This window comes from Aphelocoma coerulescens, chromosome 1A, assembly GCF_041296385.1.
Source record: "Aphelocoma coerulescens isolate FSJ_1873_10779 chromosome 1A, UR_Acoe_1.0, whole genome shotgun sequence".
Lineage (NCBI taxonomy): Eukaryota > Metazoa > Chordata > Aves > Passeriformes > Corvidae > Aphelocoma > Aphelocoma coerulescens.
Window position 1 is genome coordinate 33939574 of NC_091014.1, and position 280297 is coordinate 34219870.

The 280297-nt window shown below is 41.6% G+C and overlaps 2 protein-coding genes across 3 annotated transcripts; both read right to left on the minus strand.

The window, feature by feature from the left end:
* Positions 1-36792: 36792 nt before the first annotated feature.
* PPM1H (protein phosphatase, Mg2+/Mn2+ dependent 1H) lies at positions 36793-170639 on the minus strand. 2 transcript variants are annotated; one of them, XM_068998283.1, is made up of 12 exons: positions 164955-165062; positions 164364-164451; positions 140755-140812; positions 109719-109887; positions 100748-101092; positions 93715-93827; positions 78655-78739; positions 71461-71579; positions 58282-58345; positions 56540-56647; positions 47850-48001; positions 36793-41731 (listed from the first exon to the last, which is right to left on the minus strand). In XM_068998283.1, exons 1-12 carry the CDS (start codon positions 164970-164972, stop codon positions 41584-41586), a joined length of 1467 nt encoding a protein of 488 aa, XP_068854384.1. In that variant the 5' UTR covers positions 164973-165062; the 3' UTR covers positions 36793-41583. The 2 variants fall into 2 exon arrangements, with proteins under 2 accessions (XP_068854384.1, XP_068854379.1); XM_068998278.1 differs by lacking the exons at positions 140755-140812; positions 164364-164451; positions 164955-165062 and adding an exon at positions 170079-170639.
* An 88203-nt stretch (positions 170640-258842) lies between these two features.
* Positions 258843-264542, minus strand: AVPR1A (arginine vasopressin receptor 1A). The gene is made up of 2 exons (XM_068998293.1): positions 263510-264542; positions 258843-261784 (listed from the first exon to the last, which is right to left on the minus strand). The coding sequence occupies exons 1-2, from the start codon at positions 264519-264521 to the stop codon at positions 261501-261503; spliced, it is 1296 nt and encodes a 431-aa protein (XP_068854394.1). The 5' UTR covers positions 264522-264542; the 3' UTR covers positions 258843-261500.
* Between the last annotated feature and the right edge of the window lie 15755 nt (positions 264543-280297).

Below are 280297 nucleotides of genomic sequence, written 5' to 3' on the forward strand. Positions count from 1 at the left end.
ATGCATAAGAAATGGTATTACATCTGTTTGCTTTGCACTTTCCTTGCTAAAGGGACACTGATTGGTATATGTGAATAGGTGTAAAAGTTGTAGAAGCTTCAAGCTGAAGGTGTGATGAACTGGTCAGGGTTACCCTGCATGAATAATGTTCTCCAGGCAGTTCTTTGGTCAGCTTGCTCCCACAAGTTTCCAGTTTATGGTCCTTTTTAAAAGCTTTCTGCTTCAAAGTACAGTAAATGTTAAAGAGGCTTCAAGACCTTGCACATTTCTGTGACCAAAGTTACATGGAACCTAATTGTCAAACCTGAATAGTTTTAAGAGAATACACACATTAAGGAAACAAATGCTTCTTGTTAATAGGATTTATGTCAAAATACCTTCTCTGGAGGAGCATTTCCAGTATACTGCAGAACTGGGTCTTGCATGCAAGTAACAACATTATCCATTCTCTGAAAGTGAAAGCCTGACAACTGCTCTCCTCATTAGTGGAAGATAAGTCAAGGTCATTAAAAAAACAAACTGTAGGGCAGGAAAGAAGGGAATTAATTTGTTTTAGAATATATAGGTGTGCAGACCAAGCTATGGGTGAATTTGTTTCTAATTAGTTTCTAATGGATTTTTCAGTGATAATACAGATGCATTTGTCCATTGAGGCAAATCTTCATCTTTATCTGTAATTCAAAAAGGGATGCATGAGTCTTTCCTGACTCTAGAGCTTAGACTACTTTACACCTATGAATATTAATCTTCAAAAGGTTTTGAAATAAACTACCAATGAGCTAACTTACCATCCTTTTCTCTTAATTACAAAACTAATAATATCTGTGCTATTTGAGGCATGTTTGGCCATGCAGTCTGAGGTTGACCACATTAAAACTGCTTTTTTGTATTTTGTATAAATAGCTTGAAAACTAAAAGCTACTTAGCTTAGAAAATGTTTTCATTGCCTCATTTTGTCTGTGAACAAGAATTATTCCCTTTACTGTGCCTTCTTGTCCAACACTCAAATATTTCCTCCAACTTGAAATATCAGTTTCTTTTTTCTATTTGTACTTTTTGCTAAGCATTCTTAGGGCATCTTTGATGCAGCAGCATTTTTGAATATTTAAATTTCACGTTTTTACATGTTCCTAGCAAGGTAAATCTTGTTCAGAAGAAATTGAATTAATTCAGCATTACCTGTTGAGTAGACCCATGTCCAAGTTCTTTTCAAATCTGTAGGGTTGCTTAGTCATGAGAATTTAAAAATGTGGACATTTTCAGGATGGGGTCTGCAGTGTCGCTGAAGTCAGCTATAAAAGTGGTACAGCTGACTGAATAGAAATGCATCTGCTGGAAGTTAGAAGATAAGCATCAATTGCTTATTAAATGTAACCACAATCTTCACCTTTCTCCTTCTTGTCCACAACTTTAAAATGGACATGGATGGGAATCCAAGGAGAAAATTATTAGATTATTAGCATGTCCATATCAAGACTTCGGATTACTTGGGAAAACTTGTATGTCTCAGTGCCATGACCATTGCCTTAATGTACATGAGGATTTAAGATTGCATAGAACTGATTATGAAAAAAGAACAGATGTCTCAAGCTGGGAACTTCTTATAGAAAGTCTTATTCCTAGGACTAGCCTACAGTAGTTATTTGCTTATCATCAGAGATGGTTATCTAACTGGACATCTGTTTTGCTCCCTTGTATATGAGCCTGCTTCTCCTCCTGCTTTATTGGTGAACTGTGAACTGTGGGTTACTGGACATTAAAAATACACGTGAAACACATGCTCACCGTTAGTTATTTACAAGAGTAAGTAAGAGTATGTCTGTGAAACTTGAGTAGGTTATCACAGTATTCTGCAGATGGGGTTCTTTTTTTACGCAGGTTGAGTTGTTTCTTCTTCCCAAAGAGCAAATCTTCTCATAGCTGGCCCTGAATTCTTCAGGCAAGATATTTTTAGTCAGGCTAATGCCTTTCTTTTCCTCAGCACGTGGCAAACACAAGTACTAGTCATCAGTGTATTTTACAGAAATTCATTTAGAAGCTCAGGATAGGAGTGTTCTTGAGGGGAGGGAGGAGGAAAGCACATTTTCTACTCATCTGTTTCTGTACAGCTCAGTTCTGTGTCTCTTCACCAGTCGTTCACTTCACATTTGTAGCTAGCTACTCATTTTGTGTATGGGCAGGCAACCTTCAGCTTGAGTCCTCCTGAATAAGGTGAGGCTCTGTAAGCATGAGAAGAAACTGCTGTGCACAGCTGCCTTGTGAGCAGTGCACATTCTGACTGTGCTACTGCCACAGGCCCAGTAAGACTGTTTAGAGTGGGGTGTGTCAGAAAGTTCCAAATAAGGCAGCTCTAGCGTGTAGGTTTTGTTTGAATTGAAATCCAAAATCGTGCAAAGACATTGTCTACATCTGTAGGTGAAAACCATTTAGCCATCAGCAAAATACTGATACTATATTTTTATTCCCCAAGAAAAGCCTATTTTCTCCCTGGATTTTTCACCCCTACCTTCTCACAGTACCTTCTATATGTGCTTCTCTGTGTGTGCTTCAGTTGTAACTTTTGGATGCAGGGACTCTTTGTCTAGACAGCATTTTGTGTATTAGGGCAAGTACAAGTCCAGTAAAAATAATCATCAGTGTAGAACACAGATTTCATTTGGAGAGTAGATGCTCTTTAGAGTTCATAGCTGAATTTTAGTGTTCAGATTAATGTCATACTCAAAGTATCTGACTGCTGTCTAATTTAGGACAGACAACATTACACCCACTAGGAACCAATTGCTGGGATCAAGAATGACTACAGCAGCAACAAGTGAGCAAAGTATTGGATGGGTGATTTAAGACAACTTGTATAAGAAAGAAAGTGAAATTAAATATTCACAATTCTTGGGGGAGAGGGAGAACCTCAAAATAAAAATGACTGGACTTAAAGAAGGCAGACCACAGAAAACTGATAACATCTCACAGAATACAAGTCTGAAGTAAGAGAGGAACTGAGGAGATAGGACAGTTTCTTGGAGATGTGAAGGTCACGACTGAAAGTATGTGCCAGACAAGTTGTAATAAGAGACCAACTCAGTTAAAGGAATTTCATCGACTTTAAACACAGTGAGGGGAGGCCTATGAAAGATGGAAATTCAGATACCACCAAAGATGAGTGTTAACAGATAGGGATGAAAGTAGATACACCTGTCAGCTGACAGAGAATAAATGCCTAAATAGTAAAAGATTTGTATTAACAAAAGTGCTGACTACCTAAAGGAGTGTGGCTGTTTACACTGTTTTCAGAGCTGCAGTTTGTGTGTTGAATTTTTTGGTTTGTTATGGTGGCGGCTAATCCAAAACATCAGAAATCTACTGCCAGTGTATTGCTTGTGTAACTGATATGAGTGACAAAGATTGAAGAAGCTTGCCTAGAAGAAAGGGAAACGGGAGAGAAAATGGTTACATGTTGGCAAATTTACTGGGCCTGAAGAATTTCTTCCTGATATTTAAAGAATTACTTTGAGTAACTTCAGTATTTTTAAGATCATCTTTGTGATGTCCTTGTGTCCTATCAGTTAGAGAGTAACATGCTAAAAACTGATCCTTTTCTTTCTAAGCTCCTTATTTAAGAATTTATGTCTTAATTATGAAACAACTTTGATAAAAAGGGTAACATTTACCTGTGTGTTTACTGTGCTAACTACAGGATTTCACTAGCAAGAGATGAGACTATTCATTGCTTGAATTTACTTCGTTAGCTGTGTTTAAAGGAATTCTCAGATAAGCTTACTTTTATCATCAGTTTGATAAGCTTTTTTCTCTCTCCATGTCAACACATTTATTCTCACTTCCTGCCTTAAGAACTTCATAATCACATTTATCAGCAGTGTAGTCCTCTTTTCACCTAAAGTTGTGTTTGTTATGGAAAGAATGAGTTAAGTACAGCTACCATATTTTTCTTCAATCAAAAATATTGTGATGTTGAAACATACTCAAAGTCATCAGCCCCTTGGTCTGTTTTGTTTTCAGAAGAGATTAGCAATAACTAAATAAGAAAGAAAAGCCCTTGGAAGTCAGGTATCTGGCATCTTCACAGTTTTGTTACTGAAGACCCTGATCTTCAAACTGGAGTCATACCTGCTGCTCTCTGTGCACAGAATATCTGCCTTAGACTTGACACGAGTCTCCAGTGGTATCTCCAAAGCTGAAGCTGCTTCAAGATTGCAGAGGCTCATGCGGGTGTGACGCTTGGAAACTTGAAGCCTGATATCACTCGGTCTGATGTTTTTAATGTTAACAATTTCTTACTTAGAACAATTAAAGTTGCCAAGGAATTGCTTATGTTTCTGGCTTCCTTGCCAGAAGACTCACACTTCTGTCCCCCATCCCATCACAGACCAATGCCTGGTACTGAGGGGAGGGGTTGAGAGGCTCCACAGAAAAGTGGCAGCCAAAACTGGATTACCACCAATTCAGAGAGAACACAGAGAGCAGTCTGGTTTTGATCGGCCTCTGTCATGAGAAAACATGGAAGGGGACAGGAATATTAAGTGCATAGTACTGCTGGGATGTACATGTACAAAGAGCTGGTTTCTGGAGTACATCTTGACTATTACTTGCAGATCTACTTACGGAACATCTGTTCATGCCTCTGGGCTTGGCAAAGCGTTATATGGTACTACCTTACCACTGAAATGAGCTCCAGAGTTTACACAAAGTACTGCCCTAGAACAAATGAGGAAAGGTAAACATTTATCTTAGAACAGAGTTATTTAAATTAAATATTTTCTCTCAAAATACAAAATTATTAATGTCTGTTACAGCTGTATGCACTATACTGTCTTAAAACTTTAAGCAGTTTTGTTGCCAGAGTCCCAAAGAGAATGCACTGAACTGATGAATGGAATAGCACAAGCCTCTCCCTCTTTATTGAGTAAGAGTGGGAAGCAAGTTTTTGAAGTGCTATAGTCTGATAGTAGTAGCTTTTTCTTGCAGTTTAATATCACTTTAACCAATTCAATTCAAACAACTTTAAGGTCAAACTTGGAAATGGGTTAGGAATTGAAAAGGTTCTGCATTTTTTTTCCCCTCTTCCATACACAGGATAGATCTGTGAAGGTAAAATCTGCTCTTTCTAAAAGCTGAAGGCAGTGGCAACCATAAACAATCAGTTCTGTACTCTTTGTTAACAAAATGTATTTTGTGGATGTATCCAGTACATTTAAAAGAGATCAATCTAAGAATTATTTTGAATGCCATTTTTCATATTATTGTACTTTTCATCCAAACATAGCTCTTGTCAAACTAATGAAATATTAAATAACCAAAAAATGTATTTAGATGTTTTCAGATAAAATGTAACTATTTAGCATCTAACAAGCAATATAATCCTAGGTATGTAAAATTTATTCCCTAGTTTTAAAAGGTCACCAGATTTAGTGGGACTATATTTAATTGCAAACAAATATTTAAATAATTGCTAATGAAATAATAATCTTTTAGAGGAGATGAATACGGATACAAAATCGAGCTTAAAATGCAGTTTCTTGTTTATTTAAGTCATTGTTAAATAGAAGTCACTTTTGACAGAAATCATTCCTCCTATAATTAAACTTAGGAGAGGCTGTATGGAGTGTCTGCTTTGAGATGCACAAGTTGGGTTTTCTCCTCTGAGATTTAGGTAACTAAAATGTTGAGGTCTACCACAGGATCAACTAGCCTGGCTTTCATTTGCAGTCAGGGAAGACAAAATAGGCAGGCCTGGCAGGAGAGCCATTCCATCCTAAAAGGTCATGTAAGTTGCTATGTGGAAGTGACAGTTCTTGCTACCAGAGCACAGGACAACTTCCTTAGCCTTAGGCATCTTGTGTTTCATGGTGTTTTTCTAGTGTACTTCAGACATCTCAAAATGGAGAAGATGAGAGAGCCACAGAAAATGCAGTTGACTTTGCTATTGCAGTGTGTTGAGTTCACCTAAGAGCATCTTCTTTGTGGCTTTTGTTTGCTTGCTTTTTGGGCTTTTAATGGGCCTGCTTTGTAAGGGCCTGCTCTAAGGCTTGCCTGGTTTTTTCCTGGGTGGAGATCATGTTCAAATGTTTATCTGTTGTACCCTGTATCTGCAAGGGACAATATGCTGTGACTTCCTTGTAGTCATGGCATTGGTCTAAATAATTACACGAAGAGTTAAGAGATCTACAGTTACTGTTAATGTACAAAGCTGAGCTCTTTTAAAACTGAGCTTTAAATTCTCCCTGCTAGTGATCCATCTTGGTTTTCCATTAGTTTCCCAGTTTGGATGAGAACATGATGTTACTGTCTTCATAAACTCAGTAAACTGAACTAAACATTTCTAGTACTGCTACACTTTTGTACACTCAGAATTTTTCTAATTGTTTTATATATTACATTTAACTGCTGCTTTTTTCAGAAGTGTTTCAGGTCAGCAAGGTTACAGTTACTTCTTAAACCTACAACTTCGGTGCCTGAAGGCTTAGTTTTGGCATTTGAATTTCTCATCTCTTAGGAAAATGAGAAAATATTTGCTAGTAAACAGAGAAAAATACTTGCTAGTAAACATGAGTTCTTTGAAAGTCCGTGCACATTTACACTCTTGGTAAACAAAACTTGAATTACTGAAAGTAACTAAGAGCTCCCATCCTCAAAATCTTTCAGAGCTTTGCATTACAGCATGAATCAGCAAGGTGGGTGGCTCCAACGAACATTAGGGACTAAAAGTTTGCAGATTGGTGCCTGTATCCATCTGCAGCCTTGCCTATTTCCTAACCTTTTAGTTAATTTTTCATTGCTTTCCAGGATCTGCTGTAATAGATCTTGGACTTTTTAGATAAATGCAAATCAAACAAGATGTGTAGGTCTTCTGATTTGACATATAAGAAACTGTGATGTATGTATCTGCCAGTAGTTTGCACTGATACCTGATTACAATTTTAAAAACAATTTCTGCTTAGACGTGATAAATGACAAATATTTCAATTATTTAACTTACCAAACTCCAAAAAGAAACAGTATTCTACAGTTGTTTATCTCCCCTTCTTATAATAAATTTATCCAAATGATGTGGTTTGAATTTACATTTTACTTTCACCCAGAAGTGCTGATTTTCTTCAAATACAAGTTGCTAACTCCTTGCCTAAGAAACTTTCTAAATGTTCTCATGATGTTAAGTCTGTTAATTAACAAATATAAAAGAGATCTTAATTCAGGAAAACAAGTCATTGAGATGTGAAATACTGATAGTCTTGTGTAAAAGTTGCTTTACATTATAGTTGAGGTGGCCTTAGAACAGAAGGGAGCACATTAAGAAAAAAAAAGGTAAAAATTAACCCAGAAGTAAATAAAAACTTTAATATTCTAAGTTTGGAGGATTTTTTTCCACTGCTAATATATTTTGTAATATAATTAAATCTGACTATTTAATAGGAAAAAAAGTATGAAAATATCTGGCTTTTGCTTTTTCTTTTTAATAAACACTTAAACTTCCCAATTTTAAATTGTGTTTCTTTTTCAAAACTGGGTTTTTATGTGTACACCAATTTATCTGAGTAGGAACACAGCATACACTTCTTGGTGCATCTGTATTTGTAATACTTTGCCTCTCCTTAGTTGACCTCAAAAGCTACAACAATTAAGTCTCACTGTCCCTATGAGAAATGTCCCTATGAGGAAAACAGGAATTGAGAGAAAGTGGTCTGGAGGAGATCAGACGGTCCCTTCCAGAACCAGCAGTAAAGGGCTCTTGAGTTGCTTGATGCTTCCATTTTCTCAGCTATATAATGTTCTTTAATGTGCCAGGCACTATCAAAAAGACACGAACTTCAGGATCACCTCATCATACACTGGCATGTTTTCTCCAACAGAATGTCACTGGTTTAAATGTCTTTTAAACAAGTGATCAGTGATCTGATTGTGCCCAATGCTTCATGTAGGTAGCAACTTCAGAAAGGGGGAACTACGTAATTGTAAAGCATTTTATCTTTGTCTCTAAGGTGGCAGTGCTTTGGCTCCTTTCCGGTGCGACTTTCTCAACTGCAAATTTGTTGCAAGTTGTCATAAAAGGCATTGCATTTCCTTCTTAACCCATGTTGTAGATACTTTTGCATTAGAAACTTCAAGACTATTGTCTGTATTTCCATTTCCATATTCTGCACCACTGATGCTAATACAGTCTTTCTAAGCACAGTAACACATTTTAATTTTTTTTTTAACTCTTCTAGTCTAATCTCTCTGGTGTGCCGGTAGCTGTTTTTTCAATAGATTTGTTCATAGATGTGTTGGTGGTGAAGGGCAGAACAATAAGAATGTTAGTATTTATAACTTTCGTGAATCTGTAATGAGGTTCACAGTCTGTTTCTTTGAGGTCAGTTTCTGTGGAATAATCGTCATGGAGTCTATTCACATTTAGAAAGAAAAGAGCTTCCAAATTAAAAGTCCAGAGCCAAGGCAGGTACTGTATGTACCCTGAAAGCCCGTGCCCGCTGTGCCCCTCGCGCTGAGGAGGTGAAAGTTCCCGCCCCCAGGCGAGCGGCCCGTGCGGCTGACAGCCCGCTGGCACGCCTCCTGCCCCGCGGGCCGCTCCCGGGGCTAGCCCGAGTCCGCTGCCTCCCGCTCGCCCCGCCAGCGCCTCCCGTGGGCCCCGCTCCGGCCGCGGCGTTTCGCGCGGTCGCCAGGGAGTGGCGGATGGGGAGCGGGAGCTGCGGCCCTGCCCGGCCCGGCGCCCCCGGGCGAGCGCAGCGCCCCCGTCTGTGAGGAGCGGCCCCGCGCCGCCCGCGCCATCTTGGGCACTCGCCGGGGGCAGCGCTCCCCCTCCCTCCGCAAGATGGCGGCGGCCGGGTGAGTGACATGCCCGGTCACGTGGCGCGGATCGCCCCGCGCTCCCCCCGCGCCGCGCGGTCTCTATGGCTCAGCCGGACACACGGGCGGCGGCGGCGAGGGACGGGCGGATGGACGGACGGACGGACGGACGGAGCCGCAGCGGGAGTGGGGCCGCGGCGTCCGCACGGCGCCTCCTTTGTCTGCGGCCTCGGCAAGGCGAGCGCTTTCCCCTCCCCGGCCCTCCGGCGCCCTCGCCAGAGGGCTCGGCTTCCTCCTTCCCGCCGGCAGAGGCGACGGGGGCTCCCCGCTGGGGCGGCCGGGGCGGGGGTCCTTCCGTGGCCCCTTCGCCCCGGCCGGCGACAGGGCGCGTCCTCGGGCGAGCGGGGCTGGGTCCGGAGCTTCCCGGCCCATCGCCGCCTCTCCGGGGAGCGGGCGGGCCGGCCCGGCGGGGGTGGCGGGAGGTCAGGGCGGGCTGGCGGCCGCCTCTCCGCCCCGCACCCCGTTCCTCGGCGGGCTGCCCGGGGCCGGCGGGCGGCCGCGCTGCCGGGAGGGGCGGCGGGCAGGTTCCGTGCCGCCGCCGTTCCCGCGCTGGGGGGGGCGAGGAGGGTGGCCGGAGGGTCGTGTGTGTGTGTGTGGTGGGGGGGTGTCCTGCTGCTGTGTTTCTCTCCCCCCTCTCTCCCCCCCCCCGGTTCCTCTCCTTTCTTCCTTCCCTCCCTGCTTCCCCTCCCCGCCCCATCTGTTACAGGCTTGCGGAACTGTGGCTGTTTGAAATTAAACGTGATCTTTACTGTACCAGCTGGGGTCTGTAATGTATCTGATAAATGAAGCTCTTCCCGTCGGTTTCAGGTCATGCAAGGAAAAGGGCAAAACTGGGGAGGGAGCTGGGCGGGGTTTCCCTTTGCTTTTCACAGTCAGGCGAGAGGAGTCTGGTTGATGTCTGCAGCAGATAAAGGAGACGAGGATCATCAAAAGACCCCAGAGCCCTTTTATCTTTCTTCTGTTTTTCCCTTTAATTTTATTTGTCGCTGCTGTGTTGTCTGCCTGCTTGTTTCCCCCTTCAGAAGGGGTCGGGAGCACCAGGGCCCTGGCTGAGGTAGTAGTTTGTGCTGTTGGTCGGGTTGTGACATTGCCCGCTGTGGAGATAACTGCGCAAGCTACTGCCTTGCTAGTGCTGGTGATGATCAGCTGCAGATGAAGACAATGACAATGGGAATCCCCTTTGTTTTCTCGGGATTGCATGCTGCTGAGGTGGCAACAGTTTCTTCTCCTCCTAGTTCTGCAGGAGGAATCTAGCCTTGGCCACCGAGACGAGTAGTGGGGTTCGACCCCATCAGTAGGATGCTCCTTCTTTTGCAGAGCTGGATGAACAATCACTAGTTTCATGCTGTTTGGAGGGTACCTGAATTTGGGCTGAAGAGCAAGTGCCTGCATTTCTTCTTATGCTTAGACCTTATTATTCATCTGGTGTCCTTGAAAGAGGTGGATTTTCTATTTTGTGAAGATGGAGATCAGTGACAGACTTGTATTTTCTGTGTTGTGAATATGCAAAACTTGTATGTGTGATATTAAGTGCTTTTGTCTGAATGGTAAAAATTCTTGAGTATTTCTCTAACAAAAGCAAAATGTAATTAACACTTTATATTGATAAGAGAGTCTTTTTACAGTATAGTTGACTAATTGTACTGCTTGGTGCTCACAATTTGCGATGAACTTCTGAGATATCTTTCCTGTATATTTTGACTTACTGTGAAAAGCAAAGTCATGATTTTGCTATTGTGAATTAATTAAAATTGCTGGTATATTTATAGTGATGGCTAAGGGTATCTTTTTGATACAAATTTTAGTGTGTTGATCGTTTATTGCAATGGTTTAAACTTGGAATATATTAAAACCTGTACAATAAATGTGCATAACTGTCTCATGTTTTTAAAAACAAGAGTTAATTTTTCAGTCAGAATTTTATAAGACCTAACTATGAGCCTGTTAAGTTTATAGTGAAAATTAAAGCTGTAGCTAAACATTTGAAATTAAGTCAGTGCCTTAGTAGTGCTTCTAGCTTACAGTTCTAATTTAATATTGGGAAGAAACTTCCAGATATTTAACCCTACCTCTCTTTTTGAATTGTTTGAACTCATTATGTGTTTAGAAGACATGCAAAGGTTGCTCTTGTACCTCCTCTAATTGTAAAGTGTCTTCCAGAATATAGAGAAAAAGTTTAATCTGATGATACTTCATTTTTACCCTGTGCACAGCATTATTGTGGTAAATCAACCTTTGTCATGAACTAAACTTTTCAAAAGCTAGGTATTCTCATGCTCACTAATAAACTAACACATTAATTTTTGTTACTAGTAGGTTTTCTCTGAAGTAAAATAGCAGTCATAGCTGTTGACTGTTTCCAAATTTAAAACATCTTTGGGTTTTTTTCCTAACTTAATTGAAGGGTCAAAAAGGATGCTATAGCTGCCTGCTTTTCATGTCCTAACAAACAGCACATATCAAGCAGAGCTTGTTTGATCTGGAAGTTAATAGATGTTTTCACCATCTACCTTTAGGCATCTTATTTTAACTGGCTAATTCACCAGTCCCTTTCTCTTCAGAAAGGAGATGGCAGAGATATATATCCCTGATACAAACCATGCTGGCAAGTGCCTTAGCATTATTTGATCTGAATTAGCCTTTCAAGGAGCTGGTCTGTGTATGTTGTGAAGGTGCTTCAGCTAAGCTAAGTGCCTTGTAGGTGGGTTGTGTGACATTGTCCTCCCTGTTGCTTTGCCTTATGCTTAGGCAACTTGTGTAGGACTGATCTTGGCTCCTGTTGTAGCTTTTTGGGTTTGAGGGAAAGAATTAATGAGAGAAAATATGCTTGACCATGCTGCCATTAACCACTTAGTTGTTTTATCTCCTGTGTAAAGTATCTCCCTTAAACTTCACTTGCCATCTGAACAGTAGTGCTTTGTACTGTGGATGACTTAAGGAGAATGTTAAGAACCTGTACTAAAATGAGACAGTGGTACTGAAATAATGCATGAGATGCTGTATAATTCATGAAGTGATTTGTCCTCGTGTCCACATGGGTCTTGGTTGTGTATTACTCAGTAGGTTTTAGGTAAGTACATGTGAATTGTTTCTTTGAGGAGTTGCATACAAGATGCTTAGCTTTGCTCTAGGGCTGTCCATACATTTCTTGGTTCAGAACACTACTCAATCTAGCATTCAAAATACAGAAGTTAATCCAGTCAAATTCCATCCTTAGTTTTGTCCTAGTCTCAGCCCTTACTGTTTAGCTGTCCACCTTCCCTAATGTACTTGTATGATATACGAAGGCTGCAACATCAGGCTTTGAGGCAAAAAGATTAATTCTTCAGTGGACTAGAGAGCCTTACCTTAGAGATGTTGTAAAAGTCAAGGCTCTGAAAATACTGTGAAAACCTGAAATGGCAAGAGTAGCTCATATCTTGTAAATTTAGTCATTCTTTATTGTTATTTGATGAATTAGTTTGGAAAGAAAAATTGTATCATGCCAATTAAAAAGCAGTACTGCAGGCACATTATTGTCTATGGCATCGTCACTTTCTGAAATTTTTTTCGGCTATATTCTTCAGGGGTTTCACTCACTCAAACTTTTTGTGTGAATTTTTTATAGAAACATTAAAATAGGCACATGGCTGAGTTGATGGAATTTCTCTGCAAAGTTATTTAGTTTATAGTGTCCCTATTGTGTATTGTTGGCTGTGCTGGGTGAGAAAGTACTGCAAGAAATGTTTGTCTGTAGCTTTTCTAAGCACTTCTTTTGACTCATGGAATAATAAAAATGCATTGAGATTCACGGCATAGTCGATTAAGCTTCAGATGCTCTTATTCCCTGGTTTGATGTCTTTTTGCGCTATTGTCTTACCTATTTTGTGAAGAGCAGTCACCAGCTGCTCACCCCTCCAGCTACTGTCTGTCAATGCTGCTTCTAAAGATACTGGCATGCATCAACCTAAAATCTTAGATCCAAGATAGTTGCTTCCCTGCAGGGTGCAGTTGCCCTCTCTGTCACCAAGGAGAGTGCTGTGTTCCCATGCTAGCAAAACTGATATTTGAGAACTTGGCTTCACTGGGGGCTGGCTTGGGCCTTTTACTTTATTACTTCCTGGACCATGCACATAATAATGACTGAGACCTGCTTTACACTGGGAAGCAGCTTGAGACAGTAAGAGGAAATGCCAGTTTCTAGACAATTACATCTCTAAATACATAAGCACTTACCTAAAATGCCCCAGTGCATTAAATAAATTATGTGTGGCTTTTCATTTGATACTTTCTCCATAAGAACGAGTACTAAATTAACATAAGGAAATGATTAGTAATTACAAATTAAAGTGGACCACATTCTTTATGTTTAAATAGTTTATGTGCATCTTCCACTATTCTGTGCTTAAGTGTTAGAGAAATTAGTTCTAGAACATTGCTTCTGGAGGAAGTTTTATATCTTACATAAACACACACACACATATATATATATATATGTATATATATACACACACACACAATATATGCCTCTAGAGAGTTTCTGTAGCAGAAATTGAAGTAGCACTCAAAACAAAAGTGTAAATGTTTGGGAAACTGGTCTTACATGCACGGATTACAGTTGTCTAGAATGTTTTGAATTTAGTCTTGTAATATATTTTTGGGTCATGATTTTTACAAATGTATATACATTTAGTTTTAAGAAAGTAGTCAGTCTTTTCATCTGAGCAAGTTGAGCTTTTTAGCTAAGAGTCTTTAGCTTCTTAGCTACAATAACGTATAGGCTTTGTGAACTTCTGTCCAAAATGAGCACGTCCTGCCACTGAAGGTGTTAGACATGAGGAGAAATACAACAGAAAAAGTTACCTGCATTGGGATTCTACTGGAATCCCTGAAGTGAAAGGCTTGCATTTAATGAAAAAGGCCAGGAGTGTTTCCGTGGACATGGAAAGTGCTACATCACAGTGAAAGCTGCCATGTTTACTCTGGGATCCAAGTCTGAAGACTGGAAGTGAACTTCTGTTTCTTTTCCCTGTCCAAGACTTTACCAGCAGAAAGGGCTCTGCTACCAGGTCTTACTGTCTCTCTTTCCAAGTTTTGTTATTTCTGCTGTTACTCTGTTTCCTTTGTACCTAAAGTTCTCGCCTTACTAGTTTGTGTAGCCTGCTTGCCTCTGCAACACAAGCAAAACTGCCTGTATTTTGGGTGACAGCAGTTGAAGTTCGCCTGCCTGTTTTAGGCTTCTGGTGAAGGTTTGCAGTGGCTGCAGCAAAGAACTGTGTTGGTGCATGGGATTAACTACATCCAGAACTTAGTGATCCCAGTGCGTCAGTACACACATGAAAAAGAAATCCAGTCTTGCACATTCTTTCCTAAGTGCTGGAAGTCTCTTATTCTAGGCCAGCTAAGAAAATAGCATCCATGACACCTAGTTATCAGATCCCTTCCTGGTCCCTGATCACTTTATTCTTATTTTCTACCCTCTCCACGGTAACTTCAACTCTTTTCAGCCACTGGAAAGAAGGTTCATGTTTTAAAAGAAAATTATGTACTTCTGACTGCCCTGAAAATTGGTTTAAACATCTAGTTGTTAAATTAGTGTGATATATCCAAATTCCTCCTTTCACTTGAGAACTCAGAGTATGCCTCATCCCATTCTGAAGGGTGCTTTGCCATCCATTTCACCCTTTGCAAGAAGTGAGCATTTTGTCTTCAAATTAACCAGCCTTGTCCCACAAAAATGAGATGAGGAAATGGGTATGAAAATGCTGGCATTGAATGAGACAAGGTCCTGTTTATCCTATCTTCTCTGTGGAGGTTTGTGTGTATTGGAAGAGAAGAGGGGATAATTTTGCTGTTGGTTAACTTTTGAAGTACCACCTTAGGAGGAATACTCCAGGTGATAGCCCAGTGACCTCGTATTACCTGTGGTGTATGTTCCTAGAAGGAACATTACTTTGGTGCCAAGGCTTTTGACCAGAAAGGCAAGAGCATCTGTTGTGTGCCACCTGCAAGGAAAAATAGTAGGTGTGAAGGCAAGTTAAAAAAAAGAAAAAAAAGGCAACAGATTTTCAGCTGCTTTGAAATCTGCTTTTTAAAAAATCTGGTTTCTAGTTTATCTGGTAAAAATCAGTGTGTTTTGTGTGCGTGGTTTTTGCTGAGGTGTTGTGTTTCAGGCTGAAGCTTAGTTTTCAGTCTAAAAAGGGTCTTGTTCACTGCCAGAGGTTCTGCACCATGCTCTTAAAGGGGAGGTTGGTCCAATTGAGCTTCCAGAATGAAGCTTCTGCAAGATTAAAATAAACCTAAAAATGCTGGTTTAGTTACTAGAAGCTTTGCTCATGATAGTGAATTACATTTCAGTATTTGAAATATGAAGTGGTGCCTTTTTTCCTTAAGTAGGTGTAAGTGATAGCTGTATCAGTCTTGTCCAGAAAAATGATACCTGACATGCATTGTGGTTTTGTACAGTACCATGGGATTCATCAGGCAGCAAACAGTTTGTGCAGCTACTACAGACATGTTCATCTTTCATGCAGGGAGAAGTGTGGTGGTGCCTAACAAATAGCACAGAGGAGCCAAAAGTGGTCCCAAAACCTGGAACATTTCTGTGAGCCACTCTGGTGTTTCCACTCCTGGTATTGGAGCACAGGGCCTTCAGAACCTTCTGGAAAATGTATTCCTGTGTCAATGATCTATGTAATAGGTACTAATTCATGTAAGAAAGCCGTCACCTGGATCAGTTTTTCCATTCCCCCAGTGTTGAGGGGGTAGATTCTGCTATTGTGTGTTTCCTTGGATGATTTTTAGATGAGTTGTAGATGAACCCTGAGTTATGCCAGGAAGAAGATGAGGCTGTGGAGGTAGCTGTGTGTTCTTTTTGTTCTCTCTGTTCCTAATTAGAATACATTTTAGAAGCTGAGGGAGATGTAGGGCCGAAGTACAGTCCTCTGTGAAATGGTTTGTCTGTGCAATAGATGCACAGGCTAAATTGTGCGGTCTGACTCTTGCTCATGAAGCCCTGGGGTTCTTCCTGTCATGGTTTAACCCCAGCTGGCAACTATACACCAGCAACTGCTCACTCACTCTCCCCAGTGGGGTGGGGAGACGGTCAGGAGAGTCAAAGTGTGAAAACTGTGGGTTGAGAGAAAAGACAGTTTCATAGGTAAAGCAAAAGCTCCACGTATAAACAAAGCAAAACAAGGAATTTATTCACCACTTCCTGCATGCAGGGAGGTGTTCAGCCATCCCCAGAGAAGCAGGGCTCCAACATGCCTAATGTTTGCTTGAGAAGGCAAACACCATTGCTCCACCCTCGTTCTTCCCCCAGCTTTGTCTACTGAGCATATATATTTCATATGGAACAGAATATCCCTTAGGTCACTTGGGGTCATTTGTGCAGGCTGTACCTCCTCCTAAATTCTTGTGTATCCTCAGCTTCCTTGCTGTTTTGTAGGCCTGTTTTCAGGGTTGTAGGTGAAGAGCTGTCACTTTCCCAACTACATCAGTACATGTCAAGAGGACAACTACCCTCTATGGAGACTCCAGAGGAGGGCTAGAAAGATGGCGAAGGGTCTAGAAGAGAAGCTGTAGGAGAAGTGGCCTGGAGGAGACTGAGGTGAGACCTCATCACAGTCTACAACTTCCTTGTGAGGGGAAGGGTGGGCACTGATCTCTGTGGTGACCAGTGAGAGGACCCAGGGAAATGGCCTGAAGTGGTGTCATCATAGGAGGTTTAGGTTGGATATTAGAAAAAGGTTCTTCACCCAGAGGGTGGTTGGGCACTGGAACAGCTCCCCAGGGAAGTGATCACAGCACCAAGCCCGACAGAATTCAAGAAGCACTCAGACAATGCTCTCAGACACATGGTGTGATTCTTGGGGTGTCCTGTGCAGGCTCCAGAGTTGGGCTCAATGATCCTAATAGGTTCCTTCCAACTAAGGATATTCTATGATTCCATGAGCCTTGCTGCACCCAGTTCTGGTCAGCTGGTGGAGTGGACAATTACTTTACGACGGCTAAATCTGATGTCTGAATCTGTTACAGGGAGGGTTGTATCATGATGATGCAAAAACTGTGTGATGCTTTTTCTGCAGTTCTCAGGCTAAGTAGAAAATAAATCACTTCCTTACCTCCACTTACCTACCTGCTTACCTCATTAGGAGCCAGTATCCACGTAGACAGTGGGCTGTACTGAATATGTGGAATCTGTGCTTTCTGAGGTCTTCTCTCCCAAGGTGATAATTGTAAGTGCTATCAGGATGCACACATGCATTGTCACAGTCCGTATCTGTCTTGCGCTGCTCTGTGTCATGTAACCCTATCTGATTTACACAGTGATTTCAGTCGTGCTGAAATTTGGCAGCCTAGAGATACAGTGTGGGGGTGAAATAGTAATCATTTGAGCTAGGCTCATTGCTGGTGCCATCAGTATCATGGTGGTCTTTCATGCTGCAAAACCTGCATATGGACCCAAGAAATGCTTCTGTCGGCAAGGATGCAGTAGGTTACTTTTGTATAACCTCATGTAGGTTTGGCTAGAATGGCTAGAGGAAGGGAGGTCTGAACTGGTGTCAAGTGAGAGCTAGCACTGCTATACACATTAAATGTTTATAGGTGTGCCAGTCTACCAGCTAAGATGCCATTATTTTCCAGGTCCCTTGGGATTCTTCCCTCCCTTGTGACTGACTTTTCCACTGCTCCCCAGCCTCATGAATGTGTCTTTCTTCTTTCCAGCACCTGAAAGATTGCTTTCTTGTCATGTTAGTGCCTGATGTCATACATGATCTGTCATGCATCCTGTACCCAGCTGCTGCCTTTGCAACATTAGTACGTAGTTATAAGCTAGAGTAGAAAAGAAAATAGGGAAGGATGGCAGAGGAAGCAAGTGCTTACCCTTACCAATCCCTTTTAATAGTTGAAAAGTAAAAATGGTCTAATAATGCAAGGAAGTGCAAGGCTTAAAGAAAGTAGATGAATAGTAGTGATGCCAATCAAAGCACAAAATTATCAGTACCAAGTCTAGTGGGAGCAGAGGTCCTTAAATATTTATGTAATAAGTTCTCCCTTCCCTTTCCCAATCTTGTACTACCTGTGGCCCTGCTGTTGTAGCAGTGTGATGGTGGAGTGCTTAGGATATCTCATGACTCCTGACAACCTCCAGCAGCCAGCACATGAGCTGCAGCTAGATGAAGCTGAATCTGAAGGCGGTGCATGAACAGTTCAGGTGCCATTAGGACCTTCGGTGTCAGGAAGCCCTAATGCAGGTGGCTCAGCTGGTCATGATGATCATGTGTAATGCTGCCCAGATGGCTTTGGTCAGCTCATGCCAAGGATGGACTTGGCATTTGCCCAGAAAATCCTTTATGGTAATTCTGAGGTCTTTGTGGTACCCTCCACAGCCTCCTATTGACTGGAGTGGCAGGAGGGGTTTCAGACAGCTGTGGAGCAGCAACTCCAGCAGCAACTGTCAACAACCGGCAGAGACTGAACCACTGGAACCGAGCTGTGCATGGGACTGCTTCCCAAGGCCCATCTACTCTGGCAGTCTTATTCTGGCAGAGCTTACTCAATGCTAAAATTTGCAGTTCTGTATATGGATGCCAGTATTGTTCATTCCAGTTATCAATGCTCAGGAAGGCAAAATACCATCCATAATGACAGCTGCAGATGACAGAGTGATTGATGGGACACTACACGTGGAGCATTTACTGTTACAAAGCAATCCAGATTGTTTTCCTTAATCACAGTCCAACGTATTTACCACTGTCAACCGTGAAGTACCATATATACTAGCAAAAAAAGTAGGCTACATCTGCAGGATGTGTTGTATGGAGACCTAAAAGTAGTTTAAGGTAACAGATGGCAACTCTCAGTCTGTTATATAAAATTATTTGTAAACGTCAGGAAAAAGATAAAAATAGAATTAATTCAGTCAAAAATTCCTGCAGGTTTAAAGAACATATTGAGATTATATCTGATGGATAATAGGAGTGTTTGACAGGAAAATTATTGCAGTGGACCCAGTGTTTTGAAATAAGCCTAAATGGTAGAAGAGGAGGGCTTCCCCTCTCTTCATCTCCTTTGGAATTTGTTGATTAAGTAAAAAGATTTGCAGATTTTACCTTCAAAGTCAACACCAGTGTGGGTTACCACACTTCACGGTTCAGTCATGATGCTTTGAAATCCCGAAGTTCTCAGACTAAGCCAAGGTTGCAAGGGTTGAGGTGATTTTGCCATCTTTACTGACTGAGCTAGTCCCACCCATTATTCAAAATACCAGACTTCACTCCTTTTGCCCCTTTGGGCTTTTGTTTCTCTTTCTTTCTTTGCTAGTCTTCTGATTTTTTCCTTTATCCTAATCAAATTCCATTTAATTAGCCAAAAACTTGCCTTCTGCAACCTTCTGACCAGGTGCAAAGCAGTGTCTTTGATGTTGCAATATTTTGGTAGAGCTTGACATGACTGAAAGATGACATCTTTTCATTAATAGTGGCTGGTATGGGAGTACCTAGTAAGACCAAATGGCACTTTCTTACTTGTTTAGTATTCAGGTTTTTTTCCTCCCTCTCTCTCTTGTTATGTTTATACATCCCTTTTGGCTTCACACTGTGAATCTCTAAGCTGTTTCAAATTGGTTTCCCACCCTAAAAATACCATTAACACTATTACCAACATTTTGGTTTGTCAAGACTGTGAAAACAGGAGTGTTATTTCTGTTCTATATTTTGTATATCTAATATAGTGAGAAAGGGATACAACTGAAGATTTAGGTTACCTTTCAAATGCTTTAACTGGGTAGGACTAGTACTGCCTCCCCCACATTCTTTATAAAGTGCTTGCATAGTTCTTGTATGGTAGTCTGCAATGGAAGTAAGCAGCATGAAATTGCTGGGTGCATAACTTTAACATTTCATACAGTGCAAGGCAGCATCGTGTTAATTCCTTTGCACGGATTTTGGCAGTATACAAGGACCAAGGTAGTCACCACAGGGGCTATATCTCATTAAGCAAAGATTTAGAAAAGGGGCTGGCATAGTCCTCTTGAAGTGGGCTTATGTAACACAGAAAGAAAGCTGTTAAGCTAAACAAAGTAGTCTTCCCGGTATGCAACACTTGATTATTGTATATTGATAAACTGATCATCTTAATTCAGAAAGAAAATGGGTCTACTGGAGAGAATTCAAAAAATGAAGTGTTTGGGGGAAAAAACTGTCAAGATATATGCCATATATGTAGTCAGCAGATCAAAGAACAGGATGGAAGGTAATATAGCACTTACATATATCAAAGATTGTGGGCAGCTTTTAATAATATATAGAGTCACAGAAAATGCAGCTGTATCTTATGCCATTAATTTCTACAGTCAGAGTTGTAGGAGTGATTAAACCTTTGAACAATTGACTGGGAAGAGTGGTAGAATTGAAGCATGCTATAGCTCTTAACAACTGTCATTAAACAATGACCCATGTTTGATGTTTGACATTTGAAAAAGTTACAAGAGTGTTGTATAGAGCAAGTGACAACAGCGGTACCACTAGGCCAGAACACTATCTGGGACTGTCTTCAGCATTGGATTCCATGACTACTTAATGGATGAGCTTCTGCAATGATTTCAAAGCCTGGTCTTCAAACATTCAGCTCCTTCTACTTGGCAGTCTGGGCCCTGGACTTCTCTTTTTCAGGAGGTGGTAATCCTACCATCCTTACCGTACTTAAAGTCCTCAGCTCCATTGAGTCCAAAAGAGACAATGACTATGGTAATGGTTCTTCTCTTCTTCCTGTAGTATAAAAATCTGTAGAATGCCTATGGCTATTAATTGAATATTCAAGTCAGTGATTTCCTTTCTCTTTTCCTCCTGGGGGGGATGGGAAGTCATTAACAATGCACTCTTGCAGTATTATACACCACTTTTTCCTCTATGAAATACAGTTATTCCATGCCTGTCACTAGTGTTTCCTTGGCTTCACATCCTGCTGCCTTCAGCATTCCTAGAAATCATGCTTAAACTTATGTTCCTGATAGTTCACAAGGCACCTCTAGCTTAGAGACATTCTTTCAGCCTTTAGAATGAGTTGCTTCTTTCTGTAATGACTTTGAGTCATCTTTGGTGTTGTCCTTCTGGACATAGCTCTCTCATGGTCATCTAAATGCATCTGACAGGTATGTTGGTTATGGAATGTGCTCAGAGCTGTCCAACCACCAAACCCACTTCTGGATCCTGTCTTCCTTCCCTGCATCTGGACATCTTTTTGCCCTCCCACTGGGAATGGCACCCAGCCCACAGCTTTGTCAACAGAAGCCCAGGGTCCTCACGTCTCTTTTCCTCGTAGCTGTAACAGTGTCTGCCCATCCTAAGCTGTACAAAGAGAGATGTTCTGTTCCTTGCTTGAGCAGGTACTGAAGTAATTTTCCTCTTCTGTTGCAAAAAGCCAGGCTTTGACAGTAGGGTGGTAGTGAGAGAAGCCCACTCCCTGCCATGCTTGGTCAGCTGCTGCAAACTTAGCCAAAAGGATGCATAGCTACTGCTGTAGTGACCTGGGAAGAGTCAGGAGCAGTGGCTGATGCTGAAAGGCACTCTTCTTGTGCTTTTCTTCACAGCTCTGCAGCTCTTTTTGCCTGGTTTTATATGCTGGAATGTGAACAGACTCAGGAGCTGTTATGCTGTCACCTTAAAGGAAAAGGCTACTCAGAAAAACTCCACAAGTCAATCTGGACTGCTGATTGGACTGTAGGTGGAACTTGTTGATTTTGTTAGTTTGGTTGGTTTTGTTGTTGTTTGGGGGTTTTTGGTTGTTTGTTGTTTGGAGGGGGGTGTTTAGCAATCAGTGGCAAATACCTAGTAAAAGCTTGTTGGTGTTACAATTTAAAAATGCTGCTTAGAAATGGAGATTTCTATGCTATGGGATAAAGCTTGTCAGTGGGACTATGTTGGCAAGTAGGTTACAATCATTTTAGTGTCTTGGCATGGCTGTAACAGAATACTTCCTTTGCTTTCACTGAAGCTTTGCTTCCTTTGCTGTCATCATTGGCTCTGATTGTGAATAGCACATTGCTTCTCTTGGGGTGCTTATTCAAGTACAGCTACAAACCCCCCCCCCCCTCAAACAAACTCGAGTTCTCTGATTCAGGAAGGTTAGTCTTCTCAAACACTTCCCTTTTCTTTGTTCTCACCTTAATTCCAGCAGGTTTTGTTTTCCATATTATTAAATATGGATCTTCACTCAGCAGTGGATTTTCCATGTATGTCTTTTTTGGCTATAGAAGGCAACTGAGGAATTGATGGATCCACTGCCAGTATGGTCAGTATTCCTTTGAAGTAATACAGGTCATATGCCCTATTTATGGAAGCATCTGAGCAGCTGTTGCAGCAAGAAACTATCATTTATCCTGGGCCATTAGATCAATCTCCACAATGGTCTGCTTTTCAATTAAAAAAAAATCAGAAAAGCTGTGATAAAGGCTAATTTCCTTAGATTCCTCCTTCTTTTATACAGGAATGATACATTTAATTTTAAGTGTCTGTGTTTGTGCCAACAGATTTTTCTCTTAAGTTAGTGCTGAGAAATTGCTCTTCCTCTCCGAGGACACTCCTATGTGTTCTGCTACAGAATAACCAGCTAAACCTAACCTCAGCCTTTTCCAACATTTGAAAGGAGCCATTTACAGAATATTTCAGGAAACATAGACTGAGATTTTTTCAGCTGCCCAGAGTGAACTTGGGGAAGCAGTGAGAGACCAGGGACTCAAACACAGTGGTACACAGATGGGTCTGGTGGTTTGGAAGTAGTCTGAAGCTATGCCAAAAATGACTAACCTTTTCTGTGAAACCTGGATGTACTCATATGAAGAGTCTGCAGCCACCTGGGGTGGTATTGTCACCTAAACCAGACTGGCACATTCACTGCATTGTTAGGCAGTATTCTGAAACCTGATATCAAACCTGACCCAGAACATAGTTTCCTGTTTGTAGTTCAGGTGTGTTGCTGTGTAATACAACTTGTTCAGCTGCCTTTGTATTTCTAGTGAGAGCCTGCAAAGCTCAGCTTGTCTTAAAAGCTACAGGAAAAAGGTGAAGGAGCAAACAATCTTCTCTATCTCACTGTCATGTTGAGGTTATCAGAAATGCCTGTTCTTGGTATCTACAAAAGAAAAGAAGGAACTGTTTGAAAAGCAACACATGTATTTTTATTTTCTCCCACTCTCACCTCCTTTTTTTTTATCCACTCTAACCTGAATCTGGCAAAATGCAGGATGGGTGAATTATTTTATTTATGTTGATATTTGCAAATGATGGAAAGAAATTGGAGTTTTTACACTCTTTGACTTGATAGTGCCTGCTGCATCATGTAAGAACATGCTATTTTATAACAAGAAATATGTAAATAAGCAGATCCTTAAGAACTGCACAAATTTAAGATGAAAGTATGATCATTTTCTCCAGCAATAATTCCACTTCTTTATTGAGTTTCCATTTTGGCCGTTTTTGCATTTAAAAAGTAACTTCCATTCTCCCTCAAGTGATTTAGCAGTTTGAAAAAAGGACAGATCTTTACATACATGTGGAAAATAATTTTCTTCAAATGAATGCATCTATTCAGGCACTTTTTCACACCTTCGCCTGACAGACTTTTTTTTTCCTTTTATTTTTAATTATTTTGACCATTCCCATGTGACCATTTTCATTAGCTTTTCCCAAAAATACACTGTACTAGAGAGAATCCTAGGCCTGTGACTGAAATCAAACTAGTTTCAAACATAAACTAATGACCTCATTTGTCCTGCATAAAATATATGGGGTTTATTTTTCTTGGAATAGTATAATCTTACCATGTAATGAACATAAAATATATCTCCTGATTCGATGTTCTTATAATTTAACCCCTTCCTCCTTTTCTGAATTTGGTTACTTCTTCCTATCAGAAGAAGACTTCTCATCCTCACGATGTTTTGTTTATTTAGGGTGACTTCTTTTGTTAAGATGACCCCCATGCAGTGCTACAGGCTGGGGAAGACTGGCTGAAGCTGCTCAGTGGAAAAGGACCTGGGAGTGCTGGTCAACAGGCAGCTGAACATGAGCCAGCATGTGCCCAGGTGGCGAAAAAGGCCAATGGCATCCTGGCCTGTATCAGCAATAGTATGGCCAGCTGGACCAGGGCAGTGACTGTCCCTCTGTACTTGGCACTGGTGAGGTCACACCTCAAGTGCTGGGTCCAGTTCTGGCCCGTCACTACAAGAAGGACATTGAGGGGCTGGAGCGAGTCCAGAGAAGGGGAAGGGAAAGGGTCTGGAGCACAAGTCTGATGAGGAGCAGCTGACAGAACTGGGGGGTTTAGCCTGGAGAAAAGGAGGCTCAGGGGTGAGCTTATCACTCCACAACTGCCAGACAGGAGCCAGGTGGGGGTCGGCCTCTTCTCCCAGGCAACAAGTGACAGGAAGAGAGGACATAGCCTCAAGCTGCGCCAGGGGAGGTTCAGGTTGGACATTGGGAAGAATTTCTTCGTGGAAAGGTCATTAAGCATTGGAACAGACTGCCCAGGGAAGTGATTGAGTCACCATACCTGGAAGTGTTCTAGAAATGACTAGACGTGGCACTTAGTGCTACGGTTTAGTTGACAGGGTGGTGATCTGTCAAAGGTTGGGCTTGATGATGTTATAGGTCTCATCCAATCTAGATAATTCTGTGATTGTTTATCAACATGGTATTGAGTTTGTAGTGACTAGACTTTTTTATATTTCAAATAATGCTGGTAAAAATCTCATCTTCCCTACACCAATCCCCAATTGTTAATGACTACATAGAGAAGTGTGTTGTAGGAATGTATTCTGGTAGAACACATTTCTAAATCTTCTTCCAGTTTATACTAATAGCAGTATTTTCTTCTCTCTCTCTCAAGTTTTTCCCCTTCAAAGAAAGGGGAAAGAAAGAAAGTTTAGTTAGTTGCACTTAAGTTTTGATGACCAAGTTGATTATTACTTAATTATTGTCCTACTGGTGCTTGAAACTCTGGCAGTAAGCTTAGTATTTCATAAGAAATGCTGAACTGTAAACACTTATACATGCATTTTGAAGTTGTTTATGTACTTGCCCTTTCTCAAAACTCTCTGACCTTACCTAATCTGATTATGTAGAAAAGATACTGGGTAATTGCAGTTAAATATTGCTATTTTCTTTACTTCTCTGTGGTGGGTAAACCTTGGCTGGATGCCAGATGCTCACCAAGTCACTTTATCACTGCCCCTTCTCACCTGGACTGGGGAGAAAATAAGATGAAAAACAGCTTGTAGGTTGACAGTCTAATAAAGCAAAAGCAAAAGGTTGCATGTACATAAGCAAAGAGGAAAAAAAGTATTTTTATTCTCTATTTCTCATCAGCAAGCAATGTCTGGCCCTTCCCAGGAACCGGGGCTTCAGCACACATAGAAGTTGCCCTGAAAGGTAAACATTGTGAATAATGAATGCCCCCCCTTCCTGCTCGTTTTCTCAGTTTTTATAACTGAACTAACATAGGGTATGAAATATCTCTTTAGTCAGTTTGGGTCAGCTAGCTTAGTTGTGTCTGTTCCCAAGACATGATGTAACTGGTGCTCCTTTCTGAAGAAAAATGGGTAGGCTGTCATGATAATGGATCTGGAAGCGTGTTTTCTAAGACAAAAATTAAAGATTTGGATCTGAAACTTACAATTATCCAGTGAACAGAAGTGTACAGATTTCCTAGAAACTTCCAGTGGAGTTTTCCCATTTCCTGAAGAAGGAAGGGTAAAAGTGTGATCATCAAGATGACTCAAGAGTTGGTGCTAAGATCAATGGATTATTGAGAACAGTACAGAAAAAGAATCTTCCATAACAGATATGCTAAGTATAGATAATTTCTGAGATTCAGTTTAGACCCATGCGGTGGGCAATAAAGTTGAGATAGAGCTACGTTTGTGTACAAACCATGACTACATGAACACATGGAAGGGCATAGGATATGAAGGCTCATCACAGAGTATGGCATGGAGAAAGAGACAGAGAGTGCTGTTATAGCAACAGTCATCCTAGGCAGACTGCTGGGGTAGAAAAACCCCCATGCGAGAAGGCTTATGTGAGACAGTTGTAAAACCATTGAGGAATAAAATATGGGTTTCCAAGAGCCCCTTCCTATTGTATGGTCTTAGATGTTTATCAAGATGGTCTCTAACTGTTTCTCTTGATTCTGTCTTACGACAACTTCTTTTTGTCAACTGCCATTTTGTAGTGTCGAGTCACTATTACACACTTAACATTGCAGCTGGGTAGTTTTTAGCATCTCAGCCTTCCTCATGTCTCTTGAAACAGAAAGGTAAAGTAAATCCATAGTCACATGCTTCTTTGTTGTTCTTTCTTACTCAAAAGCTTGTTCTGCTTTATAACGTAATTTCACTTGCTTTTTTAACCAATTACTTTGCTATGGCTGAACACTTCTAACCTGACTTTTTAAGAAAAAAAAGGTTTATGTGATTGTGCTAATATCTGCTAATCTTTCCTTGAATTCATTGGCATATTTCATCCAGATTTAACCAACAGGAAGAAAAATTAGAAATGTTAAGTTTCTGAAAAAATTATGCCTTTATCTAAAGAGCTCTGTAAAGAAGAGAGCCTGCTAGTGGAAGGGCTGTAAGAGCTTAATCTCATCGGTTACATTAAAATCCACAGGAGAAATCGTCTTATAGGCACAACTCCAGAGGAAATGGCAGTGTAAGAAAAACACAGGAAACTCTAGAACTTTGCCAAACTAATGGCATACACACATGAATCCTCATCCCCAGCTAAGTATCTACAGAAAGTGTGCTAAAAACTAGCATAGGGTTTCTCAGCAGTGGTGCATGATCAACATATATACAAATAGCCTATTTTAAAAATGAAAATTCTGCTGTTAGGAGAAAAGAGAATGTGTTGCGAACAAGACTGTTTCATGGAAGTTCTATTATGAGGTGCAATTTTTAAGAACACAGGGTAATTACTTTGACGTTATGACTTCGCAAATTTTATTCTTCTGAGCAATTTCTTGAAAGCTCGCTTGTCTACCTGTGCCCATCAGCGCAGATGACAGAAGGTGACCCAACACCAGCCACAAGAAATTACTATGAATGCAATGATGGTAGCAATAGTAACAGTACAGATGAAATACGTTTCCACTAAAGGCTGAAATTCAAGTTAAATAACTCTGACTGTATTTACCACTGATGAAAATGAGCAATTAGTTCCTTTCCATAGGAAGGAGGCTGAAAGCAGGCAATACAGTATTCAGCATTTTTCTGTTACACAAATACATTCCACTTCCTTCTTCTCATCTACGAGACTGTTTTTATGCATAACTCATATATTCTGTACCACTTTTGCACCTGTCAGTAATAGCTGTAATCCAGCATATAATTCTTTGCATATGAGGTGGAGTCAGCACCTTTAACCTAAAGATAAGCAAGGTTGATCATACGTCTTTGACCTCACAAACCCTCACTTTTCCAATCCCCAGCCAGTTGTGTACTGCAGCATCGTGCATTTGCACGCAAGCAACTGATGATTTATACTCTCTCTAGCAAACTTCTGCTAACCCCTCCTCTCACAGATCTATGGATGGCAATAAAGTTGTCAGTGTGGGAGCAAAATGGAACTTCACAAAGGACTTTCCTTATGGTCTTGCAGCTTTAAAACTACTTGGAGGCTTTCTCTTACCTCTGCATTTATAAGCAATATGCTGTACACCTGACTGATAATAAACAGTTTTTTTTGAAGACCAAATCAGGATGGAAGTTACTGGGCCCGATCCTTTCTCCAGATCTCAAGTAATGTTAAAACTTCTGCAAAGGTAAACACACCCCCCACCCCACCGGTATCCTAATTCAGTTCCATGAGCTTCTTTCCAGCAGTTTTCTTAGCACTGAAGCGAATGTGAGCGCAACATTCATTTCAGCTGCCAGAGTTAGCTGTAGACCTTTGTACACAGAGCAGTGCACCCACAACCTGCTGCCCAGGCAGTTTTGTTTTGAGTTTCTGTGGCTCCTCTGCTGCCGGTGCTCTGCCCCCATGGTGGTGGCTGGTCTCCCACGGTGGCATTTGCCTGTGTCTCTGCCTGTGCCCTGCGGTGCTGAGTGGGCTCACACTGGGACTCGTGTGCCCACAGTGGAGGGTGTCACCAAGCACACACGCTGCTGCCTCACTGCAAACGCTTCCTCGTGCCTGTGCTCCTCCACATGTCACTGCATGCAGTGCTTTTAGCTTGTGATTTTAATTCTCAGGTGTAGGTCATGCATTTCTGTGGGCAGGATACTTAGCAGTAAGACGTGTGGTGTTTTGACTGGAGGATTGAGGTGCTCCTGAAGCCTGTTCTGTTTGTGCTGTGCACTCCTTAGGCAGAACCAGGCTTTTCCTGGTCATGCTACATAATCCAAGCCCAGCAAACCCCCAAGCAGTGTCCTTTCCTAAACTGTGGGTACTTTTTAAGACACTTGCAACACCAGTTTTTGTTGTGTTTTTTATGCAACTATATGAGTGGCTTTAATCGCAGCCTTGGACAGTCAGTGATTTCCTTCTAGTGTTTTCCAAGAGAAGTCTGCTTCTGGTCTTTGTTGTTGGGACCATAAGCAGGAGTGGGAGTGGGTTGATCCAGAGCTGAGGAGGTCAAGTATCATCAAAGGAAGGGAATATCTCTTTCCATGTCTTAATGGTAAACACATTGGCACTTGAGCATATTTGTCTGCAGATCGCTCTTGCAGTAATTAAAGACACCTTTTCATGAAAATAGTTCTTAGGAGTTCAAAGAAATGAAGGAGGATGATGTGTAAAAGAGCACCTTGTAGGGCTCATCAGTTATTAACCTTTTTTTTCAAAGGTTCAGTCCTCTCACATTGTCTGTTTCTTGTTAAGCAGGAATATTTTTGTAAATGCAGTAACCAAGATTTTTTTTATTAACCAAATAAAACAAACAAACAAACAAACAAACAAACGAAAAACAAAAAAAAACAACCCACCCCAACCAAGTGAATCTGTATATTCTAAATTTTAGTCCTGTACTGCTTGTGCTTCAGCAGTAAACAAGTCTCATCATAGTTTAGATTCTGAGATGCCAATTAAGCCTTCCTTAAGAATATTAAACAAGAGAAGTCTGAGATGAACAGTATTCCAGGATGTCGTGTGAATGTCTTTTAGGTTGTTGTTTTTGAGATGAAAAATAACTGTGCTTTTAAACTAACCTGTAAGATTCATTTACATCTATGTGTGCCATCATGTCAAGGGTTAGGATAAGTCTGTGGCAATGAAGGAATAGGGAAAAAAAATGCAAACCATTTGCTAAGAAGCAGTGATTTCTTCCAAAGTGTTTGTGATGTCTGTGCTGTTGAGGATGCTTATTTGTAATTTTCCAGAAGCAGATTTGAACCCATCCAGAATGGGATTTAAGAGGGAAGAAATACCTAGCATTATTTTGGGATGAACAAAGATGCAGGTCAGTATTCTGAAGGTTTATTTTATTTTTTAGGAGATCTTTGTCACAGGTAAAAATAGTGTGTGGAAACATTTTAGTGTGCTACTTACTGATTAATAAGTAGAAGAAGATGCTCAGGCTGGCATAAAACTTTCTGTATTCTTCAGGACGCTAACATGGGCTTCAGCTTTATTTGTATGGGGTTTGAGGGTTGGTTTTATAGGTACCATTGGTCCCTCAAACCTTTCAGTGAGATTTATAGCTGTTTGTGCATTTATTCTTCAATCTCATGACAATGTATATGAGATTTTTGTGGAAGCTTTACATACATCATAATTTATTCTATTGTCCAAGTCTTTTCACTTCTGAAAATTACTGTTATTTCATATTTCGAAGGGCTGAAATATTGTTTTCTGGTTTTCCCCCTGTTGTATGGAGATTAAGTGGACTATCTTAGTTTCAGGTCAGATATCATGTCACCAGGACAGCAAAATGACTGCAAGCATTCATCCCCCATGGATGAAATCCCAACCTGCAGCATTTCTGTCTCCCACCTTGAAAAGACAATTACTGAGATCTTTGTAGATGGGCTTTAAAGCTGGGCATGATCCAGTGGTGAATGAAATGCAGAGCCATACAAATCAGTGCCATTTAACCCCACCACACATCAGTCCAGGTGGTCAGAGAAATTGGTAAGTACTGTTTCCAGCCCATTTTCCTGGTTAGCACTCCTAATCACCCACGTCCTGGCTGATTTTTGTGCAGGTGCACACACTTGTGCAAATACACTTTATTCTGTATTCAAATTTTCTAGTTCAGGTAAACTTTTAAAGCACTTGAATTTCATTTCACACTCCTCTTAAAAACAGTTGTCCTTTCTGGAGAGAGAGAGTAAGTCACCTTTCCCTTTGCCTTTCGTCCTTTCTGCTCTTATTTTTGTGAAGAAATTCTATCACTCAGTTGTGACATTTCAGTAGCAGATGCTACACCCATTTTAACCAAAAGCATGTTCTTCTGAAATGAAACCTAGATATATTTACTTGTCAACAAATAAGCTCTATAACTTCCATAAAGACGACTGAATGATAAAAATAGTAAAATACGTGAAGTGTTTAGGTGTTTCTGAAATCTACCCTTAAAAAGAGCAAGAGCCAGCAATCCCTTGTGCCAACCTCTTTTATCTCTTGCAAAGCTACTTCTCATTTACTGTAATGCTTAACAATTCCATTTCACAGTGTGCTTTAGATTCCCAACAACAGAAAAAAAATTACTTAAGAAAAAACAACTTGAAAATCCAAGACCAGGTGTCTGTTTCTGTATAGTTCTAAATGAAGCCTTACCATTTCTTAACTAATGAGAATATTTTCCATGTGGAATAAATTCTTAGTTCTTAGCAGCATTAGTAATGCTTAAAAAAAAAAAAGTATTTAAAATGGTTCAGTTGCCAACTGCCTTTGACTGTCTCAATAAGACATTGAAACAGACCTTCTGCTCTAAATTAATAAGGCCAATCACAGCCACACAAAGCCCAGGATGACCGATCGTTCTTCTGGTGTCCTCACTATCTTTGCTGAGGTCAGATAAATCACTTTCGAGCTGTTAAATCAATGATCATAAATTAGGGCTCTGTTTTTACAGCACCTTGTGGGAAATTCTCATGGTTAAATTAACCTAACAGCTGCAGCAATGAGCACCTCCCACAAGATCATGTCAAAAGTTCTCCCCCCATACACCACCTTTTTTTAAAAAGGGGAAAAAGGACTGAATTATTTGTTTTAACCTAGCACACAAAATGGAATCCCTCCATCTATCCCTGCTAATTCGTGTTTCAATTGTACCCAGCTGTTTAAATTGCACTGTGCAGAGATTGCCTTGATCCCCAGGTGCTGGTACTCCATCTGTGCTGCTCTGAGAGACTATTTACAGCCGAGGTTAGGCCAGTGATTGCTGGGATGGAAAACTCATTTCTCAGCCTGGCTTTTATTTACACTCTTATTAAAGATCCTTTCACTCATGTTGGAATGGCAGCTAGTGGCTGCAGTAAGCGCTTGGCATTGAGCCAAGCAGCGAAATTACCATGTTGATGAAAGATAGCCTGCTTCCATTTTAACCTTTCACTGTTCCCCCCTTTCCATCTATATTTGCATGAAGAAGGATGATTATTGAAAGAGATAGGGGGACAAAGGGAGGAGAGAATCGTTGCAACTAAGCTTTTCAAGGGATAAACCAATGGTTTGTGACCAATTTTGAAAAATCTTTACTGCCTTATTAATTTCCTACTCCTTTTCCTGAATTGCTATTAGAGTTTATTTTCACATGACGCAACAGAGCTGCTCATGCTCTGCTCACATCCTTCCCCCACTGCTACCCTTGTGAACATGACCCTGGGTATGTCTGCAATGTTGAGGTTTCTACTTCATCCCCAATGCAGGTCACACAGAGCCACAGCAACACCCTCAAAGCATTTTTCTCCTACAAATATGCCTCTTGGAAATGAATCACCTCCATTGGAGCAAGCAGCTCATTCCACACAGCATGTTATGTTACTGGGGAGGGCAAGGGGAGAGTGTGACCAGTGTCTGGGGGAGGCTGGCATGCAATCATCACACTATGGCCCTAGATGCATTTAAAAAATAGTAACTATTTCTCTAGAAACCTCAGCACATTTGTTTTTAAGAGCAATACTGGATGGGTGAATAGCAACAAAATCCACCTCAGCTCTTGCAAGACAACAGCCAACATTGTTAAATGCCAACTATAGCCCAGTACAACAAGGAGGAGACCCCCAAAACCTCAAATCTCTCTACCAGGCTCTATTTGTGAGGCAGCCCATGACCTGAAGTGCAGCAGCTGTGCTGGTTCTTGACTGTAGGCAAAACCATGCTTTTCTCTCTTTGCCTGTTTCCAGAGCAGAAAGAGAGATGAGTCATTTTATTTTCCATTTTCCTGAGTGGAGGAGCAGTGACTCTACTGAGAGGTTTACAAGGGTTGGTGTTCATGCTCTTGAGCCTTGTTTTGGGTGTTGTGCAAATAAAAGCATTCATCCCCTAGTTCAACAAGAAAGGAAAACAAAAAAAGAAAGGAGCCTATATCCTGAGGGATTTATCCCTTAGATGTTCATCTCTTTAGCCATTGCTTAACCTTGCAGGTCCTCACAAGGTGTAGGTTCAACTCATCACCAGGAGGCTGCTGGTTGTCAGGGGCAGGTGGCTTCCCTGGCCCAGGTTGTCTGACAGCCATAGTTTGGTGCATCCCCAGTAGTTGTGGAGAGATGCAGCTTTTCAGTACAAAGGTAGCTGTTGAATCCTCCAAAGAATGAACAAAATCGAGTTGTTCCCAGTTCAGTGTTTAGAACTCGATTTTGTCTCCATTGAGTATGAGGTGCCTGGAGAAACAGGTGTCTTCTTTGTTGCTGTTTGAAGTTAGTTATTAATTTTTCCTATACATACATATATGTGTGTGTGTGTGTAACTATATATATATATATAATTATATATTTTCAGTTTTTATATTCTACAAAAGCTTATTTATTAGAACTCAGTTTGTGCCATATAGCTAACCTCAAGACTCCAGGTTTGTTGGGTGTTTATTCCCATTTTCTAATTGACTGAGTACCCAAGACCCTGGCTACTGGCTTTCCTAATGAAGCCAGCACTAGGGAAACCTTGCAGGAGCAGTAGCCGAAAAGAATGACTGGGAAATTTTATATAACAGTAAATATTTTTCTTTTTTTCCCCTCTTTCCTTTTTTTTTTTTTGGCACTAAACAGACATTCCCTAAAACACCCCTCTTAAAAAAATGTAACCACAGTAAGATTTACCGTCTCAGCATTGTGTTTTATATTTTTCCCATTCACAGAATACTTATATGTCTGGACATGAAACTGAGTTTGAAACTTGTGTTTTGATTCTTGTCTGGTTCATTTAAACTGCTTCTATGCTGGTGTTCAAGCAGACAAGGAGTAAGAATGATGTTCCAGCTCTTTTAACATACTCTAAATTCCCAGATGTAAAATTCAATTGCATGAGTGCTGGTGAAAAACAAGCACTAAGAGGGGGCGCAAAGACCAGCAAAGTAAATTTATTTTTTTAATTGGGAGCACAGTGAACACAATCCTCAGAAAACGCAGCATAAGAACTTTGTATTAGGAGCTTGTTCGTGGAGTACCTTGATCTCAGCTAGATGAGATGCAGTTGACATTTGGCAGACAAAGCTCTAGGGAAAGCTGGCGGATGGCAAGAAGTAAGACATTTGGTGCAATTAGCTGTGGTACCAATTCAGGAATGAAAGTAAACAGGCACAACATGGGGACAAGAGGATTTTTCAGAATTAAGACCTTAACTGCTCATGTCTGCAGGAATTCCCTGCTCTTTGTGCATTCTTTGGCAATTCCCTCTTTAAATAACTGGTTTGTCTGCTTCTAGATCCTGGATAACTGCAGCTGGGTTTGGCTTCTCCCTGTCTCCTCTTGCCCATCCCAGTATGTGCTGTGATACTGCACCATACCCTGAAACAGCTGCCTCAGCTCACATCTGCCACAAAGGGCTGCAGGATTAAAAATTAAACTAATACACATTTAAGAGATCTGGATGGGCAGGGTCAGTTTAAATTCTGAACAGACTGAAATGACTGCAGGGCTGTCAGCTGCTTTACATCCTTGAGTTTTATTGAATATTATACTGGGCAGAGAAATGGTCTCCATTTAGGAACAATTTGTGCTGTTTCATGAGGTGACTGCCTAGTCATTTGTCTTCCACAGTAGCTCTCATGGGAAAACAGAATCTTTCCTTGTAATTTTACTCGTGGATATCTTGCAGAATTTCCATATCCTTAAGTTTTACCTTTCTAAAGCAAAAATAGCAAAATTTCAGGTTCTTTGCTTAGTCCCCCAAAAGTTGTAGCAATTACAGAAATGCAAAATGACTACCATATGAGAAACTAAATGCTGTATCTGAGCTTGTGTGACAACCTTTGGATCTTCCAGACAGCTCTTAATTTGCCAGGAAGGAGTAGTTTTCCTGGAGAATTACTGAGCCAAAGAATTGGGGTAACAATGGCTCAGAAAGTTGAGCCTTCTAAAACCAACTTAAAAACCATGAAGTTTCTCCTTTCAAATAGGAGAATTAAAATATTACAGGCATGTAAATTTCAATTTTGAAGTAATGAGCAATGTTAGGATAGTGAAGAAACCATTTCCCCTTCTATGAGTCTTCCTTTTAGCTACCAGCATTCCTGCGCTGCTGGTGATGCTCTTGCTGTCGGCACCTGCAGGAAGCAAGTGGTGGGAGGAGGTGGATTGCCAAGGACACAGTGGCACATCTCAAACAGCAGTTAACTACTCCAATATGTTTTAAATCAGAGGGGCATAGTAAGGGGAGGAAAGGAAGGAAAAATACCACCCCATAGCATAAATAAGCCAGGAAGATGCTCTGTTGGAGTACAGTCTGTTGGGAAAGTTCTTGACTTAGCACAGACAAGCAGAACACCCAACCAACAGACTTGTAAATCCAGGGACGACTGAGAAGCTGATGGAAAACACGAAACCATTACAGCTGGTTGTAGTGCCATCTTGACACTGAGGGATTGATTTCTGTTGCTTAAGGGAATAAATGCTTGTGGTCAAGATGAGGGACACTATGACTCTTTAGAGGCCGAGAAATTACGGACTAAAACACATAAGAAAAACAACGTAATTCTAGTATTAGGTGGTCACAAATTCATGAGGGTTCAGAGATCTTATATGTCTATGCATCTAAATAATCAGTCTTAAGTTAGCTACAGTAAAGATCTAATTATTCCTTCTGCTGCAGCTACCTCCCTCTCCCCTTAATATTTTGTGGCAGAGTGCTGTGGACTATTGCTACAGCTTCAAATTTATGATTAATTGTTCTTAAATTATTAAGTCTCCAAATAGGGTGTCTTTATCTACCTGTAGACGCATTCTGTCTACCTTCATCAAATTCCTTTTCAACAATCTCGTCCTCAAAGCACCATTTCCCCTGAAATAATTTTAACATCCCCAAAAATCCTTTGTTTTGCAAAGTGGAGGATTTAAAAAAAAAACCTTCATCCTTCCTCCTAACTAGAACAGGATGTGCAAAAACTTTGATTTATATAAGCCTTCCTGGAAAGCATGAGAGAAACTCTGGAATCAGTAAAAACCACTGTGTAAAAGCATAAAGAAGTCAACTTTCTGTGAAAGTACATTGCTCTACCAGGATACATTAAGAAGACAAAATTTCAGGCCTCGGTTTTACAGAAACTGTACAAAATACAATAAATAACTGGGATTGTTCTCTTATGTCACTTTAGTTAACTGAGTACATTCAGTAGGATACATGCATGGATTATTTGGCAAAGCACTGATTTATTTCCTACATGAATTAGAGAAACTCGTCCAAATTTTAAGAGTTGTATGGATCACCTAAAAAAATTTAAAATGACAAGCCTTACTTGATCTACAAGCTTACAGAATTTAGGGCTCAGGAAATGCAAAAGCAAGAGGATGATGTGGAACAAGGTCCTTTAGGTTCAGTTGGTGTGCAAGAGTTCCCTGTCACTGCCTGCTACCAACACTTATTATTCAGCTGATACCAGCAAGCCAGGCAAAGCGGTACTGAAGTTTTATTTGCACAGCAATTTTAAACTTGACACTGAGGTTGGACTGCAGTAATAAACTGTAGGACTTAAGGGGAGAGTAGTGAAGCAAGAGTGAAAGTAACACACTACATCTCTGCACCCTCCATTGTGCTCAGTGGATACAACGGGCATGTGCAGCACTTTAAAAACTGGAGTAGCACTAGAACAGATGTTTTCACTGCTCTTTTACCAAGCATGAGGTGAAATAGGAAGCAGGAGAACCACCTGTGCTACAATGCAATATTTCAAAATATAATGAGTAGATACGTGCCCAGTTCTCATTCTCTTGCTGGTAACCCAGGTGGGCATTGTCTGTGGCTGTGCTGGTACAGGGCAGGGCTGGTGTTTGTTCCTGCATCTTCAGTACCTGCAAAAGCACTGTGGGTTACTAAATAACCATGAGAGCTTGCTTCAGTGGAATCTATGAATTCACCCTTAAACATAAACTCAGAGCAGAATTTAAGACAGTGATTCCTAAGGAAGTGAGGATGAGGGAAAACTTACTCCAACTGTGTTGTCATTTCCAGAATTACACCCAATGCCTCAGAGAGCTGGTACTGGATCACTTTGCATAGCTCTTCACTGAGTCAGAACACGGCAACTGGCAGTCTGAGCAATGAATCATGATCTGATGGCAGCACAAAGCTCTCACAGCTGTCCTATAGCTGAACTCTTCCACATCAACCCATACACTAATACACCTCACAGGAATTTACTTCACTAACTCAAGAGTGAGACCTTTTGTCAGTGAATCATCAGTTCCCTTGTAAAGCAGAGTGTGCTACTTGTCCACATTGCACAATTAGTAATACACGTAAAGAGACTTATAGAATGTTCACGACAAAGGCAAAATAATGATTATACATCTAGATGGATATATATAATATATAATTTAAAATTTTATTTTAAAATTTTGCACATACACTTCTTCAGTATCCTCCTCTTTTGTTCATTGCACTGAAAAGTTTCAAAAAGCACAAAATATATCCCTTTACTAAACATTTTTTGTTCTTAGATTACAAAAAGATTAACATTTCACAGTCACAAAGCAGAAGTACATTGGTCCAAAATAATTTTCCTCCAGCAGGTCCTCCTTTCTTCAGGACATACAAACCCCAGACAGTTGTACAGATCTCAAATTAAGATATTAAGATGAAGTGCCCATTGAAGGAAAGAAAAATGTGGCAGGTATTAAAAAAATCAAAATAAGATGCCTATGAAAGAGCACCAACAGCAATGGATTAAAAAGAAAAAAAAAGAAAACAGAATGAGCATGGAGGTGGAGAAGGGCATCCTCCTTCAAGTACATCACAGGTGAAATACAGCAGCACAGTTACAGCATCATTTGGTCACTCTCCCTATGACAGCCACATCACTGAGTCTTCATCTAAGACACATGGAGGAAAACTATTTACATACCTAAAATGTCCGGGAGGAACAACGATTCCACACAGTTTGCCATTCATGTTTGATAGAAAAATGCTGAAAGTATTAGTACATAAAATGTAAAATAAGAGGAAAACACCCAGGCTGGAAGAAAGACAGCAGATTTGCTCGAAGCATGTAGTGTTCTTTAAAAGCCTAGCAGAAGTTCAGAGCCAAAATCTGCCCAAACATCAAGAGCAGTTCTTCAGAAACATCCTGGAGGGACAGAGTTCACAGTACCTCACAAACCTCTCATCGTATTTCAACATGGAAGTAATTGTAAATTGAAATCTACTATTAACAGCAGATTCTGCCCACTTCTCCTTTAGCCTGTTAGCCCTGTTGTTTTTTAGAATTTATTAAAAAAATTCTCTCTCCAATGTGAGGCCACTGAACAGCAGCCCTCTCAGACAATACACTTTTGTGTTCATGAAGGAAGCATTTTTGTCTTAATGCACCAAAAGATGGTTGTGTGCCTTACATAATCAGTTGTAAATTAAATTTCTAAACACCTTCTTCATCAAATCAAATAAAGAAAATTTTAGGTTAGAAAATTGTAGGTAGTGCAAGAGAAAAATATCTGAAATGGCTGTTCTACTTTCTGCAACAGTATTTCTAGGAGAATGGTAAAAGCTTCTTGGTTTTGAGTTGCTAAAAATGGGACTGGACTAGGCAAGAGAAGACAGTGTTACACTGCAGGTAACTCTTACTGCTTCCTTTCCTTGCCATTATCCAAGGAAGGACAAGAATTTGCCCAACTTTCTAAGCAGTGCCTATGCACAGGCAAGGCAGAGCATTGTGTGCAATAGCAGTATGAATGCAGATGTAACTCAGGACTGAGGTTCTCTGCTGCTGAGGCTGAAACAATTTTGGATACTAAGGGAACTTGACTGGCAAAACCCAGAGCACTGCTGGCATCAGGCAGTAACTAAGATGACATGCCAGGGATCTAAAATTTGGATTTGGTGCCTAACTTGCTCTGGTTTGAGGACACAAGCTGTCTGCTTCTAACTCGGGAGCTTCACTGAGCCCTAGAGCAGCTGCAAGTCTGAACATGGCAATACCCATCCTGTACCCATCCAAAAAATGGCATTGTGCACCAGGGATCCTCCCTGCCATCAGTGTTTTCTAATGCTGTGTAATGCAAAGTAATTCAGCCTTTAAAGAGAATTTGAAGTCCTTTTAATGATTCTTGCTTCTCACACAATACCTGCCCAAAAAATGACTCCTGCCTGCTATTTCTGTGAGCTTTAGGTGTGTATCTGTATGTATACCATGCCTTGAAGCAGAGCACGACCCCAGCTCAGGGATGCAAGAAGCTCCTACTGAAAGCAGGTAAAAGTGAAAGCTCAAGTACTAATGCATGGATCAGAGATGTGCCAGACACTCCAGGGAGGAAAGCACCCAAATATGTAATAGATACTTTGCAAAAAAGCAAAACAGAAAGCGTCACAGCATAGTTTCAGTCACATACATCTGAGTAGAAAACCTTTTATTAAAGTTCTCAGAATTCATTAATTGATGCTAATTGATGTTAATTGTTGATACTGTATTTCTGCCCTTTCTGGGAGAGGGGCTGACACTGAACGTAACTCGTCCTGGGCCCAGTCACTGCAGAGAAGCTCTGACTGACGGCAATACCTCAGATGAACAACAAACACTGTGCAGGCTGATTCACCAGCCCACCAGATCATGCTCTGAGAAGCCAACTGCCAGTTTGCTCCCACCAAGTCATGCATTCTGCTAACCCACCCCTTCAGGGGTATGTTTAAAAACACCCCTGAATGAGAAGGTGCCTTTTCCATTGCCTTGAAGTTTCACTTTCAAATTTTGGCAAATGCTACACTGGAAATCTATTTTCACCACATTGCACTCAATGGTTTTATAGCAACTGCTATGTGTGTTGACACCGTGTTACCAAATGAAGACCAACAGTGCATGAGCACTGAAATACTTGACTTGGGCTTTTAGTTGGTACCAGGAAGCACCAGCATCTTTCCTGTTCAGATGATTTCACCAGATCTGCCAGCACTAATTTCTTTGTGAAAGAGGATCTGAATTGCTAGAGGACTACACAACTGCATTTGCAAAGAGACAACAGGAGTTACACAGAGCATGAAAAGCATGTTTACCAGTTTATTAGGCCAAAAAAAAAAGTGCAAGAGAAGATCTCTTGCTTAAACTTTAAAACATATGAAGGGCCATGTGAAAAATATTCTAGACTCCAAGCCCCTCTTTCCACCCAGATGCACACAGAAAAAGAGTTAAAGAGAAAAAAAAGTATGGAAAGAAAGCATGAAAACACATAATCAGATATGCCATTGATTTATACTGAAGCTCTAGAATATAAAACATCCATTTTCTGTGCAGCTTTATCACATGAGGCACTGGGGAACCTATGGAACACTTTTCAGGTTAAAATCATGCAGCTTGCTGCAATGTTTGAGCTGTTCCACTCTCCACATTGTCTGCTTTCATCCTGAAACTCTTCTGAGTCTAGAGATTTGTAGAAGAGTAGTTTAAATCCACCAAACTGTACTTCCAGATGCAGTCAAATACAGCATCTGGGCAGCTGCACCGCACTCGGGCTGTGTCGTGTTTACACAGCACATCATAAATTACAGAACTGGCAAGCTCTCTGGGCCACACCTGCTCAGGAGAAAGTCTGCAAAGGGTACAGCATCTCTTTCTCTTTTGGGAAGGACACAGCGTTTGTGAGCTCTCTAGTCAGTGCCCTACAATGATGTCAGCTCCTGGTCTTTTTTCTTATCAAAGAAGTACAAACCAGATGAACAGCTCCACACCAATGTGCTCTGGGCGCAAATGACGTGGAAGTTGGCTCCCCAGCCAATACCTGCCTGTATGCTAGAACTTCCTGATTTTGTTTTCTCTTAAATTCCTGCCAATGAAGTAAGAGAGCTGCCTGCCTGGACTAGGCAGCCAGGTTACACTGCAGACTTGCTCACTTGTTTCTCTCTGGACTACTGCTTTCACGTCAAGAGTGTTTACACAAATTTTCTTTATTTAAATTGATTTCTCACTGCAAAGAAAGGAGCTGCTGAATCAAGCCAAGGGCTTGTATCTTTCACAGTCATCTTGTGATCTTTGACTACAGTTCTCAATGCCAAGAGGACACAAAGTTTTAAGCTGTCCCCTTCTGATCACTGAAGTCGAGCAGGCGAAGGTATACTGAATAATAAGTGAGGCAGGAAGAAGTGAAACACCTTTGAAATCGATCATGATCTGGGCATCCAAATTGCTCATGAGAACAATGCCACTACTTCAAGTAGGAGTCCAACTGAAAGCACGCTCAGGAGCCCAAACAAATTTACTAAATCTCAACTGATGCAAAAATTTTATGGTCAGGGATCCTTTCAACAGGATAAAGCAGGCAGAACCATTCAATGAATATAAATCTCTGATCCCAAAGAAACCACGGCCTCCAGGTAAACATCACATAAAGCTGAGTTTGCATGCTCTGTATAATCATGGTATACACACAACAAGAAATCTTGACAAGTAACTCCTCACACCAGAATAAATTCTGCCATACAGGACTGTGACCTATTTCTCCTGGACAATTTTGCAGGTGACTGTTTTAGCTGCAGTAAACAGGTATAGTCACACTGAAACCAATTCAGTTTTCCTACTAAAATACAGGAGGTATAGTCTACTGAAGAAGAGACAGGAGAGGAAAATGGGGGCTCAGAGGATTACACGAGTTTGAAGTTGTCCATAGGTAAGCCATGAATACAACTTTTTGAAAGAAGAAAACTCTTGAGTCTCATATATGTATATATATATTCTTAAATGAGATGTGACCCAAGCCCCTTTCTGAATATTTGGGGATGGATTTCAGGAGCCTCCTTGGCTTCTGATACCCCCTTCTACTTTCACAACTGAAATGGCTCTTTCAAGCTACATGGTAAACTGAGAAAAAAATTAATTCCCCACCCCACCTAGAGGGATGACAGAATCCATAATATGCTAGCAGCATTTAAATCCCATTCCTGTTAAGCACCAAAACCATTTCTGTAGGGAAATTGGAATCTTAAGGGTTATCTTTAATCATATACAGTATATGTGCAGAGCCCTACCTTTTGGGCAGAAAAATACCCCTCCAGAATTAGTTTTGACTAGATTACATCAATTGGAAGTGTCCTGGTCAGACCACCAAAAGCATACTGTCTCTTACAGGCCCTTCCCAAAAAGATCCCCATCCTATAACCACTCTTGATGCTCCTCTCATGACTGTTTGTTCCCGTGTATCAAAGGGATGACGTAGACAGAGATGTCGTCTCCAGAGCCCAGCCTGTCGTTGGATATCCGCCAGCCCCGGTCCTTCAGCACTCCCCTGGCTCGCATCACCAGGTCCTGAGCCGCCAGCGTGTACCTGTGGAAAAGGCACAATACAGCCAGAGAGGGTTGTCTCTGTGAGGAAAGTGGTTTTTCACAGCCTGCTGCCTGCCAGATTTAATGCTGTGACCTACCAAGACATGCTTCCCAGTGTTTCAGAAGCAGGCAGGAGAAACACAAGCCATGGCATATGCACAAAGCAACTCCTTCCAGCTCAGTGACAGTTCCTGAATAAGAATGTAAAAGTATTTGAAAGGCACCACTTGATCAAAAATCACTGGCCATTCTGAGTGCCTGACTTCACCAGTCTTCAGAAAAATATTAAACACACTTGCCTTAACAAATTGACTTTATAGTAGTAGTCTGAAAACTTGAGGACCCCAAATAACACTACTTGTTGGAAACCACACACTTGTTCACTGACACATCTGAAGGTAAACATGGCTCAACTGTTTCAGAAGTGAACTGGAACAAAGTAATTTAAAAGCAAGTAATAGAGCATGAAAAATAAAATCCAAATTTCCCTTTAAGCCAAAGTAGACTAACTTATCTGTTTCTCTTGACCATAGAAATGATTTTTAAAGCTCTTTTATTCTGAAACTGGAAAGGAACAGTTAACATGGTCAGAGTCCCACAGTTCTTTCACTTTTATGAGTTCAGTGAAAACTGCATGAATGTGAGTGGTCAAGTACTTAATTTAGTGAAATACCAAGTTTCATGTTACTTCAAAACTCCCAGCCTGTGCTGGGCTGAGTGGCATTGGATTTATGGGAGTTATTTTTCTGTCCTGAAAAAATACCACGTGCTGCTTGGGGGCAGAAGGGTATCAGAGTCCAAAAGGTGCATAGACAGTGCTCTATCATGTTCTCCCCTACTGCTTTACCTGCTGCTATTACACCAACACATCTGTGTACTCACTTAGAAGTTTCCTCTGAAAGAAATCTCATTATGGGTGAAGAGCTACTGCCATGTTTTACTTCATCAGCCCAACACATAGGCAAGATATTTTGTATTTGATTGGTTGGAGGCAAGCTTTTCTATGATTTGATAATTAACTGAATAGTTAAAGCTCTGACAAGAAAAAAAACACCAGTCTGCATGTGTTCTATTAAAAGCGCAAGTATCAACCTCCAGGATGATGCAAAGGCTCTATGAAGCCACACACACAGGCCTCCAGAATTAAAGCACACCTCTGTAGTTTCCCAAACCAGAAAGGACAAGAAGGGTTTGCATTTCAATATCCCCTTTTCTAGGGAGGATCCTCAACCAGAAATTATCTGCCCAGATCTCATCTGTAGAAAGGGAAAGAACAGTATCTCTGTTGATCAGAAGCACTGTGTGCATGTATAAGTTTGTCAATGATCCAGGAGTGTTCTAACCTCAGAACTTTTCACCACCAAATTCATTATTAAGTTTTAATTTCTATCACTGAGACTTTATTCAGTCTCTGGGGATAAAAGAAAAAAAAAACCCAATTATGTTTTGTGTCTAGAATCTTGATGCCTTGAACTCAGAGGACTCCTTTGAACCAAGAGCAGATGTATTTGCTCTACTGGATAGATTTCTTCAATGCAAATGAACCAACACTTAACTAGTCAAAAAGTTTGATGCCAAATTCAAGTAATGTTGTACAGCTGCAATGCACCCACTGTTCCTAATGGTACTGAGTGATAAAATCTCCAGGCCTCACTAGTTTTGACAATTTATTTCCTTTTAGCAGTAAGTGAAGGGCCCAAAGACATGAAATCTAACACACATGCTTGCATACACACGTGCACTGTCCACATGTTCTGAGATCAGTCTGTGCCACAACCTCGAGCTAGAACATCAGGATGTAACAAGAACCACTGCCCTTACTGTCCTAATGCAACATGAAATCATGTTTTCTAGGGGGGAAAAAACCAAACATACACCCTTGCACTCCTCAGTTTCCAAATCAGATGCAGGGCTAAGGAACAAAAGGACTCCACGTGGCAAGCAAGAAACTGAAATATTTATTCACAGCATGTCTGATGCTGAGTGAATTTTGGCAAGAACATATTTCCCAAGGATTTCTCAGCTATTGTCAGAATTTAAGAAACACCCATCATTCTGCAAGAAAACTTTGCCTTCCTGCTTTTTCTAATTAACAAGGACTCCCCACATCTAAGGAGTACAAAGGAATGAGTATTGCTTTTGATTGTATTTGGCTTTTGCTGCTGAATGTTTGGAGAGGGGAAGATAAAAAAAAAGGAATTTTAATAAACAAGAAATCCTCTTGTAGACAAATGGTGAAATACTCAAGAAAACCAGCACAACGAAGCAAAGGAAAAGGAACAGGTGAAGGTAGCAGTGAAGTAACATATTCCTCTCCTGTGTAGAACTGAATTGAAGCAATGCTGTTCAACTTGGCACTGGCAGAGCCAGGGTGAGTCTCTTGTACCTGGAGATGAATAGCAGCAGCAGTCCATTACCGAATGTTTTATTCTCCAGTGCTGTGGAATTGGGATTCAGCTGTCGAAACAGCATTAGAGAACTGCTGAAGTAGTTTTAAAGTATCCACTTCCTCCTAATGAATAGCCTTGCTGGAATACAGCTTTTGTGTTTTAAGAATAAACATATGGAGGTTTTTTTCTTATGCCAAAGCTTTCTGTATTGATCAGTGAAAGTACTGCAGGAAGTGGTGACAGTGGGGGAATCATGCTGCTGTCTGAGCAGCTTCTTATCTCCTCACACTCAGCAGATGTGGAGGAGCTCCTCAGCATCCTCATAAATCTCTAGTGAGTGTGAGAGGGAAAGTGAGGGGACAAGAAATGACAAAGGGAAGGATGAGAAATAAAAGATTCCCAAGGTCGGGGGTAAACGTGCATAAATGCAGCTGAAGGAAGTTGGCAAAGAGTCACAGTTCTCCATCTTCATACCTCTTCAGAGAGCTGATGTATGGACAGCAGCAGTGGTGCTGCCACCCGTTCTTCGCTCAGAGCCCCTGTAATGCTTGTCTGCCACAATACCCATAAGAAATGAGCTGGCTAAGAAATCCAGCTCCATCCCAGCCTCTTCACTCCATCACAGCCCTCACACAGGAACTGTTCTCTAAACAAGTCTGTGCCCAAATCTCCTGAGGCTGTGTCTGCATGGCTGGATGAAGAGAGACCTGGGGACTTTGCTCTCCTTGCTTGGAGACATCCAGGCACATGCTATGTTTGACAGAACTCAGAGATGTTTTTTATGTGGGCAACTAATACTCACAGTAAATATCAGCAGGAGAGAGTCCCAAGAGCATTGCTGAGGGCTCTGAGCTCTTACCCATCAGGCTATAAAGTGACTTCTAATTCAAATGGGAGGGATATTGTTCCCACAAGGAACGAATTATGTAACAGATAAGTACTCTGCAGCTCTAAAACCCTCTCTAGTTTTTCCTTCCCTTCCCTTCCCTTCCCTTCCCTTCCCTTTCCTTTCCTTTCCTTTCCTTTCCTTTCCTTTCCTTTCCTTTCCTTTCCTTTCCTTTCCTTTCCTTTCCTTTCCTTTTCCTTTTCCTTTTCCTTTTCCTTTTCCTTTTCCTTTTCCTTTTCCTTTTCCACTGCTGTCAGGGAATAAGTAGGTTACTGGGTCAGGTGGATACAGGGGCTGCTCCACAGGTTGGTTCTCCTGAGGATCACAGCACTACCAAACCCAGAGTGCAAGGCTCTTACATTCTAACACGTTTTCTACGTCCCTAGAGATATTACATTTTCAGCTGATCACCTCACCACAGATTATGTCACTACACCTATCACAGAACCTGACATTTTCTGGGATAACATTTCCTTTAAACATAACACTTGTAATACGGCAAAGGAGATTTTTCTGTCCCTGACTAGTGAGAGGAATGAATGCAGCTCCACAGCTTGAGCTCGAATGCTACTGTAAATTCATTAGTTATACCTCATTTAGACCACTGTGAAATAATTACGTAAAACCTCTCACACAGTACTTTAAAACCTTTAAATATTCTTTACAACCAAGCAGCAAGAGCAATTTCACAAAGGTAATTTTCATAAATATCATTGTAAACTATATGAGGGACTGCTCTAATTACCCTTTGCATGCCAGCATGAGAAAGGTCTTGCCACAACTATTTGTAAGCCTCTAAATGATATGGCACAAAGTTGCTTAAAAGAACAAATTTATTTTCAGTTCAGATGTCCATTCATAGACCAGTAGGTCAAACACCAATAAATGTGTTTGTTCAAACACCAATAAATGTGTCTGTTTATAAAAACAGCAGGCTCAGTTCTGGAATGTGTGGTACTCATGTTGGCACAGTGACTAATTCCCCACAATTACCACAAAATCTAGAACAAAACGAAGAAAATATAATTTTCTTTGTGTCTCTCATTGCTCTGAGTGTTTTAAATGAATGAAAAATGACTCACCTAACAAGTCAAAAAGCTCAAAGAATCCTGCTTCCTACTGCAGCAATCATGGTGGCCATCACCATGAGCTTAGTAAAGACCAAAAGAAACAAGATAGACATAACACACCCTGACTGTATTCATAACAGATGGGACTGGTGAGGATGGTAGGCAGGGCCAACCTTTCCCAAATACTAGATGAGAATGGAGACAGGCCAGGACAGAGGTATTGCGTGTTACCAGGTGTCTTTGCAGGAGGAGGCTCAGTGGTGCAGGAACGAGAACAAAAGCACCATAGCATTTTTGAATGGTGTCAGGTAATAACTGAAAGTAGGTTGGATGGCTCATCTCCTCCTACCTTAAATTAATGGCACATCTGCATAGCAGACTGCCAGATGCCCTTGAAGTGCCCTTAACTGATCCTATCTCATCTCCTCCTGGAGAAAGGGCAGACACAGCTGCATGTCTTGCTGAAGTAGAGATGGCCCAGGGCTGTCATTCATACCATATCTTATCTTTGGCATAAGGAGATGGGCAAAGTCAAAATATTGCAGTTGCAGCTTTGTGATAATCGTCAGTCCTCCATTCTCCTGACAATTGCAGCAAAACCTTTTTTTTTGCATTCTGTATTTGTAAGTGTCAGCGCAAGAAAATACTGCTGTTATTTTGAAGCTGTTCTCACTTTAAACCCAAGTCACTGTCAAGGTGTCCATACCCAGTGACCTTGTTTGTTGATGAAGAATAGGGCTGACTCTGTGAAGATGACCACTTAGAACTACGAGAAACAGCAAGCATTTTGAGATGGGTCTTAGCTATTTCTGAAACTCCACTTTCCACAGACCAACTGGGGATGTGTAAAATCTCTTTTCCCCACTCTCAGCCCAGGGTGAGGGCAGAACACAGTGGTAGACAGGCCTAAATTCAGTAGCAACACACACTTCCCTTCCTGAGCAGTCCCTAAGAACAAATCAAGCTCTTTCCACTTTCACAGTCCTGATTACAAACGAGAGACCTCTGATCTCTGGCATAAAGTTTTAATTCACAGTGACACTGAACTCAGTAGCAGACAAACCTATGGACTCACTCAAGGCAGATAGCCTCTAGATGGTTGTTTGGGAACTTGTTTGTTTGTATCATGGTTTAAGGACAGAAACTGATGATCTAAGAGGTGATAAAGATAGAAAAAATGAGGAGGATGAGGTAGATTAAAATAGTGAAATAAAGCATAATCTAATTAAAGGAAACACAAGTTGGACTTTCCACCTATTTTGTCACTACACCCATCCTGTAGCTGGTAGCACTGAGCATCCTCTAAGGAAGGTGGGTTTAAAGGTCACACTATGACTAGGAATGAGTGGGAACCACAGTGTGCAGTATTTATATACATACACAGTGGGAGAGAGAGGGAGATGCTGAGGATGTCCTACAGAGAAACAATCTTTAGTGTTAAGGGACTGTCTGGAGGAGAGACTTGTTGCCATGGTCTTCCAAGACCCCATCCTCCTACAGTTTTCACAGGACCTCATACAGCAAACAGAATCCCATGCCAAGATGCTGTGATCCCACACCTATTCCTTTGAAGGTGGACATTCCTGAGTTATAATAGAGCCCCTGCTCCAATTGCTCACGTTTGCTGTAGAGGCTCCACCCAACCTATAGAAATGTCTTCTTTTAAGTATTGCATGCTTCCCAAATGTTATTTATATCATACTTTCTACAAAAATATGTTACCAGAAAGTAATCTTCTATAGAGAAGCTGGAAAATCAGGGATGAGCACGAACCTGTGGGGATCATCAGGGTCACAGTTTGGTAGAAAATTAGTGACAGCTTCTGCCACTTCTTCATTTAACAGCACATCCCAGAGTCCATCAGTAGCAAGGATCAGAACATCATCTGGCCCATGCTCATACTGCAGGAGATCATAGACTCGCACCTAAAAGAAAAAAACCCAAGAGACATTCATGAAGGAGGCAATTGTCAGACCTGTTCATGAAACTGCTGAGTTTGGCTGTGAGTTTATCAGGTTTCAGCCAGGGCACTGAAATACCTCCCATGGCATTGCTGGAGTCTGTCTCCAATTCAGCCCTCCACACAGCAATCCTTCCTGCTGCAGCTCAGCATGGCTCAGGTGCTAACTGCAGCCGGGATGGATGCAAGCATTCTGAAGCCAGGCTCTAAAGCCCTGTGCTGCCTGATGCCAGAAGCACTTGAAGCCTCCCCCACCCGGCAGCCTGGCTTCAGTGCATGAGGCTCCTCCCTAGCATTGGCAGGACTAGCTGTATGGAAGCTGAATTATTTATTTGATGAATTTTTGATATTTTATAAAATATTCACAAATAATTGTTTTCACTATTTGTCCAGATCCATTTAAGTCTGCCAGATTGCATGTTAGGAAATGCCTGTGTGACAGCCAGCATTGCATTCACTTTTCTAAACCTGAGGCAGCTGCTGAACTCACGAGTTTTGCCTGAGCGAGTGGTTCCATGAAATGCAGAAAAACTGCTCAGTCTCATGTATCTGTTAGGATTTCAGTAGCTACAGACCGATTCAAGATCTGCACAAAAGTGAAGCTTTTTTTCACTATTAAAATACCCACTGGATTCAACTCATCTGTCTGCAGCCCCAGTCAGGCTGACCACTGCTGGCACCTCTTAACATCCTGCCTTTAAAACAACTTCCACTGCCCTCTTCCCAGAGAAGCTGGGAGTGGCAGAGGCAGTCATGGTGGGGGTTGCTGTGAGGCAACCATCAGCTGAGCCAGAATACAAGCAAAGGCCATAGAAAGTGTTTTAACAAGCCTTTAGTTTGGTGTAACTCCCCATCCAGTACACTCCAGTTGAGAAATGCCTGCAATTCCCAGGTTGTGACGGGGAGCCATTAGGAAGGACCCACAGAGAAACTTCCATTACCACAGCAACAACCACAATTTGAAAGAACTGTAACAGCCACGGTAAGGGAGACAGGAGGAAAGCATCACCTATACTGAAATTCAGAAACGGTGCACCTCATCAGGCACCCTGCTCCAGTCTTGGACTCCACTAACAGCGCAGTTAGTCAGGACAAGCACTTGGCATAACAAGAAAATATGAGCTGTTTTATTCTCCCTCATGGTGCACTCTTCCCTTAGGAGCCATGGAGCAGGCAATGCACATAAAATGCCTGGACCTTTTAATGTAATTATGCTTTTATGGGACTTCAACCAGTACCAGAGGAAAAAAAAAGATTTAAAAAAAATCACCTAGACCTGATGCTAATCCTTACCAGCTCGCCTTTCACTCAAAAGCACAAGAAGGTCATTTGTAAAATGTAACCTTCACTTCATTATCTAAGGTAGCAGCTGAATAAGGACTTTGGAGAGGATTAAATTCAAAGCAAGATACTCTCTTCATTAGAGTGTATCTGCTTATTTAGACTTGAGTGGGAATATAGAAAAGACCCCTATATGCAGCACACCTCTCATCTCAAGCTTATTGCACAGAAATCAGTAGCTGTCATAGTCCCTGTCTTCCAGAATTTAGTTCAGCCTTAACAGCCCACTGTTTTCTGAGCTGCAACTCAGAAATCACTGGGGTGTGGAGGGTAAGTTAGCCAACACAACCATCAATATGCAGCACATGTTCTGGTCAGATCTCTTGGGGACCAGCAAATACTTGAGAAAGCATCAGAGTTAATGCTCAAGGATGCATTCAGCACCAAGCCCCTGGTAGGGCTAACCAAGCTTCAAACATCTGTGCTGGGAAAAGCACATCCCAACCCAGGCGAAGGACATACTATACCACAGAAGCCTTTTCTGCAGCTTAGGTGGGGTAGAAGGCGGGAAAGCAAAACCATGCATCACTGATTGGAATCCTCCTGAAATGAACCATTTTGTCTGGTGCTCTGAGGAGCAGCAATGGGACGGATGAGAAACTTTTCAAAGCTACCTGCAGCCAGTCTGTGGGTCAAAATGCAAGAGCAACACCAAGAAGAGATCACTTTACCAAGAATATGTTTTGTTTTAGGGGAACAGAAAAAAAATGCAGTTACTGGGGTTTTTTGTGTAATCTAGGAAGAAGGGTACTTCCTAAAAGGTCAAGCTTCGTGAATTGGGCACCTCCAGCAGAAAGGCATATGTTGAGAAGAAACTAGATGTCAGAAGAGATGCAGAGAACAGTGAGGTGTTAGACCAGTCCCTAGACTAAGGAAAAGAGAGTGCCAAGGTTACAGGAGACAAGCCTGGGGCAATTTGAGGTAAGACTGTTGCATACAAAGACTAGTTGGACATGCAACAAAACGTTCACTGAAATGCAGTTTTGTCTGCCTTGCAGTTACCTTAAGTCCTTTCTTTGTGTCTTGCCTTGTATTTCTTAAATACAGCTGTAGGTACCCCTGATACGTTGCTGACAAAAATGAGTTAGAGCTGTCCAGTCTATTGCAGGGTGAAGTTATGTTCACACACCACCTTGTCCAGGTGCAGAAAGTAACCAGCTCCTAACCCTTCATTTTTCTGCCAGCAGCTTTCTTGTAGTTCTTACTTAGGTCAATGAGGGTCTCTTGCAGTAGCGCCCTGTGCCTTCAGCTGGACATGGAGCAGTGTGACAGCAGAGCTCCTGGAGGCACACAGGCTGGGCAGCACCTCCAAAGCACGTGGAACAGCAGCTCAGCCCAGCAGGGCTCACGGAACACCCACCCCACACACATCTCACACCGTGCAGCACCCACGGCACACTCCACACTGTACAGAAAAGGTGAGAGAGTATGATATGCCACAGTTTTGAAATATGAGGAGACAAGCAGGGAATTACCTAAGTGCCTGCAACAGCAATGAACCCTACAGCCCTGTAAATCTTATGTGACCAAAAGCAGCTCAATGATTGCAATGAAAATGACTATTTTGTTTTATTTTTTAAAATTCCAGAGTAAACCCTCTCAATGACTGCCTCTTTCCTGTAGCTATATTTCAGGAAAGTAAACAGTGAGGTTTAAGGAACATTCTGTCTGTAACACAAGTTTGTGCAAAGCTGCTCTGTAAAGCAGCATTGCAGAACCTTGCTCCTTCCTGCAGGTGACAGTGGGCCAGACAAAGACCAGCAGTGCAGAGGTTTCCTCAACTAGTGCAGCACCCTCAACAAATTTCCTAACAATGCCATCTTGGATCTTCCGTCTTTCCCTTGTGAATCACTGCTTCTGCAGCCAGACATAAATCCTGGGAGTGCCCCACAGAACTTGTGTCCTCGGCCTCCCATGCTGTCCTGAGAGCCTTCTCAGCAACTCCCTCCAGCCTACCAGCCCCTTCTGTGCTGCCCTGGTAGTTTCTCACTCTTTAAATTAATCTCTGTGGAGTATCACAGCTGCCCTGAAAGGAGCCCAGTTTGGTCATCGTGCTTCTCCCATCTGCTGATGTCTTATTGTTGTAAAGCAGCTGACCTGTTAACTAGCTGAACTTGACATTAGCAACCAAAAAAATCTAAAAACTGCAAGGAACCTCAGCAGCACAGCCAGCCATGAAGCCACTACAATAAGCACTGGGTTACCCTTACATCCTATAGATAGGATAATACTAGTTAACTTGACTAGTACTTACAGATCTGCTGACAGGTAACAGGGCATACACACCACTAGAGCCCACAGTCACACATCTTTCTGAACATGCATTATGCAGTTTGTCAATTAATGTCTTTCAGCCAGGTATTTGTTTCTCATATTACATACTACCTACATGCAGTCAAGAGCATTGAGAAAACCACTCTGGGCAAGCAATGAACAAACAGGTGAGCTGGTTTTTATTTACATTTCAAACAGATCTACCCACTGGACAAACCCTGCCTTTGGCTGCTGCAAAGGACGGCAGCCCTGCGAAGGCACTGTGCCCTGTTCACCAGGGTTGTTTTTAAGAGGCAGCAAACGAAAGTCCCTGTGGCTGGAAAACCGCTCACAACAGTGACATGTGAGCCTGCAGCCACCTGAGGTGCTCCTCAGCAGCAGGCCTCAGGGGAATTCCAGCTAAACAACAGCCTGCATTCACTTGCCTGCACTATTGATCAACCCAGCTACTTCAATAAATAAAGCCCTTTTTAAATTGTATCATCCTTTTTATGTGCAGTGTTACCCAGTGTAGCTTTGCTGGCAAATGATGAGATCTTTCAATACCACCCTCCAAGTAATTTATATGTAAATAATAAAAAGTGGGTCCCAACACTGTTCCCTGCAGCATTCACCAATTAATCTCCTTTTAGCTTTTTACTGCCACCCTTTGTTTCCTGCCCGTTAGCCAATTTCCAGTAGACTGTGCCAACTTTCCACTTAGTCTGTAGCTTCATATCTTTTATATTAATAACCTGTGATGCAGAACGGTTTCTCAAATGTTTTCTGAGAAATCAAAGTGCTCATGCAAGAGCATCAGCTGCATTTATTATTATTTTTTAATTCTCTTGTAGACATAATCTCAAGGACCTGAAGCCACTACGGTGTGATGTTAGCTTCCTAAAGCCACCTTGACTCCCTTTGATCGCACTGTACTTCTCTATGTATTTGCCTTACTCGTTCCTTTCAATGGCATAATTCCTGGGGATTTCTCCAGAAGGCAGGTGTGAATCTAAAGTGGTCTCTTTGGACATATTTGTGGAGATGTCAGAAAGATTTTAGTAACACAATGGAACAAGAAAAATTCTCCTTCATTATCCTTCTTTATCATTTGCTGTGGTGGCTGGCTTTTAGTTCATTGCTGGCAAAGGCCAAATGCTGCCATCAGATCCACATCTCTCCCCACCAAATAGCTGAGCTGCCATTCAAAAAATTTCAGGATGAAATTCTGCTTTTCATCTGCAACAAGGTGGCTCTTGCTAAGCTTTGAAAAGCAGAATTTCCTGCTGAAAGCTTTCAAATTGACTGTTCCATTATGAAAAATAAATATTTAATTCCATGCCAGAGAGCCTCAGCCATGGCTTGCCTGCTTTGTGCTACTTCAGTTCATTATGAGAGGTTCAAATCTCTAGAGCTCACCAACCTGCAGAAGTCCTCCAAATCTGGTCTCATAACAGCTGAGCCACTGAATACTGATTACATTCGTCAGTCTTGGCTGCATGACTTCTCCTCCCATAGCCTGGCACTCTATCAAAGTATCATTTCACACCACCCTCAAATTACTATTATATGCCTATTTCTGGATGTAGTCTAAGGGATGTTTACCTTTCCTTGAGCTAAATTTTGGTGGATATGACATAGAAGAGCTTTGTCACGCTGGAAGCAAATTGTTCTGAAAACTCACCACACTGCCCCTTACTTGAGAAAGGACACAGTAATTATGGCACAGAAACAGAAGCCAGAGGACTTGGATCCTCCCTCTGTCACAACCCACTCTGCACTTTAATTTCCTGTGCCTCCCCTTTTCCAGGTCTGGAAACCACACATTGTGCTTCTCTACCTCTATATAAACAATTCAAAATCCAATGCTGCACAGGGACCAAATATGACTGTTGCTTGATGCCACTGCCTTTGCTTCCAAGTGCCAAGCCTCCCAGATGGCAGAATAAAGATGTTTCTTAATGCTGGTTTCTGTGCAAGGTGCGCTGCCCATGTTTGGACAGAACAAGTCAGGGAAAAACATGAGTTAAAGCACTGGGCTCTCTCTAGGAAGAGAAGGAAGAGATGATTAAGAGGAGGAGGTGCAATGGAATGCAAGCTAGAGCATATGCCACTTCCTAATAATACTCGGGGTTTTTTGCCAGTATCTCTAAATTCAGGTGGCTGGTGCTCTGTCTTTCCTCCTCCTGCCCTCATACATTTCTGCCGAATTTAGCTGTGAAGAGGATGTGGAAACAAAGCCAGTTTTGCTTCCCTTTTGCAAAGCAGTTAAGAGAACCCAAAACGTGGCTAGCATATGAACTGGATGTCATATTCCAGAATTTGAACACGTACAGACACATTCCCCACACATCAGAAAAGCCCATGAGAAGCTTTGGTTTATAGACACACACAAATACTGCAGCAGCAATTGGCAGAGATGATACTGCTGGGATGCTGTGCTGCAGCCATTACGTATCCCAGAAACACTGGGTCTCAGCATGCCAGAAAGAAAAATAAATAAGTAGAATTGCATCATTTTTCTGGCATTAAACAAATCCATCACAGTGATGAGGGCAGAGCTCCTGCCTGCTGGGCTGAGGGGAAAAGGAGCAGGTCTCAAGTGAGGGACACCACACATTCAAAGGGGGAGAGGGGGAAATACACAATTGAGAGCAAGGAAACATGAAGAAGGGGCTGCCTGGAGAGCTCCCTCTTTTCTTCAGGGCTGGAATCTCTTAGCATTTCTTTAATTTTTGTTTTTCTAATTGGAATTTTAATATATAATTTCCATATCATAATTATATGTAAATTTTATATCTCTGTTTATAGGCACAGAGGCAAGAAGAGACCACACTGCCACTCTGTGGAGTAAGCCAGATTGCCTTTAGTCGTGGGGTGGATTGTGGTGGTGCATCCTTCCTCCCTGCCCCTCCTCGGGCCACTATGATCTCAGAAATGCTGTCAGGCCTTGGCCTTGATGAACAGCACCTGGGCTGAGCTCCTCTTGAGCTTATCAGAAACACTGTCTGCTCCCAGGAACTTGTGCTGTCTAACGAGCTCCTATTTTTTCGAACGGCCTTGGAAATTTATTCTTACCTGAATAACAACCCAAATGGAACAACATTATAACAAGTTATCAAACTTTCAGAGAAAGTTACCAACCCAAATTGCAGCCAGAATGGTAAATTACTGTGACTAAAGCCAACTTTCTTGCAACCCTATAAACAGTGGTTCCAAGTGAGACCCTTTGAGCTCCCCTGGACCACAGCAGCGTGTGTACATACTCTTTCAGGCCTGAGTATGTATGAGTGTGAATATGCAATAGCAAAGGTGCTAGGAATGTTGCTCTCTTAGATTCTTAAATATGTTAGATTCGTAAGTAAGTTAAGCCTATAAGTCAGTTACTGCTGTGCTTACAGTAAATTCTATAGAATCTTTTGTTTAAACAATTTCGTTAAATTGTTTAAATTCAGCTATTAGTTAAGTGTTGTTAAAACCTTTAGTCAAGCAGTCAAGTCTGGGGATAAGTTTAACAAGGGAGTCTACTCTGAACCTTGTGACTCAACAGAAGGGTCTCCCTTACTCCTTTTTATCCTTACCCTTTCCCTTATCCTTAACCTTTTTTGTCCCCAGCCCCCACATAGATAATTTTTGGTTGACTTTAGTTTCAGATTGATTGATTTTGGATTTCAGTCCAATTTTTTCTCTGTGTGCTTCAACCATCTAGTAAGTAGTAGAGTGAACCCTGCCAACAAACTGTTGTGCTTTCACTTTAATATTAAACCTGCTTTTGCTGATACCTTTGCTGATGATTCTTTGAGAAACCTGAAACACTCATTCATGACAAATTTGTCTTAGAGATGTTCCATGCAAGGTTAATTTAATAATTTGGTTCCTTCCTAGCAGTATGATGTTATTTGTGTGTTTTCTCTCATACTGCCATGGCAAGTGATAAATTCAAGGTCAAATACTGGGTATGGTTAAAACTTTGGCAATCCAGTTGACAATGGACAGTTTTCAGCATTTGGGCCATGGAAGCAAAGCTGCCTCTTTTTGTGCTGTCATCATTTGCTTAATATTTTATGGAAAATATGTGACATCTGTTCCTTGACATAGTAACAGAAATGCAGTTACAGTGGGAGAAAAAAAAGCAAGGCTTGCATGTTCCTTGTTAACAAATACATTCAAATCTCTTTGGAAGGCTTGATATCCTTCACTGCAAGGTCTCCAGTGGTAAAAAATTGGGTGGAATTGCTTGGGATGAGGCAATTCAAAATGAAGGAGGCATTTAAAACTACCCTTAAGCCAAATGCCCCATAATCTCCTCATTACACCATCATTTGGGAATGCACACTCTCATTATTTGGTGTTGGCACAAAACTATCAAAAGAATTAAGAACTGAAGGTTAAGGGGCAGACAGATGGAAGCATAAAGTACCCTTCCTATGGCTCTTGGCATTTTCCTGCTTAAGAGCTGATCTGGTATCCTCTGTATAATGCAAGACATTACACTGCTGTGGAAGACATCCCTTCTGCAGTACAAAGATTTACGTCTTCTGTGAAGGCAGCATGATCTAGGCCTTGACAGGAGTTGGAGCATGTGAAGGTGGGAGGAGAGATGGGCGTCTGTCACACTGAATGGCAAGGCTACAGGATAACCATAGAACAGGGAGTGAGAAGGAATCAGTGCTCTGCAGGGATGTGGAGCAATCAGAGCAAGGGCACACTAAACTTAGGGAATTTAGAATCTACTATGAACTTAGTTCCTACTATGTGGATGTTACTATTGTGCTGCACCTTTGGAAACAGCAGCATGTTACCTAGACTGGACCACAATCAGAATGGATGATTTGAGAAGAACAAATAAACACACTAAGTAATTTATTTCCCTCCCACAAATCAGACAGTTGAACTTTGGCTGTTTTACCTCAGGAGATGAGGACAGGAAAGGTTTGATGTATATATTGGAGTCGTGCACTTTCAGGTCATGATCTCCCAGTCCTCGGGTCACTCCAATTGTTGCCATAACCCGAGCCTGCAAAAAAAGAAAAGCAATGGGATAAAATCTTGTTACATGGACTGTGTCAATAGGGAATGAGATAACATTCTTAATCTGTAACTGCTACAGTTAGGGATTTCTCTCCCAGTAACTCTAGACTTAACATAGCTAATCAACATCAAAGCTTTTCACACTCGTGCCATCTCCATTTTTCTCCTTATTCTAAGCTTTGTTTTCATCCACATCCTACTCAGTCACCATCTCTAAGGTACTGGGACTATGGAAACCTAACTCAGTCACCTCACTGTCCACACCAGTCTATGAGAGCATTCCTTCAGCATTATTAAACTGTTAGTATAGGTTTTATAAAGAGGATAAGGAGCTTAATTACTCACATAAGGAATCTGTGGCACCTTCCTATTGGCATATTGTTGTGTATTCCCTTCACCAGGGAAAAGTGCCAAAGGCCACCCTAAATTGCTGAACACACAGGTGACAGCAGCACTGACCACAGTGCTCTCTTCTAGGCAGAGTCACTCTACAGCAGGTCTGCAGTTCCCTCATGTCTACCCCTTCCTTCCCCCAGCACCTTCCTCTGTGGCATGAGTGGGGTCCCAAGAGGTTCTGGGCTCTCCTTCATTAAAGCTTCTCTAAGACTGACCAGGCCTTCAGCCTCCCAGGGACGCCTGCTCTCTGTGCCGGGCAGATCACTTTCCCCAAACTCGAGCTTAGCCACAGCAGCTTCTGATCAAGGGAGCTCAGCATCAAAAACAGTGAGCAACTGACTCAGAATCATTTTGCCTCAGTAACTCCTGGCTTCATAGGGCCATAAGAAAGTTAATGAAAAAGATGTGCATGAAACATTTTGCAAATAATTACAAACCTAACCAAATTCACAGATAAGCTGCAGGTCTGAACCTTCAAAACATGGACTAATTTTGAAGAGTGTCTATTTTTGCATTGAGGTAAGAACCTAATGCAGCAAGAAAGCACTATTTAGAAACACAGCAAGCATACCAATATCAGCAAACTGACACCACTGCATCCTTATATTGATCCTACTGCTGCATCCAGCCAAGCTTGCTGGGACCAACACTAATGATCTCACTGTTCTTAATCACAGAGCTGAAAACAAAGTATACCAAACAGAACAGTGTTTCTCCCTTTCAACTATCAGCCTTCACACATCAGCAAAATTCAACAGGGAGTTCACATACACTAGCTGAAGAAGATAACGTTAAGGGGTGTTATACCTGACAAATCCTGCCCTGATCCCCCCCTTTCCTAAATTAGAGTTTTGCATCTCAGAGCACTATTAAATATCTTCCTGCTTTGTTCTAGTTATATTTTACAATGAAACAGGAACATTTAAAATAAATTACTTCAGACAGTCGCATTGTAGCCTATTTACAATGAAAGAAAAACAAAAGCGAACTAAACAACAAATGACTATGTTTGCTGTAAAATGTTTTCTAGTATGTTGAGCTCCCCCCACCACCCCCCAGACATGAGAGTGATTTATGACAGAACCAAGATATTCTTTCAAGCTGTCAAAACGATAAAATAAAGAGATACTGAGTGGAAAACACTGAACTGCCACGGGCTAAACTGAGTGGTAAACAGCACAGAATTCCTTCTTCCTTTGGTCTGAGGAAAGCAAACATGCCCACCTTCTTGCCTTCTCCATATATAAGGGGAAACTTCAAGTCATCTTCCTCAATGGTTTTGTATGCCCTGTGGGGGGAGGACAAACAACATTTATGAAGCTTGCACTCAATTAGTGACCCAGTGCCCTGAAACAAGCAGCTGTGATTTCAAAAAAGGGGAAAAAAATAAGATTATTTTTCCTAGGGACTCTGTCTTTGAACCAAAATGGAAATTTCTTCTTCTGCAGGAAGGTTTTCTGTAAGTAATTATCCATTTCACCAAAAGGAAAAGTGAAGATGAGAAAATATCTAACATGACAGGCTGCTCCACTGATTGCAGAGAAAGAGGTGAGCTGGAATAACATCCTAATCAAGTTAAGATATTGTTGGATATGGTACCAGCTATACCATAATACAGTGTCATAAAAAAACCCAAATCCAACCAAATAAAAAAGACTCAAACAAAACAACCCCAAACCCATCAAGAAACTAACCAATGCCTAGATTCACACTGTTAATGTGAAACATGAGCAACAACAGGACGTGTACAGATGGTGTAAAACAGCTTTCTGATCCTGTTCTCACCCTCCAGGACCGCAGAAACCAAGACAAGCTTCATGTGCTGAAGTATTAGGATATTTAGTGCTCACTTGACGTTGGCTGCAACATTCAAGGTTGTCAGAGGTTTCACATTTCACAGCAGCTTTCCCATGGACAAGAGACAAGCGAAGGAAATGCTCATGCTCTGATTCTGTTTACCGCATGCCTGCGTACTCTACCTTTTACACATCCAGCTCTTGACACTGATGAGGCAAGAAGGTTAGCAATTTTGCCAGTGAGAAATAAAAAAAAAAAAAACAACAGAAGATGACAGTCATTCTCATAAGCTGTAGAGTCCTGTGGTTTGTATAATACATGCTTGAGCTCAGGTGCTGGGATACCTTTTTGGCTAAGGTACGTTGCCCCAGAGGGGCATGCTTCCTGTCATACAAAATCATCCTTCCTCAGCCTTTCCTGGCATGTTGTGCTTCCCTCCTGGCCAATCCATGCCCTAAGCCCTCGGGGTGATACCAAAAGCACCCCAAGTGCACAAACGGGAGGGGGAGGGCAGGTGCTGGGCAGGTCCCCTGCCAGCCACTGCCAACCCCTGCTGTGTAGCTCTCCAGCTCTCTGGGACGGCTGCCTGAGCTCCAGGGAGTCACACAGGATGAAGTTTAAGCAATGTTAAGGCTGTGACCTAAACCAGCAGGATATTAAAAATTAAGGGTGAAATCCTATATTGTAATCAAACTGCCCCCTGCTTCACCAAAATATGGCACAGGCCTGGGATCAATAAATGGTGCTGTGTATGTTGCATCACCCAGGCAAGCCTTGGACTTATTGAGAGTTGCATAGACATTTAAGCCCTGCCTTTACATTTCCCAGTAATCACAGGAAGGGATCATATTAGGGTTTTGGAGGTAAGGGAAGAACCAACAAAAAAGAGAAAAGCAACCAAAATGCATAGAAGAAACACTAGTGGAGGACTCCTCTCCCATACTACAAAACATTACTATGTATGACATCCCAAAATGAAACTAGGTGAGGTTTGCAAATTACAGAGGGTCCTTCATGTAGTCAAGAATATCTTAGAATATATAACCATAATATTTGGCCATCTCTCTAAGAGACAATACAGCGAAGGCATTCAAATGGCATTCTGTACTGGGGAGGGCAAATAAATTAGCTCTTAACCCAGACAAAAAGACACAAATTACTACAAGTCGCCAGCATGATAATACTGCCCTGATGTTTAAATCCTGAAATAGCATTTAGTTGGGAAGGAGGAGTCAGTCATGCACTTTGCTCTTGTTCCTTCCTTTGTTTCCAACAAATACCTCTGCCTCACTCACTAACTTGGATATCCTGGTTTGAATGTAGAGCAAAAATTGTACCGTTTCTGACTACTCATGAACAGCTTCCAAATGGACCTACAGTACTGGAAGCCCTGGGAAAACATCCCTGAGGAGTCCGAGCTATGCCTTGCATAGAGCCAGTTGTGCTCTGACACCAAGAAAACGGGTATCAGCTGAGTCCATTGTGGGCATCAGTCAAATGACTAATCAAGCCACAAGCCTAAGAAGACAACCATCAGCTGTTCACACTGTTGTACATATTTGTTAAAATAGCAAACAAAACTAAGATGATGTGACTTAACTACTTGCAGCCCCATTTTTAAAGGAAAAAACAAGCCCATTCTTTACACACAGACTATATTATCTGCAAGGGAACTGCAAATATTTAAGACCAAAGCCCTCCCTTTACACTACACTGTAAGTTGACAAAAACAGGGACCAAGCTTTTTTCCCTCTCTCCTCTTCCTCCTTATATTCTCCTGCACAACACCTCACACTGACTGTGCTTTAGGAAGAAGGGAAAAAAGTATAATTTAGGCCAGTGTCCTTCCAAAGAATGGTCCCCACTGCTGAGTCCAGCTTCTTTTATGGAACCATTACAAAAACCACTGTCCCTCAGGCCTCCAACTGTGACACCACGGTTAAGAACATTGGGGGAGGCCATGTTCCAAGGGCTACAGCTAACTTGTTCCATCAGCAGATTATGGAGAGCAGCTGACTAGCCTATGACCTCCTGAAGCCATGCAACTAAGTGAGGGAGCCCCAGAGAGCTACAGTGATTTATTTTGTGGTTTCTCAAAGCCTGTCACCTCTTGGGCTTAGAACTTGGGTGTCATACTCATCTCAAATGTGCTTTTACTGTTGTTGTTGCTATTGCCTGAAAAATTATCAGCACTTAAAAGACAATGCTCAGAACTGCAACCACAGCAGCGGAGGTAGCACAGACACACTGAAAAGCAACCTGAGACACTTTAGAAAAGTACCTATGTCCTGCGTTACTAGAGAAACAGAATTAATAATATACTAGTGTGTGGTTTGCTGCAAGAGAAGCATGAAGCACAGCTTTTCAGCTAACAACTCAGCAACTGCACTGGGCAGACGGAAAGAAGATATGAAGTTCATTTTAATTTATGCCCTGTGAAACCTCCTGTATTTTGTATGTGGGTTTATTTCACACAGACTACAACCTTCTGGACTATTTATCTTGATTTTATGTAATAAAGTTGCATTTATACTTCTGTCTACCGTATATAAAGATATAATATGGCAGTAGGTATATCAAACACAGACCTACAGAGAACTTGAGAGGGTGGTTTGGCTCTCTTAGTGCCAGCATGGTCTTATTCAGCCCTCTGTGTAATTCAGCCCAGCTCACTGTTTTAACAACACAGCGTTGCAACCTTCCCCTCTTCCTGTCTTCCTTGTCCACATCCCAGGAGGTTTTGGTGGCCGCTAGGGCATGACAAGAAAGGTTATAAAGACAAGGCAATGCTATTGCTTCCAGATCTGAATGAGCCTAAAGCTTGTTAAGTGCTTTTGCCACGTAAGCCTCTGTTTTTCCAAATGGAAAAACAGGGGGAGCAGTGGGGAGTAGAAAAGGCAAGCTCATGCCCAGCTAGATCTAGCTGCATTTTTTTCAGTTAACTTCGTTTCTTCTTTTCATTTCAAAAGAATTATGAAATGCTACTGCTGTCCAAAAATACTGAACTAGGCCTTGACATATGTACCACCCACAAAGTTACATTTGGACTCAGGATCAACATTTTGGAAAACCGGGCCAAATCGCACCAGGAGCCAAAAGAGATGTCAGAACAAAAGAACTAGCACTGACATGATGTTACTCATATGCTAACTGGAATCTGCTCTAAATTCACGGTGAAAAAATAACCAAGAGCTACTAAATGCACAACACAATCTACAGAAGAAGTTTCTTACAGTGTTGAGGTCATTAGCAGTGCTTTAGCACTCTTTAAATGAAAGATTATCAAAGTTACCTACATATTGCTGGGTCAGAACTTGAAAAACCAGTCAGCTCCCATATGCAAATTTAAGAGCCAAAATCCTAGATAATGTCTTACATGTGTTATGAGTTCTTCTGCCATATAAGTTGTTCTTAAAATTGGCCTTCTGAAAGCACATACAAATTCACATAAGAGCAAAAGTTCATGACTAAAACCAAAATCTACATTCCAGTTCATTTCATGGCAAACTGTGTAAGGTTATTGGTCATGAAAAGCATTGTGTTGGCATCCCCAGGCACAACAGATGGTGTTGAAAACACAATCTACCCTGACCTGGAAGGTTCAGTTCTGTGCATGACAGGGGAATCCAGACTCTGTGCTCTGCTTTTCCATGGCACTTGGCTTTAGAAAGTTTGTCTGTGTTTCACATCTCTGCTTGTGACACCTAATAGTAAACTGAGAATTAAACCTAAGGAAGAGCAAAGAAAATCATCATCAAAGGGCTTTAGCTTGAAGCATAGAATAAACCTACTTCTGGCAAGCAACCAAGAGAAAGTACTACTGCTTCACAGAAGTCCTAGTTCATACTGAGTACAAGGCTAAAGGCATCTCGGAGACAGGTCTGTAGATTTCGTGTATTTCTAGCACTGCTTTACTACCACTCTAAAAAACCCCAAACCTAGGGCTATCCCCATACACCCTCCACCTGCCCCTACTCTCGTCCCCACCCAAAATAACCCAACTCACAACAAAACTACCCCAGATATCCAAACAACCTCCTTCTCAAGCTCAACTTTCTTTGGTCATACCAACAGAAAATCACATATTAATATTTGAGCAACACAAAACTTGATGGAAACTCTTTCTTTTTTTTCCCTCCCACACAAGTAATCAGTGGAATGGAGCTCACCCTTTGGGTAACAGCTTAAATCACCAGTCCAAAAGCAACTGTTCATCTGTACCGTCTGTTGAACTACAGGTATCTAACCACTGTAAAGTGCATGCTTACTATCAAGAAGAAAAGATGTGCAGTGCAGGTTAGGCACAGAGCCACTGAAAATTATACAATTTATGTCTCAACTAAGCCATAATCTTAAAAATGTCCTTACACTTGTGCTTCTGCAGAGTCAGGACCTTTAAATCCAGACCGCACTGTCTGATACTAAGTACCCTCTAGATAGGTTAGCTCTGAAGTTCAGTCTCAGTATCTTTCCCCTATTGCTCATCTGACACATAGTTTAATGAAACAAAATTACAATAAACAAAGATAATTAAAGCACACAAACTATAGCAGTGTTTATTAAGAGAAAAGATGATGGCAAAGCCAAATCAATTAAAGACTGATGCACAAGCACATGTGCACAAAATTGTTTTTAGGGGAAGATCTACCCTAACCAAGATAATCTCACAGGCCTTCTTTCAAGTAAAGAGGAAAACATACAAGTTTTAAAACACTCATTATTACCAGAAAATTCAGAAACACCTTTTTATGAACCTGAAAGTATATAATGCTTCATTTTGTAAATCCCAGTTCTGTCTACCAATCTACAAATCAAAAATATACAAAGTATCTCAGCTTGACTTGTACACACGTATGATCTCTGGTTTGGTCAAATCAGACTAGTTTGTGAGCCTTGGACCTCCAGGGAGCCTTCACTGCTGTGTACAGTCCTAAGATGGAGTCGGGACTTCAGAGAGCACCAGCACCATATATTCCTGTGGAAGTAATTCCTAAGCAAAATGAACTATCCATCTTGGCCAGCTTAGTTTAAAGACTAAAGCACCAGAATCTCTTCAGGCATTTCCTGGAATGTGGCTGACTTTTTAGTCTATTCACCTCTAATGGAGCATTAAAAGAAAGTGGTAGAAGAAAAGTTAGGGACAGGATTGTCAAGCATCTCAAGTATTTAGAGAAGTCCTTGACCAAAAAAGGATAAATCAGGGAAAAAAAATTATGAAGATATTTAAAAGCAATCTCCCTTACTGCTTTTGTGCTCAGGAGGCTGGGAGGGACAGAGCAAGAGTATTGCAAGTGTTCTCATTCACAGCTTGTGAGCTGTTGAGCTTCCACTAGTGAGTGACAGAACCTGTGTGCAGATATTGCAGCTGCACATCAAGCAGGTTCACCTTCTACAACAGACTCAGCAGGCCGAGTCTTTTTTTTTCCCCCAGTGAAGTTGCTGCCTTAAACACTTCTTAAAATTTCATTTCTTTTACTCTTAAAAGACAAACAGGAAGGTTTGTCAGCAATTTACTCTGGAGATAGAGGGGTAAGGGAAGTGGGCTGTTAACACTCTATGGGTTGAGTGCACTGGAGTGCACTCTTAGGGACAGAAACACCATTTGTAAATTTGTATTTTGCTGTATTTCTTGTTAAAAGGATGTTTTGAGGCAGATGGGAGAAAGGCTGCGTGTTAAACTCACAGTACCCGCTCCACACTCGCTAGCTGGTATCCTCTGGAAGCAAAGGAAATTGATATTAAGACAGATTGACAAAGCAAATTCTTCTGGGAAAGATCTCTGAAGTGCAGGATGGAAGAGGCAGTGAGACAGCAAGCAGAGACCTCACCAATCCACAGCAGTGCTCAAACTCCTCCAAGGAGCAAGGGGCCTTCTCTCGGCCAGAAGCAGAGCCATAAATCAATCTTGGGTAACAAGGAAAAGAAAGAGAACTTCTATGGACCCAGCTGAGGTTATGTCAAATTTGTGCAGATGGGGAAGCCAGAGAAAGCATGAGTGTGGAAAGAGACTTCACCTTATCAGAAAGAAGGGCTGTTTTTGCTTGGGTATTCAGATTGAAGATTATCTCGTTCCAGTTTAGTTTCCTTCTGATGAAACAGAGTGGGACCCTTTTGTTTGCCCTTGCGTATGTGGCACCTGATTCCACACCAAGGCAAAGCCCAAGTGGAGAGGCACAGCCATGTAGGGACAGCTCTTAGATGCACTGTTTCCAGAAGAAGATGCTCTTGCAGGACATGACTCAGACGAACTTCACGCTTATCACTCCCATTTAGCCCCAGAGAGGCTGTTTACAAAGAGCTTTACTCTAGACTTAAGTTTTCTCTTTTGTTGCAGCAGTATTATTTTCCTGTTTCTGCTTTCTCCTGCCCCAAAGACACTGGCTCAGCTCCTGTGGCATGTGCACACTTGGGGGAAAGAGCCATTCATCACTGTCAGGAGACGTGCTGTACACAGCCGGTCAGCTCTCACCTCCCGCTGCTCCTGCAGCGAGGGCTGCAAATCTTGAAAAGATGCATAACATGCACATTGCAAACAGCCATTCATCATTGCAGAGCTGTGCCCCCCGACACCCAGGCACAGCCCAGCAAGCTGCTCTAGCTGTGTGCACCTCCCGCTCCCTGCCACCTTGCAGCGAGACACAAGAGCACAGACACAGAAAGCAAGGCAAGTGACTGCGGATGATGGTTTCTGCTGCAAAAATTATATCCTCTCTCTCCTCCAGAAAGGCCCAGTGCTGCAAAGGTGCCCCATAATCATTAAATTATGAAAATGTAAGTTGCTGGAAGGAAATTAATATCAGGCATGACTGGGGAAAAGGTTGCTTTCTCATGAAGTAATTATGAAATTAAAATTTGATCTCTCCCTGGCGATTGTACAAAGGATACGGCTGAGGTCTGAAACACAACAATACAGCCAGGATTTCAGCAGAAGAAGCACACAATGTTTCACTAGACAAAAAAGCTCAATTAAAAAAAACGGGGGAAGGATCATTTTTTGTAAATTACATGATTTTGGCTAAAAGGCACAATCAAGCAGGTTAGAGCACAGGGTTTGCAGACTTCCAATTACTTTTTACAAGTTGGAATCAAGCTGTTAGGAAATGCAGCTTATCTGAATAAGACTAATAATGCTAAGCTAATTAGACCCTCAGGCATTAGCCAGCAGATAAATTCAGGCCAAAAAGAGGGACACTGTCACTTTAAATACTGCCTTGGGATCGGTGGAAAAGCTAATGAGGAGTGTCAGTTGGGGCTGTTTTATTAGGTGGTTCTCTAGAGACTATAGCCTGAGGTTTCTGTAGCAGGGCTTCGGCGCTTGATTCAATAAATCAATTTATATTAAAGGAGGGTGCAGCACAGGCGCCAACTCCATAAAGCATTTCTGTGGCATTTCTCAATCTGCTCAGGCACTCCTTGGGCAGGCTACCTGAATGTGCTGTCAAAGGACATTGAGCCCAGCAATAAAGAATAAGATAGCGGCTGCATTGGCAATATTTGTTCAAATCAGCTCACACATTACCAAGCAAAACATGTACATTGGCTCTCACTGGGGTATTCTGGATCCCCAATAAGTGATTAATGAGAGCCTGGTTTTTGTGAGCTGGAGTCTGAACCGCAGACGGCAAGGCGGGCTGCACAATGAAAGCAAAAGGCATCCATCCCAAACAAAATAAAACGGCTTGAAAAGTGAAGTTGCTTTTTTAATCAGATGCTTAGAGGCTGAAAGACATTCCCTGTTGGAAAGAAAAGGGCGAGCGCAGAGCAGGCTGGCAGCTTTCCAGGCAGTGGACAATATTGACTCTAGAATAAAATGGGTTTTGCTTAGCGCTTGCCTCAGGGCACCAGCCTCCCAGCTTTGGAATAAATCATGAGGGCGGGCGATTCCCCAGCACGGGCTGACCCTCGGGAGCTGACCCCGTGTGCCACAGCACCCCCTCACCAGACATATGGACACAGAGCTGGCAAGGGCTCCACTGCTGCTGCAAAGATGGCACACTCAGAGTCAGTGCCCAATTCCCCTGCTCACTGCCTCCCTCCTTGGGCTGCAGCCCATGGTGTATGGTGGGCACTACCCTGCCTCAGACCATTTCTGATGGAGTGCAGTTCAGCTCTGCTGTTCAGCTCTGCCTCTCCTGGAGGGCAAAGGAAGCAACCAATAAATAGGTCAAAAAATGTACTTGTTATCTAGGTCTCTTTTGCCATGCTAAAATCAAGTCAAAAAGCTGAAGTTGTGAGCTGGAAACAAGCCTTCAAAGAACTCCACTTCAATGCAAGCAGTAGAAAAGCCACTGCTTTTGTTCCAAGGAGGAGCAGAAAATTAATTTTGAAACCACCAAAGTTGATGGCAATTGGTAGTGCCTTCTGGAGGCCTTTGGTTAAGCACAGCGCTGTACTGCTACTCCAGCCCCATGGAAGGCTGAGGGGGGAACTCTGGAAGGAGCCACAGTGAAGGACACAGACAGTCAGAAATGCAAGTTTGGGAAGGTTCTAGGATATAGTCAAAGTAAAGTCCTTCAAAATTGTTCACAGTGGACGTACAAGTGAGGGAAATCTGACCAACTGTGTCTTAACTTTAAATAAAAGGCAGAGACAGAGAACACTAATTCTGTGCAGTCCTTTAAAGGAGCAGCTATCACCAGGCCTGCTGTTTACCCCCACTATATTGTCATTTCAGGCTACTTGTCCCTCTTTTTAGCACTGACCGCTCTCTGCTTACATGGCCCCTAAGTCTTTCCTGATGCTTCTGTTGCCAGGACTTGCCAAAGTCACCAGGACACCTCTCTCCAATACAAGTTTAACCTCTACAAGCCATGGGCTTGAAAACCCCAGCCCAGAGACCCAGCTGTGAAAGACTGTCAGTAACACAAATATCTGCCAGCAAATTATGGCTGGAGACAGCTCAAAAGCTTGTTCAGCAGGACACACTGCTCTTAAGATGCCTCGCCAGCTACAGTACATGTTTTGCAATAGTTGTTCAACCACAACACACATGGGGCAAGGGTGCAGGAAGGGCAGCTCATGGTCAGCTCTCACCAGTGTGGGATTTATTTTAGGTATATTTAATACAGCATTATTTCTCATTGCAATTGCCACTGCAAAGAAAGGAGAAAGGGTAGGAGAGCTGGAGCGAGAAGGGAAAGGCTGGTCTCAAAGCAGTTACAGGCAGCTTGGACTAGTGATGCGGTACACATTGCTGGATCAGTGGTTGTCCTAATGCTGTGGGGAAACTTGGCAGCTGTGCTACCACTGTGGGCTGTGGAGACAAAGCCAGTGTGGAAACTTCACATAAAAAAAAAAAAAAAGAAAAGAAAGAAAAAGCAGAAAGAAAAAATAAAGGCCCAAATGCATTATAACAGACCCAAAGACAATAATCTTTTGTAATCCAAACAAGCTGGGCAAGCCAAGCCATTGTTGAGAATCTGAAAAGCTCCGGAGCAAAGGAGGAGGATAAAAATGAAGAAAAAAAAGTCATACAGCTTCTAATAGAAAATACAAAAAGTATGCTGAATTGTAAAATAAAACAGTTTGTGCTCCTGAAGAAACATCAAAGCAGAGAGTGTTTTACATTCTCTCACTAAAGGATTCAGTAATTACGTATAAGAGTGGCTATTTCTTCCTACTATCACCTGCACCTCTCTACATGTATGGGCAAATGTCAACACACAGTGAGGTTAGTGACCAAAAAACAACTCAGACAATTGATCATCTGCATTGTATGTGATAAAAGTTCAGCAGCATTTTAGTGTATCAAGCTCTGGCTGGCCAAAGCGCCATCTGACATTTTCGAGAAAAGGAATATATATGCTAATTTATTCTCCATGATAGATAGTGTCCTTAGAAACAAATGCAAAACAGACATGTCCTCGGCCACTGTGTCCTGATGCATCAGTTGAATCCAGGAATTAGAAAGGGAAGAAAATAGAAGCAAAATCCTTGAAGTGGAAAACAACCACTAAGAAACCTCTGCAGCCTCAAACCGTCACCTCTGAGGGCCCACCAAACTGGAAATCAAATGTCTTGTCCACAATCTCAACCATTAAAATTGACCCAGACTCTTAGATAAACAGAAACTGATTGCTTCTCCTCTGCCTAGGAGATCACTGCACACAATTCAATAGATAACAAACACCTTGGGCGAAACCTTGCGAAAAGAAATGGATCCTTATTTAGAAGGGCTCTGTTTTACACAAATGTATGGCAACAGAGTAATTTCCTCATCATTTTACTGTCCCGAGGCAACCAAACAAAGAGGTAAGTGATGCACTAGTTGTGCAATATGGAGCAGATAAAAGACTCCAATTCTTTTATTAGGACAAAAATGTAGGCCCCATTTTTCACTTCCACCCAGAAGTCAAAAGGAACAGCAGGGAGAGGCAGCCTCATCACAGTCTCCACATGCTTCTGCTTGGCACAGATCATCTTTTTCTGGGACAATACCGTGATGAATTCAGACTTGAATTTTCAAGTCACAGTTCAAGCATTTATTCCAGAACAACTGCTTACATCTAAGCCTATTTGTACTGAACTGGTGACAATTTTTGCATTGACCATATTAGAATCTCTAACCGGATCAACATGCGTTCTAGACTTGAGGAAATTCAGAAAAATCAACTGGAAAATAACTGTCTTCTCCTCCCTGCTATATGCTAGAGCTAAGAGAGTTCACAAACCAGTACTGAAAAGCAACACATTGAATTAAATCTGCCAGTTTGAATTATCAAAGCTCTTCTACCTTACTCATTATTCTACATTTAGAATTTCTGTTCCTTTTTCTAATGCCAAACAGTATTAGCTATGTAATATCCGTTTTGGATAAGGTAAAGGGCTATGCACACATTCACAAGTGAGGTAGAAACTAATATACAGAATTATCTCTTCACTTAACTTTTAAACTTTCCAATGATGTACAAATATCAACATTCTGCTGGTGATTTGGACTGGAAAAATTACTGTAGTAAGCAAAACTTCCACTGAGTTTTTCTGACGTTTCATTTGGAACTTCTAGTGTGCATAAATAGTTATGTTTTCCTCTTCATGCTTTACTTTGTATTTATCAATACCAAATCTGATCACTGTGATGCCCATTTGCATTAATCACCTAACTCTTTTGCAGTGCTTGTTTAACAAGAAAAGAGCTGTGGCGTCAAGTGCCAATGCTACAACTTCAACCATTCCAACCTCATTTCCTTTCCAGACCACTAACCAACCAGGGAAACACAAAACAGCTCCCATGAACCTGAAGAAACCCTCTTTGCCTTCCAACAATGATGACAGAAATCTGTTCTTGCCCTCCTCTCAGGAAGTTCCTATGATACTTCTGTAGCTCTTCCCCACATGTTTGTCCTCCCAGTTGGCATGTCACATCTTGAAAAAGAGCTTTTGGAAGTCTACATGAAACCATTCTTTACTGGTGCCTCCAGAGACATCTGGGAGTTTAACAAAAAAAATCTTTCTTTTGCAGAAACTGGGAGAGTGTCTCATGATCTTCCAAATGTTTTGCTGTCTAAGTCCTCAGATGATCCAATGTTCTCATTCTGTTCCTATTCTTTTGCTCATGCCTGTAGCCTTTTTAAAATGTGAAGTCATCATTCTCAGGGTGAAACTGCATATTCTACTAGCAGCTGTTCAAGATGACAGACAGTGATGGTTATTCTCAGATTTACATGTTCTGCACAAACACTTCAGATTATACTAAACTTAGATCATTATTCTGCCATTAAAACATCGTTATATTTATGGTCCATAAAGCATGGAACAAATCAAAAGTTATGTAGAGCTGTAGTTGTATGTGAGCATCCAGGCTTCCCAACCTAAAACAGGCTTTATTTTTTAACCCTTCTGTTCATTCTCTTCCTGAAAGGACATTTATTACGAATGCTAAAACATAACTGTCAAGGAAATGAAGACCATTTGCATATATTGGGCTTTTGCCTTCATAGGTCACGCATAAAACTCACAACAGCAAAGATTAGGGCTTCTCCAAGGAGCCTCTTGAACCAACAAAAAACAATGAAGACATTTAGCCAGAAACAAAAAAATCCACATCATTCATTCTGTCTTTGCTTCTTTAAGTCCATGCTGTTCATTCAAGTCTTTTAATTTTAGGCTGGTTCAGATAGGCCCATGTCTAAAACAATTCCTCAAGGGATATCCAAATCAAGAGCCAGCTGCACTGGAGTAGGGAGGCAGCTCCTCCCTTCTGCAAGCTTTCCTCAGCATGCGAAGGCATGATGGCCCAATGTCTCGGTTTAAGAGACAAATGTCTGACCCACTGATCCAGAATTTATAAAAAGCTACCTCCAAGATACGAAAATTGTTTACCTTTCAGAAAGATCCCCTGGCACATCTTCCCCTTTATACGCTTGCTCTGCTCTGAGTGCTCACATGTTAAAATGAAACAAGGTCCTGGCTCTGGAGGGAGGTTAACTAATTTAAAAGGTTATCTTCTAGAAGAAAGATACATCTGAAAGAAGGAAATGCCTTTTCTCGTAGTACACAGGGGTACACCTCCATGTTTGATGCAGCTTAAACTAATCAAAGACAGGTACAAAGCAGGCATTGGCTGGGGAGAAGGCTGACCCCACGCTGAGAAGGACACATTCTTACCAGCCAGTCATGTTGAAGTCACGGTACAGCATCCTCTTCCCAACTTCCTTGCGCTGCACCCTCCGTGGAAACTCTAAATGTGTGAATTCATTTCCCAGCAAGTGGGGCTGCATGTAAGCCTGCGGGCAGAAATCAAACCACAGATACCACATAAAACAAGACATCATCTATTTTTAATGAGACAGTATTACCATCCCTTCCTGGTCCCTTCCCACACAAATTCCACCCCCTCCTTTAGCCTTCTTTTTAAATAAGGAAGATGATGTGCTTCATTTCAACAAACAATGCACATACACATTTTTGACCCTGCCTGATATCCAGCACCAGCCTTTTAGGGAGCAGCCCTCAAAATTCTTCATTTCTTTTCCCTGCTCCTCAAGATTTGGGATCTCTAAACCCCACTTCATCCATTGACCCTGAAGGAGTCTGCAGAGCTTTGTAAAACAGAACACATGCCCTTTTGTAAGTCAGCAAGAGGGAAAGGAATGATCAAATACAAAACCATGGAGAGACTTGGAGGGATGAGTGTGCAGTGAAGCTCAAGCTTTTTGATTCCTAGTTCAGCTATGCCAACAACACAGAAAACCTAACATTGCTACCACACTTTGTCACCACCTCAAGAAAAATGCACCCCATCACACGACACTGCAAATAAACACAAGCTACAGAGCCATTTATTTTCTTGTTTTTGAAAAACTACTTCCTTCATGCAAAACAGACTTTTAGAAAAGCAGCAGCAGTTTTGTGTCACTACTGTAACTAAGGTCTTTGATGGTTTTACTGTTCAAATGCTGCTCATGTCCTTTCTGGTGCACTGCTCTGCAGATGCTGGGAGGCCTCTTTGCCAGAGCTGTCCCTCTAGCTCATGTTCTCCAAAGCTGACCATAGTCGAGAGCATCACAAGGCTCTTCATCCACTGTACAAATTTTTGGGCTGAATTTATACATGATCACTTGACATGATAGGTTAATCCTAAACATACTCTATTTCTTCTTTTTGAAATAAATCTCACTCCTTTTTCTTTAGTACTCAAATAAACAAGACTTTCTCTCTCTGTCTGCAAAGCTGCGTTGTGAATGAGCTCTTATGAAAGACACAGTCAAATTGGCTAGGGAACTGAAAAAAGTTGCATTTCTTAACCTTTTGCAGGTAACTCTTTTTCCTTATCCAGCCAGTTGAGGCAATAAAGTCTGCCTTATCTTCAGCAGCAGCTGCCATCAAGGGAGACAAAATGAGCTGGGGTTTAGTTTGTGTGTATGTCATAAATCTAGTGCTCATCAATGGTAAGCAGGAAGCACTGGAAGCCCTTATTGATCTACCTGGCATCTGTCATGCAGATAGTTCACAATAAAATATTTCCTGCATTTAAGAGTTGAGCCTGCTCCCACTCAATTTAATAGGAGCTCTATCAGGCTCAGCACATCACAATGCTAACTTTCTATCGGCTTGTCCCCGTTCCCATCACCAGACATCCTTCCAAAAAACACCTCAAACTTGGTTGAAACAGGACTGAGGAAGGTTGCTGTGTGTAGCCAACAAGATTGGATTCTGCTTTCAAGAGGTGGTTTTCAAGCATCCAAGCGTGATCTTGACATCGTGATCCCTTCCTGGAATAGGAACTCCATCAAATTCTCTCTGTGTACAGTTAAGGGAATTATTTTTTTTCCTGCAGTCTACGGTCAGCCAAGGTCCCCTTCTCCACCCAAATACTGTTCTCAAGCACCCTCTAACTGGATCCCTCTCTTCATTACAGAAACGGTTGAGAAGCAGTAGTGACTTCTGAGAGGTTCAGCAGTATTAGTCCACATGAAATTTTTCATACTTACAGAACTTCTTCATTCAAAGGTACACGTAAGCTTTTTATTTTATTTATTTTCATTGCAGTTGCAAAAAGGATGGAAAATTCCTAATGATTTGATGTATCGCAACATATGAATGCCACTTGTTTGTATGACAACAAAGAGCTGGATTTTTTTGGTAGTTTTAAAATTTTTTATAGTCTATGACATTGTAAACAATTAAGTCAGTCTGCTTTGAAAGTGCAGTTCAGTTCACTTTTAAAAATGCACAGCCTACCTTGATTAAAACATTACAAACCAGTACTAGCTAAAGACTGTCGCCTGCCTACAAAACAAGGTCATACTTAAAGAAAAAAACCATCACACCTGATACCAAAATGAAGTTACCTAACCTTCAGATTGTGAGATTATTCACCAGTCTGAATGAGAGGTCCAGAAGAAAAACATTAGAGGCTTTTAGCATTTTTAACTTAAAAACAAGAATTTCCTTTATTGTAAAGGTAGTGATGAGGAGAGACTGCACTGCATAAAGATTTACTCAGATGGAAAGTCTGAGGTCACAACTGAAATAAGATTAATAAAGCTGGCACCGTTACCAGCAGACTGCTAATGTTCAAATAAGACTTCTCTTCCACAGCCAAGCCTCAATGCTTGATTTATAATCCAGGGATCTTAACTTGATTCTAATATTTTTGGCATCAGTGAAACAGAGGGAAAAGAGCAATTTGGAAGCTTCTGGTGTTCTGTGATCTGAATTCTTATGTGAAGAAATGGGGATTTTTGTCGTGCTTTGCTTTGCTTTTTAATTTTCCATATTTTTTACCATTTTTTAAAAAGTAATTTTTGATGCTTCGAGGGTAATTCTACACAGAGAAGAATGTTCCACTATAAAACTCAGCTGCAACATCCAGTTGGGTTTGTTGAGAACTGTTCTTCATTTACAAGGTGGGGCTCTTCTCCCCAGCTCAAAAAAACCATGCTGGGCAGTAGAACCAGAAAGTAAATAAAAAGCCCTTTGAAAATCTACAGATCTTTCAAATAGATATACAAGCAGACACCATAAAATGATGAATCCCCTCAAGTCATCAAACAAGAAACAAAAACGGTAAGTGAACCGACCACCAAAATTTCACCTGTAATGGTGCAACATATTTTCCATTTTTTAATTTGTTTAGTACTGATTCGCAAGAACCTCCGATCAGAAACACCACTCAGAGAACCTGAAATTTAACAAATAGTGCGACTATCAAACACTTTCTATATCCTTACAAGGTATGTTCAGACAACATTGTTATTCTGTGTTATGGAACTGGAACATTTTTTGTGTTTTCTCCTTCAGAAGCTATTTGAGCTTTTTGGCATAAACCTGGCATAGTCTGCATCGCGTGTTTTTGGTACTCTGCCATTCTATGGTGTATTTTGTGGCTGAATGCATTGCATTCAAAATTAGTTATTTAAAATGGACTTCACTCAAGGAAATATTAGTCATGGTTCTTTAAAAAGGCCATTTATTTCCTGCTATGTTTCCTGACGATTAGAAAAGCAAACATGAAATTAAGATAAACCTAGACTTACACATTAGCACGCTAGTTAACTAGGTGGCAGGAAACACTGCATGTATCTCATCTGTACCTCAGTAAGGCCTGCCAATGCCTTTTCCAGCTCCTTCAGTAGGCACTGCACTGGAATGTTGCTGGCACTAGTGGTTTCACTCTTGTGTTATTTTCAGAACTGCTGCTTTCCCCTACACGAGCTACATCTTACAACTTTAAACTTTTATCATATCGTGCCCTTTTCTCCAAAAGGATATTCTACTACATGGGACTACTGCTCTCAACAGCATACGCAGCCCAATGCGCCCGGAAATTTTGCAGATGACTCAGCCATTCTCATAGGACACATTTAAACCAAAGAGAGATTAAAACTAAAGGATGTGGTGGTAAAAGGAAGGAGAAGAATAGAAGCCCAATCCGTCCCTTGATTGGTCTCTCACCTTGTGAAAGGCCCGGACCCTTTCCACAGAACCACACAACTCTTTTACCACAGCATCATGCACTCTGTCAGATGGTTGAAGCAATCCTACTCTGGGTGATACAGGGAGCCAAAAACAGTAAGAGAATTACATCTTGACTGACTTGTAATTGAAGTGCTGACTGGACATTTAGGAGATCTAGGTGCATTTCCTCTTCAGGCTCAGGTTCTGCAGGCATCCTTCAGCAGGTGAGTTAGTATCACTTTTATCCTCACCTGAGCAACAAAGTAAGAATAGATCCCCTTTGAGCCCATGACTATCTGGGCTCATGAACCTTTGTCTGAATGGTTGCAAACACAAAGAGAATCTGTGGTCACTGTCACTGGTGGCCACCCAGTCTCTACTAGCAATGACACCTGCACTGGCAGCAGTGGTGCACCATTTCTGGTGAATTTTTGAGGGGCTGTTTGGCTGCACTCATGAAGATGCTACAAAACCACACTGACCTCACGTGACATCTCAGAAGTGCAACTTCAGTAACTAGTAGAAATACGCCCATCTGCAGTATGTTCAATTCACCATTCATTTCAAACACATTTTCCAAGGGAATAAGTAACAAAATCTATCCTATTTACTGTTGCAATTTAGACTATCATGACTGAATTAATAGTCTCCTCAGAAGATGAAAGGAAAATTGCTTCTGGCTGTCATTGCCTGCACAACTGCTGAATGTACCAGAGCAGTTCCCAGGCAATACTGGATTTTTTTTCCCTTCAAGATACACTGATATGGTAAGCCAGGACTTTTCCCAAGTGCTGTGTGGAGCTCTCCTGCTACAGTGCTAAAAGCAAAAGAGAGACAGAAATTCAAAGAAAAAGGAGGCTTTTGAATGCCCACCAGTGGAAGGGAAGCACCATGGTGCACTGAACCTCTACAGAAGCCGAAGGACCAAGGGAATACTGCTGCAAAGCCTTCACACTTTACATCTTAAGAAGTGCTCTCTGACTGAAGGATTGATTGCCTTCTGCAATACTCTCATAAGCTGCCTGACACAGAAGTGTGTCTCTGCCATACAGCCTGCCTGAAGTCTGCAGCTGTATGCTGCCCGCCCTCCTATGGAGCGATGACCACGCTCAGAGCTGCTTCAAAGTCAGAACAACTGGATAGTCAACTTGTTTTATTCAGGTTTCCATGCCAGAGGCCTACTGCCAAGGCCATTCTTGGATGCATGTCAATAAACCTGCAAGGACAGGAAAAACATTGGCTTCCCTCCCCTCTCAATTACTCTATCAGTACTAGCTGAAGCACAGTTTTGTCTAAGACTAGGTTGGAGAACTTCATATAAAGATACTCACATGACCTGAACAACTCATTATCCCATGGATTTCTTTCCACACAGAAATTAAGGCTCAGAAAAGAGGGCCTAAAAGAACATCCTGTGTGACTGAAGCAATCAACAGGCACTAAAGACAGAGGAAAGCTCCTTCATCCTGACTGCACCAACAGTGCCTGCTGCACAGGGAACAGCCTGCAGGCTGTAAATCCATACCCTCCCTTTACTTGTGCAGTAACTTCCTCATAGCGAGCAGTATCTTTGCATTTACCAAGTAAAATATTAATGCTAAAGTGATTATTTTCTTCCTATTGTGCAGGAACAGCAGCACACCATGTTTGAAACAAAGAAACTCAGCTTTAACTGCAAATAAGAAGATACACTCGAAGTAAATAACTTTCAGACAGGAACAGCACATGAGAGATGTTGATGGTAGAATAATAGACTGATAGCAGAACCTGGGGACAGACAAGTGAGTAAGAGGAATTATTTGGGATCTAATCAGCAAGACAGATGCAAACTTTGGAGTGTAATGCTTATGCCAACCTTGCAAGAAATTTAGGGTAATCTTTTTTTTAAACACTAAAAATCTTACTTAGGGAGTGTTATGTTTGAAATTATCTGTAATTTTGTTTCATGCTCTTGCTGTCTTGCATGTATTCTCTTTGAACGTGATACCCATAGACCTGGCATATTTATTACATACAGAATTAAAATAGACAAACAAAGGTAAAGGAATTTTCCACAGGAAACAGCAGAAATGTTTTTCAGATCAGCTACTGGTTTCAAATATAAGCCAGAAAGCACATCAAAAGAGAAAAAAAAAACCCTTGTAGGCAATGTTTTATCTCATATTTCCTACAGAAGTAGCAGACTCCCTAGATGCTAAAGACACCTTTTATTTTAGAGGCAAACAAATTATTTTAAATGTAACTGAACTGTAAATATTTATTAGGCATCTTTTCCATTTGGTTCTTTGAATATGAATAGTCCCAAAGCAGTATTTCCTCTGAAATTTTCAGCTTCAAGCCAATGAACCTGACTGAAAAAAAATCAAACGTGACAATTGAGGAAACACAATTTTTTCTTTAAAACCTTACACCACCACCTTCCAAACATCGGCATTTTGTTTAGTTTCAAACCACAGTGTTTGGTCCAGGTTGAAAATAGAAGATACCTTAGACCTGGGAACACCACTGACCTTGGCCTGTCCACCTGGAGTCAGGCAAGGCTGAGAGTGAGCCTGCCTTGGCTGAAGCTTAAATTTCTAAAAGGAAAAAGCAGGAGACCAGAAGAAGCACAAAGGAAATCTCTCAGCCATGTTAGGAATGGCATTTTGACAAACAACTAATTGACTTCAACCAACTGACCTGTCCATCAATGAAAACCTTAAAAAGTAACAGGATGATTTGTATGAAAAATAACACCATCCATTTTGACTTATATTACTCAGGCAGCTTATCAGCCAACACAGCTTGGTCTATAAAGCATCCCACATGTTCCCAGCTAGTCACCCTGTCCCAGCTTTATGGGTGCTGCTACACTAAATAAAACTAGTCTTTGATCACCCATCCTATCCTGCAGCTACTAGTGTTCACTGAGATCCCCTCTAAGCTGGCTATCTTTCCCCTGATGGAGATACAACCAGCACACCGTTAGAGTAAATTAATCAAACTCTGCAGTACCACTCACATACAAAGAGCAGTCTGTGGTACTTTATACTGTCACACAGCAAGCACTGGGATGGATTGAAATACATCTGTGGCTCATTAGCTCTGTGTCTGAGCTCTCAAAATCCAACACCAATGAGCTGCTGAAGGGTATGCAGCTGAACAAGGTACACAAGCACAGCCATGCTAGTCGATGGCCTTTGCCAAAGAGGTAATAGTCCTTTTATTGAGATTTGCACCACCAGGGTTTTCTCCATGTTTGCTGATGGCTTAAAGACATACATGATCAGTCACTGGTGTTCAGTGGACACATCATCCTTCACTGAGTCACAGTAACTCAGCATCATTTCTCTGAGCCTTAGATATTACCAGGCAATGCTTGTCATCATCAGCACCTTATTTGCTCCTCAGGTCTCTTACCAGATACTGAAGTCGCTGGCGTTCAGTCTCTGGAGTGAATTCTGAAGACATTGGAATGACTTCACCATTTCGGATTATTATAGCCCTGTAAAAGTAATAAAACATCATCAGCATAGAAAAAGAAGGTAAAAAACCCCAGAAAACCATGGGGTACAGTCGCAGTCTCATTCTCTTCAGAATCACGACAAATAAAGACATTTCTTTTCCACTGAGGTTGTCAGCAGAACAGGATAATTCCTGCCCTGTGTCCTTCAGGCTGGGTAACAAAGTATACTTGTAAAAACCAAGTTCATTTTACAGCTCACAAAAACATCCAAGCAATAAAGGCAAGAGTTATTTCAATTGATGTCTACAGGGAATCCTTATTAAGTGAAATGCAGACACCCAGAGGAGATGCTGCAGAATCAGTCATTGTAGAACAACTCTTTGCAGGTTTTAATACCAGTTGTGGCTGACACTGTCTAAACTACTGGCTTCAAATGACTCATGCAAGCACTTTCCAATTATTTACTGGTCATGTCATGTCAGAACATCTCTACTCCAACAGCAAATGGAAATAGCAAAACAAATCCTATTTAACACAAATTTAACTAGTTACCTGCTGAAAGATGGCAGGTAATGGAATGACTGTAGATTAGCCAGGAGATTTCACACACACTTCTGCAAATGGCAGAGAGAAAATTTTCTCAAACACCTGCCTGTTGCGTCTTAACAATCTGCTATGCTGCACACAAAATACAGTCCAATCTTTCCCTGGTGTAATTCCACTGGCTGGAACACAAGTCACAGGAAGGGAGAATTCACCCAATATTTCTGCATTCTATATTCATGTATTCACTCACAGAACTACTTTCCTTTATCTTCCCATTATTTAGGCAGTTCTGTAAGCAGAGCAACCCCTGGCACTTTTGAAGAGCTTGGTAAACTATGTATCATCCCAAAGACTTCAAAGTCTGTTGTGGAACTGCCTCTCAGTAGATTAATTCAGTGTTTGGATAGCAGCAGTGTACCAGCTCTCCTCTTGAATTTAGACAGAATTTGGTGTAGCTAAAAATGTATTTGCCACTTGGATTTCAGTTTCTCTACGTTTTAAATGGTTCCATTTCTGTGATCTTTTCACCCCACTGACGTCCTATTTATGAGTTAGCTTACTTCCCTTGAAAATTTGATTGATTTGCTATCATTACTTCTATGCCAGGTGTTCTGATGGCACTGCAAAGCAACCAACAAATATGGTAGGCACACAAAGACTGAAAACTTAACCTTCTAAATTCAAAACACAGGCATCTTGAGAAAACCAGCTCAGGTACAAACCTGAAATTAGTGGCACTGGATAGATTTCCAAGTCTTGTGGTTAGGTCAGTGGACTAAAACTGTCTCCAGATTGTCATCTACTATTGCTAGTATGCAAAAGGCAGCAGCATTATCTATGACTAAATGAACTGTTCACATTTCTGAGATTCACGTTGCAAAAAGCAGATAGGTTCAGGATGGTACTACAATGGGAGATGTGGGAAGAAGCTCAGGCAATGAGGGGAAAACTGCTTTGCTTTGAAAGGTAATAAAATTTATGCTCTTGGACTTCCAGCACTTCCTTGCAATTAATCCCGTGTAGAAATTAGAGGTGGCAAGAGTGCAGCCTATCTACTGAAGGTTCCCACTGGCCCTTAATTAAAACCAGTATTATGTACTTGAGACAGACATGGTAGCTGCAACTCTTTAATTTCCTAAAACAAATTTGTGCGTAATTTTGGACAGATTTTTTTCTACTTTAGGGAATCCGACTACATTACAGGCTTACAAAAATGCCTATCCAATTAAAAATAATAAAAGTTTGCTGAAAATCTTTTGCATTTCTGAGTCAGTCATTTAAATACAAATAAAGAACTCTACCACCTCTCTTCTGCAACAACACATTTGCTTTTATTTTTGCAGTTCCTGAGGTATTCAGCTTTGAACCAGATTTATTTATGCAGACAGTGAACATTTTATATAACTTCTTTATATGTTATTTGATTCACTTGAGTAGGCCTCCACTTAAGGGGTCTGTGGGTTTACTACAGAGTATATGCTCTGGCAACAGTCTAGACCAGACTGATCAAAGGAGCTATCAGACACTAACCAAATTTTACACACTAGTTTAAGTGAGTCATAAGGGATTTTCTGATCCTTTGCTTGTCTGAAAGAGCTAATATAAAACCACACATTGATATAACCGTTAGCACATCAGGCTAATTTTCTAATTATTCTTTGCTTCCCCTTTAATCACCACTTCACAGGAAATCCATATTTTAAAGACCATTGAGACCAGTCTGGGGTTCACCTTTTTTTTTTTTTGTGCACATTGACATACTTTCTATATATGTTGATACCTGTCATTCTCACTTCTGTGGGTAGAATTTGGCCCTGAGGGATTCACATCAAATAAAAAGCAATTCAGAGGCGAGTGGGTCAACCTTTCACAGCTCAACTTATTTTCACCAGAATTGGCAGCCACATGGGATGAAAAGCACAACCCAGCACACACACATACACAAAAAAAAATCTTCAGAGGGGGAGGAATTAAAGTAATACTGTTGATACCTGGTAAAATAGAGTTTTATGTTTTTCATTAATGTTTTCACCAGTTGGACTTTATTCAACTTGCAAGTTACAGCTGCTCATAAAGTCAAATGATTTGATCTGAGGAATGAGACAGCTCTAGATATGAGTAATGAGAGGGACACAGACATACACGTACAAGGCACTGGTCCAAATTCAACTGTGGTGAGCTTATAAGCCCATACTGGGACCTTTCTGCACTAACTGCTTAGCTGTTTCATGACAGCAAAGGGTATTTCTGATGGCCCAAGTGACAAAAATGGGCACATTTGTTGGCTGTCTCACTGAGGAGGCTGGGTGCAAAAGCCTGGCCTGGGAGCCACCCTGCTCGATGGGATTTTCCCCTGTGATTGAAAAGGTGCCGAATAAGGCCCTAACTGGGTTTGGAGGCTGAAGCGCCCTTTCCGTGACCTTGCAGTGACAGAGCTGCCAACCAGCGACTGAAGGCTTTTTCCACCGAGCAACCTCCAGAGCCCTGAATTCAATAGCCCAGAGTCAATAACTGCTCACGAGGAGGGAGCCTGGCTGATGCAGCAGCTGCAAACAGCTCCAGCAACTGCTTTTAGAGACCCACTCTATAAGGTCCTGCAGGACAATGAATTTTGACTTTGCACTTCCTAATGGACTAAGCAGCAACATGGCAACTAAGCAGCAGTTACATGAGCATTACTGCTTCTGCCGTGCATGAAACACACGTATGCAAGGAAGTAGTGTTCTGAAAGCATTTAAACTCCCCATGTATTGAGGATATATGAGTGTATATTTTAAGCCAGAATACAGCTGTCCTATTAAACTGTCAGAAATAACTACATAGGAAACAAGAATTCCTTGAATAGATGCAGAACCCAGAGAGCATCTGATTCTGCCATGTTTAATAGTGACATTTTAATTTCCACCACACTGGTGAAACACATTATAGAAGAGCCACAGGGTGAGCCTGCCAAAGGCAGATGGATGATTCATGTTTGCAGAGAACAAGTATGTCAACACTAACCAAATATTCTCTGATGACAAGGTTGCTTCAGACCCACACCAATCATTAATTTATATCACCAATGAAGTAGTAATTAAAAAGAAAAGCTTTTTTTGGCAGGATTGGAAATTGGGAGTCACAGATCTGCAGCCTCCTCAGTGCACTGCCCTCCATGCTCTGATGCCCTCTCCACACACCATTGTCTACAGCGAGAAACTGCTCTGAAGACATGAAGCCACAGATGCCAGTAAGTCACTTATTCTGATCTCTTCTAAAAACAAACTAGATTTCCCTGAGTCCTTTCCTCTCTTTTGAACCCTAACTCTCTACCCACAGGAACTACAGGATTGTACTTGCCATTGCATTTCACATGCTCTGCATGACAATGCAAGTATGTTCACTAATCCAGAGCTGGGATACTCACAATAAACTGGAATATATTGAGGAAAAAATTTCCCAAAACACAGCTGAAGTAGCCTAAAATGGAAGAAACAAGAATCTGATTTTGTATCTCTTTTGGCCTCTCGAGCTCTTCTGATCCAGCAAAGCCACGCCCTGAATAACTAAATTGGGAGCAAGAGATGAAGAGATGTGCCAGTGGCTCAATGCACAAGTCAGGACTGGCAGTCATGGCAAATCCTACAGCCGGCTATGTCTGCTCAGTCACATGCAAATGAAAAGAAACACCAGGAGCTTAAAAGGCTGCATGTGCATCTCCAGAAAACAGTGCATTTATCTTTTGGATTCACATGAGCGTGTAGTCCAGAACGATCAGCTAAATTCACACATAATATTAAGTATACAGTTATTTTCTATATTCAGATTCAATACTTAGAAATCATATTTGGTGCAACAAAAGGACAAAAATCTGCCACTGCGCTGTACTGCTGCTGTGATGCTCAGGATGTAGCAACAACACAGGTTCAAGGAAAATACTGATATATCAACTGCTTTTGCATTTTTAATATGGCTAACAACTACCACCTCTCCTCGAATCAAGCAGGGTTTGGTTTTTTTTTTGTTTGTTTGTTTTATCTTTTGTGGAAAACACAATCAGCTGAAAATTGCACAGCATCCTTTCTATGTTTCTTATGAGAAACAAATACAGGAAACTCATACATTTTAGAGGAACCTCTTGTTGGTTACCCTCATTTAATCATACAGAGAAAGCAACACTTTAGTGAACAAGGTCAAAAGTGTAATTCCACTGCTGTCACAGGTCTATTGGGATTCTGGTGTTCAAAACAAAGAGACATCTCCAACTCTTAGGAGTATTCAGGGGACAGCCTGATTCCATTACACACTTTTTCAGCCAAAAATGATTTGAAATGCAACATTAAACTGCACATTTCTACAACACAGGATAAAAATCTGGTAAAGGTGACAGAGAAAGACCATTCAGAAAACCCTTTTTGACAGTGTATATCAATTCCAAGCCAGAGGGAGGATGTATCCATTTTGTCAAAAGGTGTTAAGCATGTGGATTCAGTACAGATGAAGCAGAAGTGTCTGGCCTGTCTGCAAAGGTATTAGAAATGTGTCAATGAAAAAGAAAGAGGGATTAAACTGACAGAAAGAATAAGGCAGGGTTTTATTACATTCAAAGGGGAACTAAGCAGTAGATTTTAATTAGGTGTGTCACAAGATAGTTGTGGAAAAAAGAAAGTAAATCCTAGAACTATGGAATCAGTCTATATGGGTACTTGTTTACATTGGTAACTAAATGCATATATTTTAACAATCCAGGGAAGATCAATGTTAATGTTTGATAAGCTTCAAACCAGCTGTGGTTTTTTTTTTTTATTTCTTTACCTTTTCTTAATTGCTAAGAAGTGAAAGACAATGACTGTAAAATTATTAAAATGAGAAACGTTTTTCTCTTCTGTAAATGAAGTACTGGAACTTACAGCCATTATGATTACTGATAACTTTTAATACATGCAGCATTGGCAACTTGGTTATACTTCCTTAAAACTGAATTACTCCCACTTAGTCCCACACAGACCCATTTCTCAATGTTTCTTTAAAAAACAGGTGAACAAACACCTCACTGTGCTGGCAGTAACTGTGGAACTGATCTCATATTCCATCCCATGTATTCACTAACAACATGATTCTATAGTGCAAAGCCTTTAAATGATTTCCTTAATTTTATGAATTAAGGCAGGCTGGAGATAGTGAAACAAACCATTATGTAACATTTACCTGGTATTAAAACAGGTTCCAATGATGACATATCCATCACCATAAAACTCAGGTGGAAGCAGCAACCCTCAGCAACACCAATGGAAAAAACACTCTGGCTGCCTCCCACCCATAATATCTAAGATAATGCCCCAACTCTTGGCATCACTATCAAGAAGAAAACAAGCAACAAACCAGGGAAGGAGTAGAGCCAGTGAAAATTGTCTCTGTCCTCACTTTCCATTTACTGTCACTCAACAGTCCTGCCACTCTGATTTCTTTGTATTCTTCAGCACAAACATGAGCCTGTTCACAGAAACCTTGTGACAGGATAGAAACACTGGATCATTTTTCTTTCAGCCGAACAAAGCCAAAGTTAAGCGGGAGCAGACTCTCCCTGCTTGTGGCTCTTCCTGGGACAGTGTAGTTTCATGTTACATTGTGGGTTATAGCAGGCTGCTCAGACACTTTCATTCATTGCTTGGGGGAACGTCAGCTCCCTCAAGCCAATAAAAGGTGTGAGAACTTGCCTTGGTGAAGTATTGCAAAAGTAATTTCCTACAGGAGCGTGCTCTGGCATTTCCTGCCGGAACAATGAAGATCACTCCCAAACTTCTGCTAAGGCTTTTTGCAGACTGCCAGCCACCCTGGCTGTTCCAAGGGTTAGTATCTCAGCAGCACAACTGCCAAGTGCAGCCTTTGCTCCACTAGGACACTGACTGGGCATTCCCAAGTATTTCATCCAAGGTCCTTTCTTCACGTCTTTGCCGCAGCATGGAGCCAAGCATGCTATACCTCTCCTGTGGCAAGACAAGAACTTCCTCCTGCCTTTGAAAAGAAGCAGAGAAAGAAATTATGAAATCTAGACCCTGCAAACCTCCCTGAAAGTTGTCTTTCAGAGGCACCTGCAAGCACACGAGCTGTTCCTGTTCCTGCACACACGTATAGAGCTTTATGTTGTTTCCAATTACGTGACTCATTTGTATTTCTATTTCTAGTGCCTATTTAGTGATTCCTTTGGAGAAGGCTTCTGGGCACAATGAGGCTGCTGAAATACTCCAAAGCCGCTGTTCTGGTGGTCTGATTTAATTGTATTATTTTTAATAAAGGATCACAAATAGACAAAAGGAAGCTGTTTATCTTAGCAGAATAACATAGATTTCCATGGAAGGGCTTACTTCTCATTTACAGCAGCACCTGAACCAATCAGGATCTTTCTTATTGCCATCAAAAAATAACAGAAATCAGAATTTTTAGAACTGATCTGGTATTCCATCTCATGTATTCACTAACAACTTAGTAAGCAGCAGTTAAAGGGATTTTCTACTACTGGCATTTTCTACTCTGCCCTATATATTGCATCTAACCATGAGAAGCACCTGGTTGTCACCAAAAATGGAACTAAATGACTTCAGTTGTTTCTGCATCACTACCGTACAGTTTTAAGTTAAATGTAATGCTGAGCTTGCAGGCTGTCCACAGAGGAGATAGCTTGGAGAAGACATGTTACCCCATCATTTTTGACCCCTGGAGCAGTATGCTTCTAGTTGTCAGTGCCTCTTTAGTAGGCTGCAGCTCCATTCCCATGGGACTCTACTGTGAATTCCCTGCTCTAGTTTAGGTCCTCAAGTGTATTGCCTGGCCGATGAAATCTAAGTATGGAGTTATTATTAGCACTTGGCTTTATCAATGGTGTTTCATTTAAGGGCTAATTATATATATTTTTTATGCCCACTCCATCACTAATGCGATGGCACTACCTATCTGAATGCAATGTTCTTGTTTGCTTAATTGGGAAAGTAACTTTTGCTATTGAATCAATAGTGACTTTATAAGTTCACCTTTACACTCCTAGTATCGTCTACTCCAGCTCCAGTAGTACTAACCCAAATGTGAATGAATTGAACTAAAATGCTCTGTAATTAATTGTGTGTACTCTCCTGGTAGTTTACATCTCAACACATCAATCTTTCAGAAAGGGCTTCAGCTGGCAGCTAGAAAACTATTACAAGCCAGTTTATAGTGACACTACTAGCACACAAAAACTGCCCACCATTGGCTCCAATAGCCTTAGGCTGGAGATTCACTGCCCTCTTAGGATTCATTTTGCCCCAATGATTTCAGTGTATTCTTCATCTGAACACAGCTAAGTACAAGGCTGCAATGATGACAGACCACCATGTTTCTGTATCATGGCTGAACACCAGGCCACCAATTACTCAAGCCGTGCCAGGGAAATGAACAAAGAAGTGCAGTCACATCTCTGTGGCCAGCTCTGAGCCTCAGGACTGGTATCAGTGGAATCAGTCTTTTTCCCCGCTGTCCACGATATCACATTCATCTCCAAGACAAGTTACTATGGCAACTAAACCTAGGCTTAGTGGACGAAGGCATTGCTGTGCAAGCCAGTGTTTATTTTGCCAGTGATATGGCTGGGATATGGCTGTCCATGTAAGATGGAAGAAGTAAGGATTTTTTACCTCTCTGCTCTTCACTGTCTTACCATTGACAAAGAAAGAATGAATTCTAGCACCTAAAGTCACATCTACTTTGACCTCAGCTTTTCTGCTTAACTCAGCACCAGCTGCAGGATACTGGAACAAGCTGGATCGAGACGTAAAAGCAGACTGCAAGTCACGCTCTCTGCTTCCTCTTCATCCATGAATTTTTACCCAAGTCCTGCTTCATTCACCCACACAGAAGTGACCAGGGCCATTACTTAAAGTCTCAGGAGCAGGGCTCAAGCAGCATTGCACAGCTGCTTCTGAGACTGAACAGCCTGGGCTGCCTTGAGTTTGCTGAATTCAGGTGACTTGAAAAGCTTTTCAACATAGTAAGGACCACAGCAGACTTTGAAACATTCACCAAGCAAGCCTGGGGTGCTCCCCCTGGCCCCTCTCCCAAAGTACAGATCGGAGCTAGAGAACCAAGGTGCCCAAGCTGCTTTGCATGCCTTGGCCCTGGCCCTGCAACACTGCAGTGAAGAACTTGCACGTCTCTGTGCTCAGCTACAAAGGCACAGATTAAAAAGATAGTTTGTTTGGAGTTTGTTGGCTTTTTTTTTTTTGCCTTTCTTTTTATTTTTAAAGGCTGAAACTCCACTAGAATTAAAGTTAATAGAATTCTTTATTCCTGGAAACCAATACCAATGAACTGTGGCTTTACAGTTTACTGGTATTACTCGAATAGCCAAAATTTTTCTCCTTCCTCATTATCTGTAGCGTAAGATAATGTCTGTGTGGTAAGGACCAACGATTTAACTGAATGTATTCCTCACTGAAAATGTTGCCACAGGTATTGCTAAGGCATACGCTCTTCCAGGAAAAACAAGAGTTTGATAAAGAAGTAGGACATTTGTTTTGTTTTCAAAGCCTACAAACATTTACTACCAAATGAATAATTTCTACCAAGTCAGTGCTGGATATGACATGCCAGTAACCTAGAACTTGTCATCCACTGGATAACTAGAAAATGCTCTTCCTTAGCACTGCCCTTTGAGTTAAATGACTTCTTTCTGATCCAACACCTTTTCTTCACACCTCGTCTTAAGTGTTTCTTGAAGTGCCTTCAAAAGCTTTACCCAGCAAGAAATCCTGCAGTATCTGATGTTGCTGTCATTCCAATGAATCTTGTGCTCTCGCTTCTCCCTGGAAGGAGGCCAGGCAGGAAAAGGGGAGAAGGGCTTTCTGCAGGCCTGCAAATCGTGCTTCTAAGGAAAAGAGACAGGGGGAACAGAAAGAGAGGACATGGCCATGTCTCCTGAACGTGGCTAATCTTTTCCAACATTTTGGGCTAGTCAGGATCAGACTTATCCACCTATCAAACTGCAGTCAGTGAAGGAGAATGTACATGGCAGAGACTTGCTTTGCTTTGAAATCAGTCTTTCCTCACTACACAGACCTGTGAGCAAACCAGACTTAGGTTATCTGTTGCCCTGACATGATCTAACATTTTTTATTTTCAAGTGATTCTGTCACAGAATTAATAATAACCTAAAAAGGGGATGTACCATAGATCAGCCAACATACAATCTGTAAGTGTTGCTCTTACCTCTGGGGAGGCATCTTTTGAGAATCTGGAGGAATGAGAACTTCAGGGGACGAAGAGAAATCCCTACCAATTGCATGGCCCTCGTGTGTTGCTCAGTTTTGAAACTTTCTTTGCCCCATCTTTAGGAGAAGACATGAAAAAGAATGCTTTCCCAAATACTGCAGACTGGAGAAGCTTAGTAACTGAGTTAGTCTTTCCCCTAGTGACCTCTAAGTCTCTAGTATGAAGCACAGTTATTGCTGTTTACATAGACACAGATGTAAGACGACAGAGAGGGCTTAGGCAGACCACTCGCAGAAAACAGGGGAAATACACACCATTTAGATTAGAAGATGAGTAGTTATGAAAAACAGAAAATTAAAGCTTCCTAGAAAAACAGTAAACCAAAGACTAAATTAAACTAGTTCTACAATAGCAATATATAAGAACACTTTTTAGTTTCCATCCTTACACAGTGTTAGCGCCTCTGGCAAAAACAACCCTGCTGGACCGCCTCAAGGAAGAGGTCAGATACCATGAACCACAAAAATGGCTCAGAATCATCAATACTGACTTCTCAGAAATTCTATTTAAGCTACACTGCCAGTCAGCAGACACATAGCTGTTTCCATGCCCCTCTCATTTACTTCATAAAAACAAATTAAGCCCCCAAATCTGACTTCCTATAACAAGAACTAACCATGAGGGAAGCAGCTGACAAGCACCATGACAAAGAAGAGGAACTATAAATGTAGTAAGCTTCAACACAAGCAGCAAATCCAGAAAAACTGAAATGGTAAACAAATTCAATTTTCAATTCACTATTTTATTACACGGGGAGAAGACTGTGTTATAAACACACTCTCCCACACCTGGTCTCTTGAAGTACCAATGAAGTTACTTTACCTGCACCCATGCAAAACCATCACAAAAATATTCATTCAACAAGCTCCTACCATTTAATAAGCCCAAATGCCTTAGCATTAATTTTACACTTGCAAAAAGGAGGAGAAAATCTATTCTGGACATGAGGATGTATGTTCAAGGAGAGTGTGAATATGCCCTGAAAACATAAGTACTAGGGAGCAAAAGCAAGGAGGCAAAAAGATGATAAAAAAGAGCTGATGAAGCAAAGCAAAAAATTCAGTGACCCTGCAAGTCCGTGAAGCCTTCGAAACATCAGGCTCTTTGCTTTGATGCCATGTTCTGCCAATAAATCAAAAAAAGCCCAAGAACCCATTTGCAGATTTAGTGAGGGTTTCAGGGTGTATGGAAAAGTCAAATCAACTTGTGATATTCTGCTTCTTGTATAATGATAAAGGCACAGCTACCCTACATGGCTCCAAGCACAGCACAAAATGGAAGCGCCTGCAGGCTCCGAGCAGCTCCTTAACCAGACAACACAAAAGCCAGAACAGTGCCCGTGCCAAAGGTGGTTAATATGATCATATTGCATTACAGTCATTGTAGTGATATTAGACAAATGTTATGTTGCATGAGGCTATACAATAATTGGGCAGTAATCAGTAAAAACATTAAGTCCCTGTTTTACAACTGCTTCATCAGTAGCTATAAAACAACATCCTAATAAAGAGCATAAAACTAAAAAGAACTAAGATTAACAAGGCTTGTTATGGCAGTTTAGAAGTAAAAGTCACTTTAGCAATATAGAATTGAATGACACTATTTAAAACAATGACCAGAGAAGATTTACTATTCCATATTAAAAAAAGAAAAGAAAAAAATAGCAGCTATTCCAATGGCCTAGTTTTCATAGCAAATATGTCCTGCTGGTAAGCAAAAAACAGCGCCTCAATGCTCACCAAAAAAGCACTATATATTGGATAGCTGACTATAGCACTATCAGTTCCTAATCAGATAACCTTGCATGGACAATGCTAATCACTGAAAAGAAGAAAGAGAGACAAAGAAACATTAGAAAAAGCTTTGGCTGATATTCAGATATTAATTTTGACTGTACAAGTATTTATATATATATTTATGGCAGAGTCCAAGAATGATCAGATAAGCCATTAGAGAATGAAAGCAGTTCCTTCCAAGTTGTTTTTATCAGGCTCTGAATACATCACCTCATTTTTAGTAGGGTTCTGGTATCATGTGCAGTTAACATATAATTATTACAGAACTGTGATTGCATCGTTAGCAGAAGTTTAATTATATCATTGACATTAGTGATGCCATAACATCAAGCTCAATAATAGTTCATAACAAAACCTACAATTAGCACAGTTTTTCCTCCCTTTTACACCAACCAAAAGTGTTCAGCTTGGAGAAGCCTAATAGTCCATACAGAAGTGAGCTAGGGCTGAACCTGAAAGGATTGCTGGCTGGTAATTTAGTAATATGGTAATTAAAGTCTTTTCATGATGTAATTACACATCAACTACAAAAGGACAGCTGCTATACAACACTGCCAGGGTACGTGGCATGAAATGATTAGATTTGAGAAGCTTTGGTGGATAAACTGAATACCACAGACATAAGTCTGAGGTATAGCTGGCACCACACAGTACATTATTATTCAAGTCTCACACTTAATGTTTCCTTAGTCTCATTGTGATAGGAACAGTTTGTTGCACATACCTTGGTTCTCCAACAGCAGAAGCTGTTCAAAATCCACCTTTAAAAGACTCTGCTGTACTGAAGTTCTCTGAAATTATAAAACCTAACCTTCACCTGGGGAGAGGCAGTATAACTGAGGTTTACATGAACCCAAAATGTTTATTTCCCACACGAAATCTTCTCTCACTGACTCCTATCTGTGGGAAATTAAACTTGATTTATTTGCAGGCTTTTTCCAGTGGGGTAGCAGAGACGGAAGAAGAAGAATGAGGAGAGGGGAAAGGCACAAATGAGGAGGGGAACTAAGAACTAAGGGTTTTGGCATCTAGTTCCAACAGCAACAAGAAGTCATCCCCTATTTAAGTGAAAGAACAAACCGACCCTTCTTCTCAAAAGCAGATAAACACTTATTGAAGTAGTTTCTTTATTGATTTCTCACTGCCCTCCCTTTTATCTGTACAAACCACAAAGTTGACCACATGAGGGATGAGACAGCAAAAAGGAACATATTTTTCCAACTAACACAAGTAAAATTTCTTGACTACATAACTGGGCTCTTCAAAATACAGGAATGCACTGTGCACCCTGGCAGTGGGCAGACAACCTCAGTGGCTTGTTTAGTCCTAAAACATCCTTTTTGTCATGACAGCAACTCGGATGTTTTGCAATAACCGTTTTTTTCCCTGTAAGTGGGAAAGGGGATTTGGTGGGAGAAAGACCCAGACCAACTGATCTACACTTTAAAGCTTTAAAATTTCTTTTGAGCTAGGAAAGTCTAGGAATGGACTTATCTGAAAATGAAAGATTTTGGGATAATTCTCCTCAGCATAAGAGAGATCTTCAGTGAAGTCCATTTGGAAAGTGCAAAACCAAACTGTTTTGAATCTGAAGGGACTTTATTACAAGATATTAGGAATGAGAATTTGAATTCTGGTTCAAATAACACCCAATCTTGCTGACGGTTTCCTTTCTGATTCCTGCTCTCCCTCTTTTTCTGAAGAGATGTTTTGGGTGGACTTAATGAACATGCAAAACTCCTTGAAGACTTAGTATGTTTAATTACAGTTACACCAATACTCTGGCACCCACTGCAGATCCCTGCCAACAGGACTGTCTTGCCCTTGGGTATCAGAGGTTGCAACTGAGCTGAGGCTGCTCTCAGGGAGCACAGGAGGAATCCTGAGGGAACTGGAAGCAGCCAGTTCCAGTCATTTAGGAACAAAGATCTTAGAAGTACTAGGCTACTCAGAAGTAAGTCCCGCATGGCCAGTTTTACACAGTGCACTTTTAAGAAGCAATAAAGCAAATTAGCCAACTCAGACTCAACTGTACTTCAAGCACAATAGCACAAGAAAACATGATTATTTCTAATTTAATGGCAGAAGAGATAGAAGGTCATTCAGCTAGTGGTTCTGTTGACAAGACAGGTGATCACTTCAAACATCGTTGCAGCTACCATGTGAGGGCTCACTTGACACTTGATGCAAAAAGGAGTTTCAAATATGTCACTTGTCAATAGAAACTGGGTGCACAACTTGCAACCTATACAGCAAATTTAGCATCTTAAAAACAATCACCAAGGTGAAAAGCAGAGGAATTTTATGCACAAAGGATTTATGTGACTTCTTACACAGTTTAAACCAGCAAGAGGCAATAAAAATCTTAGGTTTAAACTACAAAACCCTTCACTTTTGAGTGTTGTCTCTGTAAGTACGTGGGTGTACACACTACAAACACGAACTGTGTGTGCACAAACATTAAACACAAACACATAACCACAGCAGTCTTCACCTAAAGACAATATGGTTCAGTACCTTTGCAGACATTAATTACTTGGCTGTTAATGAACAGAATACAACAGCAGTTCGTATCACATAGGAACTATTCTCCCTGTCCTGTTTATACAGTGCACTGCCAAAAGAAACATGTGAAGTCTGAAGTCTTGCAGGAAGACCCTCATTATCTCTCTCCAATGGTGGTAAGGGCAGAGTTAGAGACGGGGAAAGAATGCAAGTAAGAGATTTCCAGTATGCTCCTATCATCAGCAGCATCAGAAGACAAAGAAAAAGCGTATCATACACCCAACTTCAAAATAAAACAAAGCAACAACTCCTGAGCAACAGCATTCAGTTATGAGAAATGTACAAGTACATGAGCTAGAAGAGGAAAAGCAAAAAACCTATACTGTGATAGTCTGTCTCCCTCTCCTCTGCCCCTGATGCAAGAGTAGCAGCTATTTGCTTACTGATCACTACCTTCAATTACATGAAAATCTGAAAGCCAAATGGCCTATCAAGACTAAGCCTGGCAACAAGAGACACAGGACTTCCTACAGAACAAATACAGCCTTACCAGCTGCTCTGGATGCAGTCACCTTGTCAGTGTTCAACACACAATTCTACTACACGCCCAACATCTCTTCTGTTTCAATGGCTTTTTAGCACCTTTCCACTTCTCTGCAACCATCAAGTCATTCAGAAACTGCTACAGGACCGGAAGTTTCCCTGACTGCAACCACTGCTCAAGATACTGGAACTCCATCCTTGGCACTTGCATGCATTTCTGTGAGAAGTGCTAAGTGTCCAGCCAAGAAACAGAATCTTGTGATAGTGGCTGCTTTTAAGGAACTCGGTAACACCAGGCCTGGGGAGTTTGGGGTGAAGGATTAGATGGAGAGACAACACACTTACCTGCTATCACCAGCATTTGCCACGTAAAGCTTCCCCAATAAATACACAACCACTAGGGCTGTGCAGCCACCGGAAATGTTATACACGGTCCTCTCTCGCTCTATTTGCAAATCCTGTGGGAAAAGAGAACAAGATCTATAAAGACAGCATTGCAATTAATGTTTGAGAAAATGAAAGAATAAAAATACAATAAGAATAAAAATACAATAGTCTTTATTAAATTGTATGTCCCACTGGCTGTCTTTTCTTGCAGCTATGGTCACACAAGCTGGGAGAAGCACAGAAAGTTGAGGAGTACCTATTACTTTTTGTAAAGATGTTTGGGAAAATCAGGTCAGGAGACTAAAACATCAGGTACAGGGAATAAACAGCAACTCTCAGCGATGCAAGAGAATTTGCGACGGCAAAAGCACAATGAAGGCAAAGATAAATTAAGCTTAACAACAGGTACCTGGTGGTATAATTGGAGAGTGCTTTACACAGACAGCAAATAATTAATGAGACCAGCTACAACATGAATAAATACCTGGTCCCCTAGAGGAATGCTAGGATTGTGGGGCATACGCCTTTAGGAACAACAGCAAGATACACTCGTGCCACAAGGCTACCCTTCAGAAACACGGGGAATGAGTGGATGCTAAACTGATTCTGAGTGCAAGAAATATTGAATATTAAGAAGTCCTCCACAGAAGTGGAGGACACAAATTATACTTATCACCAACAATCAATAAAGTCCTGGAAAGAAAAAATTATATAAATAAACACACACACATATACATACACATACAGTGCCTCAAAAAAGCTTGGAGAACATAGAGTAAATAAGCTACTTTCATCCATACATTTGAAACAAATGTTGAAGTGTATGCCAATGAATTAATTCTGCTGTCTGTAGTTTAGTTTCAGGTAATAACATGCTACAGATTACCCTTCTTTCCTGTGTCCAGAACCAAATCCAATTTCCAACTGGTCTGTCCTTGTAACACTGGATTCAAACAGGGAGCATCATTTAACGTCACCATTGCAAGTACTGGCAGATCTTTTCCAGCTAAACCTTGGCTACTTTTATGTGTTTTTTATTATGAATATATGTTTGCCTCTGTGTGTGTGCATATGCACAGACCTATACTTCAGCCATTTTCATATTTGCACTGAGCAACAAACAGCTCAAATTGTTCATGCCTTGGGGTATGGAATTTAGAGCTTTATTTCAGAGCTAAATTTATCTGAAGAAAAGCACTTCAACAAATGCAAACCATGACAGCTGCAATTTGATAGAAAATCTGAAGAGCTGGGAGGAGGTTCCCATCCCACGCTTTGTCTCCTGCAAATTTCAGGGGAGGAAGGTGACCTGGGGCAGCAGTAGGGATACTCAGCAGCGCTCGGGTGCTTTCCTGAGCAGGTGGGCTGAAGTGTTGGTCACAGATAATGTGACTCCTCGCTGGCCGATGCACGCACATCCCATTTGTGCCACAAACACAGTGCCGAGGTGCTGTCCCAGAGGGCCATCCTCAGCTGTGTGTGGAAACTGCACGTGGCTGCCACAGGGACACGGGTTCTACTGCACTCACCGACTTTTTGGTGGGGAAGCGGGGGTGGTGGTGGTGAGGACCAAGAGGAAAACACTCCCAAGCTATAAATCATATCTTGCAGAACCTTTGGTCACAGACATGGGCCTGTTATAAAGGCCTTTTTATCTAATCCTGCCATGGAGCTGTATTCTCCTCCCCACGGTTTCTATATATTTTTAAATTAAGCTGAAGAGTTCAAAGGAACCAGTCATTTCTAACCATCAAAATAATTTAAACTTACAAATACTACAGTGGATTTTCCAAGCACTGGCAGGAATTTTAAGAACCCTTCAGTTCCACAGTTCATAATATCCTCCAAGACCTTCAAACAATGTGCAATTCCTCATCTGTTTCAGCTCTGTCATACATACACTTTGCAAGTGCTGGAATGCCTAAACCAAAATTTATTTCTTGCAATAAGCAGAATTCAGAAGCATCTATTATAGGAGGGAAGATGGATAATCCTTAGGGGCTCTTTTTCAGAATTTCTTTGACTTAAACTAGATCTGTGTACTGGGTTTCCTCGAATCATTGCTGTCGTTGGGCTCTCCCACCTAGAACTTCAATTTACTACCATGACTTGTCAGAGTACATTCAGTGCCGTGTATAATTTGATATTACATACTTTGCTTGACATTTTCTTTTTCAGCAGCAAGGAGAGAGGGCAAGGCTTTCTGACAACTCAACAAGATTTGAGGGGGAGAAATAAAGCAAAATAAAATGAAGCTCACCAATGCTACCAATTCGTTCTGTTGTACAGACACTGGCTTTTAATGAAATACTTTACAACAGAAGTGCTGGGAAAGTAGTACAAACATGGGCAGAAGCCCCAGAATGCCTCTAAAGCCTTTATGGGTGTAAAGGGGCTCATTCTAGACAGAGTATATACTAAGCTTTCCTCATTTTCCATTATTTCAGAGCAAGCTCTTTTTTTTTTTTTTTTTTTTTTTGCCGAAGAAGCAGCTAATTTAGTTGAAGCTCAACCCTCCGCGCCGGGACATGTGATGGCAGATATTCCCAAGGGTTGCCCCAGGCCTGGTCCCCCGTTCCCTGGTGCTGGATGCGGGAGGGCGGAGCACAGCCTGCAGAGGACACCGCGACGGACCGAGCAGGTGAGGGCGAGCAGGGCGGCTTTCTGCGCCGAGCCCGGCAGCGGCGGGGCGGCAGGACAGCCGCGGGACGGGCCGAGGCTCGGGCCGGGCTCCCGGAGCACACGCCCGGCGTCCCCACAAGAGGTGACCGTCTCTGGCAGCCCCGGCACGGGCGGCTCCTGCCACCTGGCGGACACTGCGCGCAGCGGCCGCCGCTCCCCGCCCCTGGGCACGGCTGGAGATCATCTATACTCGAGCCCCCTGCCAAAGCAGCGTCACCTACAGGAACCAGGTGGGTTTGGAATGTCTCCAGAGACGGAGACTCCATGACCTCCATGGGCAGTCTGTTCCAGGGCTCTGCCACCCTCCGTGTGAAGTAGTTCTTCCTCGGGTTGAGGGGAAGCTTACTGTGGTTTAGTTTATGGCCACTGCTCCTCATCCTGTTGCTGGGCAGCACTGAAAAGAGTCTGGCACCATTGTATTGACACCCGCCTTTGAGATACTTATGTGCATTAATGGGATCCCCTCTCAGTCTTCTCCAGACTAAACAGGCCCGGCTCCCTCAGCCTCTCCTCAAAAGAGAGATGCTCCAGCCCCTCAATCATCTTTGTTGCCCTCCGCTGGACCCTCTCCAGTAACTCCTCTTTCTTCTACTGAGGAGCCCAGAACTGGACACAGCACCTCAGATGTGGCCTCACTAGGGCCGAGTAGAGGGGGAGGATCACCTCCCTCAACCTGCTGGCCACACTCTTCCCACACTCTTTTCATCTATATTTATCCTCAGAGCAGGGGCTTTTCCTCCAGGATCTCAATCTTGCTATGACAGAAAGCAGCATTAACAGTATTAGGTATCTGCTTAAAAAAAAAAGTTTCAGAAGGCATACACACAAAATTAACTCCCTGGCATGCTTTATATCAAATGCTTGTAATTCTGTTTAAACTCTCACTTCTACTGGTTATATGAGTGGAAACTTTTAAAAAAGAGAATTGTTACAACACATGCCGCTCTCTCAAGACTGTTCAATTGATTAAAATGGCACCAATCTAGCAAAAGCATCTGTCTAGATTTTGTCTCAGTCAAAAAATCTCAATAAAGAAGAAAATCATCATACAACGAATGCAAATTTATACCTTCCAATAAATCACACAGACCAGCTCTGTGCCATTTTTTCCCATCTAAAATAAAATGGGGTTCAGTGTAGAACAGGTGCTCTCTCCCCTTAAACTTTCTTGCAAATACATACATCACACATGTATACAAGGTTAAATACAGGGAAACTACTATAATTTGATGTTCCTGTCCAGTATGGAACTGCACTTGGAAGCATTCCTCCTGGCTCCTTTGAACTGAATCTATAAATGCACATTTTAAAACTCAGCAGATGAAAATGAGAGGATTTGACTTATGACACCTTCAGAACTTGAGCTTAGTTATTTCTTTTTAACTGGAACAATTGTGATACTGGCAATTACTGACATTTACTGTTTTTTTAGACTAGGCACTAAATTATCTGAAAGCACAGCACGAACTTGCTAATCCCAGTTTCAACACAGAAAACACCATATAGATGTACTTCAAAATGGGGACAGTTTGATTGTTAAATATCTAAGTTAGGCAATGACTTGATCTGTGTCAGCTTTCCACGGGGCTTTCCTGCATGTACTTGTTAGACAAGAACTGTCCAAAGAAAACCACACCAAAAAAAGGAAAAATAATTTTTAAAAGCCTCTTGAAAGCCAAGAATTGCATTTTATTTGAGACTTGAGGCAAAACCAGGGAGATCTTAACTAGAATTCAAAAGAAAGTTGGGGAAAAAAATAAGGGTATACTACATGCTCCCAGGAAAAGGGGACGAAGCCATCATTAGATAAACCTGTTAGGTTGGACTCTTTAAAAAAAGGTGTCTTCATCTACTCATTATTTTCAATTGGTTCATAAGACTTCTTTGCAGCAATGAGTATTTCAGGAAAAAACACCAAGAAGTCTGCCAATGTGTCCAGGAAAACTTGAGCTTTCACCACGTGCCAGGTAAACCGATACACTCTGCTGGCACAAAACCCTTATACACGCTGCACATCTCGACTGCACTGACCTGACTCAACAACCTCCAGTTCCAGTACAAACAAGGGCTAATTAAACAATGTGCTGTGGAAGAGGCCCAAAGTCTTCATGCAAAGACTACAAGGAGTATAAGCTAGCAGGAAGTTAAACAGAGGCAGGAGGAAGATGAAATATTGCAAGCACAGATGAGACACAGAAGTGTTGATTTTATGAATCGCTCCCTTACACAGATGAAAGAAAACACTCTTTCGCCTAAACCAATTATAAGGGCAAAATTCACCCCAGAGCTTAAAGTACATACAATTCAATTCTCTATTGCTTTCCTTAATTGGACCATTTTTATAAGATTTCTTGTAAAATTTAAATGCTGAAATTATATTGCATTGTGGTGGTCATTTGTTTATCAAAGACAGATGATGAACTTCAGCCCTCTAATATAAAGCAAGTGGGAATGAAGATATTGGGTCTGTAGCAAATGAACAAAGACACATGGAGGAAGATGTTCTGTTTAGTTCAGTTTAGAAACAGAGAGACCAGATTAGTATGAGCTATACAAGGAATACCTAAACACCATAACTGGAGTGAGTTATCCAGGGTTTCTGCATGTGTCATACTCTAGCCATAAAAGCCCTCACAACCAGTCAGATCTCTGACTATAAGCTGAGATGGCCTTCTGTGTGAATACCTACCAGAGATGTGAAGTCAAAACAAAGCAGGGCAATAAAAGCCCTAATCACTCAGACATATGCAGGAAGGCAGCAACAGGTACCACACACGCTGCTCTCACAGGAAAGGTAGAGTACTTGATACAGACCTTCTATGCTGTTACCTTCACTGCCCAGTCTCATGAAACTCCACTTCTCATCTCTCCTGCACCTGGAGACAGTTTCAACAGGAGAGAATCATGTCACACTCTCAGAGCCTGGCGCTCTTCTGGCCTCAAAATTACACCAACTGAAGCATGAAATTGGTGTTCCTCTTAAGCATGCTTTGAACCCACTAGGGTGCAGTGGATGGACATGGTCATCTCCTCCCTAATTTCTCAACAAAGAAGCGAACAATCTAGTCCTCTCTTTCTGAAAAGGTTTGCTAAACTGATGGATTTTCCTACATCCTCCTCTTTCTTTTCATCTAGCAGAAATTGAGCCTACTACCCATAGTGAATAAATCTGCCCACACACCCCCGAATGAAGTATGCCTAAGCCATGGCCGTGAATGCTGCTCCTGGACCTACCCACTTGCAAGTCCAAACCCAGCTGGTGGATCTGTTTGCCTGCACATCCTTGGGAAGAAAGAACAATCCAGCAAAAGATAATTGTTATTCAGAACTCAAAGTGAAGTACTACTTGTAACAACAATTGCAGTCTCTAATTAAATGCATGTACTGAACGAAATTCACATACATCAGGAAAAACAATGATCAGATACTTCTTTTCAGACAACAAATAAAACCACTGGGAAACACTGAATAGTTCACAGTCCTTCTTTTCAAATAAGAGGCTTTTCTGAAAACTACAGCAACAAAATTTTAAAAAGGAAAACAAGAACAGTATCAGACCTCCCAAGACCTGATCCACATGTACTCGCTGGCAGGCCAAACCTTTGCTCTGCCTGAAAAGAATGACTTTTAATAACGTGGAGAAGTGAAGGGGGAGGATGTGGAGGAGCTACATCAATTACAGAAGAGAAAAAAATCAGCTTCCATAGGGAAATAGATAGATATTCTGTTTCCATAGGGTCATGATTTCCTGACAGTTGTTCATGCTGTACACAAGTCAAGTGGGTGGTAGGAATGTACTTCATGCCCCACCCACCCACAAAACCTGCCTCAGTGAAGAGCTGCAGACACTCTACAGTGACTACTCCAACACCAATGTGAACTACGGGTCATTGGACCAGGGAGCCTTTGCTGCTGCTCTGGTAGGGCAGCGAGGCTCTGTAAAGTGCATGCCCATATATTCAGCCTGATAATAACTGCCCATGCTGAAATCTGCACTGTAAGGCAATACTGATCTTTATCTTATTAAAGAAGGGGGAGAAGAAAATTAAAAATAAGAGTGTCATACATCTAAATGCCAAGTAATTAATAAACATTGCTACAATGCTGCCTGGGAGTTAAGATGCAGCTCCTGCCTCACAGGGTACCTGGAAAGCTGTGGAGGCTCTTAAACAGTTCTGTTCACACTCAGATGGTGTTAAAGCAATGAAAGGAAAAAAAGAAAAAAAGAAAAAATCTAAATCTTCATCTTCTCCAGGTCATGTGACTCAATGTAAACAACAAGGACTTCAGAGCCCTGAGACATACATACCATTTCTTTGAATGCACTTTCTATGGCCCCAATAACCAGGCACTCATGTGGGATCTTCTTCTCAGTGAAGAAACGTGTTGGAGGGGTGCTGGGCGAGCCTGGGGCTCCCACACCACCGCGCAGAGAGGCCGCCCGTGTCAGTGTCCTGCTGTTGGTGGATGGGTTGTCAGGCTCCTCTCCCAGGCAGGTGGGCGGGAGGACGGCTGTGTTCCTCAGGATGTCCACGATCTCCTGCAGCTGCCCCAGGATATGGTGCTGCAGCAGTTTGGAAGCGACCACAGCTGCCCCTGACCCAGCGTGTCCATCAAATAGGGACCAGTAGTACAGGTTGATCCCATCTGTGTCCTGGAGAAGCAAGAGGGGAGAAAAGGAAGGAAAAGAAATGGTCACTGTCACACAGTTGTGAGCAGGGTGACTGGTGGCACAGAGGCAGCAGGTGAAACACAGGTAACTTTCCCAGAGGTTACATTCTTTCTGAAATGCAGAAATACCCAGTGTCAGTACAACTCTGGTAGAAAGAAGAAATGCTTATTTTTACCACACATCCCCACCATGTTTTTTTCTTTTCCTTGACCTCTTAAAATAAAAAAAAAGTCCAAGAAAAAAAAAGGTTAAACTTAAAATCTTTCTTATCTTACAGCCATCATAGGTTGTAGAATAGCATTTGAATATATGATAGACCTACCACCACAAAAGACCAAAATTCTACACAAAACAGCACCTGATACTCTTGTGACAGACCTTCTTTTTTCACTAGGCATGAGACAAAGGACCTCAGTTTGACATCCAGCAAAAAGATGTAAACCCTACTTCCACAACTGGTAGATAAGGTCCATTCATGCTGGCAGATGGGACTACTCAGGCTTTCTCTGCCCGTGCCAGCCCAGGAAACAGCACCCACACAGAGGTCCTTGAGGATGACACATGCAGATGGGATCAGCTGCACTTCATTTTGTTCTAGCCTCTATGTTCACTGCCTAGTTCTTCACACTCCCCTAAAAAGTTTCCTGTTTAGTACTGGAGATGGTGGGGTACCTATCACTTAGAGCATTAACCCAGGGCTGGAAGCAAAGTAGCTCTGGCCATCACAAGCTCCAATATGCCTGGTACATACCAAGGAGACATAATCTTAATAACATCAACTTTTTTGGGGAAGAGAAATTCACCTAGCAGTCCTCAGGTAAGCATTTAAGGCATGATGATACCCATCTTTACATGACAGCATATCTGGCAGCAGCATGGGGAAAGAGTCTTTCCTGTCTCTCATTTCCCTTCCGTTTCTTTTAATCCTGCACCTTCTCCCAGCTATGGAGAAACAGCTGTTAGTGGGGCTGCCTTGCAAGTCAGATGTGGGTGGACTAATACAGATTCAGAAAGAAACAATTTTGCAAGGGACAAGGAAAGAGGCTATAATATCGTAAAATACCTCGTAATAAGAAAGCATAACCTAGATCTCACTGCAGTCAAAGAACCTCAAAATTACATATGCATGTCACACTGACTGTGGTCTAACTTAGGATGACAGACATGATTTGTTTTGTTCACCTGAACACTGCTCCTTTACACTACAGATGAGCATAAAGTCTAGGCGCCACCTGCATCTCAGCACCTCATGCCCAAAGCACTGCCTATTCCAAATTTTTGGACAGGGCTGTGAACTGCAACTCCTTTTACTTTCTGCTGTTCCAGCTGCTCCACTAAGGTGACATGATCATAAAATTGGATAGAAGTCGAGGTGGGTTTTTTTTGCATACAGCATTGCTGATGTGGTAAAGTTCAAATATATTCTTAACCAATGCATCAACAGCATAGTCATCCATACAGCAGAGAGCTCCTCCAAGAGGAGGAATTCATCAGTCTCTCACGCATTCTCCACTTCATTACTGAAATGCTGTGATAAGGGAGTATTGTCCTAAAGTACTGTTTACTTACCACAGTAAGGATCACACAGGATACATTCTAGTGGTTCCTGGAAAAACCAACAAGTGTCCACATTTCTGAACACAGCTCCTTAGCCAGACACCCCCTCTCCCCCCCGCCCCATTCCTCTCTTCTCCCCACTTATCCAGCCTGGTAAATTCATAAAAAACCTGTTGTGAAACTTCCCCCCTGAAGGCAGGATTGGCAGTTGTACTACCTTGCTCTGGGCTCAGAATCTCTTCAAGTTCTTACAACAGTTGGCTGTAAAATTCTGCATAAGTAATTTTTAATGGCTAACAGGATTAGCAATTTAAAAACCTGCTTGTATAAATAGATTGCTATTCATGTAAAATGTAAAGTATTTTGCCAACAGAAGCAAGTTTTCCAAAGTGAAAGTATTTCAGCTGAAAACTGAAACTATTCAAAATGACAACACTGTGCCTCCTGGGAATTGTGTATCAAACCACTTCTGCTCCCATTCTTTTCTTAAGAGTTTGTGTCCCTGGCCAAACTCCATGTTATGATGCACCATGTATAATGCTTCCACAGTTTTTGTCCTCATGTCCTTTAAAGTTGCTGCTCCTTTGGAAATGTGCTGTCTTTGGGGGAAAAAACCCCAAGGCATTTCAACTCTGATTGAGATTGAAATATTTTACCTTCCACCAAAAGGAAGAAGATACTTTGTCACTGTTCTCCCCCTGCCCCCAAACTGGAACAGAAACTTACAATTGAGAACAAGCTTGACCCACACTCCATTTTCTTAAGTTCTCCAAAGCAAACCCCCAGAAAAGTCTGTGTTACAGCTTTTCAGAAGATAAAGGAGAACAGTTATTAACACAATTTACTCTCATAATTATGATCTCAACTCTGGATATGTCCTACACTGAACAAGCCTCATGTAAGTCTGGGAGTTAAATAAAGAGGAGACTGGGACACTTTAAAGCAATAAATGAACAATAGCCCATGACAAAAACTGAAATGTTACCACTTATTTCCTCTAAGCCAATGGGTGGCACAAATTTGGACAGAGAAGTTCACATGGGCCAGAGGTGTATTCTCAGACTGTCACTGACACATGTCACTGTGGCATGGTCACATCAGCTGTGGTGGTTCACTAATCTTGTGCTTTTTGGACTTGTAATTCTTGTACAAAGAGGACGTTGCTACCAGTTCAGCTAAGTTCAGACATCTACACTGCCCACCTCCAGGATAGTTCTCTAAATTGCCCTTATGTTGGGCAGACAGAAAAATTCCTGCATTTTCAGACTATGCTCATCTCATTCCAAAGTAGATTTATTTCTCCCTAGCAACAGCAGAAGCACCCTAGATAACTGGAAAGTCTGTATTCTAAGCACTCAGGGGAGATGACTGCCATAATGCTGCTCTCATACACACATTCTGTGTGAGATGCTCCAGGGTCTTAACTTCAGCTGGGATCTGCAGGCATTACTGTAACCTAAATATTAGTCTTGAAAAACTTCTGTGTATTCCTACAAAGCTTCATTTACTTTTCACCTAGCAAAGAGGAAAACCACAGACAACCTATTAGCTGTCTAAAAAAAAATGAAGAAAAAACAAACTCGTTTTCCCCACCCTAAGAATAAAACCAGCTCCTCTATTTGAAAGAAATTAATTCCCCAAAACCACACCAATTCAATGAGAATTAAAAATATGATGTAATTAAAGCAATGACTCAGAGAACAAACAAGGGCCAGCAGTCAGGGCATGCAGATGAGGCAAAATGCACAGAAAGGGTCCTTGCTTTTCCTCTCACAGCTGAGACGACCTCTGCAGCCACCAACCAATTACCTATTTTGGTGTGCATATGCATTGCTGTTCTCTCTCTTTTACATTTGGGAGCTTGAACTTCTTCCTGAAAAGAACTGACATTCTGCAAACTCTGAGAACAAGACATCTATTTTTACTAGCACTGGCAGTATTCTGCCAAAAGTTGTCTTTCAAATACCAATCTTCATTTCTTCTTTTAACTGGGCAGAGTCCTCAAATAGGACTGTGGTCAGTCACCACAGTGATTTATTTTAGATTTTCATTCAAAAGATTCCAACCTAACAACAGGCTGAATAGCTAACAGAAACATGAAGAGAAAACAAATCCTCACTGCGCTGACCTTACAATTAATTCCCAGAATGTACTAGGAAATTTAATAAGCTTCAGGCTCCTCAGCTGCTGACCTAGCTTTCAGGAAGGTTCAGCAGTCTCCTGGGTTTTGCAATTGTAGAATATAATTAAGACGTGCAAAGTTTTGGGTCAAGCAACCGACGAGAAATCATGAGAGAAATTGCATATATATACACACATAGTTTGAGCTCAATGATATGAAGAAAAGAAAAAAGGGAAAAACCTTAGCAATACCTAGTGATCAATTTGGAACATGCTTTTCAGGTAAGCTAGACAGTAGTCTTACATTGCAAACCTTCAGACTGTTGTTACGGAGCTACTTCCAAACAGGCAAATAAATCATGTTGCCACTAAAGATTTATTCTGGAAACTACAACCTACCCTGACTATTATTGTTCCAGATGTGAACTACACTCATGAAACACATAAGAGAGCAACTTGAGTTCTCATAAAATCTGAACTGGGCCAGCAATTGCCACTCTAATCCTCAGAGAAAAGCCTCCTCATGTTACCAGTGGTAGGTTCAGCTGCCTGTGGTAGGCTACCAGCCTTGTGTCACACAAAACATATACACCATCCCAGATCTGTGGCATAGAAAACTACAGAATTAGTAATTATATATCCTCACATTACAATGACAATTAATAATGCATCACATTAAGTCCTTTAGCCTGATCGTCACTATGACAATATCCAGGCACAGGATTTCCATTTTACTTGCTGATGGTTTTTGGCATTCATCATGAAGGTACTCCGTAGTTAAAGGCATTTAAAAATAGTGAAAAAGATGTGCAATTCAACATGAATGTTCTTGAATGGGGACCGACAGCAGATAAAATTAATCAAGCAGCAGTGGAGTGGGGTGGGGGAGAAGGGGAGAGAATTACTCAGTTAGGGTTGAATTTAAAGATTCTTTCCTTTCACTGCTCTGCTGATTTTATTACCCACCCTTTCAAGAAGAAAACCATGTTTATGCTATTTAATAGAGTTCCTGGGATTTGTTTGTGTGTCGGGATTAACGAAATGTTTGCTTCTGCATTTCTGGCCTACCACCCCCTCCTTTCCACCTCTGGAAGCTCTGCAGAGTCCATGATAGTGGCACTCAACTTGTGTGGACAACACATGGATCTCCAACTCCCCTATGCTACTTTGTCAAAGCACAGGGCTGGATTGATGGTTAGCATTAAACAAAAATAATCACACGGTCTCAGATGTAGCTGATGTTTCATAAACTTCCCAAAAAGCAGGATAACACAAAGATGGTATGTGGCACTCTCAAAGGTTCTGTGGAAAAAAAGAAGAAACTGAGGATCATGAAAAGGACTCCTAAATGAAGAGACAGTTTAAGTTTCAGTACCTATTTCCCTTGTGCTCCACACTTTGAAAAACAGAACAAGAACAGAACTCTTTCCTTTCCATAAACTTCCCTCATTTCTTTTTCCTTCAATATTTCTGCAAAAGTGGTTCACCACATAGAGACAATTTCAGATTGTGTGTTACAGTGGGATTTCCCTATGAGGCATTTACAGTATTTAATCTCTGGCTTTCTTACTAAGTATTTCCTGGGATGATAGTCTATCGTTCACTGTAGACTCTAAAGCCAGTATTTCTAAATTTTGTTCACACAAATTAAGTTGCACCCTCATCACATTTAACACAAAACTCATACACTCCCTAAAAAATATTTGCCAACAGTGTTATTTGAGGGGTATTATACCTCACAGTATAAAAACATGAAAACAAAATATGACACATCATAGAAATGAGCTTCTCCCCCCTGCCTTTTTAGATATATTCAACCAACAAAAGATGTAGCAAGGAAAAAAAATCCTACTAACTGCTAGTGTAAGACTGCCCTCTAGTAGAAAACTTTCTCCAGGATGCCTGTTTTGGGAAAATATACTACAAATTTAAATACACAAGCTGTAGAATAGCTGGTAGAATAGGTTTTCCACAACTAAATAATGAGTGTGACAGCACTTATGCCAGTGCCATGTAGAAAACAGAAGTAAATCTGTAGATAAGAAGAGAACATATAAAGAACAAGACAACAAATAACTAGAAAACAGTATACTCTATTATATGGAACAGCTGGCTCCTGACTTTAGATGTTATCATCCTTTCTGGTCAAAATATGTCAGAAATAGCATCAAGAACAGAAGATTTGAAACAAAATTGTTTCTCTCAAGAAACTTGAAAGGGAGTGTCTGTTTCAAAATCAAGATGAAAGATACAGAATCAAACTAGGAAATACGCTAGTGAAGAGAGAAAGAAAAATTAGAACATTCCATGAGATACTTCTCATAAACACTGTGTAAGTAGATATTTACTGACAATCATGACATTTCAATAGGATAAAAAGAACCGCTTTTAAAAACAACTCTAAACAATTAACTCTACCACTACATTGCTATAACAGTACTACAACTGTAACAATGGATAACATCAAGGTTAGTTAAGATGCCTTTCCAGTAACAAAACTATTTTAGATCCCTGTATTTTTAATGCAATCTAATCTTATCAACTATGCAAGAGTTGGAAAAAAGTTCCTTCCGAGGAAGTTGATTAACCATGCAGTGCATGGCTTTTGCTCCTGAGAAGCTTTTGATACTGGAAGTTAATTGGGCTTTGTGAAACAATGCTACAAAGATTTTTATGTCCCATGCAAGCCCCCCCAAATACACAAAAGCAGGCAAATTCAGCCCAGTTACATTCACCCACATCCCAGACACAGAGGCACTTGACCACGTATCTCACACGGTAAGTCCGGAACTTAACCGTGGCAGGAGACCAAACCTCGTATCTCCACACGGCATCAAGATGTGTGTACCCAGGCTGGTGTGTGCACGAAGGTCTTTGCAGTGTGCCTGTGTGCATGGCACAGTGATACTCTTAGTGTCAAAAAACAAACCCATCACCTGGACCAAGGACACTGGTGCATATCTTGTTGTGCTTTCTATATACAAACAAGTACTGTGGCCAAATGTGGCTTCATTAAACATAATTAATACATACAAAAGTTAAATACACTCCTGAACCAAGCACCTTCCTGAACCAACAGCAGGCAGTTGCATGGACTTCGTAGAAAAGACTTCTAAAACCACAGCTTATTAAAACAAATTCTGTTTTGCCTTGTGTGACTGTATGCAGAACGCTTAGTCCCAGCAAGTTGGGGGCATAATTCTTTATCCAGGAGTTTGCAAAAATGTACTTGAAAAAAGAAATCATGATTGTCTGAATACAATGAGGAATACCAGCACACAGGAACTGAAATGTGATTTAAAAGGTCTTGAAGAGGAAAGAACAAGGAAATTTCCAAACCCTGAGAATCTGTCAGTTTGAAAATGCTGCAACAATAATGAAGTATGAAACAGAACTGGAGGAACAAGAGGTGGGGAGGGACACAGTACAAGAGGAATGCTTGTTTCTCAGGACCCCAATGAACCCTGCAGCCATCAGGTGTACCAAGCCATGGAATTCTGGGAGAGAGACCAAAGCAGGCTGCTAATCACCGTGTGATTTAAAACAGACGTACATACCAACCAACAAAAAAACCTCAAACCACCAAGAAAGGCTACTTACAGTCCACTGAAAAATTAATTATTGCTTAGGGACAACATATCTTCTCCAGCAGCAGGAATGCAGCATATCCACATTGTGTGACTCAAATATTCAGACAGGGCATTTAGTATTACATGGTGAAATGCTGGAATTGAACGCACACTATCAATCACTGCTGGAGGCTGAGCTCATGCTTAAAGAGCAGATGAAGTAATTAGCCAGTCAGGAAACAAGACAGATGAAGAATAGCAGATGATTGCCAGTAACAAGTGTATGACACACGTCAGACTTCACACAAATGAGAGAAGCCATAGTCTGCAAAAATCACTGAATTGTGTGCTGGATGACCTTGCCCTACCTGCATAAACCAAAAGATTCTCCTGCTTTAGTAGTTCATTAAATTAGAGAACACAGGTATCTTTCCAACATTGGCTGAAGATGTAGTTTAGTGGCTTAGATATAAGACCCATTTTAACAGACTATATGGTTCATATAGGTCTTTATCTGAGCCCTGTGTAGGCACAGGGGAAAACAGCTCCTAAGGCAGTGTCCACAGAGCTCCATGTAGCGGAAGTGTGCCTACAAGACAGTGCAGAAACTTAGAAAGAGCTGATGGAGGTTGACCTGTGTTTTTGTGGCACCATGAGGCATCTGTGTAAATTATAAAACCATAGAATGGTTTGAGATCAAAGAGACCTTAAAGATGATCTAGTTCCAACCCCTCTGCCATTGGCAGGAACACCTTGCACTAGATGCAAGATGCTCAAAGCCTCATCCAACCTGGCCAAACTTCTCTGGACAAACTGTTTCAGTGCCTCATCACCTTCACAGCGAAGAATTTCTGCCTAATATCTAATCTAAATCCTCTATTAGTTTGAAGTCCTTACTCCTTGTCCTGTCACTACAGGCCCTTGAAAAAAGTCCCTCTCCAACTCCCTTTAGGTACTGGATCACTAGTCTAAGGGGTCCTTGGAGGCCTCTCTTCTTCAGGCTGAACAACCCCAACTCACAGACTGTCTTCACAGGCTGTGCTGTGCTCCAGCCCTTTCATCATCTTCAAATTTCTCAAAATTATATTTCAGAAATGAAACAAAAAGAAAAATCCAGGAGCATCCCCTTGACCATCTTTAAACTAAAATATCCTAGATGCAAGGAGCATTTTTCAATGCAAAAAATTAAATATCAGAGCTAAGAAAAATACAGTGAAGTGTTCTGCATTAACAGAGATAATTAGTAAGAGGTAACAAAAAGATATGAAATATTCAGAAAACACCCTTTAGTGCCATATTCTCACAATCCTTTTGTATTTATTTTGTATTTCTCCACTGACAAGATACAGAAATTTGCTTACTGAATTGTCTTTCAGCTGGAGACCTTCTCCATTGGGCAGTGATGACCTCCGTTTTGTTGAAGAGTTCTTGTTTGGTGTAGAATTACTGCCTCCAGCTTTTTTCTTGACAAAGAGAACTTCACAGCTGGCTTGATCTTCATTGTGCGTGCTCTTCCCTGCATTTATTACCCTAAGAAAAAAGCAAAACAAAACAAAGAAAACAAAGACCAGATTAGCAAAGCACAGAAGCCCCCATCTGTATCTCATAATGTGACTCGAGATGTAGGGAACCAGAGACCAGCAGTGTTGCAAGTACTGACTGAATTAAAATACCTGACTGCCTTACACAGATACAAACATACACACGGGCATACTTGCTTATTTCCGTGCACATACACGACATAACAAGCATTTCCTGCAGAACTATGTGAATAAGAACCAAGGGTGCCATGAGTATATTTCACCCCTAGGCATACCATACCTTTTCTTACAAGAGACTACTTTATGGATGAAGTTGATAACACGTATGCCTCCCAGCTGAAACATGAGACCCCCATTTGCTTTTCTACTTGTCACCCTCTGCTATAAATAATGAATCTGCTGGCTAAGAGTGTGCATTCTGTCAAGTTCCAAGTCTTTGCACAAACAAAATACCTGCTATAAAACTACAAAGCTGTTACTGCTAAAGGCAGTCTGTTCAAATGGCATATATTAGAAATGCTATGACACAAATATGGAGGAAAGACTTTGTCTCTGACAGGCAAGTCAAGCTTGCTTGTACCACAGTGATACAGTGATGCATACTAAATACATCCCTCTAGTACCGCACAACGTAACCCCCTGCCCCCAGAAGCCTACCTCAAACCATCTGTCCCACCTGCCCTGTAGAAAACAGAAGATTTGCACTGAGCTGCAGGCATGAAAAAAACAGCACTAAGAGCTCAGTACAAGCTTTAAACAGCCAAAGGTATCCTGAGACTTGTACCACAGCTTCCTTCCTTTGATCAGTGATGAGGCTGAAATAACAGCTATTCCACCAACGAGTTTTTAAAATCTTAATCAGAAGTCTGTGTTATACAAAATACTGTGGTTACTATCATCAATCTCAGAACAGTCAAGCTCAAACGCATTTTCCACCTTCTACATGAGAATCTTATCACAAACTGACCTATTTTGCATCAACTGACAGTCCTGGGTTCACATGGGGAAAACCTGTGCAAGCTGGGATGATGTCTTGTTCCAACCAAGCAAAGACACCATGACTTGGATGCAAGCATGCGCTCTTGCACAAACACTATCCACCCACTCCTCTCTACTGCAAGGTTTGGGTCAACAAGTTGACCGATACTCAGAGACAGTATTTCCACTACTCGATAAACACCGAGTTTCACATCAGGCACACAATGTCTTTAGAAATAACTGCTGCCTCCCCAGAAACTAAAACAGCTTGAAGGCACATCATAGTCCTGATGGCAAGTTCAAGACATACCTGACTTCTCGATCTCTAATGTTTTCATTACAGTAAAACTTTACACAATAGGAAAAGACTTGCTAAAGGTTGTTGAAATGAAAACAAAAACCAAAGGAAGGCTTGAAGGGAATCCCAGCTTGCCTGCTCTTGCTGAAATGTCAAGTCTGTATCAGATGATACTTGCTTGAAGATGATATATTCTTTTGACTTTCAAGGAGCAATATGATGCTGTGACACGCAAATGAGTATTCCTGCCTCTGAACAGAAAAAACAGTCTTTTTTTAAAAGAAAATGTACATCCACTGCAATCATCTGCTTTCAGAAATGGAAGTTTCCTTATAGTGCTAAATGCCACACATTGCAGTCTATCTGTATGCACAATACCACCGTTTGTTTGCAAGTATGTCTTGTAACTAAACACTAATTGTGGATAAAATTATTTTGCAAAACACACAGAGCAGAGATGAGGGAACAATTAGTTGCAAGGCCCTTGTGAGCAGTTTAACCACTCATCCCCTGTAGTGCTTAACCTTTGGGCAATTGCAGATGAAATACTGAGATGCAGAGTCTGAAAACTCTAATTTTCTTGACATTAGGAAAACTAGAAGCATATATTCAGAAATGGGGGGGAAGGGTCCGGAGGGGAGGGCAGAACACACAACACACATGACAAAATCATAAATACCAAAGCAATTAAATCAGCTTTCAGTTTGAAATGCCACAAACATGATTAAAATACTGCAGCAGAGAAAGTGTAGTTTTAACATATCAGGAACTAATCAATATTCAGTTTAGCCAACCAGTCTCCTTACTGATGCTGATGTTTTCAATCCCATTTTGAAAAAGACAAGTGAAAGACAAAAGTTACTCCTTACAAAAATCACTACTTTCCTACCACTCACTGTTCCTTATGAAAGTCATTGAACTCTTGGAGTAGCTCTGGTTTCTGAGCTTAGTGATGGACTTCAGGACTTGTATGGTGGAAGATGTTCTGATGTTTAATGACATGTCAAGTTATATACAATATTACCATTTTATAAAGCTCTTACCAAGAAAATTTGTGAATGCATGAATACATTAGAAAGACTATGAGAACAAAGCGACCCAACAGGCTGGCTTGACATTCAGCTATCACAAAACACCTGGAGCTGAAATTGCGTACCAAGCACCTTGCTAGAAGAGGATGTGATCAAAAGGAACCTAGCAAGACTGAATACTGAGTAGACATGGGAGTTGGGATGTCAGTGTATTGAGGAGGGAGGAGTGGGGCTCTGAACAATGCATTTCATCTGAGAAATCAACTGTCTCTCCCAGAATTCCAGTTTTTCTTTCTTCATCAGAGGATTAAGTGTATTTTATTCTCAGTGAAGGCCTGGATTTGTCATAATGTAAAAATGGTGCTTATGCATCCTACCAGGTAATACAGGGTCTAGATACCAAAAGCTGCCCCTAGCCTGACACAGGCACTCTTCTACTTTCACATCCCATCTCATAGGCAAACCCTGGAAAACGGCTGCAGTGAAGCCCTGTTACTTTTAATCTCAAAGCCTGAACTATGTGTTGGTGCCTGATGCCAAGCACAGAAGCTGGTAACATCTACTCAGCTTCAAACAGCTCTGTCTTTGCTGACTTTTGAAATCCTTTTCTTTCTGCAGTTTCCCAAATCCCTCCTCCAGGCAATTCTTTCAACCAGCTTTCCAATGCTGATTTCACTGCTGTCTTTCCTCCTTGCTCTCCCAGACTGCAACTCATCAGAACAAAAATCACATCTAAGCTGCTTATACAAATAACAAAGCAGAACTAACAAGATATGAATATCTCTAAAAGGTAACTCTTAATTAGACCCCTGGAATTTTTTATGGAAAAATCTGCCTCTCCTTCCACAGATGAAGTGCCTCAGCTTCCAAAGATTGCCCCTTCATATCTTTTTCTGTCTAATTTGAGTTATAAGTTATCCACTAGTAAAGTGACCAAAATGAGATAAAACACCTCCGATCATTTCAATTCCATTTTACCATTAATATTAATGATAATGCAGAGAAGAAAATAGTTAAAAATTAATTAAAAGACAACTAAGGCCTACATAATTCTCTAGCTTACTTAGACACACATTTTCAAGTGAATTCCTCCTTTTGTTCTCTCCAAATTTTTCAAGACACTGATTAGACCTATTGACGATCAACTGCTTTCCATCCTTTCCCTCCTCTCCTCCAATACCCATATATCTCCTATCCAATCTTTTGCAATGCTCAACCTAAATAATGTACCTAATTTGGATCAGAAGCCCCTCTTTCTACAGAATTCATTGTCTCTACTGTGTCAAATGCATGTCTCAGTAATAAGTAATCCTAAGGTTTAGTTCGAGGTACAGTGGTGCTAGTAAAAACCCATCCCACTTTCCAAACAGGAGCTTCCTGAAGCCTGCACAGTCAGATGGTGGGGTTTGGTTACAGTTGAAGTATCTGCATCAACATTTATGGACACTTTCGTATTTCATGGGGCTTAATCTTAAACATGTCCTCAGCTAAAAGCAAATCCACCAGATAGGAGCCAGCTAGTTTGTCTGGCTCACAGTTAGCATTCTGCTGGTATCTCATGAGACCCCAAAGCCCATCTGACTGAATGGAAATGCAGGTCACACTGTACTTCTATTCTTCATTCCACAAGCAGAGCTTAAAGTCCTGTGACAAGATCACTGATTGCAAAATCTTAAGTTTATCTTAAGAGAACCAGAACAGGCCTGGTGAACAAATCCAAAACAGGCTTAGATAGTAGTTTCAAAAAAAACCCCAAAACAACCCAAACCAAACCACAAGCAAACAAAAACTCGCAAACAAAAAAGATGGCTTCAATCTTTTGAAGTATTTCTATTTATCCCTCTAGTTTTTTTGCATCAATACCAATACATATACTCTTTGGGTGTTTTAGTCCTTCCTATACCATGGTCTTTGATATTACATTAAGTTGTAATCAGCCAAAATTCCAAGCTGTGTTGTAGCAGGAAAGTTTTACCCACCAAAAAAAACCTCAGTGAAGTTGCCTTACCTGCTTGGAGCAAAATATACAAAAAGCTTCAAACAAAAAACAGCAAAAGCTTCAAACAGTCTATGAGCTGCAGTAAAGGAACATTGCTTGTAAAGTGCCCTGCATCATGTCTTTACTTGGGGAACCTGTGTTCATTTGCTCCACAAATATTAATCCCATACAAATGCAAGAGTTCTGTGTCCCCTCCCTACGGGTTGGCAAGAAAAAAGGAGCTAGAAAAAAAGAGGATATATCCATAGGCAGCTTGTTGCACACTGCAATTTTCAATTCTACCCTCCTCTGGGGTTTCAGACTAGCAGTGGACACCTGTAGTTGTTCTGACTCTGAATGAATCAATTCATCAGGAAGCACAAAGCCCTTCTCTCCCCTGCTCACAGGAGCTACAGCCAGCCTCTCCTCTTTCCAGCTGTGGTACACACACGGCCCTCCACAACTGCATGGCAAGAGCTTGCATCCAACCCAAGCAATAACACAGAAGTAACCCAGACAAATGAATACCGTACCTATAGACAAAATGTTCCTAACAGTTTTGTGTTATAATTTCAAGAGTCTTAGAATGATGATTAAAGATCCCATAAAAAACCAACTTTTCACGTAAGTGTTGCTGGCTTTACTTTCCCCTCCCACTTTTTTTCCCTCCCCCTCCCCCCCCTTAATGGATTAGCATGTGAGTAGATGCCACTGCTTTTTTCTGTGACATCTCACTTACAGTCTTAGATTTCCAGGTAGGTGTCTGTTTCCTCCCTTTCACCCACATAAGATTTATTTCTGCACTGGGAATCAACTTGAAAGAGATTTCCTTCTAGCTGTTCACCTCCTCCCTCAGATGAAAGGCAGCTTTTCAAGCAGCCTAAACAGTTCCATTCATTCATTATTGTAACTGTCACATTGTGCACGTCAAAACCAAAGCACTCCCTAGTATTGTCCACTGTGGGCAGAAATTGAAGCCAGCCCTGAATCAGTTCTCTAAATCCATGGGGCTAAATAAAACTTTCATTTTATTAACCAAGGAAGAAGTGAATATTTAGCCATAAAATCTTGCAATGATGTCCTGTGAAAATATGGTTTCTCCTACCAGCAATTACACTGGTATACTAGGCCAAGTTCACTTTAAGGCCCAGCTAGAAGCTGTGACACCCATCAAGATAATAAGGACTAAATATGGGATGAAAATAGGCAAAGTACAAAAGTAGAATACCACTTATACTGGAAATTTACCACAAGGTCAGTGTAAATGATCATAACCTGATCATTGGACTTGTCTTTGGACTGAAGTCAATGACATCTTGGAAGGGTCTACTCTGATGTTATTTGTATGGACTTCCCAAAATGCTACAGTGCAGCACATCATCCAGCTACCCTTTCCAAAAAAAGATTAAATACTAAGTGACTACAAGGAACAAAATAGTTGTAGGTTACTGCAGGAATGAGCAAGCTCTATGACCACCACACAGGGAGAAGCAGCTCTTTTTGATAATTAGCATGCAGGTATTGCAGAAGAAAACCAAGGGACAGTGATCCCCGAGCAGATGCTGAGCCAGACCAGTGGGATACAAAGGTGGTTAAGCATGACCTCACTTCAGAGCTGAGCAATCTCAGCCACAGCTGGCAATACTACTTGCCAAATTCTTCTTCCTCGCTCCTTCTGTACTAGCTATCAGAATGGGGTAAGAAGAGGTTGCAAAAGCAAAGATTAATTTAACACTGTAAGAGAACCACCATTTATTTCCCACAAAGCACAGTGAAATTGCAGAGAATGCCAGGTCAGACTGTTCACCATGCATATTTAGATTAACTTTGAGTAACTCTAACTAGAGTAACAGCCTGGCTGTTCAATGCTTGCTGAAATATAAGCAAGAGATCCAAAAGACAATAAGAATAAACAACTTTGTGTTGGCCAGTGTCCCTCTAGTCCAGTTTCCACTAACTTAGACCTTTTTCTTCTTCTCTTCAACAGTTAAGTTCTCAAACCCCGCTAATCTGGGGAAAATGGGCCTGAACTTTTTTCCATGGTATTCAGGAAGAAGTTGCCTTGAAATTCCTTCAAATTATGCTTCTTATATGAATAGGGCACATTCAATCTGGTGAAGTCAGCCTCCAGATGAGTATATTCGCATAAAAACATTGAGATTTTTATGCATTATTAGATTTTTCTAGATTTTTGTTGTCGATAAACCTTACCTTACGTTATTATATTATGTTCCCTCATTATGTTATTATGTTATAACATTATTATGTCGTTGATAATGCTTAGTAGTTTTGGCTGGTGTGAGAAGTTTTCAGCTTCAAATTGAAGCAGAAAGCATTAAGAAAACCCTAAACTGTCGTGAAAAGAAATGGACCCTTTCTACTGGAATATCCTTTATCATGTCTCATTAGCCATGTGTGAATAGTGCCTGTGACTTTGCACATTAGGACTGACAACTCTTGAAATTGAGGCACCTGGTTCAGTCTAAAGAAGTCACATCCTGATAGTAACTTCTTTATTTTGTTCACAGTCATTTTATCACATGTGATTTCACTGTCATAACCTTTAAGGGTGATCCTGAAAGTTCAGATGAGCAATACTTGATTTTTGACTGCACACCAAAAAACCCATCACTGGATAGTAGTTATGAGCTGCTTTTTGATGAAAAACATCTCTGGATCTCTCCTAGAACTCACATTCAAGATGGGAACCAAAGTTCTGCCACTCCTTTCCCTCTAACACAAAGGAAAAGCAGCCACTTGCATGTTTGTTCCCATGAGCTGTACACCACCTTCTGCCTGTGAGGCTGAATATAGTCTTGACCATGAGCTTCCCTCATAAGGAGGGTACCACAGTTGAGACATAGTCTGTTAAAATGGTTGCCTATGAGGTTTAGTTGTCCCCACAGAGTTATGTGACAGAAATACAGAAATCACTCTATTTAAAATGATGAAAAGGCAGGGAAAAGCAACCTGCCCCTAATCACTACAGCAAGGGGCATCTGGGCCTCAGAAATATGCACTCTGTCTACAAGCTCAACACTACCATTAGTACTACACCACCAACTACTGCTACTATGCAAAACCCCAACCAAATGCTTAATTTGAATTAAAATATTTTTGTTTTCTTCTAGACTTTTAAATGAGTGTCTGCACATGACAAGGATGCATGAAGAAAACAAAAGACTACTTCCCCCGCCTCCCCAGTTTCCTTCCCAAAGTTCTACTTTTGAAAGCACATCTAAAATAAACCCTTTCTTCCTTACAGAAATGCCAATTATATGCAAATAAAAGTTCTCCTTATGCTTACAGTGAAGCAAGTTATGTGTTTAAAGTAATGCAGTAAATCCCACATCTTTAGATTATGATGCTGTAGACCGCAGTCTCAGCTTCAGGGTTAAGAGAAATCAAGATAAATGGCTTATGCAAAACTGGTCCAAGCTTTCAACAACAAAAAATTATCTCTCATATTTAGCATGTGTGAAAGTTAACCCCAAGAGGTGAGTGGTGACAGTACTAATCCCTTTTATACAGCTGTCAACTGAAATTAGGCCCAAGATAATCTCTGCAAGTGTGACAGAGAAGGTACACATTTCCACAGATATGCACTAATGCCTTATTCACAATATCCCTCTACTGCAGCAGGTACTTGAAGCCCCCACAACCTGAAAGAAGTCAATCTGCTAATTTATTTTTAAAAGTCACTATAGAAACTGTATATGCATGGAAGCACACATATGCAAGGCAAGGGGGAAGAAAAAGAAAAGAGAGAAAACATTACATATAGCTTTATTACCAAAAATCCACAAGTAGGAAATTAATTCAAAGCCACTCATATGCTGGTAATTTCTAATAATTAAAGAAAAACTACACCCTAGATGGAGTTTTACATCCATCACTTTTCCTCTGGGAGGACATTAGCTGGCAGATCTGCAGGAAGGGGCCATGTGCAAAAAAAACTCCAATGACTCTTTGCCATAGAAACATGCCTCAAAACCCAGTCTGTTACTTCTATTACCAAAACTGCATTCCTAGACCTCATCTTGGAAGCTGCTAAAATAGAAGCTAAATGCAAACCAGTGAAATATCAGCAATCCTGAGCCTGGAAAAAAAAAAAAGATTACAGAAAAATGGCAGCTCCCTTAATCTTCACAGATCATGATTCATCAAAACATTTGAAGCAATCATTCATTTATTCCTCTTGGGCTAACAATCAATTCTGAAATTAGCTTTCCTAAATTCAAAGTATAAAAAAGTCACCGTAATTAATGAAAAAAAGCATTAAGAAAAATTTTCAGTACTTTTACATATATTTTACATACACATGCATAGACACACACCCCCTCCCCTAAACAAAAACCCATGATGTTTCTCATGCAAGTTATACAAAATTCAGTTAAATATTATGTCATTGAAAACACTTATTTTTCATGTAATATAGGTCAAAGTGCTTAACATATTTGCTCAGTTGTTCAGCCATCACAGATGAAAATTTTCAAGTGCAATGATAATTTAAAGTCAACATAGAAACCCTGGTAAAACCAGTGCCAGTAGAAGAATGACAGCCAAATGCAGAATTTCTACCCAAGAGCAGGCAAACAGCAGTGAGCAAATGAGTGTCTGTGTGTGTGCACACAGCTTGGAGACAAGGGTGTCCTTTCCAGCCCCATCTGCTACCTTTATCCAGAGGGAAGGTACTGAAGCTCTGGGGTCTGCATAACACCTATTAACATGGTATGCCACAACCTCAGGGTAAATGATCCCCACGGGCTCCTGCTTGTCCTTGCAGGGGGTAGGATGAAAAAATATGTTCCCACCCAAGAGCAGAGGAGGCTCAACAAGGTTATACAGTTTTCAAAGGTGCAAAACCAGAGAATCACAGAACAGCTGAGCTTGGAAGTGTCCTTTGGAGGTCATCTGGTCCAAACCCCCTGCTCAACAGGTTTGCTCAGGACCTTGTCCATATGGGAATGCAGAGGGAGGAAAGCACAAAGCAAGAGACACGTCTTACCTGATGTGTGCACAGGAACTGGCCCTGAGCAGGAGCAGCTCACAGACACCCTGTGAAGTCTGAAAGGTCACACCTCCCAAGCACTACCATCTCCCCTATTTGTGTGTGCATCTGCCTCCACCATGAACCTTACCCCTTCCAAAGTCAATAGCACAAGCACCCAAAAAACCTCAATCCAAGTTTTCACTTGTACACGCAACAGGCACACTGGAAAGCCTACAGAGTGGCAAATACTTAGCACAAACACAGTAAGTAGGGCCAACACTGAATATTTAAGAAAGCACTATAACTAAGGAGAATCACTTGTGTCCAAAGAGGCCTAGAGGAGATGGCATAGCCTGGTACAAACTTAAGCAACCCCTATGGGGTAGATCCTGCACAGTGTGACCAAAGGCACACGCAATGCCAGAGAGGCCTCAACAAGAACAAAGTCAACACCAGAACCAATTGACTACTGTAACTTCCATGTAAACCTCTCCACACCTCTCAGACCACTGGGAAATTAAAATTGTGTCAAGATCTGTACAAATATGTATTCAGGAAATAATAAAAGTATTAGAGTCCCTGCATCCTGCTACACCAAGGAACAACTCACTTTCAGAAATTGTAAGTTGCACAAATGCACAAAGGCAAAGAGTGAAACTGGAAGTTTGAATTTATAAACCCCTTGACAAGATTCTAAATAAATATTAAACAATGTATTCAGACTGAAAAGAAAACCCCGCATAATTCAGCAGCTGAACAATCTGTAAAATTAGCAAGAGAGGCAAATACTCAGGCAAAGGATGAAAGGCAAACTTCAAGTAAAGTCCTTCAAGCCCTCTCTTGGCTTTCCCAAAATAAGCAACTTCCACCTTCATATGCCAGTGTGCTACCCCACAGGGACACCCGTGCAATGATAGGATTTTTTTTTTAATCCAAATCAATATATTTCCACAACAAGACTGAAGAGACAATATGGAGGAAGAAATAGCAGATGATAGGGAGGAGAAGTCCTGTCTAACATTTCTGAAAAAGAAAGCTATGAAATTGTATCTTAGGAGTTTAGGAAGCTAGTAATGAGAAAGAAATGGTGCACCCCAGTTTAGCAGTATGTAACTGTGAACATCAAATACTGATATGTCTCTTTTCTGGGAAAATCCACTCAGGTTTGTCTTTGGTTTCAAGAAGATGATCCCAGAGCACCTTCACCTTGGCACTGGCAGTGGTTTTGCCTCAAGAAGCCAAGTACTTTTAATCTTCTTACGTGTCTACGTGTGTCTAGTCACCCACATGTGACTGCTGCTACAAGTATGGTCCCCAGAGGTGAGATCTAGTCAGATGTCTACTGTGCAGACAGCTAAGTCTGCTTATGAAGTCTGGGTGATTAGCTCAAAGAGAAAGAAGACATCTGGGGGCATGATTCATCTGACCTATTTTAGTTGTTTACATAGCATGAAACGTGTCTTCCTCTTCGTGGGTGATAAAGCTGAGCCTAGACACTGACACAGCAGGTTGTCAGCATGTGGTCAGATGATTCCCACTTACATGCTTGAGCTTATGAGGGTGGAGGGAGCAAACAAACAAAAAACAACAACAAAAAAGCCCATCAACTTCTTTCTGTTTTTTTTGCTATTTGAAATGCATTTTCCTCAAAATGCATCTTTAATATGTAAGTCCTTTGGTATGACTAATAATGCCACTCAGGGCAGAGAATTAGGGTTTAAAAGGAAGCAGAAGAAACAGAAATAAATGCAGCAAAAATTATTTTAAAATAAAGGCCAGGGACATATTGGCGTTATAGCTCCTGATGCAATATGCGAGTTTAACGTGGTGTAACTATTTAAATGCATCTAAAACAGCTGGTGGGATTTTTAGACACAAAAGGAGATAATTGCCAATCTCACTCACAGCAATTAAATCTGTATAAGCTAAAATAGGATCTATTGTTCCCCACAAATACTGGGACTGGAGCCAGAAGTAACTTCAGTGGAACAGAAAGTTGGTGGCTCGGAAAGGGGCTGAGAACTGCGTATTCTCCAGCATAACAGGGAAAAAGCCCAACCCACAACCAGGAACCAAAGACAAGCTCAGGCACTTTTTCATAAAAACAATTTCTCCCCTTCTAAAAGTACCAAGGAGATGTCAGAAATTAATATCAAAACAGATGTCAACATAGCCTTATCTCAGTCCATATTCCACACACGTGGAAATGTATCCAGCAATTTCTTCTGGTGACTGAAAAGAAGAAAGCTAGAGATTATTATTGCTATATTTAGACATTTGCACAGTACCCAGATACATACCTTTGGAGTCATTGAGCACAGGATATTTAGACAGGCACAGAAAGCTGGATAGCTGTTATTAAAAGGCCAACACCGCCAGTAGAGAAACAATCATTAATTTGCTCTCAATTCAAAATAATCAACAAGTGGCAGCAAAGGATTTGCAAATCATTTGCCAAGGACAAAAACCTCCAGCAGCTTTAAGTCATGGCTGTTAGACTGGGAAAAGCCACAGAGCTGGTGCATGATCTTCAAAGCAGTGCACAGGCTGCCCCACATTCATAAAGTGTCCCAAGGAGACTTGAGTTCATCTAGCTGGGATGGGGCACTAAAGGCAGCATACAAGAAATCTGGTTTCAAGATAGCAGGAAAAAAATCCTTCTAACCCATCTGAGAAAATACCTGTCTCCTGACTAAAAAACTTCAAAACCCAGACTGAGGCTGGGACACAATGTGGGATTATGACCAAAAGTCTCCTGCTTGGCAAGTCTGAGTGCAGCCTTCAGCCTCTCCTTTAGGGACAGCATTTTAAAAAAAAATTTAAAAGTTAAATCTGGACTTTAAAGAATAAAAATCTGTTTAGGTCTCTAACAGAACAGCCTGCTGGAAATGCAGACTTCCCCTACCTCTAGGCTAAAAGGTGGATCAAAGCTCCCTCTCCATCTAGCAATGCTGCAAAAGACTCCATGGGCAGCTTGTTGGCATGTTTGGTCCCATCCTCTGCCTAAAGGTTTTCCCCTTCTCCCTGCCTCAAGGTTTTTCCCTTCTCCCTGCATCAGGCCCATTACCTTCACTTTTTGCACTTTCACCCACCAGACAAATACCACCCCTTCTCCCCCCAAACATAATTAAAATTTTCAGATCCATTTCCTGATGGTTTCACAAGCTGTCGGGCTAGCAGAAGGCTGGAGACCTTGAGCCTGCTGAAGGGGAGGGAAGCACCATGGCTGCCCCAGACAGGCAGGAGCAAACTCTGCAACCTGCTCCACTGTGCAAGCCTGATCCTGGCTACATCTGCATTACTACATACAACTGGCCCTTATCCAGCCCAGGAGCCAAGGGCATGGGCTACTCTCTTCATCTTCTCCCAGAGCTGAGTGTCTGCATCCAAACTGCCCAATGATGCCCAGGCCGCTTCTGGGTACCATCTGAAAAACTGCCAGATTGCACAGACCACAGCTGTGCTGGGCACACACTAGAAATACACCCATAAACTCATGACAAACACTGAGGCCAACATTTGCTTCAGCAGTATTTCCTAGTACGAATGTTGCTCTGGCAGTCAGAACAGGACCTACAATGAAGGGCAGTTTATCCCAGCCTGCAGGCTCAGGAATTCCCACACAGTCCTATAAGGCCTCCAGCGCTGGACACTGTCAGATGGTTACGCCTTTCTACTTGACAATTTCGCAGGAATCTCAGAAAAACAAAAACAAATTATTTTTTTTCCTACACACTGTCTCTTGAAAAGGAAAACAAACCCCTCTTATTTTACCATATGATGCCCCTGAAATATAATTCTGCCATAAAAGACGAGTACAGATAGTTGCTGTTTTGCACCATGAACACCATAATTAAAAATCATTCATCTTCAAAAGACCTTTCTCCAAACCTTCAAGTGCGTTACATTATTCACGGGAAAGACTTCTTATGCACTCAAGGAAAAATGAGGTTAACCACAAGAAAATTTACTAATACCAAAGAGGGTTTTGCAGAAAAGCCCACATAGTTTTTGAACTAACTGGGATGTTGGTAAAGATGAGTGCCAGGAACTTAAAAAGGATGGTCATTTGGCAAATCCCAACTCTGTGTTGAGAAAACAAGCACAGCATCAGCATTGCAGTGTTGTGGCAACAGCAGGATGAGAGCCATTCCTGTCTGAGCACCACCCTTTTGGATCACTGGAAAGGATGCTTGAACGACCTTTTGATCCTGGACGTCTCTGAGCCATGGTTGTTGCCAACTCAGCACTGGCAGGTGTTTTCCTAGCTGCTGCTCAGCTCAGCATGAACATGCTCCCAGCACTGTGCCCAAGTTCCTCTTCAGGAACATGCGGCACTAAGGTATCCACAGAACTAGCGATGCAGCCTAAAGGATTCTCCAAGCCAAACCTAATAAACACTAACCTTGTCTCCTATCACAATCTCCAATCCCCTGGCAAGTTCCTCAAAGTTCAAGCACATTCTTCCTAAGCTCTCCTCACCACTAAATACAACTGCAATATTATGTGAAGTATTTTTTGGTTTTTTCCTCTTTTTTTTTTTTCTTTAAACTTACTCTGTCTCAGGTTCCTCCTGCCAGGCCCCTTGGTTAAAGGGATATGCCGTAGTGAGGCTACATCCCTTCCCCCAGTCCTCAGGATGGTATCAAGCTTTCTGACCCAGTTGTTCAACCTTCTCTAGCTGGCTCTTGTCCCACCACCAAAAGACTTGTTTCTCTTTTCTCATTGCTAGGAACTCCATAGTCCTGCACCACCCTCCTTGAAAGGAAGCTGAAGGAAGTATTTCTTACTATAAGTCAGCACTGCCCAAAGATACTGCCACTAAAAGAAAGAAAAATAAAAACTCCCAGTCATCTAAGTTTTATAACCAGCAACAAACAGAAACTTCATAGCAAACCAATATACACGTAACTGACTTTCAAGATAATCCTCCAGCTCTACAAGATTGTCTCCTAATATAAGGCAATAAATATAGCAGCTTAATATATATTATATCTTGCCTTCAAATTCCTTAATGCATTGCACAATACAGTAGAATAACATCAAATAGCTTTTACATACAGAGCAAAAAGCCCTTGGAAGCACCTACAAAGTAAGAGAATAAAAATGAAGAAAATACTTTAAGTGTGAGAAACAACAGCTTAATAAAAAATAGCATCTATATAATACTGCATGTATGTACAACCAATAAGTTGTATTTTATTTTATACACATCTATACAGACACACACACAAAAATATTTTTAAAATAGCTAATGAAACATCTGGACTCCTCCATCTTTACACTGGATTTCTCACTTTTAACTGACATCAATATAATTTTCCTTCCTTTTACCCATCAACCAGCTCAGAATACCCATCTTTTCTCATCACAGTGCATGTTTCAAGGGCAGGAGCAATTCTTCAATTGAAAAGAAGGAGATTCTTTACTCCACACACTCAAATAGTCACAAAATATGATCACACCACCAACAAAATGAGGGTTTCCTGAAGCAGTTCAATCACCATACTTCCTTTATGCTTTGGAGAGACACACACACATGTATATTTTATATATATATATATATTTCCCACATGTATATTTTAAAGAGGGATAAACTTATTTGATTAGGACATATTTTATTTACTATGCAAAGATTAAGAAATACAATCTCAGAGTGTTGAAATAAAATGCTCCACAGAATACAGGAGTAATCAGCCCAGCAATTAGAAAAGAAATTTGAAACAGAGAAGTCGTCCCCTACTAGGAAGAGAAAGGAAAAAAAATAAAAAAGCAAGCAAAAAATTCCAATTCCTCTGAAATATTGACTATATCAGTAAGCACAAAATTCAGTCTTACAAAGAAATGATTTGGATTTCTGAACAGAAGAAATAGGTTCTTCCACAGAATGAAGAGTGGTTGCAGCAGGGGCAAAGGTGTCTCCTGCCACACTTCCTGCTGTTACACACCTCTCTCCTTTAACACATAAATTACAAACTGTGTGGTCTCACAGGATCAAACAAAAGAAAGAAGGGCACCTGAGTGAAGGCACACTGAGATCCTCCAGAGCAGGATTATACACTCAGGGGTGAGCAAGTTGCCCCTTTAGGTCTGTGCAGAAACCAGCCTGCAGCAGACAAGGGCAGCAACTATGTCTTTCTGCTCCCCTACCCACTGGGGGATGGTGGTGCCAACAGGAAAGAAAGATGCCAGCCTTCCAACCTGCCAGTCTGACAGTCCATAGTCCTTATAATCTGCTTCCATTCATAAACTGGAACAAAAAGAAATAATTTCCTGAGGCATCTTCAGAACAGCCTTAGCACAGCTGTACAGTCCCTGATGTGTCAGAACTCGAAGGTAGCATTTTGGAGTAGACAGCAGGCAGCAAACAGAGCTATTTACATACTTTACTGAGCATTTTTTAAAGGAATGTTACTCGCCTGCCATACTACTGGGAGCAGACACCTTCAAGTAAATGCCAAAAGAATGGTCCACTTCCTGCTTGATGGTCTTCTAGTGTATGTGGTGGCTGTTCCAACCTCAATGGTTGCTCCAATCTCAGTTAATCACATTTTATCACTTGAGCTTAGACAAATATGTCTCTCCACGTGTGATTCATTCCCTTCTTGTGAAAGTTATTCTGGCTGGTGCTTCTTTTATGAAAAAAAGAGGCTCTTCCAGGAGGTTGGATGCTGAAGGAAAATTGCATGTCTTTTGTTTTGTTTTGCAAGCAGTATGTCTGCTTAAGAAGGCAAATTTCATTACAACAAAAAAATTACTAAAATTGCTTAATCCTCTTACTTCCACATGCATGAAACTTTGCCCAGTCTTCTGGATTTACTCTACTTTCTAGACCATAACTAGCCATTGAATATAAAATTAATTTCTGCCATAAAGACATCAATGGGAGGCCAGAGGATTAAGCAGTAAGTATCCCATCTTTCCCATTTATATATGCATACAAAAACTTCACTGCACTCCATTTTGTTACCTCTATGACAACAGTACTTCCTCCCCCCTGATTTATCTCCTGCCTACCGGCACAAAAAAATCTAAATGCCTAATTATGATGGTTTTGAGGGGGAAAGAGATAATTTGTTTCCCATAGCCCCTAGTATGGGGCTATGTTTTGGATTTGTGCTGAATACAGTGATGATAATAGAGATTTTTTTGTTGTTGTTATTACTGAGAGGTGTTTACATGGAGCCAAGGCCTTTTCTGCTTTTTGTACTGCCACGCTGGGGAAGAGACTGGTGGTGCCTGGGAGGAGACACAACTGGGACAGATGACCCAAACTGGCCAAAGGGATGTTCCAGATCATATGATATCACGCTCAGTATATAAATTGAGGGAAAGAAGGTGTGGGATGTCTGAAGTGATGTCATTTGTCTTCCCCAGTAACCATTACATGTGATGGGGCCCTGCTCTCCTGGAGATGGCTGAGCACCAACCTGCCCATGGCAAGCAGTCCTTTAATTCTGTGTTTTGCTTTGCCTGCATGCACAGCTTTTGCTCTTCTTGTTAAGCTTTGTCTCAGCCTGTGGCTTTTCTCACTTTTACTCCTCTGATTTTCTAGTTGGTAGCGGCAACACTGTATACCTTCTTTTTTTTTGCCATTTCCTTCATCAGCTAACAGATAATGGTATACTTCACAGCACATTGTACCAACTAATATTCTCTTAGGATATGGTATATTTTGCACATCACACAAACATTTAGTAGATTTTTTTTTTCTCTAGAGACGGAACTTTGTGTCCAATTACATTTTGAATATCCTCAGTAAATAGTGCAAAGAGTGCTACAATGATAATCTTATCCATTAGACTTCTGTGCTTCCAGCATCTTTATCTGCCTATGACTCCACAGTGGCCTTCAACTGGGCTTTAAATATCACAATAAAGAAGTTAAATAAAAACACTGTTATAGTTAGTTCTCAATAGTACACAGACTTTCAAAATTGTCTTGATTAAGGTAAGACTGATCATTTTTACTACATATTAACAAATAAATCCATTGTTTGGACATGGGAACAATACTCCCCACTGTTTAAATCATCTCAGGCTTTGTCCTTTACAAAGTGTCTTCAAAAGAAGAGGGTTATCTTCAGTAACAAAGGCAGCATCACTTCATTAACAGCCCAAGAAAGCATTGAGAGAAGGGGATCAGCTTGTTTGCTCTAAGAATATTCCTTGCATCACCACCACTCTGTAGGCATTTATAAGACTCAATGGATAATACAGTCAAATTAATATTCAGATTGTGGGGCTGTTTTGCATATCATTTAGGTGCATGCCACAAGCTGAACACTCCTCAACCACATCTATATTGGGTCTTCAAAAAACACTGGAACTCTACTAAGCTCATCTACCTGAAGAATTGCTCTTTCAAAAATAAGGAGACCACCTTTGCTTTCAATATATTTGATAATGCCTGTTTAATTGGAGAAAGTACTATTTTTGTCACCACATGAGGAATGAGACTATCCAGACTATCCATCTTGTCAAGTAAAGAGGCGGGCATGCTTTTAAGCACTATCACTTCGGTCAGAAGTTAATGGAAACAAGCAACAGCTCACAGATATGAACAGAGCTTGAGACATCTCTATCTTGCACTTATTCCTCACCTTTCAGGCAGTCTGATACTCATAGCTCTTTGTATCTTTAAAAGCAAGTCAAAAACTGCACAGAAGCCTGAAACAGCCTAATGGAACAAGCAGCTTTTCTTTCCAGTTTTGGCAGATTACAAGAAAAATGAAGTTTCCAAGCCTTTGGGAGCTAAATAAAAATAATAAAAATCCATAAACTAGCATGGGCAATTCTGTAAATGAGCAGATGCATAGAATACTATGTAAACAAAACCAGAAATTAAATGTTTCCCTTATCCTATTGTAGCTTATTTGTATCTACCTCCAAGTCATGCAGGCCTATAGTCTATAATATATTCCTGGTGCTTTGACGAATGCAGGATGCAGTGCCACAGGCAGAACTGCTGCTCATTAGAATATGCCAATTTATTCCTGATTTCAGAATATATTTCAACTACCTCTCACATATAAAATCAGCTTTGTGCAGCTTTGTTTATATTTGCTGCTGATAGAAGGTGGTGAACACCAGAGGACACAGCTGGCATGCACAGACAATTCCAAGACTATTTGTGACTGTGTGAGGCTCCTGTTGGAGCTCATGTTGCAGCCTGGGGTCAGTCCCCCACCAGCTTTGTTCCTGAACCTCAGATGAGCTTTACTGAAGACACATCTACAGGGATTTCCACTGGGAAGTGCAGTAGTGCTTGGTAACATGCACAGTAACAAGAGCTTCCCAGTCAGATAAAATTCAGCACAGCATATGCAAACCCATTTTGCTGTAGTAAAATTGACCTTTAAATCAAGCTTTCTGACATAATCCTTTCACAGTAAGGACAAAAAACAGCATGAGGAATGCTAGTCTGGGGAGAGGAAAGTGACAGATGAATGGATCTGATATTACATTAAGTGTAAGGAGAGGAAGTTACATTACTTTTTTCCCCTGTGTGTTCAACAGTTGTCTTGAAGTGAAAAGTAAGTTCTATAGACTGGAGCCATCTATCAGCACCCCAGCAATTAATAAGTATAGTCCTTCAAGTGTTTAATCACAGTTTGTGATTTAGAAGTACATCTCTAAATCTGAATTTTGTATTTGACAACAGGTATGTCTGTTACTTTTCAAATACATATCATTAATCAGAATGTAATTCCTTTCTTCACATCTCTCAGATAAGACAGAACAGTAAAAAAAAAATTTTTTTCAAACTAAGAAACAGCCTTGTTCACCTACACCAAGGTTACACAGCCCAGGTCAAGAGACAGAAAAGTATGCCTTTATTCTAAATCCAACCACCCCACTTCTTCTCCCTTCTGACCTCGTACAAAGCTAGCAAGGCTGCTTTATAGTCCATGGAGGTTCTTTCACGTGTGCCAAGACCTCCAGACAGGCAGTTTAGCAAATATATTCTTCTATATAGATGTATCTTCTGAGCTAGATGACCACTGGCTGCTCCTATTCCCAGTGGGTTTGTTGAAGTCAAGTTGGGAGAAGAGTTAGAGGGCATAACTGGGGGTTTGCTTCCCAGTGGCTTACGCACCGACACCCTCTGGTGTCATAAGTTGGTGTCCCCAGGCTGAGCAATGACATTTCTCAGCCAGTGACATGGTGCTGATACTCATTCAACAGCAGTTTCCCAAATACTAAACACAGGGTTTGCTACTTTCAAGACCAGGAAAACCAGTCCCACAACTGAGCATTAAGGGTGATTCTGCAGCTGAAACTGCTGAGGATAACTGCTGGGTTAAATCTTCAGCAGTCTCAAAAGCAGCGAAGAATGGGACAGAGGATACTTAGGCCTACATTCAAAGTATTTTTCCTACAAGTAACCAAGAAAAATAATTTTTATTCCTTCATATACAGTTACTTAGCCACTTACAAGTTTCCTTTCTCCCAGCCATAACTAGAAATAATTACAATATCAAACATAAACAGCAGGTTCAAACAATCCCATTTTATAAGGAGTTCATCACCTCAAAAAAGATCACCCCTAGGCAAAGGACTGACAGAATCAACAACTGGCCTCCCAAGATTCCCTAGTGCCCAATTGGACTTATTTTTGCAAGAAACTGAAAGACCAGCTTAGAGTAACCCTGGAAAAGCAAGTGCTTTTCCTGGCTACAGTTCCACATCCCCAAGATGTTAACATCCCCAAGATGTTTCCCCCATCTCTCCAAACACGGAGTTCGTACTCTGCACCCCAAGAATTACACATGGTTAGTTTTATACAGTGCTTCTTCTCAACCCCCTCACCCTCTTCCCCTCTGGGTAAGCCAAGGGAAGAAAGGATTACAGTACATTTTTTCATTATCCAGCTCTGTCTGTGTACTCAGGACAGATCCTAATGCACTTAACACCAATATCAGCACTATTTTTAAAAAAGGAAAAGCTGGCTCCTACCTGGTATCTTATTTATTAGATGACAGATGTTCCTAACAAACAGTGCTAACAAAGGATAAAATCAGCAAAATTAATATGTATTTGCAACCAGCACTGCACTGAAAAAAGGCAACACCATTTTTTTGTCATATCAGTCAGGCCCACAGAGGTTTACCAATCACAACCTACAATCACACCGAACATATTGGTTGCCTTGGGCAACTGCGTTTTTTGCCTCAGCAGAAGAGATAACTCAGGTATTGAATCAGATAAACTATAATTTTTTGGCCAATAAAAGCCCATATGTCAGTTTTTTATCTTTCTAGCAAATCAAGAAAAAGCTATGTTGAATCAAAGGCTGAGGATTCAGCTCAGGCAATAAGCCCTCATAAAGAGTCTTGTGAACCCGACTCATCAGCCAAGCAAACAGGCAGCTGAGGCTTGATCACCCTCCAGGTGTCTTTGCCATCTTCCCCAATATAATTTACTGTGCCTGTCGACTCTCCACAAGCTGCCTCCAGCCCCCCACCTACCCATTCACAGCCAAACCAGCCTCCAGTGACCAATACAAATCAACAGCCAACAGGGCCGAGCCACAGACACCACACTGTCCTGATGGATGTTACAAAAGACTTCATCTGGTGGAGAACACAGGCAGGCAGCTGAAAACAGGCTGTCTTAAAACAACATTACCTGGATAACACCAGTTTTTCTAGGGGGGATACTTGAAAACTTCTCCCTCTCTCATCAAGGCACAAAGCATCAATGCAAGTATGATGCTACACTGGGCTGTATCTGTTCCCAAATCCCTCATACATTGGTTGTGAGGTTCTGAGAAAGTTACTTCCAGTTAAGACAAATGTCTAGTTTATAATCTTGGCAAAAATGGGCAAAAACTGCATCAGGAGCCTCCAGATGAGCCAGTCACAAGACAAGTCCTGCTCCCAGTAAGGATTCTTAAGACCTCTAAGCAAAAGTGTCAGCAGACCAAATACAAAAGCCTCCTCTTCATTGCCTGAAAATTCATGCTAGGATAACATAACAGCTTGCCAGTTTGCTGTCTTTCTCTTTTTGTACAGCAATGTTTGCGTGTACCACAGGAAGAGGGAATTAAGGAAGAAATGGTTTTAAACTGTTGTTCCTCCTTTGAGTACTGCCCTAACCTGGTTTGGGGAGGTGAAACTACAACTCAACTTCCGTGTATTGTCTCTAAAGTTCCTTCTCTACAGCTGCATTCAGTAACAGAAAACACCTGTGTTGTTCTGGTGAGATCTCAGGATGTGAGAAGGTGAACTAGACTATCGATAACGTGAACTCAGTACTGATCAAAGACTCCAAGAGCAGAGAAAAGTGCATGAAGAAACAGAAACTAAAGATGATACAAAAGAAAAGAAAGCTCCAGATTTGGGTTGTGGGTTTTTTTGTTGTTTATTTTTTAGGCTGAAACTTAAGGCTCAGATTTATTACACCCTTGTCCCAAATGCTATCCCATGTCCCAGTTTACAGTCCACAAAATATGTTGCACATGCTAGTACCTCAGCTCAGTGTAGATGTTTCGTTCAAGTCAACAGTTTTGTCCTGGCTTTGCAGGCAGGTTTTTCAGCTTGCACTAAAGCTTCAGGCTGCCCTGGCCACAAAGCATTTACCAGGTTGGCTTTCTGCCAGCCACACTCTGCACGTGATTGACACGTACCTTGAAGTGGCTTCTCCACTCAGCAAAACACAGGTTGAAAGTTGAACTCTGCAGCAATAGTGAAAGCAGACATGGTTATAAAAAAGCTGTCTTATGCCATACAAGATTTCTTGAGTGCAATTTTCATATCAATCGATTCTCAAGTTATTTTTAAGGGAAACCTCTTCAATACCTGTAGGAAGAAGCAAATTTGAGAGAGAAGACACTGAAGTGATTAGAGTGTCTTTTTGGCTTCCTGGTCCTCACTTTAAGCAGCAGCTTATTTCAGAGGGTACTTAATTTCCAGGAGAGGTGACTGAGGCAAGGGGACATAGCAAGTGGCTTTGCCATTTTGCAAGCTAATGAATTTGAACAATTCATCAAACTAAATCCGCATCTGCGTTTCATCAACAGAGCCCAAGTAACAGTCTCTCCCCCAAAAGGCTGTACTGATGAAACCCCAAAACCTCAAGGGCCCTGAAAAGCCCAGAATTGAAAGATGTGACATCTCCATTTAATACCTGCTGAGTATTAGACCAATAAGCACTCCCTACGGTCAATATTTCCACAAAAAATGTAATAAATGTAAAACTTAGTTTGAAACCTATTGACTATTTTCAGCCAAGTAAGGAGGTGTACACAGAACATATGCACAGATCTTGTCTCCATAGAAAACAGAGTAGTAATAATTGACCAGAATAATGAAAAAGATTAAATAAAAGAAGAAGTATAGTTATTACAGACCAGACTATAGAACTCAACAGGAATGAAAAGTTGGTTTCTTTGTGGTGAGTTTTAGGGAGTTCTGTTAGTTTGCTTGCTTTTAAGAACTAGGGGAAACCATGAGGTGTTACCCAGCAGATAACTACAGAATGAAGAATCATATAAAATTGCACTCTAATTCCAATGCAGCATAACAGACATAATGCCCAAAACACAAGGTTTCCAGCTTTACTTTCAGCTTTACTGGAAGCTTAAAAAGGTTTTCATCCGAAATCTGATGTCCACACATGACCAGTGCTACAACAAATTCAGCATGATGTGACACACTTCTAAACAAGTACAAACTTTATCTTGTACCACAATTAAATACACTGACCAACTGAAAACACATTTGCACAACTCATTAAATAAAAATTGCCTGAGAGTTCCACACTTCTTTCACACCATCAATTTTTTAAAATACTCTTTAGAGAGTATCTTAGAATATCCTCTTCCTCTTTCCAAAACTAACACTGCATATGACAGGAAGATGAAATTACTCAATGCTCAGTCTCAAATTCAGCTCTACAGTAACACGTTTGGTTTTATACGATAAAAGAAAAGAGCTACAGGCATAGTAAACTGAATTTCATATATTCAGCTTAGATTAAATACATAATTTTTCTCTACCTCTACTATACTGTTTTTCATTCCATACTATTAAAATTAAAGTAAGTGATGACAACATTAAATGCACAATGTGCCTTGTAAGCATCCGAGGGCCACAATGGGACATATGCGAGGTTAGATACTCAACAGAAACTTCAATCAAGAGTCTGAGGACACAGAAAAATTGCTTCATCTCCCACAAGATAACAGGCCAGTGTCTAGTGGAAGAAATGAGGCTCTAAAAGTCAGGACACTCCTCATGTTTTAGGCAGGGAGAGGAAAATAACTCAGAGCAGCTGTTCTGAGCAGCTCCAGCAAAACTGCCTTCAGAAGGACACATTACCTGAAAGGATACAGAAGGAACATGTAGCTTTAGTGACTCTTTGGGACATGTCGGCCCAGCTGTGGGGCTCATTAGCCATTATCACAAGCTATTTAACATGATAATGTAGGTAAGAAAGAATCTTAGGACAGAAAAACCCAAACATACAACAAAGAGAAAACCCAACTAAGCATAACTCTAAAAATACATTTTGATGTGTCATCTTTTTACAACTTTGAAAAGAAACTGTATTTTTAACCCTAAACCTTTACTTTGAACCAACCTGACCTCAGGACATCTGGTACACAAAAGGTACTGCACCATCAAGGACATGAAGTGTTCTTGTGATGCTCAACTCTCAGTTGAGTTCAAGGGTTTTTAGAGGATAACAGCACAATCATTTACTAAACTGTATGGGTCATGCAGGAATTGCATGGGTCATTGCAGGGCTCCAGGTGAAGAAGGTGTTTGTGTGACAAACCTTGGGCAGGCTACCTCCTTGGTACTCAGCAGTTTATTCTAAGCATGCCCAAACCTTAAGAGTCCTCCAGGAATTCTGCAGTGAACATGAAGATGGCATATGAGTCATCAAAACACAGGGCAGAAGAAGCTTTTAAATTCAGCTACAGACTGATTTGAGCTGACAGAGATGCCATTTTATTTTGGCTACCATAGAAAGTCATACTGTACTTTTGACCAAGATTTACATCTTTTTTACCATGAAGAGCTTTATGTTTCCAGTGGGTTACTGCCACGGTCCAGAAATGATGGTCAATTTAGAAAAAAAAATAAAAGAAAAAGGGAAATTTTTTATTTTAAGATAACATTTGGATTGTAGCAAAAAAATTATCCCAGAAACATGAATTTAGTGTACGTCAGTGTACACTGATGAGATAAATGCAGATATGTCTTTCTCCAGTCATATTTAATCTTGTTTAACATTGCTTCCTGAGGAGAATGACACAGCAATTGTAACAGCAGAAAAAAATCAAGGGAAGATTTCCTACCCCTGCCTCCAAGTAGTTTTTAAACTGATCATTTGGATCAACGTTTGTCTTTAGCACTAAGTTCCTTTCTGGGATACATAAACAAGGACATACAATTTTCCTCCCTGTAACACTTAATACACTTTCTAGAGGAATTTAACAGGTGTTGGCATCAAATGTTCAAGGACTCTGTGTAGACTGGTGGAGCACAGTGTACTGTTTAATCTGCCAGAAGAGGAAAATATCCAAATTATCCTGTTCTTGGTATTCATATCACATGCCTGGCAAAGAGCAAACCCGTTAACACACTCACTACCCATGAGCAGTGCTTAGTTTCCAACAGCAGATTCACATCCCAGCTGGTCAGGAGTTACTACCCCTCCCCTAGATGATTCCCCCACTGCTAGTCAAAACTCTTCCCCTTGATGCGGGGAAAGACTTGTCCCAATGACCTTGAAAACTATTATAATTTGAAATTATAAAACCTGGAGTTAGAACAATACATGTTGGATAAAGAGCAAAGATCAAAAAAGAACACATTGCTCATCAAAATAGACGAATGAGAACTTGACCGTTTGCCATTCCTCAGGAAAAAAATACCCCACAACAAAAGCAAACAAAATCAATAGGATCATCATTGAATCAAGCCCTGGGCAAAGATAAAAGCAGTTTTCAAGATTTTTGCAGTGTGTAGGAGCATAGGAAGAACCCAGCATAATAACCCATGCAAAGAAAAATCCCTGAGACAACTGAAGTACCTGACAGCTACAAATTCCCACAGAGATAACACCATAAAGTTGTAGTTTAATTCTTATCAAAGGCCCAGTCTACAGAGTCCCACATGCAATACCAAGGCACCTGAGAACAGGCAGGTCATGCCCCATTAAGGAAAATAGTCATAAGAGAAGGCACAGAAAACCCAGGGAAAAAGAACAAATAAAACTTGGGATTTTTTGAGTACCTAATTCTTCTACATTGGTGATTTCCTTATGTTGTGACTGGAAAACTTTTTATGCAAGTGTACAATCTTGCTGTCAGTTTTCCCTATTTCTTGGCTTCATTGCCCTATTCAACAGAATTATTAATACACAAATTATGCACAGTAACATCTATAAATGGAGTAACATTTAAAATTAGGGAGTAATCATAAAGCAAGATATGTATCTTTTAAACCAAGGTTTTGTTTGGACAGTGACAGAACTTGCCATAATGCTTCAGTCACCTGTATCTGAAATCTGTCCTGTAAAAATAAGATGCCTCAAATCATTAAAACACTGCATGTTGCGGAATATAAACTAAAATTATTTTCACTCGCCATCTGAGAAGTGCTTGCTATTTATACTGCATCATAATTCTGATGCATACTCTCCACCTTAAAAACACATAAATATATTTGGCATTGGAATAAAAGGGAAAAAAGGTTGCAGTGTTCCAACTCCTTTAATAATACTGATGAGATCACATTAAAACAAACAACCCCCTGTCAGACAGACAGGGGAAATTATTAGCACTGTTAAATGAAGCCTTGATGGAGTAGTTCTTTGAGAAGCTAAAAATCTCAGGACTTTTGAAGGTGACACATAGTCATCTACCCGCCAAACATTCAGAACAGCATCCTCCCAGGCAAGAATTCACAGCATTGAACTGAGAGTGTTGAAACATGCTGCTATCCTGGATGCTATGTTTGCTTTTTCCTCATCTACAGTGAAGAACACAAGAGGCAAAGCTATCACTCTGATCCAAACATGAGAAAAACTTACTTTAAACACAACTTTTTTCTAACATGAGCTCTTGGAAACTGATTGCAACTAAGCCCAAATCCACAAGGGTGCCACTTTAATTTACAACTGCTCCTTTACCTTTCCCCTCCTCCCATTCCCTATTTAAATCAAATAAAGCAAACTGCCAGGGCCAGAAAAAAACAAAGACATCAATTTGCACAAAAACATCTCACTGCTAGCACCAAGTACAGCAGGCTTCTTTCACTGTGTCCCACCTCAGACCCAGCCCAGTAGGACTGGCAGCAGATGCCAGCTGAGGAAACATAGGAAACAGCATGGAGATAAAAACTCCTCTGAACTTCTGATAAGTTCAAATTTTAGGACTTTGGTTTGCATCACCTCTGTTCTCCATTGCAAGCTGTTTTAAAATAAATATACTTAATTTGTTTTTTGGCAGACTCAGACCATTAGAGGGTTAATGTTGTCTGTAGCTAGATGAACCTCTTCCTGAAGAAATACGGAAAAGCCATCTCCACTTCCAGAATGAGAAGACAGCCTTTTCCAGAGGATGAAAATGAGACATACCCAAGCAGATTTATCATGAGTCACAGCCCAAATCTGGTGTTTCAAGAAGTACAGTGCAGTTCCAAAATGTATAAAGACTGGCAAAACAGAGAGTAAATCAAATGTGAATTTAATGATAAGTGGAAGTATTAAATGACACTGTTGTTAGTAGGATGCATCTACTTAAAAACAGTAAACAAATTGGATCAATATTCAATGCTCCCAGAAAGCAGGATCTGCTCCTACAACATGCAGCAAAAATAACTTGACAAGCTTCCATGAAATCTAGTATAAGATAACATATGACACTTCTGTCAGCAAAAAGGCCTTTTCATGGTAAAATACTAGAAGACAACCAAATACAGCCTCACTGACACTCCACTCTCAGGACTGCAGATGACCAATACACAATACCTGAGGTCATGCAAGAAAACCTTTAATTCTTACATGAAATGGGAAGTCCTTTCCCCAATTTTATCTGCCCTTCAATTTTTAATTTTTTTTTGTTTATGTTTTTTTGGTTTTTTTTTTTTAATTTTTTTTTAGGGGGGAAGTATGTTTAGTACCCACTGCTTGAAAATGCAGTGAAAGAGAGCAGAGCAACAAGCAAATGGCTTTGCAAAATCATCTCAGAGGGTTTGGCTGTAAAGCAAGAAATTGGGGTTAGCTCTGTTGATAGCAGAAAAGTGAAATTAAGAAATTCACCTTCTTTTGGAGGTCACTTTCCATACCTTTAGATTATGTTTCTGTTTTAAACATTCAGCCCAGACCTATGCTGAACCAAAGAGCCAAATGTAAGTATCCTACACCTGAAACAGTAAGAAGCCTCCACTCCTGTTTACCACACTTCAGCAGGTGAAGGAGCCTGCTCTAATCACCTAGATTAACTTTGTAAAGTTGTAAAGTACCAAATGAGCATACTTCATGATTCAATGGTTATCATTTTTACTTTCTTTGTCTTAACTGCTGAGTTGCCTGATTATATACATTTGATTTTAAAGATTCAAAGTTATTGAAGCAATTATTTTAAAAGTTATCAACCCCTCCTGCTTTCCATAACTCAACTACATACCATGTCTCAATTTCAATTTTTCTCCTCTCTTTATGTTCAAAGAGCAAATAAAATTCAAAACAAAGCTCTCTGACTTTAAATCCAGATTTGTTAAAATCATGAAAATAATCTTAACAATTACAGAAATCTACAGAGAAGGTGAAAGGCCTCATCTTAAAGTTACAAACAACCATTCTTTGCTGGTACTAAGTAACCATGTAAGAAATTAGGAAGGAATACAAATCCAACAACATTGAACACTGGATTATGCAACATATGTTAGTTATTAGCTTAAGGATATTGCTGAATATAAAACATTCAGTAGAGATTTGACACGTCCTGGCAGTTAAACTCCAGTGTTCATGTCCAAGATCCAGCATCATTATCCTGCAGCTGGCTCTATTTCTTTGCACTGTCCCATAGAATTTGGGTTTTACAGTCCCAGGGTTACTTCTGGAAAAATATTAGAGGGCTAGAAAGCAAACTGAGGTTATACCATCAAAGCTTCACCTAACAGAACACTTATTTCACAAAGCCATCTAGCTAATCAGTCCAGTCAAAAACTAAAGTATTTTTTCCCTGAAAAATTATAGCTTTACAAATATTTGAAGTACAGGCGCGTCATTTTACACTGCTGCATTGTATCTGGCGTGATATAAAGGCCTTTCCAATTTTTAAACACATCTGATGATGAAGGTGTCCCAGGTGTATGCAGTGTGAGAGTGAAAACCAGGCCTCCTACTACTGATTTTTTAAAGTCATCAAACATCAGGACATGTGTTCCTCTGAAAAGTCCCACAAGATTCTGCTGCTTTTTAAATGTGACAAATTTTTTCCCATGTAAATTACTGTTTTATAATTTGCCTTAAAAAAAAAAATCAAAAGCCTGGAAGCCATCTGAGCTGTTAAAAATTAATGAACAGAGGCCTTTTAGCTCTAACTTTATACTTAAATATCAATAGGTCCTCTGTGAAGGATTTGATCAATTTGAGGAGAATTGATGGAAGCTGCCCACACAGCCCCTTCTTACTGAGTGTAAGTGTACCTCAGTAATTGTAGGAACACCCGCTCCCTTCCACATGATGCACAAGCAATGCTTTCACTGCGATTCTCTGAGCTCTGGTGGAGAAGCACTTGCAGGCATATCCTTGTCAGGGAAGCAGGCAAGGTTCTTCTCCCCTAACCCTCAACACACACACACCACACACTTATGTGTAAATGCTTAGGTAATAAATCATGAATAAGGACTTGAACTGGGAACTTTACCTTTCGTATTGCTCAAATAACAATGCTATGCAAGATGTTTCAAGAATTAAATTATATATGATAGGCTGAAAGCAATCAGGGTAGAAATACTACACTGGAAAAAAAAAAAAACCATCACACATACTCGTATCTATCCTCCAAACCAGGCAAATAATACACACCACTTTTAATTTTAAAAAATGGGGATCATTTCTCAGCCCCTTGTTTCCATCTCTCCCAGCAACACCCACACAGTAGTTACATATAGCAAAGTAAAAAAATTTTAGGACTGTTTCCACCTTCAAGGAAAGCAGGCAAATCAGAAGTAAAAACAAAGCACGAAAATAAATCAAATTTAATTAGAACAGCATTCCTTCTTTCCTTCCAAGCCAAGAACTGCAGTGCTATGTTTTAGGACCCCTTCTGTATCTGCTGGGAAAGAAGAACAGAGTAGCTGCAAGCTCCTGGGCCAGTCCACGAGTTGTGCGTGCAAAGATGTGACACTGCCACGGCATTGCCTCTCCATCCCAAGCACGGACCTGGGAGCAATGCAAGCGCAGCACTGCCAAAAGCTTCCTTCATCATGATTACTTCTTCCTGCTGGGATACATTCCAACTCTGAATGTGTAAAATTGGTTGAAAAATACCCTTTGCAAATGTATCAACTGCAGCGTAACAATTCTTGCTTGTGACACAGACGCACACTAGAGTAGCCAGCAGCTGACACTCAAGTACTTCACCCATCACCATCAGCATTCCTGCAGAGGCATACAACAAAATCTGAGTCCTAGTGTAAAAATACCAAATCCTACACATTCCCAGCTGCAGGTGAGCATGACCAGTAAGGGAGCCAACAGCATTAGCCACGTAAAAATGGATACATGGAACTTACTCTTTTAAGTTTGTTCTACACAGAATTTCTGTCCTCTCCATGGCCAGCTGAACAACTGAATCAACTTATTTTATTCACTCACTGGAGATGCCCAGTCACAAGATGTTAGTTCTGCCAACTGGGCTCAAATACAGACTCAGGAGGACACGTCTCCAGGGCTGACATGATCTGGATCTGTCACTATGCCTCCTAATTCCCTTTGAATTTCACTCCAGCTCAGGAAGCCTGGAGCTGGCTATAAGCAGGACCTCATGCCAAACAGAAGAGGCAACATCCATGCTTTGCATGGGATGGCTCCTACATTAGGGAAGAGCTGTCCTGGAGGATATCTAAAAATTTCCTACTGAAAATGAAGGTTTCTCTTTTTCTCTCTTTCTTTCTCTCTCTCTCTCTTCTTAAATTTAGTATCATTGCTAGTGATCAACAAAGAAAACAGCAACAATGAAGACTACTACACATCAGTTAGTCAAGAAGAGCACTAACAGTCAAACAAGCAGCAGCAAAATTCTGGTTCCTACAGAAAAGCTGGTCAGCAACTCTAGGTATAAGTGGCCCACGTTTCAGTCTGGCTCGTCCCAGCTCAGCATATTCCATCAGCCAGAGACACTCAAAACAAAGCTTTCAGATTCCTCTGGTGGGTGCCTTACCATGCAGTTAAACAGGTTCAAGCCAGTAAAAGATATAAGTGAAAGATGCATTTGTATTAAAAATCCCCAAACCTGACCTGCCAGTGCCACCCCATAAAAACACTACCATTGGTAGCTGTGCAGTTTAAACTCAGTCTCTACCATTACCCATTTTTTGAGCTGGTACCTACCTGTCCGTTAACTCCAGAGTGCTGTGGTAATACAAGAAAATCATGTCCAGGGTAAAGCCTGCAAAATTATTTCAGCAAGGTCAGTGACAGTCACAACTGGAATTTACAGCCTACTTTTTTTCCAGAGATCACTTATCTAGACTTCACAACAAATGAGAGCAAAAGAGGAATGTCATTAGTGAAGTCAGCAGAGAGCTGGCAGGGATGCAACTTTGTAGAATTAAACAAAACAAAATACTAAATAATCAGGTCAAGCATCCAGTACAAAAGCTGGGTAACAGTGTACGTACTCAGTCAGCCAGCTATTAAGAAAAGTTCCTTAGATAAAAATGCCAAGTTTCCTTTCATAATTCCTGTTTTTTAATTGGCTTTTAAAATAGGTATTTCAAAAGTAGGCATACATTTTTTTGTAGCAATTCCTTTTTTGTTGTTTTCTTAAATGACCTAGGGGATCGTGGTGATGGCAACAGGATTCTCCCTAGGAAATGTAATAATTTCTGAAATAATCTTAGATGATGTGGTATTCCCCAGAAAACACAGAAAAGAAAGATCTACTGCCACAGTCCTGTGGTCAGTATTAACATCTGCTAGCATACAAATTCCAGATAAAAATACACCTTTCTAATAGTTTCAGAACCCCCAGATTAAGATTTCTGTAATCAGCATCAAACACTAATTGAGCAGGGAGGCCTACAAACAGTGCTATTAAAATCACTCTCTAGAATATGGGGAAAAGTAATATACAGTCGAGAGATCTAAAAAAGCAGTGTAATTAAATATTATTATAAACTTCTAAGCAAAAGAGACCAAATATTACACTACCAAGAATGATATCTTGAGTATCACAAACACAGCCCAGGACAGTGCAGCAGAGCTCACTGCCTGTGACTTCCCATACCAGCAAGGACGGAGGCTGTCTGCAACCATTGGGTGCATGAGGCTGTGGGCAAGGGGAGATGGAGCAGCATCAAAGAAAAAAAGTGCATTACATAAAGTAAGCATCTATCCTGAGAAAGGGCTATGAAAATGCATGATTCTCACACCTCTAAAAAATATTCAGAAGCAAAAAGATGCACCTGCTTTGAAGTAATGTCCTTCTCTGTGATGCACTCAAATTCTTTGCACAAAACCTACATCATGAACTCTTTACTCTGAAGGTAATGATTTTGTAAAGGAGATAATACTATAAATAACAAAAAACAAGAAACAGAACTTTTCATTAAATACCAACACTCAAAACCAAGCAAATTTCAGTTGTATCTGGATTGCCAACTGTGATCAGAACATTTACAACATTCCCTCACATCACAAAGGAACTTTAGAAGAGAAAGGATTTGGTTCATCCACCTGCTTTTCCAAAGGATGATGGGTGAATGAGAAAGTGCTCTCAATCCGGGGCTCCTCTCCACATCTGCCACTCCTGAAAAGAGGAAGGTCTAGGCTGGAGCAAATAGGAAAAAAGAGTGGCCCTAATATGAAGACAGCCTTAATTGGTGTAGTCAGGATGATTCATCCTTGACAGAGAAAGCATCACTTCATTTTTTTGTTAACATAACAGCATGTCAAAACATAAGGCTTTACTAAGGTCTTGGGTTGGAACGTAAATGTGTGTAGAAGTGATAGCCACCTGAAGCAGCTGAGATACTCTGTCCATGCAAGGAAGACTGGCTGCACAGGCAGCACACCCTGAGGGATAGAAGGGAAGAAGAGACCCTGTCAGGACAAGGAAATAAAAAGAAAAATATTTTTAAATGAAACAAACTCCCTGTAACGAGCAAAGTCTTGAAGAGGACTTGAGTTTTGTAATTTCTGTGGTTTTATTTGAGGCAATACATTAGTGTCCCATGCAGTGACTCCACCTCATTATGTATCCCATCAATAAAATTGAAATTTGACCATGTACCCACAACATATATATATATATATATATTTATTCATAAAATATTTATAATTTTTAATTTAAAATTTATTTCTATATTATATACATTTTCTACTATTTTCCTTCCTGTACCCCAAGGGATCATCTTGCACACCCCATTTTGGAAACCACTGGTCCAATAGAAGGAGCTTTACAAAAAAACATTTACTGAAGAGGTTCCAAAAGACATCACATCTTAAGATGAAAATGTATCTAACAAGGCACCTACTTCCTAGAGACATACCAGTTTTTCCATAATTTCTGCACAGAAACACTGATCCCACAGAGATTTTCCCAGGATGTACCCATAGGCAAAGCCAATGTTCTCCAGATCACCAAAACTAGAGAACATTCATGTATCTCCTCTTCAATACTGTCTAAACAGCTGGAAAACAGAGTTCCTTTTAGGACCTATACCCAGGCTCCCAAAGCACAGGTTTCTGGGGTTTGACTCCCTGCAATGCTACACTCAAAATGAAATACTGGACCAGAATTTTTCCTGCAAAGGGACAGCACCCACAAGCCAGCCACTTCTATTTAGGGGAAAAAAAACTCACAACAACCAACAAAAAAACTAACAAAAAATCCCCACTGACAAAAAAACCCACAACATATATGCAGAGACCACGTTTGAAGTGCTGTATCATTGTATTCATGTTTTTCCAGAAAACCAAAATCCTCACTTAGCTCCTTTTTCTCTGGGTTTACAGATGATGATTCTGTTTTAAAATTGTATGTTCCTTTCACACTGGATTTCACTAGCTACAGCTGTACTACACAGTCTCTCACTGAACCATATAATTAAGTTATATCTTCAGCTGACTACATAAATTGATCTTCAGATGCAGTAACTGCATGTGCAGACTGACATTCTGGACATGCACAGCTAGTCTTGGCTGTACCCTGCTTCCACTGAAACAAATGGCAAAGCTTCCTTTAACTCCACAACTGAAAAACTCTTTTTGTAGAAAAAAGCACAGAAACCCTAGTCATAAAAACAAGCTACCAGTACTAATTAAATACCTTCAGGAAACAGAAGTAAATTCAGTGAAAGCTGCTGGTGAACAGCAATTGATGATCCTGGGACAAGTCCCTGACTGTTGCAGAGAGCTGTGTCTACATGGTTAATGCACAGGGAAGTAATGAGCCCTGCAATGCATTAGACAGACCCAAGAATGGGGTTCACCCAAGATTTCAATGTCTTTAGCAGTGTTTACAACTTATTTTCATAACTATTTTGCTTCATGACAATAAAAGGCTGTTTTAGTTCTTTGTTTCAGACTATTTACACTAACAACAATTTGAAGAAATTAACAAGAAATTAACATTTTGAAGACATAAGGATGCCTTCTAAATTTTTCAGTTGGAGAATAGACAAATGACCCTTTTGGACAAATTGAACTCTCAGATAAGGATTCCGTCTCAACTATAAGAATGTTCAAGTTTAAGCAGAATGTTTTTCTTTTAAATAGTTATTACAGATATTTGCAAGTCATGTAATCTAATAGAAGCCTCTCCATAATAAGCAGTCCTGACTCATGAATTTACTTCCTGTGGCATACTATAAGTCTATTCCTGCTTTCACAGACCAGGTACATTTTTGAGTTCTAGGAACAGCCAGAAAAGTGTTCAGGTCACTTCACTGAAATATTTATTAAACTTACACAAAAACCAATTAAGTCATATCTTGATTAATGTTTCTCTGTGGCATGTATTCTTCTTAAAAAGAATTTGAAAATATTATTCCCAGTATCTTGAATGAGTAAAGAGATCTTTTTAAAATAATTTCTAAACTAGGCTGAGATCAAGTGGCTGTACACACGACATAAATCTGAAAATCCTGTCCCAGGTCTCTGCAATATCAAAGTGATAAATCCTAATGGGTTCTGGACTTCTAAGGTATGAAAGATACATTTCACCCCCACTTCATGAGAGACCAGAATAGACTTCTGAGTCTATTCACCAATTTTCCAGCACTACCCCAGTCATCTAGGAATGGTATTACAGCAGTTGTTCCGAGCTCAAAGCTTTCAGGGTTTCTTGGGATCTCAAGGCAAGAACAAGGCATCATGAGGAGGATATGACCTTTCTAAACTAAACCCAGGAAAAGGCAAATCTCAAAGCATGGCAGGATTGGCAGCTCTTGTAGTGATGTTTTTTTTAACAGCCTTGAAGAGATTTGGAGAACTGCACCAGAGCACCAAACAGCATGGCCCAAACCCCTCAGTCAGTCCAAACAACTGTGGCATTTGGCTTGAAGCCCGTGCCAAGGCACCACTCGGCAGCACAAACTGCCTACAGCAAGAGCCTTGTGCCTGCAAGGCATCACTGCTGACTTGGTTGTGCCAGTCACCGGGCTGCCTTCCTGTTTGGGTGCATCACCTTAAAGTTATTTTAATGCATACCACATGGCCACTCATTCTTTCCCTGTTCTGCATCCACTTGCTTCCTCTTCTCTCCTGTGTTTAATGACAGCAACTCCAGTCTCCTCCTCCACCCAGCCTGCCTCAAAGGCTTGCAATAGCATTAACAGAACAGTTTTTAGCGCTTCATCTCAGCTCATTTCTAATTTTGCTCCTATAGCTCTGCATTGTACTGTTCCTCTGTGTCTTTCTGCTTTTGCTATCTCATCATATGTCTGTTGCCAGGCAAAGTGCTTAACTTGTGCATTGCAGTTTGAGGGGCAAGCCCTCCACCCTTAAAAGTGAGGTGGGATAAATAGATGCAACTTCTTTGCAGCAAAACATCTCCTTTCAGCTGGTGCAGCACCTGAAAAGTACTGCTGAGGAAGCCTTAAGAGACAAACCAGTTCATTTGCCTTTAAAAATGACAGGTTGCAACAGCTCTGGAAGAGTTTTCCAGCACAAACTGAACAAAACCAGAGATTAGCAAATCAATCCAGCAATCACCAGCTATCAACCCAGCCTGTGGATCACCCCCACATAACAGCTGCTTGCCACACTTGCACCCTTCTGTCAGCAACCACAGCGTTAGTCTCACCCATGGGCCTTTCCTGGTCACTGATGCCAACAGTTTTCTCCTCTCATCAGTTCTTCAATTGAGCATAAACAGGGCACAACTCTTGGGCTGGGCAGGGCCTTCTACCTTCTCCAATCCCCACGATAAACACTGGTATCAGGGTAGCATTCATTCCAGTGTTAAGGACACTCTTAACACTCCCTTAAGGAGAGGGAAAACATCTGTACACAAGAGCACAGACAACACATGCAGTTACTGAGATGGTTTCCAGCCACCGATGACCATAAGTCAAATCCTCAGCCACCAGTGTCACCCCCACCCTCCTAAACACCTCCCAGCACCACTTTCCTTACACTGTCCTTTTCAAGTTAGTTGTGGCTCTTTTGGTCACAACTCAAGAGATTCTTCCAATCACTTTTACTAAAACAAGAGATACAATGACAAAACAAAAAAAGGGGCGGCTTTTGACTTTTTAAAAAGTCAATTGTGATTAGTCCTCCAGCACTGCAACACACCCCATGTTCACACACCAAATGTAACACTGTGCTACCACACTATGATTTAGTATGCCCAGCCAACCAGTTTCAAGTCCACACTGGAAGATTCAGCACCCCAAGAACAGGGAAGGTCCCTAAAGAACATGAGCTGCCTCACATGAGCCACACCAGTGACAGCAGACAGAACACCACTTAGGGCACAATCAACATTACACTCCTGTATAGCTTTGGGACTTTAACATGAGGTCACATACATCCTCCAAACTCATGATTAAACACTACATAATTGCAATACATTAGGAAGAAAAATAAAACCAACAAAAACCCCCCACTGAGGTTTAATGTACAGTGCCTAGAACAGATGGTACCACATATGCAAAACATTCCTTTTTTCTAAGCTGATTTTCCAGGTAATTCAGGTATAAAATAATTATTTCCCAGGTTTCCCCATCTTAGTAAAATTTTCACTTGCACAGGTCAAAGTGATAAATACATATCTGGAGAATTATTTTCTCCTATTTGAAAGTCAAACCACCTTTGTACGAGACTAATGATATGCACATAGAAGAGATTTATTTTTTCAGAACCTCTACCTCCAAGTCATATGTATTTCCAAAGACTCACATTTTCAAACAATTAAATCCAAAGAAAAGCCACTTAACTGACTTCAGCAGATGTAGAATTAAACCCTAAGGTAATAATTCATATGAACAATCGATTTTTCACACGGACTGCAAGCTGAGATACCTCAATAGTTATCACACAAAAAAGGCTAGTCCTCCAACCCCCATAAAGTCACATCCCAGCTCTTTTGTGTGGAGGCAAAGAATAGCGAGACAGCATAGAAAAGTACAGCAATATCTGTGTCTTAGATTGTATACACCAACTTAACTATACTGGTGTAACCAAATTTTTAAAAGGCAAGGTTAGACTTGTAGCTTTTCTGGAATTTAGTGGTCCCATGAATGTCAAATCCTCCTGACAAAGATCAGATTTCATTGAATATCCCTGATGTCCAGACTTCAAAGGAAGTTTGGCAGAATTAAACTTTCAGATCCTTGCTACTACGTTGTATTAGATGATGGATGTCATCACCTCTGGTTAATTTTGATAAAAGGACTAGAACATTCAGTATGGATTTTAGTGTATATTTTGTCAGGTTGTTTTTAAAGTCTAAGGGTTCTGAGTGCTCCATGGAACACTTGCTTTTGAAACCAAATGAAACATCAGTGTTGTAATTCTTCTACATGCTCCACAAGAAATGAGTACTACAACTAAAAAGAAAAAACACTCTTAGCAAAATTGTTTAGGCTTCTAGTTAGCTGATGCCTGAGTTCAGAAGTAAATGGTCCAAATCGCATTCTGGAACATAAAGTACTTTAGCAGAAATAATTACAAAAAATTATCACTAACTTTTTATTTCTGTTCATTACAGGTTTTTTTGGCTTTTCTTGCACTTTTATAACTTCATTTCTAATTTTTTACCCTGAAGAGGAGGGAGACAGCAATCTCTGCATTTCCTTAACACCATAAACTAGGACCCAAACTGAGCTCTCTTCCCCCCTTATGTTGTGGCATGTAAAGCATCTTTTCACTTAAAACCACTAGTCCTATAATCAATATTTTTAAATGCCCAGTCTAAGAAGTTATAAAAAGATTTCCATTAAGAATTGATTATACTTCAACACAATGCTAAAAAAATCCCACTTATTTCTGGTAAGTTTTATTTTTGCTCTGCAGTACCAACTGGCCCTTGCTTTAGCACATTAATAATTAGGAACCAGGCCACTGATGCCCTCATGAAGGTCAATAGAGAGCTTCATTGTTTCCTCTTCATTTCAGGAGACTGGAATGATAGCAGCAGAAATGATGAAATCTGGTTTCTCTCATCCTTGTGCCCCTTGAAGCACCACAACACCATGCTTGTCTCTGTCCCTGATATCACCATAGTTCCTGTGTTCTCCCCTTTTCTTATTAAACAAATCTTCTAAGATTATTTCCAGCTCCTCCTGCACATCCTTCCTTTCAGGGGAAGAGTCAGCTTGTGTAATGCCCAATCCCCAGCTAAGAATCTGCTAACCCACTGGCCAATACACCCACTCTGACTGACAACCAGGACTGGCCAAAGAGAACAGATAAATCAAGATATTTTCAAAAAGTCTGAAAGTATTCACCTTGGAGCCTTACTCCTTGGATAAGTTTGGCTTGGAAATTTTCCTCTGCAAACTTCAAGCTATGAATCTACCCCTGAGAGATGTGATAAACAAGTGTGCATCTGTCCTTCAATTTTGACTTATTTTGTCCATAGAGTTATGTGGGGGTTTCTGTTTGATCTGTAAAATCAGTTTCCCTTTAATACATATTTTGAATCAGGCAAAGGATAATACACAGATCTTTTTACCCCAATTATGGTATTTTCAACTCCAGTAATCTAGAATAACATAATGAAAAGAAAGAGACTCGTAATGAAAATACTACTTTTTACAATTAAAGCACAAACGTAAGATAAGACCAAGCAGAGCAGGCAAGTTAAAATGTCAACCCTGCCTTGAACCAGCTATCCTGACTGCACATGTGAGGTCTTAAAGAGCTGATTCACATGGTCTGTCATATCTTGTTGGAAGCTTGTCTAAAACATATACCCATATAAAAATATTTACAAACACAGATATATTTTATATATCTATAAATATATTCTAATACTTACATTTATATTTAGAGAGAAGGAGACAGACACACAGAAATCTCTACACTGTTTCTGACAAGGAGTCATTACTTTCTGTATACGTGAAATTTAGCAGGCTTCTCTTTTCATTGCTTGTGTTATGAAATGATATGTAAACATTAAACTCAAATAAGGAACAATAAATTCTATTAATACAGTCACCTCACAATTAAGTATTTATGTAGATACTGCAGAAAGCTCATAGATATTTTATAACTCCTTGGGGGCTGAATAAAATTAAATCAAAGGGAAAAGGAAATGTGGTGACGCAAATGCTCGCCTTTAATTAAACAGAATTAATCAAAATAAAAGTCATTTTCTAGTAGTCAAAGCAGCACTAGGGTAAATATGACGATATAGTAAATAGCCCAGCAGAAATACAAATGCTCCAAGTACAGGCACCCCCTAACGAAAATGAGGTTTTTCCAAGACTGTAAACTGCCAAAGATGGGCTTTCGCAGAACCCTTTTTGGGTATTTTATAGAGCAGCTGTGAGAAACTATCTTCAAGATCCACTTTTAAATTTCAGCCTTGTTAGTTTGAAGCCGTGGGCTGCTGCTCTTTGGAAGTGAGAAGGCTGCCCCTTTGCAAGGGGCAGCGCTGCAAACATCACTGTCACCACATCACTCCCCGCTGCTCCCCGGGGCTATCCTACACCGCCGGCTTTTGCAGCTCCGTCACCAGGTACGAGCACTGCCTAGCACACCTATTTTGTATGCACACACGTGGCATCTGGGAGTTCAGCCACTGCTCAGCTAATTGGCTACCTGCTTAATTACAACCCCAGCCAAGATAATGTTTTCTAAATGGGTGAAAGTGCAGAGCATCTCCACAGCTACTAGTAAGGCTGTCACAGTCTGATTAGAGTGGTGTAAGAACCATCAAGTAGTTAAACGTGGAAAACTGCAGCCAAGTGCTGTAACCAATATAGCCAACAGCTATGACAGTACAAGTATTCTAAAATGTATACTTATACGTTCTGGAGCCAGAAAAGCTAATTATCTGCTCAGACCTCTTAGGTACCACAGATCCTGATGCGTGGCTGAAATATCTCAATATCAACATCACTCATTTGTATTTCTATAAGTATTTGGTGTCTCTGGAGTGTTCATGTGAAAGTTAGGAGCACAAGATAGGAGCTTCACTCATTTCCCTGATGGAGCACTGAATTACCCACCATGCCATGGAAGATTTGTGCTTCATTTTTCATTTGAATTAACCAGGCCTCAGCTATTTTTCTGCTTTTCTTCACTAGATACAAGAGTTCCTTTTTTTCCATGAATATTTTCATAAATCTAATCAGTTCATTTCTCAACCTTTTTTTTTTTTTCAACCAGGTAGGTTACATCCAAGTCTCCTGCTCTAAAATGCTTTTTTAGTCGAACTTCCACAGCCCCCTTCCTCACCCTGCAGCTTTTCTAACATTCTTTAAAGAATACTGACACCAAAACATCACCCAGTGCCCATGCAATGTGATATGCAGAGGTAAAATCTTATTCATCCTGCAGTTCTGGGGCACATTAGAGATACATCAGAGAGATATGGCCAGATTGCCTGGAAAGCACAGTGTGTCTTCATAGACACCTCAGCTTAAAAGCAAGGCTCAAGCTATCAAAACCCCAAAGGCTTCAGCTCTGCCCACTTATGCCAAGGAGTGATTAACCGCTAAAACCTTCTGCATTCTCTCTTCTTCTGCTCTCTCCTCTTTCAAAGCACACTCGCTTGTTAACCTCATGCTTTGACAGAGTGGAAAGTCTCCACTGGAAGTGACTTGCCTTGTCCTGCATCTACTCCCATTGGGTGTGTCCCTGTAGCTTTCCCTTCTCATCCCAAGAAGTGTGATAGCCACCTCAAATTTTGTCAAGGTGACTTCAAAATACAGTACTAAGTTGCAAGCACTGTGTCTGTACTCTGCAGCACGGAAATTTCAAAACTGGAGAGAAACCCGGTAAATCAAGTCTGTGTTATTTTTAAAGACTTCCCGTGCTAGCTGCAGTCTCTGCAGATTTATAAAACCATTTGGCAGCATGCTACACACCAGTAATTACCAGAGCAGGAAACGCTCAATAATACAGAAATAATTCATTGTCATTACAGATACACAGTATGATGTGAAGATAGAGAGATTTCTTTTAACCCTTTCCTTTATGTACCAGACAGAGAAACAAGGAGCCTTTACCCCAAATAAAAGAACTGCATGAAACTCTCCCCACTGCACTCCTCCCTGCTAAAAAATGCCACCAGGCTATCAGGGAGACTCCAAAGCACCCTTTGGGGGCAGCTATCAGACTTGTCCAAGCTTTCAGTCCTGGAATAATGGGCAATTATGCAAAACAGATACTTTGCCAATGTGGACCAAAGAGATAAAAGGGCCAAATTCAGCCCTGTAACAAAGCAGCAGCAATGCTCTCGGCCTTCAAACACTGCAAGGGTTTATATTTAGTTTTTAAACAAAGCATTAGATACATTGCAACCTTCGTATAAAATGATCACTCAACCACTCAATTATTACATCCACTCAGTTATCACAACCACTTATGGGAATTCTGTAGTTTATACAGCATTTTTAATTACTCAGAACAAAAAAGGCCCAATTTTGATCTAAGAAGTGACAGTTTGAGAAAATCTCCTAAGAAACAAGACTTCTCAAGCACTGAATCTTTATCAAGGTTTTCCCATCTGCAAGAACAGTGAAGAAGTGAAAATACGTAATAAGGAATTTTACCACGCCCAAACCACGAAGGCTGTGGAAGATGATATACTGTTTGTAGCAAGAAAATCGTAATGTATCTCTATTTAGCACATTCATGTGTGCCTATTTGCTCTAGATGCATGTATAATCAGCCCTAGTATAAATTAGAAATCATATGAAGGATTAAACATCAATTGCCTGTCCTCCTACACTTCCCATCCCTCTGCCAGGTCCTGATTAAAACAGAAGGCACAGTAGCAACGGTTGGAAACAGACTCTGAAATTGAAATAAGAGAGGAAAATAGCCATTTTCTTTTTGTAGCAGAACCTATAAAAGCCACATTAGTATTTGACTGTCAACAAATACCACCAAATTCTGAAATTAGGAAATCTTGATGGTTTTAACAGGATCTAAAAGGTGCAGAAAAATGAGGATTATTAAAACTTGAAGATGTGACAATTATATTTGACGATGGAAAGTCAGTGTTATGCAAATAATTGCTTTAATATTTTTCAGGCATCCTACGTATTATAACTATTTCTCAGTGACTAAGAGGGTTTCACACAATCTTTAAGTGTAATCTTTTGCTAGCTTCACCATCTGGGAGTTCACAGACAGCAATTAATCTTACTGGCTTTTTTCCAAGAGACTTACTGTAAGTCTGTGGCATGCCTTTCTTTTAAAAATCAAATTTGGGGGTTATTTTATTTTTGACTGTGGCTTAAAATGGCCCACTATCAAAATAATATTAGGGAGATCAGGGCTCCAGAGAGCAACAGCATCTTTTATGAGAATAGCTGACAGAGCTCAAACTTTGCCTGATACTTGCCCTGAAGTATGCAGAAACTTCTTCAGAAATTAACAAATGGAGAAAACTTCTAACTACATGCAGATAAATCATAAAGAAACAAACTGCTGGTAGAACATAGGGCACCTCATCAGACAAGATGAGCACTAGTTGGTGAGATGATGCAAGAAAGGGCAGACTAGGAATGAAGGGGGGCAAAGAAGGAGAGCAGAGGACAAGTCAGGCCATAAAGCCCTTACACATATCTAGGGATATCCCTACCATTATGCATATGTATAGCTTTTTCCATTATGCATAATCAGGAGAGTTACAGTACATTTGATTTCTCAGGCCCATTTTAAAAAAGATTTTTCTTTGTTTTGTTCTGGATTTTTGGGGGGTTTGTTTTAAAATATCTCAGAAAAATCATGGCCAGGAAGATGGTGGGAAAATATGAAAGACAAAAAAAGTGTTCCAATCCTTCACCAACTGTCTGGAGCAAAGTGTCTGGGTGTAGAGTCACCCACACAATTCCTACTGTTCTGGACAGAGTCTACTGTATTCAAAGCATATGTAAATTTCAAAGTTCCTACAGCTCTGCCCTCCAAAGCATTTATTAGAAACAATGTTGTCCCTGCCCAAGGCAGGGGGTTGAAACTGGATGATATTTAAGGTCTCTTCCAACACAAACCATTCCATGGTTCTCTGGTTCTATTCTGGCATAGCTCAGTTTCAGATTTCTTTTTGGTTTTGTTTGGTTGTTGTTGGGGGGGAGGGGGGTTGTTGTTTTTCTTTTGTTGGTTTTGGTTTTGTTTCAGTGCATTGCGAGTTTGTTCCTTCCAAAGATTTTGGTAAGACTGATGGTTATTCTGAAGGCTCAAGAAGTAAGGGTAGAAGAGGAATTTGAGTTAAGGTAAGTGCAACACATAAGTTGCATATAACACTGCCACTGTTTCAGATGCCTGCTAGTTTTGGGGAGAAGGATTTCTCGGTCTGTGGTCAAACCTCAGAAGTCTGACAAGGTCTAAGAAATCAAAGCATGACAACAAGTTTCTTGTCCCCTAACACTCCACAGGTCAAATGGACAGCACAGCCACACTGGACATCACAGTCTACAAGTTAGCTGAGGAAAATACTGGCTCTCTTTAGACAGAACTTTTCTGTTTCACGTTGATTTGCCACACAATTAAAAGGAATAATGATCAACATAATTCACAAAATATATCTGTCACACTGCAAGATTAGACCAGCTGAAAAATAGAGCAACGTGGCTTTTTTATCTCAAACTGTACTCAAGTCAAGTGGCAGCACTCTTAGATATAAGTTTTCCATTTTATTCAGCAGTTACAAACAAACAGCGGGGAACTTCACAGGAGCAATTTCATGGGAAGGGCCAAAGGAAAGTAATAAGCAAAAGAAAACAAAACACTTTAAAGAACACAATTCTACCTCCCAGTATGGCAGCCTGCTGGGCACACTGAATACGGAAAGGCTTTGTTTCAGAGAAAGGTCATGGGTTTGTTTTCTCTAAAAACCCATCTAAAATGGCTTTTTTCAAAACATCATCTAATAGGTCATTACCAACACATACAGATGAAATTTGTACTCTCAGCTGTGGTTCACGTTCCTCAGCTGCTCACACCAGCTGAGGCAGCTGCTCACACAGGAAGCCCCTATTTGCAAGAAGGCAACACTATTAACAGTGCTAGACTTCAATAAATGGTCAGATTCTTGTGTTCAGATTTCTAGACCAAATTCCTATTCACAGCTGGTTAAGTGGAAACATTTCCTTAACTACGTTGTCAGACTACTCTGCCATTCAATGGACATATTTCACTCTTTTGTAATAGGAACTGCATGCATGAAATATGGAGGACAAGAGGGACAGAAATCAGCTTTGCAGTCACACCACCCCCTTCACCCTCCTTCTTCAGAAGGAGATCTGCAGACCTGCTACACAGCACATGGAGAGACTGTGACAAGTCAATGCTTCCTATAGCGAGTCCTTCCTATCAGCTGCTGACCACCACAGACAGATCTAGTCCCACTCCATAGCCATGCTACCACTGGCTTCTTTGTCCACAAAAAGCAACATAACCGTTGCAAAACGAAAGCTTTTATAGCTCTCCATCTCTGGGCAGCAGAGCATAAGGTGAACAGACACAGGCAACAGGGAGGACCTTTCCTACTACCCACCCAAAGTTGATCAAGGGTATACACAGCTTACACAGCTACCTGGAAGTATATTATTTCTAACACTTCAAATTATTATTCAGATTTCATGTTGTTTCCTAAAACAACAAGTTGTAACTCTTTCACCTTCATTTTTGAGCCTCCAATCACACTTCCTCCCATAGCCCCACAATAGCTAAATTTGCACAGTTTACCAGGTTTACTTTGCTGACAAATACTGGATGAGGGCTTATCTGCAGATATGCGTAATGAGTTTTTCACTGTTTCAGATACAGGAGAATAATAGCTTAGGAAGATGTTCTAGCAGGAGCATTCCCAAACAAGCTTACTTCATGCTTCATATACGAAAACCCTCATCTCTTTCTAAGAATTCCAAACATGCTTTTAACTTTGGTTAAGATAAGCTCTCCAGCAAAATGCTACAATAGCTCCGCGTGCTACTGCGAGTGCCAAGTGCTTTTGTACTGCAAGTGCCTTTCTCTGCATAGAAAACAAATCCCACCTGTTCTAATTCCTTGAGAGTATGACTACTTCCCTGTCAATACTTTAGTTCCTCCAGGTCTTGTTAAAGGCCTCACATGGGAAAGAATTTTCAGATTTCATTCTTATTTTCAAAGTCAACACCACCTTGCTGTTCCCCCAGACTGAACTATTTGTTCAATGATTCTTTATGACTAATCCATTCACTAGATCTTTCATGCCTTCTAACCTGCCTGTAATGATGTTGGCTTTTACCGTAGGAGTATGTTTACTGTAGTAGGATGTTCACTTGACTTTGTGAAGTCTTTTTCAAACAGTAATTCTGCAATGCTGGGGAAAGCTGTATAAGAGCCCCACAGGTCTGTGATGCTTCTGAGGAGCTGTGGCTCTCAACAGGAGAAGAGGAAAAAAAACAGGTATCTGGACAAATTTTTTCTGCCTTTTTGCTTGTGAAACATGAGTTAAAATATTACACAAGAACTGAAGGACAAAGAATAAGATGTTACATGATGGCAGTACCCAGCAGTAATTATTTTTCTTCTTGGTGAGGTGGTCTTCCTCAATTCTTTTCTGGGGAAAAACTCTTACTCTGGAATATCATAAAATAAGCACATTCATCTTTGAACAAAAAAAATTGCCTTCTGCAATGTTTAAATATACAGTCCTAAAATGAAAATACTGCCCACCATTAAAAGAGTTTTTTTTCTTTTTTAAAGGAATTTCTCCCCATGCAGAAAAACAACACACCACTTTTTGGTAGTTTGTGCTGCCACTTCCGTTTTCTATTGCAGTATCCTGCAATAGAAAGGAGGGGCCTTCTCCTACCTTTTGGTATTTCCTCTGTGTACTGGTTTTGGCTGGGATAGAGTTAGATTTCTTCCTACTAGCTTGTGTGGGGCTCTGTTTTGGATCTGTGCTGGAAACAGGGTCGGAAATATAGAGATGCTTTCATTATTGCAGAGTAGGCCTTACAAAGCATCAAAGGAACCTTTTTGCTTTCTCACCCCATTCCACAAGTGAATGGGCTGGGGGTGCACAAGGAATTGGAAGGGAGCAGAACCAGGACAGCTGACTCCAACTGACCAAAGGGATATTCCATACCATATGGCATCATGCTGGCAGTAAAAATTGGGCGTAAAAAGAAGGAAAGGGAGGGAGGTGTGCGTTTGGAGTTTGCACTGCTTTCTGCTGCACAGGTGGAAGTGGGAGAAATAACAGGTTAATTCAGGAATTAACCCAACTACAGCAGCACAATCCCCTTAATGCCCAGTAGACACCTGTCATGCAGCAAACATGAAAACTTCTCTCTTTCAAAGAAAAAAGGGGATTGGGGGAAGATTTTAGGTTTTCAAGATACCTGTCTTTAACTTTAAATACCTTTAAATCCACGGTCCCATGGCTTCCTGAAACAGGAGACTCTGACCTACATCTGTAACAGACTTCTTTGGTATGTTCTCATGCAAAGAATTCTGCCTATATACTCTTAAGTTACACAGGGAAGCATTATCTTGATTGCTGTTTACAGCCCTTCATTTTTTGTCATAGGGGCTTCTATTCCCGTTAAACCTTTCTACCAGTATAAAAATATTTACCCTGCCTTCAGTGTGCTCTCTCCTGCCTTTTTAAGCTTCATTCTTGTTGCCCTCTTTCAACTCCTCTATGTTTCCTACTAGTTTTTTTTCCATAGTCATTACTCCTCTTTAGTGCTGCCCATAATTAAGGGTGAACACAGTCTTAACAGTGTTTTAAAAGCAGACTTTTCAGAGGCAACCCATTTTCCACTATCACATCCTACTTTGATCGTGCACGTGCTCTCTGAAACGATGCTAGAGGGGTAGCTATATTTTCAAAACAGGTACCTGTGTAACACTACTTCAGATTATCCTTGCCAAACACCACTACATTTCTCCAAGATTAAATTCATCTACTCTTTGAGTGGTTTCATGTTCTCCAGGGAGTATGAAGCAGTTTCAAAGGGAAAAGAACAGAAATTCGCCCTTTATTTGATAGTGGGAGGAGCTTTGAGGCTTTTTTTGCTGATGTTGTGTGAAAGGCACTCAGTTATTGATAGCTAAAAGAGGTTTTCTGGCCTTAGAGAAAGCTGTGAGAGAGCACAGCAGTTAAACCACAAATACCAAACCACCAAGATTGTAAGTGCAAGAAAGGCAGTGTACCTTACACCACTTTCAAAGTGATGGTTTTTGCTTGTAAACAAGGCAGTTCCACACAAGCTCTCAAAACACCAGCTTGACTAAGCCTATAAATTTATAGGATTAGTATTGCAACATTTTATTGCTACAGCATCATCTCTTCCAAGCATTTGAACTATTGTAACAGGACCAACACTTAAGGCAACTCAACACAGGAGACAGAAGTAAATAATACCCCTTTTCAGTGATCCTACCTTGCGATCGTTTAGAAACTGAACCAAGCAGCTGTGTTACTGCTTGGCCAGGCACCCTTCCAGCAGTGCCTGCACACTCCCTCTCTTCCCTGGGACTCTGGGGGCAGCCACCACCAGGACCTCCCTGCCCCAGTGTCACTGCTACCACATTGGCAAGAAAGGATATGAGAGGAGGGAAAAGTTGTCAGGAAGTCAAGGAAAAGCCTCAATTCACACAATTTCTCCAAATTGAAGTATCTCAAATTTGCTGCTTGAACTAAAAATGCAACAGGTTCAGTCCTTTGACCTCATCCTCTCCAGAGCTCTTCACTACAGAGGGTTCAGGCAGTGTTTGACTCCAAGACTAGGCACACACTTCCAATTTCTCCAACAGACCAGACATGAACAAGGTAACTCCCTGCCTTCTCCCTCCTTTCTCATGCAAAAAGAAAACAGGCTGAGCTGGTGAGGGCAAACACTTTCTTCTCCCCATACGATGGCCACAGGGAGCATGGAACCTTTGAGCACAACTAATCCGCTCAGGTTGCATTTTGCCTTTCACACAAGGGGATGCTACCCTGTGTCCCCACAGCAGAGTGCTGTCCATGCTCACACTGGCACAGGCCACGGCGTGCTCTACTCTTGTCACAGGGGCTCCTGCCTCTGCCCCTCTCCAGGACCCAGCAGTGTTTCTAACGCTTCACACCGGTGCTCACACAGAAGTCCATCCTCTCATTCCCTCAGCACTAAAAAGAAAAACACGTGCCTCAAGGGGGAAAAAAGGCCTCCAGATCATTCACTTCAGGTAGAAGCCGCAGTTTTTATTAGAGCCAGCTCTATCCCTGGTCTGCGTTAAACCAGCCACGCCACCAGTGCCAGCAGCTGTCACGTATCAGCCGATAACACAATCCCAACATAAACCTCTGGGCCTGCAAAGCCCTGAAGAGTGATCTGCAGTGTGCTAAGTTGTTCCATGCCCATGTTTATACACACACACCCACCCCCTAGACACCTGAAAGGATTATGTTCTGTTTCCATTTACATGCTCTTAGTTTCAGATTTCTAAATTATGCTGTGCAGCAAGAACTAGAAACTTACTGCTGGCGATAAGAGTTTCTTCTTCTCTTGATTCCAGTGCTTTTTCAAAGACAGATGAGCCAAGTTACCAAAATAGTTCCCTCTCCCTTCTATGAAAGAACTTCACAGAACTAGCTTGTGATTTAGAATCAGACACTTTTCTAAAACCAAGCAAGAATGGAATTACAGCTAATCACATTAGCCTATAAATTTTTTCCCCTCTAAAAGCAGGATTAAAGGCAGAGATGGGGAACTTCCCACATTCCCACACACCAGATGCATTCTTCCAGACTCAGCTTGCTGAACAGCTAATAGAATTACCATCCACAGACCTAGGATTTTCAGGGATTACTCTGCAGAGATTGCCAAAGGAACTAACTGGACTGTAATTCCTAGCTTTGCACTACCAGGAAGGGATAAAGAGACCTTAAAATGACATTGAGAAGTACCCCAGAGGGAGCCCCGGCTTGAAGAAGTTGCAATCTAGATTTTGTAACGCTATGGAGACGCTGATCTTGAACTTTATTGAGAAGAACAACAAAATTAACTGAAAGCCCAGGTCTGGAGATGTGATTAATGAGAGGAGTGACAAAGTAAGGGACAGGGAATTGCCCTCCAAGAGTGATGCTGACGCACCTTTGTTTAAGGAGATCAGTGTACATTTTAATACCTTATTAATTCCTGCATTATGGTTGAGAGCATGTATGGCCAAGTTCTAATCGTCATATGACACATGAAAATAGCTGAAAAACTATTAATTTTTCTGTTCAAATGGGAAGATGAAGAAGGGGAGAAAAATTTCTCTTTACATCCTGCAAAATGTAAGTCACTCACATCAAACCAACCATACATAAAACTTTGACCTTTGTCATGACACAAGCAGCAATAATCACTGAGGTTACCTTTATGATTACTATTTTCCATTTCCAAATACCAAAATCTAAAGGCATACTCCACCCCCCATGGCACCACAAATACAATGTAGGTTTCACTGTACAACTTTTAGACTTTCTAAAGGATAAACATTGCAAATTTGAGCCTAGGAAATTAGAAGTTTCCTTTTTTCCCCATTTCTTCTCAAGGATTTGATCTTTCTCAGTCAAGACACCTAAAAATAAGCTCAGCAAAGAGAAACAAAAACTAGTTCAGATAAATCTAGTTTCAATTCCAAACTTCAGCATTCATTCATGAAACAAAGATGTAATACTATTATATACTTATAATACTCTAATATTTGTCTTAATACAAATTCAGAAGAAAAGGCACTTTCTTCAAAATGCTGTTTTAAAAAACACAACCAGCAATTTAAAGACCCTTAAAGCACAGGCTTCTGCAAAGCATCACGAACTGCTGAACAAATAAAAAATCCAGGACCCTCACTCAGCCTGCCAAGCCACCTGCACAGACATGGAGCCAATGGAATTAACAGTGGGAGAGATGCAAGGGGACAGAGGAAGAGGCATTAAGCTCCCTCCCGCGGCCACTGGAGCCAAGGGAGGTGCAACCCTTTGCACCCCAGGGTAGGAGCAGAGCTGCTCAGCTGCTTCATGAGCCTGGTCAGCAAGGCACGGACAGGAGTTTAACAAAGGGGTTCTTGCCTTTGAAACTGATCGTCCAATGCAACCCTGAACCTGCTGAAGACGACCCTGCTCTCAGTTACAATGCTTGGGCCTGAAGCAATTTAAGGAGTGCTCTTCACAACCAAAAAGAAAAGGTTGCTGCCCTTTATTAAGTTTCACAGCTTCTTGCTCTCTCCTCCCCAGACAGGCAGCAGAGATAATGAATCAAAAAGGAAAACGGTCCACAACCAACAATCAAATAACAACTTCCCTCAAGAGAGAAGAGAAAAAAAAAATTTTTTAAATATTAGTGGCACTTAGTTGGAGGGGTGGGGGGAAATGTTGCCCAAACCCATCTTTCACTCAAACTGTTTCAAAACCTAACAAAACCCATAGGTTCACATGGTGACCTGCCTCCCCTGGAAAACACAGAGATCTCTGATGAACAGCAAGGTAACTTATTTTGTCTCTTTGCAAGCCTTCTGCACAAAATGGAGCACTGCTCAAGTTATAAGAGCTGGAGACATGTCCTCAGTCCCACCTTCAATGTCAAACTCCACCAAGGACCAGATTGTTAGTTATGACTGACAGGTATTTTACAGCACTACAAACATGCACTACGCATCATCTGTTTCTGAGGAGGTCTCTAACACATACCTAAAGATAGAAAAATCATACTTAGCCTGAATGAATCAATGTTGGCAGGAAAAAAAAAAGGATCTGCTGCAGAACTTGGCTGAAGCTGGATCTTTTTTGCTCCTTGCAGGGAGTTTGGAAAGCAGAAATTAACATAACAGGACACAAAGGACAGAGAAATAAATCAGGGAAACCCAGAAGGCTCACAGTGGGGAGCAGAGAGGAGGAAAGAACTCACCTCTTGTCTGTACCTTTACGCAACGGGGTAGAAACACAGACAGGACAGCACAAGAGGCACTTAGATATGGGACCAGCAGATTAAATAAAAGAAGAAATTAACTGCAAAGACTTTGGAAACAGAGCTATGCCTATAAAGGGACAATCTCACAGACCTCTAATGCCAGTCCAAGGACACTTTGCCGCAGGATTTCTGGAGCAGTGGTATGCAGGATATCAGATGCAATCAAAGCTCAGTGTATTTCTTCCCTTATTGTAGCAGAATACCACCATGGAAAGCATAAAGGCCATGGCACATGGTCTCCTAATCTTCCCCCCCCACCCTTTCTCCCTGAAATCATGCAAAGCTGGCTGCCTCAAATCACAGTTTTAGTGTCATTATTTTTGCTTGCAAAAGAGCCTGAACAGCATCAAAAACAATCAGTCAAGATTGACTACACCTTAGGGTAGCACTTTAAAAAGAAGAAAGAGGAAGGGAAAAAAAAGATACTGGAAATGGTTATTCACCTTTAAGCCACAGTCACCACCAAGACCTCAGATCTGCTATCATAAGAGGGAAAGGTGCAGAGCCTACAGGGTCTGACATGGTTCATTAAAGTTGAAAACAAGCTGGCATTATGACATGTGACAGCAATGGACAGACAGATCTCCCCATACCAGAGGAGGGAGAGGCTGACATGATCTTGGGGGACCAGACCCACTCAACTCCTGCTTGTCTTGGAGAATGTGCATTTAGGTCCCCATGTAGGCCACACAAGATTTTCAGTTCTATCAAGCCAGAGGCTCTCTGCAGACACAGCACTGCCCATATCCCTGTACCTCAAGCAGCTCTAGACTCCGTCAGCAGATTCTCTTCCCCTTAAGCCTCACTGTGTTGAATATAGATCCCAAACAATGGGTGAAGCTCTAGATTTGCCACTCTACTTCATGTCAGAAAGTTGCCTGCTAGCTACAACCCACTAAAACCTCTTCTTATTTGAGTGTATTTCTTAAATCAGTGTGATTGCCAAGTTATGTACAGGGTCCATATTTTGCCATTCCCCAGCTACGCATTGCCCACATCCCCTCCTGCACTACCCACTGCACTTGCTAATGCTGACTGCCTCAGCTTGGTGTTACATATCTCCTTCCCCCACTCAGACTTCAGCAATTAAACCATGCTGTGATCAAGAACCACAGACATCCCTTTGGCTCGCTTTACCCTAGCACTGCTTCCTCCTGATAAAATACTGTGTGCAGTATTTACTTGGAGAACATTAAACTCTTTAGACAAACACTTGCCTTACATACAGTATTGGGAGGAGGAATCACACCTGCCTCCAGCCGTTTTATGAGGTTCACCTACTGAACAGCTCACGCAGCATCAAGCACTTAGCACCCTGCCACTTATAGCCCGAAGTACAGCTGGCAGCATCTACTACACAGCAAGTGTGCTGCTGGATTGGGGAGATAGCAGTGGGGAAGCCAGATGGCTTCAACGGACCTGCTGGCTATCTCCTACTTGCTGGACCCTCTGTAATTACCATGCAATAAAACTTCCATCCCACGTCTGTTGGATTTGAGGGGCAGACTGGCTCGACACAAGCTGGGATTTCTCTCACCAGCCCTGCTCACTGTTTTGTGCCCCAAGCACTTGAAACTGTGACCCACTCCACCTGACCGCTGATCAGGAAACCACTCTGGATAATGCATGTATTGTAGCTGGCCATCCCAAACATACCCTACCAAGTATTTACCAAGTATTGTGCCTGGCCCAATGGGAACCAATTCTGAGAAGTCACCTTTCTCTGTTTAACAAGAAGGAAGAAAAAAAATCATTAGACAGAGACAACAAAAGGCACAGTTAAAACAAATGTGCTGCTGTCCAATAGGACCTCTTGCATTTTAGAACTGCAAGTTCAATCAGAACAGAAATCCAAGGGGAAGTGGATAAAGATCCAGGTAAGATGTGATTCAGGAGCCTCTATCTTCCTTGCAAATGCTGCTCCATCACAGATATAGCACCTACTGCAGCCCCATGCCACAGCAAAGTAGCTATGCCTTCTCTGCCTAAATTATCTCCCTGCACTCATTAACAGCGCTTCCCCACTCCAAGTCTTATTTGGGATTCAGCTCACAAAGCTGACTTAACCCATCCTTAAACCCACAAACCATATTTCTTTCTCAAGTGGCACACAGATCCCATCACAGGAATGACCTGTGCTTTGCAGCACTGCTTCCTTTCAAGGTCAAACTGAGCATGTTTCATTTGATCACATTCACAGGCTCAAAGCCATTCACCCCGAGGGCCACAGCCCTGTCAGTTTACTTTATGCCGTGATGATAACTGTGCCAAGCCATTCCCACTTTCACCTACCCCAAGTGATGCAGCTGCAACAGAGACAAATGAACAAAGCTGGAGTGTTTGTAACATCTGCTGACTGCCACCTATGCCAAGGCAGAAGGGTCCAAAGGAAGGCTACCTGGGAGGACACAGTCACCCTCTGGTGTCAGAAGCTAGGACCATGCTCAAGCAAGCCTTTCAGAAATATGTGAGACAGTACTAGTCTTAAGCCTCTGAGGCAGTAGTAATAGAGGGACTAGCTTAGAGGCATGAATTTCATACTTGTCTCATTAGGAATCATGTTTGTGCAACTTAGACAGTATTAAAAATACCTGAGCATGGTTTATTTTTTTTATCCTTTTTCTATTTTTCTCCTTTTATCCCTGTAAGTTCTAAGAAAGCAGAGGACACATAGGAAAAGCCAAGTACACAACAGCAGGAAAAATAACTGTATCATCAAAACACAGAACCTAAAACTTGAGATTCATTCCCCACATTCATATCAAATCTCTTGCCAAAACTTATCCTCACTGCTGCATTTTTTTCACTTGGAAGAACTAGTCCATTTACACATGTACATTTTTCTCCAAGTTTATTCTGAAATTATTATTTGCAATGCACTTGGCAGATTAGAGGCATTACATAAATATTAGATGCTATAGCATAAGCTCTTGCACAAGGAAAGTGATTTCTGAAGCTCTTAAAATTATCATGAGATTTCTGTAGGCTGTTTTATATGAATCTAGGCTTAAACAAGACCCAGGCAATATACATTAAAGTTAACATTATAATATGCATAGAATAATAATTCATACAGAGGAAGACTGTTCAGTTGTCTTTAGCTACATGTATGGGACTTGAGGTTTTGGTTCATTCATCAGGTCCTACTCAGTCTTATGTTCTGAACTACAAAAAGAATAAAAGAAAATATTTTCATCTAGACAAAGAGAATTGCAAACAATTTTTTTAAAAGTTTAAAAAGGAAAGTAATTCATTATTTCTGTGTACACAACCTGAAAAGACAGCCAAACAGAACAAGATAAAAAAAAGTATTCATTTCCCCACGAGTATCATCCTCCTGAAATTTGTACCAAACAGAACACACAGAAGAAATGTGTTTACCGATGGGGTATGAGTCATGCTCCCAGGTGAGGGTTAGAAAGACTATCACTTCCAATTCACAGGAGCAGGACTGTGGTGTTGTTATCTTCTGTTAATAAGAAGCAATGGGGATTAGAATAAGCAATCAGTAGTTGCAAGCCCTATGCTATCCTCCAATATCATAATATTCAACTGAGGAATATTTTCTCATTTGCTGTATTTTGCCTTACCTCAGCTCACAGACATGTTAAGCTTTCACCTGCTTCATATTGTTATTAAAATGCTTAGCATTTGTAAAAGTAGTTCGGTCTAGACAGAACACAAAAGGTAGACAAATACTTCTGTGTTATCTTAACTCCCCAAAATATTTATGATCACTGAGAAATGCTGGAAAATATTTTAATAAAAACCTCCAGTCAATTCTCACATACATTCATTACAAGCTAAGTAACACAGCATGAGAAAACATGATGCAATATCATCAGCCTTAAAAAAATCCAGTACATTGAGAAGGAAAAAAAAAATCCATAAACTGCTCCCCCTCTTCATTTTGAACTGTAACAACTTGCCACTGTAATAATGCTGTAGAAGGAGATGGTCATCATACTTCACCTGCAACGCTGCATTCATTATGGGTCACTAGCCACCAACACCACAGAGAAAATGTAATTTCTACTGCAGGCCTGCAGAGCAGAGAAACCACAGTATCTCTGAAATGTAACAGTACGGAAAAACAGCCCGGACTTTGTCTCATCAAACAAAAGTCACTGCTGGAATAATAAATTGACTTTTTAAGCCAAGAAACACACATACCAGTAAAGTCAAGTTTCTGGAAACCTATTGTAACTCGGAACTGCAAAGGTATCTGAAGTGTCATTTAGAATTTTTCAAAAAGTAAAATAAAAAGGCGGGCAAAATTCTCTTTTGCATGAGGACACAGACAACATGCAATTGAATCTTTCCCCCTGTCCCTTAAGTGTATTTAACAGTACCTTCTGAAGTTCTCCAAAGAGATGGCAGAAAAGCAAGAGCAAAGAGAGGAACACACAGGACACAGAAACAACCAGCTACAGTCCCATCCCCAGGATTCATACAGTTTAGAAGAGCAATTACAGTACTGCATTCTGGTCTGTAGGAATATACATTTTAAATGGATGGAAAATGACTAATCTTCTTTTTCTATCACAAAACGCTACTCAGTTGCAGTTTCTCTGCAACTCCACCAGCATGAGCAGCAGGCTAGTTCTTCGTCATTTGCAAATGTAGCATTTATTTTATCCTGCCATATGTAGTCAAGGGAATTCAACCAGGAGAGAAAGGCTCCGCTCCACCCAGCTCATCCTCTACCTTCACAGAGGGAAGAAGATAAAGCAGAAGAGAAAACAGTGAAAAATAACGTTCTGGGTAGAGTTCAGATGCATGAGTTCATCTGAATCATTTCACATTACATACTCTATGCTACTGCCTTTACTTTGCCAGTTACTTTCAGAGTTGAACACTGGGGCTGCTTATCAGCAGCACTGCAGGGAAGAGGTCACAACACACTGAAAACAGCACAGGAAGGGACCAAAGAAGAAACTTCCCTCCCAGTAACAGGGCAATCCAAGCAGAAGCTCAGAAGCCAGCTCGTGGCTCAGACAAGGAAAACTCTAGAAGAGATCCCCATGGCCTTGGAAGTGCAGCTGCTTGCAGAGGAGAGGGAGGGCAGTGAGTAAATAAAGTGTGAGGCAGGATCCCTCCCACCCTCCCTTATTCAAATAAATCAACTTTTCAGAGAGCAGCAAATCTCCTTACTCCTCTGGATTAAAGGGAGACTTAAAAGAACGTTTGTTAATAGACTACCCTCTCCCAGGGTCATTCCTGATGCATGCCAGCTAACCGCATGCAGAAGACTATGTTAAGGATACCCTTGGTTAAAAGATGAAGAGTTTATTTTTAAATAAAATGATACCTCTAAAGACAATTAAAAAGCTTACTGGATGTGGGATACAGTTTTAATTTTGCTTCTATGGAGCCTGATGACCATTAGACAAGTGTCTCTAGTATAAGAGTATCTCTTTGAAACATCAGCTGGCCTTTTGCCATCCTGTACTACGAAATTCAAGGTCTCAGGTCTCCCATGCAAGGAGGGGGAGGCCAGTCACTTCAGAAGACAACTTTTAGGCTGCTTGCTAAGGGAAGCTGAGTCCCTATGGGATTCCCACCAAAATTTCAGGAAGCAATGATATTTTATCCAAGCACCAAATATGTTTCTGAAGATTTCATTTGCCTGCCTACAGGCAAATGTTTTTCATAATGATCACAGCATTAAAAGAGGGAGGGTTAATAATAAAAAAATAAAGGCTAATTTACATTTCGCTACATAATATCGCAGAACTAAGTAGGTAATTTAAAAATATGTTAAAATACGACATGAATGAGCAATATTGCAAAAATACCTGTTACAAAAAATGTTCAGTACAAGAGGACCAAGAAAGTGGAGCAGAGGAGAAGTGCTTGTTCCAGGGGAATAAGTCAGATGAACAGGGGCATACCACACAGATACTAGGGAAAAGAAATAGTCAGCGGGGTGAGATACTTTGTCAATATGTTGTTTAGTAAGAAACAATAATCCTCAGGGATCAAAGAAACAAGAGGAATCCCCTAAAAAAAAATGCTTATTTTGTAGATACAAACTGCTTCAGTCCTGCATGGGAACCAGGTCTAACCCCAAAATGCCTTCTCCAGCTTGGATTAAATACCAACATGACGACATCAAGGAACTCCAGTATCATCAGTATCATCTGTAAACTGACATGTTTTACAACTAAAGAACACGAACACTACAAATGCTTTCCTGAAACTAAGCCTCCATGTGACCTATTCTCAGAGCCAAATTTTCTTCCTGAAGATAGTGAGACAGATGCTGGTGCTGGGTGTGGAACATAAATCCACTGACTCAAACCCCGCTGTGCAGTGGCTCACAACATCAGGGCAGACAAAGTATAGGTGGCACACACTCTCCTTACACCTTCTGGGCCAAATCCCCACCTACTAAATCTACAACAAACCTCTCATTAGCTTCAGGAAGTAAAACTCCCTGTGTCCACAGGCATCCCAACCAACAGAACACTGAAATCACTTTTGCTTGTTTGCTAAAACATGAAAACGCAGAAAAGGCAATAGCTCAGGGAAGCTGACCTCAGCACACTGCAGGTATGGCCTGTCTTCTCTCACGTCTTCATACCAAAGCAAACTAGCAAAATGTGAGTTAAATAGCTGACCTTTGTGTTACATCACAAGCTGCTTGTGAGGACACCAAACTTCCTCCTAACATTCTTGTAAGTGCTCGCTTGTATTGTAACAAAAGGCAAACATTGTTCTGATGGTTTCCTTAATATTGACACTAACAAAATGCTAAATAATAGCATGAAAGTACTTTATCCTCTGCTTTCACCAAGCCAACAAACTTCAGAATATGTATAATAGTAATTCACCTTCCTGGTACTTTTTCCATTTCTTTTCTCCATATAACTCAAACCTGTTTCAAAAGAAAAATATAGTTTCAACACATCTCCCAGCAAGTCTTGCAATTATTTTCAGAAAGCCTAGTAGTAGCTCAGTATGAGTAAAACAAACAAAAAAAAAGGTCATATTTAGCATATCTGAGTTTGTCCATATTTTCTTCTTCTTCTTTATTAATGCTTTGCCTTTGGAAAACAATGCAGTTTTGGTGGCACTGCTTTCCTGTCAGCTTCTCCACAACGAGCATTTTGTTATCTTCAAGTTACAATGAACCCCAATTTTGGAACATCATATACATGCTTCTGGGAAGAGGGTAGAGACACATTCACTAGTTCTCTCTAACAAGTACCACCTTTCCTTTAGATCTGCTCCACCAGTACTAGAGCCAGTAACTGCAAGGGAAGGGGATGAGACAAAAAACCAAAACCAAACAAAACAACAACAAAAAAACCACCAGAGAAAAAACAAAAAGGCAACCTCTTTTCACATAGATAACAATGGGAACTAAGAAAGCTAGTGACTTTTTTACACCTCCCAATTAACCAAGCTGCTCAAAGCTCAAGAGGGAAGAGCAACAAGTATATGAAAACAATCCTGGTATGTTCTGCTTTCATGACCACCAGAACCATTTACTTTATCTCCAAACACGCTCTCACATCAGGTTTCATCAACAGGGTTGACCTGAACCTTCACTTTCCAGCACGCACATTTTTCTGCCCCAGCAGTCTCAGGTGATGCTCATCGGATGCACACACCTGGGATCCAGAGAACCTCCCTTCCACTCTGCCACCAACTTGCAATTACAGTTACTTGCTCAAAGCCACAGAACATCACCTAAGCTGAAAATAGCAGCATGTACTTATTTTGGTAAAGAACTGCTTTTCAAGGGACTATTATAGTGGCAGAACAATTAGAGCTTACTTTTAAATATTTAAACTTACAGTTCATGAGGAATTTGCTCAGTAATCTATTCAATTCTTTAATAATCTAAGGAGAACAATCCAATTTAAAATTCTTTAAATCTGTCATTAAAATCTCTCTTTAAATCTCCCATTTCAGCATCCCCAATGATGTAACAACCTTTTAAATAAAGCTAGTGATTGCTCATTAACAATATGAAGTCTTCACTGTAGTTTTTGCAATAGTTTTTTGGGGAATTCATGTATGTCTGAAGAGACTATAGCAAAACAACTTGTAGTCTGGAAGGGCTATTTTAGCAATTTCTGTAATCTCTGAGTTGGTAGCAACATGGATAGCCAGACATGCTCAAGACTTAGAAGCAGTAACAGAAAGAAACCAAAAACTGAATCCTGAACCCAGAATCCTCAAGGAAAACGATGTGCCTACCGATAAAGGAATCAAGTGCAAGGACATGCCTTGCCTCTGCAGCTACTCCCACTGCCAGCTGGATGCATCCAAAGGCACACTGCCTTTTATCTGGCTGGCAAGGCTACAACCAGGTCCTGATCAGACACCCTCTAAAGTAAATACCATTATATGAGTGAGTCAGGGCAACAAACCACTTGGAAAGCCCAGTTTAGGGGCTAGCCAACAGATTTTTTTTCTTTCAGTTTGGAGCCTGTGGTCCTCAAGCGTCTCCCCAAACTAGAAAGCACTTTGGGAGATATATGACCAGTCACCACCAGCGAGCACAACGGCTGTCAGGTCCGCAGGAAGGTGTCCCAAACCCCACACGTTTCACCATTCCTGGGCAGCGGGAAGTATTTACACACGCACAAACCAAACTGGGTTCCCTACCAAAAGCCCTTTTTATTCCAGGGTCAAGGACCGAACTGATGTTCACCGGCGGGTACCCCATCCTTGGCCCCTGGGGCCCCGGAGCCATCACTACGGGTAGGGGAGCCCGGTGCTGCCCCTTGCCATCCTTCGCCGAGCCGGGTACCGGCCACTCCCACGGGGACTTTCAAGGGCAGCTGGCCGTTTGCATCCTCGGGCTCCCAGGAAGGAGCCACCCAGGTACAGAGCCACGGCCAGGGCCGGACACACGGCGCCGGGGATGCCGCTCCCCCCTCTGCATCTTCCCCCCGCCGCTCCCGCTGCCCGCGGCGCCGCGCAGGCCCGAGGCTGCGCTCCCCCCGCCTCCGGCAGCGCCGGCCCCCGCCGGGGGCTCCCTCGGCATCGCCGCCTTTCGCCGCCGGTGCGCCCGGGAGCGCGGACGGCGGCTCGGCCGCGCTCCACCTGCTCGCCGCGGCGGCCGTGCTCCGTACTCACTCCGCGTAGCCCGTGGTCCAGGGCAGGCGCCGGGTGTCCTTGCTGAGGATGAGGATGGGGCGGGCGATGTGGTCGGCGGAGCACTCCACCTCGTCCGGGGACAGTCCCAGGAACTCGGGTCTCCCGTAGGGGAAGCGGAGGGGCAAGTCCGCGCCGCTGCCGTGGTCGGCGCCCGCGCTGCCAGCCATGATGCCGCCCATGAAATTGGCCACGGCGGACTTCACCCGCGTGAGCATAGTACCCCCGCCGGCGGCGGCGGCAGCGCCGGGGCCGCCGCGCAGGGCGGGGAGCGGGGCGCGCCGGCGGGCAGCGCTGCGGGGGCGGCTCCGGCACCTCCGCCGCGCTCCCGCAATGGGGGCGCCGGGCCGCGCGGAGCCGGGCGAGAGGACGGTGGGCTCAGGGGCAGCCGCGGGGCCGAGGCCTCATTGCAGGTTTCCCCCTCCCGGCGCGGCGCTGGGTGAACTCAGCCCGGCGGCAGCGGCTGCTGAGTCATGTGATAGCGCGGCTGGATTCGCCCGGGCGCTTCCTGCTCCTCCTGCGGCACCGGCGGGCTCCTGGCACACGCCGGGCACGGGCGGCCCCGGCCCCCGCCCCCGCCCGCCTACCCGCGCCGGGGGGCGGCCCGCGGCAGGTGCGCGGCGGGCGGAGCCTGGGCCCGGTGGGGCCGCCCCCGGCTGCCCGCAGCGATGCGGCCGCGACCCACGGTCGTGCCCGCGGCCGCCTCCGGGATGAGCTGCCCGGGAGGCGTCTCCCGCGTAGTCGCTCGGGGTTCCATTAGCGGGGGCTGGACATCGCCGCCCGCAGTACGCTGTCCCTGCTACCCCTGGGCTGAGCCAGCGCCGTCCCAGCCCCGGCAGAGCCCGCTGATCCTGCGGGACAAGACTCGCGCTTGGAGGGTTTACTTGCCTTCTCCTGCTTAAACACACCAAGGATATTTTCCCCACAGAGCCGTTTGTTAGAAAAGAGAACCGGGGACAGTGGCCGAAAGCGAGCCCTGCTGCCGGCCTGCCGTGGGTTCCCCCTGCCTGCCGGGGGAGGCCGGGGACGTGCCCTCCCGCCGGTCAGCGGTGACGGAGTGGCAGCCCCCGGGCTCCTCCGCGCACCGCCGGACGTTTAGGATGCTGTCATGGAGCAAAAGTGAAAGAACGGGGCCAAACATCTTCAAATTTGAGGACATAGATGTTTTAACCCCTTCTCTTCTTGTGTAATTTTGACCATGTCATACTCTTCTACAATTAAAAAAAAAAAAAAATAAACAAACTGGGAGGTCTGTTCCATGTAGTGGTCACCCAAATATGTGGAACGGTTGCAGATTTGGGTGTGCCAAGCTTTGAGAAAATGTAGGAATGGAGCAGGAGCATGTAGGAAGTCTGTCCTCTGAAGCAAGGCTCTGTCGGTGCCCTGTGATTCTGCAGCACTCCTGGGAGCTGTAAGTCTTACTGAAAGGCAATGCGAAATGGAGCAGTTAGGTATGGCAAACCATGAGAGTAGTGCAGTACTGGAACTTAGCAGGAGAAAGCTGGTTAGTCATCATACATGGCATACATATAGTGGGGAAGATTTGCCATCATCTTGCTGGCTCATACTAGAAACCAGCTGGCATAAAACTCAACACACAGTTAAAAAGGTTTGAAGAATGAGTCCTGTGAGCTTGTTCAGTTTCTTATTATTAAATAACATCCTGAGAACTGAGTTCAAACAATGCCTGTGTTTGCTACAGGTTCCTTACATACAGACATAAGAAATGTAAAGCTGTTGTTACACTCACCAGTTTTTATGATAAAGTTGTCTATTAATAAATCTAGAGAACCAAAAGTATATTGGAGAACAAAGGTGCTAAGAGCATGTTAAGTGCCTTCTAAAGTAGAATTGGAAATGTATCTACTCCTAATTAAGCATTACAGATGCACTTCCTTTAGGACGAGGTGTTTATTTTTCCTATCTCTTGTTTACTTATTTCCAGGGTTGATTTACAAGTATTTTGAGGAACAGTAAACCTCTCTTAGTTAATTCCCAGTTTCTTCCACCCAAGACAATCTCTTTATACTATCTGTTGTCTTCTGGATGGCCTCTGTTTTTTCATCCGACAGGTACTCCAGCACTCATTTCCCTCACTAATGCTTATAGGACCTGCCACTGAGACAAGACAGTAGTGAGAAGAGGGACATGAGCAGAAGTTGACATGTATCCCTCTATCCCTCACAGGTTATCAACTGTACTTCTGGAGAAGCTGTGCCAATGTACTAGACTTTGCAGTTTATTGGACCCAAAGGCTTTGAAAAATATCATTGACTAAAACTCAGAGAGAATTCAGTATTTGTTCTCTGGCCCCATGCTGCAGTCACTATTCTGCACAAAACATGATGGAGAAATATGAAGGAATATGTGTGGGCTTGTTAGAGTTTAAATTATTATCTCTACTAGATGACAAGGAAAAGCTCAGATCAGGCATATGGGCAGACAGCTTAGCAGCTCACCACTCAAAACAGATCTGTGCACTGTTTCAGATTCTGTGGATGCTTACCTCTGGTACAAGAATGCTGTAATGATACAACAGTATAACAGGTGTGATATGGCCTCTTCATACTGAAAAGTACAGAGGTGCCTTGATTTCAGTTCTCTAGGAAAGAGGATCATGTTCCCTTTTGACTCAGAAGTGAAGCCTCACTTCTCAAAGGAAGTAATAGTCAGCCCCTGCAGCGCTCAGCAAGTTCCTCATATCTCCTAGCCTATGGTCTGCCTAGTCCAAGCCAGACATTTTTCTTTGGTGGTGGATAGACCTTTAAAGGTTTGGATATTGAGTTCAACTAAAATTTTGAGGCTGAATTCTCTATGCAAATATTTGAAAATTGACTCTCTGTCCTTCTGCAATCCCATGACTAATGCAAAGGAAAGATGACAGGTTTTTTTAAATGTTAACTTATTTGAGACATTGGGGTATATCTACTTTTCTCTCTGAATGGCTAACCATGCCAGGGAGTGAAGCTACATGTGGGCCAGAAACACATTCATATGAGCTCTTTGAAGCATCTGAATTATGCCACCTTGTCATGCATTGTATTCAGCATTCAACAAATTCAATAATTTTAATCATAATGAAAACAGATTCACACAAAGAACACTCTAAACTTTAATGCATAAAATAATTCTGATTGGAGATGACTTCTGACGATCATGTCCTCCAGCTCCTTTTCAAAGCAGGGCCAACTTTAAAGTTTTGTTATATTGTCCAGAAACTTGTCCAGTCAAGTTTTCAGTATTTCCAAGGATAGATTTTCCACAGTGGAGGTACCACAGCCTCTCTGGGCACCAGTTCCAGTATTCCACCATCCATTCTTTTTTTTTTTCCCTGCCATCTATTTGGGATTTCTGTTGTTGCAGTTTGTGTCTGTCGCCTCTTATCACCATTCACCTTTGAAAATATGATTCTTTCCTCTCTATACTGTCTTATTAGGTAGTTGAAGGCAGCAGTAAGGTTTCTTCCTCTTAGCCTTGCCTTCTAAAAGCTGAACAAATCCATTTATCTCAGCATCTTCTTGCAGAACCTTGGTGGCCCACTGCTGGCCTCACTGCAGTAGGTCATCTGGGGAGCCCCAAACTGGACACAATACTCTCACGAGTGCCATTCAGAGGGGTGTGATCACTTCCCATGACACTTGCTAATACACCCCAATATGTGTTTACCCTTCATCACTGCAAAGGCACACTGGTGATTGATACTTTATTGCCTGCCAGGATCCTCAGGCCTTTTCCTGCGAAGATGCCTTCTTGACCATCAGTTCTCTGCATGGGTTTTCCCCATCCCAGTTGCAGGACTTTGCACATGTTCTTGGTGAACTCCAGAAAGTTCCTGTCAGCCCATTTCTTCAGGCTGCTGAGATGCCTCTGAGTTGTAGCCCTGCCCTCCAGCTATCAACTTATTCCACACAATCAGGGGGAAAGGAGACAAATACAGACAGCAAAAAAATTCGTAGGGCTGTCATAACATCTCTGTAGGTATTATTTTTATATAGAACCATAGAATATCTCAGAATTGGAAAGGACCCATAAGGATCATGGGATCTAACTGCCTGCTCCTTGCAGTACTACCTAAAGCTAAACCACATGGCTAAGAGCATTGTCCAGATGCTCCTTGACCTCTGACATGCTTGATGCCATGACCAATTCCCTGGAGAGCCTATCGCAGTGACCAGACACGCTCTCAGAGAGAACTTGTCCTAATGTCCAGTCTGACCTTACCTTGATGCAGCTTCATTCCATTTCCTTGTGTCTTATTTTTGCCTTTGTAGCTACTTTTTAGAGAACTGTAAGAAAATTCACATTAAATAAAGGAAAAGCTTTTAAAATGAAATATCCATTTGGCTGTAAGGATTCTGGTTCTAGCTTGTGAGTACTTGAGCAGAAAATATATTATGTGGACTAGCTGGAAGTGTATCCAGTGCAAGTGCATTGACTTGACATGTTTAAATTTTTTCTGATAATAAAAATTATTTCTGGTGCAGGCCCTTTTTTGTTTCTCTTGCATAATATGGCAATACTTGGGGCTCTGCCTCATAGGAATGTGTAATTTATTTCAACAGTGTAACTCTCACTAGCTTTTGTACTTTGTTTATACCTTATGTTGCTTGCTTACTGGAAGGTTTTTTTCCTGTGCTTTTCGTGCTCTGAATAAAAGCAATGGCGAAGCTCCCTAAGACTTTGGTGAGAGAAGAAGTAGGTCCAATGTGAGATGAATGCACCATTTCTGCAGGTTTGAACTTCTGGGTCATGTTATCATAGATGTAGTCAATATCCACAGGTGTGAACTGAGCTGCTGAACGAATTCGGAGAGCGTGTCAGAATAGGTGCCTGACATTATGGGATGAATCTGTATATGCAGGGGGAAAAAAGCTGTGACGGAAGAATTGGTTGCACTTCTCTGTTAATTCCCCATACAAAAAACACTTAAAGCCTTATTTTTGCATATGATTCTACTTAGGAAGATTACCACATCATGTGGTGATCAATGAAGTTATTCTTACCTTTTCAAAAGGACTGTGCAACCTTTAATTAGCATGAGGAAGCTCTTTATCTCCAGAGAAAGGCCCTTCAGAAGCACAGTGCCTGAAGCATCATAATGACGTGCAGACAAAATGCCTCTTATTGAGACATCAATCCTACTTCCCGCAATACCCGATCTCTGTCTGCCTGCAGCAACCCCCAGCATTTCTAGGCTTGTAAGAGCTGATGAGATGGAAGCTGTTGGTGCTCTTGCCAGTTTGCATGCAGAAGCACCAATTAAACTTAAAAATAAATAAATGTTAGCAATACTTGAAGTGGTATATTTCCTCTGCTATACCTGATTTCTACTGCACAATCCTCTAGTCAATATTAATTTCACACATGGATTTCCTTTTGAGAGACTTCCACAACTGAAGCTCAGAGAGAGCATCTCCATTAGAACATGGTTAGTGTGATGGTCCCAAGGCTTTGTGGTCCATTCCAGTCCCCCACAGCGAATGAGCTGGATAGTCCCAGTGAAGGCTGCTACCCAAAGTGTCAGTCCACAAAATGGTATGAGGGCCAAGCCCTCATATATTTTATTCTCCAGAATGAAATTTAGGGTGAAATGTTCTTTTTCTACCACTGTCCTAACCACAAGGTGACCAAAACCTGTAAGTATTTTTTCTTTGTTAGGCTACAGTGGCTATACCATTCACCTTTCATGGCCCAATGCTTTTCATCTGCAGGTCCTCCTCTGAGTATTGCATATATCAGAGACCTGCTGAAGCTCAGTGTGAGTTGGGGGCATGGGAAGGGCAAGCAAATATACAAAGTTTCTTTTAGGCTAGTGTGAAACTAGTTGTACACGTGGGTTTCATGCTAGTATGCAACATGGACTCATCCGGAGACCTAGGATGGCAGGCAGGAACAGGAGCCCAATGTTGTCTGCTCCACTCCTACCTCCATGCATGTGGAGAATTACCTTTGTTCTTGGTCATGCTGAATGGCTAAAACCCTGTACTTTTAGGAATTAAAAAAATTCTCTCACCAGCAGGGCTCAACTGAGAAGGTATTTCAGAGCAGTGTTGTACTGAATCAGGATGGCTTTAACAAAGCAGGGGCTGGAGCCCTGGTGTCCCATTTCCCAAGAGAGCCTCCCCCTCCTGCTTTTGCAGACTCATTCTTTCTGCACCTTCCCAGAAATATTTCGGAGGCGATACAAAGCAAAGCCCTGTCACAGCCCTGTCCGTACTCAAAAATTCACTGTACAGCTGAGTGGTGAAAGTATTCATACCAGAAAAGTGGGTTCATATCCCCTCTCACAGTGGAGGACTAATAAATGCAATGTTATGAGCTGCATGAAAGCAGCCTTCAGTTACATACCTAGGCAGAAAAAAGGCTCTGAGGAGGGATCTTAATTGACTAGCAATCACAGCAAAAGATGTCACAAAATCATAACACTTCTTGCAATCTATAGAAATAAAAATAAATACTTCAACATAAGCTGCCCATAAGCCTGCCAGAGTGTCACATTTGCCAAAGGCTACAGAACGACTTTTTCTACAAGAATCTATCTGCAAATATCCTGAAAATAATTTTCTAATTTCACAATAAGCATCATCATTATGATTTTGCTTCTACAGTCTCTTCTTACTTCCCATTATCTGCTCCTTTTGAATGCCTGTAGCTAAATCTGCTAATAATGGGATGGAGTAGGGATTAGTTTGTTTATGTGCTTCTGTTGGCAGCTTTTCATAGGGGAGGTGGAGCAAAATGATTATATCCTCTCTGGGGCTCCTTTGCCCTGGCTCTTGTGAAAGAACATCTTGCCTTGATGATGTTGTGAGAGGCTTCAAAATATCAGCAGTGGCAACACTTTTGCTGACAGTCTCAGCAAAAAAAGATGAAACTAGTCAAATAGTTTGCAATGCAGAGACAACAGGAAAATAAGCAGGTTAAAGGACATGTAGGTATTTGTAGGGGTGAGGGACAGTATTAAAAGCTTGACTGAGTACAGGCACATGTGTTTCATCTACTTCAACATTTCCAATTGAGTAGGAGCATGTTTCAGAATACAAGATAGTCTTGACTGGTACCTGGGTTGAACACGGGTTAAACACGCAGGGAAGTGATTTGTATGTACCACATAGAGGGGAATTTTTGAGTAACCTGCCAGCTGCCTTCACTGCAGACACTCCTTACATGGGGCTGTCTCAAGATTAAGTAGGATGGGTGGGTGAGGGGCTTCTTGTCTGCTGATGGTGGCTTAGGAGCAGATGGTGAACATGAATAAAGATTCTGCCCCTACATTTGGGCTGCGGCTTCTGCTGCACAAGCTTTCCTGCAGTTCAGGCCAGCCAGGCACTGGCTTTCAAATGCATGTCAGCCATGGTCTTGTTGACAGCATTGTCAAGCCTTAACCATCATGCTTAGAGTTAGGCAGTGCTTTCAAAAATATTTCTTTTTTAATTAAATGAACAGTTCTGGCTGAACGTCAAGATTTGAATATCAGCTTGGACATATGAAATCCCAGGTGCCTTATGTGGTCCTCATTCTCATAGTTTTGCCAAGGAAGGAAGTAGGATATTTGAGCAAGTTGTCAAAACTCCAGGGTCCTAGACTTCAGGCTGAATTTACCAGGTGTTTTATGTTTTCATAAATCACAGTCACAGCTATAGTGAATGATGGCAGGGAAAGTTAAAGAAATTATATTACTTTTGCATTTAGCTCTTAGATTTCTGCACATCTTCTGTGAGCAGGAATATGGAAACTGTTTTCCTCATTCCTTTTTTATTTTCTGTCCAGCATTGCTCCTGATGTGTCTGTGTCCCTGTATAGTCAGTCTGATTATCTACTTTCGCAAATACATGACATTCTGATATTAATATGCTGTCATTCAGACCGGTACAACTAATATATGGAATCTTGTCAGCAGACAATAAAAAGGAAAAAAAAAAAAGACAAAAGCAAGTATTTAGAGTTTGTTGTCACTTCCAAAAGTTTGATGAAGAGGTAAAAGTGAGTATATAAATATTTATTGAGTTGTGTTAGAGTAAAAAAAAAAAACTCTTCTGGTTTAGTTGTGAAAAAAGATACTATAAATTTTATCTATTCTTCTACAGCATCCTTCAAAGTTCTCTTGTTATACTATCTGCTTCTTTTTCTGCAAAACCCTGTGTCACTGCTGTTGGACCTAAAGCATTTAAGCCTGGGCAAGCACATCTCTCTCTTTCTACCTTGCTCTACCTTGCTCTTGTTTTATAACTTGAGTGGTCTCTCTTATTAATGCTCATGACAGTTTTATTTAAATTAATTATTCCTCACCATGTTTTATTTATTGAGGGGTTTGGGGCTTGATTTGCCTTTGGTTTTGACTTCTTTTTTTAATGGATTAGAAGCTATATCTTTTGAAAATCTCCTGCAGAGTGAGTTTTAAAAAAAGTAGTAGTAGTAGTAGTAGTTGTTGTAGTAATAGTAGTGGTAGTAGTAGTAATTGTAATAATAGTAATAGAATAATTCCTTTCATGCTTCTTCCTAAAGGCACACAAATGGAACTGTTACATCTGCTTAATTTCTCCCAATTGGGACTGATTTAGTGGTGAAAAACCAGGATTTAATTCAGTAGTACAGTGCTGCCAGTCAAGGGAGAGACATGTGAGAGCATTAACAATGTGCCAGTAATGGCCATCCTGAGTATAGCAACACTCAGGAGCTTCATTGGTTGAGAACTGGACCCATTTCAGTTGTGCTGGAATGCAGGAATCAGGCTAACTTAAAGGATCTTCCAAGATCACAGAAACCAGGCTTCTTCAGATGCTCTCAAAAAAAAAAAAAAAAACAAGGCACTGAAAAGGTTGCATCAGGGGAAGCCAGTTCAGTTCTGGAATGAGCTGATGGGGAAAAAGTTCAAACAGGACTGTCTGAACATCTCTGCTTCCACGGCCAAGGCAGCCATGGGAAATGTCCTAAGCAAACACAATGCCACGACAATAGGCAATCTGCACGACCTTCTGCTTACTCCAGCTGACATATCTGAAAATCACATTAACCTCTGGCTTTTATGGGTCATGGTCTTTCAACTACTGTGTATAACAACCTAAGAAACCCAATAGGAAAGATGCTTTTTAACAGATTTAAAGCAATAAAGCAAGAATCATGGTCTTCCACCAGATAGCTGACATAGAATAAACATGCTGACCTTCTGGAAAAATAATTATTTGTGATTGCACATCTGTGTCTACAGTGGGTTTTTTTTCTAATTTAAAGTATTTTTAAAAAATATTTAATTATTTCTATGGAGCTGGAGCTTCTTTTGATAGTGATACATGCACCTCAAATACATTCAAGTAATGAGAGTAAATAATTAGCATGCCATCACCTAATGCTGGTTGCTGCCAATTGTTTTTCAGCTTAGCCACTGAAAACAGTTCTCACTGTGCTGCAGGGCAGTTTCTTTTGTCCTGTGTTTTCACACTCCTTTACCCTTCACTTGAGTTCTTTCCTAAAGCCCTGCCTGAAGTAGGGAGATGCCACGGGCTCGATGCCCATGGCTACCACCATGCCTGAGCCTCCGAGGATGTGGTGCAGTCATGGTACCTCATGGCTAGTCCAAAACTTGTCACCAGCCCCAGCAAAACTGACTCTGGTCTCCCTGAAGACAAGAGTAAAGTAACTCTGCTGCTGCTTGCTGCCTTCTTCTGCCCAGTATAGTGTGGGGCTGGCAGTGGACGTGATGGGGAAATTTTGGGGACTGCTCAGCCCAGGTTTACAAGCTCCAGCTCTCACAAATCCATCCCGAGCCAAAAAATAGGAACCATGGTCACAGCTACACTCTTGTCCTTGGTCCTTTGTGCCTGTCCTTTGCTATCCCAAACCAAAAGGGTATTTCATCCATGGATTTCATTTAATCTCCATTTGCAATTTTACTAAAGTATTTAACTGAACTACAGGAATCTACAGTTCATAAAAAGACCCGTGATTAAGAAAAATCTGCAAATGTATTGTCTATATTTATGCATTATTTATTTAATAATAAAGGGTTTATGTTGGTGAGGGACACTGTGAGATACTTCCCTTAACAGTGCTCAAAATAGCCCTGCTGGGCAGAGCTCTGTTTCAGCTGCAGTTAGGGGGAGATGCGGGCCTGAAAGTCAGGGTGAAAGAGTTCCCTGTCATGATAGCAGGGACAGAGTCTGCAGCTCAAGAGCAGACCACAGAAAAGTGTTGACACCACAAAGACAGCCACGATGTTCCATTAAATCTGATGAAGCCTGAAATTCAAAGCTGGTCGAAAGGCTGGTATAAAGTGCATAGGAAGCACTTTAAAATGCTGATAAGCAGGTATCACTCCGACCCTGTTGGCAGATACACTAATGTAGCAGGTTTTCAAGGATGAGGTTCTTTGAGAGAAGTTTCTCAGGAAAGTTTGATCTGTTAGTGCTTTCAGTCAAACCCTGTCACGCCCTGAGTTTAAACAAGCATGTTTAAGGAAAACAGTGACAACACTGTTCTGTTTCCCATGTTTCCCATGTTGTTCTCATATGCTCCTCACAAGGGATTTTGTGACACAGGATTGTAGGTCACACTTACAATTATCGTTTTATTCTAGATGCCCTAAAGCCATCCAGTGAGAGTCCACATCCAGGTATTTTTTTTAACAAGGGATTGAAACTGGCATTCGGCACTGCAGTGTGCTGAGCTTGCTGTCCCTCTCTATGAGTGCAGAGGGGGCTCACCCAAGCAGAGCAGTGACCATGCCCCAGCATTTTTATGTGATATGTCTGCCCGGAGGGGCTTGTCTCAGTGCAGAGTCTCTTCCCTGAGCACAAACTTGCAAAAGACCAGAAATCCTCCCAAGGATGGAAACAGAAAACAGGTCTCTGCTTCTCCTGGGAAAGAAATTAGATGCTCAGGACATGGTGAGAAGTGGTTTGTGGGGGATAGCAGCTACCACACAGAGAAAAATGGTAGAGATTTTAAGATGGCTCAGCAGAAGGTTGAAGTGGAAAAGGCATCCACCAATTATAAGGATATTAATTCAGTAATACAGATTGTGATCATTTTAGACTATTATCATAATAATGCCCTTATTTGTTTCATAATAAGGTTTCAGCAAGGACTGCAGTTCTTGGTGAAAAAGAAGTTTGGGAACTACTGATTTGATGAATAAAGGGTGATTTGGTAGGTTTCAGTAAATACTAATGATTTAAACAACATTGCCTGTAATTTGAGAGCCATATATCAAACACTATTATGAAGATCATGATGTAGGAAATTCATAGCCATTTAAGACACCTTGATGCTGTTATTCTGCAAAACACAGCCATAAGAGCTCCACAAATACTAAAGGGTTAGAATTTGTTTCCAACTGCTTCTGAAGCTGCCAATGAAAGTAAGCCTGATTTTTAGAAAGTTCTTGGCTTCAGCCAACTTTTAGCTTCAGCAAAATTGTGTGCTTAGCAGCTCTTGAAAAACAGTGCATTTCTATCAGGTACCCATGGCTGTATTTTGGATCTGGAGTTAAGCACTTGACTCTGAATTTCTGATTAAATAGTATTTTTTTGTAAGTCCTGGTGATTAAAATTCATCAAAACTAGGGGCTCATATTGCTGCCTTCAACACTCACCTTTTCCTTTTGTTTCCTAACATACACATCATCAATTGTATCTTGAACACAGATTCAGAAAAATAAACTTACTCTATCATAATAGTATTACTGCAAGAATTCATAAGCCTAAATAAATTTTTATATGATAACTTGCCAGAATTGCTCACCCATGCAAAATTAGTGATGTGCCAACATTGGCAGATTAGCACATAACCATATTGTGCCAACACTGGCAGGATTAGCACATAAACATATTTTCTGTCTTTTTTTTGGCAATAATCATTATACCACAGATAGCAGTAAAGGGGAGCTGCCATGCTTGTGGTTTTAGTTCTGATGGCTTGGGCAATAGCCATGGTCACAGTGAAATGAAATAACGCAGGTGTTAGCACAACAGAGTTTCCAGAGGAAAAATCCAGTGTTATTTTTTATAATCTCCTTACAATCTGCGCTGAAGCCCATTGCTTCTCCCCAGTTAAACTCAGCCAGGGCTACTTCAATGAAGTCACAAAATCACAGAAAGGGCAAAGTTGGAAGGGACCACAGTGGGTCATCTGGCCCACCCTCCTTGCTCAAGCAGGATAATCCCAGAGCATATTGCACAGGATTGCATTCAGACAGTTCTTGAATATCTCCAGCGAGGGAGATTGCACAAGCTCTCTGGACAGTCTGTTCCAGTGCATGGTCACCCACACAGTAAAGAAGTTCTTCCTCATATTCAAGTGGAACTCCCTGTGCATCAGTCTCTGCCCATTGCCTCTTGTCCTGTTGCTGGGTACCACCAAGAAGAGACCGGCTCCATCCTCTTGACATCCTCCCTTCAGATAATTACAGACATTGATGAGGTCCCCTCTCAGTTGTCTCTTCTTGAGGCTGAACAGGCCCAGTTCCCTCAGCCTGTCCTCATAAGAGAGATGCTCTAGTCCCTTAATCATCTTTGTAGCCCTCCACTTGACCTGCTCCAGGAGCTCCACATCTTGCTTGTACTGAGGAGCGCAAAACTGAACAGAATACTCCAGATGTGGCCTCACAAGGCCTGGCAGCTGCTGTTCAGCCAGTTCTCAGTCCACCTCACTGTCCGCTCATCCAGTCCACACTTCCTGAGTTTGCCTATAAGGATATTTTGAGAGACACTGTCAAAAACCTTGCTGAAGTTGAGGTGGGCAATACTCACTGCTCTCCCCTCATCCATTCAGGTAGTTGTTTCATCGTAGAAGGTCATCAGGCTGGTCAAGCATGATTTACCTTGAGTGAATCCATGCTGACTACTCCTGATCACTTTCTTGTCATTCCTGTGGATACAGATGGCCTCCAGAATAAGGGACTCCATAACCTTTCCAGGGACTGAGGTGAGGCTGACTGGCGGGTGGTTCCCTGGGTCCTCCTTCTTGCCCTTTTTGAAGACCAGGGTGACCTTTGCTTTCTTCCACACCACCCGGATGCAAAGCCAGCATGGGGTCTCTGTGAAAGAGAAGATGAGATCACAGCAGTTTGTGCTTCTCAGGCTTGTAAACAGTTATCTTTTGTAGAAACACAATGCTCAATACATTTTTGTATGAGTCATATGTGTCCTTCCTCTTCAGTCTCTTCCCAAACAAGTTCTCAGTGTTTCTGCATATCACTTCTAGCCATTATCACAGTAGCTGCACATCTTGTGTAATAAAAAGTGCATATAAGCTCAGAATGCTCTCAATACAATAGAGATTAATTCCATAACAACAACAATGACGATGACAACAACAACATCATCTATGCAGGAAACTGTTGCCTTTATAACACAGAGAAACTTTATGGAAGAATCTCCTCCAGGGTGGTGAATCTTTTGATATTTTTTATGTAAATCTCTTCAGACTGCTTTTTCTTTTCTTTTTGCAGAATTAAAATAAATATTTTAAAAATAGCTAGAAGGTAATATATGACCATATTTTAAATTTGAACAAGTTCTTCTGATTTCTTTCATGAATGCCGTTAAAGCCAAAAGGGAGTTCTGCACTTATATTCTGAAGTAGTGACATGATAGTGTGATTCACACTAAAAGTCAATCTGAATATCAATGTTTCAATGTATAAGGGAAAACAAAGCTGCCCCAAGGTTTCTGCTTATCCTGTACAAGGAAAGAATTATCTCTATAGGAAACTTAAAAGAGCTGTACTATGCACATCCATTTATGTGCCTGCATACACAGTTAATATAAAACACCTCATGCTTTTGTGGGTGGTATATGACACTATAATACACATGAACTCAAGTGAGAGAGGTTTCCGGTCTGGGCAGGATGACTGAGTCTGTCCTGGTGTGCAGGGGTGATCCTGTGCACACACACCCTGCCCCTGCACTTCCACACTGCCCACCAGGCTGCCTGTGGCCCCTGCGGCTCCGGGCAGGGACAGGGCTGCACCCCTGTGCAGCCTCTGGCCACATGGCACCGAGACGCCGGTTCAGTGTCCAAGGAATTGAAGCAGCCCAGGCACTGTTCTGGTGTACACGTTGTCTGGGAGAGAGCTTGCTCCTCAATAAGCACCCCAGTTCACCTCTAACTGGAAGTGCTTTACATCCACCAGTGCATATAGGTTGCTGTGTGGGTACACAAGTATAAGCAGGTCAGATTCAGGAACACTTTTCTGATTTCCCCTGGTGTTGTTGCCAGCGAGGCAGTGTGATTTCACAGGGGAAATTACCACAAGTGTGGCTCTCACAAAAATCAGCTGCTGCATTGTGGAAAAGACCAGTTCCACTCCCAGTTCCTTGTAGTCCCTATCCATCTTCTTCCTTTGCAATTCAAAGTTACAGATATGCTTGCATCCCCCCAGAATGGAAAGGAGACAACTTAGCTGTGATTACAAAGAAGACTTTTGAGATCAAAAGGTGTCAACAGTGTCTTGCAACTGTGTTTAGACTTCAAACTAAGTCAGCCAACTGAATGCTGTTGGCATGTCCTGCTGAGATGCAAATAACCTGAAAGGTGAAGAGCAGAGGTCAGAGTACTGTCTAGGGAGTTCTGGCCAAAATACAGTGAGCCATATCTCTCCTTCCTTATCCCTAGTGGGATGGGAATGAGAATCAGAAGAAGGTAAAATCCATTAGTGGAAATAAGAGCAGTTTAATAATTTAGGTAAAGTATAATAACAATAATTGCAATCACAACAGCAATAAAAAAGCCGATAAGAAAAAGAGAATAATAAAAGCCAAGAGAAACAAGGGATGCACAATCCAATTGCTCACCACCATTGACTGATGGTCATTGACAGCCCATTCCTGTGCAGTGATTAGCCTTCCCAGCCAATTCCTCTCACATACTGGTCTTGATGTTCTGTGGTATGGAACTACCCTTTGGCCAGTCCAGGTCGTCCATCCTGGCCGTGCTCCCTCACAGTTTCATGTGCACCTGTTTGTTGGCAGAGCATGGAAAGCTGAAAAGTGCTGGACTTAAGTAAGCACTACTTAGTAACAAAGTGTGTTATCAACATCATTCTCATACTACATCCAAAACACGGCACTGTACCAGCTACTAGGAAAAAAAACTAACCCAGTCCCAGGCAAAACCAAGACAGCAGGGCAAAGCAGCTGCTGTTTCCCATTCTAGAAGCCTGAGCTGTAGATCCATTCCCTGCAGGGCTCGCTAAAGGCTTTCTCATGTGTGAGAATGCCAGCCCCCTCTGCTGAGTTTTTAAAGAGCATTGTTAACTCCATATGTGTCTTTTGGCTCTCTGCTTTTTATTTCTGTGTTTTATCTGCTGGCATCCTTAGAGTGTTAAAAGTTGCATTTAACCTTGTCAAAGGAGGACTGTTTCTATTTTAAATTGAAGCATTTTTGTACACAAATCATATTTTGCTTGCAACATTTCCTTATGGTTAAATATTTATGTTGGAATTCCTAAATTATAGTACAAAAACAGTCAAAGGAGCTGAAGAAGAGCAACTTCTGTTCTGAAAGGAAGTATAATGATATCGTTGATATTTCTTAAATGAAACTACTTTATTTCCAAGGCAATAGAAGGAATAGCAGCTGTGTATTTTGTGACAGGTAAAGCCTTTCTCTTCCCCCATGAGCATATCATGATTTCATCAAATCCGTTTAGTAAAGTGTCTTGGATTGTTTTATTTAGCAATTTGCCTTCTCCTATATGTTGACTGACAAGAGTTCTCAGGTTGAAACTTTATTTTCTCACACATGCAGCTGACATTGCTGGGGCAAGTCACAGTTACTAGTCCTTTCCTGGACAAGTGTGTACTTAACCTGCTTGGGTTTATTTAAAACTTAATTTTCCTTGAATGTGCCAATGCGTGACTTTAAGATTCACTTTCTTTTGGACCCAATTAGGCATTTTCCCAAAAAAGCAGGATTTTAACCATTAATCCTGCAAGATGACAAAACCTCACCAAAAAATATTAAATTTACAGACTTGTTGCACTACAGAAGGAAATAAATTAGGTTGGCTTGGCTTTGCTTAATCTCAACTACAACCTCAGTGCTTCAAACCCTTGGAATAAATTTCCTTGTTACCATGCCCCAGGGCATTCCTCCTCCAGCATCCTATAACAAATCCTGATTGTTACATGACTGCGCACTCAGCAAACATTTCTGTATTTCTCAACCGATTTTTTTTTGTGTTTTATTCCCATAAAAATTGGTCCCAATCTGATTTAGTACAAATATGACAATATCTGAAACACCCCATAGTGCAAATGTTGTTTTCTAAGATCTCCTTCCTGCAAATACCTGTAGAATGAAACTGTAAACAAAATTAGGAGAAAGAGAAATAGCAGCAGGACAACCATGACTTAGCCAGTTGAAGGAAACATCAGTGTCTATTTACAATGTTGTTTAAATTTTTTTCCTAAATCCATTTTAATTTCTGTTGGAAAATGCTATATTTATACAAAAGGACTATAAAAATGACCTGAACTGATCTTTATCTTCAACTGAACTGAAGGTAGCCTGGTAAAATCTGACCATCACCTTTCAGTGATTATTTGGAAATAAAATACATTTTCTTGAAGTACTTAAAATTCTTTTTGGTCACTAGGGTATGTTAGTAAATGCTGCTTTCAAATGTACATTTCACACCAAAATAGATGTTTTTCCAATGTTAACTATAAAAACTACTAGAAAGTATTGCCTCTGCCTAAGTAATGTGATAACAAAGGAAACAAGAAGTATCTTTGATGCAAACTCATTTTTATCCCTTTGAAATAAATAACAACATCTCCCTTTTGAATAGAGGTACTGAATGCACCCTCATTTTCTGTTCTTTCAATATATATTCCAGAGGGAAAATGCACGGCAGGTAATTAAAATACATGGGAGACAAATATTATTGCATGATTGCAGTCCAGTACACTGAGGTCCTTACTTCATCTGGGACTTGATAATTCAGATATAATAAATGATAAGGAACACTATTTTTTCTTTAATATCTCCATGAAAATATACTTCATATTGACACAGGGATAGCAATAGAGCTGCATTATTTTGTTTCTGAAGAAAAACTCTAGGTGAACAGCAGCCATTAATAACCCAGACAATTTTCTCCAATACTGGAAAAGATATTATGAGACCAAGATTGTTCAGCTGATGAGCCTGCTTCTGTAATCTGTTTTGGATAACAGCATTATAACAGCACAGAGAGTGTGCCTATATGAAAGATATTAATGATTTCTTCTGAAGCAAAATATAAAGTAAAAAAACAGCTGTCTGAAATAGTGTAGTTAAAGGCTAATTTCAAATTTATTGTAATTCTGATTGCTGTGTAGATGTGTACATGCTATTGTAATCCATGGCTATAATCAAACTATTAGAAACACTGAGACTGAGAACTAGAACAATGAACCAGCTAATGGCTGTCTGGATCACACTAACAGCACATCATGCCATGCTTATAATTTTTATCATCCTAATAACACTAAAATAATGATAATTGTAGGATCAAAACGGTGATGCCATTGATGAAGACATGCAGATTCTTTCAAACTCAAGTTTGAAAGAATCTGCATCTGTTATGTCACAACAAATGAGTGATTTTTGGAGTGTGCCATTTAACCAGCTTGTTTCTCTTTCCAGGTTTTAGTGAATTTCTAAACAGTTCTGCAAAAATTTTTGGACTGAACCTCCCCAAAAATCATGAATCTAAGATGCAAGTCTTGCAGGTAAAATGTATGAAAAGACCAAAATTAAGATAACTGGACTTTCTCTGCTACCTCAGTTATTAGTTTTTCTCAGCTGTGTCTCCAAACAGCATCTTGGCTGGAAATCCAAGTTCCAAAGATGCCTATTTAGGATGGCTGAAGAATATTCCTGGTTATAGTGTGGCACTGGGATCAAGCCCTGCTCTCACAGCCTGGGTTGGCAGCCCCGGTGAGATGTGAGCCGGAGGTTACACAGTTCTGCTGCTGCACCTGCCATAAGTCACGCTATGTCTTGCTCAAAGGACCAACCACCAGATGTTGAACTGATCCTACCGGCTTCTCATAAAGCTTCATGAAATTTGTTGTGTTTTCTCATTGGCTATGTGTTATGAGCTCATAAGATTGCTCATGCTGGTGAGCAGTAGGTCAGCTGCAGAGTAGGATTTCTCAGCCTACCTCTTCAGAGGTGGGAGTAATCACTATATAGAGTTAAGAAGCAGAGGTTCCTCTCAGATCACATCCAGATGTTCATTGCAGGCAAGGAAATACAGACTACATGCTGGTGGCTCTTCCAACTATCACTCTAGACCATGCTCAAGTGTTATATGAAATGTTTGAATGGGAAGCAGTGGCCACAACCTCTCCCAGCTCACTGCACGTGGGCTTTTAAGGAGACGTGATGCAGACACTTCCATCCACTGGCAAGCCAGCACAGCCAGAGCTCTGAGCTGCCATGGTGGCTGTGCTTGCCTCACACATACATCACTTTGAAGCCTGTAATTGTGCTTCTAGTCCAGGATGCCAGATGTGGTCTGGCTCAGGATGAAGACAGGACTATGGTTTGAGAACTAGCAGCCTGCCTTGCATGAATGAAAAGGGACAGGGTCTTGGTTGGTGGAAGCATAGCTAAAGGAGGAGGAATGAAAAAATACAGAGTTTAGGTGGGGGCATTGAGGTGCAAGAGATTGGGAAGACTGGGTGAAGTAGATAGTGATAAGGGGTTGAGTCCTGACAAATGCCATATAAGTAGTTGGGGAACCTGACATTGATAAATTTAGTTTGGGAAGCTTTCGTAGGCACTTGCAATAGAAGGATGCCTTGCAGGGTGACTAGCATACTTGGAAGAAGTGTTGCAGAAAACTCAGGCTACTTCACTGTCCTGTCAGTGATGTATTTGAACAAAAATACATGCATATGACAGCATAAGGAAGTTGGACATTTTGTTCATTCCTTTTAAATCAGGTGATAACCACAGGTCAAGTTTTTCTGGCAATAGAAAGATTGTCATGAACAGAATAAAACTTGCTGCTAAAAAAAGTTCACATAAAGAAGGCAGAGAAGAGGGAAAGGGAAAGAGCCTGTTTTCCTGCTGCCCCAAGGAACATTTCAGATGTGACTGGCTGTTAAGGATCAGTGCGACACTTTCAAGAAAATACCTGAGCTCTAGAAGTAGGGATGCCTACTTCCAAACCAGGATGATCTGCTCTAACATCATGGGCTTTACAAGCAGAAGGCTGTCCTGTAGGGCTTCCCACTCTCCTCGTGCCCTGCAGACAGAACATGACCTTCATACAGCGACCCCAGTACAGTTTATTTTTTGCCGAAAGGAGAGCTAAGAGAAGGGACTGTCTGTTTATTCCAACAGTCTCTGACATCCTGAATCACTGGTCTCTTGTTGCTATCTTAGCACAAATAATGAGAATAACTTCAGGTGATACTTCCAGTTAACTTGGAGTTCTTCTGGAACACCTATTGGATACTTATATCTAAGAAAAATTAGAAATGTGTCTGCTACATTTGGAATAAAACTAAATATTGCTGCACCTCATTCTTTCAATGCCTTACCTCACAGCTGCTGGAGGCATGATGCTAAATGCCTCCCCAGGAGCCTGCACGTACTGGGGAGCCATGGATGGAGATGAGGCTCCCAGTGGCAATATGGGGAAAGTATATACATGTGCCTTGGTATTCTCAATGACATCTATTGGACAACTCTGTTGGATTGGTTCCCAGCATTAATTTGCAATAATCACAATGATTTACATTCAAATCCTAATTAATGAAGTTCTGGTGTTTATGGGATAGGAGATCTTGAAAGGATAGGGTGTACTTTCTTTTCTATTTCTGCCATTTTTCATTCCAGTGAAACTCTGCTCATGACTCACTGCTTATTACCATCTCCTGGCAATGTATGAAGAGAGAGATGTACAGCAGAACAAAATGTTTCTTACCCTAATTATTTGCTTGTTTTCAACAGGCCAGTACCTCCTTTACCACAAACTGGTAAACGGCTTCCTTATAAATTCAAATCCACAAAAGTATTTATTAATGACCACCTCAAGGTTATTTGTACTTATCATCTCTGTGCTAAATGGTTGGGGTGAGTGGAGAGTGGAAAATCCCTTTCAGTGAGAAGTGCAGACAGGAAGCATTTAGGCTTGGAGCTTCCAGCAACCACACTGGGCTGTCTCTGGGCCATGGAGGCACCAACTATCTGCTGATGACAGGTGCTGAGGAAAGCTACTAACATAAAGAATGCTATGAGGTAAAGATGATTCCTTTATATGGATAGCCACAGAATCGTGGAATTACAGAATGGTTTGGGTAGGAAGGGACATCCTTCATCTAGTTTCACCCTGCTGCCATGGGCAGGGACACCTTCCACTAGACTATGTTATTCAAAGCCCCATCCAACCACACCCAAACAGTTCCAGGTATGGGACATCCACAGCTTCTCTGGGCAACCCATGCCAGTGTCTCAGCATCCTCACAGTCAAGAATTCCTTCCTTATGTCTAATCTAAACCTACTCTTACGCAGTTTGAAGACACTGCCCCTTGTCCTATCACTACAGGCCCTTGTAATAAGTCCTTCTCCACCTGCCTTGCAGGGCCCCTTTAGGTACTGGAAGGCTGCTATAATGTCTGCCTGTATCCTTCCCTTCTCCAGGCTGAAAACACCAACTCCCTCAGCCTTCATTCAGATAATTAGTAAGGTAATTCTTAAATTCAGGTAATATTAACTAAATTAATTTATTAACCAGTGCCCACATTAAAGCACTGCTGGGTTTGTGGTACTTTCTTCAGTGCCCAAGCTGGTTGCTGGAGCTCTTTGAATCTTTGACTTGGTAACTTCTAAAGTACACCTTTATCTCTCCCTGCTTTCTTATATGACTGCTGCTTCCAGATGAAGGACAGGTACATTGAGTTTGTCCCTCTTGCTGCACAGTGTGATCCTCAGTAATCTGCTGAGGTGCACATATGGACAACATCTGGCCTGTAGGGTGGCATCTTGCATTGGTGTGCACCATCCCTTTGTGCCCAGTGGTTGCTTTTGGAAAGAGATCTGGTTGCACAAGCATGGAGACAGCCATGATGTGTGGCAGAAGAGCCTCTGCAGCAGGTCCACATAGTGCAGACATGGGGCTATTAGGAATGAAGATCACCAAGATGTGACTTAAGTTTCCATTCACCTGGAGGCATAACACATGCAAGCTCTCTTCCCTTGGAAGAATCAACCATTTATCTTACAACCATGCAAAAATTTATAAAATCATTAACTGCTGATATTTGATGGGAAAAAATCCAGGGATCTTTCTTGGATTTTCTGCATTTGATGCTGTTCTGGTGAAATTACTTTAGGTGGAATCTTATTAGTCATGGGTAGAGTCCACTACAAAAATTATTCTGTATGTTTTGGGAATGAAAAGTAGATGTCAGTTTACTTTATTTAAAGATTTGGAAGCAGAACCAGAGTTCTAAGAACTTCTCCTAACTCTAAAACTCAAACATCACAGAGCCCTGATGACTTCTCACCAAAACAGGCACAATAGAGGAGTGGTGATCTGAGCGTGGGCCAGGACATTTCCCAGTGGAGAAGGATTGTCAAGTCTAAGGATAAACTTCACATGGAAAGTGAACCAGATTAGGGGGAACAGCCTTTGGGAGATGTGTTTGCTGCCGCTGAAGAGATGTAAGGAATGGGGGCAGCAGCCACCTCAACACCTCTCTACCCCATCCACCCCTCTCTAAGCAGTAGAAGCCAGATGAGCTTTACAGAGATGTAGCTTCACAAGGCAGTGAAGAGATGACAAGGCTCTTTGGCCAGCCCAAACATGCCAATCCCCTCTACAAATACCTACTTTTCTGATGCATAAAGCCAGTGCAGGGATGATAGCTAGGTACGTCTGGAATCTGGAATCTGGATTACCGAAATGATGTAGAAATCTGAAAAATAGGAACACACTGAAATTGTCCCAGGGCATATTTGGTTACTCATTTACAGATTGCACAATATCTGACAGTAGGACAAAGCACTGTAAAAATACCCTTAAGAATGTGGATCTCTGCTCTGATTTATACTTAAAAGGCAACATCTGATTAGTGTCTGTGTTTTATTAACAAAAGACCAGGAGGATGAAAGCTTCTCAGATATTACCTTTATTTCACCAGATATTTTTTATAGTATATTGTGGAAGAAAATGCCACATTTCATTAAAGCCTATCATTCATACACAAGAAAGAATTTGGCAGCAGTTTATAAACCTGCAATTTTTATGGCAATTTTAAACTCTGCCCATTTTTCAGTCTCTGAAGGTTCTTTAAAAAAAATGTCTTTGATGACCTCTGAATCAACTGGTGTCCACTGGTCTGTGCAGGGCTGTGTGCTGTTGTACACCAGCTGTGGGGCTGCCTTTGGTATAAGCAGCTCAGTTGTTATGTCAGCAGTTTTCACACTGTTTAATTTTCATAGACTTGGTTATACAACACATTCTCAGACCTTCCAGCTGTGCCTAATGAAAATTCATACTGACACTCACTCAGGTCTCAGCATCCCTCTTGCTCTGGTGTTACCTTATTATTTTTTTATTATTCTACTTCGAAAGAACTGCAGCACTCCCAGTACTGGAAATGTGATATATGTTGAGGATAATCTCCTGTCACTGCAAGGTTTCTCCTTTGTTAGTTCTCTCTGTGTGCTTCATTTCACCCGTTTGCCACCCATTAGGAAGGGTAGTGAAACATTTGGTTCTTAAAGGGTTGACTGCTTCATTTTATGTAATGTAACTGCATCAGCAGAGCATTAATTTATGAAGAATAACTTGTTTGGCTGTCTTAGGCTTTTTTCATGGATTGTCTTTGAACAGATTGTAATTTTCTTGAATTTATTAATTATTCAAAATGTTAATGATTCTGGGAGAATGATTATGAGCAATTTCATGTGAGCATTTGGTATGCAGTACTGCACTTCTATGGCCATTACTTTTTTGTGTAGGTAGATGAAGGCACATCATATTTTCTTTATTTTGTTGTCAGAAGATGCTAACAATTATCAATGCGGTTTTGCTCAGAGTATAAGAGTTTAGTGAGACACAAAAAAATTTAGAATATTTTCCCTTAAGTCCTGACTAGATGAAAGAGTCTTTCTAAGACTAACTTATGAAATAAAGAAGATAGCTGCCAGATTCCTTTTATTTACTTAGCAGATTTTAATTTCTTACAGTAACTTACACAAAAAGGTAATAGGGTATGTACTCATAGTCTCAGTGGGGGTGTCCTACAGCTTAGGTTGTGATTGCCTTGTGCTTTAGTGAAAGGTCAATTTCTCTGTATAAAATATTCTGAAAATACAGTTATCGTCAGCTTGAAAATTTCTCTCAAGGTTATTGTGAAGGTGAAAGTGACTGTAGGCAGTTTCCAGTCCAGAATAATGGAGTCAGAAGCTTGTGAAGTTTGCTGGTCTCCTAACACTTGCTTTCTGTTTCTATTGAAGCATGAAAAGTTTCAGTTCACCTTAAATTAGCATTTTGTGGGATAAAACCCTGGGTTCTTGAACAGCAAGTGGCTTTTTTAAGGTGTTAACTTTTAAAGTAATTTGAATGCTTGGGTACTTGAATAGGAAGTATTTTGTCTACTTTTGCTTTAAGAAGGAGACGACAGAGGAAAGTTGCTGTGAGGAAGAGGTAAATATTCCTTGGGTCAATTATGAGTATGACAAAGTTGAAAATTCACGTTTTAGATACAATACTCTTGTGATTTTGACAAACATGAGAAATGTTCTGTGACTGGCTGCTGCTGGCTGAAGCCTTCTGCTGTGTATCTGAATGGAACCTCTATGGGTTCTGTACCTCCACAATGTACTCTGTTCATGGCTTTGAAGAGGAGGTCTATTTATGGAGTTCTTTAAAAAACTAACTGCTACCCAGACCTTAGAGTAACATGCTGCATGCTGAGTCCCCCTCTAGCTGTTCAGGTGAATAAAGAGCACTTTCCTCCTATGGCTCTGCACATGGTAAACTGTACGTAATGAATGTTGCAGACCCTGCAGAGGATTGTTGGCTCAGGACAGGAATGGATTGAACTGCAGCCTGCACGAGCTTGTGAGAGCTCCTGTCTGTAGTTCTGCAGTCACTTTCATGATTTTTTTCCACTAAAGGTCCAGCTTTTGCATTACTTCTTTTCTCACAATTTTCCACCACCTGGCTTGTGTTTAAAAGACAGATAGATCTACACAGTGGATTGCAACAATGCAGGCTGCAACTAGCCTCTCCTCTCCAGGAACTGGTAGCACATTATGTGTCAGCTTTTAGACAAAAATAAGGGGTTTTTGTGTAGAAAATGAAGCAAAAGCTATACATCTTAAGGTTCCCACAAGCAATGGAAATTAATATATTTTAAACTCCTTATATCAGTTAAGCTTCTTGGGGCAGGGATTTGTCTCTAAGTCACCATAAAATATCATGTCATATCCATTCTACTCTATAAAATGAGTAAAAAACATTATCTACAAAGCTCAGCAGTCATGCCAGAAATTCGTGTGGCACCTACATCTGGTTTGCATTGAAACCTCAGTACCTAGCTCTGCACTGAAAAGAAAACTCATCATCAGTTAACAGCACTCTGGCACTTCCCTAGGCACAATTGAGGCAACGTTAGGTAAGTCTGTTCCAACAGAACATGGAATTCATCTAACTCTCTTTAAACTTCCAAATGTAAGCATTTGAATGTGAGCTAAGGGCATGATACAGTCACTTGCCTATGTGTTTCTGGAGCAACCAGAGCGGTTCCTCTGCTGAGCTGTGGTTATGTGAACAACCCGCCCATGCAGGCTGGGCAGCTGTGACCAGTGGAAGCCTCATGTCCACCTGGAGCAGCAGGGATAAGCTAGTGCATCTTACATGAGTTGCATTGTATGCCTCTGTTTATCAACGGAATCAATCTGTGGGTATGTAAATTTCCATTGAAGTCAGTGGATATTTACTAGTGCAGAGGAGAGAGGGCACAGAGCAATTCAGTCACCCTAAACTGGACACCTGTGTGCTTGAATCATGTTTTCTCATTTCACTGTCAGACTCTTTAAAAGCTGTGTAGAACCTCTCCCTCAAATGTCAGAGCTAGGCTGCATCTGGCCGGAGGGTAGGAAGTCAGTGTGGAAGGTGCAGAACCCATGTCCCGTCTCCCTAAAGTCTTCTAGATTCACCAAGACTCTCTGACTCACAGCTTTCCAGCCACATGCCACAGAGTGCTTACTAGACCACAGATTTTAGCCCTTCACACAATGCTATTGCAGTGCACAGCTACAGTGTGGGTTGTTCTCTTTCCTCACAAAGAATAAGATAAGTGAGCAAGAAGTGGGAGTATACAAATATAAGCACGTACATGTGATTGTGCCATACAAAGATTGTTGTCATTAAAGAGGTCTAATAATTTCCATTTCCTTTCTACAAATGCCACTAGAACTGAATTTTATATTATTTAAATCTTTGTTTGCTAATTCTGAAACAGGGTCTCAATTTGACTTCTTGCACTGTGAAACTCTGCTTCTGTGCACATATGCTGGGTCTACTGGAGTTCAACACGTGTTTACTACGAAAGGACTAGATGGATTTTCTTCCCTTGAAATGCATGGAGGAGTTATCACTCTGAACCTTACAGAAAAGTAGAGTGATAGGAAAGTAACAGGGAGAATTGACCTATAAATTTAAAGCTAAAATTCAAGAACAGTGTCTGATTTTGGTATGGGGAAAACACAACTCACCGACAGGATGAGTTTATGGAATGCACTGAAGTATCAGCAGAGGCTTATTCTTTGCTGACCACTTTTAACTTGATAAGATCCTCAAATGTATTTTTATAGTTCCCTTCCTGTTATGCTCCCAGAGGTAAGTACTTGAAGTAAATGTCAGCTGAGAACTAGCTGGAATAAAGCTTCTACTTACATTGTGTGAAAGAAGCCTCTGAATTTGTTCCTGATTCCTTTGTTCAGCTACCACAGCTCACAAAAAGAAAAAGGATAACAGATTTTTATTTTTTTCACTTATTCACTCCTGGTTATTCTGAAAATAGTATGAAGAAATGTAAAAGCTGATGCACAGAGCAATACTCAGTCCTGCACTTGATAAAGGACTTCAGTAAAAAGAGAGGAATTATAAACTCTGAAAGAAGTCTTCTTTGTTTCATATGGGAAAATATTTCCCCTTTCACTCATTATACTGGGTTTTCCAGCATGATTATTCCCAGTACAAGTCTGCTCTGTTCCTGAGTTCTCATTCATATGCACATCATTAAAAATATTGATTCTTTTGTCTGTCCAAACACTTCTGATACATTTTAAAAATTATTCTTGCAACAGCAATATTCAGTGTAACTACTTTTTAAAGTCGTTTGCCATTTTATTTATCTTTGGGAATGGGGACTAACACATAACAAGTAGTGTTTCAGAACCAGCAGAAAAGAGTAGATCCTGTACCTCTGCAGCTGCATTTGATGCTCATACACCTTTGAGTGCAGTTCTGCTTCTCCTTCCACTAAACACACACCGTACAGTGTGTGAATGACATCAAAGATCAATAGCAAAATCTGTGGCTTTGGTGGGGCAAATGTACCTCAGGAAAGTAAGTCCTGCTAGAGCTGAAGAAAGAGCAGTGGCAAGGGACTGCTCCTGTTGCAAAGCAGGCAGACTCCAGCAGCCCGATGGGATGCTTCTGCACCACCCCAGGTTCTCTAAGTCTTTGATGCTGTAAAAAGCAAGCGATAGGCATGTCATGCTGATACAAACTCAATTATCTCACAGCTTTTTAGGTACTTAGTGACTGAGTCACTAGCTGAGAGGGAGAAAGGCCGCTGACATCGATGGGAAGACACTGACTTTAGCATTTTGGATAGTGCTCCAAGAGATGTGGGATTACCTATAATTAAGGGAAAGTAAGACAGAAACTGCTCTAAAGGAAACCTTGTTTTGTAGCTTACATCTCTACTAGCTACATCTTTACTGAAGAAAGTTATCCAAAGCATCATCAGCTGGAAGTTACCATGAAGACCCTTTCCAATGGAGTTATACAGTAATGTTTGCTTAGGAAAATAAGAAGCTGGAAAAAATACCCCACCTGGAATTAGAGGAAGGTAATTGGAGTAAATCCCTGCAAACAAGAAAGTTTAGAACATTCTGGTTACAGTGAAAGCAAACACCACACAGCTTCCCATTTCTTAGGAGAGGCACTACATACGTCTTTGGAAACATCCAGTAGCACAATCTACCTCCTTAGAAACAACTGAACTAAATCAATACAGAACTATTTCACCTTTCCTAGTGTCACCTTCAATGCCACCTAATAGAGCATAATTAAGGGCAAATGAAATTTTTGTTAAAGAGAACAACCTGTTGTTTCTGGTAATGATCAGTTAGAAGCTGTGCATGGAGAAGCCAGAAGGTGGTTAATTACATCTCTGTATGAATGAAATGCACCTTCTAAGAGTAAAGGGACCCCAAAGATGAGCAGATTCCTGCTGTTTGCCTTGTCAAGACTGCAGCTGTGGAATATATAATTAGGGAGAAAGTAATCAGAAATCAATTTGAAAAATGCTAAGATATTAAGAACCTTCTGAAATCTGTAGAAGTGCCTTTAAAAAAAGATCTGAAAAGCTTCTACAGAAGATGTTGAACAGTTTCAACACAGGAAGTGAGTATCTTTATGTATAAGGACACATAAGGCCTTGGGGTTTAGGAACTGAGAGGACCTGTCTTCTATTCTTAGACTTTCTTTGTATTTTGCAATGACCTTGAAATTTAGTATGTTGATCCTAAATTAGTCAGTGAAAGTCAAAAGGCCAGATCAGGAGCTTTGCACATTTGAAGTGCTCCTTAAATGTTATATAACTAACAAGAGTGGAAATTATGGCGTCTATAGACCCTACATTGCACCTTTGCACAAAATTAATTTTGCCCTGAAGCCTGTAAAGAACTTTGCTATTGCCAGGCAGAAATCACTGTTTGCCAGCCAGGGGAGCCCATTCATTACATGGGTTAGATTATAATTTTAATTATCATCTCCCCCTCTGAAAAAGGCCATGAGGTTTGTTACAGTGCATGTGGCACAGTGATGAAAATGAAGCATTTGGAAAAGCTCTGGACTGAGGGAGATCCCAGCCAGCTCCTCCAGAGAGAAGTGCTTGCTACAGAAATAACTTACTGGAAGCTCTTCACATTGTGTTGTATCAGCATGAGGCTGTTTGTTTGGAGACATTAGTAGTCAGGGCAATGAAGAAATCTTCAAGTAGGATCTGAGCCCTGCCATGGTAGGGTTTTAACTACCACACAGATTCTATCAAGCCAAATCTGCCAGGGAAAACCAAGGAGGGCAAATTAGCTGCATGTCACCTTCTGAGCAAATACACTTATTTCAAATATGCTAAGCAATAGCTTATTTCATCAACTGCATGAGAAGATCCTCTCAAGCTACCACTTCTGTAGAGGAACATCATTATATCAGGAAGAGATTAAATCCAGCTCTCCTGACTTCAGTCCTCTAAAAACCAGGCACTGGGTATACAGGAGGTCGACAAGCATTCTCTAAAATCAAAGCAGAGAGATATAAGCCCTCCCATGACAGAGGGATTCGTTGCGATCTGAAGAAGGCATCTGAGATAAATCAAATGAGTTGCCCTTCGGAGAGGCCTCTCTGCTGATAATGGAGGGAACACAGACACCAGGCAAGATACTGAAATCTATGAGTCTAAAGCTAAGTCACAGGAATCCTACCTTTCATGAGCAAAGGTTGTGTTTTAGTGAGAATAATTTAAGACGTAACACAGATATACAGGAAAAATTAAATTTAAAATATAAATGAGGAGAAAGAAAGGATCTTTCCCCTGAGATACAAACATTAAGAACTAATATACTTAAAAGTCTGTTTAGAAAATCTTGAGCATACAGCTCATTAAATAAATAAAGAATAAAGCATGCAAATAAGGAGTAAAGCATACATATATCTACATTACTCATATACAGTTGTTTAGTATGGCAGAAAATCATCTTACTTCCACTGGATTATGCTTTCTTGGTTTTGCTTAGTCACTGACTGGAAGCTGCCCATCCAGGGTATCATTGTGGAGGAGGTGTGGTGTTCCTGCTCTGCAGCACCTCTCTGGCCTCCCTGCCTCAGCCCACACACTAGTTTACCTGGATTGTTAATTTTTGATATGGCTACTTCTAGGCTTTGTGGAGGAAAACTATTTCATACCTATTGTCTCTGACATTACTTGCCACTTAGAGTTTTCATTTATTCAAGTTCCTACTAGCACAACTTACATCAGTCTAGGCAGTTAAGTCACATAACCTTAATGTAACCGTCTCTATGGAGACCTATATAGTTCAATCTAGAGGCTATCAGCTGTCCACCAACTAAATAAATGTTTATTGTGTTTATATCAACTATGTGTAGCTCTCTTGAATAATTAATTTTAAAGATTGTATGCAAAATTGCAAATAAAGCTACAGGTACTGTATTAGAACTTCATTACAATTACTTTTTTCTCTTGAGTAGGAAAACTCGTTAGAAAAAAGGGGTGAGACATTCAAATGTTCATTCAGAGGAAGAATTTCAGATGACACATAGGTGATTAGCTGTTGAATACTTGTTATTGTTAATGTGAATAGCTGGTTTAATTCCCTTGCTATTGCACTACAAAATTATCTTTGACATGATCTTCGCTAATGTGATGACCATTATTGTATAGACTGAATTTCTAATATTCTAATGAATTTTGTTTGGTGAGACAGAACGTGAAAAGGAAAAAAGTAAGCACCTCTTTGCCATGCATGATTTCTTCAGTGTTTGCATCTTGAGGTAATGTCTGGATTGTGATTTCTTTGTTGGTAGTTCAGTACATTAAAAATAAGCTAATGCAGCATTAACTAAGCACTAATAGGCCATTAAAGACAAACTTTTATACTGGAGAAAAGAAAAACATTTCAAATGTAAATATAAGTCAATTTTATATGCATGAATTTTTGCTATCTGATGCCATTTGTATTAATAATTAATACTCGTGTTTCATCAGGATTTTATCAGGCTTAAAAGATAGCCAAACTTTCTTGGCTGAGTATTACTCCTTTTCTTTGCAAATGGTTCAAGAGGCCAAGATAACACTGTGCATTTCTTTATCCTCTCCTGCTGACTACCTGGCAAGAGGTTGGACCCCACCGAGCAATGATGCTGGCAGCACCACAAGTAATCCAACAGCAAACAATCATTGAAATGTGTCCTGCTGTCCAAAGCCCTTAGGATCTGCACAACAATCAGCAAAAGTTTTCCCCTAGTTCAGGGAATAGACTAATAGTCCCAGGGCATTTATTCAAAGTGCAGATACATGCATAGTCATCCTGGGAAGTTCATAACCTTGTTAAGAGGCCCTACACACAAACCTTTAGCAAGTACAAAAGCTAATTCTTTCGTGGATCTGATTCAAACTAACTTTCTTGCTCCAGCATTCATCACAAGATGACAGAAATGTATGCTGGGAGGGCCCTGGGTGTCACAGAGTTTCCTGCCCCCCTGAGGCAGGACCCCCCGCACCAAGGTGATCAGGTCTTTGCCACGGGCTATCTGGGACGGCGTGTCTCAGCTCCTTGAGCAGCTGGCCCCATATTACATATTACACATCCTCCACATCTGAGAAATTAAGGTTATCCTGAGGTTGCTCCTAGCCAAGCATCAAGGCAAGAATCTGTTTTAGAAGGAAGTATGCCCTTTTTCCACGTTGGAGAGCTATTTGATGGGAATAATTTCCCAACCAGAGTTTCAGTAAAAAACAGTGAGTCTCCTCTTAGTGTGTGTGATTTCTTGTTAGGTTACTCACATTGTACCTTGTAAATAACGTGCATGGCTATAGCTAGTGATCCTGGCCCTCTGCTAGCCTTTGATCATCTTTTTTGCCAGGGAATATACAAGGTAATAAAAGGCTAGCTTGTTGTTTACGATCAGTGATAAATCTTTTTTTGGGAAGAAAAGGCTTTATTCTCCATTCCAGTAAAGACGAGGACCCAACTGTACCAGGAGTTGTATTACACTTATCCTTATATACCAGGCAGTCTGCTGAAATCAAAGGGAATACTTGCTGTGCCTAAACTTACAAATGCACCCTGCTTTTATCACATCTGGGCTTGCAGCAGATAGAGTTTAACAGATTATCTTTGAATTTATCCATCTACACAGCTGACAAGAGGAAAAGAGAATGTGAATAGGTGGTGAATACAATGGTTTTCATTTCCTAAACCAACTCTCCAGATAATTTCCTAATGAGAGAATCTGTCTGAGTTGCTGCAACTACGTAAGCTATTGCATTTGGCTTTGGTATAGATAATCGCGAAATAATATTTCCCTGTAGTAAAATGCTGCAGTAAGGCAGGGGCATGATTTCTGTCTGTCTCAGCTTGGGGATTTTTTTGTTTGTTTTTTAAATCCATTCTTTCAGATAGGAGCTGCGTCCAAGACGTATTTTCAGCTTTAGTCTACTGATTTGTCAATTCAGTTGCCTGCTTTCTTCACACTCAGGGGGATCTTTGTTACAGAGAGTTATCAAAATGTTTTGTCTTAGCATTTAAGTGCCACTATGTGCATATGTACCACATAACTGCAAAGGGGCAGAGGGGATATTTTTCTCACATAGAGAGTAAACAGGACATCAGAACAAATTTCTTGCTTAAATCAAGTTTTCATGCGAGAATCAAATAAGATTTTGGTCTAAATCAAAGCACAAAACCAACTAGCTCATTATCAGTACTTGCCCACCACCATTGCACCTAGTCCTAAATGGGAGACAGGCCTGTCTCAGAGCTTGGAGGCAGCACTGTTTTGAGGTGGGTTTGGTGCAGCAGAATCAGGAACCCCACTTTTAGATCATTACTGATCTAAAAGCCACATAGAGTAGATACGACTATAGTATTTTCTAATTATTACCTGTATTTAACTGGAATGATCCCTGATAATCCAATACTTTCAATTCAGAATGATAAATATTTTCTCATCTTTGAAATATCAGTGTAGCAGAAATACTGTTTGTGTCTGAAATGTACCATTTCAACATGTGGCACATTTGGAAATTAAATCTGCTCCTGTGTCCCCTCAAGACTGAAGCAGATGATGTTAAGTGCTCCCATTTTTCAGCTCCTTAAGATATTTTTGTCTGGATGAGTCATTAGGTATTCTGGTCACTCCTGTTACCAATGCAGTTATGAATTTCATGGGGGAAAATGTCAATCATGAAATTTCTCTGTGACAACCATTTTCATTGCAGGGAATGTTTAAATCATTGTAGAAATATGGAAACCAGCACTGGCAGGGTATTTGAGGGGTCGTGTAGTCCACCCCATGCCCCAGGGCAGGCTCAGCTCTGCCAAGTTATCCCTGGCAGAGGTTGGTCTAATCTGCCTCTGAGATACCCCCCTGTCTGTGCCTGCCATCCCCACAGCTTACAGCCTCCCTGGTAGACAGACAGCCATGGTGTTAGGTTATTTGAAATCTATTGTTTAACATAAGCACTCCATCTGGCACTTTTTTGAGACCACTTCTCATACTGTGATCCATGGTCTGCAGAACAGTTCTGCAAATGCCGAAGCTTTTATCACACTTCTCCTCAGCTTTCTCTTGCCTCAGAGCTCCAGTGTTCTCTGTCTTGCCCCTGAGACTGGATCCTTGGCCTTTATCTTTCTGCTTCTGCCCTATTCCCATCTTTCTTAAAGCACAGCTGAGATGTTACCAGTTACAGCAAAGGCAGAATGTGTCTTCCATACAACTCATTTGTGCATCCCGCTGTGAAGATACATTGTCATGGCAGTGCAACAGCATCGACCCAGGTCATCCACACCCAGAGGCTTTAACAAAAAGCAGTTGTCTGCTCCACAATTTCCCATCTTGTATTTTTGATACCTAAATTATCTATTTCAGACTACTTCAGTTTTTCAAAATAATTTGGAATTCCTGTTGCATCCTCCAGCTTGTGTCCTGTACAAGAGAGCTCCACTGTCTAGTGTCCAAACATTAAATATTGAATAATACCAGACTCAGGAGAAACTCTAGCACAGATTTACTCATCCTTTTCTCTAGAAATGTGGTTTTCCAGTCCTTGTTCAACAATTTCATAGTGTTTTCAGAAAAACTTTTTCTTTAACGTGCTTATAAGACTCCCTTGGGAAGCAAAGACAAAAGCAGTGGTACAGCCAATATACAGAAAGCTACTACTATTGCTCACAGCAGTGTACTGTGTTTTTCTTTGTCCTCATGTTCTAGCAAATGTTCTTTCCAAATATTTTTTTCTGTTCTTTTTCATGTTACCTTCTGTGTTAATTCTATCGTATTCTACGCCTTGGCCTTTCTGATTTTGTCCTTGTAGGTTTGTGCTACTCTTACATATATCTTCCTAGTAACTTGACCTACTTTCAATGTCAAATAATTTTCAGGTCACTGAAAAACTCCTGAGTTAGCAGAAGAGGCTTCTTACTACTACACCTCCTCTATCTCCTTTGTAGGAAATAATCTGTGCTTGTCTTTTTGAAGGTACCTTTTCAAGAGCTTCCTTTAAACTTCTTTTTTCGTCCTGTGTTTCTTCTCTCTCAAGTCTCAAGTTGACTGATGCTCTATTTCCTCAAATCCTTTATTTTTATTTTACTGCTTTTCATTTATTCTCATGCTCAATGTCAGGAGTACTATTCTTTATGATCCCTGTTACAGGGCTTGCCTTCTCCCTTCAGCCTCTGGACCAACCCCTCTTCTCTTGGCAGAAAAAAGATCCAAAGGAGCCTTTCGTTTTTGGAGAAACAGATAACAATCTCCATTGCAGCAGGGCTGTTTCCCCTCCTTTTTATGCTCAAAGACTACTGGTGCTCATAGCAGACAGATGCAACCACATATACACCTCAGAAACGTGCCTCTCTCTCTCCACTTACCCAGAATAAATCATAAATGTATCATGTCTTTTCACTTATCAAATTGTTAAGAAATAATTCTGATTGTGAATTAAATTTTTCTTCAATTAGTTTTTCATGTTTCTTATATTAGCATACAGACCTCCAGGGTAGTCATCCCACTCTTTTCTTTCTTGTCCCTTTTCATTCCCAGGGGGGTTTAGTGCTCTGTTTTCAGAACATGCAGTATCCGCCTCTTTACTAGTTGGCTCAGGCTGTGCCTGATAACATTCTCACTTCTCTGTGTGAGATGTACTCTTTTTCTTCAAGTATTACTGCCTCCTCAGTGGGAAGCTGCAGTCATTGCCAAGTCCTGTCTCCTGGCCACCCCATCCTCTCCAGATGCTGATTTCTGTCCCAACCTTTGCCCTCAGATGGAGGTGCTGGGGAGAGCAAACCTCACCCCTCCTTCCCAATACCCACAGCAAAGAGCTCACTCACAGCTTTCCCAGGGGCTCATTTAATGGGAGAGGTTTTCTACTGGGTCTGATCCAGGCTCTCAACATACACTGTCCCTTCTGGGACGTCAGGTTAGATCTGCAAGCAGACATCTCTGTTACCTTCATCCTCCTTCCTTGGCAGGCTCCCAATTTTGCACATCTTAGACTAACAAAGGAGATTCTCCTCAATTGTTACTAGTGGTGATTATTCACTTGGTAGCAAGGCTGAGCCTGGATAACTACATGCATAGTGCTGAAGTATCTTACTAAAATACAACACAATAACACCATAACTGCACTGTACCCTCCCAGCTTTCATCAACACAAGAGTGGTTTCTTGCCAATGGTCACGTCACTTTACTATTTTTATAACAGGGGACACTTCCATGTCCCTGATTCAGCAGAATGTCTAAACACAAATTATCCAAAGCCAAAAATTAATGCTGAAACGATGCCTACTTCTTGCCTGAGTCTAGACAAATGGCAATGTGTAGAATTACTTTTACTAAAAAATAATCTACTAAATACCCTGAAAGTCATAGGTGAGAACAAAGCTGTTCTTATTATCAACTCTGAATTTCATTCCAACTTGCAAAGTATTGAACACTTTTTCTCTTTGACCCTGCTTCTGAAAATCTCAAATAATGTGAGATTCCAAAATTTTATTAAAAACCAAGCAATTATTTCAGCAACAAAACAGCAAACTGTAAGAGCTTTGATTTGTCTGGTTTTTTTATCCTGTTATTTGAAAGTGAATTTTGTGACTAATAATTCTGAACTGTTTGGACTTGCCATAGTGCCAAGTAAGTGTGGCAAATGCTTGCAGGATTGAGGCCATTAGCTCAAGGCTCTGAATAGCTGAATAGCATTGGGAAATAGGTAAAATCAACTCAGATTTGGAATCTTGTTCCTAAAGATTGTTGAAGTGCAACATTAAGAGGCAAGGAATCATTTAATACAGAGACCAGCAAATTCCTGCTGGGTTAGAATTTGGTATTTAACCTTCTAAACAGTTCCACTTAGTACAGAAAAGCAGCTGGAGAGATTTTCTTACACAGGGGAAGACGCTTCTTCCATATTTTAATGAGAAAATAGGATTTTCACTATGGTATTGCTATTGCCTCAACATGCCATAGTTAAACTCTCGTGCTCAAGGCTACAAGAATTAAGTAATTTCTTTGGTCCATTGAAGTTAAAGCTAAAACAGGACCACCTTTCTCCATCCTCATTTACAGCAACAGCAGGGATATCAGAGTGACCATGGCAGGGAGCAGATGGCAGAACACCACTTGCTGCAGGCACAGCTGATGCAGGTGAGCACCACCTGTAATTTAGCACCACTGCCATCCTTGTCTTACCTCCCAGCAGCACCTGCGGAGGCAGAGAGGTAAAGCTGCTGCCTCCAGACACAAAAAAGCACAAAAGTCTGTGTGAAAAAATACAAATCCTTTCTGGATCCCAAATCCAATATTTCTAGATAAAAAGGATTTATACCACAGTGTTTTTTCTCCTCTAAGATGTAGCTCTTAACAGATGGGAATGATCAGTTTGAAATTAAACTGTATACTGCTGAATTTCTAGATGCCTTTTTACACCACTGTGCTTTGGGCCACATCCTCACCATTCACACTTTTTGGGAAGTAGTTCTTGTCTGCTCAAATGCTTTTTGCTAAAATGTGATTTCTGCTATTGATTCTGTTTTTCCAAGCTGTCAGATGTCAGCATTTCCACGAACTGCCCATTGGTGAGAAGTGAGTGACTAGAGCTCAGAGGTGTCGTGCCAGGTTCAAGTTTGTGGTTAGTCTATGAAGAGTGAAAATGTGTTTCAAGAGTGGCAAGTCTGTCAAAAATTTCATTATCAGAATGGATAAAACATTTGAGAAGTAATTGCAGTGAGTAAAATGCCTACAAGTGGTAAACCGCTCCTCAGGCCCCTTGTGATCTTATGTCATGAGATAGGAGGCCAAACCTTGCCTTCCCATGAGTGGTTGTTGTCACCAGAAGGACACAGATGTCACCCAAACAGGAATCATTTAGGAGCATCTTCCATTTGCTCCTTGTGCCATCTTATTAGTTTAAGTAAGCAGGCTAATAAGATCCTTCCTTTGATTGCAAAAATGAGAAATTGTCAGTGCTTGGTTGCTCCTTTAATGGCACCTTTCATTCTGATGGCACAATAACTCAGAGGTCATGTTCCGGTGTAAGGATGCTTTCACTACACATTTAGGATGATTGGACTTTTCTATTCACTCAGTGGTTCCTGATAATTTTCTATAGCATTTTAGGTAGCCATTTTGTCATGGGAATTTGCTGATGTGTGTCAGAGGTAAGTGGTACCATGCAGAGAGAAAGCATTCCCTTCATTAGGCTGCAGAGGCAAGTGCTTTTGGAGAGAGAGCATGTGCACTCCTGCTTACCATTGCTGTGAACTCTGTGACAACCAGTTTGCACCCTGGGGCTAAAGATTTGTTCATTAGATAGCTTTCAAATAGATCTCATTGGCCATAATGCCCTAAACAGCTCAAGATCTGACAGGGCACCAGCTAGGAGTTGGCTGTGAGGCACAGCCATGTCCACCTAAGCTGCAGCTCCCATGAGGCTGAGCCTGACCCACTCCTCACTCACAACCTTTGTGTGCATCCATGCACTTAAGAGCATGCTGCAGCTGGCCTGGGGATGTTCTTCATGGGGAGAATAGATGAGAGTTTGGTACTGCTAAACAGAGCCAGGTCTGTCTGGTGCCCTGTGTTCCCCCTGGAGCTGGGAAGAAACATTTCCACATCTGGCAGACAGTGTCAGATCAGGTCTCCTAGAGCACGGACAGGAGGTTTTGGCCTCAACCTTCAGCTGTAGCACTGGATGCTGCAACAGTCACATAAAAAATTTTAATGCACATGGCCTTGCTTTCAAACCTGCCCTGATTTTGCTGATAAGTTTTGCTCCCTGACCTGGCCTGTTCCTGGACAATGTAACTAGGCCCTCACCATGCCTTGGGTGAGCTGAAAAGCTCAAAATTTGCCTTTAATGTTTTACACTGAGACGAACTGTGTTTTCTGCGATAGTCCTCAAAAAAATGAGGAGAAAGGACTCGGGTGTTTCTTCTAGCAAAAACTGCTTCTGGTAAGTGATAGATTTTGCTTAACAGCCAAAGGAGAAATGATAATGATTCTCTATGTCAAGTGAAGTGGAAAAAATCAGGGAGGTTTGGGAGAGATAGCAATTCTTCTAGGGAAGAAAAGGCAACCAAAAGTATCCAATTTAGGGAAGCAAAGAGAATACAGAAAAGCAAATTCAATCTTTCTCCTTCATATGAAAGCCCTGGAGTTAGAGAAGAAATTTCTGCCTGATATATATAACAGGATCTGTGCAGCTCTGTAATTTTCAGGTTCTTTACACAAAATATTTCCCTTTTGAGTCTTTATTTATAACTAGACTCAGGCACATCAAATAACACTAAAGATATATTCCCTTTGTTTTTTATTCTTTTCTACATTGCTTGATGATAGTGATGGATGAATAATGAGGCAGCTTATTGTGGGCCAACAATTAAACAAATACAAGTTGCATTTTCAAGAGAAGAGAAGATGGGTGATAAGAGGTGAATCAGATGGAGCACTCCAGAAAAAGAAACCAACCAAGAACCAGAGCAAATGAGTGATAGCCCCTGTTAACTGCAGAGAGATACATCAAGAAAAAACTAAAGATCAAAAGAAATACCATTCATAAGAAAAATATGTGTCTTATCAGGATGGACCAGCAGCTTTTAAATGATCGGTTAGCATTTGAAATTTCAGATTATAAAATGTTGACAATTAAAGCTATGTTTTGCCTGCCAGGATGTCAAATGCTGCTCCTCGGAGGCCTGACTCATTAGGCAATTATTTGAGCCACTCCATTTCAGTGAAATTGCAAGCACAAAATAGGCTTGGAGCTCAGCAGAGACATTAGCTATTATTGGAGTCTGACTTTCAGTGTAATTTCTCTGTAACTCACTGAATGCAATAAGAAATTGGTGGGCTCCTTCTTTGCATCTTTTATTATGCTCCCACTTGGCACCAGGAAGAAAGTGATTATGAATACGCCTTCTGATATCTTACAACTCCCTTTATGGGTTATAAACATGCTGGGAGCCTGTCTGTGGGCAACCCAAACTGACAGCAAGGAATTCGAGTGGTGACAGGCTACCAGCTCTAACATGCTCTCATTACTAATAGTATTTTCAGGTTACTATCCTTTGGGTGCATGAAATAAAAAATAATCGTAGAACCACAGACTCATTCAGGCTGGAAAAGAGCTTTAAGGACATCAAGTCCAGCCATTAACCCAGCACTGCCAAGTCTACCACTAAACCATGTCCCCAAGAGTCACATCTACACATCTTTTAAATACTTGCAGGGATGATGACTCAACCTGGGAACAGGCCCTGGGAAGCCTGTTCCAACCCCTTCAGTGAAGAATTTTTTCCTAATACCCAAACTGAACTTCCTCTTGTGCAACTTGAGGTCATTTCCTCTCACCCAATCTCTCATTACCTGGGAGAATATGTACATTTCGTTAGCACCTTGTTAATGGAATGTACATATTAAGGGCTACAAAAGAGAAAACTTCTTCTATGACAAAAGGAGGAAGAGTTGACCATCTCAACTGTCTTGCCAACTCTTATTTTGTTGGTGCTGGTTTATTAGTTACCTTCTACACCAGGCCTTGGTGTAGCATTTGTAATGCTGCATGTAGACATTGCAACATCATAGAGGACCTGCACTTTTACAAAGGTGTAGCAATGCTGACTTCGGCAGGGGAAGGCATGTAGACAATCAATGTGATTGATAAAGCAAGCTTCATTTATTGGCAATACAGAGGCACTTATATAGTGTGAGAGTACATGCTTATCAGTTCTTGATTGGTTTAAGCTTATGAAAGCGCATCCTTACTTCTACATAATTGGGTAAGATAAAAGACTACATTTGGCAAGCTTCTATTATTTATGTTTTGACTTGAGAAATCAAAGATCTTCCTCCCTTCTCATGGTCAGTACATCTTATCAGCACAGGACTGTACCTCCTTAAAACTCCCTTTTGGTTCTCAGGCCTGTTTCCCACGCAGGCATTTTCTCATGCAGGCCTTTGCTTGTACAGTTCTTTTATTGATCTGTCTTTATTAATGATCCATGTCCCTGATCCTCTAACTATTCTTCAACATAGCAACACTAAAAAAATCTCCAACAAATACTCCAAATCCACCAATTCAAAGAATAGCAGCTTCAATACTGGGCATTTCTACTAAACCAGATTCCTTAGTTTCTGAATGGCTGTATTTTCTATGTATATGTTTAGGGATGGGTGGTGAAGGCTAACCAGGGTAAGGATTTAGCTCAGATATCACCTGACCTTTGAAGCACTGGGCCTGCAAATGCCTAATGGTACACACAACTTCTATTTGAGCAGTTTAGGTACCTGCAAACACAATAACTGTAGAGACCGAGGCTATAAACTGGTTAGAAGTTTCAGGCTATTTATAGAAATAACTTGCAAAGGTCTGTCTGTCTCAGCTGTGTAGGTAGCACATGATGCTCTCATAAAACTGTTGGCAAACTCTGCTGTCTAATGGCTCAGTTCACAGATCACCTCATGCCACTTGGAAGGCATGCTGGCTGCATCAGTCTGTGCTCCCATCTTCTGGACCCACTCAGTATATGTGGATGGGCTAAATGTGCCATTTTCCCACAAATTAATTACCTCTGAATAGTCTGGACAGCCTGTAATGTTGAAGCAGACACCCTTCCTCTTCAACCCGGCCTGCAGGAACATACTTCACTGCTCTGAAAACAAGACCCAGCTATGGATGTTTATTCAGCTCCCTCTTCCTTCCCTTCCTGGAAAGCATGCTGAAAGAAGGACATTCAAAAGTAAGAGTCAAAGGAAAATTTAAAATGTTAAACTTTTTAATTAATATTTAAGAAACTGGAAATAGCAAAAAGATAATGGCTCACCGCACAGAGACACAGGCACACCCAGACACACCCATATACATGTAAATTATTTTAAAATTCAGTAAGGCCCTTCCCCAGTGTTATCCTACAGTGTGTTGAAAACGTTGCAATGTTATTGATGCTTAGAAGCTCAAGAGCAGGCAGATTGTCTTCCTCTCAGTGCCAGTTGCACCAGCTGCGCAAGTGGACTTTCTGTAATCCCGCATCAAGATAATGCGCTTCTAATCTTACCCTTTAAATGTGACTCCTGAAAAAGGACGCTGCATCCCCTCCCTGTCATTGCATTTTCACAAAGAACCATATTCTTCATTTCATGCTTCAGAATTACTGTGCTGTCCTGAAAGAGCCTTGCATTCAGATGATCTTAATTTTCTAATAAAAACTATCATTACTTTACAACAGGAGAGTTGAAGACACAATTGCTTTTCATGTATAATAGAATTACCTAAACAAGAAAATATCCCTCAAAACTAATTAATTATGATTTCTTCTTCCACATGCTTTAAACATCAGCTCTCACAGACTAGTCCTAGGATCATTTTACTCCTGTTAAATTGGGATTTTCTCGGAAGAGATTAAGCCCCAAACCTGGTGTGTAGTCCTTAATCACAGGATTAGTCACACTGTTTTAATGAATTTCTTACCTATGTAATGACAGCAAGATCGAGTTACTAATTTGTTTTTTTATTCTGGAGGGATAGCAGGAATATCATGGATATTCCAAAACCCCATTTACCTTCCTATTTATGCAACTACCCATACATGTAACCCTTGAATGTGTGTGTTGGAGGTACACACATCCTTGCTGAACTGTACTCACGGGGAACACTTACAGGCAAAATCAAGTTACTGTCATAAGCCTTGGGAGCATTAGTAACTTGGCCCTCCCTGATGCCCTGGATTATGCCTATCCAACTTGATCCCCGTTGAAAAATAGAGTCCCCTCAACATCTCTGATGGTCTAAGCCTCCAAGCAATATGTAAGTGGGAAAGTGGAGTAAAGAGTGGGAAATAATTTTCAGCCTCAAAAGCCCTTTGAAACTTGTGAGGCAAGCAGCCAAACAACCTTGTTTCAGTTTTAGAAATGAAAGTGTGAAAAGAGATTTTTGCTAAAATTTACAGAAGTTCAATCAGGCTGGGAAAGGAAAGTTCCTCATCCCACTCTTGTGACAGATTGTATCTAAAACATTATTTTCCTTTGCCACAATTTGAAGTGCAGTTAAATTAAGAAAAAGTGTGTGGTATGAAAACATGATGTATAGAACTCCAGAGGTAAACACCAGTCCAACCAAACAGGCTCAGGATTATGTTTCCTTAACATGTTTTATTGTCAAAATAGGCAAACAAGGCAGCTGTTTGAACGGCCTGGGATATTGGGCCCAATATAAGGGCACCATGGCTATGCTCAGCTGTTTTCCCGTGCTGGGGACTTCCCAAAGCACCTTTTAAAATGTGAGGTAATAGTGATTCTATCCACATAAGAACCCAGGTACCAGGGCCACCACCAGCAGTGCCAGCAGAAAATGCTATTAAAGCATATAAATTTTCACCTAGAGAGGCTTAAAATTAGTCTCAGCCTTTTTGAGGGATGCAAATTCTTTACATACAACTAAGCATAAAAAGATCCTGTATGCACAAGGTACAGATGCTTCCCAACAATTATGTATGAATGATTGAAACCCCTGGCCCTACTGGCACTTTTTCCTGGACAGCAGAGAGATTTGCCCAGACCAAGGGCAGCACAGGGAGCACAGCAGTCTGATGCAGCCAATTACTACCTTGCTGAGGGTCCAGAGAGAAGAAGCTGCAGCTTCTACACTCATAAAACCCAGTTAATTTCCTTGAACCGATTTATTTACACAACCTCCAGATGGGTACACATAACATTGCCTTTGGAAATGATCCAGCTCCTTGCTTGGAGCTGAAGGAGAAGCACAAGTCTCCTTTTAGAGGCCATTGCCGCCTGTTAATTTGCTGCCAGGTCTGCAGGGAGCCATGGGGACCATGGCCTTGTCACAGCCAGGGGCTGCCCTGGCACAGCCTGCCATGCCCAACCCATGCTCAGTGGTGGCTGCCCACTTCTGAGCGGGAGCAGTGGTGCCTCGAGTCTCCTGCTGACTCGGGTGCTCCTGGCTGAGTGGCTCTGCAGAGAGACCTCCGTGTTTTCTGTGTGGTTTGTTGAGTCCACCAGAGCGTGAAGGGCCATTCACTAAGTGCTATTCTTCCCTCCGAATTGGTGAGGAAACATGGAGGCATGCCGGAGGAGACTTAAGCGAGTTCCAGCCGGATGTGCAGGAGCCAGAGGCCCCTTCAGGGTAGCAGGGAAATGGCAATTTAGCAATAAAAAGGATGCGGGAGCCTGCACAAGGAGCTGGGGCTGCCGCCGGGTAGTGATGGACGTGTGCTCGCAGGCACGCAGGCACACTGCTCCTCCAGTCCCCAGGCTTTCCTCCGGGGAATGCTTCAATCCAGCTGGAGCAACCAGAACAAGCATTGCCAGTGAGCCCACGGGCTGGGCTGGGCTGGCCAAAGGCCAACAGCAATAAGCAGAAGCCAGTGGGGTCCCCACTGAGCAGACCTGGGACACTGGGGCTTTTTGCAGGCCCTTCGCTTGCCACTGCCTTCCCAGGCCTTGAGTATATTCAGAAGAACTGGGGAAGCCAAAGGGATTAAAAGTGCTGGCAATGGAAGAGTTTCTTTGCATGCTTGTGGGAGAAAGAAAGTGCTAAGGGAGAGAGCAGGAGAGAAGAGGCATAATGGGGACTGAAACAGATCAAAGCAGAGACATATCAAATGAGCAGAGGTCAAACACAAAAAAGAAGACAAAAAAGACTGTAAAGGCCTCAAAGAAAGGGGATAATGAAAAATAAGAGGGAAGTACAAGGAGCCCTAATTAAAGCAATCTCTGGCTGCTTCCCTGTATTTTACAGTGCAGTGAGTCCAGGGCCATCTGTGAAGTTCTAAAAGAGGGGCAGCAGAGGAAAATTTCATCACACAGAATTGTTCTAGAGAAGGAGGACCACAGAAACTACAGCCCTGTCAGTCTTACTTTAGTGCCAAGTAAAGTAATAGAAAAGACTGCTCTGGTAAGTATTGAAAAACACCTGGAGAACAACACAGTCATTGGTCACAGCCAGCACAGCTTCATGAGGAGAAAATCCTGCTTGTTGAACCTGATTTCCTAGTTCATCTAGGAAAGCCAGTAGATGTAATCTTTTTGCATTTCAGCAAAGCTTTTGCTGCTGTCTCTCACAGTATCCTTCTGGACAAAATGTCCAGCATAGATCTAAATAACAGTGTTGTGCCATGAGTGAGCATGGCTCACAGGTTGGGCACAAAGAGTTATAAGGAATGGGGTGACATCAGGCTGGCGACCTGTGACTAGTGGGGCTCTGCAGGGGTCCAGCCTCAGCCCAGTGCTCTTCCACATCTTTATTAGTGAGTTGGACTCAGGACTGGAAGGAATACTAAGTAAGTTTGCTGATGACACAAAACTTGTGGGAGCTGTTGACTCCCGCAGGGACAGACAGGCCTTGCAGAGAGTCCTTGAAAAGTTAGAGGGCTGGGCAATCACCAACCATACAAAATTTAACAAGGGCAAGAGATAGATTTTGCACCTGGGACAGGGCAACCATGGTTGTATGCACAGACTGGGAAATGAGAGGCTGGAGAGCAGCACTGCAGAAAGGGACGTGGGGTCCTGTTCGAGGGAAAGTTGAACGTGAGTCAGCAGTGCCCTGGCAGCCAGGAGGGCCACCTGTGTCCTGGGGTGCATCATGAACAGCATCGCCAGCCAGACATAACCGGTGTCCCGCTCTGCTCCACACCGGTGTGGCCTCACCTTGTGTGCTGTGTGCAGTTTTGAGAGCCACAAAATAAAAAAGACATTAAGTTATTGGACAGTGTCCAAAGGAGGGCCACAAGGATGGTGAAGGGTCTGGAAGAGAAGCTGTATGAGAAGGAGCTGAGGTTGCTTATCATGTTAGCCTGGAGGAGACTGAGGGGAGACCTCACTGTGGTCTTCAACATCCTTGTGAGGGAAAGCAGAGGGGCAAGTACCGATCTCTTCACTCTTGTGCCAGTGATAAGACTCATGGAAAAGGTGTGAAGCTGAGTCAGGAGAGGTTTAGGTTGAGTATCAGGGAAAAGTTTTCACACAGAGGGTGGCTGAGTACTGGAACAGGCACCCTAGAGGTCACAGCAACAAGCCTGAAAGAGTTCAAGGAGTGTTCGGACAATGCTCTGAGGTACATGTGGGATTCTTGGGATGTTCTGCACAGGGCCAGGAGTTGGACTTGGTGATCGTGATGTGTCCGTTCCAACTTAGCATATTCTATGATTCTATTCTATGATTCTATGAGGTCAAAAAGGAAAAATAAAATGACAGAAAAGCTGTATCAACAGCTGTGATAAAGAGATGTGATAAAAGCTGGTATTTTGAATGTTGCTTGAAATTGTTTGCAAGTCTCATGACAGAATAATGGTGGGAGTAAAAAGGGAAGGATCTAAATAAATGGAGTGGGGGGACATGACACAAAGGCAAGTATTTTAAAGTTAAGACATTTTATTACTTATGTATATAAGCAAGGGTCATTCCCAAATCTTGCTGTATTTCCAAGTCAGAGTGGGACAGCTGTAGACCTGGAGGAGCAGGAACACTTGTGAGTCAGCTGTAGCACTTACACATCAGGAGAAAATGCATCATTTTTTCCATCCCAGTATGAATCTCAGCAGAAGAATAAGACAGAATTAAATGTCTTACACCTCAATGTCTATTAAAATAAGATAAATCAAGGGATTAAATGGATGATGAGGACTTGAAATATGTGGGCCAGATTCTAGGTACAAGGGCCTCATAAATAAGTATGATGGGCATCAGGGCTCAGAAACTTTGACTTTCTCAGCCAGCCATACCAGTGAACTTCTTTAGGTCTCCTGGATGGGATTTTCAACATCCTAAATGCAAAAACATAAGGAAATGGCTGGTGACAGTTGTTCCTTCAGAAAGAAAAAAACATGGTCTGTGAGTGAGGCTTTCTGCAGCCCTGCATGTGTGAGCTTCCCTCTGCCAGTAAGGGTCAGGTCCATTGCAGCAGGTTCTCCTCACCACACAGACTGGGCACAGACTGCCACTTCCATGAAAGAATAGTGAGTCTGGTCTATCAGTTTCCTCTCAGGGGACCTGGGGGGCCAGTGGCATATGACAGTGGCTGCAAAATCTCTATCGCAGCAGAATAAATTGCGCTGTGTTGGTAGAATTTACAAAATGATCACGCAGTATACTGGGGATACTTTGGTCAAGTGTCTTTCCAGTGCTAGGAGGGACAACATTTGGGTTTGTGAGGTTGGACAGCCTCTTGGCTGCAAGCAATTTCTTCCAGAGAGCAGAGTGAGAGAGCATGGGATCACTGCTATGAAACTTGTTCTGACAAAAGAATGTTGTTCCAGTGAAATTAGTTCTGACTTCTAAATTTCTGTTTTGGGAAAACAAATCTAAATTTACAATGGAAGGATGGAGAATCTTTATTTATGGAGATTTTTATGAACAGATGAGACATATGTCTGCCAGCAGTTACCTGAAAGATCTGATTTTCCTTTGGGTTGGTCTCACTAGAAGACCACTCAAGGTCCCTTCCTAAATCAAAAGATCATATTGCATACTTAATTTTCACTTAATAGTAGGAATTGTATTTCTTTTTTCCCCAACACTTCAAATAGAGTACAAGAACTTTATGATTAAAGATTATTTGGTTTTTTATGATCTGCAGTGGTAGGACTGCAATTAGCTGTGAGAATAGCTAGTGTTGTCCTTGCCTCAGCCACAAACACCTTATATCCACCCAATTCATCCTTAGCAAAAACCAGTGCATTTTAATGAAATGAATGTATTATGGGCATCTCAAATGCATCCAAGGGTGCAAATAGCTCCTAAGTGATTTTGTCATTATTTCTCTGCTATTCTGCTACTGTCAAGGCAATTTTTTCTGTCCTCTTTCAATGAAAATCAGCATCTCCATTTCAACAGCTGGAAAACAAGGTGCTGGAGGACCACATGACCCTTGTCTTTCTGGGTATCACCTAAGACACTGATCCTGCAAAATTTTCCATCATGCTCTTTGAGAACCAACATACTCTAAAAACAAATGGCAAAGCTCAAGCATATACATTCTTCATATTTCAGTACTAGTTAGGTGATGAACAGTAGCTGGGAAAACTGAACGCTTTCATTACTGACTGAACATACTCATAGTATTATAAGTGTTAATGACACCCAATACACCAAAGTATATTAATGAAAAGGAAAATATGGCAACATGAGAATGAGTCTTCATGATTTCAGCATATAGACCTGTACCCCTTGAAAGAGACAGGAAAAAAGCAAATCGGGTCATGCTTGACTCATGCCATCTGCAAGCTCTTGCAGAAGATTTGTGCTACTGATGGCCACAAATTCTTAAGATACAGGATAGGTTATTTAATATGTGTGAAGCAAAAGAGTGATTTTGGTGATCCACTTGAGGACAAAGTACAAAGAGAAGATTTACCTATGTTTATAGATGTGCCAATGTCTGTAACTCCTATTACTAAGGGTTTGTCATCACCACCATTCAAGTCTCTAAGGTAATATAACTGATATAACACAAGTGATGCTCAGCAGTTATATGACCTTTATAGTTTTGAATATCAGAGCATGCCCTGAACGGTGGGTCCTACCACTGTACCATTACACATAAAGAAGAGTGGAAAGAGTAAATGGCTGACCAAAAGTTATGTACTAAACTAGAAGCTGAGTAGAATTAAATTTTGCCTGCACAATCTCAGTCCACTGAGTTGCTCAACCTCTCTACAGCTGTAAATATTTAGGAATCATATGCTGGAAATTGCTTCTCAAGACTTTACCTCCTAGATTAAAGACTAATTTTTGCTTGTAACAAAATGTTTACTGTTGCTCTTTCCAGTCTGTAAAGGAAAGTCTATAAGGATGGACAAACCGATGGCCAGTTACAGTTCAGATACAGCACATTCAGTTTAAATTGTGCCCAGAGCTGAGCAGGTTGCAATTTGGATGTCTGTTTGACAAGGCTTCTGTGGTTACAGCCAGTGCTTGGGCTGCCTCTTTAGCCACCTCTCTCTCAGTTTATCAAAGCTGATGGCATCTCCTCCATGTCTACCTTCAGGCAGTCCTAGTACATTGTGCAGCCCATACAGCCCAGAAATGGGGAGTCTTCTCAGCTCATTGTCCTCTTCTAGCACTCTGGAAAAGGGCTGGTTTGTCTTCAGGGAACAGCAGCCAAGCTGGACACAGACCTCTCCTCTTATCAGCCCCTCACAAGTCCAAGCTAGATTTATGAAACTATGTCAAGAGCTAGCTAGTAGCAAAGAACCTTGGCAGGGCTATTTACTTCAAGACCATCTAGAAAGCTTGCCAAACTTAGTCACATCCCAAATCTTTCTAAAAGACACCAAGGAATCAATTCCTTGGCTACATACAATAAATCTAAACAGGAGGGCAGAGAAGACTTGGTTAAACTCTCAGGACTGTAAGAACCTCATGAAAATAGAGCACAGGACTCAACACATGTCTGCGACTGATAGGAGCTTTTAAAAGTCTCTGCCATGACTTTGTAACCCCTTTCTCAGTTGAGCAGGGCTTGCTCAGGCAAATAATTGCTTTCAAATCAATAGAAAGGCTGGTATGAATAGTAGCTTTCAGCTCTTGCTGCTATGATCTGCTCTCATAATTTTACACGGTTCCATGGGACTTCTTATGCCCCAGCATAGTGAGAGTTGGACATAAGCAGTGCCCAGGGAATCACATTTGCTGCACACCGGAAAAAAGTTTCTTTCTGCAGGACCCCCAGCTTGCCTCACACCCCAGCACTGGGAGAAGGACTGGGCAGTTTGCAGAGAGATGTCAGAAATGGTTTGTGTTGTGCTCAGACGTGCACAGCCTCAGTGCATGGTGCAGGGACCAAATCGTTATTCTGCTTCTACAATGTTTCTCTTACATAGGCTCAGATCAATACGCTTTGTTTCCAATATGACCTTCATGGTGAATACTGCAGCATGGAGAACACATGATAGCTCTTACATTAATGTAAAAATGTTTAAATAGCAGCTTTTAGCTGTAGTCATCAGTTTATATCATGGGGTTTTTCCTGAGGCTATTTGTGTTTTTATTTCATCCAATCTTCCTTATTAGCCACATGGCAACTTCCTACTTAGTTTATGAAGTTTCTTAAAATATCTCCTCTAAGTGATAAAAACAGAGCTGATGATGTGTTTATCTTCTAGCCTTTTAATGTGATGTGCTCTCTTCTAAACTGAAACAGATTAAATTTTTGCTTCTGTCTCTGGTTATTTTTTTGTCTTTTTCCCTCAGTCTCCACTCCTCCTTTTTTTATCCACAGTTTGACCCAGATAGCACATTGTTCAAAAGTGACATCTGACTTGAGTTCTGAATCTGTATTATTCAAGTAACTTTGCTGCTCCCATTAAGTAAAATTATTTCATTCCAGAGTTCTTGATTAGAGAAAATAAAAGATGAAATAATTTATCACTGAGTTAGGATGATGATAAGGGCCATGATACTTAAGGAAGAGAATTATTAAAATGTCACATACACCTAGCTGTTTATTATTTTGACAGTCTTGCAGCAGTCTTCTCTATTAACACAGAATGATACATCATTTGCAGAAAGACATAAACCAGTGACATTAACAAGAATTATTGAACACACAAGATGTGCATAAATTAGACTGTTCCTGAACCTGGACAGAAGAACATGAAGTTCATCTTCTACTTTTGCAGAACAAAATCTGCTGGTGTGCTGTCTTTGACAGACATTATAATGCTGCTATTGCAGCATAATGGAAGCCCCTCCTTACCTGCTTTTGGCTTCCCTGGGAGTGATGGCAAACTCTTTCCTTGTCCCACCACCGCCGCAGTCACCAACGCAGTGCAGTGGCCTTGCCTCTCCTCAGAAGGAAGACCCTGTTGCTGACACACATTTTGTTTTGAAGCAGAAAACTATTTCTGGATGCCACAGGGCTGACTCACCAGCCTGAGTTCAAATCCCCAACCACAGGATTCATTTCCGTTTGTTTTATTGCTTCAGTTTTATTTCTTCAGAATAAAAGAAGAAGCTTCTGAGCACATGCTGAAAGATATTCTCAATGTCTTTCCCTTCTGTGCTGAGCACAGGCTTGGCAGAAACCTTGTTCTATGCCAGTCTGCTTTTGGAGTTTAGAGATGTCATTTTTTTATTCCTTCATCCCAGGACCATGTTTCAACACAAATATCAAATAGCCATAAATTCTTCACCCATCCAAGTTTGGTGTTCCCTGCTGACACAAAGCTCACATGACCTACAAGCTGTCACCTCATACTGTCTTGTACACAGGCCTTGGCAATCACTTGTCAATGAGCAGCTGGAAGCTTTAATTTCATCACTATGAGGGATTCTCTTAGCAGAACTAGACCCTATGGAGCCATTATTTGAGACCTATTTATAAAGAGCTTTTAAAGGGGTCTGGCTAGCAAACAAACCTCAGGCTGCTGGATCACCCATTCCAGTCCCCTTCTCTCATGGGCAATCATGTCTTGTCATTTTTTAAATTATCAAAGATCTAAATTTAAATTAATCTTTTGTTGCCCAAGAGAAATGGAGGCATTTGAGAGATCTTTAAATCTTTTCCTGAGTTCCGGCCTAAATTTTATTTACAGGCAATTTATACCCATCTGTTTCTGTGCCAGGTATGTTCTTCATCCTGAATAGCTTGTCTCCCTCCTCAACACTCTCCTCTCAGTGTATTTATAGTCAGCTGTCACAACTATCCCCAGCCTTTATTTTGCTGGGCTAGACAAGTGTGTTGTTTTAGCTTCTTTGTTTTTCTTTTGATCATTGCTTTTGCTCTGTGTCTATTCATCTATTCATCGAGTGGCCTACCTCACCTGGACATCAGACTGTCTGACACGGGACTGCAGGCAACTCTAGAGAAGCTTCACCTTGGCCTTAATACTGTGTTAAAAACACTTTTTCACCAAGAATATTCTGTTCAGGTTGGCTTTTGTCTTGTTGACAGGGATATCACATTGGCAGCCTAATAGTCTTCCTGTAAGTGATTAAAAGACCCTTGTCTGTCTCCTCTCCTGGCATGTGCCCACAACGAGAGTGAATGAACATCAAGGGACGCACTTCATCAGACCGGTGCTTTGATTCCCTCTCTTTAAAATAGTTGAGGAGTTAGGCATCAAGATTCATATCAGGTAACATAGCAATCTGTCATGGTGAGATGTATGGTCCAGAGGGATGTGCTTACACAGAGCAGGGAGATGCTTCCAAACTGCAGGTTAGCACCTGGGCACCCAGGAACATTAAAATGTGAAGAGTTGTTTACCAAATTTGAGGAATCATCAGAGGTAGCGTACATCAAGTTAGCTTCAGACAGGCTAATAGAAAATCAGATACCAAAAACCCTTTGCAGGGAGCAGGTTCAGGTTAGAAATGAACCCAAATTTTTCTCTAGTGGGAGATCAGAAAGAAAACTTAGTTTTAGCTGGCCAATAGATATGTTATTTAAGTTCCATTTATTAGGATCAGACATTATTAAATCTTGTGTGGTTACTCTATTTAGATTAGGACAATTTCCTGTTAGTGGCAGTAATATTAGAAGAACAGTATAACTTTCCTCTTGATCACTATGTGTGCAGAAGTCATTATTTCCTTGCACCTTTCTCACTGCAGCTGAGCTGCTGCACAGCAGGAAGGACAATTCCCTGGGCTGAGAGGGCAGCAGCATGCAAGAATGTAATTGTGCAGCACAGTGTAGTAGTTACACGTCCATGTATGAGAAAAGTGTTCTCTAGCTCCAGCCCTCTGATCCCTGAATTTACTCCATGTCTTATATTGGACGGTCATTTGCTTTAAGCTTTGTTGAAGTTATTGAAATAAGGCTTACAAAGAGAACACAGACAAATTCTGAAGGATGGGGACTATTTTTCATCTGTGCTCATATTCAGCTGAAAACTGCAATTTTACATTTAAAATTTCTATTCCAAGTCTCTATTTCAACCAGCATTTCCCCCAAGTGCCCAGAGATACTGTAATTATTCTTACCTTGTTTCTATTTTTTTTTCAAAAATTTAGTTCAACAAACCAATGAATAACCTGGGATTTACTGACCTCTAATGGTTAAATTAAGATCTTCCACCTTGGTTTAAATTCCACTGAAATGAGAAAGTATATTCAGAATCTGCAGGCTTTTTGAGCCAGAACACTCTATCTTCAAAAACATGTCTCCTGCTTTTGATGGTAGAGAATAATTTACTATTTTAACTGGGACAAGTAATTTTTTTGGCTTATGTGAGTACATTATCAATCACTTTCCCATTCCACATAATTAGAATAGTAAGGGGAACACAAGAAGCCAGGATGGTTGTTTAGTGGTTTTTAAACAGCTCTGCATGCTCTGCTAATGCAAAGGAATCAGTCCCCTCAGCAATTTTAAACTATTTACCTATGGACAAATGAGGTTTACTTATAAGAACATTACCTGGACCACTTCACAAAAATGTATGGAAAAAAAATATGGAAAATCAGAACTGGAAGATGTGAGTATTGCATCATGAGCAGGGTTTATGAGGACTCTGGCTTATTCTGACCTCTGGTGACCAAAGATGTAAAACTAAACCCTAGGGAATTCAGTAGTGTGCCTTGTCAGACCCTGTGTCCTGGCAACCCCTGGCTGCAGACAGAGGAGGAGGCTAGAGGAAGACTGGAGGCATTTTAACCTGCTTGGATTTAAAAAGATTAAAAATAAGTCGATATCATGATGGTATCTAGCTAGCTGTGAGTTTTTGAGTGCAAGGCGCCTTTTCCCCGTCAAGGACAAGCAAAGGGCAGTTCTGCTCTAGTATACAGCTTCCACCCTCTGCTAAAAACCAGCCTGATAGGACCACCATTCATCTGCTGTCTAATGCCCCTTAGCCCAAAGAATCAGAATTTATGATTTCTGTTTATGGTCATGGCTCATAAGGTATTATCCTGTTGCCAAGGAAGCAGGCAGAAAAGATAACAAAATAGATGGACAAATATTATTGAAAGTGGCATAACACACTATGCACCATAGCTGGATGCTGCCTGATGTGCACCATAATTTTCCAAGAAAAGTATTGTGTTTCCTCTTGAAAGGTTAACTGCGTAGTCAGAATGAGCTGATCAATCACAGGTTATCCTCAACTATCAATATGCTTCTACTGCTTTTATGACAAAGTCCTTCAAAGTATTAACAATGTTCTCTTTTTCCATGTTTTCCATGTAATATATGGGTGCATCCTGTCTATGTGATATACTGAGCATGACGCCATATGGTATGGAATATCCCTTTGGTCAGTGTCCACTTCCAGCTCCTTGCGCAACCCCAGACTCCTCTCTGGTGGGATGGGTTAGAGATAGAGTGGCAAAACCTGTTATCGTATATGTATTAAAATCCCTGCTTTTATCAAGCTATCATTTATTGTACTTCGAAGTTATAAATTATTTTATTTACAACTGCTCTCTAGAACCAGCAATATGTTGTTAACCTTGTAGTTCTGGAGATCTTCTGCAACCTCACAGAAAGGGGGGGGGAGTGAAACATCACAGATTTTGAATTTTGCCCATGTCTGAGCATCAGATTTTCACAGAAGAGTGATTTCACACAGCTCTGTTTACTCACATCAGATCCCACAGGTAAACTAGTACTTGTTCATTAGCAAGGGCTCTCAAGGCTGTTCATTGAACTATAATTTCCTTGTGGACATATGGTGATGGTCTTACAGAAGTTGTAGAAATCTACAGCACAGACTCGTGCAACTAAGCATTTCCTTAGGATTTTTTTGTAGTCAACAAAAGGTGTTTTTAGGATGCAGGTTTCTCACTTGTTTGAGATATCTGATTTTGGATGCACAGTCTATGTGAGCTCCTCCTCTGAGAAGGGCAGTTCTGCTTTGTAAATGTCTACTTTTAATCTCCAAAATTTGGAGGGAGTGAGGGACCAGCTATGCATGCTGTGAGCTCTGAACTTTTGCTACATCCACAATGGTGTGTGATATCAGCAACAGTGAAAGGCGTGTCTCCATGCCCACATGCCATGTGGGGAAAAACTGAATGTCATTTTGGTACTTGGGATGTCTGCGGTGGGGTTAACTTTATTTACAGTAGCTAGTATAGGACTATGTTTTGGATTTGTGCCAAAAACCAGGTTGATAATATGGAAATGTTTTTGTTACTGCTGAGCAGTGCTTGCACAGCATCAAGGCCTTTTATGCTTCTCACACCACCTCACTAGTGAGGACACTGAGAGGGCACAGGAATTTGAGAAGGGATACAGCTGGCCAGCTTACCCCAACTGACCAAAGGATATTCCATGCCATATGGTGTCATGCGTAGCAATAAAACCTGGGGGAAGGGGAAGGAAAGGGGGCATGTTTGGAGTGATGGTGTTTTTTTTCCCAAGCAGCTGTCAAACAAGATGGAGCCCTGCCTTCCTGGAGATGACTGAACACCTGCCTGTCCATGGGAAGTGGTGAACTAATTCCTTGTTTTGCTTTGCTTGCATATGTGGCATTTGCTTTACCTGTTAAACTGTCTTTATCTCAATCAAAGAGTTTTCTTACTTTTACTCTTCTGGTTCTCTCCCCATTCCCGGGGGAGGGGGGGAATGGGGGGATGGGGTGGTGAGTGAGAAGCTGTCGGTACTTGGTTGTCAGCCAGAGTTAAAGCATGGCAATAGTTGCAATGGATTCTCAAGATCCAGATGGGTCACTGCCTGTTTAAACTGTGCTAAAGCAGAGCTTGGTGCAAAACCGTGCTACCACGGGGAGTGGCATCAGCTCAGCCAACAGTCAAGGTCTGAAGACTGAGGGGAGAGAGATTCCCTTGTCTGGCAAGACAATAGCTGGTTTTCTTGACTTTTCTTACTTGTCATCAGCAGGGTAGAAGTTCAGCTGTGATTTTTTAAAGTGCTCTTTGAAATGCTGAACAGAAAGAGCTTCTCCTGTGGTTGCCCATTTCAGTGTTTCATGCTTTTAGTATCAACAATTTTTGTTATATGTTATTGTCAATGGGATATGACCAGAGTCACAGAAGTAAAGCTTATGGAGGCATCACCTGCCACCTATGCTCTGTTTCTCTCTTCTTTTAGTTACCATTCTGGGAATGCAGTCCTGGATGGAGCAAAATGATAAGCTGATCAAAAAATGTGCAGCAGCATGAGTTTCAAGAACAGCAAAACCTACTGCACTGCCTCGCTCTGCTCTTTTCTCCTCAGTTTGGTCTCAGTCTTCTTCACGAGGAAAAGCAAAAGAAAATCAGAACCTGAAGAACAGCACCAGTACCAAAGTACAGAAACAATGTTTTTGTATATCTCTTTGTACAGTTTTAATACTTCTAAAGAGTGACCAACTCTGGTTACCTGTAATCATGGTGTCTTCACTAAGCCTCTGCATGTTGGACACTGCCTATTGCAGACTATCCACTGATAGTAACCGATTTAAAAGCCAAGTCTGAAGAATTCAACTTGTGTTCCAGTGAGAATTCACTTTGTGCTCCTTGTTTTCAAACAAACATGTACCTGAAGTTGTACTGGTTAAAATCAAAGAGTAGATTCATTATATCAGTCAAATAAACAAAAAAATCAGTCCCGGTGGTCTCTTCTCCCATAGTTCAATCATGTGTTACTGCTTATATCACCAAGAACAAAATGTTTTGGTTGTTTTGCTTATGATTTTCAGATTTTTGATGCATAGGTCCATTTCTAAAAAGTGCCTTCTTTTACTGCCTACAAAACCACACAGTGCTGAGGTAATTTCCCAAAAAAGAGCAATAACCCTACAAAGAACTCCTTCAGGGTTTGTGGTACAGGTAATGCTTATTTATAATATTTCTGCTTTGCAGTGTGTCTTAGATGCATCTTCAGTCAAAATACAACAGTTCCTCTTTTACCAGATTTGTACCATTAGTCCTGCTGTTTTTTCATTGGTTTGCCATCAGATTACATACTGATTTCACACTTTGCTTCATTCATGTTTAACATCCTGAGCCATCTCTGCAGTCTCCACTAACCTGCTCTTTGGTTATGTTCCTGAGGGCAGTGCATTAAGGTCTGAAGCAGCAGGGTGCTGTGTTTGCTTTGCCTCAGTTATTAACTCGGGTCAGTTGGAGACAGGGGCATGTGGCAACCCTGTGCTGTGAATTAAGATACGAAATTCACTCCTCAGTCTGTATCTTGGCACTTAAGAGAAGAGTAAAGAAATACTGATTCCCTAAAGAATAAGCACTGATAATTTTATTTTATAGTTATTGGTTCAGCACTCTGAGACCAGGCTATGAAGGATATTACACAATGTAAATAGCTGGAGTACCTTCCTTCAAGCATTGTCTGGTCTTATTTAAAATACTTTGAATTAAAAAATTTGCACTGCTTCCTTTGGAAGGCTGCATCACAGTCAAATGTATCTCTGTGCCAGGAGTTTCTGAGGTAGTCAGGCACATTTTCATATTTTCATCTGTGAACTTTGCCTTGTGGCTCCAGCTGTTTGTCACTCACCTTGAAGTTCAGGACCTACAAATACAATACACTTCAGAGATGCAGCAAAGCAAAGCAAAAAAAATAAAAAACCAAAAAAAACCAACAACAAAACAACAATCAAAAAAAACCCAAACAAAAACAAATCCCCAAAACACCCAAACAAACAAAAAACCCAACCCAAACTAAACCAAAAAAAACCCCAACCAAAAACAAAACCAAGAAGAACCCCACAAAACAAACCAAAAAACCGCAAAAAAACCCACCAAAACTGATGGGAGGATCACATACAGGTTACAGATTACGGCAAGAGAAGTGGCTTTCCCTGGGTGACTACAGGGTGGTGATGTAGAGAACTTCCACAGAGGATGAAACCATGTCTATGAAGTGCAATGCTTTAAAAATAGTCCTTTGTAAATTAATCTCTGCAGTCCCTTAATCCCTGTTGCTCTTTCCATTACTTTCTGGGTACTTACATCTTTCTTCTACTTAAGTGGTTAGGACTATAAGCAGCTTTTAAGGGCAATCTCAAGAGGGAAGAGCGGAAGGAGTCTATTCCCTGCTGACTGACACAATTATTCCAGGCCACAGTCTTAGATTCTGTTTGCTCTTCTTTAAGCAGCAGAACATTTTTTGGCCTGAGGATTGTTTGTGTGAAGAAGAGGGGAGAATTTACAAACAAAAACACCAAATAATTTTATTCCAAATATTGCTAAATTGGGGTCATGTAGTTATTAAGAAATGGTAGGGAAAGTCTGTTTTTTCCTTTTGTCAAGTCAGATATGTGCCTTCCACTATTTAGCCATGGTCTCCCTATCATGTCTTGCCAAAATTACAATGTAAGAGCAATAGTTACTGTAATTGGCAATAGCTGTTTCATGATCTTTTAAAAACTCAGTGAAAAAGAATATATATAAGCAGAAAAGAACTGCTATTTCAGTTTCTTTTTGAGACCACTCTTGGATTTAGGTATAGCATCTCCAAATCAACTGTGAGCCTTATCTCAGTGTGCATCATGGACAAATAAAGCAGTCTATAAATTAACAAAGAAATATCACTTAAAACATCATTCCTCTTGCTTGTGTTTATATAATTATTTTATGAGCAGACAGAAATAAAAGATTATTACTAATCCATATGAAAGAAAGTATGTTTTTAGTTGAAAAGAAGCATGTCAGTAAGTAGTCTAGAGACAGGCAAACTATAACTCTTTAACTAAATACCACTATTTCTTTCTGTTCATCATAGTTTGCACATAATTCTTCTCTACAGCCCCCTCCAAAATTTTTTAGCATTTTGCTTCAGTAGTAATTATTTTGATGATTTGGAAGTGGAACAAGAACATGAAGATGAATCAGTGCATTTTTCCCTGTAATTCATCACAAGACTCCTTTGGGAGCAGGATTTTGGTGGAACAGCTTTCTATCAGTATCATTGTAATGAGCTTTAATATTTAAATCCTGTTACAGGGCCTCTGAATGAACAATTATGAGTTGAGAACTTTTCCTCATTATGTTAGGTGGCCTTTTCCTCCTTCCCCTCCCTCCTTGTCCTCTTCCTGCTACTGTTTGCTTATTAGGCTGTGCGAGTGTCACCTGGCAGGGGTAGCGAGCTGAAATGAGCCAGGTGTGTTGATGAACATGACCACATTAGCAGGAAACAAAAGGTGTAGACAAGAGGTTAAATCATTGTAATGAGACCAAGTGAAGAGGCCTGTGAGCTACAGATCAGTGGAAGCAATGTGGGACCACATTGGGAAGAGACCAATACATGTTTGCCTGTTCTTCTGCTTATTCTAGTCACCTGCCTTTGCTCCTGACCAGAACAGGATGCTGAAGTAGCTGGGACCTGTACATGTCCAATGTTCTGCTCCTATGACATGGCGGAGCAAGGGAGTGCTCAAGGGGGCAGCAAGTTTCACTTGGTGTGGTTTAACCCACTTTCTAAACCTACTGATTTCAATATCATTAGCTTTTGGTTTTAAAGCAGCCCAGACACGTTCAGTGTCCATGTAAAAAAAAAAATCTTCAGCTGTTGAAAAAATCTCTCTGACTCACCCAAATCTGCAAAGACAGCCTCTTAACATAAGGAATCAAGAAAGGAAAAGCAGCACCCTAGGAAATTTCTCCATGTTCTCTTTGAACTTGATCAGTAATTGCTCAAACGTCAAGAATTCATTCCTCAGTTTATGCTTCATAAATTGATAAAATAATTAGTTATTTGGCAATGCTCACACATTTATCAGCATACACTGAGATGTCCTTTTGCGTTAGTTGCATTACTCTCTCCCCAGCTGTAAAATGCAGAGATATCTAATTGATTGGTGAATCAGATGTTCCCAATCTCGGGGCTATTGTTGTACTTATTGCAGCGCATTATTTAATTCAATATTTGGATAATATCAAGAGTAAATGGGAACTATGGGAAATAAGATCTCAGACGTACAGAACATATATCAATCAATAAAATATCTATTCCACCAGAAAGCGGTATTTGACATACCTGCAGTTCCACAGAAAGGCTGGTGCAGCATTTGGCAAGACCAGCCACTTGAAATAGTGTAAAAAAGCCCCTGTGAATCAGTTAGTTACAATATATATTCTGAGACAGGTACCATTTTTCTAAATTCTAAGCAGCCAGCTGGTGTTTAATTGCAATAGATCGATAATTATTAAACTTTCAAGAGCTTTCAGTGATCAGTAACCAATTTTGATAAATTTTAGTGAAATAAGAAAACACTTTGATCTTAAAGGATCAGGCTTTGACATTAGGGAGCCTATAATTCTCTCTTGTAAAGATAGTGCCAATAACAGAAATCTAAGGAAGACAAGCCTTAGACAGAAAGGTAATTCATAAATGCTCATGCTGGATAGATTTCTTGTTGGGTGGTAGTGGGCAGGATGAGATCAGTGTGTTATTTACATGTGCTGTTCGTGAGATACATAAAGACTACAGGGAGTGGACAGTTACTGCATGGATATCCAAAGTCATGGTTCCATGCACATCTGAATATGGTAGAGTGAGCATGTGCCATGTGACATAAACATTAGGGATCATTGTGATTTCAGCTGTGCCTGGAAAATGCTATGGATGAAGAGTAGCTTTCTTAGTTTATTAGGAAGATCTTTGTTTGGAAAGCCAGCCCCTCCACAGTGTTTTTGAATAACGCCCCTGGAAACGAATGGCTCTGGTTTTGGCTCCAGTGTGGGATGGCTGCCACTGCTGCTGCTGAGGCCCGTCATAGTGTGAGGCCTCGCTCCCGGGAGATTGCTGGCCCAAGCTCCACGACTGGGAAGAGAAGGAGCTGCTTGCTTTTCCTTGGAGTTTTCTCCCCCCTCAGCATCCCCTGCCTCCTCGGTCAGCTGTGCGGAAGGCGGTCGATGGCAGGTGTCACCTGCCTCCTACCCCTCACAAGATCCATGCTTGAAAAGCTACCGACCCGCTGCCTGTCACAGGCAAGTCAGGTGACAACTGGCATTCCCGAAACCTTGGATTATTTTATCCCATAGGATAAATATGTTTCTAAAAATTATTTTACCCCAAAGGATGAAATATATTTCAGACGCACAAGAGCTTTGCAGTGGTAGCACGTGTCCACAGTGTGGTGCCAGTGTAATGATGAGCTGGGCCTTCTGGAGGCAAGAGAGGCAGTTTCTGAGAAAACACTGTATCTCTTGCTTTATTGTTTGGTTTGATCTGGTTTGGGTTTGGTTTGGTGATTTTTTGTGGGGTTTTTGTTTTGTTTTGTTTTTTTTCCTTTTAAGCACTAAGACAAACACAAATCTTCTTCATAGTATCCAAATATTGACACAGATCAAGGTGTTCCTTCAGGGCCACTTGTCTTTGTTCTTCCAGTGTTATTTGGCCCCAAACCAACCACCTCAACTGGGTAGTAGTCCTATACCAGGATCATAATCAGTGCAAAGGTTGAGTCCAAGAAACATGCATGATGATGGATACATGGGCCTTCCCCAGCACCGTCACCACTTCTCAGGACTCCTGCTCCTACCAGTGACTGCGGGAGACCCAGAGAGAATGGGTGTGAGTTTTGAGATTCTTCCTGGTGGCAAAATGGGGTTTTAATTATCTTCACCACAAGATTCATCTTTCTGTGTAAAACCACAATTTTGTCCAGAAACAAAGTCTATATGTTTTCATTTATATGGACCCCATGGGGTATACAGGCAGGTAAACTAAACTCAGATAAAACTCAGCTTGATTCCTAAACTCATGCTTGAGGAACATCCTAGGTGTTACCTAAGGACGCTTCAGCCTCAGATCTAAAGGGGAAAGCAGGTGCCAAAGTGCCTGTGAGCCCCAGAACCCCCTAATTTTTTGCTGAGGAAAACAGTCCCTACTGGTACAGAAAACTGTCTGAAGAACCAAAATCATGACAATGGATTCTGGATGGACTGACACAGCCAGCTGAAGTATTCTGCAAGAAACAGGCAGCTGTGTTGAGGACTAGAACAAACTACAAATAAAGTAATTACTGATATTTCTAGTTCAATATGTCTTCAAATTTGAATGAGTGTTTTTGGAGGCTCCTTGGCAGTGAATTACACAGACAAAGAGAGTTAAACCTGTGGATGCTGAAAGCTTGATCACAGAGAAATTTTCCAGCTTTCTGCCAGCATCCATGTGAAAGCCTTGCTTTCACATGCACGCTGGCTGGGAACAGTAAACCAATACTTTCATCTTGCAGCTGCAGTTTGTTATGCAGTTTGTTATGCAGTTTGTTATGTCACTGACTGGAGAAATATTTTGAAATGAGTGTTTTAGGGTTTAACCAATCATTCTAAGAGGTGGGTGGTCAAAGGTCAAATACCCTTATGCCATTCAAGTGAACCAGGTTATATAAATGAGTTTGGAAATTAATAAAAAAAGCCCCTTCCTCTCGACTGGAGTCTATGCCCCTTTTCTCGCCATCCCTGGTACAACAGTGACATAAACCCTTGACAGTGAGCTTAATAGACATAGAGGACAGAGTGCCAGCTTGTTTTTCCAGAGCTAATATAACACTCTGTAGGCAGTATCTTAATGATAATAAAAGTTATTTGTCTTTAGGAGCTTATTGCCTTTGTAACCAGCAAAGGCTGACTTACACTTCTGTCTCCCAGACGTTCAGTGTTAATCATTGCCTACAAGAGAGACCGTAACAGTTGTAGCGGGGGTGTTCCTACCCAAGGGTTGCGTAGCTTTGGGTCAGCACCAGTACGAACCATAATGGTCTCCACCTCACACAAAAATGCGTACTTGAACAGCCCATTTGTTATTACTGCAGTTGTCAGTTGCACTACACCCTGTCTGCTTGGCCCCAAAATGTCTAGTGTATGGCATTTCTCTACCAAATGTAGTGCAAGAGTCTATAAAATTCTCATGGTTTTTAATGTGTGTAACCCAGAAGGCTGATAACCCCTCAGTACAGTGCGAAGAATGAATGTTTTGTGACATAGATGGAAGCACATTTCTAAATCAAAGAGCTGTTTATAAAAATTAAAAATTGGCAGGTAGTGAGGAATTCAAGTAACATAATAAAGAATGTCCACAGTAATACATCATCACTTGGAAACATCTACTGTATGGCTATTTATATTTTTGTTACTGGGGTAACTGCATGAAGGTTTTCTGTAGGTTTAATAAATGTCTGAGAATTTAAAGTCTGACAGAAATTATTCTATATAATTTGTATCAACTCAACTCTGATAATACATTTTAAATCAAGGCCCTTATATATGTGAAGAATATAGGTAGAATATTGCAACATTGTATAAGTTCTTAAGGCACATGGCAAACACTAAATTGTGCATACAGCCTTAATAAAATGTGTGGATGGATGTTGAAAAGGAATAATTTACCAATGAAGAGGTGTGCATAACATGAAGGAATTTCAGTGCAGAAAGGACTTTTCAGAAGTAGAACTGAAATGTTTGTAGGAGAACTCTGATAAAAATTAAAATTCTGTTTGGAAATAAAAGCTGAAAACTGTAAGCAAGCATGTGAGAAACAGGGGACTCAAATTAATGCTTGTGACAATTTAAAGAGATCTCATCAATAGTGTCATAGGTTAGCAAGCATAGTCCCGGAAGGGATGTCCCTGCTAAGGGGTGCTTACAGCTTCCTCTGGGACCTGACAGAACCTATCAGCTGGCCAGTTTGAATATGGACAATTCTTTAAGCCACTTAAAGTTGTGACCGCCTCTGTGATCCACACTTAAGAATAGACAAACTCCCCCCCAAGCTCTCTCTCGTTTCCGGTGCTGGGACAGGTGGCTGCAGGCCCCGTGTGGGAGCCAGTGGGCCCGGCCCAGACCATGCTCGGGCCGGGCCAGGCTGGGCCGGGCCACGGCCATCCTAGAGCCGGTGGGCCCTGTTCCACCCGTGGAACCCTCCCCACTGCCTTGCCGTGGGCAGCCAGAGTGGCTCGGCTTCCCCTCCCCCCCCCTCCACTGCAATAAGCCACATTCCAGCTGCAAGGCCGAGGTGAGATTAACCCTTTTAGTGCTGTGAAGAGCTGAAAACCTGAGGGAAGAGAAAGAGGACATGCTTAAAGCTGAAAGTCTGTTGTGAAGCTATGATATATCAGAGGATCCCGTTTTAATTTCATGAAGATATGGGGGTGGAGTGTTCAACTCGTAAGCAAAAGCACCTGTGCTGAGATAGACAGATGCTGATGCAGCTGTAATTTCATGAGAAGTTTGAACAGGGAGAGATGGAAGCGATGAGGACTTTTGCTCCAAATGGGAAAGGAGAAAACCTCAGTTCCTAGAGATGCTCCCAGAGATAATCCTAGAGATGAAGATGAGGAAGACCCTTTGCTCCCAGGGAAGGAGAAGGGCCTCTGTTCTTAGAGATGAAATGCTCCCAGAGATGGGTGAAGAGAACTTTTGTTTCTGAACGGCTCAACCTTAAAATTGTACCCCAAAAAACTTCAAGAGTGGACCCTCGAAAGCAGTTGTGGGAAAAGCTGCAAGTCAGGGGAAGGGACTCACATGCGAGCAGAGAGACTCTTCTTCCTGAATGGACTGAACAAAGTTATTCGGAAGTGGGCGGCTGTCTCGTTGTGATAATGTTTTCATAGCAAGAGCAAGAAGAGACTTCTCTTTCTAAATGGACTGAACAAGGTTATTATGGAAGTGGCAAACAGACTGAACATCTTAAGGGTGGTCTTTTTACATTGTCAATGGGAGAAGGGAGGAAGGTGGGGGAGGAGGAGAGTTCTGAAGGGGTGGTATAATTTTTTTCCCCCTCCTTTTAGGTCTGTTAATAAATTTCTTTATATTCTTTCTAGTTTGGTGCCTGCTTTGCGTTTCTCCTAATTCTTATCTCACAGAAGGTAAACAGTAATGAGTATCTTGGACCAAACCACTACAAATAGCCAATCTAAACTGTCATTTTTTCTTCATCTGAAAATGCTTTGAATCCGCTTTCAGGGCTAATGGGAAAGTGTCTTGTACTGTTACGGAAACCAAGCAGGGGTATTTTTTAGTTTGTCTTCTGCTTCTTGGAAATGTAAAGCCAGTTCTAAGAGCCACTGCATGTTAAGATGCTCATGTGAGCTTTGTGGTGTGGTTCCAAAGCACACAGCAATCCCCCCAGGTAACTAGCAGGGGTGATTAGGAAATAGCTGCAGTACTGCCAGCTGCACCACTTAACAACTACGTTTTTAACATAGAGTGTGTTGTTGCCATCAATTGCTGATTTTCTTTGCCAGATGTTCAGGACACCTGTGATTCCAAGCACCTCAATTTTCCTTCCTTAAATAAAGATTCAAGCTCTTATGACGACAGTGAAAATCCTGTCTCACAACTGAATAGTTCATACAGCTGAATAGAACATGAGGCTCATTTCCAAAAACTGTATTTTCATTTTTTCTGTTAGAAAGTGTAGAAATGGAAACATAAGGCTTGAAAGAAAAAGGAAAAAAATTCAGTTGACTGCTAGTGTAAGAGTGTTTTTGGAGGAAGGTTCATTACATTGCAAAATGGTTCTTTTTCAAGTTGCATATGGTGGAAGGGATAATGTGATCTATAAAGTTAAGGTTTAATTTCATTTCAATGAAATAAAAACATTAAAATATCCTAATTAAACTCTTTTTTTTTTTTATCTAAAAAGCCCTTGGCTTCCTGGACTGGGTGGCAATTACAAACATGAGGTAAATATAGATTATTGTGTACCTGTAAATATGCCTTCTAATGACTGGGGTTTGTGTCTTGTGTATAGAATTGTCTGCATAATGGTGAAAGCCAGTGATCTTTTGTAAATCATGCAGGACAGATAAATTTCTCCATAATAGACTTCACAGGAAACACCACTTTGCTATTATGTTTTAACCTATCAAGCACTTTCATGCATCTTCAAGCTACCTGAAAAATTACAATAAATTGAACTGATACGGGTAATATTTAATCAGTTTATTAACTGATGGTACATTTTGTTCAAAGGTTTTACATTCCCATTTTTGTTGAAGACTGGGTGATGAATAATATAAAGAGTTGAGAACATTTTCTTTACAGTGGGAAGGTTTGTAATATTCTATTTGATATGTTTTTTTATTTGTGGGCCACTTCTGTGAAGTGTGATAATCACTGCAGTTCTGGCAACACTGGAGTCCATTGAGCTTTACTATACCGATATGCTTCACATGTCTCTGTATATACACCTACCTCCTGCACTCACACCACACACACACGTGTGCCCAAGAACATGCCAGAGAATAAAAACCACTGCTACATGTTTTAATTCTGCTGCTGAACAATATCTGGAAGTTCTGCTATAAGCATTCAGGGACACTCCAGTCCACAGTCACACCAACAGGCAAAGGGATCAGGAAGACAGCAGTCAGCTAAGAGAGCATCCACAGCCTGATTTCAGAGGCTCATAAGCTGTAGGAAAGGACATTATGTGCTGCATGCTCGAAGGTGCAGATATGCCTTGCTTTTACTTTTGCAAAACATGAAAACTGTCATCCAGAGTTGCCAAATGCCGTCCTAAATGCGTCACCACTTCTGCACCCCACAAGACACTTTTTTACAATGACCAAAAAAATGCACATGAAAATGGAAAATGTTTTTCTTCTCCAGCAGGGAAAAAACTCTGAAGTAGGCTTGCTTGCTTGACAGGTGGGATATGTACTTTTGCAAAGAAAATGAGAAGTTTTCTGAGAACTCTGAGTAAAAGCTGTTGACTGAGAGTCTTGAAAAGCAAATGATTTGTAGGTCAAAAAGACAAAAGTACAGAATAGGCTATTGGTGGCAATGGCTCTACTATGTGATGTGAGAATATCACTCAGCTCCCACGTGTGGGTAATCAACCTGGCTGTGTCCTAATGGCTCCCCGGGGAAATGAACATCACCCTTTCTCACTCCCTCACATTTCTTTTAGAAACTGCTGAAGAAGAAAATCTGGTTGCATAAGAAATTGGGATGATCAGACCAAGAGAAGATGCTCTGGATTTGTTGTACCAGTATTTACAGATAGATTTGAAAACATCATATATCGCAAACTTTTTTAATACTCTGCACAGTGAACAGCATTGTGTAGCTCTGTATCAAAAAAAATTTTCCTTGGAGAGAGAACTTTGAATTTATTCAGACATGATAGAGAAGTAATCTGTTTACAAATTCAAGTCCTATTTCTGTTTGCATGCCAGATGGACTAACTTGAACAGCTGCAGGAATGTCCTACTCATAGACTATATTGTTGATCCACAGATATGTAAGTGCAGCTCAGACAACTGATGAACTTGAGTTAAAAAACTCTTGCATGGTCAAAAATACAAAACGTGAAAGAAATTGCTAAAATAGTGTTAAGCTTTTCTCACTGTACCACCACTCTTATTTTATGTTCCAAATTAAAGATCCTAAAGCATTGAGTTGCAATATTTACCATTATGTGAAGCAATAAGAACAACATGACCATCTTATTTATTTGTTTTGCCATGAGGTTAAAACACAACAAAATAATAAGAAGAAAAAATCCTGGTAATTTCAGGAGAGAGAGTATCTGTTCAGTTTTGTTAAGACATCTAGGAACAGAGTTCTGGCGTATAATTCCCATGATTCTATGTGATTCTGTGATTGCCACAGTGTACAATTTTAGATACTATTGGCTTTTTGGAGTTGACTGCCTCTTGATGGAAAAAGAAGAATTCAGTATTTGTTAAGAAGATAAAAAAGCATAAAAGTGATGATTTCTTTTCATCTTTGCAGCGCTTCTTTGAATAGTGCCAATCTGCCTTGCATTAAAAACTGAAACCTGGTGAAGAAACTTGTTACTGCAACATTACACAACCATATGTTTTGTAAACAAAACCAAGAAATACAGTATTAGACCAAGAAATTTGTGTCCCTCCCAGTTAACTTTGGAGTTCTGAGCAAAGCCATGCTTCTGATGGGGCCCTTTTCTTCCCATGTAATTGGCACTTTGAATGGAAACCTATTTTTTCACTTCACCACAGTGTGGGAAAACAGGACAGAAGAAGATGTGTAACTATACAATCACAGAAAAGCAGTCCAGGAATTTGGATCAGCACAGTTTATGGTTGTAGATTGTTTAAAATCTACAACCAATGGCACTTATAATAGAAAACGTAAAAATACACTTTTCAGAAAACAAGATTTTACATCTCCACCACCTGGATGCAGCTTGAAGATACATATTTCCCAAAGAAAAAGGAAAATATAGGACCTTCTGCCAGGAAGAAAGTGCATTTCCATGGCTGTGAGAGCAGGGTAAATTCACAAAGTGTTTAATTGCTAAGATATTTTCCCATTCTTTGAGAGGTAAGTTAGAATAAAGTACAAGCTTTATTAATATGAGAATGGAGAGGAATATATAGCAACTCTTTCAAGACTCAATTTCCAAGGACAAAAGATCTGGGAAAGACATGCCAGGGAGATCACAGCACTGCACATACATTGCTCCTTCCACACCTTTCTAATCTGGGCCACCCATTGTGCTGGGGACATCAGCCTCAGATCCTAGGGTTGGTTCATTTTATGCTTAGGGTTCCTTGGACCACAAAGCCTACAGCTCCAGGGACATTAAGGTTGGAAAAGTCATGCTGAGGAAAGCATGTACCAACATCGCTCCTTTCACGTATTTTAAACCTAGGCCATTCATGATCCTGTGGACCACATCCTCAGCCCCTGCTGTTGCGGTTAGGGTTAGTGTCCAGAGAACCACAAAGCTTACAGCTCCAGGGACTCTGGCTTGCAAAAGTCATGCCAATGTGTGCATGGCCCCGCAGCCACCCTTCTAATCTGAGTCACCTATTGTGTTGGTGACCTCTGCCTCACCTCCTCGCAGCCATTAGGGTTATGATAATGATTTGGGTTTAGGGAACTACAAAGTCTACAGCTTCAGGGACACTGGTTTAAACTGGGATTTGACTGGCTGGTCACTAGCTCCTTTCCACGCGTGTTCCATACTACAGGCCAAAAGTTTTCTCCATTCAAGGAATATTTTATTTGCACCTGGCTGTACAGCTGATAACTCATGGCTCAAAACTTTTAGCACGTCTCTAGATGCTCAGAATCACCTCATCTACTCTGCTCTGTCTCGGTATTCAGACCTACCTCTTTAAGTTGATCATCTGAATCTGCAAACTGGTTCGTATCTATGGTTGTCTATGATTTACTTCTGTCATCTCCAGTGGCTGGGCAAAAGCTGTCTTCCACAACATTTCCCTAAAGAAGCACATTTGTTTGCAACGTATCCTAGAGAGTGAATCAAATATCCAGGATCTTGGCAGGATAGTGCAGAAATCTGTTCCCCCCTGTTCATGTTGCCCACTTCTCAGAAACATACAACACGGGCTTGGCACTTTTCAGAGTAGTGCTGAAACCTGAGCCACCATTAAGCCATTTCTGGGCAAAGTCTCACAATCAAACTAAAGGTCCCACCCCATCACTTCCTGGGAAGATCTAGAGTTCTGCAATCACTCTTTTGTAGTGGGAGGTCTGAATCTGTGTCTAACGCTCCTTGTGGGTGAGAAACACAGTGCTGGGTGTGGGGTCCGCTACAGTGGTTGCTAGGTACTAGGCTAAACCTCTTAGGTTACAATACAGATAATAACAAGTATGTGGTGATTCACCATCTTCCATGAAGTATTTTTTCTACATTTAGCGAATATTTGCCAAAACAGCATTAGAAAAATATGACAACTTTTTTTTTTTTTTTTACATAGACTTTTCTATGAATTAAACTCATTTAGTAGTATGGTTGTCTGTCAATAGTACAGCATAGCAATAGGCCTAAAACATAAAATCAGAAAAGTTCTCTGTATGAGAAAATCAGCTCATCTAGTTCAGCAGACTCAATCTTACATTACGTCAATAATGTAACAGTCTGATCATATTGTGTTCAGGGGAATATATATGGTCATGGAAACCACTGTAGTTAGTGAGGGGGGTGGAAACAGTTCAGAGAATGTGCACCTTACATCCAGTACCTCTGAACCTTCCTAGAAACTGTGGGGTGCCTACAGCCTTGAAAGCCAAATAGCTGGTGGAGTGCCAAGAATGACTTGAAGGGGATTATCTGACATGCTTCACCTACAAGGGGCTCCACTGCCTCATTTTGTAGTACTTGGGTAGTTGGCAGAATGTGAGGATGAATTCCAGGTTCCAGATCAAAATAGAATTTACAAGTCCTAGTAGCTAGTGAGGACTTCAGGGCAGGAGACTGGTTACTGTAGTAAATGATAAAATAATTATTCTACTGCAAGTCATTCAGTGGGAGTAAATCATAGATTTTATTAATGAGAAAAGTACTACTCATGCACCTTTTTCTTGCTCCTTTCTAACATTCCCACTGACTAGAACAGATATAAATGCAGTCCTAAGCTGTAACTCTCCTGGAGTCTCAAACAGCAAATTTAACTCTTTCATTCTCCTTCATGGGAAAGAGGAAAGGTACATGGCCTTTCCTTGAAACAGCTGATGATTTGCAGAGGTGTCCTCATGAGATCATAAAAGAAAACCAACCCATATGCCAAATGTTGTCTGTTTGCTTCTGCTTAGGATTGGAACACTGATTTAATAGACTGTAAATTTATTTGGGGTTTTTTTCCCAAGGGAATAGAAATCAGTTTGTTTATAGAACAGATTAGTTGTCTGCTGAGAACCATGCTTATAGGTCAGAGATGAACTGTCCCTAGGGTGAAGAGTAGAGGAAAAGCTAATGGTAAGAGTTTGCAAAGTTCATGTTTGTGCTGCAGTCTTCTTCCTATTACCAGTCATGACCCAAGAAATCAGGGAGAGTCAGTTAATCTAATATTTATCATAAAAGACAAATTCAGCTAAAAAAAACCCAACCAAAACCAATAAACACAGTAGTGAGCTAAAAAGAGCAGGGCTTTTAGATTTTCTTAGATCTTCAGCTTCAAAAGCAGATGAATTCCTCTTGAAGTCTCATACTGATTTGGATGGTTTCCCTCAAGGCTCTTCCCTCAAGTAAGGACCCTGAGAAGAATATCATCTCATAGCCCAAAGGCTGCTTCTGTTAACCAGGGGCCATGTAAGCTTTACTTACCTCTGCAGTGAGCCACCAGCCACACAACCTGCTGTTGCAAAGCATTGGCATGTGGGATTTTTTCCCCTCTTCCACACCTGTGCAGATCTCTAGCTCTTAACCACTTCATTCACTCACAGTTGGTGTGCCAATAGTCAACAGAGCAGGTAATTCTTAGATCTTCGTTGCTTCCCAGTGACTTGCTTCATGACACCTGTATCCTGAGTAATTTGCTGCCGAGTGGCATCCCTGTTTTGCACAAAAGACCCAAGAAGGACATAACCATCTTTCTCCCAGTAGCCCCTGCCTCACATATTTCGGTACTGCACCAGGACCCAGCATCATAGCTGGCAGTAGAAGGCAGAAGATGGTCTCAGACTGGAACTAGGACTGGCAGATGCATCCCTGGACTGTGAAATCCTCCAGAGGCAGCAGATCAGCCCCTACCAATTCAGCTGGGCACAGCACTGCCCACCAGGGACTCCTCAGGTCAATGCTATACAGTACCAGGAAATTGCACTGATTTAAGGTAACACGACCTTAAAATACACGTAACAGACTACTCATATCCACTTCACCCCAAAATTTGGCACACTTGACACAGGGGAAGTCAGTGCCCTTTCAAGGCTTCATCCTTCTACTGCTGCTCTTCCCTTTGCCTGTACTGCTGTGGCAACAAGAGTCCCTCCTCCCCTTCCTTCTGCTTTCCATTTCCATGTCACTAATTGCAGAAGACAGGAGACAACCTGGCATTGAGCTTTTCTTTCCTCCTGCACTACCTTTCTTACAGAAGGGAAAGGATCTCTGAATCAAGCATTTAGCTATTAAATATCTAAATCTTTGTAAGTCTCAAGCTTGTATGTGCACTAAGTATTGCAGTTTTCCCATGTACACAAATGTCTATCTCTGAGCCTTCCCAGGGTCTGAGACTTGTCAGATGCTGCAAGACCGATGGGTCCCTGGTTCATATTGCCACTCTACATTGCAAATAACACAAGGGGTATCTACTTATTCCTGTTAACAAAAGCAGCACGAGAGCATAGAGGCCTCCAAATTCAAGGTTTTTGTGGTTTTGTACCAGCAGTGAAGTGACTTGCAGCCTGTTTCCCACTTATATCCCTCCCAGGCAGATATCTGTAGGCTGTAAATTTCTACTGTACCCTGTGACTGACATATTTTAACTAAGAGATATTAATTCTTAATAGGAAAACTCCCTAAAAGTTCACACACATTCCTTTCCCAGTTTTTAACACATGCAATAAAAGTGCTTGCCTCATTCTTTATTTTGTCTTACCTTGGTCAAGTCATAAAGTGGACAGAGTGTTCTTTTAAAAAATGGGAAATCATTTGGGGTCATCTAAAAATTTCTACTGACTTTCAACTCTTGAGCACTTGTTTATAATTTGCCATTTATATCTTCTTTTTGTGCATGCATTTTTTATTTCTAGCTATAAATATCCTTACAGCAGGGAGTAGAGGGGAGTTCTGTAGTGTCTTATGACTTGCTTTCAAGGCATTTGTAATTTGTCAAACAGTGCTGGCTCAACTGGGACTACCAGATTGCTATTTCTAAAGGAAACTCATTTTGAAAAATGTAAGGTAAGTAAATCTACCCTTAGATTTATATGTACAAAAACCTATTAAATTCAGCCATTTCTACCCCAAGTTTTACATCTTAAACTAAAGAGAAAAATGAAAGTGAAGAGACAACTGACTTAAATGATATTGCAAAGATATAGTATAAATGGGAGTCATAATTTGGCCTAGAGGCAGAAGGACTGAGAAGTTTTAGGAAAACTATATTAAAATACTCTTTTCTCTCTAGTTGGTCCACACTGAAAAGGTTATAAAGGAGTCCCATCTGGAAGGTAACAGCCCCTATACCTTGCACTGGCAGAACTTTATAATACTCTCTGAGATTAGGAGAACACACAGCAACTGAAAAACTCCTAGCACTTTGGGGCATGATGTTCATTGCATTGTTTGGTAAGAATGAAAAATTGCATACTACATAGCCTGAAAGGGACATAAGCCTCTTTTATAGTCCTTGAAGAGGAAAACATGTTATTTGAATCTCTCTTGTTTTGAAATGTGTAGGATCAGGCTTTCAAAGCTCTGTCTCTTCACCTAAGGTATGAACTTGCAGTGAACTACATGCAATGAGCTGTGTTAAGGCTGCTATCAAAGTTATGCAGCACTCCATCTCTTTTGTCAATTTAAAAGAAATATCTGGAAATAAGGGTTTGACTGTAATCCAGCAGATTTTTGACAGAAGTATTGCCTTTAGTGTACTCATGAGAGGGAATTTTCACAGCAACCAAGAAAATTTAGGAAGGAGGAATCTCCAAATACACAGTACCAGGTTTTCCCAGGAGCCCAAACATTAAATGTCATTAATTTGAAAAGAGACGCTCTAAATATTTTACTGCAGTATAATAATAGTAATACTAATACTACAACTAATAACAACTAATATAATTGTTGTTGGTGTTATACTGCAAAGAAATATTACAATGGTAAAAAAATCCATTCAAAAGTCATACCGTATGCATTAGCAAGCACTTGATGATTTCTCAGACTTGGCCCATGCACAGAGGTTATTGAGAAAAAGGAGGATGCAGGACTGCATTCACAGAAGAGTTACTGCAGCTTTGGCAAGATAATACTTCTCACTTTCTCAGAGATCAGCAGCATCCTCAGGGCAGCCCAGTACTGAAAGACGACAGGAATAGCCTGTCAGAGTCCAATACTCCCTGACTGGCTTCTTTTAGATATTCCACACATGGAGGTGAAATTTTTATGTAAAATGTACTTATTTAAAGATAATTGATGTTATGGGGGATTTCTGATTTAGCAGAGTAATAGAAAATATGGTGAATTCACAACACTACTGTAAGTTAGACTTAGCAAAATATACATAGCAATTGCAGTAAACAGTTTAATTGTGTGGCTCCCATTATCCATCTCTTTAATATACTCATTGTCATGACGCTGTGCATCCCCAGTTTTTGGAAAGGAACTTATGGGCTGAAGGCAGCTCAAGCCTGTTCTCTTCACAATACTTTTGCTAGTTGTCTAATTTTTATACTCTGTGTCAGGCTGAATGACATAATCACTCCCCCATGCTCTTCTGGCTAACTCAGGGAGACATTTACACTCTTTTAATGAATTCAGTGAGAAACATTTACACTACCAGTTCAGCCACTCAACTGTTTTTAGCTGTTTATGTAAAACAAAGGTCACCTTCCTTTGCCAAGGACTCCTGTTGCAAAGAAGTTTTCTTTGCAACAGCTGTGGTCAGTCACATCCTACATTATTCCGTGAGCTTCAAGATTACATCACCCTTGACCTTTTCCTCTGAGGCTTCTTCCCTTGTAGGGATTTATTGGTCAGTCACATGGCCCAAAATTTTCCTGCCCCATCTCTTTTTCATCTCCAGATTCTTCCCTTTTCAGTAATTTTAATTCTGCAGTTGATGTAATTTAAAAGACTGCTTGCTAACATTTCCAGTTTGATTATACAACAAAGGAAGACTAAAATTTGGAGTTATGGGACCAAAATGGTTCCAGCTTTCAACAAAATTAGAACATATATAGCCAAAATCAAAATTGGGCTTGTGTCTCAGCTGGATTGAACTAAATTTGACACAGAACAGCTGCAGGTTACTGGAAAGGCTGATGACAATGTGTCTTTGTTATTTCTGAAGTCTTAAATGGTTTTAATCCTATTTTTACATAAGATTGGGTACGGTGCATCTGTTGCTGTTTTGACATTAGTTATGCTTTCATTACCTTTAATATTCAGTAGGCCAGCACAAAACTCAGATACTGTTCAAAAGTCTTCTACACTTTATTTCAAATATTCCAGATTTCAGGTAGCAAACTCAGTGGGATATGGTGTCCAGCCCCTTGAAGTGACACTTGTCAACTTGCTACACCTTCACATGTGACCTATGCCCAGAGAGAGATCCTCCTGAAAGCAGAATTGCTACGTCATTGAGTGCTCTGTTCTGCTTTTTTCTCCTGCATCTCCACAAGGCCAATCTGTAGCAAATTACTATGATGCTAATTGACTGTGAGGTCTTGTGGAAGGGAAAGGTGATTTCAATTTGCAAAATCTCTACACTGATTTTTACTCATTCACATGTTTGCACACATATGCTCAGCAGCACTAAGATGTATGTCAGGGCTTGCTGTGAAGATTTGATGCCGGTTTGCCTTCATGCCCTTTGGAAGTGAGTGTTGTTTGAGATCTTTCACATTAGTATGTCAACTGAGCCATCATAATTCTTGCTTTACTCATCTGGTTATTTTATGGCTCCAGTCCTGTTCTTCATTTTCTTGTCACCTTATCTTTAGGTCAGTCTGTTCCTCCTCTTGCTTTGAGTGAAGTCACACACATAGAGTATTAATCTGACCTGTCCTTCTAAACTTTGTTCTGCTGTTTCATCCGCAACTTTCACACAAATATTTCAATCATAATTAATTCATATAAATCTTCATATTTCTGTTACAAATCTCTACAATTGCACTAATGCTGCTATGTCTTGTCTGGTACTGTGGTGAGCTGCCAGTTGCAGTATGTCACCTCATCACCTCATGCCAGTGTGACCTGGTAGATCCTGGCTGGTAGAGAGACCATGCAATACAGCTCTGCATGGCCATAAATTTCACTCCAAAAGTGACATCCTCAGCAAAGTTCCAGACAGTCATCAGTAGGAAGCAAGGAGAATTTCCATGGTCCTTGAATGTCTCCTGTAATCTCTTTTCTTTAATCCCCAATTGATTTAATACAGAAGACTGTGTGAGATTGGTTTAGTTAGGGAATTGAACCCCCCACTCAACATAAAGTAAACAAAATGTCTTATAAGATCCCACCTGGATTCAGATGGATGAGAAAAGCACTGAATTCAGTGATTAATTCCCAGCTGCAGCCAAGCAAAGACTCATAAAAATGAATTTTGTTGAAGCCAGTAAGTGAAATGCTGCATTTGGACAAACACATGAACTCATTCAGCTCTTAGGCCAGGCATGGCTAAAAGAATAAATACAACAAAAAGTAACATAGCAAATAGCATTCTTTAAAAGATTCTTTAAAGCATCTTTAAAAGATTTCCCTGAGGCAGTCGAATTGGAAATGGAGAAGTCCCTAAAGGGAAGACTGCTCTTTGTACCAATGACACAGTTTTATCATGAGTGTCAGGGTTCAGTGTGTAAGAATCAATTTTCCTGCTGTCATCCCTGTAGCTACACAAGAGACTGGCCTACTGGTTATATATTTACCTACTGCATCACTTCAGATGACACTCATTCAAGCCCAGCTCCAAGAACCACTGAAAATTACACATATTACATCCCTATAATTCTTTGTCAGGTTGTCAAAACTGGAGTTTTACTTTTGCTTGAGAGTGCACACCACAAAGGAAAGATAATTTTGTCCTTGAAGTGCCAGCATTTTATAAAAAATAAACTTACCAACTTCTGGGGAAAAACATTTTGAACATCGAGAAGCCGGGAATGCTAGGGCTGCCTCGGCGGATACAGCCTGCTGTGGGCAGAAATTGTGGGCTGGCCTTCTCTAGTCCTTGGGGTCATACAGAAGTGTCACAGCTAGTGTTATAGAAATAACACATCTCTTCTCCCACTTTCTTCACACATTCCTTCTCCCACTATTAAAGTGACAGAATTGCAGCCATTTCCTTTTGTGACAGAGTGTGATTTCTTATCCCATTGCTGCTGTGGCCTCACTATACATAACAGGGCTGCCTGTCTTGTGAGCAAGCGTCCTTCTTTGTACAAATGCTTTCACTGAAAAGTGCTGAGATTAAGAAATGAGTCCTTTCTGATGGCAAACATAGTTACACAAAAGATCAAAGGTAAATTAACTGAAGGTGTGTTTGCATGGCTTAATTCTTGTAGTCAATATCTCCGATATGCATATTATTCTGTAATTTACAGGCCAGATAAGCATAATAATCATATGCTTGGAAAATATTTCTGTAGTATGGAAGTATTCTGTTTTACTTTGTATATGATTGCAAGACAGAAAAGAACTTCAAGTTAAGAAGATTAATAAAAAGACTAAGAATGAACAGTTTCAAATGGTCTTCATTTCAAATCAATTCAATTTTGAAAACTGAGTACCATCTTTCTGTCATGTAATACCTATAAATCACAGAGTCTCACTGTCTCGGTTTGAAAGACAGGTGTCTGCTAAGGAAGGCAGGAGCCTCCCTTGGAGTGGCAGAGATAACCCCTTTCCCTCTGAGTTATTATAATTTTGAAATCAAGGGTCTTTAGGCAAAGATGTGGGAAATAGGAATAACAGTTCTTTACTATATATATATAGATGTATATATATAACTAGTCAAACAAAACAGCAACAACTGTGACAGTAACAGCAAACACAAACCCAGTCCCAGCCTTCTCGGCTGTCAGGCTATTTCCCCTCGGGTGCAGTTCCGCTCGCAGCCGGCAGGGATCGCTGGCGGCTCCCGGTGAGCAGGGCAGGTGCGATGGTTCCCCCGCGGCTGCAGGGGGCGCTCCGGAGCGAGCTCGGGGAACACGCGGCTGCCCTGATGCCCTGGGATCCCGGGGAAGGATGGAACAAAGGAGCTCCACAAACCGGTGGGCAGCTGGTCCCGGTTCCCGGAAACAGCAGGCTGGACTGGTAGGCTGGAGCGGCAGGCACAAACACAAATCCCGGGTGGCAGACGAGATGTATCCAAAAGGGGAACCCCCCGGGGCTCCAGGCAGGCAGGGCAAGCACGGCTACAGCGTAGCGAAGGCTCGAAGCAGCAGCGGGGCGGGCGGCCGCAGCCCAGCCTCTAGCAGGGCAGGGAAAGCAGCCCTGGGATCCCCGGTGTTGTTCCCAGCAGAAAGGAAAGACGCCGAAAACGGGAACCAGCAGCTCCTCTCTCCGCGGCTTCTCTCTCCAGACGCTGAGAGCGAACTGAACTGCCCGCCAGGTGAAAACAAAAGCCTGGACGGGCCCTTTTGTCCTTTCTTAAGTATGGCTATCTCCTCTCAAGTATGGCCATTTATCTCCTAGCAACATGCTATGGGAAAAAATTCCTTTAACAGAAAAAAAAAAAAAAAACTAGGACTAAACTAAAACCCCAACATTATCCACCCCGAATTTTTTTCCATACTAACATGTTACATGAAACTTAACTTTTTAACCATATAAATACAAGCATCACCTAAGTTATATACATATGTACATGCTGATACTGATACAAGTACAGAGCCATGGGTAGTTCACCCTAAAACAAGGTCCCCTTGAGGTATGCATCGGGTCTCTCCATCCCTTTGCATCACCCACCAGGTACAACCTGGTCCCTGAGCAAAAACAACCCCACGGATGGGTTTGTCTTTGCTCAAGGCAGACTTTACCCAAACAGTTTTTCCAAGCATACCTCTCATGTGCACCACTGGAACCTTATCCCCATCTGTTGTTTGTAGGGGTTCGGATTGGGCAGGGCCGGCTCGGCTGGTGGAGCCTCGGGTGTTAACTAACCAGGTGGCTTTTGCTAAATGCACCTCCCAGTTTTTGAAACTCCCCCCACCCAGTGCCTTCAAGGTGATTTTAAGCAGTCCATTACACCGCTCAACCTTCCCAGCTGCTGGTGCATGGTAAGGGATGTGGTACACCCACTCAATGCCATGTTCTCTAGCCCAGGTGTTTATAAGGCTGTTCTTGAAGTGAGTCCCATTGTCAGATTCAATCCTCTCAGGGGTACCATGCCTCCAAAGGACTTGCTTTTCAAGGCCCAGGATGGTGTTCCGGGCAGTAGCGTGAGGCACAGGGTAGGTCTCCAGCCATCCTGTGGTGGCTTCTACCATTGTGAGCACATGGCGCTTGCCTTGGCGGGTTTGAGGCAGTGTGATGTAATCAACCTGCCAGGCCTCCCCATACTTATATTTGGACCACCGCCCACCATACCACAGGGGCTTCACCCGCTTGGCCTGCTTGATCGCAGCGCATGTCTCACAGTCATGGATGACCTGGGAGATACTGTCCATGGTCAGATCCACCCCTCGGTCTCGTGCCCACTTATAGGTGGCATCTCTGCCCTGATGGCCTGAGGCATCATGGGCCCATCGAGCTAGGAACAACTCTCCTTTATGTTGCCAATCCAGGTCTATCTGGGACACCTCTATTTTCGCAGCCTGATCTACCTGCTTGTTATTACGATGTTCTTCATTAGCCCGGCTCTTGGGAATGTGAGCATCTACATGACGGACCTTCACAGATAGCTTCTCTACTCGAGCGGCAATGTCTTTCCACTCCTCAGCAGCCCAGATTGGTTTTCCTCTGCGCTGCCATTTTGCCTTATTCCACCTTTCCAGCCAACCCCACAGAGCATTGGCTACCATCCATGAATCAGTGTAAAGGTAGAGCTTTGGCCACTTCTCTCTTTCAGCAATGTCCAGAGCTAATTGAACGGCTTTGAGTTCAGCAAATTGGCTCGATCCACCTTCTCCTTCCGTAGCCTGTGCAACTTGTCGTGTGGGGCTCCATACAGCGGCTTTCCATTTCCGGCTAGCGCCTACAATTCGGCAGGAACCATCAGTGAAGAGGGCATATTGTTTTTCACTCTCTGGTAGCTCGTTATACGGTGGGGCTTCTTCGGCACGCGTCACCTGCTCCTCTTCTTCTTCAGAAGATAACCCAAAAGTCTCACCTTCTGGCCAGTTCGTAATTATTTCCAAGATCCCAGGGCGACTTGGGTTTCCAATTCGGGCGCGCTGCGTGATGAGGGCGATCCATTTGCTCCAAGTAGCATCGGTGGCGTGATGCGTGGAGGGAACCTTTCCTTTGAACATCCACCCCAGCACCGGTAGTCGGGGTGCCAGGAGGAGTTGTGCCTCAGTTCCAATTACCTCTGAGGCAGCTTGGACTCCTTCATAAGCTGCCAAGATTTCTTTCTCTGTGGGAGTGTAGTTGGCTTCGGACCCTCTGTAGCTTCGGCTCCAGAATCCCAGCGGTCGGCCCCGAGTCTCACCAGGCACCTTCTGCCAGAGGCTCCAGGACAGACCATTGTTCCCGGCTGCAGAGTAGAGCACGTTCTTCACCTCTGGTCCTGTCCTGACTGGGCCAAGGGCTACGGCGTGAGCGATTTCCTGCTTGATCTGGGCAAAGGCTTGCTGCTGTTCAGGGCCCCAGTGGAAATCGTTCTTCTTGCGGGTAACCAGGTAGAGAGGGCTCACAATCTGGCTGTACTCAGGAATGTGCATCCTCCAGAAACCTATGGCGCCTAGGAAAGCTTGTGTTTCCTTCTTGTTGGTTGGTGGAGACATCGCAGTGATCTTATTGATGACCTCAGTGGGAATCTGACGCCGTCCATCTTGCCACTTCACTCCCAGGAACTGGATCTCTCGGGCAGGCCCCTTGACTTTGCTCTTCTTGATGGCGAAACCAGCTTTTAGGAGAATTTGGATTATTCTCTCTCCTTTCTCAAACACTTCTGTTGCGGTGTTCCCCCACACAATGATGTCATCAATGTACTGCAGATGTTCTGGGGCCTCACCCTTTTCCAGTGCAGCCTGGATCAGTCCGTGGCAGATGGTGGGACTGTGCTTCCACCCCTGGGGCAGTCGGTTCCAGGTGTACTGCACACCCCTCCAGGTGAAAGCAAACTGGGGCCTGCACTCTGCTGCCAGAGGAATGGAGAAAAATGCATTGGCAATGTCAATGGTGGCATACCACTTTGCTGCTTTGGACTCCAGCTCATACTGGAGCTCCAACATGTCGGGCACAGCAGCGCTCAGCGGTGGAGTCACTTCATTCAAGCCACGATAGTCCACAGTCAATCTCCATTCCCCATCAGACTTGCGCACAGGCCAAATGGGGCTGTTGAAGGGTGAGTGGGTCTTGCTGACCACCCCTTGGCTCTCCAGCTCACGAATCATCTTGTGGATGGGAATCACAGCATCTCGATTTGTCCGATACTGCCGGCGGTGCACTGTCGAGGTGGCAATTGGCACTCGTTGCTCTTCCACTTTCAGGAGCCCAACTGCAGAGGGATTCTCAGACAGTCCAGACAGGGTGTTCAACTGCCTAATGCCCTCTGCCTCCACAGCAGCAATCCCAAACGCCCACCTGAGTCCCTTTGGGTCTTTGTAATAGCCATTCCGCAGGAAGTCTATGCCCAGAATACACGGGGCCTCTGGGCCGGTCACAATCGGATGCTTTTGCCACTCCTTCCCAGTCAGGCTCACCTCAGCTTCCAAAAGGGTCAACTGCTGTGATCCCCCGGTCACCCCAGCAATGGATACAGGTTCTGCCCCCACATGTCCCGATGGCATTAAAGTACACTGTGCCCCAGTATCAACCAATGCATCATATTTTTGTGGCTCTGATGTGCCAGGCCATCGGATCCACACTGTCCAGAAAACCCGGTTCTCCCGTGCCTCTTCCTGGCTAGAGGCAGGGCCCCTCTAGCCCTGGTTATCATTCTTTCCCTGGGCATACATACTAGAGGTACCTTCGAGGGGATCTGACATATCATCCTCCTGTCTGTAATACCTGGCAGCTCGGTCACGGGAGGCTGAGGCTACTTTCACCTTAGCGGAACCCCCTCGGTTAGTGCCTCCCTCCTTGAGTTCACGCACCCGCGCTGCCAGGACAGAAGTGGGTTTCCCATCCCACCTTCTCATGTCTTCCCCATGCTCACACAGGAAAAACCAGAGCTCAGCTCGTGGGGTGTACCCTCTCTCTCTCGCAGGGGGACGACGGGCTCTGACCTGGGGGCCTGTGACTCGCACTGGTGCCACACTGACCTTCCTCATCTCCTCCATCTCCTCCCTCATTTCCTTCCTCATCTCCTTCATCTCCTCTTTGAGGTCCTGGACCACAGCAGAGACATGAGCTTTCAGTGGACCATTGACCATGCTGTCATAATTCCTGAGCTTGTTGGCAACAGAGCCCACTGTTTCTCGGTTATTGTCAGCATCAATGGTTGCAATGAAGGTGGTGTATTGCGATGGCCCTAGTCTTGCCAGGTTCCACATCATCTGTCCTGTGCACCTGACCTTATCGGGGTCATTACCGTGCTGTCCATCCCTCCCAAAGAGTACCTCTAATACTGCCACCTCTCTTAGCTGTTGGATCCCTTCCTCAAGTGTCTTCCACTGCATTCTATGATGGTACTCCTGCATTCTCTCTTTGTGAATGAACCTTTCTCTCACACTCATTAAGAGCCGGTCCCAGAGAGAAAGGGGTCCTGGCTCCCTCACAAATATCTGGTTCACACCTGGGTCCTGGGTCAACGATCCCAGATACCTTGCCTCACCACTATCCAGTTGCACACTTGTGCCCATGAGGTCCCAAACCCGAAGCAGCCAGGTGGTATAAGGCTCACGCCCCCTTCGCACAATGTCGTCTCGCATACCACGGAGACTGTCGTACGACAGGGACTCAATGATGATTTCTGGCTCTGGCTCCCCTGCTGGTTGTGAGGGCCCTGGTTCCCCATCATCATTAACTGGTCGTACTGATTTGGTCTTACACTTCCTCCTTTGCACAGGGGCGACTGCTGCTGGCTGTACTTGTCCTTGGGGTTCAGCTGAAACCTGGGCGGTTGTAACATCCGTGGGTTCCGCTGCTGCACCGTCGGACTCACCCTCTTTGGGGCAGGGAGAGGTTTTTTCACTAGCTGAGGAGGTGTATTCCCTTAGCAATTGGCATATCTCCTGGCGCACCTGGCCCATCTCCTGGCACATCTCCTTGCGCACCTGGCCCATCTCCTGGCACATCTCCTTGCGCACCTGGCCCATCTCCTGGCATATCTCCTTGCGCACCTGGCCCATCTCCTGGCACATCTCCTGCATCCCTTTCGCCAGTACCCCCACCCATTTCGGGTAGTCCATTTCTGAGGTGGGCTGTTGGGCGGTATCAGGCTGTGGGGCAGGGTCTCTAGTGTCTGGGGCTGTGTCAGGCTCTGGGGCTGAATCAGGCTCTGGGGTAGGATCTCTAGTGTCTGGGGCCGTGTCAGGTTCCGGGGCAGGATCAGGCTCTGGGGTAGGAACTCTACTCTCTGGGGCCATGTCAGGTTCTGGGGCAGGGTCAGGCTCTGGGGCAGGATCTCTAGTCTCTGGGGCTGGTGTCTGGGTAGTTATCCAAGCCAGTCTCAATTTATCCTTGAATGCTAAATAGAGTAGGCCTACCAGCAGCAGGTGGTTAGTATTCAGAAGGAATCTAAACCCTTCAAAAATTGATGGGGTGGGTCCAAAGAACTGGTTGAGGGGTTGGGGGAAAACTTCCCCTGGTGTCATTTCCTCACAGAAGGTACCATTGTTAACATAACCCCAAAAACATGCGCTCAGTGTGTGATAGCCATTTATCCACGTGCCCACATTCCGGAGGAAGTTAAAAACCCATGAATTCCTCACCTTCTCGACCCACAGCACGAGCTGGATAACAGCAATGGTAGCCTTAGTGAGAGGACCCATATTCAAGTAGGGAGCTGCAAAGGGGAAGAATATAGCCACGGCCACATGCCACCCGAACCAGGGCAAAGTAGACCACATAGTGCTGCCTACCAAGGTTCCTATATCACACACACCAAATTAAGTTATCCAGGAACTGTTATTCCTTTTTCACCTCTCTCTCTTAATGCCCTCAGGCCCCACGGTTGGGCGCCAAGATCTGTCTCGGTTTGAAAGACAGGTGTCTGCTAAGGAAGGCAGGAGCCTCCCTTGGAGTGGCAGAGATAACCCCTTTCCCTCTGAGTTATTATAATTTTGAAATCAAGGGTCTTTAGGCAAAGATGTGGGAAATAGGAATAACAGTTCTTTACTATATATATATAGATGTATATATATAACTAGTCAAACAAAACAGCAACAACTGTGACAGTAACAGCAAACACAAACCCAGTCCCAGCCTTCTCGGCTGTCAGGCTATTTCCCCTCGGGTGCAGTTCCGCTCGCAGCCGGCAGGGATCGCTGGCGGCTCCCGGTGAGCAGGGCAGGTGCGATGGTTCCCCCGCGGCTGCAGGGGGCGCTCCGGAGCGAGCTCGGGGAACACGCGGCTGCCCTGATGCCCTGGGATCCCGGGGAAGGATGGAACAAAGGAGCTCCACAAACCGGTGGGCAGCTGGTCCCGGTTCCCGGAAACAGCAGGCTGGACTGGTAGGCTGGAGCGGCAGGCACAAACACAAATCCCGGGTGGCAGACGAGATGTATCCAAAAGGGGAACCCCCCGGGGCTCCAGGCAGGCAGGGCAAGCACGGCTACAGCGTAGCGAAGGCTCGAAGCAGCAGCGGGGCGGGCGGCCGCAGCCCAGCCTCTAGCAGGGCAGGGAAAGCAGCCCTGGGATCCCCGGTGTTGTTCCCAGCAGAAAGGAAAGACGCCGAAAACGGGAACCAGCAGCTCCTCTCTCCGCGGCTTCTCTCTCCAGACGCTGAGAGCGAACTGAACTGCCCGCCAGGTGAAAACAAAAGCCTGGACGGGCCCTTTTGTCCTTTCTTAAGTATGGCTATCTCCTCTCAAGTATGGCCATTTATCTCCTAGCAACATGCTATGGGAAAAAATTCCTTTAACAGAAAAAAAAAAAAAAAACTAGGACTAAACTAAAACCCCAACACTCACGAAAGTGCATTTTAAAATATTTATGCTTTATAACTGATTAATGCAAATGTTTGGCATATGTTGTGAGCGTTTCTGCTAATTAGCAATTTATTGGCTTGCTCTGGCTTTTTCACTGAAATGAAAGCTTGAGGATTTGGATCTTTATTTCCCAACTCCTGCTAGCAAGCTCACAGAGAAGAATCTCAGCTACTACATGTGCTCCTCACTCCTCAAACAAACAAACAAAAAAACCAAACAAAACAGAAAAAAAACCCAGAAAAAACTCCTATTTAGTTCTCATCTCATCTACAAGACATTTTTATAGACCTATCTCCCCATGATCTGGCTTTTCACTGTTGAAGAGGTTCAGCCCCTATTTTTGGAGATGTTCCCATCCCAGCTAGCAGCATGTGGAAAAGGATTTTAACCACTTATCTCCTAAAAAAGACCCTGTTTATCTCCAGCCTCCCACAGAGGCAAGGGCAAGGGAGCACCCACATTGCTGGTCTGGAAGACCTCATTGAGGGTACTCCAATGTACTCCAAGGGTGGGAGTAAGTTGTTTCCCAGTTCCTGAGCCTGGCTGGTTCATCAGAGCTTGCTAACCTGAGGCAGGAGTTCCAGGAGTGTGAGTTCTCTGCCCTGCTGCCAGCCCAGCAGCAGTGCAGGTAACTCCACCTGTACCCTCCTCCTGGGTTCATGAAGAAGGACACAAGTGCAAGTGTCCATGTGAGTTTCTTCACTCCCTTGTGTCCTTGCCTTCAGCAGGATTTAAAAACTATAATGGAAAGATACACACAGGAACTCAGTCATGTTGGTACATGCGGAGTTACTCTGGCCAAACCCAGTGGGAGCTGAGGTGGTTTCTGGGGTGTCGGTTCATGCTCCCAGTTTTCCCTACACTCAAGGAAAACCTGGCCTCCCCACCAGGCCAAAAGGTATAGGACTTTGAAGCACATAGAGTTAGTTTCTTTTTTATTGCATGAACCTGACATCTCTGGTGGAAAAAGGACCTTTTTCATCAAAGAGGTCAAATCTGGGGTTTTTCCACTGAGCCATTACATTGTTTTAACTTTCCATTTAAGCACTTGAGAAGGAAATATGACCAGAATCACTGTGTCATTTTTTGTGATCATGCTGAAAACAGTCATTGATGACATCCAGTGCAAATAATTTTACACTGATTATATTCTCAAAGTTTTTATAATTGAGTAGTTTCTCAGGGAAAACAGGACTTGCAGTATGTGGCAGACATACCTAACATGCCACTCTCCTTTTCCTTATTATTCCTTTTTACTCCACACAGTATTACCAAGAATTTTAGGTATTATCCTGACTTTTTTCCTCCCTCATCCTAGCTCTTTGTGTAATAATATGTATCTTTCTATGTTGTTCATTGACCTTAGGATTGTATTATCTGAGTATCTTGAGAATTCTGCCTAATTAGGGATTTTCTCACAAATCTACCTTTAAGGACAAAGGAGATGGAAAGGTTCAGCATGCACAGATGGGATACACAGAGAGATTAGATGCAGAGATTTTTCCCTCTTTGTAAGGCCAGAGGTATTATCCAGGTGTGAGGAGGTAAATTGATCTCTAGGCTCATTTTGGTTTTGGCCTTTCTTGTGACATGACTAACAAAGACACCCAGCTGGCAGAACCTCAGCAATATGAGCCCCCTTGGTTAGCAACAGCATCATCGACTCCATCCAAATCAATATGATGCTATTAGATGGTGATATTTTGTAGCTGCCCTTAAAAAAAATAAAATCCTGAACTAGTAACGTGGAGGTGTCTACTGAGATCTTTCAGTAAAACAGTACTTGTAGACTGCTATCTGCAGCACATGTATAGCAATTTGAGCTAGCTGTCCACCTGCCATTAAAAACAATGAATAAATTGTTTTCTGGTATATATATCAATGGAGATAAGGGCAGTGTTCTTGGTATCCTCTATATGATGACTCCCTGGTCTCCAGAAACTAGTTTTGTATTGGCCACAAAAATAATCGCTCTTGTTCAGATGGACACACATGCACTGTAGGTACATCCACGCAGATGAATTCCACCTCTGTGTCCTCCAGCTTAAAATGCAATTATTGAGGCACTCGGGTCATAAATTTGGGTCATACATTTGTGAGACAGAAGAGCAAGCACTAATGATATATCTTAGGTTGAAAGAGAGAGTCAAGATGGGATTATTCATGGTGCTTTGGATCATCTCATCTCAGTACAGCTTATTTAAATTATAGCTTTTCAAGGGAATTGTCATAATAAAGAAACATAACCAACCCCCAAACAAACAACGAAACAACACAAAAATAGAACACTCTCCTCATTTTCCATATTCAATTCAATTTAATAACGTTACTGACAGATAAGCTCCAAACCTCTCCCTTTAATAATGAACATTTGTATATCACAGTTTAGGATTATTGATCATCTGCTTCATGGTGTACTAGGTTATCAGAGGTATGTAACTAAAACCCTGCTCTTTCCTGTTGAAAAAGACAAGTGCAATTTGGTTTGAGAAATGAGATTATATACAGTCATACAAATGTATCTTTTGCTTTTGTTTATTATTTACTGCATATAATTCTTTGTTGCCCTGACTGCCCTCACAGTGTTTGGATTATTGGAGATAATGGGACCACAAAATGAATGAAACCCACATGAATGCCAAAGTGTCTTACTGAACTCAATCGTCAGCTCTATGGCCCTACGTGTAACACTTGGAGGCCGCTCCTTTGCTCCAATGGAAACCCTGAAATGTCTCACATTTAGAAAATATAATGGCAGCTATTTACTAGTGTTTGCTTCTTCTCTGGAAGAGGATTATTCAATTTAATTGTGTAGGAAATTAGTCCAATGATTTGATTTCCTTTTTTTTCCGGATTAAATAAAGAGAGTTGTTATCTGTGTTTTCCTGTGAGGTGACTGACACCTACAGTATTCCAGAGAGTGCATTTGTCTGTGCCTACCCCAGTTTGCAGATTTCTTACTCTGCAAAGCTCTGTCTGCTTTACAGTGAGCCAGGACAGAGCATTTGCTATCCTATTTTTTAGGTTTGGTACACTATTTTGTACAGTTATTACTCTTATTTAGAAAAACATTCGAGCAACACCTAGGCAAGTTTCTCCTTTTGCTAATAATGCTACAAACTTACACGCCTCCTAATCCTCTGGGTTCTTCATCTACTGCTTCTCACTTCCAGATAATCTTCAACCAAGAGCTTTCTAAAATACTAGGAAGGTTGTTGCCTTTTAGCTTGAAGATTTAGTCAACTATTATGATATTTACCCTGACTATCACATCTTTCCAAGAAGGGGAATGATATTTACACTCCTTCATTTCTCCTCCCTGAAAACTCTGTGTCTGTTCATATTTCCCACAGGACACATTTGTTTTGGGGTGGCCAAGGCCCTACAAGTCACATGTTGAATTCTTAACTTGGAGAGATCTTTGTTCTTTTTTTAGACATAGCCTTGTAGTCATCTCAGCAGAGATAGTTAGTAGATTTGTAAGGAGCTTCATGTAGTTACAGTTCCAGGAGACAAGGGGCTCCTTTTCTAAATACATAAAACACATCTGAAAATTGCAAAATGGAAAGCATTTTGATACTTTCAAATAACTTTTGAGATCAGATGTTTTATTTGCTCTCTGAGTCACCAGTTCATCTCTCTCCCAATATTCACTGTGGGTTTTTTATTTGATAAGATCCACATTCCTCCCTTCAAAAGGAATTTTAAATTAATGTGATTTAACGACAACCCTGTCTGCTGCTGCTGCCCCTGCAGTGCCTGTCCCCATTCCTGCTGCCATCATTACCAGGGTCAGGAGAGACTATGGCAGGGACAATCACAGCAGTAACAGTGGAAGAGGCTGGGGCAGTCACTGCCAGTCTCTGGTTACCTGTTCCACATCTCTCAGAATGGGCTTTATGCCCTGGAGAGCCAATGCTAATTTTGTGCCTCCTCTTCCATCTACCCCCCGGAAAAATGAATGTTGGAAATGGGAAGAATATTGGGATTGTGCAAAAGATTCTTCCCTTATTGGAAGAAAGTTCACCCACATCCAACATCTTGGTCCACCTAGAACTACAGAGACTTGCCAGTCTTCTCACCATAGAGCTGAAGAGAGAGCTTTGCAGTCCTGATGATGCCTCACAGCCTTGCTGTTCAGAAATTAAGGAACCAATGGACTGTATCAAGAATTCAGCAGAAACTGTCCTTATGGAGAACCAAGGCTAATTTACATGTAAACTGTTACTCTAAGCAAGTTTATACTAAGGCATGGCAAATTACTGGGCAGTTGTACTAAAACAGTGATACAGCGTCACTTAACACCAAACTGGATCCAGGGCTCTCTGCAGGACAGTCCTGGGACAGGCAGACCCATGCTGGCTGGCTCTAACGAAGCTCAGCAGGGACTAGTTGTGATTGTTGTTTGCTTGCTTTTTGCATAGCTGCACAAACCATTCTGCATGACTTACTTTTGGCAGTCCCCTGCCTTTTTAAAGATTAGCTGGACCTACTTTTGTGAGAGGGACTGTTACCTGAACCAGTCAGGACTGCTCGCTGTGGAGCAGCTGTGATCGAGTCCTGGACCTTGAAACTTGTCCATTTATCCTGTAATTCCTTTACCCAAGTAGCAAGTGATACATTTTCCAGTAAAGCCCATTCCTAAAGAAAAACATAGAAAATTAGCTTGTAAGAGTAACTACAGCTCCAACTTATGTTTAGCATAAAAATTCCTCTCCACCTCCCCAGGCTTTCATTTACAGAAGGGACTGTACAAATGACACTTGTAGGTGGGGAGCTCAGTCTGGGAGAACTCTGTAAGTTTTTATGCAACAAGTAACTGTATTTCAGCAGTACCTCTACTGTAAGATCTGTGTTCACTTCCCAGAGCTGGGTCACCAGTATCTGCCCTAAGACAACATCCAGCTCTGCTGAGTCTTTCCTTCTTCTGCCCAGGTTTCCATATGCATGACGTGGAAAAGAGTCATGGAAAAGTCATGCACTTTAGCAAGGTCCTTCAATCGGGACAATTTGGAACTGGCTATAGGATTATCTGCAGACAAAACCTTTGTCTTTGAAGTACTGGGCACACATTAATTTGTGTCTTCTTGTAGATTTTGGTCTTGATGTGGTGATATAGGGGAAAAAAACCCCAACCTTTTTTGTTTCTTTTTTTTTCCCTGAGCCAGCAAAATGTTTGCCTACAAATTTAAAAAGAAATTAATGAAAAGAAGCTTTTTGGCAACTTATGGTTCTTATGCAAATGAACAAAATCCTTTCCATCTTCTGTATCATCTCCACTTTTGCCATGGAATTGAATTTAAAATGCTTGCATTCTAGTAACATTGGTACAAACAACAGACTACAGACTCATCTATTCAATCATGTTTTGCATTAGAAGATAAATATTTAAAACACAAATATCAAAATAACCCCTCTAGAACACAAATAATTGCTAAGTTACATGTTTTAACAATGCTAGCAGCATATAGTGGAAAGCTGACTGCATGTTCCTTCTTTGCTTGTGTCCTTCATGCACTACATATAATAGAAAAACATTTTAGTTTTGTTCACTCCCTAAAGCTTTTCATGGAAACAACTTATTAAAATGAATGAAGACATTTTGAATTTTGTAAAATATATTTAGTATTACCAAATACATTTCTGGCCCTCCAAAATCTAGACAAGCAAAAAACCCAAAATGCTTCTGATCAAACAAACGTGCAGGTTTATTAGAGCATGTTTCCATATTTTAAACTTGCAGTGGTTTCACAATTTTTTGTTTCCTTCTGTTTCCATTAGAGCACCCTCATGATAATCCAAAGCAGCTTTAAAAAAAATATCTCCACAGATGAACAATTAAAAATATTGGCTGTATCTTCCAACATTACAATTATGTGAAAAATTGTACAAAATATGTCTGGAAACCAAATATTGATAAATTGTGTTGTCAGTTTAATTATAGAAACTATAGAACCCTCTCAGGGCAAATTTATGCTGACAAGTCCCAAGTGTAAGCCTAGATTTTGTAACATATTTGAAAAAACCCCTTGAATTTATACTTTGGGTCTGCTCGTTTTAATACATATATTGGTCATTTCCCAGCTCATTTTTATTCTCAACATTATTCTACACACGTTTTTTCATTATCTTTTCTGTTTGAATGTAAAGTGTAATAGAAAAATAATTCAATTATGCAAACATGAAAATTCTGTTAGTACAGCTAATTGCTTTTCAATACAGATTTCATGTACAAAGAAAGTTGTAGCACAAACAGGAAACTTGGCAAAGTATAGTGTACTTAATTTGAAACACTTGCAATTTCAGTAACTGTGAATTATCTACTTGCAAAATATACACAGTACATATAATGCACACAAACACACACACACCGCTGCATGCATTTTTTTGGACTAAAATGTAACTTCAGGTTCGCAAACCTTCGTCCAAGAGCTGGTGAGAGCTGTAGCCATACTTTTATATTAAAGGTCATCAAAAAGCTGATCTGTTAAATATAAGCCATTCCACCATGCTATCCTCTGGGTTCTAGTGCTTTGAGCAATAGCAAACATGAGGAAAGATGAGAGAAGAGCAAAGATTTTCTTTAGTGACAAAAAACCCCCAGTTAAAAAAAAATTATTTTAGGTATAATATTCCATATTCTTTGCCCAAAATAGTCAATGGGGAGCTTCTGGAGTGGTTTAGTATGATCTTATTCTGCATCTAACTCTATTAATTTCTGCTACCATTATTGGGGTAGGCATGGGCACCATACTCAGTGAAAGCCACATGCAATCTCCTCAAGCAATTCGAAAAGCAATCTTGTTTGTTAAGTTTTGGTGGGAAAGAAAGAAACCTGCTGGTGAGCTTCCTCCTTGCATGCACGTTATGCAGCCATGCTCGTGTCCCACTGCTCCAGCAGACAGTTGGGGTTGTGTCAGCACTCCTGCAGGGGGCCAGGGGAACACCTGTATTTCAGGATCCGGCAAGCTCAGGAAAACAGAGTAGACAGGGAGCTGTACTTCTCAAAGAGATTCTCAAGACTTAAAAACTCAGCAAAACTTACTCAAGGAGCTTTAAAACCCAACCTCAAAATAAGAGATGGGCTCCAAGGAAAGATGTGATAGGATTATTTACCATATAAACAAACAGTTTATACAGTCAACTCAGCATGCATTGTATTGAAAACAAACACACCTTGAATGCTTTGTAACTAGCAAATATGTTGTGATGAATTTTTATTGCAGTTTACTGACAATTTTTAGGACTATATTAGCATGAGCTGGCAATAAAACTAATAATAAAAAAAAGATGAACCAACAGTAGTTTTCATATGTTCCCAGAAAACTTCTGAGTTTGATTCTCCGATCTGTGTCTTGAAATATACTGGTTCTACAGCTCTTACCAAATGACTACACTCTACTGAACTCATGAGGCTATTTGCTTGACAACCAAGCAATGTGGCTTGATCCTAGACGTCTTAGTAAATCAAAAAAGAAAACATGGAATTCCTGCCCATAAAACAAGTGGTTCTGGTATTGATTGTGAGTTTTCTTGGTGCTCAGCTAGTCATGGTATATCATACTTATCAATATATTTTTAAAATTAGTTTAAAAAATGAAGGTAGGTGCAACAACACACACACACAAATATGCTGTATAACTTCCATCGACTTGAAGGGAATGAAGGGAAGAGGAAATGTCACCCTAAAAATGAAACCTCACAATACACATACAGACATTGACATCACTAAAAGATTTGCCTTCACAAGGGCTGTTAAATTTCAGTGTCTGAGAACTACTAGACCTTTACAAGATGGAGTAGCACGAACAACTGAATTCCAACAACTCAGAGTCTATATAACCATATTCCTTATCTGGAGAGGCAAGACTTTTTCCCTACTCCTTTCTTTTTATGTTTAAGACTAAACTGTAGTCTTACTCACATTGTCTTCTTTCCCCATGACTTCGTCAGACAATCACAAGAAGTTTTAGGCATTAACACTAGAGAGTGGAGTTACCCCAACACACGACAACTCCATTATTTTTACAGTTTTAAACAGCAAGCAAACAATGCACTTAGTATTTTAGAAACAGACAAAAAATTTAAATATATTCTATTTTAAAAAATAATTGCTTTATTGTTGCCACACTATCCTGATCAGTTGCCCAAGTCCTAAAAAACTTTCAGAAAATAATTTACATGCTGCAGCATAACTTATCTAGCAAGGTGGCACTTTTGTCTCATGACTATCTTAGTCATTCCTTGGTACCATGATGCCTTGGACTGGCATAAAATACCATACTATAACCTTCCCAAACACTGTGATGGGACTGCAAGCCCTGCCTGCCCTGAGGCCTATCTCATGTCAGAGTGGGGATGAAGCTGGTCGCTTTGGAGTGGGACATCTCTCTCCAGGTGTTTAAGCTGTGGGTTGGGCTTCTGTTGTTGGTGAAAGAAGTCTGTCGCCTGCTATTGCTGTTTGAATCTTCTTTACTCAGCGTTTGCTTTATTTGTTGGCAGCAAGGGAAGCTCTGTATGCAGTCTTGGAGGAGGTGCCCACTGAAGAACATGTAGATCCACGGGTTACAGCAACTGTTCAGGCTGGCCAGCAGAGCCGTAACAGTAGTCGCAGTGTTTTCAGAATCTGGGGAGTGTGGGAGAAAGCTGTTTAATCGTCAAAAGAACATTTGCACCATTCAGTCAATTGCTTCATTAACCATTGGATTTATTTTCCTGAATATTCTAGTTCTAAAAGTTGAGCTGCAGCATTTGAAACGAATAATGAGAACATAATCAGTAAAGGTCTTATTTATGTAAGGCTGCCATTGAAGTCAATGGGACTTTCTCTGAACAGACTTCAAAAAGCTGTGACAGAATAAGTTATGGGGTAATCCATCCAAAATAATGATTTAGTCACATTTCCACTGATGTGTATCCATGTGTTGATAAGCTCCTGCTTAAATACTGAAAAGTTTTTATCCAGACCCTGGGAGACAATGGCAAAATTCCCACTGCTTTCAATAACACTGAATTTTGCTGAATATATCTACAGGCTGAAAAGTATTGAATGCTCAATTAACTACTGGATCGTCCATCAAGTCTGGGTTTCGGAGGTTGAACAAATTTTACTTAAGGGAAAAATGGGAATTAACACTACAGCATGAAAAATCTATGTTGTTCTACCTTCAATAACTAGTTAATAGTTCAAATACTCTAAATATGTATTTAGTCTAATCAATTATTAGTGACTTTTCTTTGTAAATATTGAATCTTCAAAGAAGTATAATTACTGTGTTATGCAGTTCCACAGATTTAAAGAATCTCTTCAAACAAACCTATCAAATACCCATCTGTTCACTTAGATTTAATTTCCTTTGAAGTAAAAAAAAAATCTATTTGTTTACTGCAAGCCTTTATTTCTTTCTAGAGATCTGCATTATCGGCTTGACTTTAGTCCCATATTAGAGGCAATCAGCGCACTCACTACAGCAAGTGACAATTTGGGGATTTTTAAAAAATCAAGAAATTATGGATTCCAACATCTTGATTTGCTGCTCTCTCATTATGAGGAAACAGAATATATGTTACTATGCTGCCTGTTATTATCTATGTGATTAAACTCACCAATTTTTTTCAGCCATATCTAACAGCAGGACAGGTATCTCCAAAATCTAAATTGCCACTGATTCATGAAAACCGGTCACTTGACTAAAGGAGCTACTCAGAGGTGGCTGCCTTGCTGAGAGGAAGGGTTCAGGGTGTGCTCAACCCTATTATTAGACAACAGATACAAGAACGAAGAAGTAATAAGTTCTCTGCTCATGTAACTGCTCCGACATGTACGTGTGTATGCTTCACAACAATACTAAACATTTCTGAAAGTTTTCTTATCGGCAGCTTCAAACGGACGAAAATGTTTCTGGTTCAAATTACGGCAGCAAAAATTCCGGTTTCCATCTACTCGTTTTGCTCGGGACGAGAAGGCTGCGGCTGCTGCTTCTCTCCGGAGGCGCAGCTGCCCCCAGCAGCGGCGCGGGCTGTTCCCGGGACAAGCCGAGCCGAGCGCCGCGGCCGCCGCCGCTCCCGGGGCCACCCGGTCCGGGACCGCGAGTGGTGCCGGCGGGGCGGCCCCGAGGGCGGCGGCGGCGGCCCAGGGCTGTCTCTCCTCCCCGCGCAAGGCCGCTCACCGCTATTACCCGGCGGGAGAGGGACCCGTCCGGGGCCGGGAGGGCGCGCCTCGGTCCCTTCTCCGCTTCCGCGCCCCGTCTCCCCCACGGTCAGCTCAGGGCTGGGCAGCGCCCCGGGACAGCCGGCTGCGCCCCCGACGCGTGCGGGGCGGCCGCTGGGGACAAGCGGCGGCGTCACCTACCGACCCAGGGGAAGCGCTGGTCCCAGACGGACCACATCTGGATGGTGAAGAAGGGCGCCCAGCAAACGACGTACACCGAGACGATGACGAAGGTCATCTTGACGGTGCGGATCTTGGCGCGGGAGATGGTTTTGACGTTGCTGACACAGGGGGCGAGCAGCAGCCCCCGTCGCGGGCTACCACCACCACCACCTGCCCGCCGCCCGCCACCCGCTGCTGCCGCCTCCCCCGGGCGCGTCTTGCCCCGGGCGTTGCGCCAGATGTGGTAGCAGATGAAGCCGTAGCAGATGATGAGGATGAGGACAGGCGCGATGAAGATGCCGCCGGTGATCCAAGTGATGTAGGCGCGGGGCCCCCAGGGCATGATGAAATGCGCCCAGCAGTCGTAGACCTGCGAGCCGCGCTCCACTTCGCTGAGGGAGAAGATGAAGTACTGCGGGGTGCTGAGCAGCAGGCTGAGCGCCCAGGCCGCCGCGATCATCCCGTACGAGCGCTTGGTGGGCTGCTGCAGCGTCTTCAGCGGATGGCAGACGGCGATGTAGCGGTCGGCAGTCATGGCCACCAGCATGTACGCCGAGGCGAACATGCCGAAGACCTGCAGGTGCTTGACGACGCGGCAGAGCCCGTCGGGGCCGTGGAAGCGGTGTGTCACCTCCCAGCAGAGCTGGGGCAGCACCTGGAAGAAGGCCACCACCAGGTCGGCCAGGCTGAGGTGGCGGATGAAGAGGTGCATACGGGACGCCTTGCGCGGCGTGCGCCGCAGGGCCAGCAGCACGCTGCCGTTCCCCACCACCGCCACCGCGAAGGTGACGGCCAGCACCGCGATCTCCAGCTTCGCCAGCTCCTCGTCCCGCCCGAAAGGGTCCCAGCCTCCCAGGCTGCCGTTCGGCGACCCCGACCACGCCTCGGGACTGGGGCTGCTGCCGCCGCCGGGCTCCGCCGCCCGCCACCGGCTGCCGTTCCCGGGCGAGGGCAAAGCCCGGGGGGAGCCGGCGCCGCCGGCGAGGCGCATGGAGGGGGCTGCGCGGTGGGGCCCGGCCCGACCCTGGCACGTCCGCTCGCCCGCCGCCTCCCCGCTCCGGTGGCCCGGAACGCCGGGCCAGGTGCCTTTATCCCCCGGCCTCGGGAGGGGAGGCGAGGCGAGGGGGAGCTCCCGCGCCAGTGGCTGCCAGCGCCTGACGCCAGCCCCCTCCTTCCCCCGGCAGCCGCCGCCGCCCGCTCGCCCCGCTACGGGACCGGGGCCGCTCCGCCCAGACAGCGCTGCGCCGGGGGGAGCGGGGACCGACACCCCTCCCGGCCCCGCGGAGTCCCGCGGGGTGGGGCAGCGCGAAGGGCTGCTCGGGGCGGAACGGTGCTCCCGGAGAGCTCCCTCGCAGTCAGGTAAAGCAGCACTTTTAACTGAGAATAAAATTGCCGTAACACGCAGAGCAAATGCAGGTCTGTCAGCATCAGCCTGCAAACCCCGATCTGGCTTCTAGCCAAGGCAAAGTGACTCGTCGGTAAGAGGTGCTGGTTTGGTCCTGAGAGATCCCGTCTGGGCCTTTGGCATTTCACTGTCGTGCTGGGATCAGCCCGAGCAAAGTAAATTATTAGAAAAAGTAGTGCAGAGTTTGAAAACAACATAATGTTTCTGAAGGTTTCAGGACTTCATCTCGGACAATAAATGTCATCCAGGCCTTAGCAAAGGTCTAAACGACACGTTTCTGCAAGTACAAGCAAAATCTCCACATTTACTGGAGTTTCTGGGAGTGGGCCATTAAAATTCTGATTTTAAACATGGTTTAGCTGAAGAGCTTTCCTGCTCTTGGTAGAGTGAATGGATGTGGTAACATTTTTGATCTCATTGCCATGAGTGTGGATTATATCCTGATTTCACTGGAACCTGAATTTCACTCTTCATTTAGAAACTCCTTCCTTCAGCCACAAAACAATGCATAAGATCACAACAAAGAAATACTGTGTTAGATACCAGCCTTACTTTGTTTTTAATAAAACTCCCTAGGTCTCCTCATGGGTGATTACAGTTAAATTCAGTTACAAAAATATGTGGTTTTACAGGGAGAAGAAAAAATGGGGAAGACTGAAAGATTAAACTTATTTGATTAAAAAGATATTTCCAAAAATTTTGGCTCCAGAAGAGTTTTAAAGTTTAAAATACAAGATGATAGGCTTCTGAACATGTTAGCATTGTGCAAGGCTTTATCCCTGGCTTTTTGCCAATTTCTGGGCTTGTTAGTCTCTGAGAGGGTATGTGCACCCACCCCCGTCTGTCACTACCCTTCCTTTGATTGGGGATCGGTGGCAGGAGTTTAGGAGGACACCTGATCTTACAGTGGAAATAGTTGTCATGAGCTTTCCAACTAAAAGCTCCAAACCCTCCCAAAACCTGGATATACAGACAACAAATGTGGCTATCCTAAGTTCCTAGAAAACTTATTTCTTTAAATATGCCTTTGGTTCAAAACCTGATTTTTACGAACAGTCCAGTGCACTATTCACAGCTTAGTGCCTATTTATTGTATTAGACCTGGGAAACTGGTGAGTGGGACTACAGGTTTCAGGTCAAATAGAGAGGGGAAATTAAAGTTGCATATCACAGATCTGACAACACCACTACCAAGGCTTCTTTCACATTCTTTGCCTGTCTCTCTGACACGCTTTACAGGAGTTGAACATTACATAAATGGACACTGTTACTCAGGAAACTCTGCTAACAGATTTTCTGCTGTGCAAACTATGAGAGGATCATAAAGCTCTATTCACTGCTGGGTATGTCATCCATTAACAGAAGAGATGATATTTAGGTTTGACAGAGACATAGTTTTAGCAGCCAGACAATAAGATAAACGTGGTTGTATTAGTTCAGGGTACTGAGAATTTGTCAAGCCCACATCAGCTCAGAAATACTCCTTTTCCAACCCGTACTTCATTCCTCTGAATGTCATTTATAAGAATATTTCCAGAGCACTGTGCTGGAGATTTGCCTGAATGTCATTGCACAAGGCTGTACCTAGTGATTACATGCAATGTTAAGCATGATACTGACAGTCATTTTTACTGTGTTTTACTCCACCAGACAGAAGCAATCTAGGGCTAGTCTTGATGTATTTTTTTGTTTCACTCTCCAATTTAGTCAATATTGATGTTTTTATAGATAACATACCTAACGAAGCTGTTGCAAATTCCTTTGTTTCAACAAACCTAGCTAAGTAGTAGAGAGTTTTATTTATATCTAGTAGTTTAAAAATACCCTCCAGACAAATTCAGGACTCCTAAGGCTTCTATACGAGTTTAATCAGCATCTAGTCTGATCTTGTTTTCTTAATTCTAACAGTATTGGTGTTCTTCAAATTAATCAATACTTGTAAAATATCCTTCCAAGGAGAAAAATTGCCACTGAGAAGGCTGATAGAGGAAACTAACATTTTTGCCCTGTGATTCACCTGGAGTTCAGCTTGGAGCTGAACTCTCAGCAAAGAAAATTGAGATCGCCGTTACAATAAACCTTTATTTGTTCTCACTAGGCTCACAGCTTTCTATAAAACTAAGAATGACAAGGGTTTCTAGCATGTTCTCTGCTGCCATACAGGTTTCTGTAAAAGTACTTGAAGGTTGACCAATGTTTTTCTGAATGTTGAATTCGTTGAAGACTGAATGGCTTCTGTAAGGTACTCAAAAACCCAACTGGAACATGATCCAGCGTGTTGCCAAATGCAGCTGTTTTCCGTTCATTCCTTGCTGTGGTGGTGGTGACTTTACCTGCAGACTTAGCCTCTTTCTCCATTGCAAAAGAAATGCTCTGAGTAAGTCAAAGTCTCAAGATTTTAATCCTGGGAAATTGATGATTATTTGTATTCTGCAAGATAACTTTTAAACAAAATCAGGGGGTCTTTCAGCATAATCTTCTTCAGGAAAACGGATGGTTTGGAATTGTAGCTACTCATAGTCAAACTGTGGTTTTCTGCCAGGTTTTGTGAAGAGTTGCTCTAGCCATTAGAGTTGCAAAAATCAATATAAGCAAAAAAATCAAGCTTTTAAAATAAATTCCTCATGCAGGATAAGGGTTAAAGCACTGCTAAAAAAAGAGGTCTGTTTATTTGTAGAGAATTCAGCTGCCTTGTTAAAAAGCACATAAAACATTTACATAGATATGAACAGCTGTCTCCTGCAATCTGTCTCCAAGTTCAAAGTATCTGCAACGCTCCATTTGACTGACACTATTTAGTAAATAAGGATGAGTTTCATAGCCTTCCCAGAGAGCCACAAGACTTAGATGCTGCAGATCCCAACCTTTAAATTCACAGCTATGGGAAGCTGTGGGAATTCAAGCATAGGAAAAAGTCCATGTGTTGAGTGAGGGACTACTAAAAGCTGGGGTCACCAGGGAGGCAAACAGACACACCACTCATTTGCCATCCCTGTGAAGGAAATGTCACCTGGAGGCGAATGGGAGCACACAAAGCCCGCAAAGCAGACTCCTGAAAAAATGCCTTGTTGGCCCTCTATTGCTCTAGCTTTTGGGTTACCAGAGCAAAACCAAGTGAAGAACTGCCCCAGACTGCCTTCAAAACAGATTACAAGTCTGAATTTAGGATTCTGAAAAGGCTGTAGTACAAGACCAAGAGATAAGTGATCCTAAGGGCAAGCTCCTACTCCAGAAACCACAAAATTAGGAAAGCATCCATAAGAGACAGATATTCAATGTTAGCCCTCAATATTCAGTTTGCAAAAGCCCAGTTCAGTGTCTGGAAATCTCTGCAAGTGGCTAGGAAACAAAGAGCTTTAAGGTTATGCCCCAAGTTTTCCTTTGCTTGTTAACTGAAAGCATAATTAGATTCTGGTATTTGTATACACAGGAAGTCATGTCTGGCCATCCCTGTCATACTGCATTTCTTTTCGTGATGGCGTGCCATGGTTTAAACACAGTCAGCAACTGAGCACCAACAGCTGCTTCCTCAGTCCTCCCCAGTGGGATGGGGGAGAGAATCAGAAGGGTAAAAGTGAGAAAGCACATGGGTTGCAATAAAGACATTTTTATAGGTAAAGCAAAAGCTTTACACACAAGCAAAGCAAAAGAAGAAATTCAGTCACCACCTCCCACAGGCAGGCATGTGTTCAGCCATCTCCAGGAAAGCAGGGCTCCATCACGCATAGCGGTGACTTGGGAAGACAAATGCCCTCACTCTGAACATCCTGCCCTTCCTCCTTCTTTCCCCAGCCTTATATGCTGAGCATGAAATCACGTGGGTGGGATATCCCTGGGATCAGCTGGGGCCACCTGTCTCACCTGTATCCCCACCCAACTCCTTATGCACCCCCAGTCCGCTCACTGGTGGGGTGTCCTGAGAAGCAGAAAAGACCTCAACTCTGTGTAAGCACTACTCAGCAGTAATAAAAGCATCCCTGTTATCAACAATGTTTCCAGCATAAATCCAAAACATAGCCACATACAAGCTACTGTGGAGAAAATTAACTCTATTCCAGCCAGAATCAGCACATGGGGGTTGACTGGGGTATTCAGGTAGTACTGGAGAGGAACCTGTGCAGTTAAATGTCACCAGAAGAAGAAGAATGCTGACCTTTTCCTTTTGCCTCTTTCCTTGCATCCTTTGTTGATCTGGTTGACAGCAGTGAGGGCCTTCAGGATGCGGAGTTCAACCATTCCCCTGAAGAAATGTTAACACAGCAGCTTGTCTGGATTTCAAGGCAATGAAGAAAATGGGCATTTGAAGGCTTGATTGGCCTTTGTGTGTTTATAGCCTTGTGGAAGGAACATAACAAAACAACATGGTGAAAGCTCCTACCTTTCCCCGTTGAATCACGTTGATCAGACTTTCAACACATCCAAGGCACAATAAAATCTCACTGTGTGAGACAGTTTAACTAGAGCCTCAGCCAGCAGATCTCTCACTAAATCTGAAGGGTTCAAGTCATTAGAACATAAATCCATAGAATCATTCAATGTTGTCATTAGCAGAATAAGAAAAACTTAGAACTGAGCTTCCTCACATTATACCTACCTGGTGAAATTGTGTAATCTCAGACTTTCCAGACCTGAAAAAGACTTAATATCCATTTTGCACTTCTACAGATATTGCTTCAGCGTTTTTGCTTTAAGCATATAATCAGTAGTTTTACCTCTCAGTTCTCTTATTTCAGAGATGTAAAATGTTCTTTTTCCCTTGAACCAGTTTCTAAATTACTCCTATCTAGAATTTCATTCCATCTGCAACCTGCTGTGGTGGGCTGATGCTGGCTGGATGTCAGGTGTCCACCAAAGCCATTCTATCACTCCCATCCTCAGCCAGACAACAGACAGAAAAATATAAGGAAAGTGGTGGGTCAAGATAAGGACAGGGAGAGATCACTCACTTGTTACCATCACAGGAAACACAGACTCAACTAGAGGAAATTTAGTTTAATTTATTACCAATCAGATCACAGTGGGATAATGAGAAACAAAACCAAATCTTAAAAACACCTTCCCCCCCACCCTTCTTCTCAGGTTTAATTTCACTATAGAATTCTCTACCTCCTCCCCACCAGAGGCACAGGGGGATGGGGGAAGGGGGCTGCAGTCCATCGCACACCTCTGCTGCTCCTTCCTCCTTGGGGGCAGGACTCCTCACACTCTTCCCCTGCTCCAGTGTGGGATCACTCCCATGGGAGACAGTTCTCCATAAGCGCCTCCAATGTGAGTCCTTCTCAGGGGCTGCCGTTCAGGAATTACTCCAGTGTAGGTCCCTTAACACAGTATGCAGTTCTTCAGGAACAGAGTGCTCCAGGATGGGTCCCCCTTGGGGTCACAAGTCCTGCCAGCAAACCTGCTTCAGCATGGGCTTCCCATGGGTTCACCAGCCATTCACTGCTCTGGAGTGGGGTCTTCCACAGGCTGCAGGTGGATCTCTGCTCCATCATGGATCTCCATGGGCAGCAGTGGGACAGCCTGTCTCACCATAGCCTTCACCACAGGCTGCAGGGAAATTTCAGCTCCAGCACCTGGAGCACCTCCTTCCCCACTGACCTTGGTGTCTGCAGATTTGTTCATCACATATTCTCATTCCCATTTCTAGCTGCTGTTCCAGTGGGGCTTTTCCCACTGGAACACTTCTTAACACATTATCCCAGAGGCACTACCAACAGTTGCTGGCCTTGGCCAGCAGCAGGTCTGTTTTGGAGCCACCTGCACCGGCTCTGTTGGACGCAGGGAAGCTTCTGGAAGCTTCTCACAGAGGCTGTACTTCCCATCCCCCCTTCCCAAAACTTTGTCACACAAACCCAATACACCTGCTGTTTCTATCACTGTGTTAACACCTGTCTTCCTTATGCCTTTTACAAGTTTTGATTTATCTAAGGGCAATTTAATAATGACTCTTGCATTCTCTCCTAGTTAACATACACTATGCCAAGACAAAGGAAAATACTTCATAAAGTTTGGTGGCAAATTAATGAGTATAAACAAACTGAAACAAAGTTTAAGGATTATTTCTGTGATACCTTCTCAGAAAGTACTTGACATAGTGAGATGCAACTCTCTTAAAAAACTATAGTACTAATAAAGGTTGTGTTCAGGCATTTAAAGTAGTAGGAAGGTATACAGAAGATTTATGCATAATGATTTTTCTGAGGGATTTAGCTGCAACTGACAGTGGCACTATCAACTGATTCTAGAAAATGGTGAATTTGTGTAAAAGCTCATCATGGTACAAAATTGCTTTATTTATCCCAGAACTATGCCAAGAACCAAAAGTGTATTGTGTTCGAGAATACACAGTTTCATAATTCTAATTGAAAGACAAAGCCACTTAACATTTATGGAACAAAAGTAATAATGCTTCTGTTTATGACAAAATTTATCTTAGTAGCTATCATTAGGAAATATGTTCTAAAGCAGTTTAAAATTAATTAGATTTGAAACTGTATGCATGTCATTTTTCTCATGTAATCATTTTGAAGAACCTGCAGATATGCAATATTGGTGGTTGATGCAGAATACTGATGCAACCATTATGTAAAGAAAACACCTCTCAGATAATTTGTACTGAAAATATTGTGGCAGCTGAATTCTCACTACCTTGGTAGTTCAGGGTGCTATCATTACAGTTATTTTCCCACAGCATTCCTGAGAAACAGGATCCAGTTTTTATCAGGCTGGAGAAGGTGCAAGTGCCAGCCGGTCTTATGGATGCTTATACACATTAATTTCTCCAGTTTCTACGGGACTATCCTTTGTGAGACTGTTCTCTCCATATAAAACCCAATCCTAACTGGAAGAAAACTGGCTAAAAATATTTTAACCAAAATGCTTCTTCATTAGAATGCCAATTTAAGAATATTGAAGGCTGCAGGTGTATTGCTCTCTTTTACCTGAGCTGTGGCCTGCAACATGTTCAACATGAAGAAGAAATAAAGAGCATATTCCCCACCTATTCCCAGTGTGTCTTCTCTTACCATGTCTCCTGTCCCTATCTGAGCCAGCAACAAGCTGGAAATGCTGATAGAACAGGCTCTTTTCTGTTTAGGCTTCTCCAGAGAGAAAGCAAAATAAAGAGTGATATTGAGGAAGGCTGAGAAGAATCAGACATGGACAGTCATAAAAAAGAAAGCTGAAACACAGGTCAGGAAGGTAGGCTGATTTTGGAGCTGTCTGCAGGGTAATGTGTGAGCATGTGAAAGGAGAATCCAGGCAGTGTGAGAAGAGCAAGTCTGTGTCTGAGGCATGGCCGAGAGATGCTCTGGTGCCCCAACCTTAGTTTCACACACTGATGAGGTAGATTTAGGGAGTTGAAGAAGACCAATAGAATAAAGGGAAAAAGAGTGAATGATCAATGGTATTTAGATGGTACACTGAGTATCTTGGCTGCTGATTTCATTGTGGGTTTGTTTGGTTTTTTAAACACATGTGGGTACAGATTGATAGTTAGCAGCCCTAGATCAAATATGGCCTGACTTTTGTGTAGGTATCCAAGTTGCTGTTGCATAAATCGTATCGTGGCAAATACTTAGACAGGGAGAACTTAGTGATATTAATTACTGCAGCTTCAGGGCCCCCTGAGGTATTCTTGCTTTATACATTAATCTAATTTGGTTTATAATTTTTACTCCAAACAAGTTCTCTACCTGGCAGTTTTAAGCAGACTCTCTTTGCACTTCCCTTATCATCATATTTAGCAGCTTTATATCATATAACATTTCACTCGTTCCTTTTATGACCAAAGGAAAATTTGTATGCTTCTAAGATAAAGAAGGATAATAAAGCAATAAATTTTAGGGGATAGGAGGTACTAACAAACTGGCTAGCATGACATGAGAGGAAAAGCATTTCCATGAGATATAGCCAAGGTATAAGCCAAAGTATATAATTTTATGTCTAATGCATAAACATTTTTAATGGTTTCTGGGTAAGTTTTGCCATTACATTGCTTATGCTTGACTTGCCAATAGCAGGATTAGTAAACCATGTGAAATGGCTTTTTTGAATTAGAGAAAATATGTTTTATATTTTAATTTTATGTCAGCTATACAGGGAAGAACAGAGATGTTTGCAGTAGGGTAGCTAGTTCAAGATCACACTCACAGCAGAGGAGTAAAGAAAATTTGGAAGGGAATTCTACAGCTAGAATCCAATACATGGAATTCTTCTGAAACTTTCTTAGACTCCTAAGGGTGTTTATATATAAACCTTTTCAAAAGGAAAGAAGAAAAATATTTTCTTTATATTTCTCCAGAACTAAAAATGAGATGATCATAGAACTGATTGTTATGGAAGGCTTCCATTAGTGTTTGCTTCCAGTGGTCTTTCCTGAATGCCTGTATCATTTACTGATAAGTAAATGGCACCATTTCATACTGGTTGTGATTTTCTTTAAATCTTTTCTAACTGGTATGGAAAACACTGTGTTACATATCTCATCTAAGGAAGCCATGGGAATTACCAGGAGAGCATGTATAAGGAAGGATGTAGTACACATTCAAATACAACAACATCCAGAACAAGCCTTCAAGCATTGCACTAGTTAACTTAATGATATTGCAAACACAGGAACAGCAGTACAACACATAATCTAAAGCCACATTTGTGCTTAAATTCTTACGTAGTTTAGAGCTTGAATAAATTTGGTATGCTGTATGAAAGTAAGTTCTTCAACATTATGGACTTTGTGTTTAAATTGGCTGCTGTTGCTGTATTTCAGTCCTTACCGTCCCCTGTCTGCAATGTAGCAACAAAGTCTTATAATGCATTTGTAACACCTATGCCTCTACTTGTAAGAATCATGATTTTCTCTAAATTCTTTCACCTTCAACAATATGGGTCCTAATTATCTTATTATCTCAAGGGAGTTCTAGGAAATGCTTGTCCCTGTTTTGAACAAGAGACTGTAAATGTACTGTAGACAGACAGCCAAAATAGTATTGACTTGTAGATTAATTAAGCAATACAGGCTTCCACAGCTTCATTATGCGCTTTTATGTTCACATCTTTTAGTTCATCTATATGCAAGAGCTTTGATTTTAAAGTGCATGATGCAAAAATGTTGCCTGATTGCTCTGCATGAAGAGGAAAATTCTGTCTCCCATTACCAGGTTTACTTAGCAGCAAAAGCTTTTTTCTGAAAGGATTTAGTTAGTCTGCAGAATGAGATATTTCTTCCATTGTAGGAGGAAACAGATAAAATTATGTTGGACTATACAGATCTCTTTAAGCTTTCTGGAACTAAATGATAGGACATTCGCCAAGGAGCTGTTGTGCATATTGCACAGTACTGTGAAACAAGCAGGTACACAGGGCAATAGGAAGAAACAGAATGGGATTTAATACAAGCCAAAGTCTTAGTGGCTTTGTTTCACTTCCAAGAAGTGAATCGAATTTTTCCCCAAATGCATTGGGATGTATGGATACAGAAAGAACCTTGGCGTAACAGGCGATTGCACAGATACAAAGATACAAAGATACAAAGATACAAAGCTAGGCAGACTGAGCCACCCCATGTATGTTCTGTCTAACATCTGCTAAGGAACATTGCAGATTTCCTTATGACACTGTGATCATATCCAAAGGTTTTTTATGAGAACTCGAGGAAATTAATTTCCTCAAAATTAATAAATGTTTACAACCATTAAAAGAAATGCATGCAGCATTTTCTCTTTGATTATTTTTCATAGATTTCTTATCTTTCTGGGTTTTTAACAAAAAACAAACCCCGAAAAAGCACTATACAAGGACTTGGAGCAACTTGTATGTGCCTTGAAGATGCCACAGGAGAGACCTCCTGCAATTTGCAGAAGAATATGTAGAATAGACCAAGAGTTTTGAATTGCTATCTCTTACTTATCACCTGTGCCCTGAATCAAGACAGCAGTGTCTAAATGCTCCTGTAGAACAGAGATGCTTTCCCACATTAGGAGCTCTGGTACCCAGGCCCTACATAAATGCTGTTTATTTTTTTAAAGCAACACCATACAGTAGCTAAGAAGCACTGTAGAGATAAAACACTTTTTTAGAGATGAAATCGCTTAGAGATGTGAACTATTTGCCAGAATGGCACATGCCTAACATTTTGAGGACTGAGACAAATTTAGAAGTATAGTGTCCCAATTATTTTCTTGTGTCTAATTCATATAAGTGACGTTTGAGTTAATAAGTAAGTGAAGTCTCTCTTGCTTGTACTGTGCATTTTGCAGAATTCAATTTTTGTTTTAAAAATAAAAACCACATAGATTTTGTAGGTATGAGAACATATCCTATCCAGGCATGGGATCTGCATTATTAACTAAATCTGGAGATATAACAGTGTAACAGTGGATCTGAGAGAAAAGAGTTTCTCTTTAAAGACTCCAAATCTGGAACCCATTTATGACTTCAAGGGGCAATATACTCACATATAACTCTTTCACTAAGGGATAACAAGCTGTTTCTGTTGAAATCCATTTTCAGGAGGGAATAAACTCTGCTGCAGCAGAGGAAATGCAGGGGTGACAGGAGGAGAAACAAGAAACAGGAGGGAGGGAACAGAAGAAATGAGGAAAGATCAAACTCCATTAAGACAATATTGCCCATAATGATGAAATATCTGGTGTTTTGGCTGTAATCATCAAAGGATAGAGGAGAGGTAAGATTTCTAGGTGATATCACTACTAATGATTTGTATCAGTTGCTTTAATGAATCTTATTACCTTTGCCTTCTGATGTGGCCTCTGGTACTGACAACCACCAAAGTTTTCTGTCAGAAAGTTTGGTTGTCTTGGGCTTTTGCTTATTTGCTTTTGTTTGTTGGAAGTACATTAAGGAAATGTTCACTCCTAATTTTTCAGGATTTCATGGAAAATCTTTTCATCTAAACCCCTCAAACTTTTCATTTTTCTGTGAAAAACCTAACACTGCTTGCAGGAGAAAACATCACTGACAATTAACATTTTTTTTTGCTGAGTGATTTTAGTACATATAATACGACATTGAACATGACCATATTTTTCAAGGAAAAAGATTAAAATATGAACTACTAACTTCACCGAATCAATGGAATTATTTTCTACCCTAAAGAACTGCCCTGGCTCACAACAACTTCTCTTCTTAGTACCTAACTGCTGAACTAATTTGTAATGATTTCCTGCCACTACCTCAGAAGAGAAAAAGTTATGGAGTAAGGGGAATCACACTAAATGAGTCCTGTGATAGGGATCCCACTGGTGGGAGCTGCACTGCAGCTTTACGAAGTCTCCTACAGTAAGTACAACAGATGAAGTAAAACATGCTGAAGAGTATTTCAAAGAATGACCAGATATGCCTCCAAGGTGCTGTCCCCACTGAGCACAGGGAACAAACTCAGATGCTTTGATCCCCCAAACAAGACTGAATCCATCAGGCACCCCTACTTTGCTCAGGGTTACCCCAAAGGCAGGAAGTTACTTGGCATCTCTTCTCCAGTCAAGGCAGGTGATATTCTAAGCCCCAGCCATCCTCCAAAGCTACTGAGGGTCAGAGCCAGCTTTATCTGGACTTTGTGGAAGTTCTGAAGCCCTGGCGTACCAGAGAGGGAGTGTCTACCTGCCATTCATCATCCAGAAGCAAGATGTGGTACCCTCTGGATGATATGACAGGTTCATAGTCTAGGGAAGACAAGACTCAGAAGTGGGTTTCCCTGAACTATTCAGCTGAAACTTTTATGCAGAGGCCACACAAAATTGTTGGTTGCTGTGGCAGAGCCTTTGAGGCAGGAAAAGATGCAGAGGAGGCTGCAATAGTAATCAGAGGGTACAATGAAGCAATGTCAGAGGTGCAGAACTCAAAGGATCCTGGAGTCCATCTGGGCACAAAGTAAGTCAAAAAGCTAACAATAGCCCATGCAAATCTTGTCTTACACAGAGGGGACAGGAAATATTTTTTGAATTTGCTTTTATTATGTAGTTCAGACAGGCATTGGAGAAAATGTGTAAAGAGAGCAAATAGTAGTGGGCAGGAATTGCTGGAAGCAGGTGGAGAATGAAAAGTGAAGAGTCTAATGGAAAAGCAGGGATGGAGGTGGGCAGCAAGAAAATGCTTGTCAAAACTACAGCAGAAGTAGGACAGAGCAAGGTAAGGAGAGGTTGAGATTGTGCATGTCAGGAACACGGACGGGAGAGAAAACAGATCTATTTCCTGACTCTTCTTAGGGTAAGGCATGATGATATCATGGCTTCTGTTGCAGTGTTTTCTAGGGCTGTGATGGCAACAAATGGCTTCATGTACTTCTAGATGGTGTCTGTTGCTGAGATGAGGGGGGAAAGTGAGGTCAGAGTAGGTACACAGGGCCTGGAAGACATTAGTGATGCTTCTGCTATGAGGTGTTTCCACAGATTGTTAGGGCATTAGCTGTGACCACAACATGTCTGTATCCCAGGGTCTATGTCCAGCTGCCCAAAGCTCTGTTCCACTGAGATCATGAAGGATGCAGGATCAATTTTGATGTGTGAGTGGCCTGGGTTCAGAAGTGTTTAGGACTCTTGCCAGGGTCACTGTCAAGTAGACACGTAGTTTGGATGCAGCTACCTCAATTTGAAGGCAGCAATTTTCAGTATACAGACAAAGCTTGCCTTTTGGCCATATGGTCAGAAATCATTGTCAGGCTCCCTCTGGTTACTAATCTGGTTATAGACACGGTCTTCTTGCAGGCAACTGAGTTTATCTGGGAAAGAATCAACCTCTACTCCACCACCTGGCTGGTTTGATCTCCTCTCTGCAGTTCCCTGCATTGATCACTTGTATATGGGCCTCTGCATTCATTCTGCTGGCTCTAGCTGACTTCGGTCATCACCTATGAAAAAGCCTTACCTTGAATTTCTCATCACCTTTGTTGCTTTAGAAGTTGCAAAGGGGTTAAAACAACTTAGTGACTGAAAGCTCTGCTCTGTAACTCATTGATATTACTGGTAGAGCCTGGAGAGAAAGCGACAGCAATGTGTGTACATACAGTGGGGCACTACAGCAGCAATGGCAGTGGAAAGCATTGCCTTACTTGAGAACATCCTTTCAGACCCTATGAAAACGCAAGCAAGAGGGGAAGGAAAGAATACTTTGTGAATGGCAGGTGAAGGTCAGGTGCACATGCCTACAACACACACCCACACTTGCTTTCTCTTCTGTTCTGCTTGGAAATGTGTGTAGGACTCCACTCACAGGGAGAAAGTCTGCCAGACCAGAGGGAAAATACTTATTCCAAGAAGACAACGTTTCATGTCCTTCTCTTGCTTTTTATGTAGGATTATGATAGCCTCTCAGCATTAAAATAAACTGAAATGCTTCAAGGCAGTGCTATTAAAATTAAAGTTAATTTTATCCTCCTGTGCAGTGGAATAAACAAGTATTTACCAGTACTCTAGGTAGAAAAGAGCTAAAATGAAATATGTTCGTGTGTAGAAACCTCTTTCTGCATCAATAAATATAGCAAAGCCAATGCCTGCCATGTCCTAAATTCGTACACAGGTTTCTGCTTTCTGTCAATTTCAACAGATTCACTGACACCTGAAGGCTTTGTTATAAGGGTTGATAACTGCGAGGCAGAACCATCCATTATCCAAATGACTTTGCAGAAAAGCACTAACTGATATTTTAATTCCCCTACCTGTATTCCTGGCCATCTTCCAGTTCTGCATGAGCACCTTCAACCCAGGTTCCTGGAGCTGGAAATGCACCTGCAGTTTCAACACTATTCTAGACTATTAACACTTATGACTTGGAAGATTTTAATTAAAATTTCATATTAATAATACAAAACACAAAATGGTTTGTTACTGAAGATAATTTCACACAAATGTAGACAGTTTCACGCAAAAATTCTCACATTTTCTTCCACTAGTCTTCACTTCTCCTCCACCACCAGAAATGATGTAATGTTCAGTTTTATGCTATATAGTAAATACGGGAAACATGAGTGTCTCCCTCCTTATCATTCCTTGGCCTGTAGCTCCTGGCTAAATCACCCATTTCCCTCTTCTCCTTTCCCTCAGGCAGTATAAACAATTTCCCTGCACTCTTTGCTGGGATCCAAGAAACAAATGATCAACAGAAGCTTAAATCTATCACTAGCATATTTGGAGATAGAATGCACAAGATATGGCCTGCATACTTGTCCCAAAGAAAAATGTGGCTTAAGTTGGGACTAGCACCATTGCCAGAAGAAGAAATTTCCCACCTTCAAATCTTAGGCATGGAACATGTTTAAATCACAAAATACAGAGAATTTACTGGAGATCTCAGTAAAGAGCATCTCGCAAAACATCAGGGCTCCTATGCACCTGGAGATGGAAACTTTCACCCAAAAGTCCATCTGAAGGCAGAAAGACTGCACTGTGTTGAGGGGGAAGAGCTGGGTGATCCTTCTCCCCAGACAGCATACAGCACCAGGAGATCTATCAGAGAAACTGCTCATGAGGTGGAAGGAGAATCGTAAAAAGAGCAATAAACCCACATGTTCTTTCAAATGTTCCTGAAGTCTTGCAGAAGCACTTGGGACCTGGATGCAGTGACACTTCTTTATGTCACCTGGGGTTCTGCCTGTGTCCAGCCAAGGATGCAGCAAATGTTACCCATTTGCCATCAGGGCTGGCATGCAAGAGATCTTTTCAGCTGATTTGGTTGGAGCTGTGGGTTTGGCTCTTCCTGATGCCTCTCATGCTTACTTCCTTTGGTGAAATTAAGGCTTCACATGCAGAGTGTATCACCTGTACCTCCAGAATCAACCTAGTCCAGTGAACAGGACTGTGTTCTCCCCTTCCCCTTTGCACACCTCTTCATCTGCTTTGGGGGGATCCTGCACTAAAGTTTGTGATCAGAGATGACAGAATTAAATTCCACAAGCTTTAAAAGAAACTTTAGAAATGCTGGACCATTCCTGTCCTCATTTGTCCACGACTGTGCTAAAATATTCAGTTTACACGGCGTTCAGCATTGGTACCTGTCAGACCTGAAGGTTCTGCTTGCTTATCCAGATATCAAAAGCAAAAGGAAGAGCACCCTGGGCACTTGTACTATACTGCTGCCTTGCAGTATATCTAGTTGTCTTTCATTTATGTAGGAAACCTATTTAAATTTGATGAACCCTTTCTATTTTGTGACACCACAAACAAGCAAAGAGCTCTTGTACCTTTCAGTAAACCTGCACCACCCTTTCAAACCCTGCAGTAGATTGCAATTCAATTTCCTATTTGCATAAGAATATTTGAGAACAGGGTATTTGCAGCTTTTGAGAAGTATGTGAGACACTAAACCCACTGTGCTTCCACATGACCTTCAAACTGAAGGTCAATCCATAT

What these genes read in the sequence shown, in the direction of transcription:
- AVPR1A (XM_068998293.1), bottom strand. Translation starts at nt 264,521, where the DNA reads ATGCGCCTCGCCGGCGGCGCCGGCTCCCCCCGGGCTTTGCCCTCGCCC. An exon ending in CCAGCGCTTCCCCTGGGTCG is followed by an intron (nt 261,785 to 263,509) that starts GTAGGTGACGCC and finishes CACACTCCCCAG; the next exon opens with ATTCTGAAAACACTGCGACT.
- PPM1H (XM_068998278.1), bottom strand. Translation starts at nt 170,314, where the DNA reads ATGCTCACGCGGGTGAAGTCCGCCGTGGCCAATTTCATGGGCGGCATC. An exon ending in AAAGTGCATTCAAAGAAATG is followed by an intron (nt 93,828 to 100,747) that starts GTATGTATGTCT and finishes CTTTTCCCACAG; the next exon opens with GATTTGCAAATAGAGCGAGA. An exon ending in GCCAGCGACTTCAGTATCTG is followed by an intron (nt 71,580 to 78,654) that starts GTAAGAGACCTG and finishes TTCTGCCCGCAG; the next exon opens with GCTTACATGCAGCCCCACTT.